The 288,358-nt window shown below is 37.2% G+C and overlaps 1 protein-coding gene across 1 annotated transcript; it reads right to left on the bottom strand.

Annotated features, from left to right (window-relative positions):
* Positions 1 to 10,472: 10,472 nt before the first annotated feature.
* LOC149231613 (putative L-type lectin-domain containing receptor kinase S.5) lies at positions 10,473 to 12,533 on the bottom strand. The gene is made up of 2 exons (XM_089381694.1): positions 12,266 to 12,533; positions 10,473 to 12,196 (listed from the first exon to the last, which is right to left on the bottom strand). Exons 1-2 carry the CDS (start codon positions 12,531 to 12,533, stop codon positions 10,473 to 10,475), a joined length of 1,992 nt encoding a protein of 663 aa, XP_089237820.1.
* Between the last annotated feature and the right edge of the window lie 275,825 nt (positions 12,534 to 288,358).

Genomic DNA, 288,358 nt, shown 5'->3' with positions numbered 1-288,358 from the left:
ATTTTTTCATATTTAGTTGTTCAATTACCCCTCTTATATGCACTAAATGGTGAGTACTGAAGGCAAGTTGACTATGAGCAAGTTCCATCTACATTTACTTAATTAAATTTGTCACTTGCCACTATTCCTACAAGAAAGGAAGAGTGCTTTATTGTACAGGCTCAAATCATTTTTCTTCTAATCTCTAGATTACGCAAGAACTTAATGTATGCCAAGGGAACAACCACCTACACATATATATGGGGATATTGGGTCTTGTGTGCTTAGAAAAAATTGGAAATCATAATATAATGATCAAATGCTAATAGGCAATGTTCACTAATGAAATCTATGTTTGAAGCATCCCAAATAGTGATTATATCACACAAATTTTCTCAAACTAAACTTCAACAATATTCAAAAAGTAACCTGTAAATCATTAGAGTAAAATCATCTAATTAAGTTAAATGGAACTTTTTAGTGGGTTATGAGAGAAAACATTTTGTTATCAATACTCAGAAAAATATTGAGAAAAGAATGCATCAAGTTAGACTTATTCAGATAATATTTTTCTACTAAATGAAGGACCAACACCACCATAGTTATGACAAAGTGTAGCATTCACATGCATACATGGAAGTGTTAATTTCAACCAACATTCATACATAAATGTGCACTTATGTCCCTGCAGAAGTATATTATTCAACAAATCTTCAAAATAAATGCGACATACAACTTTTTATGTATCAACGCAATCAAGAACATGTGTAAAATATGTGTAATGAGACATTGCCCATAATTTGTATATAGTCGCATAAAACAAGTGCCAAATAACTAAAAATCAATCAAGACAAACGTGTGCTCATGTTGACAATGTATTATACCATTCAAGTGTTTTAGAAAACTTCTGCAATAATTTAGTTCTAATACTTTTGAGACATAGTAAAATAAATGTGCTATTAGCACCTTAAGGATTTAGGACATCAATTATCGCATACATTGGTTAGTAGCCATAGTTATAGATCGTTAATGTAAATCATCGTATTATATTCTTATATACCAAAGCTAAACCATTCAAGTAAAGGCCTGTGGGAGCCTAGATGAGTGTCAAAGTGAGATATCAAAGTACGTTGCCTATTCAAGACAAATAAAGAGCTAAATCCAACTCTTAGGGGCCATCATATGAGAGTAGGCAAAAGAAAGTTTTCATGTCGAAAGAAGAAGAAGAAAAAAAACTCTGATATCGAAAAGGGAAATAAATAACCTCATTTTCGTAACTCCTCATCATAAATCTGGTTAGCAAAATAACCACCTCTAGTTATCGGTGAGGGTAAGGGGGTGTGTTACAGTAAACAAGATTATCCACAGTGACAACCTTACTTGAAGATAAAGGAAACATTATCGAGTATCACTTAGCTACTTTGATGAAAATCCTAATTCTTAACAGACTGTGTTTTTTAATCTAAGATAGGACTTGTTTTTAGTGGAGACTTCTTTATTGTACACGTATGTTTTCTATTATTATTTTTCTCCACTATCCAACCATCAAGAAATTTTTCTATGATATAATTTTCATGAGAATGTATTTCAATTTTTTTCTTTTGGAAATAAATATTATTTGTGTGACACTCTATCACTATTATGGTTTAGTCTTGGTGTTGCATTTGTGCAAGAAGTTCATGATATCTTATGTCAATGAGATTTTCACCCGTCTTTGTTCTTAATGTAACGTATGATATTTTATATGCAAATGGTAAGATGGGATGATATTCTGACACTCCTTGTGCAAGATCCATCCACTATAGAGTTCTCTTCATCCGACCTTACTTGGTTTAAGGTGGAGGGTTTGTCTCAAAATGTTGATCATGTTGCTCTAATTCCATTCTCTAGAGTTGAGGACATTGTGAAGGGAGAGTCTTCTAGTATTGAATATCCTATAAGGTTTCATGTTGAAGCAAGAGCGAAAAAGTCGAAGGTAGTTCATATAAGCCAAGAGTTGATGGTAGTCTTGAATTGGAAGTTTAGCTTTCGAATTTCTTTGCATCATTGTCAACATTTTTATGGTCATGATGAAAATGAATTTCATGCTCATGGTTTCGATCGACACATATATTTCTTTGTAAATTCATAGATATTGGTGCTATTATGGTCCTCGTGGCCACAGAAAGAGTGGAACCTCAAAAAGTGTATTAAATTGTCAAATAAAAAATTTGGTGGATGACCTAACACATTTCGTTAAAGGGTGCTACCTCAATAGAAGAGCACCTGCCGTGGATGGAGGATGTTGGTGGTTCGATTCCATATTGTCTTAACATGAATTAATCAGTAAAGGAACACAAATATTCACATTCTATATTCGTTTTAAAGAGATTTTATTTTTATTTTGTTTCTAGAGAGACAATAATTGAGATTGAAGATAGATTGTCTCTATAGAGACAATATGTTTTTAACCATAGCTATAGTCTCTCAAGAGACAAAAATGAATTGTCTCCTAAGAGACAATAATATTTGTATTCTATATTGTCTTTATAGAGATTATTTTTTGAGACAATAATTTGAAACGCTTGCTTAAAAACAATTTACAAGTTTTTTTTTGTCTCAAGTTGAGACAATTTAGTCAAAAAATTGTCTTAAATATTGTCTGAAAAATATCTTAAAAATTATCTAAAACCCCCTTTATGTAATAGTGAGAAAAACCTATAATAATTCTTTGAGGTTGTCCAAACTACTGAACAAATGCTAATACTAAAAGTAAGATAACCAAAGCACTCACCATAATAATTACACCAAATACTAATACACCCACATTAACAATTTGTTGATGTGCAAGCCATCAATGTGCCATAATACCTTTACTCAAACTCAAACATAGAACAATGGAATCTACTCTTTACTAAGTATAAAATCTATATCCTCTATGTTGAGGTAAAGAGTACCAAAAGGGCAGCGATAGCAGCACAAATCAGCCAGCTATTCTCCATTCCACCACTCTATTCGGTGGAAATGGTTGGTTTATTCAATAATTTATTGAGTAAAATTGAATCCTTTTGAGTCTAGCGTTAGGTTTTTTCCTTCCAAAGTCCTAACGTGGATATCACGTTTGGCACGACAATGGTGTAGGTTTTTTCTTTCCAAAGTTCTAACCTTGATGTCACGTTTGGTATGGTATACTCATTTTTTATCAACCTTTGAAAATAATATATATATATATATATTCCAAAGAAAAAAAATCGAACTTTTTATTAAAATAAAAAGTTACATAGCATATGCATTAAGCATTCAATTTGGTTGTGTGAAAGGAGATCATACAGCCTGCAATATACAACACTGCCTAAAAGTAGAAAAAGAAAGAGCTGCTCCAATTTTCCGGAGTGCAGCCAAAAAGGAAGCCCAGCTGGCCTAAGTCTTCTTGCCCTTCTTCTTCTCCACTTTTCGCCAACCATCCATGTTGGGAAGGGAGTCAATTACGGCTAGCTGGTTTTCCATCGTACTCATTGGTTGCTCCTTATCTGAATCCGATCCTTCAGGACTGTGACTTCGTTTGTTAACACTTATTTCCAGCTGGAGCTCTTGTTCCTTTTCCTCATTAATCTCCTTGTCCTTATTGTCCTGATTTTTATCCTTTGCTATATTTTGTTCTTCTTTCTTTTCTGTAGTTGCCTTCTTAAAGACGACGTCTATATTCTGCCATCCTTTCGGCTTCCTTTGTTGTTGCTTGCTCTTGTTGAGGCTTGGACATGCATTGTACAGATGACCTGTTTGTTGACATCCCCGACATCTAAAAGTTGTATTCTCATAGTCCAAAGGTTGTTTCCACTGTGCATTATTGAAATTCAGGATGATGCTCTCAGGTAGTCCTCGGCTGAGATCTACCTCGACACATATTCTGGCAAAAGTAAATATTCCTTTTATGTGTCTCTCTCCGTCTATCTTTAACATTCTCCCCGGGGTATTTCCAATTGCTATTAGAACCTTTGAATGCCAAAAATGTAAAGGAAGATTATGCAACCTAACCCATACTGGCATCCTTGATACCACCATGGTGTTAGCATCAAAATCAGGAAACCAAGGGGTAATGAAAAGTCCAGCACTGCCCCAGAACCATGGCCCTTGGTTGAGAATTGTTTCCTTTTATTCCTCTGTATCAAAACATACTATAAAAAACCCTTTAGGGTATAAGTAGATTTGGCACTTTTTTGTCCAAACCGAGTGGATCCATTGATACAATGCATCAGTTCTAGGCCAAAAGCCATTAAATCTACAAATAACTGCATTTTTTTGTAGATCTGAATATATATTTTTTACCTCTGGTATTTCGGTGGAGATAGATGGGCTCTCCGGCATTTGATCTACAATGTACTACCCTGGAGATTCAGTGACAGCTGTGGGGTTTTTTCCTTTGCCCTTCACTACTTCCTTAAAAGACCCTTTACTTTGCGAGCTAGTTCCAGCGTCTTCGGCTCCTCCTCGTAATCTCATATTGAGAATGATTGTGGAGCCTGGCTTGATGTTGTATTCTTGCATGGTTCTGCATTCCTGCAGTGATCTGCCCTCATTTAACAGGTGTTGTTCCTCTGCCGCGTAGCCAGTCTGATCAATGATATTATTCTTCAAATCTGAAACCTTGTCGCTGTCATAAGTCCAGATCACGATTGTGGTTCCTTTTGGCGTCTTAACAAAGATTTGAAAACCGGACCTGGCAATCTGGGTTGGCTCGTTTCTTGTCATAACTAAGCCATCAAACTTCGTATTCGAGAGAGGTTCCAGATCTCTTGGATTTTGGCGTTTTCTTCGATTGTTGTCCAAATCGGGTAGATCCAGGCCAGATCTGGGAGTCAATGATCCACCCGCTCTGTCATGGGCAATTGTATCCATTGGGGAGATCCAGGTTTCTGGGCTCATGGCCGCTATGGGTAGGGTCTCTATACCCAACTCCCATTCGATGGTGTAAACCCTCGCCTGTTCAGCAGGGTACTGGGGCGTCACAGTCTGCACAGACCATATACTCCTTCGTGCTGTCTAGATTGGCCTTCCCGCCTCGCTTTTGTCCTCTACTACTGGCTGATCTGACCCATTACCGACCTGCATGTTGCATTTGACGAGATCCAGAGGGGTTAGGCCAGTGTGGGTGAGACCGCAGCTAAGAATGCCTCCCATGGTGCAGGCCGCATAGAAGACTGGGGAATACATGGCAATTTTCCCCGGCTCGCTGGGCGCCGGCACGAAAAATGTCTTGGGAGCATTGGCGTTGTCACTTACATTTTCTGCAGAGCTCCTGGCGTTGTTGAGATTCGACAGAGGATTCCTGTTTCTGTTCATAAGAGTCTCTGATACAAACGAGCCTCCTCTGAGATGGCTCACAGAAGAAGAAGCAGGGGAGTAAAGAAAGCTTGGAATCAGAGATCGGGTGGCTTGCTCTGAGATCGCCATGGCCATGGATTCCGAGCTTTTATATATATATATATATATATATAAATTATATAAATTAAATTAACTATGATTTTAGGCCTCAAAATCGTTTGGCTCGATGGTTCAAACCATTAAAAAACGATCCCATGAAAAGGGTTTCTAATTGACTTTTTTTTAATTGAATTTTATTTATGTTTTTAATTGTATTTTTATTTATTCTTCTATATATTTAGTAAGAGTTTAAATTTATTAAAAAATAGTTTTTAAAATAATAAAATTAGATAATTTTAATTAGATTTGGAAACATTAAGCTTACCCAATCTATTTACAGGAAGAAATGTAATGAATAATATTAAATCTAATTTTGTATTAAAGATATCCTTCCAATTTTAAAAAATAATATCAATATAACAATAATATTTTTTAAAAATTTATTCGACATTAAGATTATTTTTAACATATAATTTCTTATTTCTTTTAATTGTGTAAGTGAATCATAATTAAATCAAGTCATTGTTATTGAGTCAGTCTATGGGTTGATTATAAATATTATAGTCAATTTATTTTTATTTTTAAAAGTTAAATATTTTCCATAAATTTTGATTATTTAACCTTGTTTTTTTCCTCATTTTTAACACAACACTTTTAATAAACTTAACAAGTAAAGACTATGTGTGGAACCAGAAACTTGATTATGAAAGTGTCCTCTTCATATGTCGATCCTGCTTTGAGACAGGGCATCTAGCCAAAAATTGCCCAAAAGCCTCTGAGAAAAATTTTGCTAGAAAAAACCACCACAGATCTACATGGTGGGAAGGAGCACAAAAAGAACACTACACTGTCATCAAAGAAGAATATTCTAGAGAAAACTCTGAGTCACAAGAAATCAGGGAAGAAAGAGACAGCTCTCAAGACAAGCAAGGAGAAAGCCCGCCCCAACAAACCAACAATTATGAGGATTCGAATACCGCACAAAATAAATCTTCATTTAACAGCAAAGCAGATCTCCTAGACCAAACTTCTTCTCTGACTATCTTCAAAAGAACGAACACAATAGATTGCGAAGCTAAGACACCAATGTCCCAAGAACCAGAAGAGATGAAGGAGATGCAAGATAAAGGAAGTTGGAAGACCGTAGAGAAAAAAAAGAAAGCTACAACACCAATCTCGCCAAGAAAGACGAGGAGCCAGATAAGTAAAAATTAAGAAAATTGTAGGTCCGATAGACCAATTTGATCTTAATAGACGTTAACCACCATCATCATCATCATCAATATCTAAAAAATAAATATATTTAATAAAGATTGATTATGCTTAGTCCATCACTAATTCTGACTTTTAAAATTTTAATATTTATAATAGATTTACCTATAATATCACCCGTTCTCCTTATTCGTCTAATTATTTAGACGGTTTAATTTGTTTCACACTGTACTTGAAAAATAAATTAGGTCCAAATTATTTTGCTTGCGTTAGTCAACCGTGTCAAGAAAAGAACTGTGCTTTGATTATTCTACCTTGTTATCTTTCCTCCGATTCTTGAGCATCGCGTTTCTAATTGATTGCATCTTTTATTCGTCTAATTTATTCGCGCGGTTTAACGTGTCTAATTATTTACACTCTTACGTGGCTTGTTTCTGTGACTGCATATTCTTTCGTTAGTCAACGCTGTAGAAAAATAAATGTATCGAATTATATATAGCTTCAAGGGTTGGTTCACTTGGTTGAGTTCTTGTTGCTAAGTACCTTGTCAATATTACACGTTTTAAAGAAAATATAAAGGGTTAACCGTACGAGATTTAATATTCATTTATTTAACTATACTTACATATATACGCAGTAATATCAATAAAAAATTTGCTACATTTTGTTAAGCATGTTGTATACGGATCTCAGAAAACGCACATGCAAACCAAGATAAGATGGAGGTTTGTGTTGATTATTAGTTTAGATATATTTAATTCTCAATCTATTGAGAAGATCTTGGTGTAAATTTTTTTTTGGAGTTTGGAATTTGAGAAAAATTTCATATCTCGAGATCTATTATAGTTATTATGTATATGTTTGAGATAAATTTTATATTTTGAAATCTACAATATGTTTTTTTTGTTTGACACGACTATGTCATTCTTTTTCTTCATTTTGTTTTTGTTGCTTGTCTTGAATGATTTGTATCTCTGCACTTGGATGTTTTGAGTAGTTTGTGTGTTTATGGGTTTGGATTTGGATGGTAATGTTTCTGAATGTTACATTTGTTGTGTTATATTTTTATATGTGTATGTAATTGTATGTTCGTAATTAGTTGGTGATGAAAAAGAGAGACAATATTGTCAATAGTTTGCAAAAGGATTGATATTGCACATATATTTCATTTAATTTTAGATATTACAACTTTTGAAAATTAATAATTCTTAATATATCTTGACGAGTAGTTTTAATAATTTGTTGCATCAAAATTACTCTTGAAATCATTTGTTTCATTGCTTATGTTTGAAATAATTTATTTCCTTCAAAATATTTTGATGATTTTTTTTTATAAATAGTTTGTTTTGCAAAAGTCAAGAAATAATGTAATTTTGATTTTCTTAAATGAGTGGTCATATTTACAAAATATTTACATTATTTGTTAGTTATTCCATATTTTCATATCGATTATATGAAAATGATTGTAAAACATTAAATTATTTAACTTCAACTATTGTAGTAAACAATATACCGTGTCTCTCTTGTTCTCCAATATTAATAGGTTGAATTACTATAACACAAAAACCAATGCAAATTGTCAGGCATTTTTTTGTGCTTACACTAAAATCATACCTCTTTAAGTTAATGTACCATCATACATTAAGTTACATCAAATAAGAAATCATCATCTACACTGAAAATAATGCATTTAATGCATGCAATTAAAAAAGATTAAGAAACATCTAGGCTGAAATAAATGAATCTAAGGCAAGCAATCAAATAATACTAGAAATCAACATCTACACTAAAATCAATGCATCTAGTGCAAGAAATCAAATAAGATTAGAAATCAACATCTACAATGAAATCAATGCATCTAGTGCAAACAATCAAACACTATTAGTAATCAACATCTACACTAAAATCAATGCATCTAATGCAAGCAATCAAATAGGATTAGAAATCACCACCTACATTGAAATCAATGCATTTAGTGCAAACAATTAAATAGGCTTAGAAATCACAATCTACACCGAAATCAATGCATCTAGTACAAGCAATCAAATAGAATTAGAAATCACCATCTACATTGAAATCAATGCATATAGTGCAATCAATCAAATAAAATTAGAAATTGACATCTACACTAAAATCAATGCTTCTAGTGCAAGCAATCAAATAAGGTTAGAAATCAACATCTACGTTGAAATCAATAAATCTAGTGCAAGCAATCAAATATTATTAGAAATCAACATCTACATTGGAATTAATGCATCTAGTGCAAGCAATTAAATAGGATTAGAAATCACAATCTACTATGAATTCAATATATTTAATCCAAGAAATATTCTTTCTTCTCTTCCCCCTCCATATATATATTTATATCTCCCTCCATCTCTCCTTCTTTGTCTCTCTATCTCACCCCCAAACATACACTCTCTCTCCATCTCTTCCTTTTCACTCCCCCCCTCTCTCTTGCTCCATTTTCTCTGTATTTCTTTTTTCTTATCTCCCTCCCCCTCTCTCTCAAGTCACCTCTCTCCCTCTCTGCCCCCTCCATCTTTATGTCTCCCTCTCTCCTTCTCTCCCCCCTACATCTTTGTGTCTCCCTCTCTCTCTCACCCTTCTCTCCCTCTCTTACTCATCTCCTTCACTCTCTCTTCATTCATTCTCTTCCATGTCCTTCAGTTTATCTCCTTTAATGTAAATAATCAAACAGGATTATAAATTACCATCTACAATGATATCAATGCATCTAGTGCAAGAATTCTTCTTCCCTCTTTCCCCCTGCATCTATATCTATATCTCCTGCCATCTCTCCTTCTTTGTCTCTCTATCTCAGCCCCCTCCCCAAACACACAAACACACATGCTTTCTCCTTCCATATCTATCTATCTCTTTCTTCTTCCCTCTCTTCACCTTCCATCTATATATCTATCTTTCTCTCTCTTCCCACTTTTCTCTCTACCTTTGTATTTGTCTCTCTCTCTATGCCCTCCAACTCTGTCACTATCTCTCCTTCTCTCCCCCTCTTCTCTCTATCTCTCATTCTTTATCTCTCTATCTCACCCCAAACATATACACTCTCTCTCCATCTCTCTCTTATCACTCCCTCTCTCTCTTCCCACTTTTCTCTCCCTATGTGATTCGTCTCCCCTCCCTCTCTTTCCTTCCAACCCCATTTCTCCATCCCTCTCTCCTTCTCTCTCTCAATCAATCTGAAATGGAACCTCGCAAACGTTGAAGGGTTTGAAGATATGTCATAAGGCTTAATCGACCTGGAAAGGAAGTTTTTACGCATAGGGCCCGGACGGCGTGAATTTAAATTGGGAGACCTTAGTGCAAATTACCATGTTAAAATATAATCTCAATATTTGTAGTATACACAATCAAACTATAGAAAATAGAAATTCCACGATGCAAAGGAATTAAATGTATAAATTTCTCAGGAGCTTAATGGATCTGAAATGAAGTTTATGCAAAGCCAAATTGAAGGTTCATTGAACTGGAAATAATATTTCTGTACACTCGAAGTGAGACGAAATAGCTTTGAGGTTTAATGGATCTGGAAATGAATCTTCCATTTTTATTGGCTTTTACACTGTATATAAATACATAAGAAAAAAATTATAACTTCGATTTTCTTTTGGAGCCAAATACTTTACTCTTTGTCGTTAAATTTATTGACCTGCTCACTGTATGCTACCTATTTAGAACCATGGATAGCGCTGCACCAAACCTAGCCCAGATTAGAGCGTTCGTGTTCTTCTTACAGAAAAGAGAGAAAATAGCATAAAGCATATCTCTTCCCTATATGATGCCATAGGATAGATGCTGTCTGTGAAACTCACGTCATTATCATACATTTATTATGGGTTTCATATATATTTTACCATATTTTAAGGCGGAGTCTGTACTGACGCGATTCCATTACTGCTCTCAGACTTGGCGTGGCCGACATCATTTGAACGGGATGTAGCAGACGGAGAATGGAAGGAGGCTATGGGTGGCAAAACAACATAAATAGCCAATGGCCTCGAAGAAGGAAGCATCATTAACTGTTCACTGGGATTTATGAGAACTTGCAACGCTTCTCTGATTGTAGGACGCAGCTGTGGATCCGGATGTGAGCAAGAAAGTCCCAAAATCAATGCTCGTTTCATCTGCTCTTCCTCAAAATCCCCACCCAATCTTGGATCCGCAGCCTCCATAACTCTTCCCTGCCCGTAAAGATCCCAGATCCAGTCCACCAAATTTCCCTCTGATAATGGTGGATTTCGCTCCACAACGGGCCTGCCGCTGGCCACCTCCAACACAACGACCCCGAAACTGTAAACATCGGATTCTGCAGTGGCCCTGCCTGTGTAACCACACTCGGGCGCCCAGTAGCCAGGCGTCCCTGCCATCTTGGTTGTGACAGCAGGAGATGTCTCGTCATGTTCAATGAGTCTCGCGAGTCCGAAGTCACCTAGACGGGCATTGAAGTCCCCATCCAGCATAACGTTGCTGGGTTTAACGTCCCGGTGAACGATCCTCTGCTCCCATTCTTCGTGAAGATACAACAAAGCTGAAGCCAGCCCACATAAGATTCGGTGCCTTCGAACCCATGTCAGGGGGGCCTGATTCGGATGTTTGTCCCCTGGCTGCGTGAAGAGGAGCTTATCGAGGCTACCGTTGGGCATATAGTCATAGACGAGCAACAGCTCGTCCCTGTCATGGCACCAGCCCTGGAGCTGCACCAGGTTCCTGTGGCGAAGTCGACCTATGGTACTGATCTCCGACATAAATTCCCTTTCTCCCTGTCTCGACACTGCGGAGATTCTCTTCACCGCGACAAGTGCCGCGGCTCCGTCTCGACCTTCAAGAGTTCCCTTGTAAACGCTCCCAAAGCCGCCGGTTCCGAGCAGTTCCGTCGCGCTAAAGTTCTTTGTCGCCCCACACAATCGTTCGTAGGAGAACCCATGAGGGCCATACGGTGAGCCTGCTGATTGACCCTCCATAATTGCCAGATTCCCGCTCAGCCCCTGGTGTGAGATCGGTCCGGTACCTCTTCTCCTATTCGTAGTTCTAGCAACGAACCATGCCGACAATCCTGCCAGCACAAGCCCGGCGGTAATAGAACCGACAAGGAGGCTGATCTGGAGTCCCCTACTTATCGAATTGTGCTTCGAAGTCTGTTCTGGGTGCATATGCAAAGACGACTCGGGCAGGCTAACGGAACTGAAATTCCAGTCCAAAATACGCTGAATCTCGAAAGAATTCCCCGTTGCAGCCGAGAATCCCAGGTACGCTGATCTCGGAACGGTTCTTGATAGCTCGATTGTGTGATTTAAGATGAACGAATAGGGAATTGGTCGATCTGCATAGGCGGCATATATTTGCAGGGTTTTGCTCCAGCCATCGTAATGGATTCGAAACCTTATCGGCCGCCCCGATTTGAGGTCGATGCCGTTTTGACCGAGATCGGCGGTGGCGTTGGATATTCTGCCGTTGGTGTCTATGCCGACATGGTTGTCGTTCGGATCTCGCTCGTTTTGGAAGGTGTCGAATTCGATGGCTAGCTGATTCCTTGTGTTTCCGTCGGTGGATGAATCGAACAAGCCCAGGTATCCTCCCCAACTGTCTGGGGGAAAGGGTCTGGTGTTGGGGACTATGCTGTCTGGGGGAAAGGGTCTGGTGTTGGGGACTATGCTGTCTGGGGGAAAGGGTCTGGTGTTGGGGACTATGATGAAGGCCAGACCGTCGCCATTGAAATTCTTCAGCCCATCAGGGAGGGTGATGGTTTTAACCAACAGGGTGAAGGTGGTAGTAAATGTGGCCGGCCAGAGCGTGATGGGTTCACGGTAAAGAACCCTTCCGATGCACTTATACATGTCAGAATACTCATGGGAAGCACCGGATGTAGTGTTCGGCGATGGAGTGAGATCGATGTAACCATGTGAAGAAGAAGCATTTCCCATGTATATCAACCGACTGCTGTTTTCGTTGCCGAATGATGGGAATGAGAAAACTGACATAGTATTTCCATGGTACTGTGCAAGGGACACCATAGCCAGGATTGGAAACAGAAGAGCCACAACACAGAGCTCCTCCTTTGCAACAACCATGATTACACCAAAGGATGAAACAAAAGTCGAGCAGAGCGACTAGTTATTTGTTACCAATGACTACGGATGTTCATTGTAGTCAATTAAAGCAAAGAAAATGAAAGTGCCACAAACTGACAAAGAAAATGAACGTGCTAGAAGTTATTTGTTACCCATAACTACGAATGTTCATTGTAGTCAATTAAAGCAAAGAAAATGAAAGTGCCCCAAATTCCATAACTACGAATGTTCATTGTAGTCAATTAAAGCAAAGAAAATGAAAGTGCCCCAAATTCCATAACTACGAATGTTCATTGTAGTCAATTAAAGCAAAGAAAATGAAAGTGCCACAAATTCAAACTGACAAAGTAACTACGAATGTTCATTGTAGTCAATTAAAGCAAAGAAAATGTCAATTAAAGCAAAGAAAATGAAAGTGCCACAAATTCCATAACTACGAATGTTCATTGTAGTCAATTAAAGCAAAGAAAATGAAAGTGCCACAAATTCAAACTGACAAAGTAAATGAAAGTGCTAGATTTATTTCTTTCATAGCGTGGGTACTGATATTAGCGAAAATATCTCCTATTAATTATTGAGTTAATTTATTTATTAGTTTCGCATTATTTTTAGAAAATTAAATTTAACAATGGCTAGTAAATTTGTTAAAAAAATCTAAACACAAAGTGAAACTGATATAAATTAGCAGCTCATAAGTGAGCAAGCTACACTTTGAGATTGCCCAAGCTACATTCAATTTAAGGAGATAAAAACCATCTCTTAGAAAATAGGAACTAATTCTAATATAGGACATATATAATTGTGAAACAAATTTTCTACATTTATTTTCAACTCTCACCCTTAATGGAGAAAGGATTCAATTGTGCACGTAACATCTCTCTAAACAATTCAAATTTAGTCTTCCCAAGAGGCTTGGTGAAGATATGAACTCCATTTTCACAAGTGTTACAATATTCAATAAAAAATTCCCCTTAATGGAGGAAGGATTCACTTGCACACCTAACATCTCCCTAAACAATTCAAATTTAGTCTTTCCAAGAGACTTGTGAAGATATGAGCTGCATTTTCACCGGTGTTAGAATATTCAATAAAAATCTCTTTAGCCTAAAATTTTTCTCTAACAAAGTAAAATTGAGTATCTATATGTTTTATGCTTTTATGAAAAACAAGATTATTTGCGAGCTTGATTGAACTTTGGTTGTCGCATTTGATCACCGTAGTATCCTTTTGTTCTTTTTCTGCACCATGAAGAAGTCTCCTCAACCAAATTGCTTCACAAGTGGCTACACATACAACTTGATACTCTGCTTCTGTTCATGATAGAGATATTTTATCGTTCAGATCTCCAACCCAATCTGAATCTAAATAGCTTGTCGGTTTAACATCAAAAGAATCAGTATATTTAATGCCAAAATTTATAGTTCCTTGAAGATACCTTAAGACTTTTTTTAATGATCGTTTTCACGGTGCAATGGTCACCTCCAATCTAGAGTGCATATTTGTGTTGCTCCACCGCCATGGTCCCAGGAGGGGGGCCTAAGGCTGATCCTCCTATTCCTCCCAACCTGACGATGTTTAGGAAGCCAGTAGCTACATGCAACAAACGAAAACCAATAGAAGTTTGTCAAAAGGTTGGAAACCATCCACACGTTTGCCTTGCCAACTGAAGAACCTTATAGATCGGCTCTTAATCTAGAAGAACAAGGGCTTATAGGGCAGTTCACCAGGCTTTGGCCCTTGCCCAACGCTGTTGATGTGTGGGTGCAAAGAAACTGGAGATCTCTGGTCAAAGAAGGAACCATAAGTCACTTAGTCAGTAAGGGCTTCGTCGTGTTCGTCTTTGATATGATAGAGGATATAAGTCTCATATTCAGAAATGGCCTGTATTTCAAGGGCCCTTAGGGTCAGCACTTGAATCAATGGACCCCGGATTTCGATCCGACTCAGGATGTTCCCTCGGTTGTCCCTGTTTGGGTACACCTGCCTCACTTACCTCTGCACTGCTGGAACCCCAAATCTCTAGAAACCATAGGCAATAAGCTTGGAAAATACATAGACCGTGCAGAAAGGAGGGACCAGTACTCCTGCGTGAGAATTTGTGTAGAAGTCGACCTAGAGGAAGGCCTCCCTGAAGCTATAAAGCTCACAATGGCTGATTGGTCTCACATTCAAGTGTTAGACTATGAGAAACTCCTGTTTAAATGCCAGCATTGTCATGGCTATGGGCACTTTGCCAGGCATTGTAAAAAGAAAACAGAGGAGGAGGTCGAGAACTCGAAGGGAGAACAATGGACTCAGGTTTAGAAATCAGCACCAACTAAATAGAATAGCAAAACCAAAGGGAAAGTAGTGCCCATGGGGAGTGGAGCACCTCCCATGGTACAAGGGGAGGGGAGCACAAGCCCTCCAAGAGCAGAGACATCCAACAATACCTTTGAAATACTCAGCACACCAGAAGAACCCCTAGCTCCAGCAGTCGAAGAGGCCGAACAATAGCCCATTACTATGGTAGAAGATAAAAGACCAAAGGAAATAGGCCCTATACAAGACAGACCTCCAAGAGGTACATTTAGCCCCCCATCCTATGTAGAGATGACAAGGAAGAAGTCTCTAGAGATCTCTAGATCCTCGAAATATGAGACAATCGAGAGGCCTTTGAAAAGAGTTGGGAGGAAATCTCACAGAGAGGCAAGGGAACAAGCGGTTGAGAGACAAGAAATGAAAGGCAGCCAACCCACAATTGAGATGTCCATAGGCAGAAATACTAGAACCAGCCCTCCCAAGGGAGGGTCTTCTCTCCCCTTTGCTAGTAAATAATGCGATTAGTCTCTTGTAATTGCAGAGGCTTAGGGAATCCCTTAAAAGCTGAAGTTGTGAAAAACATTTTGGAATCAGAATCCCCCGAGATCCTCATGCTCCAAGAGACTAAAATATAAGGGGATGCCCTTCTCGACCTCAACAAAGTAAAATGGAAAACAAAAGCCAGAAAAGTAGTAAGTGCCAGGTGTACATGTGGTGGGCTCACCACTCTTTGCGAGGAAGACAAATTTCGTCTTGAAAGCTCCTTCCAAATGCATCATTGGATCTATACCGAACTCTGGCACCTTGCAAGTAAGATCACCTTCGCCCTCTTTAATCTTTATGTCCTAGTCCTCTATACAGAAAAGAAAAACAACTAGAAAACATTGTCCGACTTTCTAGATTCTTACTCCCCCAAGAATATAATTCTAGCAGGAGACTACAATCTAATCTTTGAGCTAAAGGAAAAAAGAGGAGGAATCAATAGTAGGGGTCATTTCCTTCCCTTCGTGGAAGACATGATTCAACAATGGGACTTACTGGATTTTAATCCAAAAAAAGGTCTCTACACTTGGTCAAACAACAAAGATGGGGCAAAGCATATTTCAGCTCGTTTGGACAATTTTTTACTTCAGAGCACCTTCCTCTCCGAAAAGAAGATTATCTCCACTAAAATTCTGCCAAAGTTGACATTAGATCATAAACCCATTCTTCTATTGTTCGAAGAAGAGGAAAAATTGGGGCCCATCCCCTTCCGGTTCAGCCCCATATGGACAGACAGGGAAGGGTTTATGGACATAGTCTTGAAGGCTTGGTCCATCTCTGTTCTTGGATCACCCAACTATGTGTGGGAAAAAAAACGAATGGCCACCAAAACATACTTGAAAGAATGGATAGAAAATCCTTCAGACTCCCCCACTAGGCTTAGAAAGCAGACCACCAAGCATCTATTCAATCAACAACTGGACATGGAGTTGCAAGACATTACCTCTTCAGAAATTCAGAATGAGCAAGAAGCCCAACTCATCACTCTTTGATAATTCAGAGTGGAGGAAGAATCCTTGAGGCTCAAATCTCGTAATCTCTAGCTCGTGTCTGGAGACAAAAAAACTACCTTCTTCCATAAGCAAATTCAATCTTGTCTTTCTAGAAATCACATTGCTTAAATTACCTCCCTTGATTGGACTATCCTCAAAGGTAGAACTCCGTTAAAAGAGGCTACAACCTCTCATTTCCATCAGTAGTCCAAAGAGGAAGATTTGGACGATGAGGAGGAATCATCAGACTTCCTCACTCACGTTCAAAGAATGGTAAACGAGGAGGATAACTCAAGACTCTTGAAGCCCTTCCTTGAAGATGAAATCAACAATGTCATCTGAATGATGGAACCAGACAAAGCTCCAGGACCTGATGGGTTCTCCTTTCATTTCTATAGAATTTTTTGGGACATCATCAAAACTAATCTGTTACGAATAATCAAAGGCTTCCTCCAAAAAGCCAAAGTGGGAGGAAGCACAAACTCCACTTTCCTAGCGCTAATCCCAAAAGAAGTGAACCAGGTGACTTTTGACCGTTTTAGGCCAATTTCGCTTTGCAATGTCTCTTACAAAATTCTCTCCAAACTTCTTGCGAACAAAATTAAGCCTCTGCTTGAAAAACTCATCTCTCCCAACCAAGGTGTGTTTGTTAAAGGCATGCATATCCTCGATAATGTGATCCCAGTGTAGGAAACCATTCATTCTAGCCACCAACGCCAAAAGCAAGGGATGCTCATTAAACTAGACATGATGAATGCCTTTGATGGACTAAGGCACTCTTTGATCGACTAAGGCACTCTTTTCTCCTTCAAGTTATTTCCACTTTTAGCTTCAGCTCTGATTTCATAAAATTGATTAAAGCATGTATAGGAAAGTTGTGGATAGCCCCTTTAGTAAATGGCAGTCCGACCAACTATTTCAAAGCTTCGAGGGGCATAAGGAAATGATACCCACTGTCCCCCTTCATGTACATTTTGATGGAAGATTCTCTAAGTCGAAAGCTGACAACAGAGAAGTTAAATGGGGCACTTCCAGGCATCAAGGCGATGAGAAGAACAAACCAAATCAACCACGCCTTGTTCGCCAATGACTCTCTTCTCATGGCAGGTGCCTCCCTTAAAATTGCAAGGGATTTTAACGATGTTATTCAAAGCTCCTACAGAGTTTCCGGAGCTTTGGTCAATAGGAGGAAAAGTGCAGTGTATGGATGGGCGGTAGATCAACAAACCATTCTTCGGATTTTTCTATCCCTGGGCTTCGCCTCCTGGGATAAATTCAAGTACTTAGGCCTGCCTTTAACTTTGGGAACCAACAAGGCCCCTCATTGGCTGGAAATTATCAGCAAAATTAAGGCAAAAATGATTGCTTGGGGTGTTCAGTGGCTTACCATAGTAGGGAAGCTTATCCTTGTAAAATTTGTTCTCTCCTCCCTTCCAATCTATCAGGTTTCATTTCTTTTGGCTCCAAAAATGATCACTGAGCATCTTTCTAAGTTGATTCGAAATTTCCTGTGGAAAGGAGGAAAGGGGAATCAAAAAAAAATTCACCTGGTAAGTTGGGACATTGTGAAAAGGCCATTATCAGAAGGTGGTCTTCAGGTAAGAGACCTCGGGTTGGCCAATCTGGCTTTGGGAGGAAAGATTCTTTGGAAAATCTTCTCAAATCATCGACATCCTGTAAGCCAATTACTCATTAAAAAGTATTTGCGCGGGCTCTCAATAAACAATATGGATGAAGGAGCCTCATGTAAAGGAACCACTCTATGGAAGCTATGCAGTCGAGGCTGGGAGTTTTTTAAAGATCACCTGTACATAATCCCTAGAAACAGGAAAAGAATCGGGTTGTGGGAAGATAAGATCATGGGACTCTAACCGCTCAAATTCACCGATGAATTCGCAGATCTGCGTGACCGTCTCACTCAACATGACATCCACAAGCTGGTAGATATTTCATCATGGGACTCTAGTGGGAATTGGATCACCTGGCATTTCCACCACTTCCCAAAAAGGATGCATCCTCAACATCGCCTCTTCTTTGCTGTGATCTCGGGAATGGCTCATGTGCACCTCCGCTCAAGGGACAGTTGGAGCTGGGAGAAGACCGATGCTTATGAAGCATCGTAGGGCTTTGCATCTCTCCAAGAACAACACCTGCAAATCCACTCTCCTTCACTATGGTAGCATGTCTGAGACCCCTTTGGTCTCCCAAAGGTAAACTTCTTCTGCTGAGTTCTCATGCACAGAAGGGTCCTGACAAGAGACAACTTAGCAAAACGTGGAATTATCGGGCCCCATAGATGCCCTATTTGTTTCTCGGCTTAGGAAATGCTTGATCATCTATTTATTGACTGCCCTTTCACTCAAGAAGTATGGATGCAAGATATGTACAGGCTCAATGCTCAAACCCCAACATAACTCATAGTAGTTAATTTATTCGCCTCCTGGAAAGGGAAATCCCCTCATGTGTTGAAGAGAAAATCCATGTGGGCCAAAATCTGGTATGCAATACCAAAATTCATTAGCTGGGAAGTGTGGTTAGCAAGGAATGAAGCCACTTTCAAAAACAGTCTGTGCTCTCCCACTGTAGTGGCTATTGAAGCCAAAGCATTGTTGCAGGAAACTATCGAGAATCGGCCTCATAAGCCAGACAGTGTGCTCCTCCCAGAAGAGATTAACTGGCTTGGTGAGTCTCTGAGGTGTGCCAATAATAAAAATAACCTCTCTCGGCCTTGCTCCAACCCAGAGTGGTGGCTCTAAACCCCTGAACTGGATTGTCAAAAGTGTTGGAAGAAACAGGGCAAATTCACAATTTTCTTCGATGGAGCCTCCAAAGGAAACCCAGGGATATCAGGAGTAGGCGGTGTAATATGCTCCTCGGATGAGCACAACAAAGACAGTTTTAGTTGGGGCCTAGGACAGAGCACTAAAAACCAGGCAGAAATATTATGACTTCTCAAAGCTTGCCATCTTGCTCAAGGGAACGGAGGAAAAAACATTCAAGTCTTCAGGGATTCAGAAATCTTGATAAAAATCTTAAACACAGGTGACTATCTCAAAAATCCAGTGCTCAACAAGACCCTCCAAAGTCTCAGGAAAGTGTTGCAGAATTTCACCAATAGGTCCTTCTATCACATCCTCCAAAATCTAAATAAGGAAGTGAACATAAGGGAAAACATGGGCTGCCTCTTAGCCCAAGGAGAACTCTCAAATAATGATGAACCACCTATTTCGTACCCTATTCCATAAGAGAGAATTTTCCCATTTGTGCAAGAACAAGACAATGGCAGAAATGTTCTCCATGTTACGCCCTCCAACCGGCAAAGTATTTGTCTCCATGTTTTTTTCAAAGAAACTTCGCAGGTTACATACAAACAATCTCATAACTTCTGAACTCTGATGACTACTCGGTCTATGTCATGGCTCTATTACAACATTACAGATAGGACCTCATACCATACTCATCCCACTCAACTTAGCCATTACTCTTTCTCACTTAAGGCATTTTCTATGCATTCAACAAGCAAGAAATTTATAAAACAACGATTCAGTTAAATATATCCATGAAGGTAGATGAGAACAAAGCTGAATGTGTTGAAGGATTCGATTCTGGGCATCTTCAGGATTCAATTCTTCCTATCATTGAGAAATGGAAATGGATCATAACATTGTTCCTCTTTTTGATGCTCATGTGCTGCATCTCCAAGGTATCCTATGTAACTACAACAACAACTAATGCGGAAGATGGGTTCTCATCGCATGGCTAATGGATCATCTTCGGATTTTGACAGTGTTGTGTCGAATGAAATAAATCCATTGAAGAGTATGTAATAGGGGTGGATTAGGCTCTGGCCCAACCTTTTATCACAAAATAAAATTTAATCATTCCTGTTAAAAAAAGATATCTTAAGACACCTTTTGCTACCACCCAATGATTTTCAAGAGGTTTTGTCATGAAGTGACTCAACACACTGACTAAATATTCTAAGTTAGGTTTGGTTGTAGTCGAATAAATCAAACTTCCAACCAGTTGTCTGTACAATGTATGAAAATATATCAGAAACAAAGAAAATAAATTATTTTTTTGGGAAAAAAAGAAGAAGAGATAAGAATTTATTTATTTATTTATTTTTTATGAAAAGTTTATTTTTTATAATCATATTTGGAAGGTGATTTTTACATTATAATTAGATATTTATCCTTATTTTGTTCAGCTTCTTTCTTTTTTTCATAAAGATTATGAGTTTTGGATCATCAAAATGATAACCTTATTATGAAGGAACGAGTTATGGGATATTGTATTGCATGGGTTTAAAGAAGCCCCAAATCAAGTAGCCTATGAAGCCACCATGACACAAGATCAAAGGGATCATTTTATAGCTAACATCATCATCAAGTTGAGCCACATGTCATTGTAATTGTCACTAAAAGTCCATTGTAATCAAAGAAATTGAAGATTTTCATATGGTATGTTGGAAGTAATGCTTCCATGTGTTTTAGGTTGTTGTGAGTTGTCATTGTGAGTCCCTAGGTGTCAATCTAGAAGTAGTCATTTTCTTATGTGTGAGTTGTATTAGCTATCTAGATCCACTATTATAGGATATAAAAGAGTTATGTATTCCCATATATATATATATATATATATAACCATTGTGTTTAATAAGATATAATGTGTGATTTGGGTTGTGCAAAATCTTGCTCTTTATTCTTCTCTCAATTTCTATCATGGTATCAAAATCGATATGGGTTTGACTCCCTTCAAGAGGGACCAAAATATGGAAGAGATCTAAAGTTTTAATATAAATAGGATAGTGTGTGAGTGTTTATGTTAGTCATTTGTGACATTAGTTTGCACGAGGGGCAAAATGTATTCACTGGTTAGTGATATATCCAAAGAAATTTTGGATAAAATTGGAGGTAGCAATGGACGTTTTTTTGTTTTAGCAATATTTGAGAATACCAAATCTAATCTAGAGTGTTGAACTTAAAGATCTAACCTAAAAGTACGATTTAGACCTAAATCGGCATAATTTTCCAAATCTATAGAAGCAATTATTTGTAACGCAATTTTAGATCTGTATCATGGCTAGAATGGTAAAACTATTGAAGGTAGCAGCAAATCCACATTCATCTATGGTTGTGCTTCCCCAAGACCTTCTTTCTAGTCATAATATACAACTTTAGACATAAGGTCTACAACTTGAGTGAGATATGCAACCTTGTTTTGATCTCAAATTTTGGAAAACATTATGTCAAGCCATCTGTAAGAAGAAACCTATCAAGGAAGTTTACAATTGTGTTTATGGTTCAAATTGCAGATAATCAAATATTTATCAGTCATTTTGATGGAATTATTAGTCAATGTATGACACCTATTTGCAGATCTAGTATCAAATGAAAAACATTCTCTTTAGCCTAATACCATTGATGCCAAGATTAAAATGTCTCCAACTTTGTAGGAATCACTAGTCTTAGTAGTAGTATGATCTTCTGGATCAGATTGTAATATCCCTAACCCAGAATATTCCTCAAACCCCAGCAAAAACTCCAACCAAATATGTGCAAATGATATAATAACCCAGAAGTGATAAAATAACAATGGAACAACACATAATAATGTAAACCGGGAATATAAGCAGATATACAGGAAATGCAGCGAGAAATTCTAAGCCATTTTATTATACTGAGCAATAAATGAGTATAAGAGGTGATTAGATAGATGGCACCTTGACTTGCACAAGGCAAGTGAAGAAATACTCTCAGAATGACAAGAATGGCCTCTGTGCATGGATGTTGTTGTTGTGCTGCTGTTGTTGCTAGAAAACAAATGATGATTTGGGGCTACTCCCCTCCTCGGAAAAAGTTGAAACTCTGGATTTGGGCTCTACTCAAGAAGCCTAGTAAAACCCAGAAAGCTTTCCTGGAATGACCTCACACTAATCTGCGTCCCAGCTGCTGGAAATTGTCGTGCTACTACTGCTGCTGGAAATCGAATGAGGATTTGGGGCTGCACCCCTCCTCAGAAAAGGCTGAAACTATGGAATCAGACTCTACTCAAGAAACCCAGAAGAACCCAGAAAGATTTTCTGAAATGGCCAACCCCCGAAAATCACCCCCTTGAGGTTCTGCGCAGTTCCTCAAAGACGCTGATGAAACTGCTACTTAAATGTTGATGAAACTACTATTGGAATGACAATGGAAATACCTTGCCCGAGTAGGCACTCGAAGTCCCTCGGGGCTAAGGGTGAGATCTCCGAACGGAGACACTCAATGCACTAAACAGTGTTGTATACTAGTTAAACAGCCAACGTGCTCTAAGTCGAAATGACTATCACAAATGCTCATAACCAGAATGATCCAAAATGAGGGGGCTCCTCTCTATTTTATGGCCTCTGCCTCTCACAATCCCTAGGCTCACCTCCTCCTGCATGATTCCCCTCTTCCCATGTGTTCTTCCCTCCTGCGCAGTCCCTCCATGTGTCTGCGTGGGCCCCATTTCTGCGTCCCCCCTTGGCTCCTCCTTAAGTCACAACGTTGTGCTACTAGGAAGTGACTTTTTTTATTCTTAAAGTGAGTTATGTCCCCCGTCCTCACTTTTTTATTTATAAATAACTATAGAAGGCAAAAATTGGGCAAAATCGAATATTCCAATTAGCCATGGCTAATTAGGAATATTACAGTCTCCCCCAGCAAAATGTTGCTTGTCCTCAAGCAACTAAAGTGATGGATGTTGCAAGATCTTCTCACTCTCCCAAGTGGCATCCTCATCCGGCAAATTCTTCCACCTCACCAAGAATTCCCGGACTGTCCTGCTCCGTAACTGCCTCTCCCTGGTATCAATGATAGCCTCCGGCTGCAATACCAAATGCCCCTTGTCATCCATGGGTGGTAGCTCATCTGTCACTGTCACCTGCTGCCCCAATGCCTTTTTCAGGCATGATACATGGAAAACGTTATGAATCTTGCTACCTTGGGGCAACTCCAACTCATATGCAACCTGTCCAACCCTACGTATCACCCTGTACAGCCCATAAAAGCGGGGCTTAAGCTTCTTAGCCCCCTTCTGCTTTAGTGACGACTGTCAGTATGGCTGTAATCGTAGGTAGACCATGTCCCCTACCTCGAACTGTCTCTCCACCCGACCGCTGTCGGCGTACAACTTCTGCTGGTTCTGTGTTGTAGCCATGTTATCCTTGAGAGCTCAGAGAATATCCTGATTATCTTGGATCCATATCTTGGCTCTGGGAGCCTTGCTATCTCCAAACATCACGTCAGTAAAAGATAAAGGATGATACCCATATAAAGCATAGAATGGTGACATACCAATGGACATGTGATGTGAAGTATTGTAGCAGTACTCCCCTAGATGCAGCCACCTCAACCATGCTCGCTGCTGCCCACTGACATAGTTACGCAAGTAGCCCTCTAGCCACTTGTTAACTATCTATGTCTGCCCATCTGTCTGTGGGTGATAACTGGTACTCGGTGTCAACTCCGTCCCCACCAACCAGAAAAGCTCCTGCTAAAACCTACCCATGAAACGACTATCCCTATCACTGACGATGGTCTTAGGAAGACCATGTAGCCTGAAGATCTCTCTAAAGAACAACTCGGCCACCTGTGCTGCTGTATAGTGTGCGGATATGGCAAAAAATTGTGCGTACTTTGTCAGTCGGTCAACGACGACAAAGATGCAATCCTTACTCTGTACCATGGGCAACCCTGTGATGAAGTCCATCGAAATACTCTCCCATTTCCCCTATGGAATGGGAAGAGGCTGCAATAATCCCGCGGGATGGCTCATCTCTCCCTTGTTCCTCTGGCAAACATCGCACTCCCGGATGTGCTAGAGTATGTCCTCTTTGAGGCCCTTCCATGAGAACCTCTCCCTAATGGCCCTGCAGGTTTTGGTAAACCCCTGATGTCTTGCCAATGGTGAATCATGTGATGCCTGGAGTATCTTCTTCTTGAGCTGAGACCCCTAAGTCAAGAAGATCCGGTCCCTATAATAGATGATCTCATCGACCACTCTGTACCTGTCATCTACCACTTGCCCATCCAGAACCTCACATGCAAACCTGTCCTTGGAGTACTCTACTAAGAGTCGAGCCCTCCAGTCTGTATCCAAGCTCATAAGAGACAACGTGGCTGGTCTACGTGGAAGGGCATCTGCTACCACGTTGTTCTTACCCTTGACATACTCAGTGTCAAAGTCATATGCTTGGATCTTGCTGATCCACTTCTGCTGCCTCTCCTGTAGCTACTTCTGCTACTAAAAGAACTTGAGGCTGTTGTGATCAGTCCTCACCCTGAACCTGTTACCCACCAGATACTGCCGGTACTTAGCCAATGCATGCATGATGTCCAGCATCTCCTTGTCGTATATAGAATACAACCTCTCGTGCGGAAGGAGCTTTCGGCTCTCAAAGGCTATAGGGTGACCTCCCTGCATCAACACTGCGTCAATTCCCTCTCCCGACGCATCACACTCCAAAACAAAAGGCTGTGTAAAATCTGGCAACACAAGCACTGGGCAGCTGCTCATAACCTCCTTGAGCCTATCAAAGGCTCGCTGCGCTGTATCCGACCAACTGAAAGCCCCCTTCCTCGTCAAATCTGTCATGGGTGCAGCAAGCTGTTGGAAACCTTTGACGAACTTCCAGTAGTAAGTACAAATGCCAATGAATCCTCGAAGTTCCATCACGTTTCTTGGCTCTGGCCATTCTTTGATGGCCCTGATCTTCTCCTTGTGGACCCTCACTCCATCCACCCCTATGATGTGTCCCAGATACAACATCTCCGTCAACCAAAACTCACACTTGGAGAGTTTGGAATAGAACTGCTACTCCTGTAAGATACGCAATATTGTCTCAATGTGCTGGAGATGCTCCTCCCAATTCCTGCTGTAAATGAGAATATCATCGAAGAATACCAACACAAACTTCCTCAAGTGACTATGGAAGATGTGATTCATGCAGGACTGAAATGTAGTGGGGGCATTGGTTAGCCCAAAAGGCATCACCAAGAACTCAAAGTGCCCATAGTGACACCTGAAGGCGGTCTTGGGAATGTCCTGCTCCCTCACGCGAATCTGATGGTACCCAGATCTCAAATCAATCTTTGAGAAGTAACGTGACCCTCTCAACTCGTCCATCAACTCATCGATCGTGGGTATGGGGTACCTGTTCTTCAAGGTCTTCTTATTCAGGGCCCTGTAGTCAATGCACATCCTCAATGTACTGTCCTTCTTCTTCACTAACACCACAGAAGAAGCAAAAGGACTCATGCTCGTTCGGATATGCCCAAGAGCCAGCAACTCTTGGATAGCCCACTCAATCTCATCCCGATAGGCCTTGGGGTGCTTATAGGGGGTGGTAATCACAGCCTGTATGCCCTGCTCAAGCTTGATGGTGTGCTCAAATCCCCGATTCGGTGGCTGTCCTGGTGGAATCTCCCCAAACACTATGGCATACCTATCAAGGATAGACTGTATCTTTGGGTGTACCGTCTGCCCTATAGTCCCTGCCTCTGACGCACATAGCTCCACTGCCCACTCTATGTCTCCCTTTCGGAAGACTGCCTCCATCTGATGAGCCGAAACAGTCTGAGGCGGATATGTGTGTTGTCCCCATATCTTCTCATGCCTCCCTGTCTTCTCATCATCCCACTCCATCTCCAGGGTCTTCCAATCTGTCGTGACCTTCCCTAGAGTGATAAGCCACTGAACACATAGTATCATGTTGGTGTCCGGAATATTGACCACGAAAAAGTGGTCAGTCAATGTGTAGGTGCCCATCGTCACTGAAAGCTCTGGAACATAACGAGCACACGTCATGGTCTGATCTCTTGGGACCAAGACTGAAAACCCATCGAAGCTCTCTGTCTGTATACGTCTCCGCACAACCATTTGGGCATCGACGAAGTTGTGGGTCGCCCCACTGTCAACCAAAACTGATACTCTCTGGCCACATACTGTCCCTCGTACGCGTAGCGTCAGATACTTGGGAACTCCTCGCAATGCTGCAAGGGCCCCTCCGGTGGGTGCAAAAGATGCACCACCTACTGCTGGCGGTGGTGGTGGCAAAGGACCCTATACGGCATGGCTATCTCCTACCTCCACATCATCCTTGTCATCCTCCTCTCCACTGCTCTCGGAGAAGACCTCAATAAAATGTGCTTTACCAGCAACACATCTATGTCCTGGTGCCCATGGGTCCTGACAAGTGAAGCACAACTGCTTCTTCTTCAACTTCCTCCTGGCATCATTGTCAAGCTGTACTCATCCCGAATTCCCCTTTGGGGGTGGAATCCTCACATCCTTCCCCTTAGACTAGAAAGTATGTCTCTAGGGGTAAGGTGTCCGGGTCCTGGGTAAGACATCCTGTAATTCCGAGTCCTACTAATAGTGTCTTGGAGTGTGGCTGGTCTAGTGGATCAGACTAAACCCCGAAGTGGCTCTACTAACCCCTCAACATACATATAGACCCTCCAGGCCATGGATAGGTTTGGCACCATCATAGAGACCCTCAAGAAATCTGCAATGTAGGTCTCTGGGCTCCCTGTCTGTTTGAGCCTTGTCAGCTCAAAAAAATGCTGCTCTAGATCCCTCCAATCAAATCGCTCCATCAGTCTCCTGGTAAACTTGGCATATGTCGTCACTGTGGAGTGCCCTAGTGTAACCATCCCATGAAACCACCAATCCTGGGCCTCACCATCCAAATGTAATGTTGCCACCTTGATGGCCTCTATCTCTGACATTTGGTTAAGCTGGAAATAAATGTCTAGCTTCTCCACCCAAGACTTTGCTGAACTGTTTGATGAACCATCAAACGTAGGCAAGTGGAATCTACTCACTGCACGGTGGGTGTCACCATCATAGTAATGCTGGTACCCTCTGTGATGGTCGCGGGGTCTAATATCCTGCTGGAGCTAAACAAAATCTCTGAATGAGAGGGCTTCCCTGAACTCCTGCCCATAGGCTTGGTACTCTACAAAATAATCGCCCATATGTCCAGGCTCTGACTCCTGCGGGGCTACGGCCCCTGTGTCGGCTCCTAAGAAAGTGGGCATGGTAGAGCGTTTAGGGGCATGTGAGGCCACTTGTTGTGTAGTATCACACTGCTCTGGCAAATGGTGGCATGCGCCCGATCCCTCACCAAATTGAAAAACCCGTGGGCTCTCACACTATCTGGCCTCTACTGCCGTGAATCTCTGCCCCATCACCTCAATCTGCCTCGACAGATCCTACACAGATTTGAGGAGCATATTTGCAAATCTCTTCCCGTCATCATTTGCCATCGGATCCTCCTGCTCTGTGTCCACCACAAGCTCCTCCTGTTCTCTGTCCACCACCGGAACATATTCTCCCTCTCCGTAAGTGTTCTCCAACCTATGCCCAATGTCTCTGTATCTCTGACCTCTGTCACAGATATAGGGTTTTTCCCCCGGTGTCATAGATTTCTAGCTCCACAGGCTGAGCCAGATCTATGCTCTGATACCACTGTAATATCCCTGACCCAGAATATTCCTCAAACCCTAGCAAAAACTCCAACCAAATATGTGCAAATGATATAATAACCCAGAAGTGATAAAATAACAGTGGAACAACATATAATAATGTAAACTGGGAATATAAGCAGATACACAAGAAATGCAGCGAGAAATGCTAAGCCATTTTATTATACTGAGCAATAAATGAGTACAAGAGGTGATTAGAGAGATGGCACCTCGACTTGCACAAGGCAAGTGAAGAAATACTCTCAGAATGACAAGAATGGCCTCTGTGCGTGGATGTTGTTGTTGTGCTGTTGTTGCTGCTAGAAAACAAATGATGATTTCGGGCTGCTCCCCTCCTCGAAAAAAGTTGAAACTCTAGATTCGGGCTCTACTCAAGAAACCCAGAAAAACCTAGAAAGCTTTCCTAGAATGGCCTCACACTATTCTGCGTCCCAGCTGCTGGAAAACTGTTGTGCTATTATTGTTGCTGGAAATCGAATGAGGATTTGGGGCTACTTCCCTCCTCAGAAAAGGCTGAAACTTTGGAATTGGACTCTAATCAAGAAACCCAGAAAAACCCAGAAAGCTTTTATGAAATGGCCGACCCTCGAAAATCACCCCCTTAGGGTTCTGCGCAGTTCCTCAAAGACGCTGATGAAACTGCTGCTGAAATGTTGATGAAACTGCTACTGAAATGCTGATGAAACTACTACTGGAATGAAAATGGAAATACCTTGCCCGGGTAGGCACTCGAAGTCCCCCGGGGCTAAGGGTGAGATCTCCGAACGAAGACACTCAATGCACTAAACAGTGCAACAGACTAGCTAAACAGCCAGCATGCTCTAAGTCGAAATGACTATCACAAATGCTCATAACCAGAATGATCCAAAATGAGGGGGCTCCTTTCTATTTTATAGCCTCTGCGTCTCACAATCCCTAGGCTCACCTCCTCCTGCGTGATTCCCCTCCTGCCATGTGTTCTTCCCTCCAGTGTAGTCCCTCCATGTGTCTGCGTGGGCCCCATTTTTGCGTCCCCCTTTGGCTCCCTTGGCTCCTCCTTAAGTCACAACGTTGTGCTACTAGGAAGTGACTTTTTTTAATTCTTAAAGTGAGTTATGTCCCCCATCCTCACTTTTTTATTTATAAATAACTATAGAAGGCAAAAATTGGGCAAAATCGAATATTCCAATTAGCCATGGCTAATTAGGAATATTACACAGATAATGCAATTCTTAGTTTTGTAATATGTTGAAGGATGAAAATTACTAGTATGTGTTTATCAACCAAGTTAAAGAAAGACTAAATGGCTCCTACACCAACCAAGAAGATATGGCAGGAAAGGCAATAATGTTGTGTTTTCCACACAAACTACTGTGGCATGACCAAATTGACATTTGATGGAGTAATAGCCACATGAATTATATTCTCTAAGCAATTGTGGACTGCTAGAGCCTCTTACTCCTAAGTCTATTGAGTCAGAGTATGCACTACGAGCTACATCGAAGATGCATAAAGCAAAATGGATATGAAAAATTGTTGGTGCTACATATCTGCTAGAGACATTTCCTACTCTGATCCAAGATAAAATACTTAAGGAGATGTGGATCTTCCAGTCGCAGTTCAATGCCATGAATTGGAATCTAGTTAGGATGTTTTAATTTGTGATGTATGATGTTTTAATAGTGTAGTGGGTGCATTAGTGGGAACCTAGGCCCATTAGAGTCAAAAGACCTTGATATTGTTTGCTTTGTTTTACGCTTGGAGCTTAAAGTTTCTTAGTTTGTTTCTATGTTATATTGGTTTATATGAAAGACCAATTCATGAATAGAGGAATATAATTAAATTAATGGTTCTAAACGCTTTTTAGTGCCAAGAGAACATATCCCGAATTTGATTGTGTGAATTTGTTATATGTTGATAGATCTTGTTGTGTTTCAGGGTTCGAGAGCATCAAGTACAAGGTATTTTTGTGAGCATGTAAGTGTGTATGTAAAATAGGTTAGTTGTATGATGGTCTTGTAGTGGCTACAACCACCCTCCAAAATCTTGCCTTAGTTACATTTGGAACCTCCCTACCAACCTTTCACAGCAGCATGTCTTGCTTCGTCAAGTACACAAGCTTTAGTGTTTTTCTTACAAAATGACATCTTGTCCATCTGAGCTTTTTGCATTCCCCTCACAGGTTGTTCTTCTAGACTTGGTCGAGTTGCAGGCTCAGTAACTCCCTCAAGAAATTGAACAATTTTGGAGGGAAACTAGCCTTCCCTCCAGAAATTGCACAGTTTTGTCTGGCAGCCTGCCGGGCTCCAGAATTGTGCAAATCTTCCAGCCAAGATTCACCCAGAAAATTGCGCAATTCCTCCTAGCAGGGCTGCTCAGCCCAGAAACTGTGCAATTCTAGGCAGCAGTCAACTCCTCCCTCCCAAAAATGCACATTTTTCCTCCCAACTGAGCAGACTGTTGTATGTGTAGTTGAGTTCACCAGTTCCCTCCAGGATTGAGCAAAACTGATTTGCATGCATGGCCTACTCCTCCCAAGGCAGCATGCAAAGGCATCCCTTGTTTCACAGTTCTATTTTTAGCAGCTGTAGGTTACATGCAAATCTCATTTAAGAAACCTCCCGCCAAGTGTCACTTTCCCCAGATTTGTGGCATATGCATCGCAACCTCGATTTTATCAAAACTCATCAACCGGATGCTGTAGAGCTCATTCCTTATATCGATCTTGTAGCTCTGACATCCCACATTGCATCTAGGATTCGTCAACATATTCATCTCAGTTATTTTGGGGTAAGCCTGCTTTTCATGTTTCGTGCTGTGTTTCTAGAGCTTCTTGTGTTTCTCTTTGTATGAATGTTGTCTGCATGATTTCAGTGAGCACTTGTTATGGCTTTGATACATACTAGCTTGTACTAGCACCGTTGCAGTTTTCGTTAACATCTCACTATTGTCGCATGCATGAAACTGTTATTGCACGGATGGTCGTCATTGCGACGACTCGCTTCACACACATGCATGCCTTCCCATTTCCTGAATACTACACTTGTTGTTTCAATCAATTATCATTCACTCTTGTTTGCTCTCATCTCACCATGCATTCACACTTCTCATGTTTCTAGTCGCCCGTTGGCCGGACTAGGCTGCCATGGCCCAGACCGTGCCTTGCCCGATTAGCACTGCGCATTTTTGGGAGCGAAGGCTCTGCCTTACCTCTAGAAATTGCGCAAGTCTAGCCATGCACTGATGTATCAATGCCTATATTGCACCAGGTAGTGCCCTGTTGGCCTGAGAAACCGTGCAATGCAGTTTGTTGGTTGCATGTCACTGCTGACTCAAATTGCGCATTGTGCAGTTTCAGTGCTTAGTAGGCCAGGATGGACTGTGTATTGTGCAATTCCAGTAGTTAGTTAGCCTCCCAACATCCCAAATTGTGTGTTGTGAAGTTTTGGCAGTTAGTCTCCCAATCTCCAGGCGGAAATTGTGCAATCTTCATGATCAGTCACACAGGTATGTTGCAAGTCAGTTCTCAAGTTTGTTTCGATTTTCAACTCACAGATTGCTTGCCATGAGTGTTTCTATGTGTAAAGGCATTGCAAGTGTTCGTTTGTCTCTCAGTAACACAATTACAATGGCCTTTAGGAGAGCAAAGTCAAAGGACATCGTTGAGAGCACAACATGGGTTGTAGCTGAGAAAGTGTCAATGAGCTTTCCTACCTATGAAGACTTCAAGTTTTTCATGGACAAGGACATCAAGATAAGGTGGTATCAACATCACAACAGGCAACACCATTAGGAGCAACAGAAGGTAGCACACCTGCATGCAACAAACGCAAGAGGAAAGATGTTGACAACACAGAGGTAGAACAAAGTTGCAAGCTCGAGCAGTACCACTTGTGATGAAAGCAACTTTGGAGACATAGGCTATGAGGTGACGACGCGACATGAATACAAAGAATGAAACATAGGAGTTGCATGTGGTGAAGCAGCAACTCAAGGAAGAACAAGAGTTACATAGATGAGAGAATGAGTTGCACCAGGAACAGGTACAACAACGGGCGCAACATGCACTCACGGATGAAACTGCACCCATACAAGTTATAGATCCATCCCAACAACTAGCATGGAGTAGACATGGTGAGTAGTGTTGTTGATTTTATGCAATGGAATTAAGCAGCATGCATGTGATTGTGCGCACGCATGCGATCTAACCCATTTGGCACACTCACTAAGGCGAAGACAAGAAGAAAGTCCAACTAGAGTTGAGCATGTAGTTGAAATTTGATGTGCATGACCACCAACACACACTAGAAGATCAACACAGACATTATTCATCAGTGTGTTGTTGGTTCTTTCGCACCTAAGAAGACCATGCACATGCTAGCAGATGAGTTGGATGCACGAGCCATACCAATGCACCCAGATGCAACAGAGGCAAGAGTTTTCTTAAACAAGATGTCACCATTACCATCATGGATGACCAAACTTGGCATCAACTCACCACCTTCACCATCACAAGCATGTCAAAGAGTTGGTCTCACCACAACGGACTGAGTGTCAGTGATGTCTTGCATGACTTGCTCAAGCCATATTGTCTCACATGGGCACATGTGCATTTTAATGTAACGTCTTGTCAAGTGGAAGTTCAAGTGTCGATAGTTGGATGTAATACTCATAGAATAGATAAAGAGTCATGAGGGTAGACGAATTGTCACAAAGGGGAATGTCAAGGGTCACCCCACCCTTTTCTATAAATAGAACCTCATAACTCATTGTAAAGGCTTTTGGTCAACCAAGCTTCCGATAGGACTATCTTAGAGAGAGCTTGGACAATATTGTAACGAGCATTTTCTTCTCCACTGTGCAGAGCTAGTATATCTCTTTGGATGAGCAGGCAGTTGTGGTTCTAATGTTCTGCTGTCGGAACTAGTGGTTAGACATGGATGTAGTGTATGAATGGAACTTACACTTCTTAATATAACAGAGCCAACACGTTTCATACATATGTTGTATTGTATTTTATGCTATCTGGTTTACTCTAAATGATATATGTATTTGTTTTCTTACACATTCATGTATGGAATATTTTGTATAAGTATGTATGAACCTTTCTGAAACGTGATGTTGGTTTAACCATCACTTTCGATTTCTAGCTAACATAGTTAACTTGCCTTCCATGTTGTGATGCATCTTTGCTCATGTGTTCCCTTTTTAACTCCATGCTATCACACGTTTCCAAGGGGCACACTCATCTCAACCCCTGTGTGTTAGAACCTCTCATGCACCTTCCTTAGCTTGCTGCAGTTGTCACACCCTTGCTACCAATAGAGACATCTTACTTGCCTCTATGCGAAATCGCGATCGAGGCATTACCGTACGACCCACTGTTGGGACTCCTACACTAAATGGTCTGAGGTCTAATTGGGACTTCTTACTGGGGAGATCCCCTTACATGTTGGCGGGTCTAGCACCATCAACAGATTGACTGCTGGATAAGCTCAGTACATAGACAACTTTCATATATAACTAGAAGTATGTATTTTGGTGCATACTACTAGGATGGAAGCATGTCTATAGAGATATTCAGTATCTAGGCTATTCTTTGGGACCACAGTGAAGAAGCATCAATTGTACAAAGTTTATCAACAATGGTTAGAGACAGTTATGTTTTAAATGGAGGTCAAGTGATAGCTCGAAGATGTGGTGGTGAAGAAAGAGTGATGTTGGCGAGATTCCAAAGTGGATGTGAGTGTTGATGAAGACCAATCGACAATGATCATATTGTTGTTGTAATATGTTTTTTTCTATATTTTTTACATGTAAGCATTAAGGGAGGGTGTTGGAAGTAATGCTTCCATGTGTTTTAGGTTGTTGTGAGTTGTCATTGTGAGTCCCTATGTGTTAATCTAGGAGTAATTATTTTCCTATGTGTGAGTTGTATTAGCTATCTAGATCCACTATTCTAGGATCTAGAAGAGTTATGTATTCCTATATATATGTAACCATTGGGATCAATACGATATAATGTGTGGTTTTGGTTGTGCACAATCTTGCTCTTTGTTCTTCTCTCAATTTCTACCATGGTAGAAATAATTGGAGACCTTATGGATTTGCTTATTGAAGTAGAAGACTAAAAAAATAAATGGACAATAAAGTTGTCCTAATTAAATCTAATTGAAGTAATTGCAAAAGAAAATAGTGATTCTCTACAATGTGCAGTGCATGAACATGGTAAAAAAAAGTGAATTTGAGGGTATAGATACACATCTTGACGATAAAATTGAAACCAAGTTTAAATTAACAAGAAGAAGTGAGAATAACCTATTAGTGAATGTTGAGATTGATTATGAAGGGAAGTCAGTTTTTATTAAAAAGTTGATTGCAATGGCTAATTATAATGAAGTTGAAATTGATTATGGAAAAGCTACCATAACTACATTAGAATATGAAACATGAAATAAACTATTTCAATAGTGAAAGAGAAGGTGAAAGGAAACACAAATGATTTTTTTGATCTTATGGGAATTTATAGAAAAGTTCAATCAATAGCAGATGAGGTACAAGCAGATGCGCAACCAAAATTTGACAAAAAATTCAAGGACATATTTAAGGAGACTATCAAAACAACACTATATCTACAAAACAAGAAAAGATAGGTAGAGCATAGACCTTGGAGCACAAGGAAGAAAAAACAATCTCAAGTTTTGTAAACTTAGTTGAGACTTAGACCAACAAGCATTAGTGGTTGAGATTAAAGGGGAGTGTTAGAGAATAATCTCTCTTGTTAACTAAGTCATTTAGTTTAGTTATCTATTAGTTCAAGTTATTTTAGGAAGTTAAGTTTAGCAAGTTTCACTCAACTATGTGTGAGTTAGTATTAACACACTTATTCTTAGTGATTTTGAGTTTATAAACGTATAAGATTTAAGAAATTGAATGAAGAAATTTATAAGCGCAAACTCATATTTGAGTGTCTTAATTTGTATATAAATTGCGAGGTATGGAAGAAACTCCTTCGCGAGATATTATATTTGACATCTTTCTTAAGAGTCTCATAGTTTGATATATCAATAGTGTTTAAAGATTTTAATTTATGTATGTGGTGGAATGATAAGTGTCCTTTCAATTTGACAGGGAAGATAATTTTGGTTGGGTTTAATGGTTAAAAGTATATGTCCTTTTTAAAAGGTTATAAGTTTAAATATAACATAGTAAAAAGGTTAGATTCAAATCCACAAGTCAAATGTGATCTAACTCTCTTATCCCACGAAGCAAGAACAAAGTGTCAAATCAAATTAGTGTGAGACATATGTCTTTTCTAAGAGGTTACAAGTCTAAATATATCAAAATAAAGAGGTCAAATCAAATCCATACACGAGAAGTCAAATTTGATCTAACTCCCTTGTCCCGCACAAAGGAGGAACAAAGTGTCAAATCAAATTGCTATCAGATATAAATATCTTTTTTAAAAGGTTATTGCCAAAGACCCTCCGATCGGTGAAAGATCCCATTGACCCTAGAGACGTGAAGGGTGTCTACTTGATCCCTTGTTCTTGTGGGACCCCCTATATCAGGGAAACACGATGCTCCATCCATCAAAGGATCAACGAACATGCAGCCGACCTAAGACATGGGAGAACCAAGTCTTCAGCATTAGCAGAGCATGCAGAAAAGACCAAGCATCATGTTTACATAGAGGAGACCAAGGTTATTGCCAAGGTTGCGCAGTTCCATCACCGTAAATTCAGGGATGCTATTGATATTGAAAGAAGTCCTAACAATCTCAATAGAGATGACGACTGGACCATCAATAGCTGCTGGATCCCTACCCTTTCTTCTTAGTCTTGCCTTCCTTCGTCCCCCCCTCCCCCCTTCCCCTCCCTTTTTGACCATTTCTAGCTTTCGAGGTTTCCCCAGAATTTCCCGGGTCCTTCTCTTTTGAGCCATGTCTTTTCCATCCTCCTAGGGTTTAGTTGTTCTACTAATGGTCCTGTTCTTGACCTTCTTGTTTTTAAAATTTGTCGCTCATTCTATTTATTTTTTCCTGGCTTGTTCTATTAGATGGCTTTACTTGTATATTTGTTATTAAGCTTTTACCTTTACCAAAAAAAAAAAAAAAAAAAAATAAAAAAAAAATTTAACCAATATTCAATAATAATTTATTAATTCCATTAAATCAATATTATTAAAAAACCCCCTTTACTTATCCCTAGTGATTTAAATAATTAATTAAATAAGTTAATTTAATAACCAAAGAATAATATATAAATAAAATAAAATAGAATAACATTCTTGTCCCTAGTAATTTAAATGATTAAATAAATTAAAAAGGAATTAAATAAATTAATTTAATAACCAAAGAAAAATTTTCTAAACCCCCCTTTACTTATCCCTAGTGATTTAAATAAATAAATTAAAAAGGAATTAAATATATTAATAACCAAAGAATAATATATAAATAAAATAAAATGGAATTACATTCTAATATATAATATATTATAATATATAAAATTATTTATTAGGAAGAAAATTAGTTACTATAATTATAATATTATTTTTTATTACCTTTTGACTTTTTAACATTATAATATTATCTAGCCATTTTTTTATATAGCCATTGATGGTCAACCTAGTCAACCTAGCCATTGGGAAGATCTGCTCTCCCTATTTAATATGCAGCCATGATCTGACTCCTCAACTTGTCCTCACGATGAACCACACTAGTTGGTTCGAAACACGTCGACAAAGGTTTTTTACATATGATTTACGCCGAAACTCTTCTTATAAGTGTAAATCTATCAAAATAAAAAAGTGAGATTCAAATCCATACATAAGAAAATAAATTTAATCTAACTCCCTTGTCCCACAAAACAAAAACAAAATGTTAGATCAAATCACTGATTCTTAAAAAAAAAAAAAAAAATATGAACGAATTTAATATCTAAATTCTTCATAACCTTGACTTTACCTTACTACTATTTATTATTATTTTTATTTTTTTTTCCGAAGGTGGCAAAACCTATCAAACTCAGGTGTCAAACCAACAGTGAGGACAGCCATCTCTAGCTGCTATCCGCGAATGTCGGTTTGACTCATCACCGTTATCAAGGAAAACCACGCCACCTGTAATAACCCGTTGGTGGTCCGTAAGGGAGCAGGCTTTCACTCCTGCCAGATGCCTCTGGGTCTTGGGCTGTTAACCTGTTTCCTTACGTCCGAGGAAAACGAGCTCTTAGCCAAGCAGAAGCAGTTTTACGGCATACTCCAGACACTTTAATATTAAATTATTATTATTATTATTATTTATTAAACCAATTTACCATCCTAAACATTTAAATAAATAAATGATAATCTTATATACGCAATTCTACATCTTCATGACCGAACAATTCTTATATGTTAACCCTTAGCCCAATCACTTGCAGCCATCTGACATACGCAAACGATACAGATAAGAGTAAACTGTTATACTTATGCATTGATGAAGAAGAGCTGATTTTTTAATGGTCACCGCATAACGATGTCCACTTTTTAAAACTGTTAGCGTGCTCTCTGTTGTAACCGCTAAAAAGTGGAGAATAACCCAAAAAGGTTGGTTTAATAGATAATTGTCAATATTTTTGTAGGTAAATAAGTTATTGTCAAGGTCGTTGTGCGTTTGATTTAGATTTCGATAAAGTTATAAATTATGTTGTTATATTATTTATTTGTTTGTTTGTTTTTGTTTTTTTTTTTTTTTTCCCGAAGGTGGCAAAACCTATCAAACTCAGGTGTCAAACCAACAGAGAGGACAGCCATCTCTGGCTGCTATCCGCGAATGTCGGTTTGACTCATCACTGTTATCAAGGAAAACCACGCCACCTGTAATAACCCGCTGGTGGTCCGTAAGGGAGCAGGCTTTCACTCCTGCCAGATGCCTCTGGGTCTTGGGCCGTTAACCTGTTTCCTTACGTCCGAGGAAGACGAGCTCTTAGCCAAGCAGAAGCAGTTTTACGGCATACTCCAGGCCGTTTTATTTGTTTTATATTAATAAGAATATTTAAATTATTTTTAATAAAATATATTTATATTAATTAAAAACATTTGTTATTTTTAAAATCATAATTAAATTATAAATATTTAAAAAAAACAAATGGATACAATAGGGTTGGGTTGGATGGAGCAAAATTAAGATTCTAAATCATTATGCTAATTTTGTTGGGTTTTTGATTAAGGTTATATTTTGTTAGTTAAGTGTGTGAAACCAAGTTGTAGATGAAACGCAAGTCCTTGTATGGGATCAACTTGCATGGAAATAAGAAATAAACAAAATTACATTCTCCATCTCATTATCTTTATGTTTTTATAGATTGGTTTAGACTTAAAGTTCTAAGGTTTAATAGTAAATACTATTAGATTACTCACTTTTCAAAGTATGTTCCTTGAAGCTTCTTAATTTTGTATGGACCTTGGAAAGTAATGCAACAAAAGTAAAAAATGAGAGGAAAAGTTACTTAAAGTTACCTCTTTTTTAAAGTGGGTTCCTCGAAACTTCTTAATTTTTTATGGACCTTGGAAAGTAATGCAACAAAAGTAAAAATGAGAGGAAAAGTAAAGAATAAGATGGATTGATCAAGAATATTTTATGATTAAAATCTGGATTTTATGACTAATAATAATAATAGATAAATTTCTAACTTTATGTAAGCATATGAAAAAGGTAGAAAATATTATTACAAGATAAGATAACATAGTACAAAGTACCATCACAAATAATGGGAGATAGATGTTAGTTGAAAATGGTAGAAAATATTATTACACGATAAGATAACATAGTAAAAAGTACCATCACAAATAATAAAACATAAATTTTAGTTGTATGAGTAGTTATTAAGTTTTTTAAAAATACATTAATTTCTTAGTAGGGAAGGTGAATTTTAGGTAAAAAATTGAAAAGTAATTTGTAAAACATTTTATAAATATATCTTTTTTGAAATTTTAACACAAAGTATGGATATTAAGTTTTTCCAAGTGGAATTGACACCTAAATAATTACAAAAAAGATAGTAAAAAGTGGTTTGTAAATAATTGTATAAGAGGAATTAATGTGGAACACAACTAAAACATAAGCACATGCCACCATTCAATAGAAGGTGACCACAAAATCATAGAAGAAGTAGTGAAAGGTACCTTGAAATCATTATAAAAGAATATAATATACATAGGATACTCCATTTAGGGAATTCAAACAAAGTTCATGACCCCAATTGTGGAAATACATTCTTAGTTCTTGCTAGGGAAAGAAACAGCAAGATTTCCCTCAAATTAGTATAGTGATATGTTTGAATATGTTTGAAATTTCAAAATCAATACCACGCTTACTACTACATTTGTTGTTGGACATCACAACTATTGAATTCAAGAACATTATTTGTATAGACATCCAGTGGATTTCATGGTCATGTTGCTGATTAGTCAATGACATGATGTTAGATGAACATCACTTAAATTATAGGTACCCATTATTTATTGTAATGACCATTACACATCAATTAAGTAATGTTACAGTGACACATGGTTAACAAATTAATTGTTGATACAATGATGTTAGGCCATTTCCAAATTTCTACAAAGTGACACTGAAATGTTGAAGCATTAACAAAATAAGGTTCATTGAATGATAGTATGTGTTTCTTAGTCAACACCCTTAAGAGAAATCTACCTGCTACCACATGGTATGTGCCACATCAACATAAGTTGACATGACACATACCATGTGGTATATTACATTTCAACACAAACTGACATGATACATACCATGTGGCATATTACACATCAAAGCATTTGTTGATTTGCCACCTACCACATGACATGTATCATATTTCTCTTATGGTCTATGGTTAAGTGACACATTACCAATGTGTGGGTGGTACCTTTAAAGAGTAGGTGTAACTTCTGACATCGAAGAGATGTTACTATAGTGTACTTCACTGTCAAACAAGGACTGGAAAATAGTATCAACATTATGTTACCAAAACTAATGATGGTCATGTAGCATACCATTTATGAAGCATATAGATGTGTACATACTGTCATGAATGTTTGGTAAGGAAAGGTTGTTTGAGGTTGTATATTTTTGTTTCCTTTTACAAACTCAAACAAATCATTCCAATTCTCATTCATACATGGAGTAATGAAAACTAACATTTATATTGACAATGAATCTTGCTTAAAAATCATATGCTTCTTTTGAACAAATTAGGATAACACTTAGCCTAATCAAGTAGACCAAGCATATATGGATAATTTGATGATTGTCATGCTATTTTTATTATGTCATTATTGGTGATTTACTTAATTTATTTCTTATAACTAAATTCCATCCATGTTGCCCATATGAAGATACGGGAAAATGTAGTTTCATAAAATAAACAATATTTATTATAGCGAGATCATGTAAACGATAAACTTCTTATGAACAATAATAAATAAATATCCAAAGAAAATCAATTGAAAAAAATAAGTAATACCTATAAAATTAAAATGTAAGATGGGAAGTGATAATGGAGAACCACAATGGGTAAAAACTTTTATTATATTTGTAAATCACCTTTGGAAGTTAGTCTTCAAAGTTTATAGGTAAAAGTCTCAAGTGAGTCAAAGGAGTCATATATAATGCAAAAGGATATCTATGGTTGGTACAATATAGAACCTTTTCCTCATGTATCTTATACATATTTATATAACCATAGAGGGTGTTTTAGATCCCAACCCATTGTAATTTAAACCATAATTTAGTTACAATTATGAATGAAGAAGACCAATCAACTTCTTGCACATTGTTACATAGAAGAACATCTTTCTATATCAATTGTGTTTTCCTATATGTATATTTATTGTTCAAATGTCATCTAACATGCATGGTTAATCATTAAGGATAATTTAACATGTATGGTGAGTGATTCATGGAAAATATGTGTGGATTGATTTATTCAAGGACCAATTCAATTTCAATTAAGTAATCAACTAAGATATTACCAAGAAGTCATCTAAGAACCATAAATAACTCAATTTGATGGAAATCAAGTCTTGCGATGAATTAGAAATCCCTTGTTAAGATCAACATTTGTCCCTATAGGATTATGTAGATGAGGAAGCTTGCAGTCATATAGTGTTGTATGCCACTTACCTTGTCTTGGGATTTTTTTTTTGTGGCCCCCTAAAACAGTGGAATTATTTGTATCCTTAAGTGGCATACTTTTTCTACAATGTTGGTTTTTGACTATGTGTGTCTCTTCAACATTTGTATGTAAATTCATAGATGGCTTAGGTTGAAACTTACTATGCTCCAGTAGTGGTGGAAAATACTGTTCAATACTCATTGCATACATATGTATCGTACAATTCTAACCTTAAAAGTATCCTCCTTAGTTTTTATCAAGTATAATACAAGGAGCATATCTCAAAGGGTTTAGCTTCTTATATGATCTATTGCATATTTATTTCCATGGATTCAGAACTATTTTATCCCCAATTTTAAAAAAAAATGAGGAACATTGTGCTTAGTGTGCATTGGCTTTCCTCACTACCTCATTCAAACATCTATTATGCATGATTCTAGATATCATGAACCCATGTAATATGTAAAAATAAGAATTATATACCAAACATTTCACAAACATATATAATCATTGTAGAATGAGTTATAATACTATTCCATAATCTCTACTTGTTATTATCCATCAATATCTATTCACAATTATTTATGTGCAACTTTATTAAATCTACTTGTATTGTCAAGACCAAGTATCAACCTCATATGAAACCAAATTCTATTTCTGATCAACAACATACATAAAAGGTCATTGTGCTTTTAGATTGGCTCATTGTTTGGTTTACTTTCTATGGTTCTAAGACCTGTATACATCAACATATTCAATTGGATTGTGCTTTGAATTCAAAATTATGACAATAGATCAACCTTTTAGAGTCTCAATGGCAAATCCCAATATTATATCAATATGCATCCATTTCAAAATCTTACAATTTATGACTATTTTTCAAGCAAGGTTGTAAGTAATTAAAGTTATCTTTTCCAAGATTGACAAACATATGATTGGGTTCTTAATACTATATGTAAGATTTGTTCCTAAGTCAATTACATAACATACTCTATGCATTGTAATGTGTAATCGAAAGACTTGGTTTTGGTTCATCCATATGTTTACCAATCATATATGTCCAAATCATGATAGATCCAAGAAAGATTTGAATGAATGATATTCCAAATTCCAAATATATATGTATTTGTATATCTATATTCATATTTTATTCTTGAAATGAGTGTACACAACAAAAGTTTAGCATTCCCTCCCACCCCCTTAAATTAGTCCAGGTTGAATGGGAGGTATTAGTTTTAACTAACCCGACTTGCATGGTCTGATTATGGAAATGGGTTACAAAATTCCTTCCCACCCAAAGTATGCATAACTCACTTTGGATAACACCATAACATCTAGCTTGTAAATATCTTTCTGGAAATATAAATTTTATCTTAGTTTGACCTCTAGATTGAATATTGTGTCAATTTGAAATTTGGACCCTTAATATTTGCCACATCAATAAGTACTTCCATGTGGTACCTTGGTTTTCCACCTAATTCTACCACATCACTTGAGGTCCAATGTGGCTCTCCCACATCATCATACCAAACATTTATTTATGATCCATTCCAAACCTCTGTGGTGTAAACATTTACGTTAAGTTACTGGAGGAAGTCCCCATGTAATGCCTCCATTAGTCTGTGCCATTAACCTAGAAACACTACAAATTACCTGCCACCAAACAAAGGTGGGGAGAAAAACTTCTCCATTTATGTATGCTAATTTGTTGTCGAGCTTTTAGTTAATTGTGGCCATATGTGAAGAACACCCTAAAGGATCCTCCGATAGGTGTGGTTTTCTGATGACATGGCATATTTCATGATACCACCTGACACCCACATCATCTATCTCCTTATCACTCGTCTCCACTATTTCTTGTTGACATTATGCTGACATTAGGGTGATGTCACTCTACCATGTGGCATCACCTTGTGGTTTCATGTGTCACCTAAATTCATTCCCTTTGGAAATTTAAAGGTGTTATTCTACTTGCCACATGTCACACCATCAACATGCCACATCAGTAGCTTTTCCATTCTTATGTCCATGTCCTTCGAAAATCCCACGTAGCATATACATAGCTTTACCTGACCTACATGGCACCTGGAACCTCAACCTAAGTTAGGGGGTCCCATAGGGATACATTCCTTCATGCCGTTCAAAATTTATATGTTATAATTAGTTTTGGGTCCAAATGTGATTTCCCTATTATATAGAATTCTACATCTTTGTTTTCCAAGACACACATTTTTCCATCTCTAGGAACAAATATATCGCTCTTTCCAAGTGTCAATGTTTTCTTATCCCATGAAGAAATAACTTTGTCACCCATAATGTACATATATCCCTCTCCAAACATCAAGGTTTTCTCATCCCATGGAGACATATATCCATCACTCATAACGTACATATGTCCATCTCCAAATGTCAAGGTTTCCCCATCTGCGACCTCTGTTAATAGATCCAAGTCTCCATAGCGGCCAATGAAAATCACTTGGAGAGGATGGTGTGACACATATTAATTCTAATAATGACCATTAATTGTTAAATCCAATAGTTAATGGAAATTAATCCAGATTAAGGAGATTCTCTTATTTACACCAAATTTGTTGGGTTGTGTTATATTCTTTCCACGACTAGCCCACGTAGTTAACTAGGGGTTAGAGGGGGGGCAGAGCGCCCCCTTCGTTGTACCAATTGCATAGCGAGGGGAGTCACAGGGGGTTTAAGGGGTACAAGTAACCCCACTCTATGGGGTGCAGGGAAGCGCCCTAGAAAACTTTGGTTTTGGACCCTATGTTAGGTTTGGCGGACCTACCTATGGTTTTGTGCATGTTTTTCGCACATGGTTTTGGACACGATGGTTTTCGGTCCATGGTATTGTATGCTTCGGCATGTATAAATATGTATTGTAGCATTCAAAGGAACATAATGAAAAATTAGGCTGGTAGTCCTGGTTTTAGGATCCAAGGGAAAATCTTTGTGTATATGTGTTTTATGTGTTATGCTTTCGCATTGTTTATTTTTTGTGTTTTAGAATTTGTATGTAGGTAATTTCTGTATGGGGTTAAAACCTACATTGGTATAAAAGCTATTTTGGCTTCAAGGGGATGCCTTTGTTGCTGAGGGGTTTCGCTCAGGCCTGTGGTAGACCCTGTTTAGTGGGAGATCTGCGGGATCGATTCTGGTGGTGAAAGAAGATGGCAAGCAGTAGAAAGATAGAGATTGAGAAAGTTAATGGTCAGAGTTTTGAGTTGTGGAAACTCCAAATGGAGGATCTGTTAGTGGATAAATATTAGTGGATCACGGTATATCCAAGTACTAAAACAACGGGAATCTCCAATGAAGAATGGAAGAAGTTGGATCGGAAGGAAAAGAGCACAATACAATTGTGTATCTCAAATTCAGTATTGTTGAATGTATTAGGGGAAGCCTGAGGTAAGTCCTTTCTTTGATCCTCTCAGTCATAGCTGGGAACGCCTCCCTATCTAAGCTGGGTCACTTCAAGGCTTTGTGGGACAAGCTAGGGACTTTGTACCAATCTAAGTCTCTGGTGAATAAACTCTTCCTGTTGAAAAAGTTGTATAACTTGAGGATGAAAGATGGAGACTCGATGACAGAGCATCTGAAAGCATTTAATATTGTCGTAAGTTAGTTAGCATCTATCGATATTAAAATTTTAGATAAGTGAATCAGTTTGTTGTGTTCTCTACCAGATTCGTGGGATAGCCTAGTTATTGCAATAGGTAGCAATGCAACTTCCTTGCAGTTTGATGAAATAGTCTCATCCTTGCTGACGGAGGAGATGAGACGGAAAAATATGGAGATCCAGAATGGTGATGCCTTGTCTTTACGAGGATGGTCCTAGAACAAAAACAAAAATAAGTCATCGAGTGGGAGATCTAAATCAAGAGGGAGATCTAAATCTCCAGGAAAACCAGTAAAGGTGGTGTGCTGGAAATGCGGAAAGGAAGGGCACTACAAAAGGGATTGTAAATCTAAAGCTCCTGATAAAGAAAAGGGATCTAATGATGCTCCTTCTACAGAGGCGAAAACCACCTGAGATGAAGGTGGGGATGTGTACTTGGCTTCTTCAAGTACACATGTATATCATGAGGCATGGTTGATTGACTCAGGTGCATCCTTTCACTTCACTCCCCATAGAGAGTGGTTCTGTGAGTATTAGAAATATGACGGTGGTGATGTCTTCTTGGGGGATGACAAGAAGGCTAGAACCGTTGGTCGCAGAAAAGTAAAGTTGAAGTTGCAAGGTGGAACAGTTAGAACACTTCTGGGTGTTTTGCATATTCCTGAATTAGCCAAAAATCTGATTTCTATAAGCAAGTTGGATGATGCAGGTGTAAAAAATGTGTTCGAGAAGGATACCTACAAGATGGTTCGGGGGGCACTGGTATTGAGGCAAGGATTTTGAATTGGAACTCTGTACAAGTTGCAAGGTAGCACTGTTTTTTATGGGTGCAACAATTTCGTGGTTCCTGAAAGTGGAGCAGAAAATATAGTGGTCTCTAGAGGGAAGACCATGCTGTGGCATCAAAGGCTTGGACATATTAGAGAGAAGGGCCTTCAAATACTTCATGGTAAAGGTATGGTAGAAGGTATGAGTAATAGCTCTTTGGATTTTGATTTTTGTGAAAATTGTGTATATGGGAAGCATAATCGGGTGAGTTTCTGTTTTAGTGGTAAGAGGACGAAACCGATATTAGAGCTTGTGCACAGTGATGTGTTTGGACCTGTGAAGGTTCCATCACTAGGTAAGTATCTGTACTATGTATAATTTATAGATGACTTCTCAAGGAATACATGGATATATTTTCTTAAGAATAAATCTGAAGTCTTCGATAGGTTTAAAGAATTTAAGGCTCTGGTGGAAAACCAGACAGAGAAGAAGATAAAGGTGTTGAGGATAGGTAACAGTGGAGAGTTTTGCAGTAAGGAATTTGAAGAATTCTGTAAGAAGTGTGGTATAGCACGGCAGAAGACTACTCCATATACACCCCAGCAAAATGGATTTGCAGAAAGAATGAACAAGATGTTGATGGAAAGGGCAAGAAGCATGCTTAGTGGTGTCGGGTTAGGACAAGAATTTTGGGTATAGGCAGTGAAGACATCATGTTACCTGGTCAATAGATCACCTTCCTTGGTGTTGGAGGACAAGACTCCACAAGAGGTATGCACTGGTAAGAAACCCTCTCTTTCACATCTGAGGGTATTTGGATGTGATGCATATGTACATGTTCCAAAGGAGAAAAGAGCCAAGTTGGATAGTAAATATGAAAAGTGCATGATTCTTTATTGGGTATAAGGATGGTTTAAAGGGTTATAAGCTTTGGGACCCAATAACAAGGAAGGTTGTGTAGAGCTGAGATGTGGTGTTTAGAGAGGTGAAAAATGTTATTAAACGTGAAGTCCAAACCAAAGGAACCTAAGAAGATAGAGTTTGAGCTAAAGGAGGAGGAATTAGACTCTACAGCAGAGGAGGAATTAGAAGATGAAGAGTCACAAACTCCGGGTGTGGGAAGATCAGTTTGAGAAAGAAGGCAGCCAGAAAGGTATAGTCCATCTGCTTTCTATTCAAATTTTTCCTTATCTATTACTGATGATGATCCTATAACTTTGAAGGAAGCAATCGATTCAGAGGATGGAAAACTCTTGAAAGAGGCCATGGTTGATGAAATGGCATCTTTGCACAAAAATGAGGCTTGGGATCTGTTGGAGTTGCAGGCTGGAAGGAAACCCATTGGTAGAAAATGGGTGTTTAGGAAGAAGACAAAATCATAAGGAAAAGTGGAGAAATACAAAGCTCGGTTGGTAGCAAAACGTTATTCCTAAGTGTTGGGAATTGATTTTGGTGATATTTTTTCTCCTGTTGCCAAGGTAAATTCTATTAGATTACTTTTATTTGTTGCTGCTACTTTTCATTTTGAGCTAGAACAGATGGATGTGAAGACAACATTTCTTCATGAGGATCTGGAATAGGAGATCTACATGAAGCAACCTGAAGGCTTTGCGGTGAAGGGTAAGAAAGAACTCGTATGCAAGTTAAAGAAGTCTTTGTATGGGTTAAAACAGTCCCTAAGGACGTGGTATTAGAAATTTGATACATTTATACAAGGAATTCGCTTCACCCGAAGCAAAGCAGATCACTGTGCGTATTTCAAATTAATTGGTGACCGTGTTATTTATCTGGTCTTTTATGTGGATGATATGTTGCTGGTTGGAAATGACAAAGAAATTATCCAGGATTTGAAGACCCATTTTTCCTCCAAATTCAACATGAAAGATCTTGGTGCTGCAAACTATATTTTGGGCATGGAAATTAGAAGACATTGGACAAAGAGGAAGCTCTGTTTAAACTAGAGGAAGTATGTCAAGAAAATATTGCAGAGGTTTAATATGCAAGATAGTAAAACGGTGAAGGTTCCTATTCCTGTAGGTGTAAAGGTATCTGCTGAACAGTGTCCCAGGACACCAGAAGAGGAAGAGGACATGTCTCGTGTTCCATATGCAAGTGCAGTCGGTAGCCTGATGTATGTGATGGTATGTAATAGACCAGACATTGCACATGTAGTGGGAGTATTGAGCAGGTTTATGTCAAAACCAGGGAAGGAGCATTGGACAACAGTGAAGTGGCTTTTCAGGTATTTGCGTGGCACTAGTGATTATGGTTTGTGCTACAAAGGAAGACCAGGATTGGATAGAGTGTTGGATATTCATGGATTTGTTGATGCAGACTGGGCTGGAGATCTCGATAAGAGAAGATCTACAAGTGGGTATGTGTTTAACCTATTTGGAGGTGCAATTAGTTGGATGAGTAAGAAACAATCTGTAGTGGCACTATCAACTACAGAGGCAGAATACATGGTAACCACTCATGCAAGCAAGGAAGCAGTTTAGTTGCAGAGTTTTTGTTCAAGTATGGGGTTAGTACAAGGAGCTATAAGGATAAAATCTGACAGCCAAAGTGCAATCTTCTTGGCAAAGAACCCTACATATCATTCAAAGACAAAGCACATTGATGTTTTGTATTACTTTGTGAGGGATATGATAGAAGAGAAAAAGGTGTTGATAGTAAAGGTGGACACTTTGAAGAATACTGTAGATGCATTGACAAAATCCGTGAGCTCTGAGAAGTTCTCTTGGTGTAGAGAAACAATAGGCATTGCAAGGATGGATAAATGACTAAGCTCTCTTGTGGCCCCCTGTGGAAATAAAACAACAAGTGGGAGAATGTTGGGTTGTGTTATATTCTTTCCATGACTAGCCCACGTAGTTAACCGGGGGTTAGAGGGGGGGTAGAGCCCCCCCTTTGTTGTGACGATTGCGTAGCGAGGGGAGTCAGAGGGGGTTTGAGGGGTATAGGTAACCCCACTCTATGGGGTGCGGGGCAGTGCCCTTGAAAATTTTGGTTTTCGACCCTATGTTAGGTTGGGCAGACCTACCTATGGTTTTGTGCATGTTTTTCGCACATGGTTTTGGATGCGATGGTTTTTGGTCCATGGTATTGGATGCTTCGGCATGTATAAATATGTATTGTAACATTGAAAGGAACATAATGAGAAATCAAGCTGGTAGTCCCGGTTTTGGGATCTAAGGGAAAATATTTGTGTATATGTGTTTTATGTGTTATTCTCTCGCATTGTTTATTTTCTGTGTTTTACAATTCATATGCAAGTAATTTCTGTATGGGGTTAAAACCTATAAAATTTGAGTCCTTTTATAAATCTCACTAGGGTTGATGGAGCTTGGATACAAGTCCAAATATCTACGACCCTAAGACTCAAAGGTTCTAAGGATTTCTGATGAGTTTTCGATGCTTCCCTTGGAGTCATTTATTCTTGAGAACAATATCCATGACTATAATGAAACCCTCATTATGACACTAGTGCTCCATACATACATACATACATACATACATACATACATACATACATATCTATCTATCTATATATATCTATATATATCTATATATATATATATATATATATATATATATATATATATATATATATATATATATATATAGATATATATATATATCATGTTATGCACAACAACAACCATTTAATTTCAACAGACTTTAAGCAATAGGTAATTCCATGATATTCATAGCTTATCACACAATGGAAATCACCTAAAGTGACAATCTACTGAGCATTCTAAGAAATCATACGTAACTATGTGACTAAGTCTGCAGTTCATGCAATGTTAACAATTGCAGAAACTCCAAGCCCCTCTTAACCATGAAATCATACACATATGATACTTCATGAGATACAAACAAGAATATCACATTTATCCCTTGATGGTTTTGATACATTCATGACCATAACACAACATCATCATTCATTATTGATAAGGTAACAGATGTTCATGTAAATATACTTATTTTATTAACTTGATGAATAACAATTAAAGGAGGAAATTCAACTCCCCATCCAACCACATTGAAATATTTCTTACATTTTTCAACCCTCGAGCCAGATTAAGAGTCCGAGGAGTTAAGTGCTAAATGAAATTCACACCAATACATGTCAATTATATGACGCTAGAACCTAGATAACATAGTTCTTTCACCTGCAACTAGGAGTCTAGAGTGCATAGTGTCTCCACCAACCAAACAAAATAGGAATCTAGAGCCTAGAATGTCTCTGCTTATTTCACACTTCAATATTCTAGAACACGTACTGCATCCACTTTTTAACGTGCCGGAATCTAAAGCACACTATTTCCCCAGCTGATAGGCTTGTGTTGGGTGTGGAGCATGATTATCATCCTAATTTAGAGGTCTTTGATTCAACCGGATGTATACCCCAGGAATATTTGTACACCCCTCCATGCAGGGGGGATTTGTGCCCCTCATGGGCATTCCGGGGGGGGGGGGGGGGGGCATCCCCCCCAGCTGGGGGGTCCATGGCCTAGCAGTCCCTCGGTGGGGGTTTTGGGGGCAGCGCCCCCGAAGCTAAAAACAGATGTAAAATTTCTATGTAAAAGTATAGTAATTTCTAGTCAATCTCAGCCATTCATTAAGAGGATGATCTGACGGTAGAATTTATGTTTAGTTTAGGGTTTTTTGCCCTAGAAGGAAACCCCTCTTTTTGTATGAGGGTATTGTATTGAGGCTGTGGAATATATGTGTATTCTCAAAGCGAGAAACAAAGAGGTGAGACTGTGAGAGAAAACAAAGGATATTACAACGAATCTGCTGTAGGTTGTGTCTCTTCATTTTGCTGGATAATATAAAGGAAGGACTGGCTGGTTGAGGTGGACGTAGCCCAAACTAAGTGAGCCACATATATTTGTGTCTCTCTGGTTTTATGTGTTTGTGTTTTTTTTTATATACCTAGGGGGGATAATATGGGGTACAAAGGGAGGTACCCAAGGGAATAATGTAATAATGGGATGGGCCACAGTAATAAATAAGGTGGTTAACTCGAATCATGTAAGGGACCACAAGTAGTTAGTAATAATGTAATGGGCCCATGGTGTTAGATAGATGGTATTGAGGGAACCATGATAATGACCCATGGTATTGTATGTATGAGGCCTATGTAGAGGCTAGAGACTCCCTATTGAGAGAGGTCAAGGAATATTGTATGAACATGCACATGGCTTGTGCAGTGTTCTCCTTCCTATTGTGCTCTACAACAACCCCCCATTTCATATCATTTTTATTCACAAAATTATCATATGAAATGGGTCCCTTTTAGTTTTGATTGGTATCAACTTTGTATTATTCAAAAAGGTTCGAAAACAAAATGAAATCATTATAAAAGACCTTTTTGACAAACCAATTTTGGTCTTATAATATAAATAATCAATCTTTTATCATTGCGATAAAGCAATCGCAAGATCGCATATCGCAATGACAAAGGAGGCATAACTTAAAAACCATTGGTTTGCTCCGACGCGATAACATGCAATAGCTTATCGGATATCGGCAATCATAAGTTCCCATAATTAAAGTGCCTTTCAACCCAATGTGATGCAATATCACTATCGACGATCAGCGATACACTATGCATGCTTTTTAAAGTGTCTTTCGATCCGATGCGATGCGATATCGCATATCGGCGATCGACGATATACCACGCATGCTTTTTAAAGTGCCCATACTCCCAATGCGATGCGATGCGATATCACCATCGGCGATCGGGGAAGTCAAAAGGTGTCAATATGAAGATTTAAGTCTTCCCCGACACCCGATTGCGATAAAGCCAAAAGCACAAACTTCAAAAAGCCGTTAAGGCAGAGGGATATTACGATTAATTCATATTAAAAGCCTTATATTTCAAACAGTAATTTACCTACGCTCAACCGCCAAAACATTCAAGGCACGCTTAAACAAATCATTCGGCCGATTAATGATATGATGGGCATTTAAAGGATTGGCAGGTTTTAACGCCCATTTAATGAAATAGTAAGTCTTAAAATCTTCTCATAGATTGTATCCGCGGCCACTTTAAAGTTAATCCCTCATCACGCATTGATCAATATATCTCACTCATATTTGGTTTTCGCTACCAATTCTCTGTGTTACGCTTATTTCCACTTATGTGCAGAATTCTTCCGAAGTAATAGATTGAAGCAGAATGGGGAAGAAGTCTAAGAAAACCACAGTCGCTTCCACTGCACCAGCCACAGGACAAGTCATCGCTGATTCAACAAATAAAAAGAAAGGATTAATATCTGATACTACATGCTTAGGACTCGCCAAGACCACTTGGCAAAGTACCTATAATTTGATCGAAGCTGAAGAACCAAAGGTGACGGGAGTGCAAGCTACAGCGGGTTCCAGTAGAAAATCTGATGGTACTTTGAAAGACTTGGTCGACTCTTTCCTTCATCGGATAGTGGTTCGGGAGCAAATTCTCCCATATACAGATGTAGTAAAGTGGGCAATTGAGGAAATTCCAATTACAGACAGAACTTTCTGCACCAAAGATGGGAGAATATTTGGTTCATTCAAGGCTGATGATTTAAGGAAAATGTATCATTTGCCTGAGCCAGAGAAGAAATACAACAAGGCATTTCTGGAGAAATTTCGAAATGAGAACGAAACTGAATCCGAACCCATTCGGGAATGGAGGCAAAATTTGGCAAAACACAAGCATGAAACTTCCGGTAAGTACTCTGTGGATTCTCTATGCTCTCCGTATTGTTATGCTGGGATAATGATGTGTAGACTGTGGGGGTTGCACGATTCCGCTAATTTCACTATAGAAATGGTTCCCTTGATGGAAGCGGCATGTAATAGCGAGATAATGGATTGGGCAACCATACTATCAGATAAGCTAGCGAAAACAGTTCTTAGTTTTAGAACTAAAACTTCCGTCTCAGAAAGGATTATTCCCCCATTCTACTACAATGCTTATATTCTAGATACCCTGTGTTTTAATTCTGAGTTTCCTGTACTCGGCTGGAGGTGGACTCCACAAGACCCCACGCCTATTCACATATACCATCAGAAATTGTGGAAGACTTCCTACAAACACCATTTGTACCAAGTCTGTAACGGCTTCATGTTACCCATTCATTATTCTATTTTTAATAAACCTGCTCCCAAAATTTCTTACCAAGCAGGGATTGATTTAACATCAATAGGAAGATGGTTCGGAGAGGAGAAATTTACTTATGTAAGAATTTCCAGCAGCCAAGCCGAATCTCATGTCCTTCCTTTGTACGTACCTGAAAAACTGCTGGCAAGGGAGATAGCCTATCAGATCATTGCCGAGGGAGTTACATAGACTCTTTAGAAAAATAAGAAGCAGGTCTGGCCCTCCTTTCCTCTAAGATGTGGTGTCTACACTTTGCATGATTTCAAACATGCAGAAAAAGAAGCTGCAAAAATCAAATCATTAACTCTGGCAACTCTCCCAAGTAGGCGATTTGATCCCAAAAAAGTCGCCTATAATGCACTTGAACAGGCAAAATTAACAAAGTTTGATCATGTAGAAGATCCGTTTGAGGACCTGTTCTCTTCAGTTGAATCAATGTATCAGGTTAGATCGCTGGCCATAATGCAATACAAAGATGAAGGGTTAACTGAATTCAACAGACTTAGAGAACAGAGGTTGCAAACTCTGCCTCTAGATCTGTTAGCAACAACCCCAGCAACAAGACCAAGCGAGCTTGAAAAACAACATTCAAAGGAACCTCCGGTTACAACAAAAGAACAAGAGAAAGTGCAGGAAGAAACCCAGACTAAAGAGTAGGAGAAAGTGCGGGAGGAGACCCAGACTAAAGAGCAGAAACAGAGCAACATAGAAGTGAATGTGGATACTCATATTGATCCAAAATTTCTCCATGAATGGCAGCAATTTGATTCTATTATCAGTAGTCTGGAATGTTCAAAGGACACCAAAACTTCGAAAGCAACAGATACACAGGAAACCACTTCACAACAGGTTCCAAGTGGAACCAGCGGCCTACCTAGTTCAAAGGAAGTAGAAATAATACCAAAGGACCCCTTCGATCAAATCATTTTGCAGGTAGAAGAAATTCCTGCCTTGGATGTTTTCTATAGCCCAAGGCACAAAGCTATAGTAAAACGACAGAGGAAGAGAAGAAGGACTAATCAACCTTCCCTTTTCCCAGAACAGACGGTCACGGGCAATGTGGTTTGGAAGGAGGAATTTGACCCCTCTGATGACTTAACAAAACTATCACAATATGCTGGAGCCTATTCAGCAGCAACAATAGACAAAGCATCAGAGGTGAGTCTTTTATTAAAAACAAAAGACCAGGAAATCTTTTTATTGCAGGCACAACTAACAGAAGCACAGCAGAAGGCGGAGCAGGCAGAACAACAATTGTTAACACAACAGGAAATAAATAATCAATTAACTCAACAATTGCAAGCAGAGAAACAAAGGATTGATCACAGCGCAATCCAGAAGCAGAAAGAGTTGTCTGAAGCCTTGGCACAACTGAGGGCAGCAAATGAACAAATGTTGAAGACAAAAGATGAGCAGATTGCTCGACTATCAGCATAGCTCGAGAAGACAAAGGGCGTCCCACAAATAACCGAATTCAAATTAGAAGCATTACAGGTAAATAAGGCATTAATAGCCCAAATCAAGCTTCTATGTCAACAAATCGCCCAGGCGGAACCACTATGCGAATTGACGGCATCAATAAGTAAACAAACAGAAAAGGCTAGAACAGAATTAGATCAAGCTGAAGAAACGTTAACTGAATTTCTTGACTGGAAAGATACCGATCAGGGACAAGCGGCAAATTTACCAAGAATTTTAGAGTCGCATAAAGATATATTGTTTACAGAATGGTAGTCCCAGTTAATGAAAGCAGAGAGGGCAATTTCAAGGTGCAAATCAACCACAAGTAATTTGGTTGATTTGGTTAATAATACTCTCTACCTGTCAAACATGATTTCCCAATGCACTCCAGGTAAATTGACAGCGGTCAAAACATTGGAGCAGTCATGCTATCCAGATCTAGAGGAAAAGGGGAGATTAATTGCTGGAATTAATAGCTTAACATGGGATACCTATTGGTTCTTCTTGGTAAAACCACACAGTCAAAGAGCCGCCCTCAAATGCCTTACAGATGCAATCGGGTATATTATCCCCGATATTCAGGATGCCACCTATGCCGCCCAGCTTAACTCTCGCCTCAACAGACCGCCCGAAGTGGAGCCAATGCTTGCAATTAGTCAGCTCAAGTTTAAAGGCAAACGACCTACTTGATGATTCATGCCGCCAACTGCCAGGTTGCTAAGAAGGAGATACTCAAAATCATTTGATACCAATTAAGTAGGATTTCAGTTTCATAGATAGTTAGTTTAATTCAATATTTATAGACCCTTTCATGTTTTTAGAAAGGGTCGTAAAGTTTTGTACTTGACTTAAAACCTGAAGTTGCACTACTGTGCTTCAGGCATATTCTTTTATAAAACTGGACCAATCATTCTGATTTTGGCAAAGAAGCTTTTATGAAAATGTGCACTACTGTCTTTGTTTGAAAGTATTTCTGCGTTAGAGGAAGAATTTCAAATAGCGATTGATGTTGGAGAGTGACTCGCAGCTCATATGGTACTATTATCTATGTCTGAATCCATTCTTTTTATATGAATTGTTATTTGATCGCCTTTGCTATTATCGAATATATATATGTGTTTTAACAGCATTTCTTTATTCCCTTCACCATTGAATGTTTATGGTAATGCTTTTCTTTTGATCATATATGTATTGATGATATAAATGATGAGTGTAGTAATATTGCGTTAATCACTTTGTTTAACTATTTAAGAAAAGTAATCTTTGAATGAGTAAATGTCCATGTTTATTAGAAGGAGTCATCTACATGCCTGTTAATAAACATATATCATCAAGCGCTACACCTCAAAGTACAATAGTTCCCGGGATTAGTAGTAATTGTTTTTATTAAGTTATTCGCCTATCATTAGATTAGTTAATCAATCATTCATTCATTCCGTTTATTCATTGATGGGAAACTGGTCCCATTATCCCCAGTCGGAGCCACCATTCCAAACGGAAAAGGAGCTGTATTAAGGTCCGGACCGGGTGGTTATCCCCCAATGTTGATACAACGATTTTTGGGGCATCAACATTTTTGGCGCTAGAAGGAGGGCCTCAACTGTGAATGGCAAGCAAACCCAAATCTGCAGGCCATTCTAAGAGTAATTCTCCCTCCGCATCACCTCGTACTTCCCAATTGCATGCTAGTTCTCCAATATCCAAACAAGAAGAAGATGAATCAACTACCACTGCTCAAACCCATCATACTCCAGAACAACTAAGTCTTGAATGCCCTGAAGTCCAGTCTCTTATCCACAAACTTCAGAGCTTCTCGATTTCACCACAGAAATCTGAGGTATCTCAAAGCAGTGCGACTTCGCAGTTCAATTTACCTCACCCTCTCACCAGACTTTAGAGTGGAAAGCTTGGTATTGAACCCACTGAGTTCCCTTTACCCAAAAGGAAAAAGGTGAAGAAATATACTGAGGGATCTGACAGTGAAGAGCTTTCATCCACATCCTCCATCTCACCTTCCCCCGTGCGAAGTCAACCATCCACTCCCCCATTACATATTGTTGTTCATCAGGGATTAGGAACTTCAACATCCCAACCTGCTCACTCCACAACATCATTTCATTCCTAGACATTTGGAATTTCAACAGTAGTATCATCTACTACTGCTGTTATAATGGCAGATCCATGGACCAGGCCTGGTGCAGTCAACATACCTGGACCATTGCATGCATTACCTGATGCTCCTGAAAAATGGCTACCCAAGTTTAACCCAGATAATGGAATGCAAGCTGAGGAACATATTAATAACTTTATGTTGGCAGTTAACCTAAAGGGAGTAACAGAGCAAGATGTTTTTGTTAGGCTTTTCCCTTATACTTTGCAAGGATCAACACAATCCTAGTATTTTTCTTTACCTTCTGGTTCCATTACCAGTTGGACGACTTGCCAAGAACAATTTCTTACTAAGTATGGAGATGATAGGTCTTTGGCTACACTAATAAACGATCTCTCCAATCCTAGGATAGAGCATAGGGAACCAATTAAGGAATTTAACGCCCGATTCAATAAACTCTTGAATAAAATCCCAACGGCCTCCAAACCAAGTGAGCAAATCCGAAGCGAATGGTATATAACTGCCCTACCTGCCAATATAGCTATTTTTGTAGATAGGGCTGGAAAACCTACTTTAGCTGAAAACATGAAAGAAGCACTTGCTGTGGAGAAACGTATTAATGCTTTGGAAAAGAAAGCTGCTCTGGAAGACAGAAAAGCCAAAATTTTTCTTTTAAAGATGATTCAAAGAAGAAAACCCCTAAAGATCCATATGACATGGAAGGTCTTCAAAAGGTCCTCAAGACTATGTAAAATGAAATGGTTGAAATCAAAAAACAAGTAGCCGAAACCTCAACCAAAAGACCCTTTAGAAACTATAAGAAAGCTGAATCAAAACCACCAAATGTTATATCAAATGCAGATTCAGATCTTGAAGAGGGAGAAGAAGAAACAGATACACCAACTGATGAAGAAGAGGAAGTTGTTGAATGTCATGGAATGTGGGATTTTATATTACCTAACTCCGATACAGAAAATGAAGAAGAAGCATTTCCTGTCACTACCAGGAGTAGAGGTATCTCCGAACCCATTCAGACAACTTCAAAGAAAAGAAGTGCAGGTGCTGCTATAACAAAGGAAAAGGTACCCCCGAAGAAGCCACCTGTGACAATTCCACAAAACCAACCTTTAACCTCAACAATCCCATCAACATCTAAGACACTAGTAGTGTCTGATTCAATAGATTACAATATTGTTCATGACATGAAAAAGACCAAGGCAAACATTACCATGTTTGAACTTAGTAAATTGAAACATCAGCAAAAATTGCTTCTCAAAGAATTAAATGCTGTTCCTACTTCACCTCTTCCCAGTGCTAAAGCTACAAATGATAGAGGTCAACCACCTTCTGGTATAGTCGAAGCTACTGATGCAGTCCTAATAGGAGATAGATCAAACTCTCATACTCCACCTTTCCTTCTAACCTATGAGATCTACAATAGAAACTTGCACAACTGCTTGATTGACTCAGGGGCATCTTCTAACATAATGCCAGCTTCAGTTTGTTCCAAACTGAACATTGAACCCCAGAAGTCTGCTATTCATATTGTACAGTTGGACAGGACTAAAGTACAGGTTTTGGGAGAGATCAAATCCGTAACTATCAGGTTATCTTCTAATCCCAGAATAGTACAAAGGATTGATATCCTAATCGCCGATATACCTGAATTTTATGGTTTGATCTTGAGTAGGGATTGGTCTGAAAAACTACATGGGTATATTTCTACTGATTGGTCACATATGTGGCTTCCCTATAAGGGTAAGCCAAATCAAATAAGGATTGATCGGGAAAAGCATATGACCCATACAGTTACTGAATTTGAACAAGAAAACCAACCAATAGCATTTAATAACAACATTTTGGGGAATTATTCATCAGAGTCATTCTTTGGCAACTTCGCTGCCCAACCATCCCCTTTCTCAGTAAATCATTCTACATCCCAGATCGAAAATTATTCACAAACAGATAGGTCAAGATGTTTCAATGATACTGAGAAAATTGTAAATAAAATTGTTAATACTTCTTTATTTTGGTCGTTATATTTCGATGGGTCCAAATCTAGTGAGGGCTCAGGAGCAGGATGTATTTTGATTAGCCCGCAAGGGGAAAAAACAATTTTGTCCTATAGGTTGGAATTTGAATGCACAAATAACACAGAAGAGTTTGAAGCCTTAGTCCAAGGACTATATAAAGCTATTGGCCTCAAGGTCCAATATTTGAAAGTGTTTGGAGATTCTGAAATTATTATCAAACAGGTAAGGAATACAACTCATTGTCTTTCCACCCATCTCAAACATTATCAATCACTGGTATAGGAACTCACCTCCCAGTTTTTGGCATTCAATATTTCTTCTATTCCTAGGTCTCAAAATTCGGTAGCTGACCTGCTAGCCAATGTTGCCTCCAAGCTCCTACCTTCCGAAGACTATAGCCCGGATAGATTTTCAGTAGAATTGCTTTTTAGGCCATCAATTCCCGACAATGTAACTAATTGGAGAGTATTCAACCATGATGAAGACATTTTACAGTTCTTAACTTCCGAAAAGTCCTATGATGATCAAATCATCGAGGAAAACGAGCATGACCATCAAATGAGAGGTAAACCCGAGGAGAATTCAATCCCTAAACCTGTGGTGAAGCTTGAGGATCTTTATGATATTAAAGACAAGTTTAAATCTGTAACTAATGCAAAGCTCCAAAGTTCTACCCTAAGGTTTGAGTTGATAAACCTTGGCACTGAGCAAACTCCTCAAAACATTAATTTAGGATTAGGACTTTCCTTGGAAGAAAAGGAAGCATTCATTAGACTGTTAAGGAAAAATAAAAAGGTTTTTGCTTGGAACTATGATGATTTAAAGACATATGATACATCCATCATCCAGCATACCATTCCAATGCTTCCCGAACAGAAACCAATTCAGCAGAAATTGAGAAAAATACATCCGAACTTAGAGAGTCAAATAAAATCTGAACTTAATAAACTCCTGAAAGCTAAGATTATTTTTCCCGTTCGGCACTCAAACTGGGTCTCCAATATGGTGCCAGTCAGAAAGAAAAATGGTGACATTAGGATTTATATAGATTTCAGAAATTTGAACAAGGCGAGCTTAAAAGATAATTTCCCATTACCTACCATGGAGAAGATACTCCAATCAGTAGCAGGCTCTGAGTTAATGTCCTTTCTGGACGATTTCTCAAGATATAACCAAGTTTTGGTCCATCCTGATGACCAACTCAAAACCACATTCAGAACAAAATGGGGAACATATGCGTATCAGAAAATGCCCTTCGGACTTATTAATGCAGGAGCGACGTTCCAAAGAGCGATGGATATAGCTTTTAAATGGTTGATTAATAGAACAGTAGTCATCTACCTAGACGATATTACTGTATTTTCTAAAGAGAAGTCCAATCATTTGCATGATTTAAATCAAATCTTTCAACGCTACAAAAGATATGGTATTTCTCTTAACCCTAAAAAATCTTTCTTCGCTCTTGACCAAGGAAAGCTCTTAGGCTTTATTGTGTCTAAAGATGGCATTTATATTGATCTTGACAGGATCAAAGAAATCTCTAAAATCCCTTTCCCTCATAATAAAAAATCCATGCAGTCATTTTTAGGCCAAATCAATTTTGTCAAAAGATTTGTTCCAGACTTTTCTCAAATCATTTTGCCACTTCAAACTATGATTAAGAAAAATTCAGTCTTTAAGTGGGGATCAGCAGAAAAGGGAGCATTTGATTTAATCAAACAATCAATACTCAATGCCCCAGCCTTAAATACTCCTAATTTTTCTAATCATTTCACACTGTATACTATCGCATCCAACTTGTCTTATGCAGCAGTACTCACACAGCTTAATGATCACAATTTGGAAGCACCCATTTCATTCTATAGTTCAAATCTTCAGGGTGCTGAATTGAATTACCCTGAGGTAGAAAAACAAGCCTTTGTTGTATATAAAGCCGTCAAACATTACAGACCCTTCCTTTTAAAAGCCCACACAAAATTTATAGTTCCTTTCCCTGCAGTAAGGCAACTATTAATCCAAAGAGAACTAGGTGAAAAAAGGGCAAACTGGGTTACAACACTTCAAGAATATGATTTAGAAATTAAACCAGCAAAGATTGTTAGAGGCCAAGGTTTTTGCAGGTTATTGGCAGGAGCATCCGATATTCCAGAATCAGGTGATACAGATCAAGCCAAAGAAATCAACCAGATAAGTATTACTGATTCGAAATCACAATATACGGACTTGATCTTTTATTTGAAAAATGGGTATGCACCTCCTAACCTGTCTTACAAAAACAAAAGGGCCATTAGATTAAAAGCAAAAAATTTCACAATTATTGATGATGTGCTTTTTAGGAAAAATTATGATTCAATCTTATTAAGATGCCTAGAAAAACCTGAAGCACAAAAGGTTTTGCAGGAATTACATGATGGACCAGCAGGAGGACATTTTGGAGCTGACACAACAGCCCACAAAATCATTCATGCTAGATATTATTGGCCCACTCTGTTTAGAGATGCTTATGAATATGTAAGGAAATGCCGAAATTGTCAAACTTCTAGTGGAAGGCAAAGAAAACCAGCTTTCCCTTTGCAACCGGTCAACATTGAACAACCATTTGAGCAATGGGGATTGGATATCATTGGGGAAATTACTCCTCATTCTTCCAAACAGCATAAGTATATCCTTACTGCCACTGATTATTTTACTAAATGGGTTGAAGCAATTCCTTTGAAGACAACAAATTCTGACGCAATAATTGAATTTATAGATCAATTCATCATTACCAGGTTTGGTGTCCCAAATGCTCTTGTTTTTGATAATGCATCTTACTTTTCAGGTAATGCTATGTTTGATTTCACTATTAAAAGAGGATTTAAATTAAAATATTCTGCTAATTACTATCCCCAGGGTAATGGTTTAGCAGAGTCTACAAATAAAAATCTGATTAAAATTATTAAGCGAACTATCGAATAGAATCATAAAACATGGCACAAATCCTTAATATTCGCACTATGGGTTGATAGGATAACACAGAAGGCTTCCATAGGATCTTCTCCGTTTAACCTTGTATATGGAAAAGAAGCAGTACTACCCACAAATCTTGTTCTTCCTTCCCTAGCCCTAGTTCAGTTTATTGAGGAAAGCCCTTCTTCTTCTATTCAAGTTAGACATGACCAAATTCTAAAATTAGAAGAGGAAAGAGAAAAAGCCAAGGTTATTCATGCAAAACATCAACAAATCATCAAGTCATCCTTTGATTCAGTCTCATCCGGTTCAAAACAATTTCAAGTTGGTGATTTAGTTCTGAAATGGGACAAAGCCCATGAAGATAAGGGAAAGCACACCAAGTTCCAAAAGATGTGGCTTGGGCCATTTCAGATCTATGAGAAGATAGTCCATTCGACCTTCATATTACAAGATTTATCAGGTTTGAGAGATTCTCTCCCTGTTAATGGCCTTATCTTAAAGAAATTCTTCAATTGAGAAGGTAACCCCTTCTCCTTTTTAATAGAATTTTGTAGTTTGTAGGACCATTAGAAAATAAAGTTGTAAGGTATCTTCCATTGACCTTTGATGTACTTAAAAGTTGCTCAACAGAAGTAGTGATGATATTTACTTTTAAAATAATAGAAGTCTTAGATAAGAGGAACAATTTCTAGGAAACTAGGTATAATTGCATTCCGAAAACATACTTCAATTTTTGTAAAGTCTTCTCAAAGTTTAGAAGTATTGTAAATCATTTTCTGTTTTCAAATTGGTCACAAAAAGGTTATCAATATCAAAACAGAAACTAATCCAATTTCAGCATCTTCAACTCTTACCCTGTCATCCATTTACTCTTAAGGAGAAAATTGTCCATCCCATTCACCAAAGTTTATGGTTACTCAGAGTGTAATTCTAAAATATTTGATATAAAAGATAAGAGGTCTTATTACAAGCCTGCTTACCATGATCATCGGGAAATAGTTTAACCGACATTACCAATACTACATACCAAACAGGGTAATGGCTTAGAATTATAAGACAAGGGGTTTCATCACGAGCCAGCTTGTTCGAATAGATTACTACCAGTGAATGGCATTGTCAACAACTGGCCACCAAACCAAGACAATGGATTTTTATCTTAGCAATAACAGAAAAAAGGAAAGGAAATACAAAATATGAAAACATGTTTTGAATTCATTCTGTTAATCACACTCTTAAATGGATGGAATAATGGACAATAATATGGCTTAAAGGTATCCCTGTCGAAACTATGAACGTTTGCTGGCAGCAGAGGCTCTACCTATGACAGACGAGTTAACTATAAAAGCTGATTTGGAAAGGTTTTTTGTTTTATCATTATAAACCAATGGAGGCCTATTTTAAACTTAGAATGTATCTAATTTTAAATAAGAGAGGAGATTAGCAAAGATAGTTTCATTTTACTCGGAATGCATATATACCTAGTTATATTAGAATTTTCCCCTTTGATTAGAACTCTATTTTGAAAAATATTAAGTATTTCCATACTTTTCAGAGATAACTGTTTCTTCCAGCGAATCGCCAATTGTTGTGCTCTACAACAACCCCCCATTTCATACCATTTTTATTCACAAAATTATCATATGAAATGGGTCCCTTTTAGTTTTGATTGGTATCAACTTTGTATTATTCAAAAAGGTTCGAAAACAAAATGAAAACATTATAAAAGACCTTTTTGACAAACCAATTTTGGTCTTATAATATAAATAATCAATCTTTTATCATTGCGATAAAGCAATCGCAAGATCGCATATCGCAATGACAAAGGAGGCATAACTTAAAAACCATCGGTTTGCTCCGACGCGATAACATGCAATAGCTTATCGGATATCGGCAATCATAAGTTCCCATAATTAAAGTGCCTTTCAACCCAATGCGATGCGATATCGCTATCGGCGATCAACGATACACTATGCATGCTTTTTAAAGTGTCTTTCGATCCGATGCGATGCGATATCGCATATCGGCGATCGGCGATATACCACGCATGCTTTTTAAAGTGCCCATACTCCCAATGCGATGTGATGCGATATCGCCATCGGCGATCGGGGAATTCAAAAGGTGTCAATATGAAGATTTAAGTCTTCCCCGACACCCGATTGCGATAAAGCCAAAAGCACAAACTTCAAAAAGCCGTTAAGGGAGAGGGATATTACGATTAATTCGTATTAAAAGCCTTATCTTTCAAACAGTAATTTACCTACGCTCAACCACCAAAACATTCAAGTCATGCTTAAACGAATCATTCGGTCGATTAATGATATGATGGGCATTTAAAGGATTGGCAGGTTTTAACGCCCATTTAATTAAATAGTAAGTCTTAAAATCTTCTCATAGATTGTATCTGCGGCCACTTTAAAGTTAATCCCTCATCACGCATTGATTAATATATCTCACTCGTATTTGGTTTTCGCTACCAATTCTCTGTGTTACGCTTATTTCCACTTCTATGCAGAATTCTTCCGAAGTAATAGATTGAAGCAGAATGGGGAAGAAGTCTAAGAAAACCACAGTCGCTTCCACTGCACCAGCCACAGGACAAGTCGTCGCTGATCCAGCAAATAAAAAGAAAGGATTAATATCTGATACTACATGCTTAGGACTCGCCAAGACCACTTGGCAAAGTACCTATAATTTTATCGAAGCTGAAGAATCAAAGGTGACGGGAGTACAAGCTACAACGGGTTCCAGTAGAAAATCCGATGGTACTTTGAAAGACTTGGCCGACTCTTTCCTTCATCGGATAGTGGGTCAGGAGCAAATTCTCCCATATACAGATGTAGTAAAGTGGGCAATTGAGGAAATTCCAATTACAGACAGAACTTTCTGCACCAAAGATGGGAGAATCTTTGGTTCATTCAAGGCTGATGATTTAAGGCAAATGTATCATTTGCCTGAGCCAGAGAAGAAATACAACAAGGCATTTCTGGAGAAATTCCGAAATGAGAACGAAACTGAATCCGAACCCATTCGGGAATGGAGGCAAAATCTGGCGAAACACAAGCATGAAACTTCCGGTAAGTACTCTGTGGATTCTCTATGCTCTCCGTATTGTTATGCTGGGATAATGATGTGTAGACTGTGGGGGTTGCACGATTCCGCTAATTTCACTATAGAAATGCTTCCCTTGATGGAAGCGGCATGTAATAGCGAGATAATGGATTGGGCAACCATACTATCAGATAAGCTAGCGAAAACAATTCTTAGTTTTAGAACTAAAACTTCCGTCTCAGAAAGGATTATTCCCCCATTCTACTACACTGCTTATATTCTAGATACCCTGTGTTTTAATTCTGAGTTTCCTGTACTCGGCTGGAGGTGGACTCCACAAGACCCCATGCCTATTCACATATACCATCATAAATTGTGGAAGACTTCCTACAAACACCATTTGTACCAAGTCTGTAATGGCTTCATGTTACCCATTCATTATTCTATTTTTAATAAACCTGCTCCCAAAATTTCTTACCAAGTAGGGATTGATTTAACATCAATAGGAAGATGGTTCGGAGAGGAGAAATTTACTTATGTAAGAATTTTCGGCAGCCAAGCCGAACCTCATGTCCTTCCTTTGTACATACCTCACAAATTGCTGGGAAGGGAGATAGCCTATCAGATCATTGCCGAGGGAGTTACACAGACTCTCAAGAAAAATAAGAAGCAGGTCTGGCCCTCCTTTCCTCTAAGATGTGGTGTCTACACTTTGCATGATTTCAAACATGTAGAAAAAGAAGCTGCAAAAATCAAATCATTAACTCTGGCAACTCTCCCAAGTAGGCGATTTGATCCCAACAAAGTCGCCTATAATGCACTTGAACAGGCAAAATTAACAAAGTTTGATCATGTAGAAGATCAGTTTGACGACCTGTTCTCTTCAGCTGAATCAATGTATCAGGTTAGTTCGCTGGCCATAATGCAATACAAAGATGAAGGGTTAACTGAATTCAACAAACTTAGAGAACAAAGGTTGCAAACTCTGCCTCTAGATCTGTTAGCAACAACCCTAGCAACAAGACCAAGCGAGCCTGAACAACAACATTCAATGGAACATCCGGTTACAACAAAAGAACAAGAGAAAACGCAGGAGGAAACCCAGACTAAAGAGCAGGAGAAAGTGCGGGAGGAGACCCAGACTAAAGAGCAAAAACAGAGCAACATAGAAGTGAATGTGGATACTCATATTGATCCAAAATTTCTCTAGGAATGGCAGCAATTTGATTCTATTATCAGTAGTCTGGAATGTTCAAAGGACACCGAAACTTCGAAAGCAACAGATACACAGGAAACCACTTCACAACAGGTTCCAAGTGGAACCAGCGGCCTACCCAGTTCAAAGGAAGTAGAAATAATACCAAAGGACCCCTTGGATCAAATCATTTTGCAGGTAGAAGAAATTCCTCCCTTGGATGTCTTCTATAGCCCAAGGCAAAAAGCTATAGTAAAACGTCAGAGGAAGAGAAGAAGGACTGATCAACCTTCCCTTTTCCCAGAACAGACGGTCACGGGCAATGTGGTTTGGAAGGAGGAATTTGACCCCTCTGATGACCTAACAAAACTATCACAATATGCTGGAGCCTATTCAGCAACAACAATAGACAAAGCATCAGAGGTGAGTCTTTTATTAAAAACAAAAGACCAAGAAATCTTTTTATTGTAGGCAAAGCTAACAGAAGCACAACAGAAAGCGGAGAAGGCAGAACAACAATTGTTAACACAACAGCAAATAAATAATCAATTAACTCAACAATTGCAGGCAGAGAAACAAAGGATTGATCATAGCGCAATCCAGAAGCAGAAAGAGTTGTCTGAAGCCTTGGCACAACTGAGGGCAGCAAATGAACAAATGCTGAAGACAAAAGATGAGCAGATTGCTCGATTATCAGCACAGCTTGAGAAGACAAAGGGCGTCCCACAAATAACCGAATTCAAATTAGAAGCATTACAAGTAAATAAGGCATTAATAGCCCAAATCAAGCTTCTATGTCAACAAATCACCCAGGCGGAACCACTATGCGAATTGACGGCATCAATAAGTAAACAAACAAAAAAGGCTAGAACAGAATTAGATCAAGTTGAAGAAACATTAACTGAATTTCTTGACTGGCAAGATATCGATCAGGGACAAGTGGCAAATTTACCAAAAATTTTAGAGTCGCATAAAGATATATTGTTTACAGAATGGCAGTCCCAGTTAATGAAAGCAGAGAGGGCAATTTCAAGGTGCAAATCAACCACAAGTAATTTGGTTGATTTGGTTAATAATACTCTCTACTTGTCAAACATGATTTCCCAATGCACTGCAGGTAAATTGACAGCGGTCAAAACATTGGAGCAATCATGCTATCAAGATCTAGAGGAGAAGGGGAGATTAATTGCTGGAATTAATAGCTTAACATGGGATACCTATTGGTTCTTCTTGGTAAAACCACACAGTCAAAGAGCCGCCCTCAAATGCCTTACAGATGCAATCGGGTATATTATCCCCGATATTCAGGATGCCACCTATGCCGCCCAGCTTAACTCTCGCCTCAACAGACCGCCCGAAGTGGAGCCAATGCTTGAAATTAGTCAGCTTAAGTTTAAAGGCAAACGACCTACTTGATGATTCATGCCGCCGACTGCCAGGTTGCTAAGAAGGAGATACTCAAAATCATTTGATACCAATTAAGTAGGATTTCAGTTTCATAGATAGTTAGTTTAATTCAGTATTTATAGACCCTTTCATGTTTTTAGAAAGGGTCGTAAAGTTTTGTACTTGACTTAAAACCTGAAGTTGCACTACTGTACTTCAGGCATATTCTTTTATAAAACTGGACCAATCATTCTGATTTTGGCAAAGAAGCTTTTATGCAAATGTGCACTATTGTCTTTGTTTGAAAGTATTTCTGCGTTAGAGGAAGAATTTCAAATAGCGATTGATGTTGGAGAGTGACTCGCAGCTCATATGGTACTATTATCTATGTCTGAATCCATTCTTTTTATATGAATTGTTATTTGATCGCCTTTGCTATTATCAAATATATATATGTGTTTTAACAACATTTCTTTATTCCCTTCACCATTGAATGTTTATGGTAATGCTTTTCTTTTGATCATATATGTATTGATGATATAAATGATGAGTGTAGCAATATTGCGTTAATCACTTTGTTTAACTATTTAAGAAAAGTAATCTTTGAATGAGTAAATGTCCATGTTTATTAGATGGAGTCATCTACATGCCTGTTAATAAACATAGATCATCAAGCGCTACACCTCAAAGTACAATAGTTCCCGGGATTAGTAGTAATTCTTTTTATTAAGTTATTCGCCTATCATTAGATTAGTTAATCAATCATTCATTCATTCCGTTTATTCATTGCTAGGAAACTGGTCCCATTATCCCCAGTCGGAGCCACCATTCCAAATGGAAAAGGAGCTCTATTAAGGTCCGGACTGGGTGGTTATCCCCCAATGTTGATACAATGATTTTCGGGGTATCAACACTTCCTTAAGGAGTGAATGTATGGTGTTGCCCTACCTTAAGGGTTTTGATCAATAAAGAAGCATTTCTCTCTATTTATATCTTCTTTTTTCTGGGTATATTTGTATTTTATTATATTTTCAGGCCAAATCTATAACAAGTGGTATCATACATACATACAATACCATGGGTCATTAATATTTCTTGACACCTCTTAATGTGGAGTCTATAGCCTCTATATAGGCCTCATACATACAATACCATGGGTCATTACCATGGTTCCCTCAATACCATCTATCTAATACCATGGGCCCATTACATTATTACTAACTACTTGTGGTCCATTACATGATACGGGTTAACCACTTTATTTATTACTATTGCCCATCCCATTATTACATTATTCCCTTGGGTACCTCCCTTTGTACCCCATATTATCCCCCCTAGGTATATAACAGGGACACTGACATCTCAACAGGTTAAAAATGAATCCCTATCAAGGCTATGGATGCCTGTTGGTAGCAATGGCTATGCCTATGGTATAGAAGTTAATTCAATACTATGATGTACTTGGTTACCTTGTTTTCTCAAAATTAACTGCCAATAAAGTCCACGGTTGCATAAATAAGTTTTTCTAGAGCTATTGGTTCATGGGGTAATATTTAATCAGTTCTTACATGATGATGATTATGGTTTATATCTATTATTGAGTTACAAATATTTACTTTACATGTCTGGGATGGAGTTTTAGAATATTTGATATTTGAAATTTTGTGTCATCGAATCTATCATTCTTTTATTCTACAAGTATCATATCTTTAACCAAAGATAGTTTCTTTGCTCAATTAGTTACCATTTATTCATAACTTAACAACAATACTATTTTGTGGTAGAATATCGAGGTGTAATTCTGATTTTGAATCCCAGGTAATTGGTTAGACCTTGAGAAGCAAAGACTGAGATAATTAATTTTAGATAAATATCTTTTGGATTACTCATATCATTAGGATTTGGTCGACGTTTCGAACCAACTAATGTGGTTCATCCTCAGGACAAGGTGAAAAAATCATACAATCTTCATGAATAAATAGCAGGAATGCATCATTGCCCAAGGAGAGCCGTTGGAAAAAATTAGCTGTTGGAGATTAGTTAGACACGTAAATATAAATTCTAAAAAGTTAGAAAGGTATTATTTAATATTCTAAATCTAGTTACGAAATATTTAATATTCGAAAATTAGTTATAAAATATTTAATATTGTAAATTTAGTTATAAATTAGTTCTTAGGTGTACAAATAATAGTAATGTATAGTTAAGAAAATTAATAACGATAGAATAAGTTCTTTATAAATAGATGATAGGAAATTATATATAATACTAATAAAGTTTTAAGAGGTCATTATCAATCAAAATCGTTGTTATATAATTTTGATTAATAATCAGGTTATAAGGTTAAGAGAGGTTGAGAGGAGGTTTCAAAATATTCTAAAAGTGATAAGAATGATTTAATATTATAAATTTAGTTTTTGTTGATATTTGTATCTTATTCTTAACCCTCTAATTAATTTTTGAGTATTCTTAACAATATATTACTCGTACTCGTAGATGATAATTTTTAATATCCCTTTTAGAATACTTTGAAACATAGTCTCAACCTCTCTTAACCTTATAACTTGATTATTAATGAAAATTATATAACAACTATTTTTATTAATAGTAGCCTCTTAAAACTTTATTATTATTATATATAATTTCCTATCATCTATTTCATTAAGAACTTATTCTATCCTTATTAATTGTCTTAACAACATATTACTATTATTTGTACACCTAACAACTAATTTATAACTAAATTTAGAATATTGAATATTTTATAGCTAAATTTGGAATATTAAATAATTCGTAACTAGATTTAGAATATTAAATAATTCCTTTTTTAACTTTTTAGAATATCTATTGACATGTTTAACTAATCTCTAAAGACTATTTTTTTCCAACAACTAGTTTTCAGTGGCTGCCCTTGGGCAATGATGCATCCTTGCTATTTATTCATGAAGATTGTATGAATTTTTCAGTTTGTCCTGATGATGAATCGTATTAGTTGGTTCGAAACTTCGACCAAATCCTAATCATGTGACTAATATGAAAGATATTTATCTACAATATGGATCACAAAAGTCTCAGATATAACATAACTATTTTTCATAATCTTTGTGCTCAAACCAACCAAATCTTATGGGTATAGGGAATGCATCCTTTCCCTTCTTATCCATTATTATCCCATGCCATTCACAACATGATTATGTCACTTTTATATATAATGAGTTGATTGAGGTGATGAACTACTGATTGAGGATACTCATGAGATGTGTCACAAAAATATTGATGACAGGGAAACTAATTAGTTTGGGGAAGGAAATCTGCTACACTTTATAATTACTTTCTTTTAGCTTGGATGGCTTCCACCTTCCGCATCACTTTCAGCGTCAACTTAGCCTACATCAACTTCAAGAAATTTCAATCCATACATACCATTCCACATTTTTACAGAGGTCAAACTTGAGGTAAAATAGCATAAGTTTTTGATTTATTAAATGTTTAGGAGAATGTCATGAAAAAACACTGATAATTATTCACTCATATTTTTCAACCATTATCTCACCTTCTTTACCACTTTCCATTTTTCAAAAACAGAAAAGATTTTAGTTTAGGGGAGTGTCACTTTATTAATCTAATCATCATCACCATTCCATTAATATTATTTATCATCCGTCAATCTACTTATTCATTCTCAAAACCTCCCTTATTTCATGTTGTTATACACCAAGCAAAGATTTCAACAACGATTGTAGCAACCACCTCAATTTGTTTTCTAGTGTAGCATGAGGGCATGCTAATTCTCTAGTTTGGGGGAAGAGTTGCTATGCATGATGGATGTTTTCTCATTTCTTCCTCATTTAAGGTATACAATTTCATTCTTTTTATAGTGCATAAATTGATTTGTGTATATCTTTAAAACTATCAACTGGATTCTTGTGATTTTTGGACAACAAAGAGGTATCATTAACCCATAAATTTTTAAGCTAAACTAATTGGTAAATTCCAAAAATCATGCACTGTTACCTACAACCATTTTGTTGATATATTGAAATCCGTTCATTGGATTGCTTTGATTTTTGGTGTGGAGAAGTATTAAGGTAATAGGAACAAACCTGTGAAATTTTAAGCAAAATTGATTTACAAATTTTGAGAAATTAAACATCATTACCTACAACCATTTTGTTTATATCTTGAGATTTGTGCATCAGATAGATTTGATTTTTGGATTGGAGAAGCATTGATATAGTAGAAATTTTCTTGCAAAATTTCAACAAAATCTGGTTTGTAATTTTTTAGAAAATGGTTAATGAAGTTTGTTTTTACATGTATCATAATTTATTGCAACTTCATATGACTGAAAGTAAATACAAAAATTATTACAACTTCACCAACATTGCTAGAATTGAACAAATATTGTTTTAGAAAGGAATTTTGGAAAGAAGCCTTTTGTTCCTTCAATATCATGAACTGGGGTGAGCATTTGGATTATTATATTACAACTTGGTTAATACAAAGGCATTGGGTTGCATGAGTACATGCAACATGTTCAGTTTGGGGGAGATGTTGGGCTACTAATTTGTCATTATTATTATCACTTCTTAACATCCATTTCTACTTTTCTTTTATCACATTATTTATCATAATTTATTATATAGTTCCATTTAATACTTATTTATGCTCTTGTGGATAAGTAAGATTTGTTGTCATTTATTTTTAATAAATTGATGATTATTATGCATGATGTTTCCAATGATGGTTTATTTATGATTTTTTTATAACATCACCCACAATTTTGGCATCCAAGATCTCTTCCATATTTCAAATTTGATCTTCAACTCATAATCAAATATTCCAACCCAGAAATTCACTGAAATAAAAAGTGACATTTTTGCGTTGTACGTTTCGGGCAAATGAAGAAGAATATTGAAAATTCGAGGCATAGGTTTTGTGCAGTGTATAACGGACAAAATTAGTTTCCCATTGAGCAGCTTTCCACAATTCAGTCTCGACTCGGAGAAAAGAAAGGTTCTTCAAAGCAAATATTGGCATATTCTCTGTTGTGGCTATTTTGCAAATTGCCCAATTGCAATAACGAGATTCGACTTATTTTCAACTGAATCATGATGGAAAAATCTCTCAGATCTCATCTTGCTTATTGAGATTTTTTAATCCATCTAAATTGTATGGGAAATCATTTTGTTGTAAATTTCCCATTGTTGTTTGTATATTTAAAAGACACAAAATCATAGAGAGAAGGGAGAAAACATATATAGGGAGTAGATTAGATATTGAAGGTTTTCCTTTGAGAAGGTAACAACGTACTTCTGTATTTTCCTTTTTATTAATATAATATTGATATTCTAAGTATTATATAGTTTTCGATATTTTTTCCACAACATTTATTGGAGATTTGTGCCCAATCTCCTAATGAGGTGTTGTTGGATTAATGGTGTTTGTAGATTTATTTTTGTTATGATTATTTCTTTATCACTATAATAGTTCATTAAGTTTGTGTTGTTGTGAATTCTAATTTGTTGTTACTCTGAATTATGTTACTATTATTTCTTGTTGTTACACGTTGTTATATTGTTTATTGAATGCTCAATACTAGGTAGGGAAACTGTGGCCTGCATAGACTTTACACCATAGACTTGAAATAACAAGATGAGCCTTGGATTTTCAATTAATGTGGGGAAGGGTGAATTCTATAATTCGTATATGAACAGGAACAATGACCATCTAAAAAACATAAAAATAATGTAAAATACACATTTGATTTCAATAACATCATCTAATTATATACAACTCTAACACATGTAAAATTCATTAGCTAACACACAAATCTAATACTTTGATAGGGCATCGTCATCGTGATCACATCTAACTAAACAAAATCATTGTAATATAACATCATCACCACACTCATCCTCAAATATACATCTTATGTCACATAACAGTTATCACATACACATATATCTTCAAGCACATTAAATGAACATATGTAACATTACCTAACAATATACACATCAACACAAACATATAAATTAAGTATATCAACATGAACAAAAAAAATGCATTATATATATACAAGCAAGTCGAATAATGACATCAACGTAAATATATGGTACAACAGTAGTAGTGGCAACCTAGTCAACAGAAGAAGAGGATAGAACAATAGTAATGGCATTTTTGTCTATAGCAAAAGATGATGGATGGTCAACTGCCTCAACACTCGAACTATGAGGTGGAGGAGAAGGTAGTTGGTCTTCTTTTTGAGGATCAGAAACATGAGGCAGTGGGTGATCATGAGGTGACCGATGAGGAGGTGGAGTACTACCAGAAGGATCATCATCACACTCATCATGATCTGATGGTTTGTTACATCTAGTTGAAGACTGCATATATGAAGGATCACCAGTAGTATCATCACCAGGTTCACTAGAAGAATCATTACCCCGATCATCATGATTTGATGGTACAGTACTAGGCGAAGGCACATCTGTATCTGTTGCATTCCCATCCCTCCTCACTGCCAGTAGCTGAGTAGATCCAAATATATGACACATAATACTCATCATATTGTGCATACAGACCCTCAAGAGCTTTAGGAGCTTAGGATCTACCCCGATGTCTCGATATGTTGAATGGTGGACTCCCTCCTCAACCAAAAGTCTAAAGAGTCAGTCATAGTACTCCATCCTAAATCTGACGCCAACCCTATGCTCCCACATGACTCCACCCATCGACATTTGAGGATGTTTCTCACCACCCACCACCTCATCCATCTCTACATATCCCTCCAGTGGGTAATGAAGCATGTCCCCAACAAAAATGTCAATCTCTACAAAATATATAGTACACAACAATAAGTATAAATTTTCATTAAATAATTTAATAAAACAAGTTAAAGAATGTGCTATAATATATTTTATTCTAATTAATTAATAAAATAAATTAGGTTAATATATTAATTTAAAGAAAACATTAATATAATTACCTCTATCATCTGCAAGCTCATCTAGAGTAAAGATGATGTTGGGACACTATCGCCAATCCATACCCATGTAAGGACATGGCACCAAGAAAAACATGTGGTCATACTCACTAACTAGTAGATCAAACGCCTTGGCATAAATTCTAGCAGGATACTCCAGCAGAACCGTCTTGGGCATCATGTCGACCCACATGCACATCTGCACCAAAATCATCGACCTACGAGGGTGATGGTCAAAAGTAGGCCTCGTCTCCAGAAACGTCTTAAAAAATATTTGATGCAAAAGGGAATTTTTACCTCCCATGTATCATAGCACGACATATATCTAAAGCTATAAAAAATTGCCACAAAGAAATGGCATATCATCTGATACATCATGGCCTCTACACCAAAGAGTAGAAATAAAAAAAGAGGATAACTAATGTGTTTCCCATCACTAATATAGTGTGGAATGGTACTCACTAATAATGAGAGGAACCAAACCTCTTCTGCACCAAAATAAGTGATTTGTAGCTGTCCACTAGACACTTGAAAATATGTTTCACATTACATGATCCTAAACATTTCTATGAGAGTAGAAAAGTTGAATCTATACTGTAACACCATGGGGGACATTAGGGAACTAGGGAAAATCCTCCCCTCTTGTGGATAGGCTAATTATTAAAAATATGTCTTACTCAATGGGACCATACGACATGTTAGGACTAACACACAAAGCCTATTGGTGGGCATCGCACTGATGGATCAGTTGTGCTAACAGCCTAGAGTGCCCCTTCAGGGATGTACCCTCTGCATACTACTTAAGGACACCTACATTCCTTAAGAGGAATTGGGTCATTGCAGTAATAGTGTGAGGGTATAAATCTCTACTCCCATGGTCAGACCGCCTTGTATTGTTCAGCCATTTTCTCCTCCTGATGTTGCTCCTCCATTTGTTGTCATCTCTACCACATGATTGAAATATAAAATACATCAGCCTGATACATAAAACGTTTTTTTTATTAAATTATAAACGTGTTTATAAATATGGAAATATAACTTTTATTTTTGAAAAAAAAATCCTCGATGCGCCAAAAAAAGAGTAATGCACCAGACATGGTGTGCCACAGAAAGGGAAAGCATTGACAGCGGTGCATAAAACTACTTAACACATTGCTTAAACATTGGTTATTTTTATTTATCAAGAGAACATGTCAACATTACATTATGCATTGGTGTGTATGCATAACCTTTTCGCACCAAAATGGAATGTTTAGGTTAATGAAAGTACTTAGCTATACTTTTTAAATATCTATGCATGGAGTGCATTTGTTAAAAACAAACATACTAGGAAGGAATTTTCACCAGATGCACCATCACAAAAATGATAACTTTCCTGATGCATATCAATTTAAAAAACGTGCCACAAAATTGTAATAAATTAATGGAACACACTGATTTGTCGTGCACCCTAAAAATATACAATGTGCACCACCATCGGTTTGAGCCAACCAAGTTGAATGCACCATGTAGGAATTTAAAAAAAACAATGGCTATTTTACCTAATTTTTAATTCTACTCCTCTAAAATTTTAAGTTAGAGAGAAACATGGACATTACCTGGACAATTTCTTGTCGGGGAGGTATGGTTACCACGTAAATGAGAAAACAAATTTGAGCACCATTTAAGAAAATATGAAAGCAACACATTGAGCAACTGATGAAAGGATGGAAAATAAGGGAAGCATTGATGGAAGGGTGTGTGATAAAGGAAAGAGTATCACTGGTGCTTGAGAGCTCTACAACACTGCAAACTATAAAATGAATTTTACTTCTGGTAGGTTTTTTTCATTTAACCCTATTCCGGTGTGCTAGGGTAATCGAGCTGGTACGTGAACTTTCCTAAGTGTAGTTCTATTTTTTAAATTAAAATCCCTATCACAATGCACCTTGTTATTTACACACCAGTTCCTTTCAATACATGAATAACATCGGTGCATCATTTGAGTATGGCACTTAAATGGTGAAAATCAATTTTACGAACAATTTTTTTTTAAATTTAATCTTTGTATGTTGCTATTGAGTAGTATACACACTAGTGTGCCTTCTAAAGGTAGGAAAACATCATTTTTTATTTGTATAAAAAATAATACTACAACAATGCATCACTTTATATTAAGCGTCGGGTTGTTCATCTCAATTAATGGAACTAGTGCGTATAATGTAATAAGCGCACTGTTATTTTTAATTTAAAAACCCCACAACAATGTGCTATATTGGTTATGCACTGGGGTTTTCATGTACCTTTTTAGCGTGGGGCATAGTGAGAGTATAACATTGGACTGAGAAAAATGAATTTTATGACAGACATTTTTTTTTAAATTCAACCCTTTCCAGTGATAACGAGTACCATATACACCGATGCACATTATGTACTTAGCGCATTGTTACATTTTTATTTTTATAAAAAAAATAACTTTGTCATAGTGCACCATATTCTATTAAGAACTAGTGCATATAATTATATAACACATGGGTGAGTTTGGGTAGTATAGATTCACCATTAAAAAACATCCACTAAAACATTTTCCTACCTATTTTCCTACAAATGGATTTTTGGGCTATTTTTATAAGTGCTTCCTCAAAAACCTCAACTAGAGGGTCTTTTCCTTGTAGTGTCGACTAAAAGGATACAAATGTTTCCAAGGTACAACCTTTTCACTTAGAATATAGTGTAGTGAACATGATACTTTAAGAAATTGAAAGATCAAGCATCAAATATGAGTTTGTAGCATTGTCTTTGCTACCAATAAGCATCCATATCCTTGACATAGTCACCTTAAAATCATAAACATTATTTTTCTACAAGCAAGCATCCACAGACAAAAAAAAAGTTTCTTGAATGTCCCACATAGTCTGGAGACCATTCTCAAGCATTTACCTATTATGCATTAAGATGCCTTCATTTTTTATACTTTTATTTTTCGGGATCTATTAGCCACAATATGGATAAGTGGATCTAAATGGAAGCGATGATGATTCCTTATGAAACATTGAATACTTATTGTTCTAAGTATGTCTCCTTGACATCATTGTTATAGCTTGAGCTTATAGGTCGAAATTGGGCCTTATTTAATATTTCACAAGATTCGTAAGAATTCTCAACCATATTTCTGTTTGGATATAGTCTACTCAAAATTGTCATTGTGTATATGTGTTTCCCACTTGCATGATCATATTGTCTAAAGGTATAATTTAGGTAATGACAATAGTGAACGAATGTCGAGCATCACACATAAACTTGAGGTTTAACATGCACTATGCTTGAATAAAGTTTCTCGATCATGATATCATGTGTGAGGTCACTGCATGGAGCTCATGATTAGAACATAGTTTATTTATGTACAAAGGAAAATAAATAAGGTTGACAAGAAAGGAAACAAATCAAAGGAAGAAAAGAGAACTGAAAATGAAAGCAAGAGACCAAGTTTATTTATGTATAGGTAATAAATGCCATAGCCATCATTATAATAAATGTTTAGAAGATGATTGTCTACCAAAAGAAGTTTAGTGGCTATTAACTTCTCTCACTGGTCTAATCCTTTAACGAAACATGAGATCTTTGAGTTTGGAAAATAGATGTGCATCCATTAACTTTCTAAGATATTTTTAGAAAAGTAGGTCTAGTGTAATGTAGATGATACAATTTTCACATACTTTTTTGTAATCAAGAATTTCCTCTAGCTAGGGGTATTGGCTAGGATACAAGGTTTAAAAATTGATTTAATAAAAACATCATGGCCTAGGGGAGGGAAAGTAAAAACTATAGTCATGAGAATGTCATCAACATCATTCAAGAGATTAAGAATGGATATAACATTCAATGCTTTAAAAGGTAAGATGGGTATTTAGACTGCACATTGCAAATAATTTGATCATGGAGATAAAGCATGAACAATATTATACATCTAGCATATGGTACTCTCCAAATTATTAGTACATTAAAATTTTAATTGGTAAGACATTAGGGTTTTATTTTTAGGTTCATAAATTGGGGTACATCATACACTAGCTTCTCCCTGTGTTTCAGAATCATTAGAAAATAATGTGCAAATGTTAGTATCAAATTCTAACTCAGTAAAACTATAAGTATTTATATCTATGTTAGTATAATCATCACTATTTACAACTAAAATACAAGATTCATTATCATCAACCTTCAAAAGCAAAACGATGTCATGATGGGTTTCTTATTCGAAACATGTCGATTGGGTTGAAATATCACCAATGAAAGTTTCAAGAAAATAACTTCCTAGTGTATTTCTTGTTAAACCAAGTGCTTCACTGGGCCACCCTAGTTGAGTTAACAAGTGTTTCATTTGATTAGGCTCACTATTTACCCAAATTTTATTTCACTTTCCTTTATATGATAACTAGAGGTGACAATAATCGGTAACAAAGTACCCCTATAACTTTTGAAACCAGTCGTTGCTCAATATTACACCATATGCCTCAGCTATGTTCACAACTATAATATTGATCACTTATTGGACTAGTCCATCCGAGGAATATCATATTTGGTATAACCCTATTTTCCACTCCATTATAGTGAGAGAAACCTAAGATCAACTTACCTTAGTTGCTAGCTATAATGCATATCCTTTCACCTTTTCTTTTACTTATGTGAGATTTGTTCCATGTTAATAGGGTCAGATTACATAGTTGAGTTATTTTTGATATTTTTTTTGTCACAGTTTTATAATTATGAGATAATAATTATTTCATAATTTAGATAATTGAGGAAAAAATCATAATTGAGAAAAGGTTTCTAGATTTTATCATCCGAAGAAGATCAAATTGACCCACTTGTGTATGAGTGGGCTAGGGGTCCATTCTTGTGGAATTTTCCTAACTTATCAAGCCCCTAGGTGTCTAGATACATTCTCCTAGAGGATATAACAAACCTATATAATCTCACCAATAGAAAAGGGAGTGGGAGAGAGTGTCGATATAGCACGAGAGTTCTACTATAATGGGAGGAGGAGACCATTCTACAAGCTTGAGGAGAGGATCTCATTTGTTGAGAGGTATACATTTTATCTACTTTCATTTTGGATTAATAGACATGTTCTTTTTCTATATCCATGTTTTGAATATGTTTTATGCTTGAACATGTTGGTTTCAAGCTAAGATGCCCTTTGGAAAAAGGCCATTGTTTGCTTTCTTGGTTGTGTTGTGTGTAGGGTCTTGTTTTATTGTAGGTGGAACAATATCTTCAAGTGTAAATATGATTCATCTGCATCAGGCCCAAGAGGCTCCACCGATCTGTGAGGATACCAAGTTTTAGCTTCTGAGGTCCATCTTATCATGTTCAAGTGTTGAATGTATTTGCTACTATAGCAAAGGATTTAGTTTGACTCTTTGATCTTGTTCATGATCACAGTCTTGGCTTGTGTTATATTGCATAGTAGGGGGGTGACAGGGGGGCGACAACCCCCCTAGTCTAGGGGGTTTGAGGGGGGCAGGTAGCCCCCCTCATTAGGTGGGACGAAACTACCTATGGTTTTGTGCATGGCTTTAGCACATGGTTTTGTACGCGATGGTTTTTAGGTCCATGGTTTTGGGTGCGATGGTTTTCGGTCCATGGTGTTTGATGCTTCAAGTAACATTGAAAGGAAAATAATGAAAAATAAATCTGGTAGTCTCAGTTTTGGGATCGAGTGGAAAATCTCTGTGTATATGTGTTTTATGTGTTATGATGTTGCATTGTTTATTTTATATGTTTTAGAATTCGTATGCAGGTAATTTTTGTATGGGGTTAAAAACTTCATTTGGTATTAGAGCTGTTTTGGATTCAAGGGGATGCGTTTGTTGCTGAGGGGTTTCGCTTAGGCCTATGGTAGACCTTGTTCAGCGGGAGATTTGTGGGATTGATTCTGGTGCTGAAAGAATATGCTGAGCAGTGGAAAAATATTTTCAATTTCTTTCCTTTTTTATTAATTATAGGAACCTCTCTTCCGTCATGGAAAGGGAAGTTTCCACCTTGTTTCAGGTCCCGAGCCTAGATTTTATGGTTGGTTTGTTTCTCTATATTTTGTCTTCTTGATTTTAGGGGCCACTCTCTCATCATGGGAAGGGAATTTTTCACCCTATTCTAGGCCCTGAGCTTTAGATTCATTTGAATGAATCTCTTCTTTAGACTGTATGAATAGAAAAATAAAAAAAGTGGTAGAGGAAGACCCCCAAAACTCACGGTTCGAGGTCAAGGAAGAAAGAATCAACGCAATGTAGAACCTAGCTGAAGAACATCATGATATAACAACTATGGGAAATCAAGACTATATTAAAGACTGGTTTCACTCTATCATGTGCTTGCAACATCACTCCCTACTTCAACAATTATTGGCAACATCTTAGTGGGGAAGTTGGTCTCTCATATCTTAGTATTTATTGACATGCATTTATCAAATTCAGGTATATATACACTTCAGCCCTTATTTAAAAGATGGTTCAATTGGAGTTACTCTTATACATAAGTATATTTTATTTTTTAAGATAGAGTGGGTTAGTGTAGAAAATAAAATAAATAAGCACATAAATAAATAAATTTCTTTATATGTAAAAAGAGTTTTGTTTGCTACAATATGTTGAGTAAATCAATATTAGTGGTAGATATTTGAATTTATTTGTGTATGTAGACATATTATATTGAAATAATATTTCTACAAATGCTCATCATCATTCCAAAAATAAATAAATAAATAAATAAATTAATTAATAATAATAATAATAAATAAATAAATAAATGAATTTATTTGTGTATGTAGACATATTATATTGAAAATAATATTTCTACAAATGCTCATCATCATTTAAAAATAAAAATAAAAATCCTTGTTTATCATATCTAATGGCTTGTGGGCTTGATAAAATCACTAGAAACACAGTAGGGACAATCATGTTTTGAGGGACCTAATCGAAATATTTTCAAAACATGTTTCTTTCCTAAGTATCCCTTTATGTCTATTTTCTAATCCAATTTGAATCACTCAAATTGGATTTGAAATAACAAGTCATGACCAAAACATTCAGAGGATGTCTAGTAGGCAGCTCAAGAACATAGTTCGGAGAGTCATTTTTTGGAGGCATCAATGAATATATTTTGGAGCCTTGTTTCTGTGATATATTACCCTATTAATATATTTTACAGCACCATTTGAATCACTCTAGTTTGATATCATATGAGAAGAGTATGACCAAAATACTGGCTGTTTGTCGTAAATTAGCACCCTTAAAACTATGTTTCTCCGGGTGTACCTTAGCACATTTGATCCATCAATTACTGATGTCATCAAAACCTTTTTATATTGGATATATTTACATGAATATACATTAATCCCTAATTTTAATCCATTCAATACGACATCAAATGAAAACGTTATGCTTAAGATATCAATTGTTGGTCTAAGTTGGGAAATCGAAAATGACTTTGTTATACAAGTTGTTATAAGTAAATTTGACATATCATACCATGGAATTTATAAAAACTGTTTCTATTGGTGATATTTCTTTGAATTAGATTTCATTTAGATTTAGAATCATTCAAATTAGACGATAAAAAGGATATATGATTAAAACTCTATTGGTTAGTATGTCAACCACTACTCTCCCGCAAGTAACAAATTAATTTTTCTTTGTTCAAATTTCCTTGGATTTATTTTACCGAGTAGTTATTTGTTATTTTTTTTTCATACTTCATGGATTAAGGAGCCCCTACACCTCTCTTCTTCCATGATTTTATGTTGTTAATTTGTCGGTGTTGTTACTCTGTCAATCTTATTACTCCGCCAGTGTCGTTACTCCGTCGATGTTGTTACTCCATTGGTGTTGTTACTCTGCCGATGTTGTTACTCCACCGGTGTTGTTACTCCACAGGTGTTGTTACTCCACCAATGTTGTTACTTCGACGGTGTTGTTACTCCACTGATGTTGTTACTCTGTCGATGTTTTTACTCCACAGATGTTACTTCGCTGGTGCTGTTACTTCATCAATGTTGTTTCTATGTCAGTGTCGTTACTCCACCAATGTTGTCACTCCACCAATGTTGACACTCCACCTATGTAAGTCACCAGGTACGTCCCTGATTGACTCTGTGGATTTGATTGATATTTCACTTATGATATGACTACCATGAACGAGGATGGCCATACCTTAGTTGGGGGGAGGTATCATATTTAATAGAAAATGTATCTTATTTAATAGCAATGATGTCCTTTCATCATTGTTATTAAACCTCATGTCAACTTGTACATCTCAATATTATTACCACCATAATTCATAACAATATGTAACCCCCACCATACCTTGCAAACTTATCCACACACATTGAAACTTGAATCATGTACGACAACATTAACTTGGTGAATGGGAAATACTTTTAATGGTTTAGGTTCTCCTTGAAATAATGATTGGGTAGTCAATTTATATTTGTTTATCTATAAACATAATCTTATTTTTAAGGAATAATTATGCAAAGATGTTTTCACCGTGCCAACTTTCAACTTTCCTAATTGGTCAAGTCCCTGACCTTGTAAAATTTATGACGATGACCAAAAAATTGTATTTAAATATTTCTGTCACTATCTGATAAATTACTCCTCAACCTCAATCTTAGCAAAATATAATATATTTATCAACAGTCATTTGAAGATTATCAATTTTTGAGAAGAAAACTACCCAAGTTAAATATAGTTGCTACAAAACCTTTTACGCCATCCCTAGCTCTTAAGGAGTTGGCCTGCCACCCCGTCTATTAAGTAATATTTTGTTGATTAAAAATAACCACAGTTGAATTTTAAACATAAATAGTCAACTAGAGGATAGGAGGTCTCATCATGAGTTGACCTACCATGATCATAGGTCCTAATAGAGTGACGTTACCACCACTGGGCACCAAGCCAGGGTAATGGCCTTCTGTCATAAAACTGAAACAAAAGAGGTCTCATCACGAGCCGACTTGTTCACTTTTGTTAGCCCCCATGAATAATATTGTTATTAACTGGTTACCAAGCCAAAACAATCATCTTCAGTGGACATCTAAGTAAATTGAAATGCTTTTGTAACTATGTACATACTTCTAATATATGGGACACTGACATCTCAACGAGTTAAAAATGAATCCCTATTGAGGCTATGGAAGCTTGTTGGCAGCAGTGGCCATGCCTATGGTATAGAAGTTAATTCAATAATATGATCTACTTGGTTACCTTCTTTTCTCAGAATTAATCGCTGATAAAGCCCACCATTGCATAAATAAGTTTTTCTATAGCTAATGGTTCATGGGGTAATATTTAATCAGTTCTTATATGATGGTGGTTATGGTTTATACCTATTATTGAGTTATAAATATTTACTTTACGTGTTAGGGATGGAATTTTAGAATATTTGATATTTGACATTTTGTATCATCCAATCTATCATTCCTTATTCTAACAATATCATATCTTTAACAAAATATAGTTTCTTTGCTCAATCAGTTACCATTTATTCATCACTTAATAACGCTACTATTTTGTGGTAGAATATCGATGCCTAATTCTAATTTTGAATCCCAAGTAATTGGTCAGACCTTGAGAAGAAAAGACTGAGATAATTAATTTTAGGTAAATATCTTTTGGATTACTCACATCATTAGGATTTGGTCGACGTTTCGAACTAGGTAATGTGGTTCATCCTCAGGACAAGGTGAAAAAATCATATAATCTTCATGAATAAATAGCAGGGTTCCATCATTTCCCAAGGGTAGCCGTTGGAAAAAACTAACTGTTCGAGATTAGTTAAACAGGTAAATATAAATTCTAAAAAGTGAGAAAGGAATTATTTAATATTCTAAATCTAGTTACGAAATATTTAATATTCCAAATTTAGTTATAAAATATTTAATATTCTAAATTTAGTTATAAGTTAGTTCTTAGGCATACAAATAATAGTAATATATAGCTAAGAAAATTAATAAGGATAGAATAAGTTCTTTATAAAATAGATGATAGGAAATTATATATAATAATAATAAAGTTTCAAGAGGTCATTATTAATAAAAATAGTTGTTATATAACTTTGATTATTAATCAGGTTACAAGGTTAAGAGAGGTTGAGGGCAGGTTTCGAAATATTCTAAAAGTGATAAGAATGATTTAATATTATAAATTTAGTTTTTGTTGGTGTTTATATCTTATTCTTAACCCTCTGATTAATTTTGGAGTATTCTTAACAATATATTAATGTTATTTGTACACCTAACAACTAATCTATAACTAAATTTAGAATATTGAATATTTTATAACTAAATTTGGAATATTAAATGATTCGTAACTAGATTTACAATATTAAATAATTCCTTTTTCAGATTTTTAGGATTTCTATTGACTTGTTTAACTAATCTCTAAAGACTATTTTTTTCCAACGACTAGTTTTCAACAGTTGCCCTGGGGCAATGATGCATCCCTGCTATTTATTCATGAAGATTTTATGATTTTTTTCAGTTTGTCTTGATGATGAACCACATTCGTTGGTTCGAAATGTCAACCAAATCCTAATGATGTGATTAATATGAAAGATATTTATGTACAATATGGATCACAAAAGTCTTAGATCTAACATAACTAATTTTCATAATTTTTATGCTAATAACAACCAAATCTTATTGGTATAGGGAACACATCCTTTCCCTTCTTATCCATTATTACCCCATGCCATTCACAACATGATTATGTTACTTTTATATATAATGAGCTGATTGAGGTGATGAGATACTGATTGAGGATACTCATGAGATGTGTCACAGAAATATTGATGATAGGGAAACTAATCAGTTTGGGGAACGAAATCCTGCTACACTTTCTAATTACTTTCTTTCAGCTTGGATGGCTTCCACCTTCTGCGTCACTTTCAGCATCAACTTAGCCTACATGAACTTCAAAAAATTTCAATCCATACATACCATTCCACTTTTTACAAAGGTCAAACCTGAGGTAAAATAGCATAAGTTTTTGATTTATTAAAAGTTTAGGACAATGTCATGAAAAACCACTGAGCATTATTCACTCATATTTTTCAACCATTATTTCGCTTTATTTACCACTTTGGATTTTTCAAAAACAAAAAAGATTTTAGTTTAGGGGAGTGTCACTTTCATTAATTTATTCATCATGACCATGCCATTGATATTCTTTATCATCCATCAATCTCCTTATTCATTCTCAAAACCTCCCTTATTTCATGTTGTTATACACCAAGCAAAGATTTCAACAACGATTGTAGCAACCACCTCAATTTGTTTTCTAGTGTAGCATGAGGGCATGCTAATTCTCTAGTTTGGGGGAAGATTGGCATTAATGATATATGTTTTCTCATTTTTTCCTCATTTAAGGTATACATTTTTTTTTTTTTATAGTGCATAAATTGATTTGTATATATCTTTAAAACTATCAACTAGATTCTTGTGATTTTTGGACAACAAAGAGGTATCATTAACCCATAAATTTTTAAGCTAAACTAATTGGTAAATTCAAAAAATCATGCACTGTTACCTACAACCATTTTGTTGATATATTGAAATCCGTTCATTCATTGCTTTGATGTTTGGTGTGGATCAGAAGTATTAAGGTAATAGGAACAAACCTGTGAAATTTCAAACAAAATTGATTTACAATTTTTGAGAAATTAAATATCATTGCCTACAACCAATTTGTTTATATCCTGAGATCTGTGCATCAGATAGATTTGATTTTTGGTTTGGAGATGCATATATATAGTAGAATTTTTCTTGTAAAATTTCAACAAAATTTGGTTTTTAATTTTTTAGAAAATGGTTAATGAAGTTTGTTTTTACTTGTATCATACTTTATTGCAACTTCATATGATTGAAAGTAAATACAAAAATTATTACAACTTCACCAACATTGCTAGAATTGAACAAATATTGTTTTAAAAAGGAATTTTGGAAAGAAGCCTTTTGTTCCATCAATATCATGAACTCGGGTGAGCATTTGGATTATTATATTGCAACTTGGTTAATACAAAGGCATTGGGTTGCATGAGGATGTGCAACATGTTTAGTTTGGGGGAGATGTTGGGCTACTAATTTGTCATTATTATTATCACTTGTTAACATCCATTTCTACTATTCTTTTATCACATTATTTATCATAATTTATTATACAGTTCCATTTAATAATTATCTATGCTCTTGTGGATACATAAGATTTGTTGTCATTTATTTTTAATAAATTGATGATTATTATGCATGATGTTGCTAATGGTGGTTTATTGATGATTTTTTTATAACATCACCCACAATTTTAGCATCCAAGATCTCTTCCATATTGCAAATTTTATCTTCAACTCATAATCAAATGTTCCAACTCAGGAATTCGTTGGAATAAAAAGTGACATTTTTGCATTGTACGTTTCAGGAAAACGAAGAAGAATGTTTAAAATCCAAGGCACAGGTTTTGTGTAGTGAAGAACAGACCAAATTAGTTTCCCATTGAGCATCTTTCCACAATTCGGTCTCGACTGGGAGAAAATAAAGTTTCTTCAAAGGAAATATTCAGATATTTTCTGTTGTGGCCGTTTTGCAAATTGCCCAATTGTAATAACCAGATTCGATTTGTTCCAACTGAATCATGATGGAAACATCTCTCAGATCTCATCTTGCTTATTGAGATTTTTTAATCAACATAAATTGTATGGGAAATCAATTTTTTGTAAATTTCCCTTTGTTGTTTGTATATTTAGAAGACATAAATCATAGAGAAAAGGGAGATAACGTATACTGGGAGTAGATCAGATATTGAAGGTTTTTCTTTGAGAAGGTAACAACGTACTTCTGTGTTTTCCTTTTTATTAATTCAATATTGATATTATAAGTATTATATAGCTTTTGATATTTTTTCCACAACATTGATTGGAGATTTGTGCCCAATCTCCTAATGAGGTGTCGTTGGATTAATGGTGTGTGTAGATTTATTTTTTTTATGATTATTACTTTATCACTGTAATAGTTCATTAAGTTTGTGTTGTTGTCAATCCTAATTTCTTGTTACTCTGAATTATGTTACTTTTATTGCTTGGTTTTACACATTGTTATATTGTTTATTGAATGTTCAATAATAGGTAGTGAAACTGTGGCCTGCATAGACTTTGCACGATAGCCTTGAAATAACAAGACGAGCCTTGGATTTTCAATTAATTTGGGGAACGGTGAATTCTATAACTCGTATCTGAACACGAACAATAACCATCTAAAAAACATAAAAATCATGTAAAATACACATTTGAGTTCAATAACATCATCTAATTATATACAACTCTAACACATATAAAAGTCATTAGCTAACACACAAATCTAATAATCTAACTGGGCATCATCATCGTGATCACATCTAAGAAAAAAAAGCATTGTAATATAACATCATCACCACACACATCCTCAAACATACATCGTATGCCAAATAATTGTTATCACATACAAATATATCTTCAAGCACATTAAATGAACATACCTAACATGACCTAACAATATACACATCAACACAAACATATAAATTAAGTACATCAACATGAACAAAAAAAATCCATTATATATATACAAACAAGTCGAATAACTACATCAACTTGAATATATGGTACAACAGTAGTAGTGGCAACCTAGTCAACAGAAGAAGAGGATAGAACAATAATAGTGGCATTTTTGTCTATAGCAAAAGATGATGGATGGTCAACTACCTCAACACTCGAACCATGAGGTGCAGGAGAAGGTAGTTGGTCTGCTCTTTGAGGATTAGAAACATGAGCCAAAGGGTGATCATGAGGTGACCAATGAGGAGGTGGAGTACTACCAGAAGGATCACCAGCACCCTCATCATGATCTGATGGGTATTACATCTAGTTGAAGACTATGTATATGAGGGATCACCAGTAGGATCACCACCCTGATCACTAGAAGAATCATCATCCTGATCATCATGATTTGATGGTATAGTACTGGGCGAAGACACATGTCTATCTATTGTATTCCCATCCATCCTCACTACCAGTAGTTGAGTAGATCCAAATATATGACACATAAGACTCATCATATTGTGCATATAGGCCCTCAAGAGCTCGAGGAGCTTAGGATCTACCCTAATGTCTCGATCAGTTGAAAGTTGGACTCCCTCCTCAACCAAAAGTCTAAAGAGTCAGTCAGAGTACTCCATCCTGAATCTGACATCAACCCTATTCTCCCACATGACTCCACCCATCTACATCTAAGGATGTTCTCACTACCCACCACCTCAACCATCTCTACATCTCCCTCTAGTGGGGAATGAGGCATGTCCCCAACAAAAATGTCAATGTCTACAAAATATATAGTACATGACAATAATTAGAAAATTTCATTAAATAATTTAATAAAACAAGTTAAAGAATGTGCTATAATATACTCTATTCTAATTAATTGATAAAATAAAATAAGTTAATAGATTAATTTAAGGAAAATGTTAATATTACCTCTATCATCTGCAAACTCATCTAGAGTAAAGACGATGTTGGGACGCTGTCACCAATCCATCCCCATGTAAGGACATGGCACCAAGAAAAACATGCGGTCAAGCTGACTACCTAGTAGATCAAATTATTTGGCATAAATACTAGCTGGATACTCCAACAAAACCCTCTTGGGCATCATCTCAACCATCGTGCACATCTGCACTCATTGACCTAGGAGGGTGATGGTCAAAAGTAGGCCTCGTCTCCAGAAACGTCTTAAAAAATATTTGATGCAAAAGGGAATTTTTCCCTCCCATGTATCATAGCACAACATATATCTAAAGCCATAAAACATTGCCACAAAGAAATGACATATCATCTGATACATCGTGCCCTCTACACCAAAGAATCGGAAAAAGAAAAGAAAAAGAGGGAAACTAATGCGTTTCCCGTCACTAATATAGTGTGCAATGGTACTCACTTATAGTGAGAGGAACCAAACCTCTTCTGCACCAAAATAAACGATTTGTAGTTGTCCACTAGACACATAAAAACATGTTTCACACACTACATGATCCTGAACATTTCTATGAGAGTAGAAAAGTTGAATAAATACTGTAACACCATAGGGGACATTAAGGAACTAGGGAAAATCCTCCCCTCTCGTGGATAGGCCAATGATAAAATATATTTCCTCCTCAATGGGACAATATGACATGTTAGGAATAACTCATAAAGCCTATTGTTGGGCATCCCATTGATGGATCAATTGTGCTAATAGCCTAGAGTTCCCCTTCAGGGATGTACCCTCCTCATAGTACTTAAGGAAGCCTACATTCCTTAACAGGACTTGGGTAATTGTGGTAATAGGGTGAGGGTATAAATCTCTCTCCCTCTCGTGTGCCTCCCACAGTCAGACCGCACTGTATTGTTCAACCATTTTCTCCTCCTGATGTTGCTCCTCCCTTTGTTGTCATCTTTGCTGCATGATTAACATATAAAATACATTAGCCTATTACATAAAACATTTTTGTTATTAAATGAAAAAAGTATTTATAAATATGGAAATATAACTTTTATTTTTTAAAATAAAATCCTCGGTGTGCCAAAAAAAGAGTAATGCATCGGACATGGTGTGCCACAAAAAAGGAAAACACTGACAACGGTGAGTAAAACTACTTGACGCATTGATTAAACATTGGTTATTTTTATTTATCAACACAACGCGTCAACATTACATTATGCATTGGTGCGTATGCATAACCTTTTCGCACCAAAATGGAATGTTCCAGTTAATGAAAGTACTTAGTTATATTTTATTAATATTTATGCATGTAATGCATTTGTTAAAAACAAACAAACTAGGAAGTAATTTTCACCAGATGCACCACAGTAAAAATTATAACTTTCCTGATGCATATCAATTTACAAAATGTGCCACAAAATTGTAGTACATTAATGGTACACACCGATTTGTGGTGCACCCTAAAAATATACAATGTGCACCACCATTGGTTTGAGCCAACCAAGTCAAATGCACCGCGTAGGAATTTAAAAAAAAGTGGATATTTTACCTAATTTTCAATTCTACTCTAAAATTTTAAATTAGAGAGAAAAATGGACATTACTTGGACATTTTCTTGTCGGGGAGATATGGTTACCACGTAAATGAGAAAACAAATTTGAGCACCATTTGAGAAAATATGAAAGCAACACAATGCAACTGATGGAAGGATGGAAAGTAAGGGAAACATTGATGGAAGGGTGCCTAACAAAGGAAAGAGTATCACTGGTGATTGAGAGCTCTACAACACTATTCCTAATAAAGGAAAGAATATCATGGTGCTGGTAGGTTTTTTTCATTTAACCCTATTCTGGTGTGCTAGGGTAATCGAGCTAGTATGTGAACTTTCCTAAGCATACATCTATTTTTTAAATTAAAATCCATATCACAATGCACCTTGTTATTTACACACTGGTTCCTTTCAATACATGAATAACATTGGTGCATTGTTTGGGTATAGCACCGAAATGGTGAAAATCAATTTTACGAACAATTTTTTTTAAATTTAATCTTTGTATGTTGCTATTGAGTAGTATACACACTAGTGTGCCTTCTATAGGTAGGAAAACATTACTTTTTATTTGTATAAAAAATAAGACTACAACGATGCACCACTTTCTATTAAGCGTCTGGTTGTTCATCTCAATTAACGGAACTAGTGCGTATAATATAATAAGTGTGCCGTTATTTTTAATTTAAAAACCCCACAACAATGTGATATATTGGTTATGCACTGGGGTTTTCAAGTAGCTTTTTAGCATAGGATGTAGTGAGAGTATAAAATTAGACTGAGAAAAATGAATTTTCCAGCTGACATGTTTTTTAAACTCGGCCCTTTCTAGGGCTATCGAGTACTATATACACCAATGCACATTAGGTACTTAGCGCATTGTTACGTTTTTATTTTTATAAAAAAAATAACTACATCACAATGCACCATATTCTATTAAGAACTGGTGCACATAACTATATAACGCATGGGTGAGTTTGGGTAGTATAGATCCACCATTAAAAAACATGCACTAAAACATTTTCTTGCCCATCTCCACTAGTGACATCCACTACAAATGGATTTTTGGGCTATTGTTATGAGTGCTTCCTCAAAAACCTCAACTAGAGGGTCTTGTCCTTGTAGTGTCGACTAAAAGGATATAAATGTTTCCAAGGTACAACCTTTTCACTTAGAATATAGTGTAGTGAACATGATAATTTAGGAAATTGAAATATCAAGCATCAAATATGAGTTTGTAGCATTGTCTTTTCTACCAATAAACATCCATATCCTTAACATAGTCACCTTAAAATCATAAACATTATTTTTTTACAAGCAAGCATCCATAGAAAAAAAAAGGTTTCTTGAATGTCCCACATAGTCTGGAGACTATTCTCAAGAATTTACCTATTATGTATTAACATGCCTTCGTTTTTATACTTTTGTTTTTTGGGATCTATTAGCCACAAGATGGATAAGTGGATCTAAATGGAAGCTACAATTATTCCTTATGAAACATTAAATACTTATTTTTCTAAGTATGTCTCCTTGACACCATTGTTATAGCTTGAGCTTGTAGGTTGAAATTGGGCCTTATTTAATTTCTCAAGATTCATAAGAATTCTCAAGCATATTTTTGTTTGGATCTATGTCTACTCAAAATTCTCATTGTGTATATGTGTTTCCCACTTGGCAGTGATCATATTATCTAAACGTAGAAAATAGGTAATGACAATAGTGAAGGAACGTCGAGAATCACACATAGACTTGAGGTTTAATGTGCACTATGCTTGAATAAAGTTTCTTAGTCATGATATCATGTGTGAGGTCACTGCATGGAGTTCATGATTAGAACATAGTTTATTTATGTACAAAGGCAAATAAATAAGGTTGATTAGAAAGGAAAAAATCTCAAAGGAAGAAAAGAGAACTGAAAATGAAAGAAAGAGACCAAGTTTATTTATGTATAGGTAATAAATGCCATATCCATCATTATAATAAATGTTTAGAAGATGTTTGTTTGCCAAAAGAAGTTTAGTGGCTATTAACTTTTCTCTCACTGGTCTAATCCTTAAATGAAAAATGAGATCTTTGAGTTTGGAAAATATATGTGTATCCATTAACTTTCTAAGTTATTTTTAGAAAAGTAGGTCTAGTGTAAGATGAACTTTTCATAATTCCTACCAAAAAACTCAAAACCTCTCTTAATTGGAATGATGATGTAGATGATACAATTTTCACATAATTTTTGGTAATCAAGAATTTCCTCTAGCTAGGGGTATTGGCTAGGATACAATGTTTAAAAATTGATTTAATAAAAACATCATGGCCTAGGGGAGGGAAAGTAAAAACTATAGTCATGAGAATGTCATCAACATCATTCAAGAGATTAAGAATGGATATAACATTCAATGCTTTAAAAGGTAAGATGGGTATTTAGACTGCACATTGCAAATCATTTGATCATGGAGATAAAGCATGAATAATATTATACATATAGCATATGGTACTATCCAAACTATTAGTAAATTAAAATTCTAATTGGTAAGACATTAGGGTTTTATTTTTAGGTTCATAAATTGGGGTACATCATACACTAGCTTCTCCCTGTGTTTCAGAATCATTAGAAAATAATGTGCAAATGTTAGTATCAAATTCTAACTCAGTAAAAATATAAGTATTTATATCTATGTTAGTATAGTCATCACTATTTACAACTAAAATACAAGATTCATTATCATCAACCTTCAAAAACCAAACGATGTCATGATGGGTTTCTTATTCGAAACATGTCGATTGGGTTGAAATATCACCAATGAAAGTTTCAAGAAAATAGCTTCCTAGTGTATTTCTTGTTAAACCAAGTGCTTCACTAGGCCACTCTAGTTGAGTTAACATGTGTTTCATTTGATTAGGCTCACTGTTTACCCAAATTTTATTTCACTTTCCTTTATAAGATAACTAGAGGTGACAAAAATTGGTAATGAAGTACCCCTATAACTTTTGAAACCATTCATTGCTAAGTATTACACCATATGCCTCAACTATGTTCACAACTATGATATTGATCACTTGATGGACTAGTCCATCTGAGGAAAATCATATTTGGTATAACCCTATTTTCCACTCCATTATAGTGAGAGAAACCTAAGATCAACTTACCTTAGTTGCTAGCTAGAATGCATCCCCTTTCACCTTTTCTTTTACTTATGTGAGATTTGTTCCATGTTAAAAGGGTCAGATTACCTAGCTGAGTTATTTCTCATAATGTTTTTGTCTCAATTTTATAATTATGAGATAATAATTATTTCATAATTTAGATAATTGAGGAAAAACTCATAATTGAGAAAATGTTTCTAGACTTTATCATCCCAAGGAGATCAAATTGACCCACTTGTGTATTAGTGGGCTAGGGGTCCATTCTTGTGGAATTTTCCTAACTTATCAAGAACCTAGGTGTCTAGATACATTCTCCTAGAGGATATAATAAACCTATATAATCTCACCAATAGAAAAGGGAGTGGGAGAGAGTATCAATATAGCATGAGAGCTCTACTATAATGGGAGGAGGAGACAATGCTACAAGCTTGAGGAGATGATCTCATTTGTTGAGAGGTATACATTTTATGTACTTTCATTTTGGATTAATAGACATGTTCTTTTTCTATATCCATGTTTTGAATATGTTTAATGCTTGCATATGTTGGTTTCAAGCTGAGATGCCCTTTGGAAAAAGGCCATTGTTTGCTTTTTTTGTTGTGTTGTGTGTAGGGTCTTGTTTTATTGTAGGTGAAACAATATCTTCAAGTGTAAATATGATTTGTCTACATCAGGCCCAGGAGGCTCCACCAATCTGTGAGGATACCAAGTTTTAGCTTCTGAGGTCCATCTTATCATGTTCAAGTGTTGAATGTATTTCTTACTATAGCAAATGATTTAGTTTGACTCTTTGATCTTGTTCATGATCACACTACTGGGTTGTGTTATATTGCGCAACAGGTGGGTCAAAAGGGGGTGGTAGCCCCCCTTGTCTAGGGGGTTCGAGGGGGGAAGGTAGCCCCCTCATTAGGTGGGATGAACCAACCTATGGTTTTGTGCATGGTTTTAGCACATGGTTTTGGACGCGATGGTTTTTAGGTCCATGGTTTTGGGTGCGATAGAAAATCTTTGTGTATATGTGTTTTATATGTTATGTTGTTCCATTGTTTATTTTCTATGTTTTAGAATTCATATGGAGGTAATTTATGTACGGGGTTAAAACCTTCATTTGGTATTAGAGCTATTTTGGATTCAAGGGGATGCCTTTGTTGTTGAGGGTTTTCGCTTGGGCTTGTGGTAGACCTTGTTCAGTGGGAGATTTGTGGGATCAATTTTGGTGGTGAAAGAATATCATGAGCATTGGAGCGATATTTTTAAATTGTTGCCTTTTTTATTGATTATAGGAACCGCTCTCCCATCCTGGAAAGGGAAGTTTCCACCCTTTTTTAGGTCCCGAGCTTAGATTTATGGTTGGTTTGTTTCTATTTCTTTTGTCTTCTTTATTTTAGGGGCCACCCACTCATCATGGGAAGGGATTTTTTCACCCTATTCTAGGTCCTGAGCTTTAGATTCATTTGAATGACTATCTTCTTTAGATTGTATGCATAGAAAAATAAAAAAATAGGGGCAGAGGAAGACCCCCAAAACTCACGGGTTGCGGTCACAGAAGAAAGAATCAACACAATCTAGAACCTAGTTGGAGAACCTCACGATATGACAACTATGGGAAATCAATACTATATTAAAGACTGGTTTCACTCTATCATCTGCTTGTGACATCACTCCCTACTTCAACAATTCTTGGAACCATCTTAACAGGGAAGTTGGTCTCTCATACCTTAGTATTTATTGATATGCATTTATCAAATTTAGGTATATACAAACTTGAGGCATTATTTAAAAAATGATTCAATTGGGGTTACTCTCATACGTAAGTATATTTTATTTTTCAAGGTAGAGTAGGTTAGTGTAGAAAATAAAATAAATAAGCACATAAATAAATAAATTTATGTTAAACACACATGGGCAGCAACATAATGTTAAGGATAAAACATGAGAATCTATTTTTATTATCAAGAGATATAAATTTATAGTGCATAGTTTGACCGTTGGGTTCTACATCCCAAGGTCTCTTGGACTTCTTTTTGTCTATTCAGCTTCCACACTAACGCATTGAGGATTAGGTGTCCAACATTCCCCCCCTTAATCCAAAGGGTTATGTATGAGTCCAAGAAGAGAGCTGTAATACAAAATATGCAAAAAATGCATGGTAGCACTAGGCTGAATGTGCTCTTTGAAATGTTGGTATAAAGGGCGATGGTTTAAGGATGATCACTAACACTGGAACGCACAGTGCAGTTCCTGGAACTCTTCCAAAACTGGCAAGAGGCTGAATTCTTCTGCTAGAGGATGTGCTCCTATTGTTTTGAAGAGGGAATCCTTCAACCAATAAAGGGAGGTCTCACCCCGCATAAAAGGGAGAAATTCAACTTGAAAATGGAAGTCTCAACCTGTGATGGTTTAAGGATGACCAAGAACTCTGGAATGCTTAATGCAATTCCTGAAACTCTTCCAAAACTGGCAAGAAGATGAAGTCTTCTACTAGAGGAAGTGTTCTCAATTTTGTTCCTGGAATTCTTCCGAAGCTGGCAAGAAGATGAAGTCTTCTGCTAGAGGAAGTGTCCGAGATTACCAACTGAAGGCATGTTCAGGGGCATCTTTGTTTCTGGATACAACTTTGAATCTGGTGTGATAGGTTGTGGCTCAGGCTCCCTTGATGTGGCTCTGAAGCTTGTAGATGACCATCATTTCCCCCCTGTCAGATACAAGGTGAGATGGTGGGAAAACTCAACTGCAAGACTGTTCAATACTCTGGAACAAGTTCTGACATGTGATTGGAATATCTTCTTGGTTATTGATGCCCATTGCCAAGAAGCGATCCATCCAAGATGTATCTTTGTTCTTGTAGGACGTTTTGTTTCTAAAGCATCTGTTTGAAGAATGACTGGTTTTATGATAGTGCTTACATGGATGAAGATCAAAACAGTGATCTTTCAGATGGCCAACTCGATCACAGTGTTGGCATTTCATGATCTGTTTTTTTTGTTGTCGCTATGGAAGAGGAGCAGAAACTAGAACAACTGGATGTGAACTGTCATGAATGAATCCAACACTATGGAACTGAATGGGCTTTGAGTAGTCTGGAATATGAAAGGAGTAGTCCTTTTCATATCCAAGACCAGTTCTATGCTTGTTGTGGACAAGCTGTTCCCAAGGTCTGATGATGGGCTTGGGAAGTGCAAACTGAGTTTCTACATTTGCATGGAAAATTGTGGCTTTATTGCGTACTAAATCTGAACCAACTGTAGCATTATTGACTTGCTTCTGATGGGTTGTAGTCTTAATGTTTTGAACAGAAACATGTTCAGAATGACTCATTTGTTTTACTTCTTCTTCCTGTAGCTAAGATTCAAGCTACAAAAAATCAATTTTCTCTTGTGCATTTTGTAGATAGACCTACATGTCTGTGAGAGAAACTTTGTTGACTTTTAATGTATCATGATTAGTAGACAATATGATAGTTTTGAGGAAGTCTAATACTTCACTCATTTTGGCCATTTTTTCTTCAATGTCAGATTTACACCTTAAAAACTGATCACAACTACTACTCAATGCAGAAAAGTAATACCCACTCACAGTACACAGCAATATCCTTTATAGATGTGCAATAAATGAATCAAGGAATCAATGCATATATATGTAAATAGAAACTATAATGAGTTTTAAATACAATGCCACAATTGGGTAGCAGCAACTGCAAACTTGCTTGGATCCTTTAAATACTCCACTTTCAAAGCAGCAATGATGGATATCAAAACTTCAACAACTATAGCACCATGCCATGGACATGACTTCAATGCTCATATATAAATGATTTGACTAGGGTATGAACAAATATTCTCTAATCTTGCCTCTTTCTTGAAAGAAAACAATTTTCCCTTATATATCACACAGAATTTATGGACAGCTAATAGAGCATATGCCAGAATGAAATATATATAAAGATTTTTTTTAATAAGTACATAAACAAAATCTAATATATATATATATATATATATATATATATATATATATATATATATACCAGATTTGAGTAAGTTACTGACGGATTTTTGGCTACCTCTTCAACATATATCTGCACCTCAATACCACCACAATTTGAGTGGCTCGCACACCGTTTGGAAGGCACCAAGGAAGCTTGTATATGACCGTGCATGACATTCAACTCAGTATCTACATTAGAAGTAGAAGTAGACTATTGACTAATTAGTGCCTCCTGTAAGTCGAACAATCGCTACAAGTTAAACAATACGAAGGTATATGCCTGGCTGGTTATCCATGAATTATTTCAGCCGCCTGAAAATTCGAGAGTTGATAGGTAAGATACCAAATAGTAATTGGGATTACCATTTACGACCCTTCAACTATCCCGCGCACGGGGATCCTGTAAGCGCATTGGTCATAGCACATGACATAATATTTGTTGTTTTTGTTGAAGGCAACGAATCGTATATTATTCCATTCGGCCTACATGCAAAAATCTCACCTCTCAGGGGTAACGATGGGACATCCATAAGATTGAGTTATCTAATGGACGTTGAATACATATGTTTTAACAGCAATAATAATTCTTTGATAATAGTTCTTGGAGATGAAGATGAAAATCCATACCGAAAGTTTCAAAGCATAGTTTACGGTCTTCAAAACACATTCAACACAAAGAATTCATGCAGCATGGAACTTGTCGCAGAGGATCAACACACATGTTTTCACTGCACCATAAGTTATCAAATTCAACACACTACAGGATTCAAATTCAACACATTCAACTCGCACTCATCGAAGCAACGTTCTTCATTCCAGCGTGGAGGCAATTGATGCATACCATAAAAACCATCCATACTCAACATTCAATTTACCAATATTACATCGCCCAGTCAATGCATATACACTTGCAGGCCAATGTACATTCAATGTAGTTCACGACTTGTAGAAAACATACCAATTTGAATGAATCTGTAGAAGTCACGCATCATCAGTCACAATTTGCAAAGTTTCCATTCAATGGTGGGCCATAGCCAGTGCACAGACTACGACATTCAACACAGGGCGTTCCCTTTTTGCTCCCTGTGGACTACTAAAAGCCTCGACTGTCACTGTAAAAGTAACGAGTCACTTTAAAAGTCCAGAGACTTGATCAAATCTGTAATGAAATGTCCTTGACGGTTAATTAGGCTTGGATTCATCCGCTCGATGGATTCAAATGCATGGAGATTTGAGATTCAAGAAGACTCTCAATTTTAAATTGCCATTCTCTCATTTGCGCAGAATGCAACAAAATGGATAGAACCTTTGACGAGGTCTGAAAACATTGTAATCGTAATGCTACCATGTAGATTAGTTTCAATGCGGCAGGGAAGACTACTGGTAAGAAAGGCACTGATATGTTTAATGTTCAATACCACAGAACCATATGATAAGAATAATTGGACCAGGCGTTACATGCATTACTTGGACAAGAAACAAGTAGACAGATAGGTAAAGATGGAATCCAAGGCAACAATTTTGTGAGGAGTATCGTGTGATGATTTTCTGTTGATGCGAAAGGCGCAGACAATTCGAACTTCACATCCAGGCTATGCGAGTATGGTCAGACCTGAATGGAAAGGTCGTTGGTGAGGAGTAGGCGCAAAGACGTTACACCAAGTATTGTCAGGCACCCCTTGAGAAAGCCAAAGCACAGGAAGCTCAGACCAATGCTATTTAAGAAGTAGTTCAACTTAAACTAGGGATTTGCAAACGTGACGCTTTGATTTATGCAGGTGATTATGAGTAGAAACAGTCAACAAAGAGTAGAGGAGCAACGCTCTGATTTATGCGAGTGATTATGAATAAGGGAATCTCTGGTTCATATTTGGCAGGTCCGAATATATGGAATATGGTAGACAAGCATTATGAAGAGAGCCTAGAGAGTGCAGAAAGGAAAATTATGCACGGTCCAAGGAGAGCAGAGGGCGCAGAGAGAAAATATGGTAGAAAGACTGATACAAGGAGTTACAAAGGCAGGAATACTATAAATAGGACCCGCTCATAAATACCATAAAACAAATGGCTCAACGAAATTATGCAGGGTAGGAATACGCTTGCTCTGGTACCATGTTAAACACAAATGGGCAGCAACATAATTTGAAGGATAAAACATGAGAATCTGTTTTTATTAACAAGAGATATACATTTATAGTACATAGTTTGACCATTGGGTTCCACATTGCAAGGACTCTTGGACTTCTTTTTGTCTATTCGGCTTCCACACTAACCAATTGAGGATTAGGTGTCCAACAATTTCTTTATATGTAAAAAGATTTGGGTTTTCTACAATATGTTGAATAAATCAATATCAATGGTAGATATTTGAATTTATTTGTGTACGTAGACATTTTAAATTGAAAATAATATTTCTACAAAAGCTCATCAACATTTCAGAACAAAAAAAATAAAATAAAATAAAATAAAATAAATAAAAATAAAAATAAAAATAAAAATAAAAATAAAAATAAAAATAAAAATAAAAATAAAATAAAATTGCTTGTTTATCATATCTAATGGCTTGTGGGCTTGATAAAATCACTAGAAACATAGTAGGGACAGTCATGTTTTGGGGGACCAAATGGGAATATTTTCAAAACCTATTTCTATCCTAAGTATCCCTTTAGTTATAATTTCTAATACAATTTGAATCACTCAAATTGGATTTGAAATGAAAAAGTTATTACCAAAACATTGACAGGATGTCTAGTAGGTAGCTCAGGAACATAGTTGGGACAGTCAGTTTTTGGAGGCCTAAATGACTAGATTTTGGAAACTTGTTTCTATGGTATATTACCCTATTAATATAGTTTACAACACAATTTTAATCACTCTATTTTGATATCATATGAGAAAGTTATGACCAAAATACTCACTGTTTGTTGTAAATCAGCACCCTTAAAACTATGTTTTGCTGGGCATACCTTAGCACATTTGATCCATCAATTACTCATGTCATAAAAACCTGTTTGTATTGGATATATTTACATGAATATACTTTAATCCCCAATTTTAATCCATTCAATACAACATCAAATGAAAACATTATGCATAAGATATCAATTGTTGGTCTAAGTTGGGAAATCGAAAATGACTCTATTATACAAGTTGTTCTAAGTAAAATTTGACATATCATACCATAGAATTTATAAAAACTGTTTCAATTGGTGATATTTCTTTGAATTAGATTTCATTTGGCCTTAGAATCATTCAAATTAGACAATAAACAAAAGATCTATGATTAAAACACTATTGGTTAGTATGTCAACCACTGCTCTCCTGCAAGTAACAAATAAATTTTGCTTTGTTCATATTTCCTTGGATTTATTTTACCAAGTAATTATTTGTTTTTTTTTTTCATACTTCATGGATTAAGAGAGCCTGCACACCTCTCTTCTTCCATGATTTTATGTTTTATTACAGGTAGATGCTAGGATTTATTTATTTATTTTATTTTATTTCATTTATTTATTTATTTATTTTTCAGGTCCAAGGAGAATAAAGGAGATCCATTTATGGAAAAATGATTTTTGAAGGCAATGTTAATGAAATAAGGGTGTCTCATCCAAGAATCTATTAAGAAATTTGATATGATATGATTTTGACTATTTTTAGATACCATGGTCTAAAAAATTATATCGTAAGAGGTTGTTGCAAAATTGTTCCCGCTATTGCTCACCCACACAGAAAAAAAAACATGAAGGCTTTTCATCACCTAACAAATTTATAGTTAGAGAAATGGGGAATTGATTTCCATTTGATGATCCAAGTTGTTTCCACTAGATTGTTTGTTTTTCCAAAAGATCATTTTTCATTCACCATTGAAACAGATTCATGATTCCCTTAGGAAAAATAAACATTGTTGCAACCAAAATCACAACCGTTGTAACTTAAGTTATTTATTTATTTATTGTTTTTCAATAAAGTGTTGTTTCTTTTCTGATTTCTCTTATGTTTTTATGTTTCAAGTATTGTTTACTTCAAAGTCACATTTTTTGTTCTCAAAATAAAAGAAGGAAGCTCTTAAGTTTCATGATGTTGCTCCACATCTATCCATTTGTTCCCCAGTCCTATCAATATATGGTCCCTTAAGATATTATATCAAAAACTATTATGGTGTCCTTACTTCATTGGTGTTGATAATTCATATATGTTGATACTTCACTAGTGTTGTTACTTCACTAGTGTTGTTACTTCACCGATGTTGTAACTGCACTGGTGTTGTTAATCTGTCAGTGTTGTTACTCTACTAGTGTTGTTACTCTATCAGTGTTGTTACTTCATCGATGTTGTTAATCTGTTGATGTTTTTACTCCGTCAATCTTGTTACTCCACCAATGTTGTTACTCCGTCGATGTTGTTACTCCATTGGTGTTGTTACTCTGTCGATGTTGTTACTCTACCCGTGTTTTTACTCCACCAATGTTGTTACTTTGACAGTGTTGCTACTCTACCGGTGTTGTTACTCCACCGATGTTGTTACTCCATTGATGTTTTTACTCCACAGATGTTACTTTGCCGGTGCTATTACTCTGCCAATGTTGTTTCTATGTCAGTGTTGTTACTCCACCCATGTTGATACTCTACCTAGGTAAGTTACTAGGTACATCCCTGATTGACTCTGTGGATTTGATTGATATTTCACTTATGATATGACCTACCATGAACAAGGATGGGCATACCTTAGTTGGGGGGAGGTATCATATTTAATGGAAAATGTATCTTATTTAATAGCAATGATGTCCTTTCATCATTGTTATTAAACCTCATGTCAACTCGTACATCTCAAGATTATTACCACCATAATTTGCAACAATCTGTAACCCCCACCATACCTTGCAAACTTATCCACACACATTGGAACTTGAATCATGTACAACAACATTAACTTGGTGAATGGGAAATACTTTTAATGGTTTAGGTCGTCTTTGAAATAATGATTGGGTAGTCAACTTATCTATGTTTATCTATAAACATAATATTATTTTTAATGGATAATTATGCAAAGATGTTTTCACCATGCCAACTTTCAACTTTCCTAATTGGTCAATTCCATGACCTTGTAAAATTTATGATGATGGCCACAAAAGTATATTTAAATCTTTTTGTCACTATCTGATGAATTTTTCCTCAAACTCAATCTTATCAAAATATAACATATTTATCAACAAGCATTTGAAGATTATCAATTTTTGAGAAGAAAAACTACCCAAGTTAAAAATAGTTGATACAAAACCTTTTACGCCATCCCTGGCTCTTAAGGATTTGGGCTGCCACCCCATTTATTAATGTTATAGACATATTTGGGAACTTCAACCCCAATCACATATGTCAATAAACCAAGGGCTCTTTAACCCCTAAAAGTGTTGTTCCATATCCTAAAGGATCATGGTCAACTGATTACATCATTTCCTAGAAGTTCCACTTGAAAAACCACTCAGAACTAGCCAAAACTGGACCATATTAACTACTCCATGGTCAAGGTGCAATGCATACAGGCTGCTACACTAGCTAGGTGTGATGCATACTAAAAGAGCCTTCTATGGGATGTGATGAGCAAGAATAGACAAATGGCAAAGACAAGTTGCTAAGTGGATGCCCAGGGAATCTTCTAGAAACTTCTCATATGACACTTGCCTCTCTGAATTCACCCAGGGATGAGTAAGAGATCAAAGAAATCTCCAAGTGGAACCAAGAACTATCAGTGGAATGACACTAATCAGAAACCCAGAGCTCACTCACACCCTTGCAAGACATCTATATAAGGATCCCTCATTTGAGAGATCTAGAGGCTGGAATTTTGTATTTTGTAAGGAAGTGCTGTTGGTTTATCTTTCAGAAGAGACATTGTATTGTTGGGTGATCTTACTTTTCATGAGGTGAAGAGGGCTCTGATGCTAGGGGGATGATGCTAGATCAAAAAACTGGGTTGTAATCCTCTCTTCTACTATTAATAAAGTTATTTGAGTTTTCCTCCATATAATCGTGTATTTGTGAATCTTGTTATTTGTGAATGCAATTGTATGGTCAATGTATTTCTGATTCTGGATTGTTTATGGTATTATAGATCGAGATGCTTTGATGGTGTTTTGTTGCTTTGTCTCTACAGGTATTATCTAAAGTGGGACAAGTAGGAGAGGAGTGGCAAGTTCTATCAAGGGAGAGAGGAAACAAGCAAGGAGTCAAGCGGAAGATCTAGGTTGGTCCCCTTTGCTTCTCTCTTATCTATCATACGTAAAGGAAATAAAAATTTGCTTTGATTGTTTGTTTCTAAGATAGCTACCCATCTTAGTGGGACTAGCAAATTGAAAAGACACTAGTTTTCCCAGAAAAAAATGGTGACTCCACAGGGGAATGATTAGTTTGTTTTTTTGTTATTGTCTTTTTCTTTATAAACTATAGACAAAGCTTGAACTTAGCCAGCTAGCCTTCAAACTGCTCTTGCTATGCAATTGCAAAGTAGATGAATGTTGATTCAGTCAATCTTCGGGTTGGTTTATGAACTGAACATCTGACTTACAAGAATTCTAAATGCCCTTGTGGTAGCTCAATAACCTCCTAAGATCATACCCCTGTACTTTGTTTTTACTGTCCATTATAGCTCAGCCGAATTAACTGAACTTAGTTGCAAATTTTGAGCAAAAACCAAACTCAATTTCACTCTTTGGCCTATCACATTGTTTGTAACTGGAAGCCTAAATGCATCGTACCTCTTGTGCGTTGCAGGTGAGATGCATCCCTATTTCCCTGAAGGATAGGTGCGATGACTGACTGATATTGTTTCGCTCTTTGGAAGTTGGTTTTTTCCTCCTTGGTTTCAGCTCTATTCAGTATTTTTGCTGCTTATGATCAGTATCTCATTGTTGAAGCCTTCTTCCTTTGCATTATTAAGCCTCTATTGATTAGGATATGTAAATGTTTTTAAGGATTTTTCATCATTTACAGTCCTTCTTTGATAAAGTAGCTTTAATCGAACTGTCGTTTTTTATGCAAAAGTGTCATAATTGTGATTTTGATTCAAAAAGAAGAGTGTCGTAAAGTCTTCCTCCTCCTTTTGTCATTATATTTGATCTGAATTGTCAATACTTGAAGTGTCGAAAGTAGTTTTCCATTCGAAATCAAAAGTGTCGTTTAGTCTTCCTTTCATTTTGAAAAGAAATTGTTGAAATGTCACTTTGAAGAAAATAGTTCAGATCTGTACTTAGTTTTCCTTTTTGGCATTCTCACATTAAGGAAACGAAAAAACAAATACATGCATTTGCATTTGCATTTAGACTATGTGCAAAAGATGATTTAGGAAAAGTGCATTTAGTGTGCTCTTTTCTCTCTGTTGAAAGAATCGTACTCTTCTTTCCTTAGTAGCTAGGATTTTCATTGCTAAAAGAAAACAAATGATTACTTATACTTTTAGATTGCATATTTAGGAATTTTACATCTACATCACGCGGTGAACCTTGAAAGACAAAGTTCTAAAAAAGATCAACTCTAAAATAAATCTCAATGAACATAAAAATGCTTTGGATCCTAACACAACACATTTAGAAGTCTAGGCTAGAGACATGTTCCAGCATCGTAAAACCTGGTAACTATCATTTTCATTGAAGGTTGGGCGATTCCTCCTCTTTGATAAGACAAGTGCTAGTACGGACTTGTGCTCCCCATACCGTCGAGTATATATTGGGAGACCACAATAGGTTGTTATCCTTTATCCTTAGGAAGCCGTGTCTGTCACCCTATCGATCACAATGCACTGAACACAACATTCGGGAAGATTGACTGCCATAGGTAAAGTCCTTGGTAATTTCTCTTTAATTTACCACCAAGATGTATATTGTAGTTTTGCGATTGGTTTGGTAACCCCTCTATCTAGATTTCCAGAGTAGTCACTTTCATTCCTTTTCGACTCCTTAAAAGAAAAGGTCCATATGAGCACTTGTCACTTCAGTCTCATTAAAAATCGAAGGTGACTAGAGTCATCTTTAGCTTTTTCTCGACTCTTAAACATTGAAAAAGAAAAGTTGTGTCAAAGCGTCATAAAATTTGTTTAATTCAGAATAACATCCCTATTCCTTCGTTGATCTTAGGTTGAGATAATGGAGTCCACCAATCAAGGGATCTATCTTGGAGGGAATCCTAGTCCTTTCTCTTCTTGGGGAGATATTGGTGCTCCATATATGGCTACATTGTCCCTTCTGGAAATCACAATTGGCGTGCTAGTATGGCTATTCTCAACGTCTGTCGTTCAAAACACAATAATTCCTCAACAATCAAATAAGCAACCAATTGATACCAAAAGTGACCCTTCACCTTCTACTTCGTTTGTTTCTCCCTCCCCTTCTTCCTCTTCGCTTGGTGAAAATAGTGATACTAGTAACCCAGTGGCTGAGAAGAAGAAGAAAGGGAAGGAGAAGAAGAAGAAGAATTCAGTTAAGCAAGGGGGTAACAATGAATCACCTGGTGAAAATCCACACATTAAATCTCCTAAATATCCTTGTCTAATTTTCAAAGGAAACCATTTTCATCGAGAATTCCCTTGCATTCTGTAGATCTTGTGAGAATGGTCTCCCTGTTCGCACCGTCCGGTGTCATCAACCTCTGTTGATCATGTTAACAACACATCGTCAACTAGTGAAAATTAAAGTCTTGGACAGGAAAGAAAGGTCAGAACTCCATGACTATTATGTGAAGGAGGCCATCACCTTCCCTGTTTTCCTTTTCTAGATGAGGCTAAGACAATCTTGCAAAATCGTCTTGCCTCACTGCAGCAACTTCTGCCTAGATACAAGAAACTGTTACCAAGTCCATCGCTAGTTGAAAATCCGACTGACATAACTCAATCTTCGGTCAAAACACCTATCATAGAAAGTAAACCTTCTGAGTCCATACTGGACCAAATTCAACAGGTCGAGATGGTAGTCGACCCAGTCTTGCCTTCAGAAGGTCCACCTTGAGATGATACAATTTCCAAAGAGAATGAGAACGACACCATTTAAATTCTTTTTGTTAATACTAAGTCTGATAAACTTGGGGCCAATCCACCCATTCCTTTACAACAGGAGGAAAATTCCCTAGTTCAAGAGGTTCATCCAGTCACTTATCCAGTATCTCCTCTGAGTAGTCTAATCGTTTCCTTTGATTGGAATCAACTAACAAGACCTTGCCTTCTATCTAATGTAGCATTTCGAATCATAGTACAAGTGTACAAAATGATCATGTTTGGAACTATCATAGACGAAGGGGCTTCAGTGAGTATCCTTTCCTCAACTGCTTGGAAGGCGCTTGGTTCACCATCGCTTTTTCCTGAGACACAAGATTGGTTAGGATTTAACAAAGGAACTAGTCAACCGTTAGGGATCCTTTCGAATTTGCTGATAACTTTGAAAAGGAAAACTATTCACTTGAACGTGATGGTAGTCCAAGGGCCACTAGATTACAATCTACTTCTTGGATGTGACTACATATATAGCATGGAAGCTATTGTTTCCACAATCTTTCGAGTGATGTGTTTCCCGCATGAAGGAAAAATTGTATAGCTTATCGACCAACTTTCATTTCCAAGTTCAAACATAGCTACAAGTCAAACATCATCTCTAAATGGCCTCTTTGCATCAAGAATGTCTCTTCAACCTTCATTCCATCCACTTGATTTTGGTGAGTAGTCCATTCAATGTAACAAAGATTAGGGGGCATGCACCCTGGTCTCTTCAACCTTCACTCCATCCACTTGATTTTGGTGAGTAGTCCATTGAATGTAATGAAGATTAGGGGGCATGCAACCTGGTCTGCTTCAGCAGACGAACCTAGCGGAAAAGATGGATTTCCTTGTAGATTATATGATTGGTTTGAAACACCATTTCCTTGAAGGTTATGGCATCGATATGAAATAGTTATTTCCTCATAGGTTATGTGATTGGAAGCTCACACCATTCACCTTTGTCTATTTCAATGGACAGAGCTAAGGAAGTGTTTTTGTCTAACCGCTAACATAAACAATCCTGCCTAACCGCTAGGACTTCCATATGGTAAACTGGAAAATCTCCTTTTCTCCATGCCTGGGGGTATGCAAACCATTTTTATGCAAGCAAAAGATTACAAATTTCATTTTTTAGATTTTTAGCGTTTTTTTATTTTTAGCTTTTTAGTGTCTTCTTTTTAGGTTAAGAAGTTGGTCCAGAAATGTTTGCACACCAAATGGACCAAAGGAAGGGTTTTGCCTCAACAGAGGACAAAACCATCCTAGCTAACCTCAGTAGTTCCTTAGCTTTTAGTGTAGTTATCTTTGTAGTTTGGTTGTTTCTAGCCTACATGAAAAGGAAATGAGAAAAAGTTTCTTATGGTGCAAGCTCGCTAAAAAATGAACCTAGTAATAAGAGACATCTTTAAACGACTGGCACAAGCAATGTTTCCGCAAGGTTCAAGCTCATTAAAAAATAAGCCTGCCACCGAGCATAGTTTATCCCTATTTAAGCTCATTAAGAAATGAATCCACCTTCAGTAAACGACTTTTGTGATTGCCATGCTATCAGCCTTTTGAATCTTGGTTGTGTTCTTCCATCACCTCCATTCTTCTAGTTGATCATATGCTTCCACTTGATTGTTTACCCTTTTGAGGAACAACTGCGATGAGTGGTTTTGTTAGCCACCCTCTTCACACTGCCATGTTTTGAGAAGTTCCAAACTTACCTGGAACCAGTTGCTACCCGAAAACACCACTCGTTCCTAAAAAACGAGTCTCTTTTAAGCTCTTTTTAGACTCGTTAAATATGAAAAGATTGCCGAGCTATTGGCCTTCCCAGCTCGTTAAAGTAAAGGGAAGTGCCATCCCTCCTGTACATTTTAATCTTTTGGAACCTGAGGGATTATCAAACAAAAGATTGAGAGATTTTCTTTTTCAGCTCACTAAAGCAATCAAATAGTCATCCCTTTCGTATTATTTTATACTTTTTCAGACTTAAGGGATTATACTATGAAAAAGGACCACTGGAGTTTCCTTTTCATCCCTTTTCAAACTCTCTAAACATGAAAAGGACCGAGTTATCCTTGTCGTTAAAATCGTTAAAAAAATAGCGACAAACTTATCCACCAAGACAAGAATGAGTTTCACTGTCGCTAGGCTTGCTAAAACATAGTGACAGGTTTGCCCGAAGGGAAAATTATAGAACAAGCATATGTTATCCTCCTCAATCTTGACAAAAATAAAGAGGTATCGGTCAGCAAATACTGGGGGAAAAGGGAAGAAAACTTGAAGAACTTCATTGGTAGCCAGTCGCTCTTGAACATGACACTTTCACTCCATCACCATGATTGAGTCAGGTTGGGTTATTTCATTCACCAGTCATATCACCATTGGTCCTCCGTACCATCCATTTTTGGGTTTAATGCTACCAATCCATGTCAGTGTCGCTGATATGTTCAAGATACGTCATTCAGAGAATCCACCACCTAGCTGACACCTCATCCACTGCAATACCGTCACCCTCCATTTTTCATGACCGCCATTCCTGAACCATGTATCATCAGATCATTTTCACCTCCAGAAAATAATTTGCTTTGGGTCGTGTTGTAGATGTGGGATACATCAAGGCCCTCCTACGATGAGTCATTTCTTGTTGACATCAGCTCATTATCCAAGAAGTTGACTTAGAAACAACCCTTTCAGTAATTTGAAGCTTGCATGCCTCAATGGCAAGTTTTTCACTTCCGGCGATAGGTTTACATCAATGGCCTTTGACCAAAAGATTTTGTGTGGTGTTCGACATCGAATCATATATTCACACCACGTGAATTGTATAATAGTACCTTGAGGGTCATTATCATTATCGGTGATTCCTCTCGCGCATGTTAACAACTTACATCATTGGCTAGTAATCAGGTGATGTCTTTCCATGTTCGATTCTAGAACATCTTTTCACATGGATCGACTTGTACATCGGGTGAAGATTGAACGAGTTTGAAGACCCAGGATCTAGTTTCATCCCTCCAAGCTATGATATATTCAGGAAAATAAAGACATCAAATGTACACAGAAGCTGCACAGATGATCATCCAAGCTAAGGGATGATGACTCTACATATAAAGAATCACCAGTCTCTAACCGCAGACGGTTATCTATTCCATATACATGAAAATGAATTTATAAATCTGAGCATGGGAATGCCCGCCTCAGCTATATCATGAAAATAATATGATGATGATGTATTGTATTGTATCTTATACAAGTCACCTTCCAGTTCAAATACCTCGGATCCTCATGATAAAGCATTTCACTCGACATCAAAAGATTTACGACCTCATGCTTTAGGGGGCAACGGTTATAGACATATTTGGGCACTTCAACCCCAATCACATATGTCAATAAACCAAGGGCTCTTTAACCCCTAAAAGTGTTGTTCCATACCCTAAAGGATCATGGTCAACTGATTATGTCATTTCCCAGAAGTTTCACCTGAAAAACCACTCAAAACTAGCCCAAATTGGACCATACTGACTGCTCCATGGTCAAGGTGCGATGCATACTGGCTACTACACTAGCCAGGTGTGATGCATACTTAAAGAGCCTTTTGTGGGTTGCGATGAGTGAGAATAGACAAATGGCAGAGACAATTTGCTAAGTGGATGCCCAGGGAATCTTCTAGAAACTTCTCATATGACACTTGCCTATCTGAATTCATCGAGGGATGAGTAAGAGATCAAAGAAATCTCCAAGTGGAAACAAGAACTATCAGTGGAATGACATTAATCAGAAACCAAGAGCTGATTCACACCCTTGCAGGACATCTATATAAGGATCCCTCATCTGAGAGATCTAGAGGTTGGAATTTTGTATTTTGTAAGGAAGTGTTGTTGGTTTATCATTGAGAAGAGACATTGTATTGTTGGGTGATGTTGCTTTTCATGAGGTGAAGAGGGTTTTGACGTTGGGAGGATGATGCTGGATCAAACAGCTGGGTTGTAATCCTCTCTTCTACTATTAATAAATTTATTTGAGTTTTCCTCCATATAATTGTGTGTTTGTGGATCTTGTTATTTGTGAATGCAATTGTATGGTCAATGTATTTCTGATTCTAGATTGTTTATGGTATTATAGATCAAGATGATTTTATGGTGTTTTGTTGCTTTGTCTCTACAGGTATTCTCTAAAGTGGGACAAGTAGTAGAGGAGTGGAAAGTTCTATCAAGGGAGAGAGGAAACAAGCAAGGAGCCAAGTGGAAGATACAGGTTGGTCCCCTTTGCTTCTCTCTTATCTATCATACATAAATGAAATCACAATTTGCTTTGATTGTTTGTTTCAAAGATAGATACCCGTCTTAGTGGGACTAGCAGATTGAAAAGACACTAGTTTTGCTGGAAACAATTAAGTAATATTTTGTTGATTAAAAATAACCATAGTTGAATTTTAAACATAAATAGTCAACTAGAGAATAGGAGGTCTCATCATGAGTTGAACTACCATGATCATAGGTTCTAATAGAGTGACATTACCACTACTGGTCACCAAGCGAGGGTAATGGTCTTCAGTCCTAAAACTGAAACACAAGAGGTCTCATCACGAGCCGACTTGTTCACTTTTATTAGCTCCCATGAATAGTATTATTATTAACTAGTTACCGAGCCAGAACAATGATCTTCAGTGGACATCTAAGTAAATTGAAATGCTTTTGTAACTATGTACATATTTCTAATATATGGGACACTAACATCTCAACGGGTTAAAAAGGCATCCCTATCAAGGCTATGGACGCCTGCTGGCAGCAGTGGCCATGCCTATGGTATAAAAGTTATTTCAATACTATGATCTACTTGGTTACCTTGTTTTCTCAAAATTAAATGTCGATAAATCCCACTGTTACATAAATAAGTTTTTCTAGAGCTAATGGTTCATGGGGTAATATTTAATCAGTTCTTATATGATGGTGGTTATGGTTTATATCTATTATTGAGTTATAAATATTTACTTTAAGTGTCAGGAATGGAGTTTTAGAATATTTGATATTTGACATTTTGTATCATCTAATCTATCATTCCTTTATTCTACAAGTATCATGTCTTTAACCAAAGATAGTTTCTTTGCTCAATCAGTTACCATTTATTCATAACTTAACAACACTACTCTTTTGTGGTAGAATATCGATGCCTAATTCTGATTTTGAATCCCAAGTAATTGGTGATACCTTGATAAGCAAAGACTGAGATAATTAATTTTAGATAAATATCTGTATAAAGTTCTTGTCCTCCCATGTGGAATCTTCAGCAGGTAAGTTCTTCCACTTGATGAGATACTCTGAAATTGATCAATTTCGTTGCTGTCGAGTTCTTGTTTCTATGACTGCTCCAGGTTCCAATATGATTTTTCCTTCCTCTTCAATTTATGCCAATATTCTTTGAATTAGGATCTTTTGCAACTTTTGAATAAGTGGCCATACTTCTTTGCCCTTCTTCCATTCATCCCTTGCTTTGTTTATCCATTATGGTTGGATAATAGAAATAGCACAAAACAATGCTTCCACATCCTCATCCTTTCTTGAGAGTGCATCTGCAACAAAATTTTGCTTCCATTTTCTATAGATGTCAAAATCATAACCCAACATATTTGTGACACATTTTTTCTGTTCTTCTAAAGATAATAGTTGTTCTAAAAAGTATTTAGGACTATCATGATCCATTTTTACCTTGAAGTGTCTTCCCATTCGGTAAGGTCACCATTTTTTAAGTGCATGTAGTATTGCCAACATTTCCTTCTCGTAAATAGCTTGCTTGAGATGTAGCAGTAAAAATACCCAATCACCTACATCAAATTTTTTTTCACTACGATGTTGATCTACCTGTTGTTTCATTCGATTTTGCACCAAAGTGGCATTATCCTTTAAAAGTTGGAGAACTTGTTGTTGATGCTCGATGTGATCTTTCACTGCTTGAAACTTTTTCTTCTTGATATGTCCTTCTATCTTTGGAGTTTGAGGAGTGGTAATTTCTTCCAATCATTTACAAGATATGGTTGGATTCACTTCTTGATGCTCGATGTGATCTTTCACTTCTTGAACATTTTTCTTCTTGATATGTCCTTCTATCTTCATAGTTTGAGGAGTGGTAATTTCGACCAATGAATTACAAGATATGGTTGGATTTATTTCTTCTTTCTCGATGTGATCTTTCACTTCTTGCACCTTTTTCTTCTTGATACGTCCTTCTATCTTGAAAGTTTGAGGAGTGGTAATTCTTGCCAATGCTTTACAAGATATGGTCTGATTCATTTCTTCTTTCTCTAGGGTTGGGTCCTGGCGTATATCCTCTTCTTTTGATGTTTCTTGATCCTTTTCTTCCTCCTCTTCATACTTATGTAAAATAATTTCTTCTCAGCACACTTATGACCTTTAGTTCATTTGCAATCACAATTGTAACAAAGCCCTTTTTCTCTTTTTTCTTCCAATTGTTGTGGTGTAACTCTTGTGGGTTGTGGAAGGCTAGGAGAAACAACACTTACATATTTATACTTGTGAGGGGTAGACTTCCTTGTTGCCATAATTTTACTTTCCACTGTGTCACAAAGCCCTTTTACTCTTTCCAATTGTTGTGGTGTTTCTCTAAAGAAGGTGTTGCTCTTTGTATCCTCATAATGTGCTACCATTTCCTCCGTGAGAATTGACCATGTAAGAAGCTGTTTATGAGAACAAAACCCTTTATACCATAAAAATTGATCCAGTTCTAAATATGAAGATTCAATACATACCTTTTGTAACAGTGGTACACCATGTAGATCAAAATATTGCTCCATATGAAGTATCCAATTTACCGGATCCTTGCCATCAAACTTCCTCATATCGCCTTTTCTTGATTTTAGGAGCTTGATATTGAAATGACTATAACTCTGTAATTTCGGTTCTTCTAGTTCTGAAATTGTGACCTGCAGTAGCCCTCTGCGTCCTCTTTCCAATGCCACTAGTATGATCGAATTTAGATTCTCCAAGAAAGAGTTATGCCAAATCTCCCATAGTGACCTGATTATAGACTAGTTCAGTAGTGCGAACTTGTACGACATGCCACGAGTCACTATTTCAACCTTTTTCTGTGAAAAATATTTACAAGAAACTACAGTCCGTCCTCTTTCTGTAAATTCTTATGAAAATTTAATCCGATGCTCAGAGAGGAAGTTATGACGATTTTCCCCAGGTTGCCTGTTTGGAATGTAATTCAGGGGTCTGCAAAAATACCAACTTCCTTAGATCATATCTCCTCAAATATAGTGCAAAAAGCTTTGAAATTTGGATCCGAGGTTCAGTGCAATCTCTTCTCAAATGGGTTTTTTTCTTAGCTTCTGAAAGATCACAAAAATTTTTTTATAGTGAAAATACCACGATCACCTATTTGGAGCAGCGAAACCCTAGAATCCAAAGCTCTGATACCAAATGTTAAGGAACCAGCTCACAAAAAGATAGAAAAGATAGATTAGCGCCTTAGAATTTGGCCTCTTCGAGGGGAAAACCTCCTTTACATTACAAAAATGAACAATTCTTAGATGATTCGAATGACAAAACCTCCTTTCTATATATAGGAGTCTAAGGAGTCACAATATAACCCAGCCAACATAACAATAATAATGTAAGGGCACAATAATAACAATAGTGGGCTTCTATGGGGCACAATAGTAACAATATGGGCACTACATGGGTATATCAATATAATAAGGGGGTTGTACTAATAACAATAAGCGGTTACACTAGTAGTATAGGGGTCTAACAACATCTTTCAGATTATTCACATCATTAGGATTTGGTCGACGTTTCGAACCAACTAATGTGGTTCATCCTCAGGACAAGGTGAAAAATCATACAATCTTCATGAATAAATAGCAGGCATGCATCATTGCCCAAGGGCAGCCACTGGAAAAAACTAGCTGTTGGAGATTAGTTAAACAGGTTAATATAAATTCTAAAAAGTTATAAAGGAATTACTTAATATTCTAAATCTAGTTACGAAATATTTAATATTCCAAATTTACTTATAAAATATTTAATATTCTAAATTTATTTATAGATTAGTTCTTAGGCGTACAAATAATAGTAATATATAGTTAAGAAAATTAATAAGGATAGAATAAGTTCTTTATAAAATAGATGATAGGAAATTATATATGATACTAATAAAGTTTTAAGAGGTCATTATTAATAAAAATAGTTGTTATATAATTTTGATTAATAATCAGGTTATAAGGTTAAGAGAGGTTGAGAGCAGGTTTCAAAATATTCTAAAAGTGATAAGAATGATTTAATATTATAAATTTAGTTTTTGTTGATATTCATATCTTATTCTTCACCCTCTGATTAATTTTTGGAGTATTCTTAATAATATATTACTATTATTTGTACACCTAAGAACTAATTTATAACTAAATTTAGAAGATTGAATATTTTATAACTAAATTTGGAATATGAACTAATTCGTAACCAGATTTAGAATATTAAATAATTACTTTTTTAACTTTTTAGAATTTCTATTGACCTGTTTAACTAATCTCCAAAGAATATGTTTTTCCAACGACTAGTTTTCAACAACTACCCTTGGGCAATGATGCATCCTTGCTATTTATTCATGAAGATTGTATGGTTTTTTCAGTTTGTCCTGATGATTGACCACATTAGTTGGTTCGAAACATCGACCAAATCCTAATGATGTGATTAATCTAAAAGATGTTTATCTACAATATGGATCACAAAAGTATGAGATCTAACATAATTAGTTTTCATAATTTTTGTGCTCATAAAAACCAAATCTTATGGGTATAGGGAATGCATCATTTCCGTTCTTATCCATTATTATCCCATTCCATTCACAACATGATTATGTCAATTTTATATATAATGAGTTGATTGAGGTGATGAACTACTGATTGAGGATACTTATGAGATGTGTCACAGAAATATTGATGACAGGGAAACTAATCATTTTGGGGAAGGAAATCCTACTACAATTTCTAATTACTTTCTTTTAGCTTGGATGGCTTCCACCTTCCACATGACTTTCAGCATCAACTTAGCCTACATCAACTTTAAGAAATGTCAATCCATACAACCATTCCACATTTTTATGGAGGTCAAACTTGAGGTAAAATAGCATAATTTTTTGATTTATTAAAAGTTTAGGAGAATGTCATGAAAAACCACTGAGCATTATTCACTCATACTTTTCAACCATTATTTCCCCTTCTTTACCACTTCCCATTTTTCAGAAATAGAAAAGATTTCAGTTTAGGGGAGTGTCACTTTCATTAATTTATTCTTCATCACCATTCCATTAGTATTCTTTATCATCCATCAATATCCTTATTCATTCTCAAAACCTCCCTTATTTCATGTTGTTATACACCAAGCAAAGATTTCAACAACGATTGTAGCAACCACCTCAATTTGTTTTCTAGTGTAGCATGAGGGCATGCTAATTCTCTAGTTTGGCAGAATATTGCCTATGCATGATAGATGTTTTCTCATTTCTTCCTCATTTAAGGTATACAATTTCAATTTTTTTTATAGTGCATAAATTGATTTGTATATATCTTTAAAACTATCAACTAGATTCTTGTGATTTTTGGACAACAAAGAGGTATCATTAACCCATAAATCTTTAAGCTAAACTAATTGGTAAATTCCAAAATAGTGCACTGTTACGTACAACCATTTTATTGATATATTGAAATCCTTTCATTGATTGCTTTGATTTTTGGTGTGGAGAAGTATTAAGGTAATAGGAACAAACCTGTGAAATTTCAAGCAAAACTGATTTACAATTTTTGAGAAATTAAACATCATTACCTACAACCATTTTGTTTATATCTCGAGATTTGTGCATCAGATAGATTTGATTTTCGGATTGGAGAAGCATTGATATAGTAGAAATTTTCTTGCAAAATTTCAACAAAATTTGGTTTGTAATTTTTTAGAAAATGGTTAATGAAGTTTTTTTTTACTTGTATCATACTTTGTTGCAACTTCATATGATTGAAAGTAAATACAAAAGTTATTACAACTTCACCAACATTAGTAGGATTGAACAAATATTGTTTTAAAAAGGAATTTTGGAAAGAAGCCTTTTGTTCCATCAATTTCATGAACTAGGGTGAGCATTTGGATTATTATATTACAACTTGGTTAATACAAAGGCATTGGGTTGCATGAGGACATGCAACATGTTTAGTTTGGGGGAGATGTTGGGCTACTAATTTGTCATTATTATTATCACTTCTTAACATCCATTTCTACTGTTATTTTATCACATTATTTATCATAATTTATTATATAGTTCCATTTAATAATTATTTATGCTCTTGTGGATAAGTAACATTTATTGTCATTTATTTTTAATAAATTGATGATTATTATGCATGATGTTGCCAATGATGGTTTATTGATGATTTTTTTATAACATCACCCACAATTTTAGCATCCAAGATATCTTCCATATTGCAAATTTGATCTTCAACTCATAATCAAATATTCAAACTCAAAATTTCACTGGAATAAAAAGTGACATTTTTGTGTTGTATGTTTCTGGCAAACGAAGAGGAATATTGAAAATCCAAGGCGCATGTTTTGTGCAATGCAAAATGGATCAAATTGGTTTCCCATTGAGCATCTTTCCACAATTCGGTCTCAACTGGTAGAAAAGAAATGTTCTTCAAAGGAAATATTGGCATATTTTTTGTTGTGGCCATTTTGCAAATTGCCCAATTACAATAACTAGATTCGACTTGTTCCAACTGAATCATGATGGAAACATCTCTCTCATCTCATCTTGCTTATCGAGATTATTTAATCAATCTAAATTGTATGGGAATCACTTTGTTGTAAATTTCCCTTTGTTGTTTGTATATTTAAAAGACAGAGATCATAGAGAGAAGGGAGATAATGTATATAGGGAGCAGATCAGATATTGAAGGTTTTCCTTTGAGAAGGTAACAACCTACTTCTGTATTTTCCTTTTTATTAATTCAATATTGATATTCTAAGTATTATATAGCTTTCGATCTTTTTTCCACAAAACTGATTGGATATTTGTGCCCAATCTCCTGATGAGGTTTCGTTGGATTAATGGTGTGTGTAGATTTATTTTTGTTATGATTATTTATTTATCACTGTAATAGTTCATTAAGTTAGAGTTGTTGTGAATCCTAATTTGTTGTTACTCTGAATTATGTTACTATTATTGCTTGTTGTTACACATTGTTATATCGTTTATTGAATGCTCAATACTAGGTATGGAAACTGTGGCCTGCATAGACTTTGCACGATAGCCTTGAAATAAGAAGACGAGCCTTGGATTTTCAATTAATGTGGGGAAGGGTGAATTTTATAAATCATATCTAAACATGAACAATAACCATCTAAAGAACATAAAATCATGTAAAATACACATTTGAGTTCAATAACATCATCTAATTATATACTACTCTGACACATATAAAAGTCATTACCTAACGCACAAATCTAATAATCTAACAGGGCATCATCATCGTGATCACATCTAACGAAACAAAAGCATTGTAATATAACATCATCACCACACACATCCTCAAATATACATCTTATGTCAAATAACTGTTATCACATACACATATATCTTCATGCACATTAAATGAACATATCTAACATGACCTAACAATATACACATCAACACAAACATATAAATTAAGTACATCAACATGAACAAAAAATGCATTATATATATACAAAGAAGTCGAATAACTATATCAACTTAAATATATGGTACAATAGTAGTAGTGGCAACCTAGTCAACAGAAGATGAGGATAGAATAGTAGTAGTGGCATTTTTGTCTATAGCAAAAGACGATGGATGGTCAACTGCCTCAACACTCAAACTATGAGGTGGAGGAGAAGGTAGTTGGTCTGCTCTTTGAGGATCAGAAACATGAGGCAGTGAGTGATCATGAGGTGACTAATGAGGAGGTGGAGTACTACCAGAAGGATCACCAACACCCTCATCATGATCTGATGGGGTATTACATCTAGTTGAAGACTGTGCATATGAAGGATCACCACCATAATCATCATGATTTGATGGTATAGTACTAGTCGAGGACATGTGTATCTGTTGATTCCCATCTGTCCTCACTGCCAATAGTTGAGTCGATCCAAATATATGAACATAATACTCATTATATTGCATATACTTACCCTCAATAGCTCAAGGAGCTTAGGATCTACCCCAATGTCTCAATTTGTGGAAAGTTGGACTCCCTCCTCAACCAAAAGTATAAAGAGTTGGTCATAGTACTCCATCCTGAATCTGACACCAACCCTATTCTCCCACATGACTCCACCCATCTACATCTGAGGATGTTTCTCACCACCCACTACCTCAGCCATCTTTACATCTCCCTCTGGTAGGGAATGAGGCATGTCTTTAAAAAAATGTCAATGTCTACGAAATATATCGTACACAACAATAATTATAAAATTTCATTAAATAATTTAATAAAACAAGTTAAAGAATGTGCTATAATATATTTTATTCTAATTAATTAAAAAAAATAAAATAATTTAATAGATTAATTTAAAGAAAACATTAATATTACCTCTATCATCTGTAGGCTCATCTAGAGTAAAGACAATGTTGGGACACTGTCGCCAATCCATCCCCATGTAAGGACATGGCACCAAGAAAAACATGCGGTCATGCTCACTACCTAGTAGATCAATTGCCTTGGCATAAATCCTAGCCAAATACTATAGCAAAACCCTCTTGGGCATCATCTCGACCCACATGCACATCTGCACCAAAATCATCGACCTAGGAGGGTGATGGTCAAAAGTAGGCCTCATTTCTAGAAACATCTTAAAAAATATTTGATGCAAAATGGAATTTTTCCCTCCCATGTATCATAGCATGACATATATCTAAAGCCATAAGAAATTGCCACAAATAAATGGCATATCATTTGATACATCGTGGCCTCTACACCAAAGAATCAAAATAAAAAATGAGGGCAACTAATGTGTTTCCCATCACTAATATAGTGTGAAATGGTACTCACTAATAGTGAGAGGAACCAAACCTCTTCTGCACCAAAATAAGTGATTTGTAGTTGTCCAATAGACACCTGAAAATATGTTTCACACACTACATGATCCTGAACATTTCTATAAGAGTAGAAAAGTTGAATCTATACTGTAACACCATGGGGGACATTAGGGAACTAGGGAAAATCCTCTCCCCTTGTCGATAAGCCAATGATAAAATATATGTCCTCCTCAATGGGACCATACGACATGTTAGGACTAACACACAAAGCCTATTGGTGGGCATCCCACTGATGGATCAGTTGTGATAACAACCAAGAGTTCCCCTTCAGGGATGTATCCTCCTCATAGTACTTAAGGAGAGCTACATTCCTTAAAAGGACTTGGGTGATTGCGGTAATAGGGTGAGGGTATAAATCTCTCTCCCTCTCTCGTGCCTCCCATGGTCAGAACACATTGTATTGTTCAACCATTTTCTCCTCCTGATGTTGTTCCTTTCTTTGTTGTGATCTCTACTGCATGATTGACATATAAAATACATCAGCCTAATACATAAAACATTTTTTTTTATTAAATTAAAAATGTGTTTATAAATATGGAAATATAACTTTTATTTAAAAATAAAAATCCTCGATGAGCCAGAAAAAAAGTAATGCATTGGAAATGGTGTGCCACGAAAAAGGAAAGCACTGACAACGGTGTGTAAAACTACTTTACGCATTGCTTAAACATTGGTTATTTTTATTTATCGACAAAGAACGTCAACATTACATTATCCATTGGTGCGTATGCATAACCTTTTCACACCAAAATGGAATGTTTAGGTTAATGAAAGTACATAGCTATATTTTTTTAATATTTATGCATGTAGTGCATTTATTAAAAATAAACACACTAGGAAGGAATTTTCACCAGATGCACCACTGTAAAAATTATAACTTTCCTGATGCATATCAATTTACAAAATGTGCCACAAAATTGTATTACATTAATGGAACACACTAATTTGTGGTGCACCCTAAAAATATGCAATGTGCACCACCATCGGTTTGAGCCAAGCAAGTCAAATGCACCGCGTAGGAATTGAAAAAAAACAATGGATATTTTACCTAATTTACAATTCTACTCTAAAATTTTAAATTAGAGAAAAACATGGACATTAAATGCAAATTTTCTTGTCGGGGAGGTATGGTTACCACGTAAATGAGAAAACAAATTTGAGCACCATTTGAGAAAATATGACAGCAACACACTAAGCCATTGATGGAAGGATGGAAAGTAAGGGAAGCATCGATGGAAGGGTGTTTGACAAAGGAAAGAGTATCACTGGTGCTTGAGAGCTCCACAACACTGCAAATTATAAAATGAATTTTACTTCTAGTAGGTTTTTTCATTTAACCCTATTCCGGTGTGCTAGGGTAATCGAGTTGGTACATGAAATTTCCTAAGTGTACATCTATTTTTTAAATTAAAATCCCTATCACATTGCACCTTATTATTTACACACAGGCTCCTTTCAATACATGAATAACATTGGTGCATCGTTTGAGTATAGCACTGAAATGGTGAAAATCAATTTTACAAACAATTCTTTTTAAATTTAATCTTTGTTTGTTGCTGTCGAGTAGTATACACACCTGTGTGCCTTCTATAGGTAGGAAAACATTAATTGTTTTTTTGTATAAAAAGTAAGACTACAATGATGCACCACTTTCTATTAAGCGTCGGGTTGTTCATCTCAATTAACGGAACTAGTGCATATAATATAATAAGCACATTATTATTTTTAATTTAAAAACCCCACAACAACGTGCTATATTGGTTACGCACTGGGGTTTTCATGTACCTTTTTAGCATAGGGCATAGTGAGCGTATAACATCGGACTGAGAAAAATGAATTTTATGACTGACATTTTTTTAAATTCAACCCTTTCCAATGCTATCGAGTACTATATACACCGATGCGCATTATGTACTTAGCACATTGTAACTTTTTTATTTTTATAAAAAAAAAAACTTTGTCACAATGCACCATGTTCTATTAAGAACTGGTGCATATAATTATATAACGCATGGGTGAGTTTGGGTATTATATATGCATCACTAAAAAACATCCATTAAAACATTTTCCTACCCATCTCCACTAGTGACGTCTACAACAAATGGATTTTTGGGCTATTGTTATAAGTGCTTCCTTAAAAACCTCAACTAGAGGGTCTTTTCCTTGTAGTGTCGACTAAAAGGATATAAATGTTTCCGAGGTACAACCTTTTCACTTACAATATAGTGTAGTGAACATGATACTTTAGGAAATTGAAAGATCAAGCATCAAATATGAGTTTGTAGCATTGACTTTGCTACCAATAAGCATCCATGTCCTTGACATAGTCACCTTAAAATCATAAACATTAGTTTTCTACAAGCAAGCATCCATAGACAAAAAAAAGTTTCTTTAGTATCCCACATAGTCTGGAGACCATTCTCAAGCATTTACCTATTATGCATTAACATGTCTTCATTTTTTATACTTTTCCTTTTCGGGGATCTATTAGCCACAAGATGGATAAGTGGATCTAAATTGAAGCTACAATGATTCCTTATGAAAGATTGAATACTTATTGTTCTATGTATGTCTCCTTGACGTCATTGTTATGGCTTGAGCTTATAGGTTGAAATTGGGCCTTATTTAATATTTCACAAGATTCATAAGAATTCTTAACCATACTTTTGTTTGTATCTATGTCTACTCAAAATTCTCATTGTGTATATGTGTTTCCCACTTGGCAGTGATCATATTGTCTAAAGGTAGAATTTAGGTAATGAAAATAGTGGACGAATGTCGAGCATCACACATAGAATTGAGGTTTAACATGCACTATGCTTGAATAAAGTTTCTCAGTCATGATATCATGTGTGAGGTCACTGCATGGAGTTCATGATTAGAACATAGTTTATTTATGTACAAAGGAAAATAAATAAGATTGACTAGAAAGGAAAAAAATCAAAGGAAGAAAAGTGAACTGAAAATGAAAGAAAGCGTTATAGCTACAAACCTCACCATTGATATTTGTGATACTGCATTTATGGCCTAGGCCAACCCCTCCTTCTAGACTTGGTCCAAATACTTAAAAACCAGTGTTTTACTCCCTTTACACGACATTGCCCTAAGCTAAACGCATGTGTACACGGGTCTGTGTATACCCAACCCACGTATACGTCTTAAAACACTTAAAAAAATTAAATCTCCTTAACTTCGGGCAGAGATCACGGGTTTTACCTATTGATTACCTATTAGTGTCCATGGCCCAACTGTTCCCAATGAATTCCCAACTAAAAAACTACTTTGGGAGAAGTATAAAAAGGCTTCAATGGGAAGGCCTTAGGGAGGAGAGAAGAGAGAGAATTACTCTATCGAGATTATCCCTGATCAGGTCTGAAGATATTTGTGCTTCCAGCACTTCCCCCACTACAGGAAACCCTTGCTTCCTTGAGTTATGATTTCATTTCACTAGTTGAGATATCCTTGTGTGAGTCATGGAAGGAGCCTTTCGAAGACTTGGGATTGGATGGACCTGGAGGACGGTTCCGCTTGGAACTAGCAAGAGGAAGATTCAGGTGATATCATTCGTTTCTTTGTTCTAGTTATCTGCAATAAGGAAACATTTGTCTTCTTTCCGAAATCAATCTTCTTTATGCTTATGATGTTATTGTTATGGTTTACATATGAATAATTGTTTCAATGTATAATTAACCATTTTTCAATAACTTATGAAAATTATTTTTGTATGATACTTTGTCCATATATTATTATGCTTCTTTAAATTGGATGTTTTGCAGGTTCAAGGATCGAGATGAACTCCAAGAGGGTTTGGACCCTGGCTAGATCTACCCGAACGAAGAACCCCCAGGTGCACCTCTCTTCGCGTAGTTTTCTTATTTAAGTATCATTCCTATGTGGAATGCTTGCTTTTTACTGTAGATAACCCCTGCTCTGCTAGGGTGTTGACCCAAAACCCTAGGGGATTTAATCCCTCAACAGAATTGGCAACTCCACTGGGGACAACAATATTGTTGTTCCTAGTTTGGGTTAATTTAAGCTAATCAGGGCTTAGCCATTGATTTTCTTGCTGTAACTGAGTTGTTTGTTCCTGTAGGAACTCAGGCTTTAAGTCTGAGCAGTTTCTTTAGACCCTTTTTTTCTTTTTCTTGTGAACTATTACATACACAATTTTGTCAAGTTTCAGTAGCGTATGTATGCAAGTTTCCCCATATGAACCCGTGTATACACAAGTTTAGGTTGAATCACGTATACACGCATCTGTCTATTGGCACAGTCATGTATACCCTAATTTTCCAATATTTTGTAAAGTCTTTATGTTTCAGAAGATTTGTTTGCTGGTCTGAGTGTTTCCTAAGCAGTCACATTTGGTTGTCAGTCTTTGGTTTTGCAACAAGTTTCCGGTTTCGAATTCTCTCTTGTTGTGGAAAGTTTTGGTCTTGTTTTGTTTTGTTGCAAGTGTCATCATTTGTGTTTGAGCACATGAGATTTCTTTATGAGAATCTTTGCTATTCTGGTCTTCCAAAGAAGAAAGGTTGGTTTCAATCTTTGTGACAAACTTTATCTTTGTGATCTTCTTGCTTTGTGTCAAAACTACATCTTGTGGCCATTTGCATTTCTTTCGTTTTGAAAGTTGTTGACTAACGATTTTCAAAGTTGTCTTTCTTGGTCTTTTGATCATTGTCACCAAGCTCCTTTTGTTGCTTTTTGGTCGTTCAGGGCATCTTGAAACACCTATTTTGTTGAGTTTTCACCCATTTTGAGTTGATAACTTGCAAAGTGTTTTTGTTGCCGCTTTTTCGGTCTCAAAGTTTTCAATAGTATTTGGAGCACTTTTGAAAAGTTGTTCTTTCCTTTTTTGAAAAAGAAAACTCTTTAAAAACTTGGTTTTTTCTTTCTTTTGCCTTGTTTTGGTTTGGTTTCTTTTTGCGAGTGAAAGTGCATTTTGTTTGTCTTGAGATTTGCTTTTAGTATTTGGACTAAAATGAGCATTAGAAACTTATATTCTATCTAAACATCAAAGTGGCTAATTAGAAGTGATAAACAATTTGCTTTCATTTCTTTGCTTTAGAGTAATCTTAAGTTTTTGCATGAGCATATACTCATTGCATTAGGGTAGTTTATGTATCTTTTAGGGCATCCACTAGTTTTGTTAGTTTTTGTGAATGTGAAGCTTGTTGAAAGAAAAGAAAAGAAAAACTTATTGTTTTATTAGAAGTTCCTTAGAACCTGGTAGAAATTTCTTTCATCGAAGAACGAAACAAGTGCATTTGCATATAGTTTTGTTTTTATTAATTTCTTTTGCATTGAAAAACACCACAAGTTTCATTTCTATTGATCCCTTGACTTAAGAACAACCCATTTAAAAACAAGCGCTAATTAAAATATGCTAGAAATTTTTTATATTGTCAATTTAGATACACTAACAAGTTTTAGGATATTTAGGGCCTTGGATTAGGTGTGTGGAGAGAAAAATCTCCAAGGCCACTTTAAACTGTCAAACATAGAAGTCTAAATAACGAGTGCAAATCCAATAGTGTTAGGGAGACTAGGAAAGTTCTGGATCTGGGAGTTAAGCACGAGGGTTTTTGAAGATAAGGAAGAGAGATACCGTCTCTCCTACTTGTTGAATCTTACATCAAAATTGTTTTGCATGGCTTCTAACATGAGTTGGTAACCTTAGTTGCTTATCCTAGAGATCTACATAGGTGGCTATGGAGGGGAACCCCGTGGCACCTGAGGTCAACATTGTATCACTCTCAGCAGTACTTCTGGAGGGCACCCTTGTGAAGCTCGGGGGCTTGCATTGGCACAGGCTATTGTTCGGAGGTTAGTGTAACTTCCTCTAATACCTTTTCCGGTAGGCCTGGACCGTCATTATCCTAGACTATCTTCGAAAGGCCCCTACTTCACTTTCTTGTATTTTGGTGTTCGGTCTTCATCACCAGGAGTGGAAATACTTGAAAGTTGTTTGAGTGGATGATATATCTTAGGGACATTTTAGTTTGTGCTCTATGCTCTTAGTTGGCCTAACTTTCATTTTTCTTGAGTCTTTAACTAGATCTTAATAAAAATTCAAAGTGGATGACCGATCGCTTAGATGGTCTCGAAGACTTCGTGGTCTTTCACCACCAAGTTTAGAGACTTATGCTAGAAGGCGTAGAGGTAATACTACGAGTGGGTTTCATCCCGTGTTAGTCGATGCATCGGGGATCGATCCTCTGCCCGGGGGCATTAGTGTTCAGGATAGGCATGGTACTTCCGTAGAACTAGAGAGGAACACCCTAGTTATTTCTTGAGTTCTCTTTCAATCAGAAGATAACATTGAGGTAGAAGAACTCCTAGAGTCGTTAGCAGAACTGAATTCTCCTCTACCTTCTGATCATCCAAACATATTAAAATACGTTGGGACTCCGACACATAGACTATCAAGTCTAGGTTATTTCAGGCACTTACCTTCAATGACCACCACTGGAAGCATGGCTTCTACCACAAGTACTACAACCATGCAGAATCCAACATCATTACAAGGGGGAGGAACTATTTCCGTCCCCTATGCATCCTTATTTTGGTCTTTGCTAGCACATCCTTAGTTGGGTCTACCTCCATTCCGCCCACGAGTGGAAATTCCAAAGCCAATGCATCTAGTTCTGGATTTTTCCCATTTGGCACCCATTCACAGGGTATTCCATCAGTTCCATTTAGTGCCTCCACATCCATGATGGGTGGATCAGCTTCATTTAGAGTTTTCCTTTTGGAAGTGGTCATATACCACATTCCAACCCGATGATAGGATCTATGCCTTTTTCTTCTATAGGTCAAGGCAGTAATCCCTTTCAAGGTCAGACGAACCCTGCGATTAGTGGCATAGGAACTTGGAATCCGTTTTCTGGCCAACAAGGGAATACGCCGTACTCCACATTTAGTTCATTTTGAAGTATTCCTCTCTTAGATACCGCTTGGAATCCTTATTAAGGGTTATCGACTCCCTATAATGGTTCAGGAGGGAACGTTTTTGGTTATGGAGGTTTTTCCACTGGAGTTGGTCAAACTCCGAGTTTTGCTGGACCACAAGGGTGACATTTTGGTTCAGCGATTTTGCTAGTTACTTCGAGCAGCCTGGTGCCTTTCAAAATCCAAGCCAATCTTTTCAAAACTTTGGGAACTCCACCGAATCTGGGTGGAATCCCTAAGGTCCTCCTAGGCTTCCTCTTCTGGCAACGTTGAATTTTCCAGATCTCACGAAACTGACAAATTATCTAATCAGATACAATCCAGCTTGGCCTCCGGTCACAACCAAACTCCCTCAGACATTCCAAAGTTCGAGGGAAGGGCGATGAAGACCCAGGTGACCATGTAACCACATTCCATTTGTGGTTCTCATCAAGCTCCCTCATTGATGACTCGATTAGGTTGAGACCTTTTCAATGCACCTTAACTGGAAATGCAGCCAAGTGGTATATAGAGTTGCCACGGGGTAGCTTTACATCTTTCACCGATTTTGCTAACATTTTCCTAAATCATTTCCAGTTTCTTATCCGTTATGATGCCAGAACTAAACTTCTGGCCAATTTTCATCAGGATACGACAACTCACATTTCTGATCATATTCAGGAATGGAGATGAAGAAAGAGGCTCATTAAAGCCAAAATTCCTCTTGAAGACCATATCGAATGGTTTTTGAAATCCTTACAACCTGAGATCTCTAAGGATGTCTCTTTATTTGGAGTCTATTCTGAAGAGCAAGCTATTTTTCAGGCCCAGAAGTTAGAATTGATTTACTCTCAGTTTGGGATTCTTCAAAAAATCTTGCTTGATGCTCCTAGGACTAAGGTCAATATGGCTAAATCGAAGCCAGGTCCCCATGCAGATGGTATTTTTGGATCTATAGACACCAATGCGGTGAACCTGTTGAGCCAATTACAGCAATTTCCTTTACAATCTGCTCTTACCAATTAGGTCACATCATCTAGCCCTTCGTCTTCCCAACCCTCTTCCATTAATGCCATCCAATCTTCTATCCCCAAAGAAAATCAAAATTCTAATGGGAAGAAGAAAGGACGAGATAAGAAAAAGAGTCAAGATGGGAACGCTGACACAAACAAATCTAGCAATAATGCTGGTGTGGGTGAAAAGTAGTCCAAAAAGAAAGTTAAGTTTCCATGCAATTTATGCAATGGAGACCATTTGACTCATCTATGCCCAAAAATTCAAGATGCTCAACGCTTGTTAGTGCAGCAAGGGTCTTCTAGCTCTGAAGTTGTGTTAAACAACCATTTTCCCCAAGGGCAACAGTTGCTTGTTGGCGCAAATTCAAATCTTGGTACCTCTGCAGGGGGAAACCAGGAAGGGGATAAATCATCAAATGTTTTCATGATGGGTTCTAACGTTAATGTGGCCACTCAGTCACGTGATTATGGTGAAATCAAAACATCCAAGGAAAAATATACTCCTAGAACTACCAACTCGCTTCATATTGAGCGACCTTTTGTCGAGACTATACCTCGGATACTGAAAGGTTCTGCTAAAGGCACAACTATCAAACCTAATGCTAGGGCTGCCTAGAATTACTCCATTGTTGAGGATCTGGCTCAGATTCCATGCACTATGTCCGCTTTAGAGGTCCTCCAGTTGTGTCCAAGTCAACGAATTGCTTTGCTTTCGGCGATAGGGGCAGTTGATCCAAATAATTCCTTAGTGCTCACTTTTGACATGCTTAATGTCAAAAAGCGACTTCCTTATCATATGGATTTTCAAATAAATTCTACTTATTGAAAGATTAATATTTTTCGAACCGTTATTGATGAGGGGGCTTCCATGTGCATTATTTCGATGTCATGTTGGAAGGCCATTGGATTGCCTTCGGCTATTCGTTCACCTACCCTCTTGACAACATTTGATGGGCATTCCCATAGGCCACATGGGATTATCTTGGCCTTTCCTAAATGCGTTGGGGGAATGGTTGTTAATATCGAAGTAGAAGTCATTGATGCTAACCTAGATTACAATCTCCTCTTAGGAAGGAACTGGATCTACGAAATGGATGTCGTTGATTCGACTCTATTTCGTGTCATTTGCTTTCCTCATGAGGGGAAATTGTTAAGTTTGATCAATTGGATTATTCTCGAGTTGATCCTCCAACAATTTCAAACTCTATTTTTCCCTTAGTGGATAACCCCCATCCACCTATTGAGAATTTGGGAGTTGGAATGTATTCTTCATTGATGGGTACTTTTGATTTTCCCTCTTGTATTGCTAGAATCAATGTCATTTCATCATCCAAGGAGTCTTCACAGGAAGAGTTCTTCCGAACTCGTTATTTTTCAGAACCTTTGACCTTGCCTTTGTCTACGACCACATTAGATGAAGGACAAGTCAGTGGAACAACATTTCCTATGTCTGCAATAGAGCTTAGATATCAGTTTATCGTCAACTCTGCAGACAACCATTCTACTCCTTTCTCTGAAGAGGAGTTAGATGGTGATGTGGCCCCATCTTGGACCCTTGATTCTACCTCTGCTATGGACTTCTTAGATATGGTTTTACCGTCTGAGGAAGCAATCTTAGAAGTAATGATGGGTGTAGATCGACCTTGGGAAGACTTACACCATCGTTCATATTTTCTTCCTCTGTTATAGGAAGTCGAATCTAGGTTATTCGAGTTGTTTACTAGTGATGTTTGTATGGTATCAAATCCTTTGGCTCTAGCACACATTCGTAACGAAGGTAATATGTTGGTGATTTTAAAAATGATACCTATAAACATCTCTAGGAACCCTAATATGATCGAGAATCTCTTCATCGAAGCCGAATGTTCCCTTGAAGAAATTCAAATTTACATCGACCTTTTTAAAGAGTTTCAAGATATATTCACTTAGTCCTATGAAGAAATGCGTGGTATTGATCCATCCATAGTTCAACATGAGTTCAAGATGTATGAAAGTGCTATGCCAATTCATTAGAAGCTTCGGCCGGTCAATCCTAGGAAAGAAACAACTATTAAAGCTGAAGTAGAGAAGCTGCTCAAGGCAGGTTGTATATACCCTGTTCCTCTTACGGATTGAGTTTCTAATCTAGTCCCTGTTGATAAAAAGCAAGACCTAAACAAAGCTTGTCCCAAAGATAATTACTTCGTGCCATTTATTGATCAGATTATTGATGAATGTGCAGGTAATGAGATTTTCTCCTTCATGGATGGATTTTTCGGTTATAATCAGATCTCTATCCTTCCTGAAGATCAACGTAAGATAACTTTTATATGTCCCTGGGGTACCTTTGCATACAAAAATATGCCTTTTGGTCTTAAAAATGCTGGAGCTACTTTCCAGCGGGCCATGTCATACGCTTTCCACGACATCAAGCATATCATCGAAGAATACTTGGACGATTTTGCTGCTCTTCTCAAAAGAGAATCGATCATCTTGGTAAACTTCAATTGGTTTCTGAACGATGTCTATTTTACAAGATCTGGTTGAATCCCAATGAGTGCGTTTTCGCACTTATTGAGGCAATGATTCAGTTGCCTCCCCCGTCCTCTATTCGACAACTTCAAAGTCTTCACGGGAAGGATAATTTCTTAAGAAGGTTTATAGTGAATTATGCCGAGATCACTAAAGGGTTTATGTGTTTGTTGTGGAAAGCAGTTCCATTTGTATGGGATAAATTTGCGCAACGGTCGTTTGATGCTTTGAAAAAGGCATTAGTCTCTGCCCTGCTTTTGAGTCCACTGGATTATGGTAGGGGTTTCCTTTTATATCTCGCCGCTGCAGAATCAACCATTGGTATGGTTCTCATTTATGAAGATGATGCTCTCATGGATCATGTTATTTATTACTTGAGTGAGGCTTGGTAGCTCCTGAACTTCACTATTCTCCTATTAAGAAGTTGGCATTGGCAGATGTCCATGCTGTCCAGCAGCTCTGCCATTATATCTTGCTACGCAAAACTTTTGTCTTAGCAAAAGTCAATCCATTCCAATTTATCCTTAGTAGGTGAGTGATTGGGGGAAAATAAAATCGATGGATCGTCATCTTACAAAAATTCGATCTCGAGTTCTTGTCTGCCAAGTCTAAGAAATCTTTGGTTTTCAGAGTTAATTTTCGAGCTACCTTGTGGAGCGGATACTGTTTATGAGGAGAGTTTTCCTAACGAACATCTATTCCTCATCTCTTCACAAGACCCCTGGTATGGAGCTATCATTGTCTATCTCCAGACTTTGAAGTTTCCCTCTAATTTCTCTAAGGATGAACGTCGAAAATTATGTCGCCTAGCTAAGAACTATGTCATCATTGGTGATACGATATATCAATGAGGGGTTGATTCAATCCTTAGGCGCTGCTTAACCTTAGAGGAAGCAGAGTCTGTGCTTAATTATTTCCACAGTGGAGCTTGTGGTGGTCATCTTTCAGGGCTTGCTATAGCCCAGCATATCTTGTGTGTCAGCTACTTCTAGCCTTCACTCTTCAAATATTGTGTTGAAGCGTTCAAATGTTGCCACCATTGTCAATTCTATACTCACAAGATGCGCGCGCATCCAGCTCCTCTTTTCTCTATTGTCACTGTTGTCCTTTTACTAAGTGGGGTATTGATTTTACTACTTGTAATTCGCCTTTAGTAGCAATTTGCAAGTACATTATAGTGGCCATAGACTACTTCACGAAGTGGGCCAAGGCCATGCCCACTTATAAAAATGATAGTGAAACAACAACATTGTTCCTTTTCAATCAGATTATCTCAGGGTTCGATATCTCGAGAGAGATTTTCACTGACCATGGCAATCATTTCCAGAATCAACTAATGTCTGAATTGGCTCTTAAACTGGGTTTCTAGCAGGATCATTTGTCTCCATATTATCCTCAGTCCAATGGACAAGTCAAGGTTGTAAACAAAACCCTTAAGACGATCCTGCAAAGGAAAATCGACAAAAACCGGTCCAATTGGCATCTTATGTTGTATCCGGCTCTTTGGGCATATCAAACCTCGGTAAAGACTGCCACAAGTTTCACACCCTTTCAGTTAGTTTATGGATTGGAATCTATATTTCCCATTGAATACGAAATTCCATCCCTTAAACTAGTTGTTGAGCTCCTTCCTGAGACTTCAAGTCTCGAAGAGTGCCTCCTTCATTTGGAACATATCGATGAGCAGCGTCGAGATGCAACCATAATTAATGAGGCTCATAAGAAAAGGGGTAAAACTCAGTATGATAAAGTTGTCCATCCTCAAGTCTTTTCTGAAGGTGACCTTGTCTTGGTCTATGACCAAGATAAAGATGCCTTGGGGATAGGAATGTTCAAGCCTATGTGGTACGGTCCCTTTATAATTAAACAAGTTTTAAAAAAAGGGGCGTATGAGTTAATCTATTTCGAAGGGAACAAGTTCGCAGAGCCCTAAAATGGGCTCTTCCTTAAGAATTACTTTTCTTAGGTAGCAGCTAGGCAATGGCTTCTTTGTATATTTTGTATTTTTGTACATATCTCATCGGGAGTTTTTCATATCAACAATTTTTGATCTGCTGTGGCAGGTCTTGATGGATGACTTGGTGTATTTTGGATTCGTTGATGGTGCTAATCGACACACTCAGAAGCTCGCTTACGCAACTTGGGTGATCTACTATCCAACTGGTCAGTTGATGGTGTCAAGGGGCATATGCATTGGTCCTGCATTAAATAGTATGGCTAGGTATAATGTCATTATTAATCTACTATCTGAAGCTATTTCTTATGGAATTGATTCGTTAGTAGTATATCTTGATTCACAACTGATAGTGTCTCAATTAAATAACAATTATCGGGTTAGGGATCCATGTTTATATCACCAGTATTTAAGAGTGAGGTTGTTGCAAAGATCATTTACTTATATTACTTATTTGCATGTTCTAAGATCTCATAATTGGTTAGCAGATTCTATTGCTAATCATGGTTTAAATTGGCATATCATTCATTCATCAACATAAAAAAATCAAGCATCAAAAATTTGAAACTGCATATATATATATATATATATATATATATATATATATATATATATATATATATATATATATATCTATATATATATATCTATATATATATATATATATATATATATGTATATATATATATATATATATATATATATATATGTATATATATATATATATATATATATATACATATATATATATATATATATATATATATATATATATATATATATACATATATATATATATATATATATATATATATATATCCCTTGTGTACTTGAGTGTGTCCAAAATAATATACAAAAATTGGGACTCAAATGCCCATAATCATGTCCAATACATTCAATGACCCGGCTCAGGACGAGCGGCTAAGTAGGTGACCACTGCTTTGGCCACACGCCTAAGAGTCTAAACCCAGTCCCGTGGCATTCCAACCACGTAATGCTTCATGTCTATAGGGAGATCCTCTACAGCCTCCATCGATACTCGGTGAGTTAATCTCACAAATTTCTGCTGAAATGTGTATAGGAGTCGCTCTGTATCGATAGCCTCCTCTTCGGCACCTCGACCGCGACATCCATGCCATGGGAATCCATCTGGTCATACTAGCCCACTATATAGAATATGATTATTACATTAGTCATTTGAATCCCATCAAAAATATTTTTAAGTTCATTTTAATATTGGAAAAATCAGAAAAATCATAAAATCAAAAAATATTTGTTACCTATATCTCCCCTTGCCATGCCTTGTGGCAATGCTAGATCAAGATCTCCCCAGAAGTCCAAGCCGGAATAGGGGTAATCATCCACTGTGATGATTTGCTGCTCCCACCAGGAGAAGAAATCATCGTCAAAATCTATTCGTTGTACGTCCCCACCTCCTAGTCATTTCATTAGATCGGCCCACCTGCCCATCCGTGGATCTCGCAGGCTACTGATCAGAACTGGTACTGTAGGGCATAGTGCCGAGACCTTCTCAAGAAAGAAGAAGCACATACTTGTCCCATACCCAAATTTTTTTGGTCTGGCCCTTTTTGATAGATGATAGCTGGCTCTTCAAGTTGGTGAGAAGAAGAGTACACCAATCAAATACTATGGTTAGATAGTCTACAACCAAGCTCATGGCAAGTTGTGAAGCCCAGTGTAAGGAGGCTGATCCATTCACTCTAGATATAGTGAATAGGATGATCCTCAATGACAAACTCTCTACGTGTTTTATTGGAATTTGGCTTCCAATCTTTTTTGGATGGCCCAGGCAGTATATGTGCACATAGTCCTCGATAGAGAGGCTACCATGTGATTGGCCCATAGAATGTACTACCTTTCCCCTCCTGGAAAGGCCTGTGATAAAATATATAGTATCAATCTTTATCCTTAGTGGCATTTGATCAATCATGAATGAGTCATCTTCGACACTCTAGTAGTGAATGAGCATTTCGAGCAAGTGAGTATTTGCCTTCATATTTGGTATTTTGAAGAATTTTAGCAAACTGCATCCTCTTAAGGCATCCAAGGCCTGTTGATCATTCATAACCTCATCATCAACAGTGGCATGCTCCCTTTCCCTCCAGGTGATTGGCATCCTGAGAAAAAATTAGTTTGGATCAATATTTTTTTGTTTTGAAATCTAAACGGCATATAAGCAGGTCTATTTTATACACAGTCATGTCTAGCACCTGCATATATGCATGTTCCATATATCCAACCCACGTATACGCTGCGAAATTTTTTTTGACATAAATTCAACGGTGAAATCTTAATTAAATTTCTTAAAAATAATCACAAATTGATGCAAGACAAGTTTGGGGGTTACCTGGTGATTTTGGGAAGATTTGAACGGTCGAATTCGAAAAAAGGCAAGCTTGCTTACTTTTCACTACTCGTTGTGTTCTCAACTCAAACGGTAACAATGGTGAGTCAAAAAACTATTTTATAAGCTTTGAAAATGTCAAATTTTTTCAAAACTTGATTTTGTTTTGTCTCATGTATCTTTTAACTTGGGAGCTTGGAATGTCGAGAATGGTTATTTTTCAGGACATTTTGGACGCTTTTTCAACAGTTTCAAGTCGGTTCCATGACTGTTGACCCGTCATGGCAGGTATCGTTTTCTCACTGGCATATAGGTTAGGGAAGCCATTCTTTCTTCGCATTTTGTATAACTAGCTTCCATCTACTAATATACTTGCCATAAGGTCGATCCCATCATGTCATCGTTAGCAAACCAACTTCACTCGCCGATTTTTAAACTTTGACATGATGGTAGATCCATCCTTTTCATGGGCGTCGTAGTTAGCACCTCACTGACAATTGTTGCCCATGTTGCTTCATTTGAGTAGGTTCGGGAGTCCTCTTTAGTCCCGCCATGACTTATGCGCTGAAGACTCATTACTCTTTACTTCTTCTCTTCATTCTGGCCTTATACCCTAGAGGCTCCTTTGTGTTGATTTCTACTATTGCATTGCATATTGACTATTTTCACCTTTTGGCCTTTAGCCAGCTTCACTTGGACTTGTGTTTGAGCAAACTTTTGACCATGACGTCTGTAAAATCAAACTTGCATCCCCCTGACTTCTACAACTTGACACACCTTCACTCGTGGAAGGAACACACCTTTGAGTGTCTTTGACCAGTTTTCGCCTAACTGCATTGAGCATAGGATTGTTCCAATCCCAAGAACTAGATCATCTACTTCGCCGACACTCATTCTTTCCATTGTATTATAGCATTCTTTTATTCTTTTTTCTAGCTTAAAGAAAAAGACAAAAAAATTATATATTCCAAAAAAAGAGCAGGAACAGGACAAAATTTCCATTTATTGTTGGCAGCTAGAGTCAGCCATGTCACCCTTGAACAAAGCACTCAAACAAAGTCTCCTCCATTTGGGTGGGATCTAGTTTGGCTTAGGTATGCCTTAACCTTATTATTGAGTCAGTCCTCCTTCAATTGGTTATCTCTTCCAATCATATGGAGAGTTCGTTCATGCATCCTACGTGACGAGCTTATACAAAGTTATCATATGCTGCCACAAAGTCATCATTTGAGTCATGCTTTTGTTCAAGGGAAGTAATCCTAAGTCAGCCTCTCTGCAGTGTCTCTTGACTCATTTTTTCAGTTGGACATCCCTATTTGTGAGTGTCTTGTCTATCATCACATCAGTTATATTGGTCCTTTACTCATGCCAATTTGAGAAGGTCTCCATTGACTTCTTGCTGGTGGGCCTTGTCCTTATCAACGACGACATCTTTCTCTTAGGACAGGCCTAGAGCTGCACCCTGGCCCTATTTTCATTATTGATAGGTCACCTTGTGCTTAGCATCGATCAGTATTATGTGTCTTTGGCTGAGTGGCTTCCCTTGTGTTCGATGTCAGCTTACATTATCACACATTGGGATTCATGCAATACCTTGGTTTCCATTTGACCCTATTGGTGGATACCTCGCCTCTATGTCAGATTTCATTATTGGTTGGTTTAGAGGGCTTCTGTCGTGCGCTAGCTACATCTTGTGTACACTAGAAACATGATTCGGTTGGGTTACTATATCTTTTTCATCCAATTCCTTCCACATTATTGCCCTACGGGTTACATTGGCGCTAGACCGATGAAGGATGCCTTAATGCCTTCCTTCTAGTGGATATTTCCCCATCGACTACGAATCATTGCTTTGGGGCAAAGGTCTAAAGTCCATTTGGTAGTACCTTGGGGTTTGCAGTCATTAGTGGCAGATCCCTCGCTATCGACAGTGGGAAACCATCATTGTCTCCTACTCGATAGATTCTTCCAGGTGTTCAACTTTAGATCATTTATTCACACTTGTTAGATTGTACTGGGTTACCTTGACTCTCATTATCATTATTGGTGAGTAGTCTCGCATTTGTTAATGATATACATCAATGACCAGTAATCAAACAATTTCTCACATGGTCGACTTTAGCTCATTCATTCCCATTGTGTAGAAATGTACCACAGCGGTCGGTGAAGACCTCGGGTTTCATTAGAATTCATTAGTTCACTTGACAGTTGCTCCTATTGCTGCTAGTTGATACCATCCCACCTTATATGTTGCAGTCATTCATGGCGACATTTTATATGTTGGTGCCCAAGTTTCTAGTGTAGTATCATCTTATTCCATCATGTTCATTTCGTACTATTGGGATCAGTCTTTGATATCAGTGATCAGCTTCATCCTTTAGCATCATTAACATTCTTATATGTGATATTCATACATGTACTTATTCGATCATGATCAGATGATCCATTATGTATTTCCAGTCTTCTATACTTGTATACTTAGTGGATCCACTTGTACTTGATATGTGGACATGCTTTACCTTCTCTGAGCATGGGTATGCCTGCCTCAGATAATGTTTCTATCTGATCTCCTTTTGTGGCTTGGCAGGCTGAAATCTGGTGAAGTCCTTCTCAGTTTTTGACAGGTTTCCTTTCTATGTACTTAATACATTTCGACCATCATGTACCCCTTCTGACCTCATATATTAGGGGGCATCTGTTATATCTCCAAATCTCACCCTTGATATTTGTGATGTTGCATTTATGGCCTAGTGCAACCCCTCCTTCCAAACTTGGTCCAAATACTTAAAAAACAATGTTTTACTCCTTGTATGCGACATTTCCCTGAGCTAAACGCATGTGTATGCAGGTTTGTGTATACCCAACCTGCGTATATGTCTTAAAACACTTAAAAAATTAAATATCCTTAACTTCAGGCAGATATCACGGGTTTTACCTATTGATTACCTATTAGTGCCCATGGCTCAACTATTCCCAATGAATTCCCAACTAAAAAAATACTTTGGGAGAAGTATAAAAAGGCTTCAATGGGAAGGCCTTAAGGAGGAGGAAGAGAGAGAATTATTTTGCTGAGATTATCCCTGATCAGGTCTGAAGATCCCCGTGCTTCCAGCACTTCCCCCACTACAGGAAACCCTTGTTTCCTTGAGTTATGATGTCATTTCACTAGTTAAGATATCCTTGTGTGAGTCATGGAATGAGACTTTTGAAGACTTAGGATTGGAAGGACCTGGAGGATGGTTCCTCTTGGAGCTAGCAAGAGGAAGATTTAGGTGATATTATTCCTTGCTTTTTTTTAGATATCTACAATAAAGAAACATTTGTCTTGTTCCCAAAATCAATCTTCTTTATTCTTATGATGTTATTGTTATGGTTTACATATGAATAATTATTTCAATGTATAATTAACCATATTTCAATAAGTTATGAAGATGATTTTTATATGATACTTTGTTGATATATTGCTATGCTTCTTTGAATTGGTTGTTTTGTAGGTTCAAGGATCGAGAGGAACTCCAAGAGGGTTTGGACCTTGGCTGGATCTACTCGAATGAAGGACCCCCAGGTGCACCTCACTTCACGTAGTTTGCTTATTTAAGTATCATGGTTGTGTGGAATGCTTGTTTTTTACTATAGATAACCCTTGCTCTGCTAAGGTGTTGACCCAAAACCCTAGGGGATTTAATCCCTCAACAACAAGAGACCAAGTTTGTTTATGCATAGGTAATAAAAGCCATAGCCATCATTATAATAAATGTTTAGAGGATGATTGTCTGCCAAAAGAAGTTTAGTGGCTATTAACTTTTCTCTCACTGGTCTAATCTTTAAACGAAACATGAGATCTTTGAGTTTGGAAAATATATGTGCATCCATTAACTTTCTAAGTTATTCTTAGAAAAGTAAGTCTAGTGTAAGATGACTTTTCATAATTCCTACAAAAAAATCTCAAAACCTATCTTAATTAAAATGATGATGTACATGACACAATTTTCACTTATTTTTTGGTAATCATGAATTTCCTCTAGCTACGGGTATTGGCTAGGATACAAGGTTTAAAAATTGATTTAATAAAAACATCATGGCCTAGGGGAGGGAAAGTAAAAACTATAGTCATGAGAATGTCATCAACATCATTCAAGAGATTAAGAATGGATATAACATTCAATGCTTTAAAAGGTAATATGGGTATTTAGACTGCACATTGCAAATCATTTGATCATGGAGATAAAGAATGAATAATATTATGCATCTAGCATATGGTACTCTCCAAATTATTAGTACATTAAAATTTTAATTGGTAAGAAATTAGGGTTTTATTTTTAGGTTCATAAATTGGGGTACATCATACACTAACTTCTCCCTGTGCTTTAGAATCATTAGAAAATAATGTGCAAATGTTAGTATCAAATTATAACTCCAGTAAAAATATAAGTATTTATATCTATGTTAGTATAGTCATCACTATTTACAACTAAAATACAAGGTTCATTATCACCAACCTTCAAAAACCAAACGATATCATGATGGGTTTCTTATGTGAAATGAGTTGATTGGGTTGAAATATCACCAATGAAATTTTCAAGAAAATAGCTTCCTAGTGTATTTCTTGTTAAACCAAGGGCTTCACTAAGCCACTCTAGTTGAGTTAACATGTGTTTCATTTGATTAGGCTCATTGTTTACCCAAATATTATTTCACTTTCCTTTATAAGATAACTAGAGGTGACACCAATCGGTAACGAAGTACCCTTATAAGTTTTGAAACTAGTCATTGCTCAGTATTACACCATATACCTCAAATATATTCACAAATATGATATTGATCACTTGATGGACTAGTCCATTCGAGGAAAATCATATTTGGTATAACCCTATTTTCCACTCCATTATAGTGAGAGAAACCTAAGGTCAACTTACCTTAGTTTCTAGCTAGAATGCATCCCCTTTCACCTTTTCTTTTACTTATGTGAGATTTGTTCCATGTTAAAAGGGTCAGATTACATAGTTGAGTTATTTCTCATAATATTTTTGTCACAATTTTATAATTATGAGATAATAATTATTTCATAATTTAGATAATTGAGGAAAAACTCATAATTGAGAAAAGGTTTCTAGATTTTATCATCCCAAGGAGATCAAATTGACCCACTTGTGTATGAGTGGGTTAGGGGTCCATTCTTGTGGAATTTTCCTAACTTATCAAGCCCCTAGTTGTCTAATACATTCTCCTAGAGGATATAATAATCCTATATAATCTCAACAATAGAAAAGGGAGTGGGAGAGAGTATCGATATAGCACGAGAGCTCTACTGTAATGGGAGGAGGAGACCATGCTACAAGCTTGAGGAGAGGATCTTATTTTTTGAGTGGTATACATTTTATGTACTTTCATTTTGGATTAATAGACATGTTATTTTTCTATATCCATTTTTTGAATATGTTTTACGCATGCATATGTTGGTTTCAAGCTGAGATGACCTTTGGAAAAAGGCCATTATTTGCTTTTTTGGTTGTGTTGTGTGTAGGGTATTGTTTCATTGTAGGTGGAACAGTATCTTCAAGTGTGAATATGATTCATCTCCATCAGGCCCAAGAGTTTCCACTGATCTGTGAGGATACCAAGTTTTAGCTTTTGAGGTCCATCTTATCATGTTCAAGTGTTAAATGTATTTGTTACTATAGCAAAGATTTAGTTTGACTCTTTGATCTTGTTCATGATCACACTGTTGGGTTGTGTTATATTGCACAGTAGCGGGTGATAGGGGGCGGCATCCCCCCCTATCTAGGGGGTTTGAGGGGGCCAGGTAGCCCCCGTCATTAGGTGGGACCAACCTACCTATGGTTTTGTGCATGGTTTTATCACATGGTTTTGGAAGCATTGGTTTTTAGGTCCATAGTTTTTGCTGTGATGGTTTTCAGTCCATGGTATTGGATGCTTCGACATGTACAAATATGTTGTAACATTGAAAGGAACATAATGAAAAATCAATCTGGTAGTCTCGGTTTTGGGATCCAGGGGAAAATCTCTATGTATATGTGTTTTATGTGTTATGTTGTTGCGTTGTTTATTTTCTATGTTTTAGAATTCATATGCAGGTAATTTCTGTATGGGGTTAAAACCTTCATTTGGTATTAGAGCCATTTTGGTTTCAAGGGGATGCCCTTTTTGCTGAGGGGTTTCGCTCGGGCCTGTGGTAGACCTTGTTCAGTGGGAGATTTGTGGAATCGATTCTAGTGGTGAAAGAATATGATGAGTAGTGGAAAGATATTTTCAATTTCTTGCCTTTTTTTATTGATTAGAGGAACCGCTCTCCCATCCTGGAAAGGGAAGTTTCCACCCTGTTTCAGGTCCCAAGCTTAGATTTTATGGTTGGTTTGTTTCTCTTTCTTTTGTCTTGTTCATTTTAGGGGCCACTCTCTCATCATGGGAAGGGACGTTTTCACCCTATTCTATGTCCTAAGCTTTAGATTCATTTGAATGACTCTCTTCTTTAGATTGAATGAACAGAAAAATAAAAAAAAAAGGGGCAGAGGAAGACCCCAAAAACTCACGGGTCAAGGTCAAGGAAGAAATAATCAACACAATCTAGAACCTAGTTGAAGAACCTAATGATATAACAACTATGGGAAATCAAGACTATATTAAAAACTGGTTTCACTCTATCATGTGCTTGCAACATCACTCCCTACCTCAACAATTATTGGCACCATCTTAATGGGGAAGTTGGTCTCTCATACCTTAGTATTTATTAACATGCATTATCAAATTCGGGTATATACACGCTTGAGGCCTTATTTAAAAAAGAGTTGTGTTTGCTACAATATGTTGAGTAAATCAATATCAGTGAGAGATATTTGAACTTATTTGTATATGTAGACATATTATATTGAAAATAATATTTCTACAAATGCTCATCATCATTTCAGGGAAAAAAAAAAATTGCTTGTTTATCAGATCTAATGGCTTGTGGGCTTGATAAAATCACTAGAAACACAGTAGGGACAGTCATGTTTTGAGGGAATAAATGGGAAAATTTTCGAAAACTATTTCTTTGCTAAGTATCCCTTTATTTCTAATTTCTAATCCAATTTGAATCACTCAAATTGGATTTGAAATGAAAAAGTTATGACCAAAACATTCAAAGGATTTCTAGTAGGCAACTCAGGAACATAGTTCGGAGAGTCAGTTTTTGGAGGCATAAATGACTATATTTTGGGACCTTGTTTATATGATATATTACAATATTAATATAGTTTACAACACCATTTGAATCATTCTATTTTGATATCATATGAGAAAGTTATGACCAAAATACCGACTGTTTGTCATAAATCAGCACCCTTAAAACTATGTTTTTCCAGGCGTACCTTAGCACATTTTATCCATCAATTACTCATGTCATCAAAACCTGTTTATATTGGATATATTTACATGAATATTTTTTAATCCCCAATTTGAATCCGTTCAATACGAAATCAAATGAAAATGTTATGCTTAAGATATCAATTGTTGGTCTAAGTTGGGAAATCGAAAATGACACTGTTATACACGTTGTTCTAAGCAAATTTGACATATCATACCATGGAATTTATAAAAACTATTTCAATTGGTGATATTTATTTGAATTAGATTTCATTTGGCTTTATAATCATTCAAATCAGATGATAAACAAAATATCTATGATTAAAACACTATTGGTTAGTATGTCAACCACTGCTCTCCCACAAGTAACAAATAAATTTTGCTTTGTTCAAATTCCCTTGGATTTATTTTACTGAGTAATTATTTGTTATTTTTTTCATACTTCATGTATTAAGATAGCCTGCACACCTCTCTTCTTCCATGATTTTATGTTTTGTTACAGGTAGATGCTCATTTTTTTTTTGTTAGGTCCAAGGAGAATAAAGGAGATCCATTTATGAAAAAATGATTCTTGAAGACAATGTTAACGAAATAAGGGAATCTCATACAAGAATCTATTAATAAATTTGATATGATATGATTTTTACTATTTCTAGGTACCATGATCTAAAAGATTAGACCGTAAAAGCTTGCTTTAAAATTGTTCCCACTATTGCTCACCAACACAGAAAAAACAACATGAAGGCTTTTCATCACTTAAAAAATTTATAGTAGGAGAAATGGGAAATTGATTTCCATTTGATGATACAAGTCATTTCCTCCAGATTGTTTTTTTTCTTTTTTCCAAAAGATCATTTTTCATTCACCATTGAAACAAATTCATGATTCCCTTAGGAAAAAAACCATTTTTGCAACCAAAATCACAAGTATTGTAACTTAAGTCATTTTTTTTTTTTTTTTTTTTCAATAAAGTGTTGTTTCTTTTCTGATTTCACTTATGTTTTTATGTTTCAGCTATCATTTACTTCAAAGTCACATTTTTTGTTTTCAAAATAAAATAAGGAAGTTCTTAAGTTTCATGATGTTTCTCCACATCTATCCATTTGTTCCCTAGTCCTATCAGTATATGGTTTGTTCAGATATAATATCAAAACCTATTATGGTGTTGTTACTTCATTGGTGTTCATACTTCATCGATGTTGATACTTCACTAGTGTTGTTACTTCACCGATGTTGTTACTTCACTGGTGTTGTTAATCTGTCAGTGTTGTTACTCCGTCAATGTTGTTACTCCATTGGTGTTGTTACTCCATCGATGTTGTTACTCCACCAATTTTGTTACTTCGACGGTGTTGTTACTCTACCGGTGTTGTTACTCCACCGATGTTGTTACTCCTTCGATGTTTTTACTCCATAGATGTTATTTCACTGGTACTGTTACTCCAATGATGTTGTTTCCATGTCGGTGTTGTTACTCCACCAATGTTGTTACTCCACCCATGCTGATACTCCGCCTAGGTAAGTCACCAGGTACGTCACCAACTAACTCTGTGGATTTGATTGATATTTCACTTATGATATGACCTACCATGAATGAGGACAGCCATACCTTAGTTGGGGGGAGGTATCATATTTAATAGAAAATGTATCTTATTTAATAGCAATGATGTTCTTTCATCATTGTTATTAAACCTCATTTCAACTCATACATCTCAAGATTATTACCACCATAATTTGTAACAATATGTAACCCCCACCATATGTTGCAAACTTAATCACACACATTGGAACTTCAATCATGTATGACGACATTAACTTGGTGAATGGGAAATACTTTTAATGGTTTAGGTCCTCTTTCAAATAATGATTGGGTAGTCAATTTATATCTCTTTATATATAAACATAATCTTCTTTTTAAGGAATAATAATGCAAAGATGTTTTCATCATGCCAACTTTCAACTTTCCTAATTGGTCAAGTCCTTGACCTTGTATGATTTATGATGATGACCACAAAATTGTATTTAAATCTTTCTATCACTATCTGATGAATTGTTCCTCAACCTCAATATTAGCAAAATATAATATATTTATCAACAGTCATTTGAAGATTATCAGTTTTTGAGAAGAAAAACTACCAAATTTAAAAATAGTTGCTACAAAACCTTTTTCGCCATCCCTAGCTCTTAAGGAGTTGGCCTTCCACCCCATCTATTAAGTAATATTTTGTTGATTAAAAATAACCATTTTTGAATTTTAAACATAAATAGTCAACTAGACGATAGGAGGTCTCATCATGAGCTCACCTACCATGATCATAGGTCCTAATAGAGTGACATTACCACTACTGGTCGCCAAGCCAGGGTAATGGCCTTCAGTCATAAAACTGAAACACAAGAGGTCTCATCACAAGGCGACTTGTTCACTTTTGTTAGCTCCCATGAATAGTATTATTATTAACTGGTTACCAAGCCAGAACAATGATCTTCAGTAGACATCTAAGTAAATTGAAATGCTTTTGTAGCTATGTATATATTTCTAATATATGGGTCACAGACATCTCAACGGGTTAAGAAGGCATCCCTATCGAGGCTATGGATGCTTGCTGGCGGTAGTGGCCATGCCTATGGTATAGAAGTTAATTCAATACCATGATATATTTGGTTACCTTGTTTTCTCAAAATTAATTGATGATAAAGCCCAGTATTGCATAAATATGTTTTTCTAGAGCTAATGGTTCATGGGGTAATATTCAATCAGTTCTTATGATGGTGGTTATGGTTTATATCTATTATTGAGTTATAAATATTTACTTTACGTGTCAGGAATGGAGTTTTAGAATATTTGATATTTGACATTTTGTATTCTCCAATCTATCATTCCTTTATTCTACAAGTACCATATGTTTAACCAAAGATAGTTTCTTTGCTCGATCAGTTACCATTTATTCATAACTTAACAACACTACTATTTTGTGGTAGAATATCGAGGCCTAATTCTGATTTTGAATCCTAGGTAATTGGTCAGACCCTGAGAATCAATGACTGAGATAATTAATTTTAGATATATATCTTTTGGATTACTCACATCATTAGGATTTGGTCGAAGTTTCGAACCAACTAATGTGGTTCATCCTTAGGACAAGGTGAAAAAATCATACAATCTTCATGAATAAATAGCAGGGATGCATCATTGCCCAAGGGCAACCGTTGGAAAAAACTAGCCGTTGGAGATTAGTTAAACAGGTAAATATAAATTATAAAAAGTGAGAAAGGAATTATTTAATATTATAAATCTAGTTACAAAATATTCAATATTCCAAATTTAGTTATAAAATATTTAATATTCTAAATTTAGTTATAAATTAGTTCGTAGGCATACAGATAATAGTAATATATAGTTAAGAAAACTAATAAGGATAGAATAAGTTCTTTATAAAATATATGATAGGAAATTAGATATAATAATAATAAAGTTTTAAGAGGACATTATTAATAAAAATAGTTGTTATATAATTTTGATTAATAATCAGGATATAAGGTTAAGAGAAGTTGAGAGTAGGTTTCAAAATATTCTAAAAGTGATAAGAATGATTTAATATTATAAATTTAGTTGTTGGTATTTATATCTTATTCCTAACCCTATAATTAATTTTGGAGTATTCTTATAAATATGTTACTCGTACTCATAGATTCTAATTTATAATATCCATTTTAGAATATTTTGAAACCTAGTCTGTTATGAAACCAGCTCAAGAAAAGATAGAAAAGATAGATCAATGCCTTAGAATTCAGCCTCTTCGAGGGGGCAACCTCATTTACATTACATAAATGAACAATTCTTGGATGATACAAATGAAAAGACCTCCTTTCTATATATAGGAGTCTAAGGGGTCATAACATAATCAGAGCCGACATAACAATGATAATGTAAGGGCACAATAATAACAATAGTGGGCTTCTATGGGGCACAATAGTAACAATATGGGCACTACATGGGTACATCAATATAATAAGGGGGTTGTACTAATAACAATAATGGGTTACACTAGTAGTATAGGGGCCTAACATGCCCCTCTCCTTCAAAAAGCGTTGTCCTCAACGCTTGAGTAGTTCTTGATGCTTCTGTATAAAATTCTTGTCCTCCCATGTGGAATCTTCAGTAGGTAAGTTCTTCCACTTGATGAGATACTCTGAAATTGATCGATTTCATAGTTTTCGGGTTCTTGTTTCTGTGACTACTCCAGGTTCCAATATGATTTTTCCTTCCTCTTCAATTTCTGGCAATATTGTTTGAATTAGGATCTTTTGCAACTTTTGAATAAGTGGCCATACTTCTTTGTCCTTCTTCCATTCATCCCTTGCTTTGTTTATCCAATCTGGTTGGACAATAGAAATAGCACAAAACAATGCTTCCACATCCTCATCCTTGAAGAGTCTTCCCAGTCGGTAAGGTCGCCATTTTTTAAGTCCATGTGGTATTGCCAACATTTCCTTCTCATAAATAACTTGCTTTAGATGTAGTAGTATAAATACCCAATCACCTACATCCAAACATTTTTCACTATGATGTTGATCTATCTGTTGTTTCATTGGATTTTGCACCAAAGTGGCGTTATCCTTTAAGAGTTGGAGAACTTGTTGTTGATGCTCAATGTGATCTTTCACTGCTTGAACCTTTTTCTTCTTGATATTTCCTTCTATCTTTAGATTTTGAGGAGTGGTAATTTCTTCCAATCCTTTACAAGATATGGTCAGATTCATTTCTTGACGCTCGATGTGATCTTTCACTTCTTGAACATTTTTCTTCTTGATATGTCCTTCTATCTTGATAGTTTGAGGAGTGGTAATTCTGACCAATGAATTACAAGATATGGTTGGATTCATTACTTCTTTCTTGATGTCATCTTTCACTTCTTGAACCTTTTTCTTCTTGATATGTCCTTCTATCTTGAGAGTTTGAGGAGTGGTAATTCTTGCCAATGCTTTACAAGATATGGTCTGATTCATTTCTTCTTTCTCTGGGGTGGGGTCCTGGCGTATATCTTCTTCTTTTGATGTTTCTTGATCCTTTTCTTCCTCTTCTTCACATTCTATGTAAAATAATTTCTTATCAGCACACTTATGACCTTTAGTGCATTTGCTATCACAATTGTAACAAAGCCCTTTCTCTCTTTTTTCTTCCAATTGTTGTGGTGTAACCCTTGTAGGTTGTGGAAGGCTAGGAGAAACAACACTTCCATCTTTATAGTTGTGAGGGGTACGCTTCCTGGTTTCCATAATTTTTCTTTCCACTATGTCACAAAGCCCTTTTACTCTTTCCAATTGTTGTGGTGTTGCTCTAAATAAGGTGTTGCTCTTTGTATCCTCATAATGTGCTATCATTTCCTCCATGAAAATTGACCACGTAACAAGTTGTTTACAAGAACAAAGCCCTTCGTACCATAAAAATTGATCTGGTTCTAAACATGAAGATGCAATACATACCTTTTGTAATAGTTGTACACCATGTAGATCAAAATATTGCTCCATCTGAAGTATTCAATTTACTGGATCCTTGCCATCGAACTTCCTCATCTTGCTTTTTCTTGATTTTAGGAGCTCGACCTTGAAACGACTATAACTCTGTACTTTCGGATCTTTAAGTTCTAAAATTGTGAGCTATAGTAGCCCTCTGTGTCCTCTTTCCAATGCCACTAGTCTGATCCAAATTGGATTCTCCAAGGAAGAGTTATACAAAATCTCCCATATTGACCTGCTTATAGACTAGTTCAGTAGATCCAACTTCTACGATGTGCCACGAATCACTGTTTCAACCTTTGGCTCTGAAACAATATATGCAAGAAACTATGGTCTGTCCTCTTTCTGTACCTTCTTACGAAATTTCAATCCGATCCCCAAAGAGAAAGTTATGATGCTTTTCCCCAGGTCACTTGTTTGGAAGGTAATTCAAGAGTCTGCAAGAGACCAACTTCCTCAGATCATATCTCCGTAAATATAGCATGAACAGCTCTGAAATTTGGACGCGAGGTTCAGAGCTATTTCTTCTCAAATGGGTTTTTTTTGCAACTTTTGAAACGTCGCAGAAAAAGAGTTATGGCAAAAATTCCACGATGACCTGTTTGGAGCAGCGAAACCCTAGAATAATTAATCGATCTTATTTAGTTGATCGAACTCCCTATTTGGTTGTTGATTGAATGTTTCGTCGGATCGATTTTTATGATCTCTTCTCCCTTCCCTGGACAGGTATGATTCCATCTATAATAAGGATCCTTAGATGAGCAAGAAGTATATAAAAAATCTCTATATCCACCGACGAGCTTTTCCCCAAGGACCAATACACTAGGTAAAAACGTAAAAGAGATTATTTTTTTTCCATCACTTGAGTATGCGCCAAAAAAATATTGAGAGACTTCGATCCTCAGTGAGAAAATTTCTCCTTGGGTTACGTTTTTATTTGATAAAAAATAAACCTCAGTTCGGAGAAATTATACGAAAGCTCTGATACCAAATGTTATGGAACCAGCTCAAGAAAAGATAGAAAAGATAGATCAACGCCTTAGAATTCAGCCTCTTCGAGGGGGAAACCTCCTTTACATTACATAAATGAACAATTCTTGGATGATACAAATGAAAAGACCTCCTTTCTATATATAGGAGTCTAAGGGGTCATAACATAATCAAAGCCGACATAACAATAATAATGTAAGGGCACAATAATAACAATAGTGGGCTTCAATGGGGCACAATAGTAACAATATGGGCACTACATGGGTACATCAATATAATAAGGGGGTTGTACTAATAACAATAAGGGGTTACACTAGTAGTATAGGGGCCTAACATAGTCTCAACCTAACTTAACCTTATAACTTGATTATTAATCAAAATTATATAACAACTATTTTTATTAATAATAACCTCTTAAAACTTTATTAGTATTATATATAATTTCCTATCATCTATTTTATTAAGAACTTATTCTATCCTTATTAATTTTCTTAACAATATATTACTATTATTTGTACACTTAACAACTAATTTATAACTAAATTTAGAATATTGAATATTTTATAACTAAATTTGGAATATTAAATAATTCGTAACTAGATTTAGAATATTAAATAATTCTTTTTTTAACTTTTTAGAATTTCTATTGACCTATTTAACTAATCTCCAAAGAGTATTTTTTTCCAATGACTAGTTTTCAATGGCTGCCCTTGGGTAATGATGCATCCTTGCTATTTATTCATGAAGATTGTATGATTTTTTCAGTTTATCTTGATGACGAACCACATTAGTTGGTTTGAAATGTCGACCAAATCCTAATGATGTGATTAATCTGAAAGATATTTATCTACAATATGGATCACAAAAGTCTCAAATCTAACATAACTAATTTTCATAATTTTTGTTCTCATAACAACCAAATCTTATGGGTATAGGGAATTCATCCTTTCCCTTCTTATCCATTATTATTCCATGCCATTCACAACATGATTATGTCACTTTTATATATAACGAGTTGATTGAGGTGATGAACTACTGATTGAGGATACTCATGAGATGTGTTGCAGAAATATTGATGATAGGGAAACTAATCAGTTTGGGAAAGGAAATCCTGTTACACTTTCTAATTACTTTCTTTCAGCTTGGATGGCTTCGAACTTCCACATCACTTTGAGCATCTTCCACAATTAGGTCTTGATTGGGAGAAAAGAAAGGTTCTTCAAAGGAAATATTGGCATATTTTCTGTTGTGGCCATTTTGCAAATTGCCCAATTGCAATAACTAGATTCAACTTGTTCCAACTGAATCATGATGGAAACATCTCTCAGATCTCATCTTGCTTATTGAGATTTTTTTAATCAATCTAAATTGTATGGAAAATCATTATGTTGTAAATTTCCCTTTGTTGTTTGTATATTTAAAAGACACAAATCATAGACAGAAAGGAGATAACGTATATAGGGAGCAGATCAGATATTGAAGGTTTTCCTTTGAGAAGGTAACAATGTACTTCTGTATTTTCGTTTTTATTAATTCAATATTGATATTCTAAGTATTATATAGCTTTCGATCTTTTTTCCACAACACTGATTCGAAATTTTTGCCCAATCTACTGATGAGGTGTCATTGGATTAATGGTGTGTGTAGATTTATTTTTGTTATGATTATTTCTTTATCACTGTAATAGTTCATTATGTTTGTGTTGTTGTGAATCCTAATTTGCTGCTACTCTGAAGTATGTTACTATTATTGCTTGTTGTTACACATTGTTATATTGTTTATTGAATGCTCAATACTAGGTAGGGAAACTGTGGCCTGCGTAGACTTTGCACAATAGCCTTGAAATAACAAGATGAGCCTTGGATTTTCAATTAATGTGGGGAAGGGTGAATTCTATAACTTCTTTCTCAACATGAACAATAACCATATAAAAAACATAAAAATCATGTAAAATACACATTTGAGTTCAAAAACATCATCTAATTATATACAACTCTAACACATATGAAAGTCATTAGCTAACACACAAATCTAATAATCTAACAGGGCATCATCATCGTGATCACATCTAAAAAACCAAAAGCATTGTAATATAACATCATCACCACACACATTCTCAAATATACATCTTATTTCAAATAACTGTTATCACATAATATATATCTTCAAGCACATTAAATGAACATATCTAACATGACCTAATAATATACACATCAACAGAAACACATAAATTAAGTACGTCAACATGGACAAAAAAATGCATTATATATATACAAACAAGTTAAATGACTACATCAACTTAAATATATGGTACAACAAGTAGTGGCAACCTGGTCAACAGAAGAAGAGGATAGAACAACAGTAGTGGCATTTTTGTCTGTAGCAAAAGATGATGGATGGTCAACTGCCTCAACATTCAAACTATGAGGTGGAGGAGAAGGTAACCGGTATGCTCTTTGATGATCAGAAACATGAGGCAATGGGTGATCATGAGGTGACTGATGAGGAGGTGGAGTACTACTGGAAGGATCACCAGGACCCTCATCATGATCTGATGGCATATTACATAGAGTTGAAGACTGCGTATATGAAGGATCACCAGTAGGATCACCACTCTGATCACTATAAGAATCATCACCCTGATCATCATGATTTGATGGTACAGTACTAGGCGAAGACACATGTGTATCTGTTGCATTCCAATCCCTCCTCACTGCTAGCAGCTGAGTAGATCCAAATATATGAAACATAATACTCATAATATTGTGCATACATACCCTCAAGGGCTCAAGGAGCTTAGGATCTACCCCGATGTCTTTATCTGTTGAAAGGTGGACTCCCACCTCAACCAAAAGTCTAAAGAGTCAGTCATAGTACTCCATCCTGAATCTGACAGTAGCCCTATGCTCCCAGATGACTCCACCCATCTACATCTGAGGATGTTTCTCACCACCCACCACCTCAGCCATCTTTACATCTCCCTTCGGTGGGGAATGAGACATGTCCCCAACAAAAATGTCAATGTCTACAAAATATATAGTACACAACGATAATTAGAAAATTTCGTTAAATAATTTAATAAAACAAGTTAAAGAATGTGCTATAATATATTTTATTCTAATTAATTAATAAAATAAAATAATTTAATCGATTAATATAAAGAAAATATTAATATTACCTCTATCATCTGCAGGCTCATCTAGAGTAAAGACGATGTTGGGACACTGTTTCCAATCCATCCCCATGTAAGGACATGGCACCAAGAAAAACATGTGTTCATGCTCACTACCTAGTAGATCAAATGCCTTGGCATAAATCCTAGCCGAATACTCCAGGAGAACCCTATTGGGCATCATCTCGACCCACATGCACATCTGCACCAAAATCATCGACCTAGGAGGGTGATGGTCAAAAGTAGGCCTCGTCTCTAGAAATGTCTTAAAAAATATTTGATGCAAAAGGGAATTTTTCCCTCCCATGTATCATAGCATGACATATATCTAAAGCCACAAAGAAATGGCATATCATCTGATACATCATGGCCTCTACACCAAAGAATCGAAATAAAAAGAAAGAGGGAAACTAATGCGTTTCCCATCACTAATATAATGTGAAATGGTACTCACTAATAGTGAGAGGAACCAAACCTCTTCTGATCCAAAATAAGTGATTTGCAGTTGTCCAATAGACATCTGAAATATGTTTCACACACTACATGATCCTGAACATTTCTATGGGAGTAGAAAAGTTGAATCTATAATGTAACACCATGGGGGACATTAGGAACTAGGGAAAGTCCTCCCCTCTTGTGTATAGGCCAATGATAAAATATATGTCCTCCTCAGTGGGACCATATGACATGTTAGGACTAACACACAAAGCCTATTGGTGGGAATCCCACTGATGGATCAGTTGTGCTAACAACCCAGAGTGCTCCTTCATGGATGTACCCTCCTCATAGTACTTAAAAAGGCATACATTCCTTAAGAGGACTTGGGTCATTGCAGTAATACGGCGAGGGTATAAACATCTCTCCCTCTCGTGTGCATCCCACTGTCAGACCGCATTGTATTGTTCAACCATTTTCTCCTCCTGATGTTGCTCCTCCCTTTGTTGTCATCTCTACTACATGATTGACAAATAAAATACACCAACCTAATACATAAAACATTTTCTTTTTATTAAATTAAAAATGTGTTTATAAATATGGAAATATAACATTTATTTAAAAAAAAAAAAGAAGTCCTCGGTGTGCCAAAAAAAGAGTAAGGCATCGGACATGGTGTGCCACAAAAAGGAAATCATTGACAACAGTGTGTAAAACTACTTGACGCATTGCTTAAACATTGGTTATTTTTATTTATTGACACAGCGTGTCAACATTACATTATGCATCGGTGCGTATGCATAACCTTTTTGCACCAAAATGGAATGTTCAGGTTAATGAAATCACTTAGCTATATTTTTTTAATATTTATGCATGCAGTGCATTTGTTAAAAACAAACACACTAGGAAGTAATTTTCACCAGATGCACCACAGTAAAAATTATATCTTTCCCGATGCATATTAATTTACAAAATGTGCCACAAAATTGTCGTACATTAATGCAACACACCGATTTGTGGTGCACCCTAAAAATATACAATGTGCACCACCATCGGTTTGAGCCAACTAGGTCGAATGCACTATGTAGGAATTTAAAAGAAAATAATGGATATTTTACTTAATTTTCAATTCTAGTCCTCTAAAATTTTAAATTAGAGAGAAACATGGACATTACTTGGACATTTTCTTGTCAGGGAGGTATGGTTACCACATAAATGAGAAAACAAATTTGAGCACCATTTGATAAAATATGAAAGAAACACACTAAGCAACTAATGGAAGGATGGAAAGTAAGGGAAGCATCGATGGAAGGGTGCCTAACAAAGGAAAGAGTATCACTGGTGCTTGAGAGCTCTAAAACACTACAAATTATAAAATTCATTTACTTCTGGTAGCTTTTTTTTGTTTAACCCTATTCCGGTGTGCTAGGGTAATCGAGCTGGTACGTGAACTTTCGTAAGCATACATCTATTTTGTAAATTAAAATCCCTATCAGAGTGCACCTTGTTATTTACACACTGGTTCCTTTCAATACATGAATAACATCGGTGCATCGTTTGATTATAGCATTGAAATGGTGAAAATCAATTTTACGAACAATTTTTTTTAAATTTAATCATTGTATGTTGCTATCGAGTAGTATACACACAAGTGTGCCTTCTATAGGTAGGAAAACATTATTTTTTATTTGTATAAAAAATAAGGCTACAATGATGCACCACTTTCTATTAAGTGTCAGGTTGTTCATCTCAATTAACGAAACTAGTGCATATAATATAATAAGCGTGCTTTTATTTTTAATTTAAAAACCCTAGAACAATGTGTTATATTGGCTACACACTGCGGTTTTCATGTACCTTTTTAGCATAGGGCATAGTGAGAGTATAATATCGAACTCAGAAAAATGAATTTTACGACCGACATTTTTTTTTAAATTCAACCCTTTCCAGTCCTATCGAGTACTATATGCACTGATGCGCATTATGTACTTAGCGCATTGTTATGTTTTTATTTTTATAAAAAAAAAATAACTTTGTCAGAATGCACAATATTCTATTAAGAACTAGTGCATATAATTATTTAACGCATGGGTGATTTTGGGTAGTATAGATGCACCGTTAAAAAACATCCACTAAAACATTTTCCTGCCCATCTCCACTAGTGATGTCCACTACATACGGATTTTTTGGCTATTGTTATAAGTGCTTCCTCGAAAACCTCAACTAGAGGGTCTTTTCCTTGTAGTATCGACTAAAAGGATATAAATGTTTCCAAGGTACAGCCTTTTCACTTAGACTCTAGTGTAGTGAACATGATACTTTAGGAAATTGAAAGATCAAGCATCAAATATGAGTTTGTAGCATTGTCTTTGCTACCAATAAGCATCCATATCCTTGACGTAGTCACCTTAAAATCATGAACATTATTTTTCTACAAGCAAGCATCCATAGACAAAAAAGGTTTTCTTGAATGTCCCACATAGTCTGGAGACCATTCTCAAGCATTTACCTATTATGCATTAACATGCCTTCATTTTTTATACTTTTCTTTTTCAGGATCTATTACCCACAAGATGGATAATTGGATCTAAATGGAAGCTACGATGATTCCTTATGAAACATTGAATACTTATTGTTCTAACTATGTCTCCTTGACATCATTGTTATAGCTTGAGCTTATAGGTCTAAATTGGGTCTTATTTAATATTTCACAAGATTCATAAGAATTCTCAACCATATTTTTGTTTGGATCTATGTCTACTCAAAATTCTCATTGTGTATACGTGTTTCCCAGTTGGCAGTGATCATATTGTCTAAAGGTAGAATTTAGGTAATGACACTAGTGAATGAACATCAAGCATCACACATAGACTTGAGGTTTAACATGCACTATGCTTGAATAAAGTTTCTCAGTCATGATATCATGTGTGAGGTCACTGCATGGAGTTCATGATTAGAACATAGTTTATTTATGTTCAAAGGAAAATAAATAAGGTTGACTAGAAAGGAAAAAAAAATCAAAGGAAGAAAAGAGATCTGAAAATGAAAGCAAGAGACCATGTTTATTTATGTATAGGTAATAAAGGCCATAGCCATCATTATAATAAATGTTTAGAAGATGATTGTTTGCCAAAAGAAGTTTAGTGGCTATTAACTTTTCTCTCACTGGTCTAATCCTTAAATGAAACATGAGATCTTTGAGTTTGGAAAATATATGTGCATCCATTAGCTTTCTAAGTTATTTTTAGAAAAGTAGGTCTAGTGTAAGATGAAGTTTTCATAATTCCTACAAAAAAATCTCAAAACCTCTCTTAATTGGAATGATGATGTAGATGACACAATCTTCACATATTTTTTGGTAATCAAGAATTTCCTCTAGCTAAGGGTATTGGCTAGGATACAAGGTTTAAAAATTGATTTAATAAAAACATCATGGCCTAGGGGAGGGAAAGTAAAAACTATAGTCATGAGAATGTCATCAACATCATTCAAGAGACTAAGAATGGATATAACATTCAATGTTTTAAAATGTAAGATGATATTTAGACCATACATTGCAAATCATTTGATCATGGAGATAAAGCATGAATAATATTATACATCTAGCATATGGTACTCTCCAAATTATTAGTACATTAAGTTTTTAATTGGTAAGCCATTAGGGTTTTATTTTTAGGTTCATAAATTGGGGTACATCATACACTAGCTTCTCCCTCTGTTTCAAAATCATTAGAAAATAATGTGCAAATGTTAGTATCAAATTCTAACTAAGTAAAAATATAAGTATTTATATCTATGTTAGTATAGTCATCACTTTTTACAACTAAAATAAAAAGTTCATTATCACCAACCTTCAAAAACCAAACGATATCATGATGGGTTTCTTATGTGAAACGGGTTGATTGGGTTGAAATATCTGTTGTGGGGAAAAATGCCTATGCAGGACGATCCTATCCACCTAAGGTGTGACAGAGCCTTAGCAACAAACAGATACAACTATTCGAGTTTCTTCCTTTATGAAATATGAAAGAGGGGAGATTGATAGACTTATCGTTGTCTTCCGTTTGTCCCTCGATCTAGATCCTCTTCCCTTTGGGTGTTCGCAGCTACTTGCCTCCTCGCTTGCTCAAGAGAACAGCTACTTGATTCCCACGAGATCACAAGAGAACAACTACCTGTCACAAGAGAACAGCTACTTGCGACAAGAGAAGAACACAACACAAAGGCAAATATTCATATTCATAAATGATTCAGGATTAGAAGTAAATCGAATACACTAATGCAATCATACAAATACACCAGTATATAGGAGAAAACCAAGATAGCTTTATTGATTGATAACAAGGTTCAGGAAGAGATACAACCCAGAGGGCTCCAATCCAGCATCTCCTTCCCAGCAGAATGGAATTCCTTCTTCAGCTCCCTTCAAAGCATTAAGCACCCAATGTTTCCAGTCTCAAACCAACAGCAATTCTTTGCAATAACAAAATTCCAGCCTTTAGATCTCATGGAGGAGAGATCTATATATAGTTATTTTGGAGAGAGGATGAGTCAGCTTGAGATCTGACTAGTGTCCTCTCCCTCTCTCAGTTCTTGAGTCCACTTGGAGGTTCTTGCTTCCACTTGGAGATTTGGAGCCTCTTACTCATCACCAGTCGAATTCCCTGAGGCAAGTGTCATTTTGGAAGCTTCCTGAGCATTGACACCTTGAGGAATGAGCTTGCCACTTGTCCAAACTCGCTCAGCGCAGGTAGCCTTTGTTGGAGTTGACATTCAACGCAGGTAGACAGTGGAGCAGTTGACATTCAGTGCAGATGCTCAGTGGAGCAGTTGACATGATCCTGAATTGACTTGTTTTTGAGCGGTTTCAGGTGGAGAATTTCTGTGAATTGCTGTGGTTAGTTAGCCTTGTTCCTCTAGGGGTAGGAAAAACATGTTTAGGGACTTTGGATCCCTTAGATTATGGACATTTCATGCTCAATGCTGTAAGGCACAAAAATGTCTATAACAGTTTCCCCCTAAAGTATGAGGCCGTTTATCGGGTGAAATGCTTTATCCAGGAGGGTCCGAAGTTCATCCATTTGCTGGGAGGAGACCTGTAATAAGATACAATACAATACATTATGATTCATAATGCTTTCATGATCTAGCTGAGGCGGGCATTCCCATGCTCAACTTTATAAATTCATTTTTGTACATAGAACAGACAATCGTCTGATGGTAGACTGATAATTTTGGCAAAATTATCATCCTTTGAGTAGGATGATCATCTGCTGCAATGATGTACATGTCAAATGTCTTTATTTTTCCTGAATATATATCGCAGCCCGAATGGATGAAACTAGATCCGGGGTCTTCAAACTCATTCGATTTCACTCTAAGTACAAGTCGATCCATGTGAGAATTGCGCTGAAGTCGAACATGGAAAGACATCGCTTGATTACCGGTCAATGATGTAAACCATTAACAAGCGCGAGAGGAATCACCGATAATGATAGTGACCCTCAAGGTACTGCAGTACAATTCACGTGGTGTGAATAAAGGACTTGGCGTCGAACACCACACAAAATCTTCTGGTCGAAGGTCATTGATGTATACCTGTCGCCGAAAGTGAGAAACTTGCCATTGAGGCATGCAAGCTTCAAAGTACTGAAGGGGTTGTTCCTAGATCAACTTCTTGGATAATGAGCTGATGTCGACAAGAAGCGATCCGTCAAAGGAGGGCCTTGATGAATCCCACATCAGTGACACGGAACGGAGCTAATGATTTTAATGGAGGTGAAAACGATCTGTGACATATGATTTAGGGTGGCGGTCATGAATGGATGAAGGATAATGTATGGCAGTGGATGGGACCCGGTTGACTCTTTCGGAACGACTTCTCTTGAACATATGGCGACACTGATGCGATGGATCGGTAGCATTACCCCAAATATGGATGGTATGGCGAGACCATGGTGATGTGACCGGTGAATGAAACAACCCAACCCGAATGTGGTACGGAGGAAAAGTGTCATGTTCAAGAGCGACCTGCTACCATCAAAGTTTTCTTTAGTTTCTCCCAATTTTTCCCCAGTCATTGCTGACCAGTACCTCTTTATTTTTGTCAAGCTTGAGGAGGATAACATATGCTTGTTCTATAACCTGCCCCTCGGGCAAGCCCATCGCTATGTTTTAACGAGCCTAGCGATAGTGAAACTCGTTCTCGTCTAAAGACAAGTTTGTCGCTATTTAGTGATTTTAATGAATCTAACAACAAGGATAACTCGGTCCTTTTCATTTTTAGAGAGTCTAAAAAGGTACATAAAGTCAACTCCAAAATTCCTTTTTCGTCATCTAATCCCTTAAGTCCGAAAAAGTATAAAACAATACAGAAGGGATGAGTTTTCGATAATTTTAACGAGCCGAACAAAACAAGCGCTCGATCTTTTTGTGTAATAATCCCTCAGGTCCAAAAAGATTAAAATCTAGAGGAGGGATAGCTCTTCCTATCCTTTAACGAGCTAGGAGGCCAAAACTCGGCAATCTTTTCATATTTTACGAGTCAATTGAAAAGAGCTTAAAGAAGACTCGTCTTTTGAGGAACGAGTGATAAACAGGGTTAGCAGCAGATTCCAGGTACAGGTTGGAATTTTCCAATCACGGCAGTGTCACAAGGATGGCTAGGTGAAATCACTCTTCGCAGTTGTTCCTCAAAATGGGTAAATAATCATATGGAGGTGAACGATCGGCCAAATGAAAAGTGGAGGTGGCAGTTGCAAACATGACCAAGGCTTTTATGGCTGATAAATTTACGATCACAGTGGTTATTTACCGGTTCATTTTTTTTGGATGAGCTTGAACTCTAGGGGAAAGCTTGCTCACAATTGCTTTTCTATTTTTTAATCAGCATAAATTCCCCGTTAAAACTGCTCGATTTTGCGTTTATTTTTTAACAAGCATGAACTTTATGCTAAAACTGCTCGATTACCCAGTCATAAGATAAGAGTGTCTCATCAAGATTCTATTTTTTATGGAGCTTCATCTCACTAAGCTTTGCTCCTTATCCTTTCTTTATGCAAGTTAGGAAACGGCTAACCCAAAAAACAGATAAATAACCACTCTTTGCTTGCACTCCAAAAGGTTTGCATGCCCCCAGGTATAAAGTACGATTTCAAGGTTACCTCTACTTCTTTTCCTTCAAAACAATTGTTTTAAAGAGAGAGGTTTACCTCTTTCAGGTTACCCAAAGATTGTCTCGTTAATCTTTCAAACAAAACACTTCCTCGGCAGTGTCTACCGAAATAGACAAAGGTGAGTGACGATTTTTGTCAACTTACATAACTTTGACAAAAGAATCCTATTCTAGAATAACCCCTCTTCCTCTATGGACGGGGTACAGACTAGTCATATTCTCCCGCGGAAACCTACTCTATACCCAAAGTTTCCCTACCGAAGTAGGCCAGGACGCATGCCCCCTGGGTTCCCGTCATATCTTCCCAGATTACTCGCGCTCATCAGGAGCACGGACTGTGGGTTGAGACACTTCTTGCATGAATAGACCATTTAGGGATGGTACATGACTATTTGCGATGCGTGATCCGGGAAACGAAAGTTGGTCTACGAGCTTGACCATTCTTCCTTCATGCAGAAAACACATTACTCTAAAGAGTGAGGAGACTATAGCTCCCATGCAATATATATAGTCTCGTCCAAGGAGTAGGTTATAAACCAAGGGTCCTTGAATGACCATCACATTCATTTGAACGGTCTTCCCTTTCAATGTTATAGGCACATTGGGGAGGATCCCTAAAGGTCGACTGGTTCCTTTATCAAAACCTGATAGATTTCTCATCTCAGGTAAAAGCACTGGCGAACCAAGCGCTTTCCAAGCAATAGAGGAAAGGATACTCACAGATGCCCCCTCATCAATGATAGTGCCAGCCATACCATTATGTATATTTGAACAATAATTTTGAATGGTATACTTGCTGGCAACCGGGGTCTGCCTAGTTGGTTCCAGTCGAAGGACACAACCAGGTTGCTTGGTGGTGGGATCGAGTATACGGCCGGATAGCGCTCTGATGAACTTCCTTCCTGCGATAAAGGAATGGTGACATTGCCCCCTTGATCATCAGAGTCAGTGTTGATGAAGAGAATCTGGACGGTGTCATCTTTATTCTCCTCTGTGATGGTGTCATTCGAAGATAGATCCTCTGAAGGCAAAACCGGGTCAACTGCCGTTTCAACCTTTAGACTTTCGTCAGGTAAGGATTCAGACGGTTCATCTTCAATGACAGGTGCTTCGGCTGACCACCTGGGCGGGTCAGCCGGGTTCTCAACTAGTGAGGGACTTGGCAGGAGTCTTTGATATCCAGGAGGGAGATGCGCTCGTAAAATCGGGCGATCTTCGAGAACTCTTTTTGCCTCGTCTAAGAAGGGACAACGGTGGATGGTGTGATCGCCTTCACATAGTCTGCAGGGAAATTTAACTTTCCCGCTCCGTCCTGGGGCTTCACTCCCACTAGTTGATGGTGAGTAGTCAACATGGCTATCAGAGGTCGATGCTACCGAATTGTGCAAACGGGGGGACCAGTCCCTTAGTATCCGGGGATACAGGGACAAACTCTATGGAAGTGGTCTCCCTTGCATATGATGCATGGCGATTTAGGCCTTGCGAGTGCTGTGTGTGGATTTTTGACAGATGACACTTGTTTGCCCCCAGTCGCCTTAGGCTCCTTCTTCTTCTTTTCTTTCTTCTTCTTCTCCTTCTTCTCCTTAGGAACCCAGTTTTTTGTTCGACCAGTTCCGTCAAGCGAAGAGGAAGGAGGGGAGGAAGATGAAGTGGAAGGCTGGGAGGCAACTCTTGTCTGATCTGACTGTTGACTCGACTGTTCAGGAATGGTGGTATTCTGAATGACATTGGTTGAAAAGAGCCAAACCGGCAAGCTAATTGTCAGTCCTGGAAGCGACAATGTGGCCATGTGGGGCGCACCAACATCTCCCCAAGAGGAGAAGGGACTAGGATTCCCACCAAGGGGAATTCCTTGGTTGGTGTGCTCCATCTTTCAACCTAAAGATCAACGCAGGAATTAAAGGGTGATTGTTCCGTTTAAAATAAATTTTAACGACGCTTTAGACACAACTTGCTTTTTCAGTTTTAAAGAGTCGAGAAAAAGCTAAAGATGACTCTAGTCTCCTTCGATGTTTTAACGAGCCCGAAGTGACAAATGCTCGGATGGACTTTTTCTGTTATAGAGTCTGGAAAAGGCCAAAATGAACTGCTTTGGAGATCTAAGCAGAGAGTGTGCCAAACTTTTCGCAAAACCGCAGAATACTTTTTAGGGTACGGGCGGTCGATCTTCGTGAATGCTGTGTTCACTGCATTGCGATCAGTAGGGTGACCGACATGGCTTCCTAAAGATAAAGGAAATATGCCTATAGGGGTCTCCCAATATATACGCGACGGTACGTGGGAGCACAATCCGTACTAGCGCTATCATCCCTCAGGAGGAATCACCCACCTTCCACGAGATCGACAGTCACTAGGCTTAACGACGCCGGAACACGTCTCTAGCCTAGACCTCTATGTTGTGCGTTATCTTACAAAGCGTTGTTAGGTTCATTCAGTTTATTTTAGGTTGATCTTTTTACAGTTTGCCTTTCAAGGTTCACCATGAGATGTATGATACAAAATCCTAAATGCAGTCTAAAGATGATAAGCAAGCTTTATAATCTTTTCAACTTTGAAAATCCTAGCTACTAAGGGAAAAGAAAGACACTATCTTTTCTCAAAGAGCAATCAGCACACTCTAATGCACTCTTTCCTAAGTCAATCATGCAAACTTATCAAAATGCAAATGCACAATGCAGGTGTTTGTTTTCCACTTTCTTAGTATAGATGCCTACAAAGAAAGCTTTTTGTACAACTTTGAATTTGCTTTTAAATGACAGATACAAACAAGTTCACTTTTTCGAAAACAACAAGGGTAGAAGAGATTACAATCACTTTGCGACTTTCGAAATGAATACTTGTTTCGACACTTAAAAGAGACAAATTTCAAACCAATAAGCAAAAGCAAATGATAATCAACTGTAAACAGCCAATGAACTCTCTCCTAAGATCACAGTCAATCAGATCTGAATCAAAGGCTACAGGATGACTACTTTACTCATGCAAAGGAAAACTGTAAATGATGCCACAAACACATAGAAACATTCACAGTATTTTTGTACAAAAGGAGGTGGAATCTAAGCAAAGAAAAGGAGTTATCAGACTGGTACCTATGCTGGTTAAAGGCTGCAAAAAACAGAGATCAAAACAGGGCAACAGACAGCAGAGAACCCCAGCTGCACAAGGCCAAACTGGTTCAGCGCAACCTCAACACTGAGGATTTGACATTCAATGCAGGTAGCCTTCACGGGACCTGCGTTGAAATGCAGACTACCTTCACAGCAGTTGCGCTGAAGGAGAAACTCTCGTTTCTCCTGGGTTCTTGGTCACAAAATGCTCAAAAATCAACTGTTTCAGGCCAAATCAGAAACACAAGCAAGGTATAATCAAAGGGATGCTTTGAGAGGGTACTAAAGACTATCACAAAGGATCATCAAGTCATTTGTGAGTCCATTGTTCAGATCATAGACAAAATCCAGTGAAGGATCAAGGCAGCAACAACCTACTTTGCCGAAGCAGTTCGATTGTTGCTGTTGAGTCTATGAAGCAAAAAATGATGTAAACGCAAATAAAATGACTAAAGCAATCTCCCCAGCGGAGTCGCCAATTTGTTGTGGGGAAAAATGCCTGTGCAGGACGATCCTATCCACCTAAGGTGTGACAGAGCCTTAGCAACAAACAGATACAACTATTCTGGTTTCTTCCTTTATGAAATATGAAAGAGGGGAGATTGATAGACTTACTGTTGCCTTCCGTTTGTCCCTCGATCTAGATCCTCTTCCCTTTGGGTGTTCGCAGCTACTTGCCTCCTCGCTTGCTCAAGAGAACAGCTACTTGATTCCCAAGAGATCACAAGAGAATAGCTACCCGTGACAAGAGAACAGCTACTTGCGACAAGAGAAGAACACAACACAAAGGCAAATATTCATATTCATAAATGATTCAGGATTAGAAGTAAATCAAATACACTAATGCAATCATACAAATACACCAGTATATAGGAGAAAACCAAGATAGCTTTATTGATTGATAACAAGGTTCAGGAAGAGATACAACCCAGAGGGCTCCAATCCAGCATCTCCTTCCCAGCAGAATGGAATTCCTTCTTCAGCTCCCTTCAAAGCATTAAGCACCCAATGTTTCCAGTCTCAAACCAACAGCAATTCTTTGCAATAACAAAATTCCAGCCTTTAGATCTCATGGAGGAGAGATCTATATATAGTTATTTTGGAGAGAGGATGAGTCAGCTTGAGATCTGACTAGTGTCCTCTCCCTCTCTCAGTTCTTGAGTCCACTTGGAGGTTCTTGCTTCCACTTGGAGATTTGGAGCCTCTTACTCATCACCAGTCGAATTCCCTGAGGCAAGTGTCATTTTGGAAGCTTCCTGAGCATTGACACCTTGAGGAATGAGCCTGCCACTTGTCGAAACTCGCTCAGCGCAGGTAGCCTTTGTTGGAGTTGACATTCAACACAGGTAGACAGTGGAGCAGTTGACATTCAGCGCAGATGCTCAGTGGAGCAGTTGACATGATCCTGAATTGACTTGTTTTTGAGCGGTTTCAGGTGGAGAACTTCTGTGAATTGCTGTGGTTAGTTAGCCTTGTTCCTCTAGGGGTAGGAACAACATGTTTAGGGACTTTGGATCCCTTAGATTATGGACATTTCATGCTCAATGCTGTAAGGCACAAAAATGTCTATAACAATATCACCAATGAAAGTTTCAAGAAAATAGCTTCCTAGTGTATTTCTTGTTAAACCAAGTGCTTCACTGGGCCACTCTAGTTGAGCTAACATGTGTTTCATTTGATTAGGCTCACTGTTTACCCAAATTTTATTTCACTTTCCTTTATAAGATAACTAGAGGTGGCAATAATCGGTAACGAAGTACCCTTATAAGTTTTGAAACTAGTCATTGCTCAGTATTACACCATATGCCTCAGCTATGTTCACAACTATGATATTGATCACTTGATGGGCTAGTCCATCTGAGGAAAATCATATTTGGTATAATGCTATTTTCCACTCCATTATAGTGAGAGAAACCTAAGATCAACTTACCTTAGTTGCTAGCTAGAATGCATCCCCTTTCACCTTTTCTTTTACTCGTGTGAGATTTGTTCCATGTTAAAAGTGTCGGATGACATAGTTGAGTTATTTCACATAATGTTTTTGTCACAATTTTATATTTATGAGATAATAATTATTTCATAATTTAGGTAATTGAGGAAAAACTCATAATTGAGAAAAGGTTTCTAGATTTTATCATCCCAAGGAGATCAAATCATCACACTTGTGTATGAGTGGGTTAGGGGTCCATTCTTGTGGATTTTTCCTAACTTATCAAGCCCCTAGGTGTCTAGATACATTCTCCTAGAGGACATAATAAACCTATATAATCTCACCAATGGAAAAGGGAGTGGGAGAGAGTATCGATATAGCACAATAGCTCTACTGTAATGGGAGGAGGAGACCATCCTACAAGCTTTAGGAGAGGATCTCATTTGTTGAGAGGTATACATTTTATGTGCTTTCATTTTGGATTAATAGACATGTTATTTTTCTATATCCATGCTTTGAATATGTTTTATGCTTGCATATGTTTGTTTCAAGCTGAGATTCCTTTTAGAAAAAGGCCATTGTTTGCTTTTTTTGGTTGTGTTGTGTGTAGGGTCTTGTTTTATTGTAGGTGGAACAATATCTTCAAGTGTAGATAAGATTCATCTGCAGCAGGCCCAATAGGCTCCATCGATCTGTGAGGATACCAAATTTTAGCTTCTGAGGTCCATCTTATCATGTTCAAGTGTTGAATGTATTTGTTACTATAGCAAAGGATTCAGTTTGACTCTTTGATGTTCTTCATGATCACACTATTGGGTTGTGTTATATTGCGCAGCAGGGGGGTCACAGGGTGGGTGGCAACCCCCCCTGACTAGGGGGTTTGAGGGGGATGGGTAGGCCCCACCATTAGGTGGGACGAACCTACCTATGGTTTTGTGCATGGTTTTGGCACATGGTTTTGGACGTGATGGTTTCTAGGTCCATGGTTTTGGGCGTGATGGATTTTGGTCCATGGTATTGGATGCTTCGGCATGTATATATATATATTGTAACATTGAAAGGAACATAATGAAAAATCATTCTGGTAGACCCAGTTTTGGGATCCAGGGGAAAATCTCTGTATATATATGTTTTATGTGTTATGCTATTGCATTGTTTATTTTATATGTTTTAGAATTAGTATGTAGGTAATTTATGTACGGGTTAAAACCTTCATTTGGTATTAGAGCTGTTTTGGATTCAAGGGGATGCCTTTGTTGTTGAGTGGTTTCACTTGGGCGTGTGATAGACCTTGTTCAATGGGTGATTTGTGGGATCGATTTTGGTGGTGAAGGAATATGATGAGCAGTGGAAATATAGAGATCAAGAAATTTAATGGTTAGATTTTTGTGTTGTGGAAACTCAAGATAGAGGATCTGTTGGTGGAAAATATTAGTGGATCGCAGTAGATCTGGGAACTAAATCAATGGGAGTGTTTGATGAAGAAGAGAAGAAGTTGGATCAGAAGGCAAAGAGCACAATACGATTGTGTGTCTTAGATTCAGTATTGTTGAATGTATCAGGGGAAGCTACGGCTAAGGCCTTATGGGACAAGTTAGGGACTTTTTACCAATCTAAGTCTGTGGTGTATAAATTATTCCTACAGAAAAAGTTGTATAACCCAGGGATGAAAGATGGAGACTCGGTGACAAAGCATCTGAACACATTTAATACTGTGGGAAGTCAATTATTATCTGTTGATATTAAAATTTCATATGAATATAAGTGCATCAGTTTGTTGTGTTTTCTACCAGATTCGTGGGATAGTCTGGTTATTGCAATAGGTAGCAATGCAGCTGCCTTGTAGTTTGATGAAATAGTCTCATCCTTGCTGACAGAGGAGATGAGACGGAAAAGTATGGAGAGCCAGAATGGTGATGCCTTGTTTGTATGAGGATGGTCCCAGAACAGAAACAAAAATAAGTCAATGAGTGGGAGGCATAAATCTAGAGGGACATCTAAATCTCCAAGAAAACCTATAAAGGTGGTTTTCTGGAAATGCGGAAAGGAAGGGCACTACAAAAGGGAATATCAATCTAAAGCTCCTGACAGAGAAAAAGGATCTGATGACGCTCCTTCTGCAGAGGTGAAAACCACCTCAAATGAAGGTGAGGATGTGTACTTGGCTTATTCAAGTACACATGTAGATCACTAGGAACAGTTGATTGAATCAGGTGCATCGTTTCACTTCACTCCCCATAGAGAGTGGTTCTGCGAGTATGAGAAATACGATGGTCGTGATGTCTTCTTAGGGGATGATAGGAAGGCTAGAATCATTAGTCATAGAAAATTAAAGTTGAATTTGCAAGGTGGAAGGGTTAGAACACTTTCGGGTGTTCTTCATATTCCTGCATTGGCCAAAAATATATTTAATGTGAGCAAGCTGGGTGATGTAAGTGTAAAAACATTATTTGAGAAGGATACCTACAAGATGGTTTGGGGAGCATTGGTATTGATGCGGGGAGTTCAGATTGGAACTCTGTACAATCTGCAAGTTAGCACTTTTTTTGATTGGTGCAATAGTTTTGTGATTCCTGAAAGTGGAGCAGAAAATCTAGTAGTCTTTGGAGAGAAGACCATGTTTGGACAGCTTGGAGGGAAGGGCCTTCGAATACTTTATGGTAAAGGTATGGTAGAAGGTATGAGTAATAGATGCCTGGATTTTGATTTATGTGAAAATAATGTATATGGGAAGCAAAATCGGGTGAGTTTCCCCTCTGGTGGTAAGAGGGCGAAACAAATATTAGAGCTTGTGCACAATGATATGTTTGAACCTATGAAGGTTCCATCACTGGGTAAGTCTTTGTACTATGTATCATTTTTAGATGAATTCTAAAGGAATACATGGATATATTGCCTTAAGAAGAAATGTGAAGTCTTTGACAGGTTTAAATAATTTAAGGCTTTGGTGGAAATCCAAACAGAGAAGAAGATAAAGGTGTTGACGTTAGATAATGGTGGAGACTTTTGCAGCAAGGGATTTGAAGAATACTATAAGAAGTGTGGTATAGCACATAAGAAAAGTACTCCATACACACTTGAGAAAAATGGAGTTGTAGAAAGAATGAACAAGATGTTGATGGATAGGGCAAGAAGCATGCTCAGTGGTGTCGGGTTAGGACACGAATTTTGGGTAGAGGCAGTGGAGACAACATGTTACCTAGTCAACATATCACGTTCATCAACATTGGAGGATAAGACTTCACAAGAGGTATGGATTGGTAAGAAACCCTCTCTTTCACATCTGAGGGTATTTGGATGTGAAGCAAATGTACATGTTCCAAAGGAGAAAAGAACTAAGTTGGATAGTAAATCTAAAAAGGGCATCTTTATTGGGTATATGGATGGTTTAAAGGATTATAATCTTTGGAACCCAATAACAAGGAAGGTTGTGTACAACCGAGATATGGTGTTTAGAGAGGTGAAATATGTTATTAAACATGAAATCCAACCAAATGAACCTGAGAAGATATGGTTTGAGCTTAAGGAGGAAGAATCAAACTCTACAATAGAGGAGGAATTAGAAGATCAAGAGTTGCAAACTCCGGGTGTGAGAAGATCAGTTTGAGAAAGAAGTCGGCCAGAAAGGTATAGTCCATCAACTTTATATTCAAATTTTTCTTTATCTATTACTGATGATGATCCAAGAATTGTGAAGGAAGTAGTAGAATAAGAGGATGGAAAACTATGGAAAGAGGCCATGGTTGATTAAATGACATATTTGCACAAAAATGAGGCATGAGATCTCGTGGAGTTTTCAGATGGAAGGAAACCCATTGGAAAAAAATGGGCGTTCAAGAAGAAGACAGATGCAGAAGGAAACGTGGAGAAATATAAATCTTGCTTGGTAGCAAACGTTTATTCCTAGGTGCTAGGAGCTAATTTTGGTGATATTTTTTCTCCTGTTACCAAGGTAGATTCTATTAGATTAATTTTATCTGTTGTTGCTGCTTTTGATTTTGAGGTAGAATAGAAGGATGTGAAGACAACATTTCTTCACATGGATCTAGAAGAGGAGATCTACGTTATCACTTAGAATTCTTCCCTAGAAGTTATCAAAAAAAGGAATAATCTGAGGTAACCACAAACCTAATCTTTTAGACTTGGATTCTAGCTAACCCAAGCCTAGAGAGGGCTCTCTCTTTATAATTTAACTTTGTTTTGGGTGGGACTTTAGGCTAGTTCTTAGTGTTCATAGGATTTTGAATTTGGTTGGGTGGTGGAATTCTAGGAACAAATTGATGGAACAAGTCCTTCAAGCCATTGGGTTATGGAGTCAATCAAAGGATGGCTTAACTGGACCAGATCAGTAAAGGGAGTGTTCACAGGGCACACTAGCAAAGAAAAAGGAAAATCTTCAGGTTCAACGGATGAGATAGTCCTAAACAAGGTGAAAGGGAAATGAAGAATCCTTAGACCGGGATGAAGATGAAGAGCAGGAGGTGATCATGAGAAAAGGGCAACTAAGAATCCTTTACTATATACCAAGGGGGAAACTACGAAAGTAAGGGAGCATTTAATAATTCCCTAACTAAGATAGTTTAGCAGAAAACATTAAGAAGGTAAACGGTCAAGACAGTATGCATTAAAGCAAGTTTTGAAATATCATTCCTAGTTTACCATTCAAATTTTATAGAAAGACATATAATTATTAATAAACATAAGGGAAAACAATAATACACATGAAAGAATACTTATCTGATTTTTTCTTTACACAAGAATCCTGTAAAATGTCTGAACTTTATTCCATGATCCAGCAAGCCAATCTAGTCTTGATACAATAGCACTTTAACTTGATAAGAAAATGTCCATAGAAATGTCTTTGAATCCACCCTAAATACTTTGAAATGTGAAGTATTTATAAAAAAAAAATATTACAAAATATCTCATAATAGTTTGAGAATTAATCTAGGAAATCAAAATATCTTCAAGCATGAAGATAGAGACAGATGGAAAACTGCATCATGTTGTCCCTTTTATTGTGGTAGTGCTAGTTGTTGTTGTTGAACTTGAGCCCTTTTAGGCTGGCTGATATGTGTACGTTGGAATCATATTTTTCTTTAGTTTTTAATTGATATTCTTTAACCTGTTACTCTTTGACCTGTTTACCTATTTCATATGGCTGCCATTTAGATTTACTGTGGTAATTTATAGTAAATCTGTCATTTTTTTCCCACCATTCATCTTCAGGTAACTTTACCTTGAGCATTCTTTTAGATATCTCATCTACCTTAGTGTACTTGGCAAATTTTGGTTTGGTGACAAATATATGTTTCACCTCATTCTCTAGGCATAATAGGTTTTCTAAAGTATCATATAATACTTTCCCTTTTGGCAATGCTTTGACTCCTAAAGTGCTTGCCTATTCCTTAGATAATTTCTTTAATCTGTCAACATAGTCCAATTGGGTCATAAGTTTTTCATGGATGACCATGGGACTTGGAAGGCCTTTCCTCCTAAAAATTTGAAATTTTGTCATGAATATGTCAATGCCAACCTGCATGTCATGGAATTTTTCCTCCACATTCAGCATAAGGTTTCTTTTAAAAAGAAACTTTTTGATCTTAATGATGGCTTCAGTTTTGTCCTCCACACCAAGATCATTTAGTTCATGCTTGTTCTTGCTGTTCAAGAATTTGATGAGTCGATTAGCATCTCTAAGCTGGTCTCCTATGTCTTCCTTTACCTTTTGTATTGCTTCGATGGCCACTTTCACCAATTTTGTTTGCTCAAATATTACTTGAATTGATGGCCAAATATCATTCATAGAGTCAATGATATTGGCCTAGAGCATCTCCTTAGTCTGTCCTAGTGGCTTTTGCAAAGTTAAAATTTTTTCAAGGACCTTTATCTTCTCACCCATCCTTAGCGCTTTCTGTGCTTCCTTTTTCTGTTTAATTTGGGCAGGCTTGCAGTCAGTTTCTAGGCTTGCCACTTTCTCCTTAAGTCTCTTAAGCTCTATTGCCTGGATGGTCATTTCCTCCATGGCTTTCACTAACTCAGCTGTCTTTTCTGTTGAGGTACCTACTATTGTAGACTCAATTGTGATTGGCAGTTCTATGCCAGGTGGAGTTATTGGTGTTAAAGAGGTTTCCACTATTGAAGGAACTGAAGTTGTTACTGTCGGAATGGCAACTATGGAAGTAGTGGCCATTTCACTCTGTTTGAACTAAATCAATGTGTCCAATTCTTTCTCTGTTTCTTTCAATTGGCCATTTAGCTTTAGGACCAAGTCCATAAGCTCTTCTTGTCCTTTTTATGTTTCCAGGACTTCTACTATTTGTGGATGATGCAATGGCGGAATCTTGAGTTGCTTCTTCAAAGCAGCTATGTCATCATTCTTCTTCCTGATTAGTCTTTTAGTGGCCTTCACATCTTCGAGATCATGTCCCAATTCAATGATTAAGTCTTCTAAGGACTTGATTCTAGTGTCTCTTGTCTATGAAGAGGCCTTCTCCAATTGGAACTGAGCTAATATATTATTCAGGGAGTTTTTCAATTGGTGGGCTGAGATGCCTTTCCCTGTCAAGGTGGAGTAAATCATCTACCCTGTCTATTTGTGCAACTCAAATTGGTCAATAGGATATATGTCCTTTGCCAGTACTTCAAATTCTATCTTCTGGAGGTCAGTTGCTAAGCTTGGTTGTTGTGTGCTAGGTTTCATGAATGTCCATCGCATTTTGCCTTCTTTCTCATCATAGGTTGATGTCAGCCTTGTCTGGTTGGTAGGTGCCATATTGAGGTACTGTGCATAAGTTTGGGCCTTTAGCCTCTCATTCCTAGCTTTGATGTCCTTGTACCTTTCTCTGATATCCTGATCTTTGTCTGTTGGCATCCTAAATGAGGACACTTCCACACTTTTTTGTATTTCCAACATCTGAGTATGTGATGTGGAAGGTTCTTTTGTGACTCCAGAGGGAGTAGCATGCCTGCTCCCTTCTCTTTCTATGCTTGTGGGTCTGAAATTTTCTTCTGTGCATTCCTATTCTGACATAGGATTTAATATCTGCCTTTTGACTGGGCTAGTTTCTGCATATGTTTGTATAGTTGCTCTGCCTGATGTAGTGGCCTCCTCCTTATTCCTTTTGAGGCTTTTTTCCTCATTTAGAGGTATTTTCAAGTTAGGGGGAGTACTCATACTAGGTTGTTGAATACCTGTTTGACCTAATTCCTCTGATAGGTCTGGTTTCTCTGATTCTTCTTGCACCTGGGATTCCTCTTCTGTATGTTGTTCATTGTTTACTTGTGATTCTGTTTGGACTTGAGATTCTCCTGGTACCTGCAGGAAATAACCTTCATCAAGCCTTTTGTCTAGATCAATTAGTGCATTTTCAACAGCAACTTCAGTCCTATCTCTGTCCACTAGAGTATTCTCCATCCATTCCAATTGATTTGTATATTTCTCTATTTCAGGGATTCAGTGGTGAATGTAGGGAGCCATCTTGTTTTTTCTGTCTTCTATTGCAGATGAAGTCACAGGGGTCATATATCCACATGAAGCTTTGTTTTAGTTTGAATCTCTGAAGGATTTCTTCTGCTTCTCTCCCAACTTCTCTGCTATTACATACAAAGGGGCCTAGTTGATATTTGATTATGAGCTGGGCCTTCTTTTTGGCTTTAATAAAATGTACCTCATCTAAATTGATCATCTTCCTATAGTACTCCAGAGCTAATAGCCTCATTGGGAGGTATTTGGGCAGTTTATATGGGGCCAAATCATAGCCATAGATCCTAGTTTCTATGTGATTTTGGTATAAGTACCAATCTCCCACTTTGTGTTGTTTTGACAGCTACAGGATCCTCCTGATATCTGCACTGATTCTTGGAGTAGGACTTCCTAGCAACATGGCCAGTACTGGATGTACAAAAGGATCAATGAAATCTGTGTATGGATATGGGGAATCATTCTTATGTATGAAATGAGTCTAAAAAATTACTAACCTAGGATGACATTTAGTGTCAAGATTTTGGAGAGTGAAAGGGAACTTGTCAGCTTGATAGTATAAGAAAAGGTGGTACAAAACTGAAGAATAATTAAACATTATTTCATTACTCATTCTAAAAAAGTGTTCATGCATCCTATCAGCTATGTACTTGGCATAATCATACATGATAGCAGAGGGTTATCCTGGAGTAAAAATGGACATGAAGGCTAAAATGATTTCATCTTTGTACTCACCGGTGGTATAGCCTAAATCACAATAGATCGTTGCTACTATATCCTGACAAAATGGGACAAATATGGTAGCCACATATGGAGGAGGTTCTGTTGGGACATGCTTTCCCTCCCTCATGAAGGTCTGAAGCATTTCAGTAATCTTGGCAGTGGTAAGCTTGGGAAATTTGTCTAGTAGGTCTCCAATTGAAATAGGGGTTAAGTTATTCCCTTGTGGTAATTGCAGAATTTCATTAATTAAATCCGCAGTGATGGTGAAAAGTATGGTGCACGGTCAGGAAACATCACAACCCATTAACTGGGAATGTAGTTTGCATGGCAATAGTGGACAATCTCAGGAAAGATGTGCACATCAGGGAACTGATACTTGGCCAAATTAGATTCCCACAGAACTATTTTATTAGCGTGATTGAGGAATTGGTCTCTGTATCGACGGTATAATTTGAGTGGGGATTCATGGACAGAGATGTCCTTGATTTGGAAGTCTTTATCAGCAAGGGGAAGGTGATCCAAGTCCAGTTGAGGAGTGGAAATTGGCCTAACATCCATAGCAATTGGGGTGGCCATTCTCAGTTCTTGTGGATTTGAGAATTGGGAAAAAGGGTTTCTCAGTCAATTAGGGCAATTGGGTTCCAATACAGAGTAGTCTTGGGTCGTTGTGCAGTTCTTTCACTTAATTTCTTATTAATTCCAAGAAATGAAAGTAACGGGTTTACAAATGAGACAAGGTTTCTAGTGAATTTGGATTAAATACTTGGAATTTGGTAATATTGACTCTGAACAGGTTGACGGGCGACTATGCACAGTTGCAAAAAATCTGTGTGGACTGGAGGGTGGACTGTGAGTTTAATGGCTTCTTCAGGTTGGCAACTGGATGTAGGCTGGTAGTTGGATGTCATGCAGTTGTGTGCATAAACGTCTGGAGCTTTAGTTTTATGATAAAATAAAGATTATGAGGTTTTTGGCTTTATTAACAAAGTCAACATTTGGCAAGTGTTTGGAGAATAGTGGTACTTTTGGTAGTTAGTGGGGTGATGTGATAGTTTGGTGTTTAGCAGGCAGTGGTAAGCGGGTTTTTTCACACTGCTCATGAGTGCTAGGTGGCTTTTGGGGAGGCTACTCCATTCCACTCATTGAGTGCCATGTCGCATCGGGGGTCAAAGGGAAAAAGGCCCATTTCAAGCAGGTAATGTTCGGGTTTAGGGCCCATGTGAAATCAACGTGGATCATTGGATTTGAAGGGGGAAGATTGAGTGGCGATCGGTCGATGAAAAGGCATGGATTGTAGTGGGGGGGGCCAATGGGAAATTAACTCAATTGTTTTGGATTTAATATGGGATTAGGGTGAGATTAATGCATCAGGCGTGATTTTATTGGCAGAGGATTTGACTTTTAATTAATCATTGATCGATTAATTAATTCATTTGTCGGGTTCGGGTATTTATAAAGTTTATATTTCAAACTTCGGGGACAGGGTATTGATACTAAAGGGATATATTTAAATATGTAGGGGAAAAGGGTTATTTTTCGGGAATTAATATATAAATAAAATTAAAAGTTAATATGAACATTGCGAAAAATGGATTTAGCGCTAGGTATAATGTATATTTATAATTCATTTTCTTTTCATAAACACATTATAACTTAGGCTAAGTGTTATTTTTGTGGGTCTTTCGGAAAAAGGGTTTACTTGGGGGTAATGGCTTCTCCTTAGGAAAAAATATGTTTTATCTTAGGAAAATGGATTTGTTTGGAAAACTGAGGGAGAGTGAAGGGGGGTAATGTTTGTGGGGGGACGTTTAGTACCTAGGACCTATAAGTCATCGGGCCAAGGGTCTGATCTCTCCAGAAGTCAGACAAATGCTATGAGCCCATTTGACTTAAGATTTTGGGTACTTGAGACTTTTCATTGGAGATTAGTTAATTGAAAGGTGTAATGAGTGAGGGAAATTAATCAATTGAATTTGTCGACATGATGCTGCTCATTAATACTTGGAATTTTCATGATGAGAGTGATAAATATGCTTTTGTCTAACAATCATCATAATTCTGCAACCTTTCTACTACTTACCCATCTACTCATCCTACCATTTTTACTTCTCTTTATTAGGGTGAATTTAAGCTAGCAAACCCTTATCAAACATTTTTCTTTCTTTTACAATGGTAATCTAACTAAAGCTAACCTTACTACATCCAAGGTCTTAGATTAAATAGTTGAGCTCCTTTATTGACTCCACATATCTACTTATCTACCAAGATTACACTGTTTGGTCAGATTTTATTCTCTATCTATAAGCATGAAATTGAAAGCATGAAATAGCCAAGTTTAAACATTTTGACTATCATGTATTGTGGCATAGGTTACAAACTGCACACAATCATTTATTTGGTACAAAAAGTAAATAGTAGTGGCATTTTGACTAACACACCTTCATGGTATTCTTTTTCTTGGGGTTCATATTTTCATCTTTTTTGACCTTTTATATTCTTTTTCTCCTTTGATTATTCTTTTAGGACATAACCTCTTTAAATTTTTTAATTTTTTGGAATATGGAAAACATTTGTAGAAAGCAAAGGTATGTACATATTACAAGTTTAATCTAAGGCATTCAAAAATTATGACTCCTATTGGTATAGGAACCTAACAGTGGCTCCACCTGGGGATGGCATTTCCTTGTGAAATGTCAAGAACTTGTAGATCAATGCTCTTCTGAATTGCTATGATGTTCTTCTGAAACTTTTTCCCTTTCACTTTTCTGCCTCATTTCTATTTATGACAGTAAAACTTTTGAAGCTTAGGGCCTTCTCTCTGGTCTTCAACTCCAAAAATTCACTATCCAATCAACTCTAGACTTTGTAAAACAGAATATGTACAAATAATTATTGGAATCAGTAAATAGGTTCAATGTAGTGTTTAAGCATTCAACCATTAACTAGTCCTCCTTCTGCTTCTGTGCCATCCATTTCTCTAAGGAAGAAAGCATTATTACCTCTAAATGCATAGATGATATATGGGCCTTTCCATAGGAAATCAAACTTCCCATGTTTACCTTTATCCTCTCTTCTTGAATCCCATTTCAAAACTTTGTCTCCTAGGTAGAAATCTTCTGCTTTGGTCCTTTTATCAAAATCTTTCTTGATCCTTTCTTGCACAACTTGGGATCTGATGTACACTTCTTCCCTGGTCTGTTGTAAGTGAATTGTCTGGTTGATTCTCCTTTGAATATCATTTGGCTCAACCTGCACCTCTTGGAGTAATTTCATCACTGGTGTTCCCAAGGAAGATGGGAAAACAACCTCCATTCCATAAACTAATTGATAAGGACTGGTACCAATGGATTTCTTTGTGGTTAGCCTATCTACCCACAAGGCATTTACTAGCTTCTTGTTCCATGTTTTCTTATTATCCTCCAACAATTTTTTGATGATATTCACTAAACTCTTGTTGGAGGACTCTGCTAGTCCATTCCCTTGATGGTAATAAGTTGTAGAGTGACCTAGGGTTATATGATACTTATTATAGAAATCAATCATTCTCTTAGATTTGAAGGCTGCTACATTAGCAGTGATGATCTCGGTTGGGCACCCAAATCTAGATAGGATGTTGGATTCAAGGAAGGTTATTATAACAATATTAGTGGCTTGCCTTGATGGTAATGTAATCTACAGTAGTGAGAATCCATTTGTGTTGGGCAGAGGAAGGTGGGGGATTTCACCAATGAAGTCAATACCCCACTGTTGAAATGATGCTTCAATAGATATTGGTTTCAAAGGTAAGGGTAAAGGTTTTTTCTTTCCTTCAAAAATCTGACATTTATGACATGAGGTTACAAATTTCTTCACATCAAAAAATAGAGTGGGCCAATAAAAATCGGCTCTAAGAATCTTGTCAGCAATATTTTTCCAGTAAAGATGTTCCCCAAAGTCACTTGCATGAAACTCTTACAACACCTTGTCAGATTCTTCTTTTAATAAACAGTTAAGAAGGATACCTTCATGGTTCTTCCAAAAGAGAGCATTGTTTATTATGCAAAACTTTAAAGATTTCATTTTTAAAAACCTGCTTTTAGTCCTGGATAATTCAGGAAGATTTTGTATATTTTGTAAAACATATATGATATCAGCATACCATGGCGATTCAATAAAGGCCTGGCTAATTGGTGGAGTTGCCATTTCCTCTGCACTATCCATTTCTGCAATAAAATTTATGTCTAAGGCCTGATAGTTTGATTTAGCCATGAGCTTGGCTAAACCTTGGCCTTTGATTAACTTTGTAGGTTTAATTTCTAGGTCATATTCTAATATAGTAGCTATCCACATCCTTCTCCTTCCATCTGGATCATCCTAAGTTAGAATGTGTTTGACCATAGCATTGGGAACATAGGCTATTACATGAGAATAAAGAATGTAAACTCTAAAATCTTTGATAGCTTTGACTAAAGCAAAAGCTTGCTTTTCCATTATACTATATTTTAAAGGGGCATCCCTCAAGGCTTTTCTAAAGAAGGCAATAGGTTGTTCAAAACCCTGATCATTCTTCTGTAGTAGGACTGCAACAATTGTGTGTTCTGAGGCAAAAGAAAATATAATGAAATCCCTATCAAACTTTGGACTGATCAAAACTGGTGTTTGTGTTAAGGCTAGCTTAATATCTTCAAAAGACCTTTTAGCCTCAATTGTCCACTTAATAGTCGAATATTTTTTCAACATGTTATTTAATAATCTAATTAGTTCTGCTAAGTTAGAAATAAATCTTCTAAGAAAGTTTATTTTACCTAAAAAGGCTTGTAGTTCTCTGATGCTCCTAGGATGTTGTATCTATAAGATGGCTTCAATTCTTGTAGGATCTATTTAGATACCATCTTTAGAGATTATGTGGCCTAACAGTTTTCCCTCTTCTGACCCAAATAAATATTTTTTAGGATTCAAAGAAATTCCATACTTTCTACATTTGATGACCTGCCTTAGATGATCTAGGTGTTGTTTATCATATTTTGAGAATACAGTGATATCATCTAAGTATATTACTATGAAGTCATGTATTTCCTTAGAAAAATCTATATCTATAGCCCTTTGAAAAGTGGCCCCTGCATTCGTTAATCCAAAAGGCATTTTCACATACATGAAAGTGCCCCAAGGAGTAGTGAATGCCGTTTTAGCCTGGTCATCTGGGTGAACTAAAATCTGATTGTAACCAAAAAACCCATCCAATAATGAGATTCTGGTTGAACCTACTACCCTTTGTAATATGTGATCCATTTTGGGGAGAGGGTAGTTGTCCTTGAGTGAAACTTTATTGAGATTCCTAAGGTCAACACACAGTCTAATCTCACCAGTCTTTTTCCTTGTGGGCACCAAATTTGAAACCCAATCAAAGAATCTAATTGGTGCTATTATCTTGGCTTCGTACATTCTTTTAATTTCCTTTTCAATAGAAGGCAATAGAATGGGATTAATCCTTCTAAGCTTTTGTCTAAAATGTTTATGGTTTTCTTTTATGGGGATAGTGTGTTGTATTATGCTAGTGTCATAGGACTTGAGGTCCTCATAACTCCAAGCAAAGACATCTTGGAATTCCTTCAGCAGTTCTATGTATTCACTTTTTCAGTAGGAGGTAAGGATTTTGAAAGTTTTATCAATTTAAGATCTTCCTCAGAGCCTATGTCACACTCCTCTATATCAGATTTTAAGGGTTCCATTTTTGGTTTTCTAGGGACATCATTCGAACCAAACAAGTCTTCTAAAGGAGTTAATCCTTTGGGCAAAAAGTTGTCTTTGAGATTAATGATTTTAGAATGTTCATTAATTATCTCTTCAATTTCAACTTGCTTTAGGTTTTGAATATCTAATTTAGTAAACTTTGAGGGATGGAATCTATCTATCTCTTTATCTTGTAATTTTTTAATTTCTATTTTATTTGTAAAATCAAGATCTAATGTTATTTCAGTATCTATGTTGCTATTTACAAATTCTTCCTCTAAAGTTAGAAAATTGTTTATTTGTTGGTCGTTAGTGAATACTTGCCAGTTTTTCAATTTGTCTAGGATAACAGGTTTGTGCCTAACCTCAACAGTGTACTGATGGTTAGGTTGAAATGGTAACTTACAAGTGTTGGAAGACATTGCTAAACTATGAGCTTGCATGTTATGTTTCCTTGGAATGACTGCAACCTTAGTTTCTAGAAAAGTATTCAATATTTCTACATCTGTTCATCTATAAAAACCTAACCTAATATCTCTAGTCATATATACAACGTTAATTTGTTTAATAACCAACTCAGAATCTCCCATAATAGCAACTCTTATAGCTTCTAACATTTTAACCAATTTGAGACCTAAAAGAAGGGCTTCATACTCAACCATGTTGTTGGTGCATTTGAAATTTAGTCTATAGGCATGGCCCTCTGAGTAATCATTCTCTAAATTGTAAATCCACAATCCTACTCCTGCTCCTAATTTGTTCACTAATCCATCAAATTCAAGATGCCATAGTATTTCATGTTCATAATTCTACTCTCTGGGGAACAAAATCTTCTTTGATTAAGGTACCTTGATCATCTTTTTTATTCGAAAGCTCTTGAATTTGGACAATTTGATTTTCTACTGCAACTATAATTTATTTTGGTTCTGAAGTAATGTTGTTTGAAGTATTTTATTGGTTTGGTTTAGCATTATACAGAATGAAAGAATCGATGTCAAAATGCATGGAATATATAGGAAAGTTTTGAGGCCTCTCCTTGCTACTCACTACATACTTCATCAGGGTCTCTCTATACAGTTTTTAGGATGACCAAAGACTGAAATTGTGGCATATGACATGTCAAGTTGTAAAGATCCTTGGCGTTTAGCCCCCCATGATCTAGACAATAGCATGCCATATCTAGGTCGTATATCAGCAACAACTATGTCCATAAGAATAATCTTAGTAGGGTATTGTACTAGGGAAACACACAGGTCTTTGATCAGCCCTAGGCACTTTACTTGACTTGAATCAAATGAAAACAGTTCCTTGTACGGCCTAGTGATATCTAAGTTCAATTTCTCCATAACATATTTAGGCATTAGATTGTGTGAAGCCCTAGAATATAGCATAGCATTGTGTATGACTTTATCATGAATGTTAAGGCTAATGTAAAAGGTTGGTACCACTCCTTCCACTGGTTTTCCATTAACATCAGGACTGAAAATAAGCTCAGGCTAATCATCAAATAAGTTAACGAGTCTTCATTCTCAACGAAGTTTAAAGATTTTCTTATTTGAGATTTGTAAGTTTCATGTTTAATCAGCTTTGTTAAAGGAATCAAGATTTTCAATTTGGCCACCTCTTCCCCCAAATTGAAAGGGAAAGGGGATTTCTCTATTTGAGTGTTGGGAATTTTAACAGTATGGTTTGGAGCAGATTGCTCTTCTTTTTTTGTACTTGAAGTCTTTTTAGTGGATTTTCTAATATAATGTTTGGAGTTTCTTCCACTATCTCCTTTGAGGGGATTAAGGTGGATGTTTGATTATTAGGGGGTTGGTCATTGGTTATATCTACAATGGTGGGACCAAAAGGATTTTGATTTGGCTTAGAGAGGATTTGGAGAGTTTTTGTAACTGGAACTTCTTTAATTTTATTAGGTGGATTTGGTACTACTTTCTTGTTTTGGTTAGTAGTATCATTGTTCTTTTTACTCCTCAAATTGTACTGTTTGTGCACTTCGAAGATAGAATAATCATACCCTTGCTTCTAATCAAATGATTCTCCTGATTGTGTCTACAACTGCTGAAGCATGTGTAATTCCTGATAATCTTGAGTCAAAAAGATAGTTTCCTCATCTAATCCCATTAAGTTAATTTGTGTGTCTTGTTCAGGGTCTTCTGAATGGGAAGTTTCAACATGTTGAGTGTGGAGCATGATTGTCTAGAGGTCTTTGTTTCAGTCGGATGTATACCGCAGGAAGTTTATACACCCCTCCACGCGGGGGGGGGGGTGGTGTGGGGGGGACTTGTCCTCCCCGCAGGGGTCCGGGGGCCAGCGGTTCCCCGGTGGGGGTTCGAGGGCAGCGCCCCCGAAGCTAAAAATAGATGTAAAATTTCCTTGTCAAAGTATAGTAATTTCTAGTCAATCTGGGTCGTTCATTAGCCAGATGATCTGATGGTAGAACTTATGTTTAGTTTAGGGTTTTTTTTCCCTAGAAGGCAACCTCTCTCTTTGTATGGGGGAATTTTATTGAGTCTGTGTAATATATGTGTATTCTCCGAGTGAGAAGTAGAGAGGTGAGACTGTGAGAGAAAATAGAGGATATTACAACAGATCTGCTGTAGGTTGTGTCTCTTCATTTTTTTTGGATAATAGAAAGGAAGGACTGGCTGTTTGGGGTGGACGTAGCCCAAACTAGGTGAACCACGTAGATCTGTGTCTCTCTTGTTTTATGCATTTTCTGTGTTTATATTTTTGCAATATTTTATGTGTTCCATTGCTTCATAATATTTAATTTTCTAACACAACATAGTTTTCTTGAAAAGGTGGCCTAATATTTTGATCACGTTCATTTTTTCCAGTGTTTTGATTTTGATTCTTTCTAAAGTTTGGATTTCTCACTAGAGGTGCTTGTTGATTATCTCGGTGAGGCTTCCTTTCAATGTTCTCCATCCTATCCATTAGTTTTTCCATTCCTTTCACTAAGGCATCCATTTTAAGGTCAAATGGTGTGGCTTCATCTTTCAAGAGTGCTCTCCTTTCGTTCCTAACACTAGCTCATTTTGCTAGCAAATTAGCTTCTAGACTAACTGCTACACACTTCATATCTTCTAGAGTTGGAGGGTTTCTCTCTCTAAGTTGAAATTCCATATCAGTGTCGAACCCGTTAGGAAACTTTATCAGATCTAAGCAAGGTGGGGGTCTAAGGTCGACTGGTATTGCATTGTATATATTGTTAAATCTAGTATAGTAGTCCTCGACTGTTTCATTTGGTCCTCTCTTGATGTTTTCATATTCTAAAAGAATCTAGAGAGGGTTCTTTTTCTTTTCCCATCTATTTATAAATTGCTGATAAAATACTTCTAAAGTGTCTATGCTATTAGCAGGTAAAGATCTAAACCATGTTCTTACATCACTAGCTAGAGTCTAAGAAAACAATCTCATTTGAACATCTCTAATATCAGCTTCATGTAATTCAAAAATGTCTGTCATCTTTCTTGTATGTTGTTGTGCTATATAGGGTCCTATGCCATCAAATTTGACAATTTTATTCTAGTAATATTGTGGCATGGCACCTTGTGGAGCAGGCAACACAAGAGGAGCATATCTATTTGCCATGGCTCTAAGTTGGGCATGAATAAGAAGTGGAGTTCGGGTATGAGAAGGTGATACAGTGGGTAATGGAGAACTGGGAGTGATAGGTGTTTGATGGGTAATGATAGGCTGGTGGGGAAGTGAAGGTATAAATGTAGGTGAGGAATGAACTTTAGAGATGGAAGGGAATAATGGTGAACCAAAGGAAGTTGAAACTGATTTAGAAAGCTCAGGGATATTAATAGTAGTAAGGGATGAGTGAGGGGAATTTAGAATGTATTAATCAATTGACAAGTTTTCCCTTTGGACTTCAAGCTTTGTTGTAAATTCTGGATCTAGAACTATGTCATCAAGTGCACTCTCAGACCTGGTTCTAAATAGGGAAAGGTCAAAAGACTTGTCAAAGGGGAGGTCTTCTAAAAAAAACCACTCATCTGGGCAGGAATCTTCTTTATTTGAAAGCGTAGGACTAACTGAACTTTCTTTGTCGTCTAGATATTTTTGAAATTAGATTAAGATTGCCAAATACTCGGGGAGGGTTTGGATCAGGATAGGCCATAGAATAGTGAGTTCTCCTTGAAGCCAAATTTCAAGCTTTTCTAATTATTTCTTTTTTTTGTAAAACTTTATAAATAACTTCTAATAAACCCTTCAAGAGGCTTGAAATAAAAATTTGAAATTCTCAAAAGTTTATTAAGACTGAGGTCTGGAGTTCCCTAGTATGGTTGCCAATATGTTATGACTTAGAAGTCTTCCCTAGAAGTTATCAAAAGAAGGAATAATCCAAGGTAACTGCAAACCCAATCTTTTAGACTCAGGTTATAGCCAACCTAAGTCCAAAGAGGGCTCTCTCTTTATAATATAACTTTGTTTTGGGTGGGATTTTAGGCTAGTTCTTAGTGTTCACAGGGTTTTGAATTTGGTTGGGTGGTGGAATTCTAGGAACAAATGGATGGAACAAGGCTTTCAAGCCATTGGGCTATGGAGTCAATCAAAGGATTTCTTAACTGGACCAGATCACTAAAGGGAGTGTTCATAGGTCACACTAGCAAAGCAAAAAGAAAATCTTCAGGTTCAATGGATGAGATAGTCCTAACCAAAGTGAAAGGGAAATGAAGAATCCTTAGACTAGGATTAAGATGAAGAGAATGAGGTGATCATGAGCAAAGGGAAACTAAGAATCCTTTACTATAGACCAAGGGGGAAACTACGGAAGTAAGGGAGCATTTAAGAATTCCCTAACTAAGATAGTTTAGCAGAAAACATTAAGAAGGTAAACAATCAAGACATTGTGCATTAAAGCAAGTTTTGAAATATCATTCCTAGTTTACCACTCATATTTTATAGAAACACACATGATTATTAATAAACATAAGGAAAAAAATAATACACATGAAAGAATACTTATCTGATTTTTGCTTTACACAAGAATCTTGTAAAATGTATGAACTTTATTCTATAATCCGGCAAGCCAATCCAGTCTTGATACAATAACACTTTACTTGATAGGAAAATGTCCATAGAAATGTCTTTGAATCCAACCTAAATACTTCAAAATGTGAAGTATTTATAAAAAAAAATATTACAAAATATCTCATAGCGGTTTGAGAATTAATCTAGGAAATCAAAATATCTTCAAGCATGAAGATAGAGACAGATGTAAAACTGCATCATGTTGTTCCTTTTATTGTGATAGTGCTGGCTATTGCTGTTGAACTTGAGCCGTTTTAGGTTGGTTGATATGTGTACGCTAGAATCAACAATGTCTTTGGTTTTTAACTAATACTCTTTAACCTATTACTCTTTGACCCTGTTTACCTATTTCATTTGGTTGCCATTCAGATTTACTGTGGTATTTTATAGTAAATATGTCATTTTTTCCCACCATTCATCTTCAGGTAACTTTACCTTGAGCATCCTTCTATATATCTCATATGCCTCAGTGTATTTGGAAAATTTTGGTTTGGTGACAAATAGATGTTTCACCTCATGCTCTAGTAAAAATAGATTTTCTAAAGTATCATATAATACTTTCCCCGTTGGCAATGCTTTGACTCTTGAAGTGCTTTCCTATTCCTTAGATAATTTGTTTAATCTATCCACATAGTACAAATAGGTCATAATTTTTCATGGATGACCATGGGACTTGGAAGGCCTTTCTCCCTCAAAATTTGAAATTTTTTCATGAATCTGTCAATGGCAACTTGCATGTCACGACACTTTTCCTTCAGGTTAAGCATAAGGTTTCTTTTAGAAAGAACCCTTTTGATCTTAATGATGGCTTCAGTTTTGTCCTCCATACCAAGCTCATTTAGTTCATGCCTATTCTTACTGTTCAAGAATTTGATGAGTCGATTAGCATCTTTAGGCTGGTCTCCTAGGTCTTCCTTTACCTTTTGTATTGCTTTGGTGGCCACTTTCACCAATTCTGTTTACTCGAATATTACTTGAATTGATGGCCAAATATCATTGACAGAGTCAATGATATTGGCCTAGAGCATCTCCTTAGTCTTTCCTAGTCGCTTTTGCAAAGTTAAATCTTTTTCAAGGACCTTTATCTTCTCACCCATCCATAGGGCTTCCTATTCTTCTTCTTTCTGTTGAATTTGGGCAAGCTTGCAGTTAGTTTCTAGGCTTGCCACTTTCTCCTTAAGTCTCTTAAGCTCTGTTTCCTGGATGGACATTTCCCCCATGGATTTCACTAACTCGGCTATCTTTATTGTTGAGGTACCTACAGTTGTAGACTCAGTTGTGACTGGCAGTGTTGTGACAGGTGGAGCTATTGGTGTTAAAGAGGCTTCCACTATTAAAGTGACTGCAGTTGTTACTGTGGGAATGGTAGCTGTGAAAGTAGTGGCCATTTCACTCTGTTTAGACTGAATTAATGTGTCCAATTCTTTCTCTGTTTCTTTCAATTGGTCATTTAGCTTTAGGACCAAGTCCATAAGCTCTTCTTATCCTTTTTGTGTTTCTAGGACTTCTACTCTTTTTGGATGATGCAATGGTGGAATCTTGAGTTGCTTCTTCAAAGCAGCTATGTCATCATTCTTCTTCTTGACCAGTTTTTCAGTGGCCTTCACATCTTTGGGATCGTGTCCCAAATCAATGATTAAGTCCTCTAAGGACTTGATTCTGGTGTCTTCTTCCTATGAAGAGGCCTTCTCCAATTGGAACTGAGCTGACATATTATTCAAGGAGTTCTGCAATTGGTGGGCTGAGATGGATTTCCCTGTCAATGTGGATTAAATCATCTCCCCTATCTATTTGTGCAACTCAATCTAGTCAATAGGATATGTCCTTTGTCAGTACTTCAAAATCTATCTTCTGGAAGTCAGTTGTTGATCTTGGTTGTTGTGTGGTAGGTTTCATGAATGTCATTTCCATTTTGCCTTCTTTCTCATCATAGGTTGACATCAGCCTTGTCTGGTTGGTAGGTTCCATCTTGAGGTACTGTGCATAAGTCTAGGCCTTTAGCCTCTCATTCCTGGCTTTGATGTCCTTGTATCTTTCTTTGATATCATGATCTTTGTCTGTTGGCATCCTAAATGAGGACACTTCCACACTTTGTTGTCTTTCCAACATCTAGGTATGTGATGTGGAAGCTTCTTGTGTGCCTCTAGAAGGGGTAGGATGCCTGCTCCCTTCTCTTTTTGTGCTTGTGGGTCCAATAATTTCTTCTGTGAATTCCTTTTCTGATACAGGATTTAATCTCTGCCTTTTGACTGGGCTGGTTTTTGCATATGTTTGTATAGTTTCTCTGCTTGATGAAGTTGCCTCCTCCCTATTCCTTTTGAGGATCTCTTCCTTATTTAGAGGTGTTTTCAAGTTAGGGGGAGTACTCATAGTCGGATGTTGTATACCTGTTTGACCTAATTCCTCTGATAGGTTTGGTTGCTCTGATTCTTCTTGCACCTGGGATTCCTCTTTTGTATGTTGTTCACCATGTACTTGTCATTCTGTTTGGACTTGAGATTCTCCTGTTACCTGTAGGAAATAACCTTCATCAAGCCTTTTTTCTAGATCAATTAGTGCATTTTCAACAGAAACCTCAATGCTATCTCTATCCACTAGAGTATTCTCTATCCATTCCAACTGATTTGCATATTTCTCTATTTCAGGGATTTGGTGGTGAATGTAGGGAGACATCTTGTTTTCTCTATCTTCTATTGCAAATGAATTCATAGTGGTCATATATCCACATGAAGCTTTGTTCTAGTTTGAGTCTCTGAAGTAGCTCTTCTACTTCTCTCCCAGCTTCTTTGCTATTACATACAAAGCGGCCTAGTTGATATTTGATTCTAAGATGGGCCTTCTTTTTGGCTTTAATAAAATGTACCTCATCTAAATTGATCATCTACTTGTAGTACTGCAAAGCAAATAACCTCATTGGGAGCTATCTGGTAGTTTATATGGGGCCAACTCACAGCCATAGATCCTGGTTTCTGTGTGATTTTGGTACAAGCACCAATCTCCCACTTTGTGTTGTTTTGACAGTTGTAGGATCCTCCTCATATTTGAACTAGTTCTTGGAGGAGGACTTCCTAGCACCATGGTCACTACTAGATGTACAAAAAAAATAAATCAAATTTGTGTATGGATATGGGGAATCATGCTTATGTATCGAAGGAGTCTAAAAAATTATTGACCTAGGATGACCTTTAGTGTCAAGCTTTTGGAGAGTGAAAGGGAACTTGTCAGCTTGATAGTATAAGGAAAGGTGGTACAAAACTAAAGAATACTTAAACACTCTTTCATTACTCATTCTAAAAAATTGTTCATGTATCCTATCAGCTATGTACTTAGCATAATCATACATGACAGCAGGGGGTTGTCCTGGAGTAAAAATGGACATGAAGGCTAAAATTATTTCATCTATGTACTCACTGGTGGTATAACCTAAAACACAATAGATCATTGCTACTATATCCTGAAAAAATGGGGAAAATATGGTAGCCACATATGGAGGAGGTTCTGTTGGGACATGCTTTCCCTCCCTGATGAAGGTGTAAAGCATATTAGTAATCTTGGTAGTGGTAAGCTTGGGAAATTTGTCTAGTAGGTCTCCAATTGAAATAGGGGTTAAGTTATGCTCTGGTGGTAGTTGCAGCATTTCATTGATTGACTCGGTAGTGATGGTGAAAAGTATGGTGTGGTCAGGATACATCACTGCCCATTGACTGGGAATGTAGTTTGCATGGCAATAGTGGACAATCTCAGGAAAGATGTGCACCTCAGGCAACTGATACTTGGGAAAATTAGATTCACATAGACCTATTTTATCAATGTGATTGAGGTATTGGTCTTTGTATCAACAGTATAATTTGAGTGGGGATTCATGGACAGGGGTGTCTTTGATTTGGAAGTCTTTATCAGCAAGGGGAAGGTGATCCAATTCCAGGTGAGGAGTGGAAATTGGCCTAACATCCATAGCAATTGGGGTGGCCATTCTCAGTTCTTGTGGATTTGAGAATGGGGAAAAATGGGTTTTCAGTCAATTAGGGCAGCTGGGTTCCAATACGGAGTAGTCTTGGGTTGCTATGCGGTTCTTTCACTTAATTTCTTATTAATTCCAAGCAATGGAAGTAACTGGTTCAGAAATTAGACAAGTTTTCTAGTGAATTTGGATTAAATACCTCGAATTTTGGGAATATTGACTCTGAACAGGTCGACGGGCGATTGTGCATGGGTACAGAAAATCTGTGTGGACTGGACGGTGGACTGTGAGTTCAATGGCTTGTTCAGGTTGGCAACTGGATGTAGGCTAGTGGTTGGACATCGTGCAATTGCGTGCATGAAGGTCTGCAACTTTAGTTTTACGATAAAACAAATATTATGAGGTTTTTTGCATTATGAACAAAGTCAAAATTTGGTGGGTGTTTGGGGAATATTAGTACTTTTGGCTATTAGCAGGGTGATGTGATGGTTTGGCATTTATCGGGCAACAGTAAGTAGGATTTTTTGCACCACTTATGAACATTAGGTGGTTTTGGGGGGAGGCTTCCCGATTCCACTCATCGGGCGCCATGTCACATCGGGGTTCAAGGGAAAACAACCCATTTCAAGCGGGTAAAGTTCAGGTTTCAGGCATGTGTGAAATCAACGTGGATCATTGGATTTGAAGGGGGAATATCAGGTGGCCATCGGTTGATGAAAATGCACGGATGGTAGTGGGGGGGCCCGACGGGCAATTAACTCAATGGTTTTGGATTTAATATGGGATTAGGGTGAGATTAGTGCATCAGGCATGATTTTTTTGGTGGAGGATTTGAATTTTAATTAATCGCTGATCAATTAATTAGATCATTTGTTGGGTTCGGGTATTATAAAGTTTATATTTCAAACATCAAGGCATGGTATTAATATTAAGGGGATTTATTTAAATACATAGGGGAAAAGGGTTATATTTCAAGAATTAATATATAATTAAAATTAAAAGTTAAGATGAACATCCCAAAAAATGGATTTAGCCCTAAGTATAATGTATATTTATAATTCATTTGCTTTTCACAAACACATTATAACTTAGGCTAAGCGTTATTTTTGTGGGTTTTTCAGAAAAGGGGTTCACTTGGGGGTAATGGTTTTTCCTTAGGAAAAATGGTGTTTTATCCGAGGAAAAGGGATTTTTTTGGAAAAATGATAGAGAGTGAAGGGGGGTAATGTTTGTGGGGGGAATATTAGTACATAGGACCTATAAGTCATCATGCCGAGGGTCTGGTCCCTCCAGAAGTCAGAGAATGCTCAATCCCCTTTGACTTAAGATTTTAGGTACTTGAGACTTTTCATTGGAAATTAGTTAAGTGAAAGGTGTAATGAGTGAGGGAAATTAATCAATTGACTTTGTGGACTTGATGCATGTCCAATTGCTCATTAATACTTGGAATTTTCATGATGAGAGTGATAAATATGCTTTTGTCTAACAATCATCACAATTCTACAACCTTTCTATTACTTACCCATCTACTCATCTTACCATTTTTACTTCTCTTTATTAGGGTGCATTTAAGCTAGCAAACCCTTTTCAAACATTTGTCTTTCTTTTACAATGGTAATATAACTAAATCTAACCGTATTACATCCAAGGGCTCAGATTAAATAGTTGAGCTCCTTTATTGACTCTACCTATCTATTTATCTGCTAAGATTACACTATTTGGTCAGATTTTATTCTCTATCTATAAGCATGAAATAGCCAAGTTCAAACATTTTGACTATCATGGATTGTGGCATAGGTTACAAACTGCACGCAATCATTTTTTTTGTACAAAAAGTAAATAGTAGTGGCATTTTGACTAGCACACCTTCATGGTCTTCTTTTTCTTTGGGTTCATATTTTCATATTTTTTGACCTTTTATATTCTTTTTGTCCTTTGATTATTATTTTAGGACATACCCTCTTTACATTTTTTAATTTTTTGGAATATGGAAAACATTTGCAGAAAGCAAAGGTATGTACATATTACAGGTTTAATCTTAGCCATTCAAAAATTATGACTCCTATTGGTATAGGAACCTAACAATCTACATGAAGCAACATGAAGGCTTTGCGGTGAAGGGTAAGAAAGAACTGGTATGCAAGTAAAATAAGTATTTGTATGGGTTAAAACAGTAACGAAGGATGTGGTATCAGAAATTTGATACATGTATACAGGGACTTGGCTTCACCAGAAGCAAAGAAGACCACTATGTGTATTTTAAATTAATTTGCAACCATGTTATTTATCTGGTCTTGCATGTGGATAATGTGTTGGAGGTTGGAAATGACAAAGAAATTATCCAGGATTTGTAGACACGATTTCCCTCCAAATTCGACATGAAAGATCTTGGTGCTGCAAAATATATTTTGGGCATGGAAATTAAAAAATATTGGACAAAGAGGAAGCTCTGGTTAAACCATAGGAAGTATGTGGAGACAATATTGCAGAGGTTTAATATGCAGGACAATAAACCGGTGAAGTTTCCTATTCCCGTAGGTGTAAATTTATCTGCTGAACAGTGTCCCAAGATATAAGAAGAGGAAGAGGACATGTCCCATGTTCCATATGCAAGCGCAGTTGGTAGCCTGATGTATGTGATGGTCTATACTGGACCAGACATTGCACATGTAGTGGGAGTATTGAGCATGTTTATGTAAAAACCAGGGAAGGAGCACTGGACAATAGTGAAGCAGGTTTTCAAATATTTGTGTGGCACTATTGATAATGGATTGTGCTACCAAGGAAGACCAGGATTGGACAGAGTGTTGGATATTCATGGCTTTGTTGATGCAGACTGGGCTGGAAATCTGGATCAGAGAAGATCTACAAGTGGGTATATGTTTAACCTATTTGGAGGTGCAGTCAGTTGGATGAATAAGAAACTATCTATAGTGGCACTATCAACTACAGAGGCAGAATACATGGCAGCCCCTCATGCAAGCAAGGAAGCAATTTGGTTGCAGAGATTGTGTTCAAGTATGGAGTTAGTATCGGGAGCTATAAGGATATATTGTGACAGCCAAAGTGAAATTTTCTTGGAAAAGAACCCTACTTATCATTCAAAGACAAAACACATTGATGTCCAGTATCACTTTGTGAGGGATATGATAGAAGACAAAAAGGTGTTGCTAGTAAGGGTGGACACTTTGAAGAATACTACAGATGCACTGACAAAATCTGCGAGCTCTGAGAAGTTCTCATGGTGTAGAGAAACAATGGGCATTGCCGGGATAGATAAATGACTATGCTCTCATGTGGCCCCTTGTGGAAAGAAAACAACAAGTGGGAGAATGTTGGGTTGTGTTATATTCTTTCCACGACTAGTCAATGTAGTTAACTGGGGCGTTACAGGGAGGGTAGAGCCCCACTTTTGTTGTGCCGATTTCACAGCGAGGGGGCAGCAACACCCCTGTTTAGGGGGCTTGAGGGGGGTGGGTAGCCCCACTCTATGGGGTCTAGGGTAGCACCCCGGGGAATTTTTTTTGTGACCCTATATTAGGTGGGGTGAACCTACCTATGGTTTTGTGCATGGTTTTTGCACATGGTTTTGGACGCGATGGTTTTTCGGTCGATGGTTTTGGGTGCGATGGTTTTCGGTCCATGGTATTGTATGCTTCAGCATGTATTTATATGTATTATAACATTGAAAGGGACGTAATGAAAATTCAATCTCATCGTCCCAGTTTTGGGATCCAGGGGAATATATTTGTGTATATGTGTTTTATGTGTTATGCTCTTGCATTGTTTATTTTCTGTGTTTTAGAATTCGTATGGAGGTAATTTTTGTATGGGGTTAAAACCTACAGACACACAAATTTGGGCATATCATTCATTCATCTACTAGGTTAAAAGTAGCTTGCTTGCTTATGCCAAATTTTCTCGTAATAGAATTGGTACCTTGAATGAGAGTTTTCCCTAGTTGTCTTTAGAAGTGCTCTTCTTCTTTTCATTTTTGGTTTTCTCTTTCCTTGGTTGAATTCTCTGTGGTTGTTTCGATCCATTTGATCTCCACTGGTTATAATTGCTTAAGATATGAGTTGATCTTAGATATGGAGTTTTTTTTGTTTTATATATGAAAGAATAACAAATTACGTTTAAAATCAAATTATGTATCTTTTTATGTATAATTTGATTGAATTAACCACATATATGAATTCCTCTTGGAATTTCATCCCAAAAAAGAAACAGTGAAAATAGACTCTGTATGAGGATTTTATGGTCGATTGAAGTTATCCAATTGGATTTCCTTAATTTGTTGCAGTCACTAAACGTAATGCAGTGTGCTTGGAGCTTTACAGTTGTTAGATCTACCTCTTCTCCTTGCAGCTATATATGCTCTAAAATACCACTTATTTGTGTAACTAGGTCTGTAAGTCCATAAACCAAAAGAGATCCTATATGAATTTTTCTTTCTGATATGATAATTTTCTTATCATTTATTTGGAGTCAAAATATGTTACAAATTCGGTCCCTTCTTGTCTTTTAGATTGGATTTGTGTATTTTTATTTTGAAAAGGGTTTCTTGTTTCATCAATTGGATTTCAATTATTCCTCTCCTCTCTGGTTTAATTTTGGTTTCATGGATCTTCTATTACTGGTATTATCAGCTGGTAAATATTTTTTATCTGAGCCCACTTTGCTTGGTTTCTATTGGATCCTTACTTTGCTTACCTCTCTAGGGTTTTCCATGGAGACTTGGTGTGCCTTGGTTGGGACTATTTTCCTCATCTTTAGATCTCATTTTTCAAATCTGTTTAGTTGATTAGGTAATGACTTATATATGCTTTTGATTTTAGTTTTACAACCATATTTCGCTTTTTTTAGCCTTTTTCACTTTTGATTGAGGGATTTCATTATTGTTTTCTTGCTTTAATTGCAAGTGGTAGTGTTTTGTTTTTCTTTTCCAAGTTGTCACCTAAAAAGTTTACCTGGGTGTGTTTGATATGTATGTTATTTCATATGCTTGGTATCACTCCCACTTAATATTGTCTAGGCCTTCCTGTCTCCAGTGTTTGGTTTTGACCATTGTATAACATTAGCTCTTGTTGAGACATTGTGCTACACCCCTATATTGTTGGCATTTCATTCATATTTTTCACTTTTGACTTGTCTATTATTTGCTTGAAAGTGTCTATTTGGCTTTGGATTCCTAGCTTTTACATTTTTCTAGTGCTTTGCATTCTAGCGTAGGGAACATTTTGGCCTCTTTTATGTTTTCTATTTTTGGGTTTATTTTGTGGGTGTAAGTTCTTCTAAATTTGGTGATTTCATTTACTTATTAGTGAGAGGTGCATTTGGTTGGCATTTGTGTGTTGGTAAAAAGTGAAAATATTCTCACCCTCTTGTAGTTAGAGTTCATTGAATTGAAAGAAAATTTTTCATATAGTTTCATTAGAGTGTTACTAACAAAGTGTTTAACACACCATCTGAGTTTTACACCTCTACCCAACTGAGTAAATAACAACTAATAAAATAAATGCGTTAATAAAATTAACTAGACATGTCTTATATTTTTACGGGTAGTGCACCAACATTAGCTTAGGCTATGATTTTGGAGATAGGTGTGTGAGTAAACTACTCCACAACTATAGAAAAAAGCTTAGCAGCCAGAGCTAGGGAGTGAAAACTCATTGATCATCCCACGAAAAATACAGACCGCATTAGAGACTCGTATAAGTGGGGTTTAGGCTTAGGTCACAATGTTATTGGTTATCCTTGACACTACCCAACTCGTGGTAGGGAATCTCATGTCATTGACTGACTACCCAGAGGCCCAAGATTCATGTGCCTTTGTGGGATGTAGGTACCTTAGTCGCCTTTCCTAGGAAAACTACCTTGTAGATGGTGGTTCTGGTCATCAACCATCCCTTTACCTTACTGTCCCCTAGATATATCTACTTGTGGATTTGAGATCCCACTAGTAAGAAGTATTTTGGAAGGCCATTTAAAACATAGTACTAGGATTGGTTTGTGTTTGGCTTCCTTATAGAACTTTTCTAGTGTGTGTCGTTTAGTTTAAGTCTATTTTTTGGACTTAGGGTTGTTTGTACCAAAATAAGTTGGCTAATATACATTTATTCACCCTGGATGAACATATTCATCATTAGTCATGTAGAATTCATGGTTTACCTCTTGAATGAGGTGAAATTTTGACTCTTGCTCATAGAGTGTCTGTTAGTGCTCAAGACCCAAACCAACCTCAAGTAGTGGAATATATTCCCGGTCCTTCTGGTAGTGACTTGATATACATAGAGACAATTGATACAATTCAACCTCTAATACTAATCCACCTATGGTAGATCCATTATGTCCATAGTTACTGCAGTTTAACCCTAATGTTTCTACACTTACCTATGCATATGTTCCTATTTTACTAATGAAGGAGGTTAGCTCCTCTTTACCATTTTCATTTGTAGTCTTTTTTGCTATGTCATAATTTCCACCACTAAACGTGGTGGGACCTACACCGACTTCTACACCTCTCACGTCCTCTTGGGGCATTCCACATGTCTTTTCCATGAATCATGCAAATTTCCCTTTTGTCTATATGCCCATTCCTTCATCTATGTCGGCCATGGGTATATGCCCTAGTCTGCCTATAAGATAAGGAATATTTACTCCTAAATTTTGCTCAACCTATTGTTCCTATTCCTCATATGGGTATGGTGACCTCGGGAGATATGTGGGGAGGATTTTCTATTGACCATAGCCAAACTAGGGGAAACCTTTCTTCTAGTATTTCTCAGCCTAGTATAGTTCATTGTTTGGAGGGACGTCATCTTCTAGTACTTTTCCTAGAGGGGCTAGTTTATCTAGGGGCAACCCTGTTTTTAGTGCCACAACACCTGTGATTTATCCTCCTTATGTTGGTTTTGTTGTATAAGGTGTCCCATATTTTCATATCAGGTACAACCCCATTAGAAGTAGTGTTCTTGGGGGTCCTTTTCTCTTTGGGGATATTTACCCTAGGGGGTTGACTCCTTACACCAATAAAATTGGCCCACATTTCTTATATGTCAGGACAAATTATCACCATGGTCAAAATCCTATTCCTCAAAATCAAGTTATGGAGGGACCTCATGGTTGATTATGGGGCTCTTCTTCCTATGACCCATTCAGTCACCTTCACAAATATTTCTTACCCTCTCTTAATATTTCAAATTTGGCTAAGATGATGAATGTACCCATCCATCATGATCCTTTGTGGCCATCCATGCTTGCCAAGTTACCATTCAATATCCTGATGTGTGAAGTGAATCCTAGAGAAAATCCGTCAACACATATCACCACCTACCATCTATGTTGTTCATCAAATTCTTTGGTGGATGATTCCATTAAATTGCACCTATTCCAACATACCCTAACTAGAGATGCCACTAAATGGTATATCAAACTTGATACATAATATTATAGTATTTTTAATCTTTGGCCCAAACCTTTTTGACTCATTTTCAGTTACGAACAACGTATGAAATCAGCTTCGATCTTTTATCTAACTTCATGCAATACAACACCATGTTGATTTATGATCATATTCATGAATGTTATGTCATAAGAGGTTAGTATGAACCAAATGGCTTGATGAAATTCTTTGGAAATGGTTCATTCAGTCATTTATACCTCCCATTTTGAAGGATGTCTCCATGTTCAGGGTTGTTACCAAGGAAAAATCTATCTTTGTTGTGCAACAATTGGATTTGATTTATTCTCAATCAGGCATGCTTTATGACGTAATTCTAAATGCTCCTCGCCCTTTGATAGACCCACCTAAACTTACCCCAAGACCACACACTGATGGTTTTATTAGTTATGTCTTCAATTCTATGGACCAACTTGATACCCAGCTTGGCCAATTGTTCATGACATCACAAGCCCCAACATGTGTGTTTGGCTCTCAAAAAGCACCCTCTTCTTAGCAAACCATAGATTTTCTTATGGTGAAGTCCACAACACCTAAGAACACCTATAAATTTGGTGGGAATAATAATAAGAAGAACAAACAAAAGAATCAACCTGCTCAAGAAATTCAAGCAAACCCATCTCATTAGGAAGGGGTCACATCTAGACGATATCGTAAGATCGAGTTCCCTTGTAAGATTTGTCATGGAGATAATTTGACTCATGAGTGGCCTCAGATTGATGAAGTTCATAGGCTTCTTACACCACCATATACTACTCAAAAACCTACTATTTTGACTCATCCATTGCCTACACAACCATAACAAAAAATGGTTTCCCGGACTCCTCCACCTCCACAAGGGGAAACGAGGGACCTTATTTCCATCCTCCTATTAATGTGACCATCCTTATGTGACAAGAGAGTTAATGTGACAAAAAAATCCAAATAATATGATATTCCTAAGTAGAGTTCATCTTTTATGGACTCAACCACATTGGTTGCTTCCATTGGACATCTCACGCTAGATTATCATATGGAGCTAGTTTATCACCCACATAAGGGTGTCATTCACAAGACTACACACAACCCATGTATGTGATATTCCTAACACTACATTATTGTTTAGGACTTACCACAAGTTCATTGCACCATGTATGCTTTGGAGGTTTTTCAGAGCTTCCCCAACAACACAAAGTCTTGTGGTCTACGATCGGAGAGGTGGATTCCTCTGACTCAAATATCATGACTTTCAATGCTGACAAGGCCCATGTCCAACTTTACCACCAAATCGCATTTCATATTAATGTGCACATATTTCATAGGGATATTCTTCACACCTTAGTGGATGAAGTCTCTTCTACTTGTGTCATTTTAGTATAATGCTGGAAATCTCTCAGTTCTTTGACATTTGCCAAGTCCTCTACTACTTTAGAGGCATTTGGTGGGCACCATTTTTTAACTCACGAGGTTCTTCCCAAGTTCTCCATCGATCTAGGGGGAAAGACTGCCTACGTTGATGTTGAATTCATCTCTCTTCCTTGGACTATAATCTACTCCTTGGTCATAACTAGTTTTATGCCATGATTGTTGTCATGTCTTCAATACTTTTCATTATTTTCTTTTCCCATGAAGGCAAAATCGTCACAATTAATCAATTCAAGTTTTCTATCTTGTTGGCCTAGCTGGCCACTATGGGGACTTCAGACCCACTTGTTGGAGATAACCTTGGGAATTATGGAATTATTAGTGTGGGCTTATTCAAAATCTCATCCCTTATGGGTTTCTTTCCTCAGTTACCCCCACTTGAAATTCCTCCTTCTACCATTTATCCTATGCACATGGTCTCTTCTATCACCTATGGATAGGTATGTTGACCCTTGTGAGGTTTCTTCTTCTGTAGATGTAGATCCACATTGTTAGCATATGTTGCATTTATAGGAATAGATTGCTCCCTTCGAAATCCCATCATTATATCCCTACACTATTTAGACACTTCATTCCATTATAGTATTTGATTAGATTCATTTTTCCACATAGTCCATACCTCCTTCTATTCCACATGACTCCCTTAATGAAATACCCCATCAGTCAGTTGAATTGGATGTCATGCATCTACCCACTGATAATCTTATGGAGATTTGTTCCTCTAGACTCCTTGACTTGGAGCAAGTAGCTCTTAGAAACATAAATCATGGAATGATTCACGCGGCACCTCCTTGTCCCTCCTTGGAAGTGCCACCCTTAGAGCAAGTCAAGTCTTGGGTTCTTATGTTCAACATTCCAATGAATTGTCCAACTCATCTCCAATTGTTGACAAGTTTCTTGTACCTCCTCTACATCTTGATAGTCCTTGTCAAGGAGTGCCACCAGCTCACAAGACTACTCATATTGTATGTCCTCAGGTCATTCCTCATAATTCTATAGTTATAGGTTTTCCAGGGTATCATCAACATTTAGGAATTAGGAAGTTCAAATTTATATGGCATCACTCCATCATGTTGTTCCATGTGGTACCTCCACTCCTCTATGAGTTCATGTATGTAAATCATTGGCATGTGCTTGGTAGTGGGCACACTTTGACGTGGTCTATTAGACTAAATTGCACTTGTACATATTATACATAGGAGTGTGATGATTTATCTATTTTTTTGGTTTGGTGTGTGATGTGAGTATTTGTCATGCCTTATTTATGCCAAAAAATCGGAAAAAAAATATAAAATCCAAAAATCTAAAAATATATGGTTTTTTTTTACCTCAACCATGTTAATTTCTTTCATTATGTGATTTAACCATGGGTCTAGTCTTTTTGGATGATTTTTGTAGGATGGGGTGGATTTTTTAATTGTGACATTTGTTGGTCCTTAGGTGTGTTTCTCTTGAACTAACATATAGGGGTAGGTCACATATTTACATCATTGTTGCATTTTTTATCGTTAGTGTCATCATTGTGCCTTAGGTCTGGCCCCTTCAAGTTGTGACATTAGCCACTCTTCTTTATCCATGTTGTATCTTTGTGGTAGAGACTACATAATCATGGATTCCCCAGATTAGAACCTTTGTTCCATATTAGTTTCCATGCAATTATTTTCATTCTCTTTCAGAATCCCTACTTGTAACCTGCCATGACCTAGAACCTCAGATTCATGTCCTCTTCTTTGTCATATTTCTTGCCATACCTGAGGAGGATTGCACCACTTTATCCCTAGTTCTTTTTTCATTTTCTCAGCCTATTTCAACACAAGCCTTTTTATCCTCATTCCATATTCGTGATTTTCTTGGCCTACTATCCACTTTCACTTGGTGTTTTACCCTTTCTTGGAGGAACTAGTGTGATGAGTGGTCTCATTACCCAACCTCTTGAACTTTGCATGTTTTGACAAATTCCACCATGACTAGAACCAGTTGCTACCCTTTATACCACTCGTTTCTCTAGGAGGAGTTTCCTCTAAGATCTTTTTAGACTCCATAAGTTAGAAAAACTTGTCGAGTGAGCTTCTCTCCTTCACGCTCGTTAAAGTACTTGAAGTGATGTCTATTTAATATTAGTTTATCCCTTTTCCAAACTAAGTATACTAGTTACGAAAAATAAATACTCTAGTCCTTTATGGATAGAAGGTTCTCCCTTGTATTTTCTTATCTCCTTTCTAGGCTTGTGGGGCTAAATTTATGAAAATGAAACCTACTGAGCATACTTGTATTCTCTTTCGTGCTCATTAAACCATGAAAGAAACTAAAAGAGAAAAGGGAAGGGGAAATTTATTTCTATTAGTCATCAAATGTGACAACCCCACCCATGGTCCTCTCATAAAAATATATTGTAATTATTTTACTAAAATGTGAAATCCAAACGACGCTGAGTCAAAGGGACACAAATTCCAAATCTAGGGAGAAGGATTGCTTGCATTTGATGTTTTGGTTTCTTGTACACAAAAAGAAACTTGTATTGCTAAAAAACATTAAAAAATTATTTTTTCATGGATTAAATGAACTGGTTCTTGAAATTAAATTTGTTGCAAGAGAAATAACGCATTCCCATGTCACTTGAGAAAAAACAAAAAGAAATTAGGATAAGCGGCCCAACAAAAGGACTATGAGATGTAGGTCAACAAGGAATCAACATTCCATGTAAAACAAAAGAAAATTGAGACAGTAGTAGGAAATCATTCAAGGGGAAGGTGAGAAGAATTCAGAGGCATGCAAGAGGCATATGAAGAAGGAAAGGAACCATAGCATCTAGTGAGAGCATAGGATTAGGTAGCTCTGAAATAAGAGAAGGTAATAGAAGGGGATTGGTTCTCTAGTTCCATGGAGGCTATGGGTTGAGTTGTTAGTCTCTGAATCCCTATAACAACTTGTGGTTCCTGGAGGCTATGGGATAAGATAGGATCCATGGAGCACTATAACAACTTGGGTCCCTGGAGGTTGTGGGTTGAGATAAATGTCTCAGGAGCCTTGCATTAGCTTGGGTCGTTGGAGGCGATGGGTTGGGATGGAATCTTTGGAGCCATGTAATAGCCTGGGTTTTGTGCAGGTTATGGATTGAGATAGAAAAATCTGGAGCCCTATAAAATCTTGGGAAGATACCATCCTCAAGAAGCATCAAAGGAAGACTTGATTTAAGACTTGTGTTACTGCATTACAATTACAGTGGATTTTGGGTTCCCTAGAATGGGATGAATCACTGTGTGTGCACTTGCGGGTGAGGTAGGTACCTCTGGACTCCTTCTGTTGAAAAAAAAAGTGGCAGTCAACCGGTGGGATTGAGGTCCCTATTTAAGTTCATAGTGGGTGTTTTAGTCCCTTAAGCAAGCATCCCCCTCATACTTTGGAATTTGGCTTGGGGATGACATCTTCAAGTAATTGTGGCTGCAAATATCTATGGTTGGGTAGAGATTCATTGTCCCGGACTCAGTTTCCCTACATACTCAAAGATAAGTATCTGCTTATACTTGTTTATTTATTGATAAATGATGATTTCCTTCTCTTTAGAATAGCTTTTGGGATTTTCAGAACTATAACTGTGTTGTTGTATATAATAACCATTTGTTACTTCTCTATGTGGAGATGGATTTTAAGGTTATGATAATATGCATGAATGTATGTATGTGTTTCATTTTGAGCTATTGTTGTTATTATATGAATTGCTCAAACATGGTCCTCTAGATTGAAAGAGGTGTTGTGTGAAGCATTTGTTAATATTGTTATAACCTGCAAGATTCAACAAAATGTAAATGAAACAACATGATAATAGATATTGTGCCATGTCTCTCATTTGAGATCTTGTACTGCATAACCCATATGATAATAAGGACTATGTTATATTTCTAAGTTGAACCTTATTTTAAATGAAATTATTAACTATATTGAAAGCAACACATAAGTAAACAATAGAGGAACATAAGGCCATGTTGCAGGCCACAAAAAAAATCCATAAGAGCTTTAATTCAAACTTAAAATAGTGGGCTCAAAGACCCTTTTAATTATATATAATGGTTACATTCAAGACGGTTTTCTCAGTTGGGTCTCCATTCGCTTATATCCATTTATTTTCTTGTGCTACATGTTTTTTTACTACGTGGAAGGCATTGCATTAACTTTGAGGGTTGTTTCCCCATGGGCCAAATGATCCCATCAAATTTATCTAAATGGCCTTCATACTTGCATTCTCAACATGCTAGATATCTTTCACTAACCTCCTAGTTTTACCGGTGAGGCACCAAAAGGTTTTGCATACTGCCATGGAGCTGCTTACAGGCTTGATCTAGATTCTGGTACTCGGGACGTGTGGTAGGAAATGTGGAGACCTATTAGGAGCTCATACCAAGCCTGTGGTAGGTAACGTCCATGGGAGTGCCCATGTCGGCATGCGTTGGATTCCCTATCCATGAACGGGAAATGCAGGAGGACCAACAACTCCTTGGAGTTGGACTCATCCAAGCTTAGGAGGGGTAGCACCATGGAACACCTTAACAAACCACTTGCATTTATATGAATCCTTGACACTTATACAGAGGTATTTTGGGAATCTAAAGCAAAGCCATAGTAGAGAAGACTAGATTGATTAAGTTTGTGCAGTAGCAGAGCTTATTTTTTTGGTGATCACGAAGATCCCCATATGAAATGTCGCATGAGGTAGGGCCGAAGTCCCTTAGTCAAGCCATGGAAGAGAATGAGCAGGAAAATTTTTTTGCGATGTATAGGGTCAAGCCTTGTACTTATAATAAATATTAGGAAACCTTATATTTTTGCAGATAAAGCCCTAGCTGTGAAGACCTTCCAATGGCAAGGCCAATTTTCCCTTTACATGATTAGTCACAAGGGTGTTGACCTGGCTTGGAAGGAATACCTTGGAAGAATGGTTATAGGGAAAAAATAGAGTAATCAAGATCACAATAGTCGTGACACACTGGAAACCACTCAGCCCTGGCCATTATACTATTGGTTGAGGATGGACCCACCTAATAGGTCATTCCATTAGGTTCACCCTAGAGAGGTCACATGAGGTGTAGGTAGAAGGGAGCATGGTGATTGATGTGGGATGAAGTGGGAGTGTTTGCGATGGAAATATGAAGTTGGTTGTGGAATACCAATGGTGAAGAGGCCATACGACCCCACCATCAACATAAAACCAATAAGTGAAACCTAGCAGCAAGTAAAGGGGGGTTTCGGTAGTATTCTAGAAGGGAACAAATAGGATGACGTTAGCCAAATCCATGGTCGTACATGCAAGACCGACAAAGCTCTCGTTGGTGGTGGGAGTACCCACATTCAGATTAGCTCAACGTTGTCTTCCTAGAAGAAAAAAGAGTCATTGCAAGAGCCGATGTGTTGAGATAATGTGAACCTATAATGACATTAATTGGCGAATAGTCTTGGGCCTTTGAGCAAGAGATAAGAGGGGCTTGTTGTCCATGTAAGCCTAGTGCGGAGAATTTAACGGGTAACTAAACACGTAGTGGAAACCATCAAGAGAGAATGTGCAGGGTGATGTGTCTAGTGGGACCCACCCGAAAGGCACTTTCTAATACGAAGAGTGGAGGACCTTTGGTTTTTGGTGGTAATATCAATCATCTATATATATATATATATATATATATATATATATATATATATATAATAAGTGTATATGTTTTTGTTTGTGTTTATACATGTATGGAACTATTAATGCAGAATTGAAAAAAAATAAAATAATGATAATTACCACATTTCTTTGAGGGTAAATGAGGGGTTAGGTGACATTACAGAGAGGTATCAGAGCAGCTAGGTTCAACTCTTAGACTGGATGGCCTTCTTCATGGGTAGGTGATGATTTTTAAATTTGACTAATTAACTCTTTAGGTGTTAAAAGTCGGTCTGAATTATTGATTGCTACTTTGTTGGTAAAATTGTGCTAGTGTGAACTGTTTGGTTGACAAAAACTCAGTGAGAGTTGGACCATCGCAATAAAGATGTTGTCACTGCTAATTATCATTATAAAATTGCAGGATTGAATGATTGATTCATATTATTTGTAAATGTGTTTGCATGCTAACATGGTTGTTTTATCATAGAAAAGACCCCATGGGAGAACCGTGAACGCAATCTCCCTATCGTGATTATGTGTTTATTTATTATTTTGAAATGTCCAACATTGTGTGTGGTTGAGAGCGCATTACAAGAATTGTAAACTAGAGAGGTTACAACAATAAGGACTGGAATGGTTGGTTGTAGTTCCTATTAATAAAAAAATGGAAGTCATGGGGTTAGAGCTAATGAAAAAGAGAGATCGGTTGGCTAAGGTGGATGGAATCTCTCCCCATGCTAGATGGGCACCTTGAGAATCCTGAGGGATGAGGTTACACTATTTAAGACTGACAATGAGAGGCTAGTAAGAGCCCATGAAAGGTAAGCATAGCTCAATGTAGTCCTCATGCATAGTCTCTCGGATTGGAAGAGACAAAGGCAATTTAAAATGAGGTTCACCTTTTGGGGATTGCTACTTCCCAAAAGATCCTCCATGTTGGTTATTTTTGGCCAACTGTCTTCCACGACTACATCATAGTGGTCAAACAATGTGAACACTAGTAGCAATATGCCCACAAAGCTAGAGAACCTGCAACTCCATTACACCATGTCATCATTACAGGTCCGTACTTCAAGTGGGCCATTGACTTCATAACTTGCAATCCACCATCCTGGAATAGCCATAAGTACATAGTATTTTTAGTCAACTACTTTACCAAGTGGGATGAAGCTATGTGCATATTTAATAACACTACCAATACTGCCGCTCGATTTTCCCTCAACCATGTCATTGCGGTGTTTGACATTCCCAAGGAACTTGTATCAAACCACAGAAACTTGTATCAAACCATGCAAACCATTTCAAGAATGAGATATTCCAACAATTATCTAAACTCCTTGAATTCTCCCATGATTTTTCTTCCCCATACTACCCCCAATCCAATGGACAGGTAGAATCTATAAACAAGGTCCTCAAGTCAATTTTATAGCTCATGGTGAATAAACACAAAATAAATTGGCATCAAATGCTTTTATCAACCTTGTGGGCATACCACACCTCAGTGAAAGAATCCATTGGCTTTATTGCTTTTCACCTACTTTACGACATTGAATCTATACTCCCTTTCGAGTGTGAGATCCCCACCATACGCATGTCCACTGAACTTCTCCTAGACACTTCACCATTAGAGAAAAGGCTTGTCCAGTTGGAACAATGATGAAAGTTGAAGGGAATCCATTTAGCACAACAAATCCCATAAAAATCAAACCAAAACCTCCTTTGATTGCCATGTCACCCCTCGCTCATTTAATAAGGGGGATCTAGTACTCTCGTCTGATGTTGCCAAGGAAGCATTAGGACCTAGAAAGTTTGAAAGCCTATGGAAAGGAACCTTTATTGTTAAGCATTTCCTTTTGAAAGGCACTTATATGTTAGTAGATCCCGATGGGACTTGTCTCAAAGTCCCCATCAATAGGCTCTATCTCTAAAAAATCCATTCATAACCATACATTTGGTCTTATGATGTACCTATGTACCATGATTTATCTTTGTGATCACCTCATCATTGATGTACTCTAAAATATACTATTATGATGTGTAGAAAATGGATCATCTGATAGCTTACCACCATGGGTTCATTAACGGTGCTTCTTGATGGTCACAAAATACTTCCCTGGCAAACTGGGCTATATATTTTCCTAATCAGATGATTCTCCATTAGAATGGAATCTATATTGGGTTAGCTACAAACAATAAATATGAATACAATGTTTTCATAGGCATTTTAATTAATGCTTTTTGGTTAGGTATTAGTTACCTACATGTGTTTCTTGATTCCTAGCTTTCCGTATCGCAGTTGAACAAAGCCTTCAATGTTCACGACTCTTGTATTTTTTGGAAATACTTGCATGTACAAAAATTAGCACATGGTTTTGTTCTTATCACATTTTCGCATATACCAAGATGTGAAAATCATGTTGTTGATCACATCGCTAATCATATCGTAGATTGGAAAGCGTTACATACAAGTCATCATCGTGACATATAAAGCACATAGAAATGAAACATCACGTCAATAAGGGAACATCATAAGAGCTGCAAAAAATGGTATATCGCATATATATCATAAAAAAAATATATTTTTTATGTACATTAGTTTGCCATTGCCAAAAAAATGAAGCATCCACCAAAAATAAGGAGAGCATCCTCATAATAGGTTGTATCCTTGGTACATGGAATTAAAATCGAAGGTTGGAGCTCATCACCGCCTGCAACACCTAATGGATCCCCTTTTGCCTCCCCCTACCCTGACCCCAAAATGAGTCACATTGTGGCTTATGTAACTACCACCCATGGGAGAACTAGGAAACACTGCCTCTCGAGTGTCATCATCCTCTTGATGACATCCTATCCTAACATATCCCATCCTTCCTTGACAACCCAAGAAAAAGGTCCAAAATATGGTGACACATGTCCAACTTCCTCTACTTGATAGCCGAGACATGGGGCCATAGTCTCTGGATCTCTACTTAGAGGCATGCCACCTCTCCTTTATCTTGAGAAGTGTCTATCTCCAACCATGCTTGCTATGCCACATGCTCCTCCATGACCCTCTCCCAAGCTCGCTGCTACCCAGATACAACACCCTCCTCTCAAGGTAGTCTCTGATCACCATTGCACTCACCAATGAGGACCCATATCTATAATATAGGCATATGTAATGTTAGTACCAAGTACATCATCAAAAGTAGATATATGAAATAATGCAAATGAATATGAATAAAACAAATGTACTCATGTACCTAAAGGTCCCGATGTGTTTCTTAGGGAAACCCCATGTCAGGGCGGCCCTTGAATTCCATTCTCATATACAAAAACTTGATAATGAGATAAGGTTTGGACATAAACCAACCCTTGGTGCTGTCTATTCAATATTGATAACCTCTCCTCCACCATTGTGGGGAATCAAGGGAACCCACTTCCTAATCTGTGGATCCCTCAGCAAAGTAGGATCCACACTTAAGATAGGACGTAGCATCACCACCCACTCATATAGGATTCTATAGAGAATGCTCCCATAATAGAAGCCACAAATCTTGCATCCCACCATCTGCTAAAACTACATCATCATCTTACGATGCATCAAGAAATGCAATCGAAGAACGTTCCTACTCATACTCGCTCCAACACCGCTAACTGTATGCCCATGACCTAGCATGGGGCTGTAGTACTGCAAATGTAGATAATCATTATCACCATTGCTTGTGTTTCCAAGTCCAAAATGGACTCTATTTTAATTCCACCTCCGTTAAAGGTATCGACTCCACAAAACTATGTAACCAATCCAAGACTATGGGCCCTCTACTCAGTACCTTTGTAGGAAGTACCTCCCCTCGAGGTAGTAGTCTAGTAATGAAGTATAATTCCACCTATGTAGTGAATGGAAGATGAATCCTTGAAATGTCAAACATTTGCCTCGGTGGCTACCACCTACCAATAAAAAAACATAGGAAGTCCTCTTGTGACCTCAAAAGGAGGTTTTGAAGGAGTTTCAATAACCCCTAGAAAATGAGTGTGGCCCTTGCCTATGCATCAACAATAATCATATCATAGATATCTTGCCCATATCTCTCTCACCATAGCACCATCTCGTAGGTGAGGCCCCAATGAGGTTGATAAGAGAAGAAAAACTAAAAAAATAGAGCCAAAAGATCAAATTTTAAATTTGAAACAGTCGTGCAAGCCTCACATCGATTCCATCAAGATGGCCCTTGCCTGCACATCATAACAACTGACTCACAGATATCTTTCCCATCTCTCTCTCACCATAACACCATCTTGTATGTGAGGCCCCAATGAGTTCGATAAGTGAAGAAAAAATCAAAAAATAATGCCAAAAGATCAAATTTTAAATTTGAAACATTTGTGCAAGCCTCACATTGTTTCCATCAATAGACACAAGGGAGGTCACACCTGTGTCTCATATAGTCATGACCTTTTCGTAACTATTAGCCCCTATCTCATTAGGCCCCCTCATTAGGGGTCAAACAACTTTATCCTTCACAGTTGCACCATGGTTGCGATTGTTTCTTCTCAACCACAATCTAATCGCAGTTGTAATTCCCTCACTTGCATGGCCTCACGTTATTTTCAATCAGTCACTGATGAGGGTTTGGGATTTTGTTCCTAAACTATTGCATACAAGCTACCTTGTATAACATAGTTACCATAGAACTATTGAATTAATAGAGGTTATTTTACGATGGCTAACTTGGCTATGATAGCTCAAAGAAAGGGTACTCTAGTTGACCGCAATAAAAGAAATGAATGTTAGGCTCCACACCAAGCTCCACATCTTCAAGAACAAATGAGGTGACAATTTGGGCCCCACAAACCTTATGTTCGCCATTGTTTCCATTCTTGCAGAGACCCATATGGGAGCTCACAAGCACCTTTCACGGAACTATCATTTGTGCTGCATTCAAGTAATATTCATCTACACTATGGTACACTCATTTCAATTCATAAAAAAATTTCATTTCTGGGCCCATTTCACATTCAAAGTACTCATAAGGTGCGCCTTTACATGTTTTTGGATACATCTTATTTAGTATTTCCAATATACATGTTTTAATATGAAGATTTTTTCACTTGGGGTATTGGCTTCAGAGTTGCAGGTTATTGGCAGCTTCCATAGTGAACTCACTCCCCTAGCACCAGTCGACACTTAAGGTATCATTCTTCACTCATCATGATAGGATTCCTCAGAAACTATGGATATCATAACATCATTTCTTTGAAATTAACCATAAGGTCCACCATCTTGGCCATGTTTTCTGTCACCCTCTATATACACACGGTAAACATTTACGTTGGTTAATAGAGGCTCACCCACATGGATACCCAATTTTTAGTCACTTGACACTCTTGGTGTCCATTATCACTTTCTTAGTCCTTGAAGCTAATCCATTTGCATGCCTTGAATATCAACCTAATCTCTCTCTTTTTCTATATATACCTTAGCTCTCTTTTCCTATATCCCTCCTATACTATCAACTCTCATTATAATGCCTTTGACCCATCATGTTACAACATCTTTCTCAACTCCATATGGATTTTCTAGAATCATTGCTTAGGTAGTTGGCACTTCTTTTCCATCAACATTGACACCCATCTTCTAGAATTGAAGCAGTACCTTGATTTCTCCCCACCATTTTCGGTCAGTCTCGAGTGACATAGCGGGAACCATTATTTTCCACTAATTTAATTAGTCTCTGTTAACACCCAAGAAATGATCACCTAGCCATTTCTTACTCGATTGATCAAAATACACCATGTAGGATAGGTTTTACCATGGTAAACCCACTTTCACCATAGGAAATAATTTGATAAACCTTTTTTCCTAAATTATTTCTCATTAAAATCAAAGAACCACATGAGAATAATTAAATAAACCATTATTTATTTAATATTATCTAGAAATAATTATTTCTCATCACTTTTGACTCAATCACCTTGGAATATTTAAATAAATCATTATTTATTTATTATTCCTATTTGTTCCATATTTTCCTTTTTGAGATGATTTTTAAGTCATTATTTAATAATTATTTCAAATTCATGTTATCCTTAATTCTCATATTGATTAATAAATCATTTTTATTTGTTAATTACTTCAACCACTTTCTAGATAAAGATATTTGACCATTTTGAATATCTTTTCCCTCTCAAAAACTATGGTAAAGTATTCAAAATAGCTAGATTTTGATTTAGTCAATAATATTATATTATTCTCTAATTATTAATTTGGCTCAATACTTTGTTACAAATAGAGGGTTTTCCATTCATTCTTCACAGTGACTATTTTCATCGTCAACATTATCATCTCATAGAATTTGAGTTCCCACTTGAGTTCAAACCCCCTTTTTGTTTACTGCACATTACAAATTGAGAGAGTGAAGCACATTGTTGAACCACAAGGACAAGAAAAGGACCCATCCCACAGAGGGGAAAATATAAACCCATTTTGTAAATTATCTTTACCATGTGTATTCATTAATAAAATTATTATTTATTCAAGCCCTCCATTGGCTTATTACACTTTAACTTTCTCTTATTATATGTTTCTATTTGCATGATCTTTTTTGTTGCATGGTTTTCTCTCATGTTCTATTTTAGATCTGAAGCATAGAAGCAACCATGTTTTGTTGTTAGGGTTATAAGTCACCTATAACTTAAGGTATTTTTGCTCACTTGTAGAAAAAAATTCACCAACAGTCTCCCCGACGTTCGACATTAGCATACGTTTTCATGTCAGGGGTGTATTGTACTTTTTGATCATTGCAACTCTCTCATTTAGTTAAAGACACATGTACATAATTGCACCTTTTTTAGTATTTATTTGTATCTGATGCATAAGGGCAACTAATTCATCATATTTGTAATATATGCCTCTGAGGGTGAAAGCATTTATCTTCCACAACCAACAACACATCAACCACTTCAATTCTAACTTCACATGATCTTTTTTTTATTGAATTGAGGCTTCTGTGATCCATAATAGTTGTAAGAATAACTTCGGCGTAAATCACATGAAGAAAGACTTTTGTTGACGCGTTTTCGAACCAACTAGTTTGGTTGATCTTTCTTGTATGCTCATAATATTTTGGTCGCAGTAATCATAATGAGCATGGGATATGTTGGCCTCATATAGACACTTTTTCATCATTATTTCTTCAAAGCATGGTTTTCCTTTTGTTCTTAGTCAAGGTTTTTCCTTAATCATCTCCACAACATGTTATTCTCTCTCAAGAAGTAAGACTCGTCGTCAGAATAATAAAATGTGATGTATTTCGACTATACACTTGCTCATAACCAAATACATCACAGGGGAATTGTTATTGTGATAAAATGGCACACTCATTTGTACACAACAAAAGATACTCAAAGTTAATGAGCAGTATGTACTAGGAAAACATTTTTAGCTGGAAACATTATGGAAGGAAAAAATCAAAATACTTTCCTAAGGTTGACTTTAAAAATCAACCCGCATAGGTGATCCATAAATAGAAATTTTCTACATCATGACTTTTCCTTCGATAGATACGAGGGTCTCTAGAAGCACCATGAGCATCTTAGGATTTGAACTTTCTTGAAAAACACTCAATCCGTTGACATGTTGGGCTCACAATTTGAGCCTTGAGTCCTGAAAATCATTAATGAAAAGAGGATGGTAGCTGTCATCTCATTTATGAGGAAAACAACCTCATTGATGAGCCAAAAAATGAAAGGAGTGTTAAAAATTTATATAAATGCAAGATAACAAAGAGCAAAAAAGGAAGAAGTGCATTTTTATACTACCAAGATTGATCCAAAGAAATATAGCATACCATTGTGAGGATAATTCCCCCATTGTAGATATTTTTCTTTGCTTCTTCGTGAGAGCAAGAGAGTGCACAAGAGATTAACAAGGGGAAATTATTATTGAGATCTATTGAGCACCATTTCTCAATCAACTCTCTTCAAGTGCCTTTGATATTCATTTGTAACTCTTCCACTATTGGCAGTCAATAAAGAGGGTCCTTTTCCTACTCTGTTGATTTGTTTTCCTTCATTGGATTTTTTTTAGTTTTTTAGTTTAGTTTGTTTTAATTTTTGTTTATGCATTGTTTCCATTCAATTCAATGCTCATTGTTTGTATATTTATTGTAGGAATAAATCAACTGCAAGGAAGGTGGATTTCAGACTCTTATACAACCAAATACACCATAAAATGATGTTACTAAAGAGGTAAATCTATGTTACATAGAAATGGAATTATCTTGTCAGACCAGGCAGTAACTCCTCAACCAAAATTGATTCATATATCTCATTCCTTCAGGTAGGTCTTCATTATATACATGAGGGAGAGACTGTTCACTTCATCTCCGGATGACTATTCACATTACTTATTTATTTATTTACATTATATTCACCCAATCCTGATGATTAGGTGTCAACATTCCCCCCCTTAATTTGAAGGGATGTTGGTGAGTCCAAGCATCATTCTGAATCGTTCAAGTTTTTCTCTTCCAAGCGCTTTGGTGAAGATGTCTGCAATTTTCTCATTAGTGGAAAAATGACGGAGATGGATTGTTTTGGCCTCAACATGATGTTGAATCAGATGATATTTAGTATTAATGTGCTTTGTTTGATCATGGAACTTTGGGTTCTCGGCCAAATTTAAGGCATATGTATTGTTAATCATGAGTGGACTTGATTGTACTTGTTTTACCTGTAAATCTTCAAGAATTTTCCTGAGCCACACAATTTCTTTTGTTGCTTCAGCTGTTGCCACGTATTTTTCTTTTGTTGTGGAATCTGCTGGAACTGATTATTTGCGTGATCTCCACGAGACAGATCCTGATCCAAGGCTCATAACATATCCTGAAGTAGATACCCCAATTTCTTTGTCTCCATCGAAGTCTAAATCAGAGTATCCAATCACGTTGAAGTCGTCTACCTGTGTATACTTGATTCCAAAGTCTTGAGTTCCCTTCAAGTACCTTAGAACTCTTTTTGCAGCAAACCAATGTCCCTCACAAGGCTTTTGCGTAAACCTCGAGACGATTCCAACAACAAACGAAATGTCTGGTTTGGTAGTAGTTAGGTAGTTGAGACTTCCTACAAGCTGTCTATACTTTGTTGCATCCTCAAATTCTTTTCCTTCAATAGATGTGAGCTTTAAATTTTGTTCCATTGGAGTAGTAAGAGGATTGCATTCTGTCATGCCAAATCTGTTCAATAGATCTCTAATGTATTTTTTTTGAGAAAGAAATATGGACTTTGGATGTTGGGTTACTTCAATACCAAGATAGTAGTGAACATAGCCAAAATCAGTCATTTCAAAACTTTTCCCCAATTCCTTCTTTATGGATGTAATGTAGCTTTCATTGTTCCCTATCATCAAAAGATCATTTACATATACCACAAGATATACAACTCTTTTGACAACTTTCTTGACAAATAAAGTTGCATCATCAAGATCATAGTCTTTGAAATTGAGTTTCAGAAGATGCTCAGTTAGTTTTTCATACCAGGCTCACGATGCTTGTTTGAGGCCATACAAGGACTTCACAAGTTTGAATACTTTATGTTCATGTCATTTCACAGCAAATCCCTCAGGCTGGGACATAAAAGCATTCTCTTTTAGATCTCCATTCAAGAAGGCAGTTTTTACATCCATTTGATGTACTTTCCAACCGTTCTGAGTTGCTAGGGCAAAGAATGTCTGGATGGTAGCCCATTTTGCTGTGGGGGCAAAAGTCTCCTCATAATCGACCCCTTCCTTCTATGCAAAACCTTTTGCCACAAGCCTAGCTTTATGCTCGTCAAGTGAGCCATTAGCTTTATACTTGCTCTTGTAGACCCACTTGCAACCAATTGGTTGTGTTCCTAATGGAGGATCAACCAGCTTCCAAGTGCCATCCTTTATGAGGGCATCATACTTCTTTTGCATCATTTCTTTCCATTCATCATGAGAAGCAGCTTCTTTGAAGGAAGTTGGTTCAAAATCTATAGACAAGTTCAATTCACAATCATAAGAAACATCCATATCAACAAGTGAATTCGAGTCATCTACATCACCTCCATTTTGCCGGTTTGAATTTCTAGTTCTTGTCTTTCCAACCTCATCAGGATGAACACTTTCAAGTGTCTTTGTTAGCCACTTTGGGGTCCTTTCTCAGACGGTCTAGGCTGCTCCGTTGATTGAGTTGGGACTGAATCAAGATTGAGTCTCCCAATTCTATCAATCACATCACTTAAAGCATCATCCGTTATTGGAATTTCATGCGGGGGAGAGCATTCTTCAGAAGAAGATTCCACATGTTGATCTAGTATAGGAATCCCCCCCTTCAAGATGTGGAATCTGATTATCAAATTCTTGAAATGATTTTGCTTTTGCGAATTTATCCAAGCGATCAAGTTTTCGCTCAACAACATTGTCAGTTTTGGATGATTCAAGAAAAATTACATCTCTAGATGCAACAAACTTTTTATTTACTTCATCATAGAGACAATATGCTTTGGAGGTGTTTGAATACCCTAGGAAGATACACTTATGACTTCTTGCACCAAGTTTGTTTCTATGTACCTTTGGTATAAAGGCATAACAGCTGGAACCAAAGACCCTGAGGTTCTTTACCGAAGGAACATGTCCATACCAAATTTCATATGGAGTCTTGTTTCTAATAGCATTAGATGGACATCTATTCTTTATATATGCAGCACATAGAATATCATTAGCCCAAAACATTATCTTTACATTTTTGAAGAAGAGCATGGATCGTACCATATTTAATATTCTCCTATTCATTATTTCAGCTACACCATTCTGTTGGGGATTATAAGGCACAATTGTTTGATGTTTGATCCCATGTTGGTGAAGATAGTTTTCAAATTCATTTGATGTGTACTCTTTTCCATTATTAGTGCAAATAGACCCAATATGAGATTGTGCATCATTTTCAATCCATTTATGAAAGTTCTTGAATGTTTGAAAAGCATCAGATTTTTTCTTAAATAAATAAACCCAACACATTCTGGTGTAGTCATCAATAAATGTCATCATATATTTATTTCCATTTGTAGAAGGAACAGGCATTGGAACACATAAATCTAAATGAATGAGTTCAATTTTTCTATGTGCTCTTGAATGTGAACCATGAAAAGACGGTTTGCTATGCTTTCCTAGAATGCAAGCATCACATTGCTTAAGTTTCCTAGGAATTGTAGGCAAACCAGCAACACCATTTTCTTCAACAAGCAGAGGTTGTCATAGTTCAAATGTCCACATCTAGCATGCCATAATAAACTTGATGGAAAACTACCTTCTTCATGATGAGAATTGTATGAGAAATGTTGTGCACGAGCAGAGGTTCCTTGCAGCTTGAGAAGCCTTTCTTCTTCTATTCCCCTCATGGCAAGTGAGTGGTCAGATGCTTTTCTCACCTCAAGCTTTCCATCAAACATATGAATGGAGTGACCTTGCTAGCAGATGTGAACCAAGGACATCAAGTTTCTCTTTAGTTGTGGAAGATATAGAACATGGTGTAGAGGAAAGTCTAGAAGACCAGGCAATTTAAGCCTGATTGTGCCAAGCCCTGATGGCTTGATTTTTGATTGGTCTGCAAAGTATACTACTCCATCAACATTATCAGTAAATTCTTCAAAAAATTCTTTTCTATGAGTCATGTGGCAAGTTTCTCTTGAGTCAAGCAACCAATCATTTTTCCAAGAAGCAAGTGAAGCATTAAATAAATCTTCATTTACTCCAATATTACATTGTGCCACAACATAGTGATCGGTTTCAAGTGCTTTACCTTTTTCTGTATCATTAGTTTTACCTTTATGTTGGTTTCTTTGCTAAATTTTTTCCCATGGTAACTTGCACGTAGAGGCTTCATGTGATCCATTTCTTTTGCAGCACATGCAGTGCAAATCTTCCTTTTCTCCTTGAGAGTCTCTGCCCCCCCTGCCTCTAAAATATCTTCCTCTTCCTCTTTGACCACCTCTTCCTTTGGAAGAATATTTAGCAGGATTATTTTCTTTATGAGAAAGGCACACAACCTCTTCAGAAGATTCAGGGGCTGTCTTCTTTCCAAAAGCTTTCTCTCTTTCAGGAAACTTTTCCACAAGAGAGTCAAAGGTGATATCTTTGAGATTACCATTTGCTTGCAATGACTCAAGATAATTAAAGTAGGATAAAGTTCCTTGAGAAAAGTGATAAGAGGAATATCCAATTCAACTTTAGTGGATTTAATATCATGCATTATAGAATTTACTTCAGATGCAATAGCAAGAGGATCATTATTTTGTATTTCAAGAGTGAAGATTTTAATCATGAGTTGAACAACTTCAAGTGCAGAATGTGAGTCATAGAGTTCTTTCAGCTTTTGTAAGGCTTCAAAAGAAGTTGAAAATCGTGAAATATGGTGACTCACCTCTTCATTTACAAATGTTGCAATTAATGTATAAGCCTTGCTGTTGTTGTTTTCCCAAATGACGAGCTGTTTGTCTGATGTAGGCTATTCTGGCTCTGTGTCTCCGTCTCCAACATGCACTCCTTTCCACAACTCATTGAAAATGCGCTTGTGTTTTATCATCTAGGACCACTAAGGATAGTTCTCATTGCCAGTGAAAACTATTCCCACAATAGGTATGATTGAATGCATACTATAAAAAATACTTCTGTTGGTAGAAAAATACTTCTAGTTGTAATTTTAAAAAATTACAATTCAAAGGGGTTCTCTCCATATAGGGATTTGTACTCTCTTTGTCTTTAATGAAAATATAAAACATTTTCCAAAGAAATATTCAGATCAGCTATGCACTCTCAAAAAAATTTCAAATCTCTTCCTCATCATTGTTTTTGCAAGTTATAACAAATAGTAATCAGCGCCAAAGTATGGAAAAAATTGCTTCATAATATGCCAATTCTCTCTATCTGATACTAGAGTAGCATTCTTCAAAATAGTTCAATGCAGTCAACATACCAAAAATGGCTCAATACAATGTCATGAACATTGTACAAAAATGGTTGAATATAATGTCATGAATAGTGTACAAAAATGGCTCAATATAATGCCAAAAACTTCAATCGTATACCACGCAGCATGAATGTCAATGTACCAAAAACAGTTCAATGCATGCCATGTATATTCAACGCATGGCTCAACTCACATGCGCATCAACTCACATAGGCATTTAACATATTAACATGCCATGAACAACGTTCAACGTTACCAACGTTATATGCCAAGAACAACCTTAATACAACTGCGTTAATACAATATTAAAACAGCATTAATACAATGGTAAAATAGCGTTCAATGTATGGCATTAACTTCAACGTTTGCCCTTCATAAACCAGTGAACACCACGCTTGTATACTAGCGTATGGCCAAAAAACTTCAACGCATAGCCAAAAACTTCAACAGATTGCCAAAGAAACTTCAACGCATAGCCATACCAGCGTAAATACCATGATTGCAAGTCGTCGAGCTGATCTCTAAATCTTCAGAAATTTTTTCGGGATACCTCGTGCAGATAGAGGCTTTGATTCACGCACCATTCATGCAGTGAACATGGTCATGGAGTCGATTCATGCACCAACAACATTTCATTGCTCCTCCGCATAGCTACTCGGACCATTCAATGTAGCAGCACGGCCTCAAGGGCATTCAACTCGGCAATTTAGAGGATTTTCAGGTCTGAGGCTATCAAGTCAGAGAATTCAGAGTTAATTATGGCAGACAGAGCACACAGGGGCAGTGGACAGAGAGTAGTAGGCAGAAGGGAGTTACACCTATTTTGGGAGCTGGCTTTGATACCATGTTAGACCAGGCAGTAACTCCTCAACAAAAATTGATTCGTATATCTCATTCCTTCAAGTAGGTCATCATTATATACATGTGGGAGAGACTGTTCACTTCATCTCCCAATGACTGTTCATATTACTTATTTATTTATTTACATTATATTCACCCAATCCTGATGACTAGGTGTCAACATATCTCCCCAAGAAGATATAGTAAAAACAAAGAAAATGTGTAGAGGAGGGAAGCAGAAGATACCTATAATATTCATGGCAAACCACAAGAAAGAAATAACTATGTCCATTTTCCTCACCATAACTTGATTAAAAGGATAATAAGAGTGATAATGTGATCGATAATCCTATAAAGAGAAGGGTGAAGTGAAAACCATTTAAACTTTAAGGTTTGGGAATTAAAGGATAATGTACAATGGAAAATACCTGAGTGGCAGAATCCTATGTAAAATCATTGGACTCCAACAAATATTAGAAGAAATAACTCAAAAAAATGAATAGAAACCTTGGAAAGGGATCCCACTAGTGGATGAGATGTTAAGCTTGAACAACCTGCAAAGGAAAAACATCAGAAAATATTATAATGCCACAATGGTGGTCAATAAAGAAGTGAATTATACCGTATCTAAATTAAAAATGAGTGACAATATGTTAACTTTGAATCTCATTGCAAGAATCCATGTGGATGAGTAATTGTCGGAACATAAAAATAAAAAGAGGTCACACATTTCTAAGAGCCAAAAGGAACACATGTACAAGAGCTAAAACCTCCTCCAGCCCTTTAGAGAGAAAAAACCTAACAATGTTAGAAATATCAACAAATGAAGATGAATAGAGGAAATTAGGAAAAGCAACCCTAGTCCTATGATCATCGATTAACCATGACCATTGTATTGCCTCAAGACATCATCACTGCAAAACATGAATGACATGTGAACGAGGTGAGTTGGCCCATGCTTAATTTTCCAAGTTCTAGAACTTGCATGGTTTTTGAGACCCAAATATAGTCTCCCTGTGAGCATACATAGGTGTATAATGTTAAAAGAAATATGTAACTTATTTCTCAGTATTTACTTCCACCATATATCAAAATGGGTCCACATGGATATCAATCCCTTTTCTATAATAAAACAACGGGTGAAATTACCTTGGTTAGAATAAAGGGGCGGGTGGCCGGGGTGGGGGGTACATGTAATAATCCTTACAGTAGGATTAAAGGGGGAGGAACCCCATGGTAAATCATGTATATAAGATACAATACATATAAAATAAATCCTAGTTCAAAATGTTGAGGACATAATGAAATGTATGGCAAACCTTATCATAAGCCAACATGTAGAGTTAGGAATTTTGGTGAGCCAAAGGTCCCCATAGTAGACTAAGGGGCATTTCGTGTTAACATGTCTCAAAATCAACTCATAGATATGGAATAAATTTGAATAAGATAAAAAGGGTGGGACTCTAAGTGCTTGTAAGAGACTCAGACTTAATTGCAAAGAGGTTAAGTGTAACCATTTCATTCATGAATTCAAAGGATAAATTTGGTTAGTGTTAAAATTATATCCCAAAGATATGACTCATGATGATGGCGAATTACATTGGAACTGTAATTATGCCAACATAAAAAAAAATAGTGTATGTTTGAGGTACATTACAATACCCTTGCCAAGATAAGAGGTTTAAGGTGAAATTCCATTTCTATGGAGACTATATTTCCTTAGGGTTTCCTAAGTGGCCATTTTTTCCCCAAAAAATACTTACCTATTGTTTATGTTTCCATGTATAGAACCCAATCCTAAAGGAACATAGTAGACCCTCCATTGGTCTCTTCTTCAACTTGGGTAGGATGCTCTTTTGCTTCTTAGGTTGAGCCATCAGATAAGGATTTTTGTTCCACAAGTTGATTAATAACTAGTGTCATTAGGTTGACCTATTATGAATATATTTTCTCTAATTGATTAGCCTAATGGTATGAACAAAAATTGTCCATACTGAAGTCATGAAAGTTCATATCTATATTCGAGCTATCAATATGATTGGATTGATTATTATTCTTTTTTGGAATGGGAAGAAAGGAGTATACCCACATGAGATTTATATTGATTTTTTTTATCTTTTTTAATTAATATTGGAGCTTCTTGACAAGTTTAAGCACACTCTCTAGATTGGTGGATTATTTTTCAACTAGCTTATTCAGGATGAGAGGTTTTTTCCTGGTTGGCCTTAGATTTTTCTTTAAGAATATTTCTAGTGAGAGAAAACACATCATTTTAAACTTTAATACCCTTATCATATTTTAGGGATTTGTCACTCTTGTTTGTCATTTTGATGAACACTACTATGGAGCGATGTAAGGTTGAGGTGTAATATACAATAGCCTAAGGATAGATAGGGTGATAGTTAGTAGGGATATTATTTAACAATGTTTTGAATCCCTAATTGAAGTCTATGAAATTATCTTTATTGTACATTTTAATGAAAATCACCTCTTATAAAAGAGAAATGATTGATTTTTCTTTACCAAATTTGTTGAGGAAAATCCTTTCAAAGGCATCCTAGTCAATTATGGTATTAGTAGGAAAATTATAGTACCATTCCAATGTTATATTCTCAAAGGTGTATGGGAAGAGTTAATAAACCACATACTCATGTTGTACATTCATCATCCATGAAGCAAAATAAATGTTTTTGTTGTTATCTTTTCATGAGACAAACTTTTCAGGATCAAATTTTAAAATTAATGCTTATGACTACCTAGGAAGATCATGCATGATACATATAGGGTTTAAGGATGCCTGCAACATACTTCGTTCTTGAGGTTGTATTGACATTATAATTGGTATTCCTTCCTAATGGATATCTTTAAATTTTGAGGAGTTGGGATGTTGAATGTGACTAACTTGACTATTTGTATTGAATGGTGCATGAGGGGATGAGGAGAGCTAAATACGTTTCGACTGATCTGACTAAAAGTAATAGGTATTCAACGGAATGTTAAATTAAATCCTCAATTGAATCAAGAAGGATACGTTGTTTGGTTATTAATCTTCTCATTTCCTCCTTTTTTGGGAGATGACGAGTATAGGGATCCTATCAATTTTTTTAGCATAATCTGAGTCAATATATGTCGAAGGCTTTTATTTTCTTCTTAAACACAATATATATCCACTTAACATAATTTATCAACTAGGGTAAGTCATTTATTTCAAGATTATTTCACATAGTATTTGCAGGTAGAAATCATTTACTGACATTAATTACTTACTAACATTTATCTCCTATTACACCTTCCATAGCAAGAACATAAACCTCAATTAAATCCCAACTATTCCTATAAATTGTTTCACAGTAGTAGGAATTAGAAACATACTTCATTCAATATGGAATTGAAAGATTGTTGTTGGAAGCTTCACTTCCATTAAAAGGGAAAACACTCTGCACTTAGTTGAGGGAATGTAAATCACTCTTTACAGGAAAGAAACAATATTCCCTCACTCTTTTGTAGAAATCAAATAAGTCACATAAAAAACCAAATTCTCACTTGGTTAAATAAAGTATTTCAACACCTCAGTTAATCAAAAATCATTTGCAAAATTTAGGTAACATAACCAAGAGAGGAAAGAAATATGTTACTATTTTAACTACATCAATAATATCAGGCTATAAATAATACATGATATCGTAACTAAAATGTATTAACTACCTATAACATCACTACTTAGCATAAAAATGTAATGGTAATCAGTAAAAAGATTTGGGTAAAAATAATCATTAATTTGTAGCAACAACTAAGTAAGCTCTCTATATTAATAGCTTAAGTAAACACTTCCAAAAAAAATCATCAAATATTTAGTAGTAAGAGTGAGATAGCATAACAAAATCTCGATATGTTGGAGAAAAACCAAATAGGAATCTTGGAGTAATAAAATCATGAAAACTTGGAGTAATAACATTCTAAATATGGCAGAGTAATAAGAACCTGTTAGCCATGAGTAACAACATCCTAGAGATGATGGAGTAATAACATCCTAGGCTTTCTAGAGAATATTGTAAACATTTCCTCAATATATTATCAATAATAACACGTAAAAACATATTCTCCTTCCAAATGTAGGCAAAAATTAGTGGGTGGAGTGACATAAATATTTGGCATACCTAAATCAAAATATGGGATATTAGATATAAAATATATGGCTATTAAGGATGAAAAAGGGGAAAATATGAGGAAAAAATGTGATAAACATAAGCTAATTTTGGAACCTAACATTTCTCCCTAGTTGAAGTAATTGGATGCCCCCATGTAGACCACCAATCAATTCGACTCTTCCTTGGAGTGGGAATTTTGTAGATGAAGTTCACTTAGATCATAGGAAATGATAGTATCAACCATAATAACTATTAATAATAGAAAAAATTATCTCCAACCACCAAAGTTTTGTATGTCTTTGGTTGATCTTATAATAATACTGATATTTTTCCACATGGAGCCATATGAAAGGAAACCGTAGTTTGATTCCAAGCCAATTAGGTCCACATCTCTTGATAAAATTAATATACATTGGCACTCTTGAGAGAGTTTCAATAAAATCAGGATAAAAATATGGATCTCTCTTATTTAGCCCCTCATCAGAGCTCTCCCATATGAGTCTACTTCCCTCCAAATAATCATGTTTTTGTAGATCAATATCTCAAGAGAAGATATCTAGGACTTTGTACCAAACAATCTCTACAATAGTAGCTCACTCTATAGATCTAAGAAAATCTTCATAAGTCTTAGCTACCACAAAAATAGGGGTTTCTTCTCCTCTCTTCCACAACCTCTTCTAGTCTTGATTTGATGTTATAATGCCATGGTCCAATTTTCATTTTACCTAGTCATTGAAAAATGAGGTAAAAAATTGTAGTTAAATGTGTCCAACATATGGTGATAGGTTAAAATTCCTCTCTTTGAACTAGGCAAACCCGTGTATACATAATTCACATAGTAAAAGATGTTCCAGAATATTAATCTGAGAAAATCTGTCTGAAAGGATCATAATGGTAGTTAGCTCGTAAGGTCTATTCTCTTTTATTATTGTCAGCTGAAAAATAACATACTGCTCAAGAAGAAATAGGTGGTCAGATAGAGAAGGCCCTCTGTAGCTCAACAACGCATGTGAAAGGTCATAGAATTGGACCTTTTCCTACTACAACACCTAGATTTCATCCTTAAGCTCCTTAAATTGTTGTTTTTCCTTCTCTCTTCTTTGAGCTCTTCCCAAATTAGCCTTCAGATTGTAACTTCTTCATCCCAAGTCTACCTGAGATAATAAATAATTATTTTATGCTCATTCATGGGAATTATGTAAAATTGCAATGATAGGGTCATCTACTTCTATTCTTGTTTCTTCGTGACCAAAGAATCAATTTCAGAGGTGCCTATCTATGTTGTTGTTAGTTGATTAGAAGAGACATCATCATCATATTTTTGTAAATATACAAATATCTCTTCCTCCACTACAGGGTGAACCACCTCAACTATTAGTTATTGTGTGTTAGGTGTGTTTCGTATCCTCTTCTACAAAAAAAAATTCTTCTATTATTGGTTATTGTGTATCAATTGCATCATCAACATGTTCTTGCATGTCAACCACAATTTGTCCTTACTTAGGTTTAACTACTTTAGCTGCTATTTATTTTGTGTTAGCAACATCATTAGTAGGTTCCACCATGATCTAATATTATGCATGGCATGCCACCTTTGATCCTATTAATCTGCATCTCAGTTTCAACAAATCCACTTGCAATTTTATTCTCTTCCTGAGTTCCATTGGTTTTTTTGTGTTAATGGCATCCCATTCATATGTGTGTACTCCAACGAAGACAAGTTATGATTTTATTGTCTCCTCTTACACATATCCTGCCTCACCAAGAAGCATTCCACAATATGCACATTACTTATTTCTAGACTACTTCATTTTCTACTTCTCGATTTTATGAGAGGAGGATGGTGTATCTGGCATTTGTGCCACCTCAATGAGGGCTCCTAATTGTGAGGGTCTCTCAACTTAGTATTTCTTCTTCAAGTTTGCAAGTTTCTTCTTAAGTCTATAAATTTATTCTTTTAAATGTTTATCTTTAGATGGAGGGCCGCTTTTCGATTTACCATATGGAGAGTTATCAACATTTTTCTTTTTATGCTTCTTCTTCTCAGTAGTAGCGCATTCCACCAGATCCTTGGAAATAGATATGGGTTCATATGGTTTAGGATCTATCACTATTATATAATATATGGTCAGTCTTCTAAAACAATAACTAGCTATAAGCTCTTTTAATTATCACTTTTTTCTCTTCCTCTGTTATGGTGGCTTTACCTCGTAAATCGAGTAAGTATCAACTTCCAATATCTTTGATTTTTCACTGGTTACCTCTACTAATCCATAAGCATCTAGGAATTCAACAAGTGAGTTGGAATGAATATCCTTTGTCTCTGTATCATCTCTTCCACTCACTCTAGTCATCTCTAGTCCAATTTATTCTATCACTTTTTCTCCATAACCCTTTGAATCATCCATAACACTTTCCTATGCGAAACATGTCATATTAGTCACAAATTTTGACCAAATTTTCCCTTATTGTTCTAGTGCAACAACAACCAATATCTTTATCAACATGTGGTTTTTCACACAACACTGAGGATGATTCACTTTTTGAACTACACTAGTCATATATCTTAGGGACTCTGGTAGGAAATGTGGAAGGTTTACTAATTTCCCATCGTAGAGTTGAGCTGGAAACATAAAATGATAATTAAAAAGTACTCAAAACCTACCTTTGTAGGTAATATATTTCTATACAAAATAAAAAAAATATCACCAAGGGGCTAGTAAGGAAGACCTTTCTACCCTTCTTCCCTTACTCCTTACATATTCATCCCCTTCTAAGAAATTAGCTTTCACTATAAGGATTGATGCTTTCTGATTTAACCATTTCATCCTTGTTTGTGGTAGACTAGTTTTAATACAACAAAATGACCTCCTCATCAACTCAAAGGGGAAAGATAGGATGACTGAAGAAAAGACCACAATTACAAGCCTTGATTCCACACTAACACTAGTTGCACACTGAAAACCTGCTTTATAAAGCTTGTTACCAAGCCTAAGAGTGTGTTAGTGACCCTACTAACTTAAGTTGTTAGGCAGGGGACAATGTTAGTGAAACTAGATGCAATTCCAAGGGTCAAAGAAACAAACTGACTCACAAATATCTAGATATTTGTTCCTAAAAACACCCAAGAAAAGTAAGAAAATATCTAAAATCAACCTATTTTTAGAAATTCTAATCTGAACAAAGGAGGCAAATGGGAAAGAGCTGAAAAGGAGGGCAAGTTCATTGCTTTTTCCCTAATGAACTCTATGAAGAACTTGGCAACCCTAACTCGATTACTACATAAGTAGAGTGAGGGTCATTGTGAAAGGGGTCAGAGCTTTTGAAAGGATAGCCTACTTAACTATTTAGAATTGTCTCATATCTAAAGAAGTTGGCAAGAAGGGAGAGAGAGAGAAGTGGAAGGGGCGAAGGAAGACTGATACAAGAGATGGTTGTAATCACTCTTCCGTTATTAATACAAAACTTCAGTTGCGTTCCCTACTTTATGGTGTCGATACTATCGTTCATTAAATTGTTTATTCGATTCTTGTAAGAATGAGTAGCTTAGTTGTATACAATTATATGTTCTTTATATATTCATATATTAGTTTTCAAGGTTGTATATTGTGATTCCGCTTGTCTTTCCTTTGTGCAAGAATTGATTTAGAGCCGACTTTGAGGGAGTTACACTTGGCTACATTGTGATCTCCAAACAAATCTAGAAGGAGACTTGAGGTAATCCTCTTTCCATACATTGTTAATTGGTATTTGTCCATGAACATGTATATAACTTGGTAAAATCTGCAGATAATCTTACAGTCTGTCGAAGGTCCCGGGAAGGCCTTTGAGGGTACTTTCATTCACCATACATTGTGCATTTTACCCCATAGCAAAATTTGTGACTCCGCTGGGGACTATACATCTAGTTCCTGGTTTACAAAGACTCTTCTCGGTTCTCTCCTCCTTCTAAGAGCTCCCTATACTTCTGTAATTGCTTTTTGACCCACCACATATCTTGTGGCATCTTGCTTACATACATTCATCTCAGAATCTAATCTTGAAAGCCCTCTTTTTGATTGATTTCCCACACTAACGTAGGTGAGCAGGCTACACAGAGCTTTATAAAGCACTGTGCCTATTCATAGGGAGCATTACTGGGCCTACTAACTCTCTGTAGCCATTATTACAGAGCATTAGTCTCCCAATACCTTGATTTTCAGCTGTGTCTGTGAGCCAAAAGGGATAGGAAATCTTCTCATGGGTTGAAATAAGATCCTTAATTGTATTTTGTCAGCAAAATAGGTGTCCTAGAAATTTGTTTTTAGGAAAATAGTTTATTTTTTCTCCCTTAAAAATATTTTTTCTAAAAGAAAGATTCACAATTTTTATTCATCCTTCTATTTAACTGGTTATAAGTTGCTTCATTTTGGTTTCAAGTAGTTGTTAGGAAACATTGGAAAAGAATCTTTTAGTTATGAATGTCTTGAATGACTAAAGTGTTGGAAATAATACTGAGAGGGGGGGTGAATCAGTATTATCAAGTTCTTTTAACAAATCTTCCTTATTTATACTTTGAATTATTTTTGCATATCAGTACCATAAAATAATGAGCATGAACAAGAAAAACAAATAGTCACACCAAAGAACACCAGATATAAGGTCGAAACCCAATGTGGGTGAAAACCGCCTGCTGCAATATGTCTCTATCTTCTTTCAAATTAGAAACTCCTTTTACAATGATTTTGTACTGGTGCAGTCCTTTACAGTACACAGGCTGCAACCTGCAGAGAGCTACAACTCTCTCTCGTTTTCCAGTCTCTCCTAAAAGGGAGCTACAACCCCCTACTTCTTTTCTTACAAGGACCACTTTTCATAAATTTTCAAACTGGATCCATAAGCATCAAATGATCATCAAGTACATGTAAATTACACAGTCAACTGCAGTAACCGGAACAACAATAACAGAACTAACCTAGAACACCTTATCAACAGAAAAATTCAGTCAACAGAATATTTTAAGACAGATACGCAATTTTTCTTTCTCTGGTTTGCGTTGCTACGCACTTCACCTTCTGCTTCCCTGCGTATACACACAGAGAGCCTTCTGCTGCACAACATACCCACGCACTGCTTCTTCAATCGCGTTGCGTACTGTTACTGTAGGTACGCACCCAGAGACACTATCACTCCGCGTAATGTTACTAAAGCCACGCACTCAAAGATACTATCGCGCCGCGTACTTTTACTGTGTGTACGCACCTGAACCTTTGTCGCACTGCGTACCCACGCAATTCTCCTTCTTCTGCTCTGCGTACCCACGCAGTACCCCTTCTTCTGCTCTGCATACCCACGCAGCTCTCCTGTTTCTGCTCTGCGTACCCACGCACCTGTACCGTTAATCACCTGCGTACTTCTGATTAGGGCCGAATTGGCAGTCCACCAGTGTGCCACAGTTAGTCAGATGCCCAGATCTGATCATGCGCTCGAGAGATCACCCTTCACAGATTCGCTTTCAACTTTATTTTCATATAGATCAAGCTTTTAAAACAATAACCCAATATTTCAGATCTCAAGATATTCAATTTTGCAAAAGATACTTAGCCAAGTGATCTCCTTTGCTTTATATAGGCAAGCTCCTCCTAAAATCATGGATCAATACCATAGATAACCAATACAAGGGGCCCAAAAACATGGGGCTCAATAATAATAATAATATAAAACAATACCACGGGCCAAAACCATAGAATCAAGAGCGGAGGGCTAAATACCACGGGCCAAACATAGGAAACCCCATGTGAACGCGCTTCTCTGCCTTGAAGTAAGTGAAACTGGGGGTACGCACCTCTTGAACGGGTGTCCTGCGTGTCTGGTCGCGGTCCCTTCACGGTGTACCTGCGTGTATGCATCTTCTGAACTGTTCTCCTGCGTACTTCTTAATTTTCAACATTTTGAGAGCCTGATCAGAGCATTGCCACGGGTGTTGCCATCAAGTACAACATCTGTAACATAGAGCCATACCAGAATCATAATGCCAACAATCTCCCCCTTTGGACTTGATGGCAACCTCAAAATCTTCAGCTTCATTCTCCCCCTTTGACATCAAGGGCAAAGGGTTATGCTCCCCCTAAGAACATGAACCATGAAAGAGATAGAGACATATTGCAGCTATATTTAGACCAGCATCCATGATCTCCTCCTGTACATCCTCCATAATGCCAACAATGCATTATATGCTCCCCCTGAACCTGTGCCATTTTATCTTCAATCAAACCGCAACCCAGCACATGTACGCATATACCCCAGATGAACCTTTCGTACAACCATCAATCAAAAGAGTTTCAGTAAGATGATGCATCAACAACCCCCAGCTTTTGCCTGAGGTATTCAAAAGTCTCCCTGGGCAATGGTTTGGTGAGTATATCAGCAACTTGTTCCTTAGAAGGAACATACTCCAACTTGACCTTCTGTTCAAGAACTTGTTCTCAGAGAAAATGATACTTGATTGGTATGTGCTTGGTTTTTGAATGGATGACTGGGTTCTTTGAGATGCTGATTGCATTTGTGTTATCACATAAGATGGAGATAGGTGGTGTACAAGTGATTTGAAAATCCTGCAAGGTCTGCATCATCCAAAGGAGTTGAGTGCAGCAAGATGCAGCAGCAACATATTCCGCTTCAGCTGTAGACAAGGCAATCGAACTATGTTTCTTGCTGAACCAAGATACTAATCTGGAACCCATAAAGAACGCACCACCACTTGTGCTCTTCCTGTCATCCACGCTTCCGGCCCAATCTGCATCTGTATAAGCATGAAGTGTGAGATCTGTATCTATAGGATACCATAAGCCATAATTTTGTGTCCCTTGAAGATATTTGAAAATTCTCTTCACTGCCTGAAGATGAGTCTCCTTTGGATTTGCCTGAAATCTTCCAACTATTCCTACTGCATGCATGATGTCCGATCGGGTACCTGTCAAATAAAGTAGACTTCCAATCATAGATTTGTAGGTTGGTTGATGTACTGTTGCAGATTCATCATTTGCACTGAGGCTACATCCTGTGACCATGGGTGTACATACTGGTTTTGCATCTTCCATGCCATATTTCTTCAAAATCTGTTTGAGATACTTGGTTTGAGACAAAAAGATTCCTCCTTCTTTTTGTTGGATTTGCAAACCAAGGAAATATGTCAGTTCTCCCAGAAAGGACATTTCAAATTCTTTCTGCATGACCAAGGCAAAGCTTTGACTCATAGTATCTTCATTGCTGCCAAAGATAATGTCATCTACATACAAAACAAGTATTAGCAATTTGTCATTTTCAACTTTTATATAAAGATTGCTATCCACTGATCCTTTTGAAAAACCTTGTTGATGAAGATATTTGTCCAAACGATAGTACCAAGCCCTTGGAGCTTGTTTGAGACCATAGAGAGCCTTTTTCAATATGCATACACGATTTGGATCATTTGCAAGAATAAACCCATCTGGCTGCTCAATGTATACTTCTTCTTCCAAGTCTCCATTCAGAAAGGCTGATTTCACGTCCATTTGAAATACTTTGAAGTTTTGAAAGCTTGAGAGAGCAAGGAACATTTGGATGGCCTCAAGTCTTGCAATAGGAGAAAAGGTTTCTTCAAAGTCTATTCCTTCTTGCTGCGCATACCCTTTACAAACAAGTCTGGCCTTGTTTCTAATTACTTCTCCATTTTCATTCAATTTATTTTTGAAGACCCATTTTGTTCCGATAACATTCTTATCCTTTGGTCTAGGGACCAGCTCCCAAGTGTTGTTCTTTTCGGTCTGCTCAAGTTCTTCATCCATTGCTTTCACCCAACATTCATCTTTGCATGCCTCTTTCACATTTTGTGGTTCAGTGGAGGAGAGTAATGCCAAATAGCTTGAAGCTTCTGCAACTGTTCTTCTTGTTTGTACACCTGCTTCTTTCTGCCCCACAATATGAGATTCTGGATGATTCTTTTGAACATATCTGGATGGGGTCTTCTCTTCTATTCTTGTCTGCTCCTCTGGTTCTTCTTGAGGTTCTTCTTCTTCATCACTCTGTCTTTGAGGGTAGCCTTCATCTTCTTCGATGTCTTCATGATGTACTTGCTTAGGAATGTATCCCTTCTCATAAAACACTACATCAATGCTGTCAACAATTCTGCCAAGTCTTTTATTGTAGCACTTGTATGCTTTGCTATGAGGAGAATGACCAAGAAGAATGCCTTCATCTGCTCTAGGTTCAAGTTTTCCAAGTTGCTCATCAATATTCTTAATATAACATTTGCTCCCAAAGATTTTGAAGTGCTTTACCGAAGGAGTCTCACCACACCAGAGCTCATGAGGGGTTTGAGTGCTGTTCACCCGGACATTTGTTTTGTTGAGAATAACAACCGCAGCATGTGCAGCTTCTCCCCAGAAAGTTGCAGGAGTTCCCGACTCATCAAGCATAGCACGAGCCATTTGTTGGACTGTTCTATTCATTCTTTCCACAACTCCATTTTGCTGAGGAGTTCTAGCTGTAGAGAATTCTCTTCTTATCCCATGTTCTTCACAGAAATCGAAAAATTAATTTGAGGTAAACTCCCCACCTCTGTCGGATCTGAGGCACTTAATTTTGTGTCCTGATTCATTTTCAACCAAAGCTTTGAAGGATTTGAATTTTTCGAATGCTTCATCTTTGTGCTTCATAAGTCCTAACCAAACAAACCTGGAGAAGTCGTCAATGAATAATATCAAGTATTCTTCTCCTCGAGGTGTCCTTTTCCTGAATGGACCACATTTATCTGTATGTACTAGCTCAAGAGGCATGCTAGCTAATCCTTCCTTCTCTAGAAAGTTAGTTCTGGTTTGCTTTCCAAACTGACATGATTTGCATATGGTGTTGTCTGGAATTTTGATATCTGGAAGATCGCGAACTGCCTGATATTTGCATGCTTTCCTTATTTGTGAAAAGCTTAGATGCCCCAACCTCTGATGCCACAACCAGTGTTCTTCATCCTTGCTCAGATAGCATTGTTGTTGTCCTTCTTCAAATATGTATAGATTATTTGGAGTTCTTTTACCTTTGATAACTGTTTTACCTGTATCAAGATCACGAACAAGACATCCATTTGATCTGAATATCACCTCGGTTCTTTGATCACACATCTGGCTGACACTTAGAAGATTATGTTTCAATCCATCAACATACAAAACATTTCCATCTTTGACCTTTTCGTTTAACTGAGCAGTGCCTTTTCCTTTTATAGTTGCAGGAGTATCATTTCCAAAAGAAACTTTCTTTCCTTTTTCTAGAGCAGAATATGATTCAAGTTTTTCTTTATCACCTGTCTTATGCTTCGAACATCCACTATCAATGTACCATAGATTTTCCTGTCCTTCTACATAAAAAGCTATCCCACATCTTTCTGTTTGTGGTTCCTTTATTCTCCATGTTTTGGTGCTTGAGGCTTGTTCCTTTGTCTGCTGAAACCTGCTCCTGCATTCAGAATCTTCATGACCAAAGTTATTGCAAATAGAACATTCAACTTCATTTTCAAGAAGCGAAAAGTTGTTATAGGTCCTTTTTGTAATCCCGGTCATACTTCTTTGTTTTTGAGCTTCTCTAGTCATGATCGTTTTATATGCAACACATTGAGCTGCTTTGTGACCAAAGTTATGGCAAGAAAAGCATTGTCCATTGAAGAAACTTCTGCGGTTATCAAATCTACTAGCCAAACGATTGTAATTTCTATTGTCATCCATTCTTGAACCAAATTGAGGAGATTTTACCTGTGGCTGGTTGTAGCTTTTGTTCACCCTTAAGACGGATTTCCCCTGATAGTCTCTGTTTGCAATTCGTCCTTGCTTTACCTGATGGTCTCCATTGTGCTTTTGCTCATTCCTTCTTGCTGCATCAAGATAACTTTTTGAGGTGGATGCTTGAGAAGTTTCTCCATTATAGCCCAGACTTGTCTTGTTTAGTGGAGAACGTTGTACATTGATAATCTCATCCAAAGTTTCAGATCTTTGACAAACTTAAGATTAATAGCTTTTGTTTTCTCAATCTCTTTTCTAAGACCAACAATTTCAACTTCTAATTTTTCAAGATGTTTTTCCTTTTCATCAATTTGAAATTGTAGAGTATCAATGATCATATTCTTTTCTTCTATACATCTCTTGAGTCTAGTAATTTCTTCATAAAGGCTATCCACATCTATAGCATCCATATAATCATCATCTTCAAATGCCATTAACAGTTTATAGTCATTACCTCGCTCATCTTCATCACTATTTGATAGACCATCACTATCTTCATGAGTGTAGTAGCTTTTCTTATTTGCACTCTGTTTCTTGTTCCATCTAGCAGGTTCCTTTCCTTTATCCTTATAAGGACATTTTGCAGCATAATGACATACTCTTCCACAAGCAAAGCATTTAAAAGGTAACTTACCTTTGAACCTTCCAGAACCCCTTTGAAGATTTCTGACAAAATTTGATTCTTCTTCTTCTTCTTCTGGCACATGACTTGCTTCATAATAATCTCCTTTGCCTGAAACCTTGAAAGCAGCTTCTCTTCTGTCTGATGGACCTCCCTTTCTCATTTCATAAGCAGTTAGAATTCCGTGTAGCTGAGACATAGTAAGAATTCGTAGATTTTCCTTTTCTTCTATTGCAGACACTTTAGATTCAAACTTGGGGGACAATGATCTTAGAACTTTTTCAACCACAATAGCCTCTTTTATTTCTTCACCCAAGTTTTTCATGCAATTAACAATCTCATCTACCCGAAGAAAATAGTTAGCCACACTTTCATAATTATACATCCCGAGATTCTCATACTGAATCCTGAGGGTTTGAAGTTTAGCACGCTTTACCTGTTCATCTCCTTCGTAGCTCAAGACAATCTTGTCCCATATTTCTTTTGCAGATTTATATTGCATAACCTTTACAAATTCTGTTTGAGATAAGCATCCCAGCAAAGTATTGACTGCTTTAGCATTTGTTTCATATTTCTTCTTTTCGGCCGTATCTGTAGGAGTAGCTGAAGGAAAAGTGTAGCCTGTATCTATGATATCCCAAACTTCTGTACCAAGAGATTGAAGATAGGCAGTAACTCTTACCTTCCAATAATTGAATTTGTCCCATCAAAAATTGGTGGCCTGATTGATGCTTCCCTCTCGTAGTTGCTCATGATGAATGATCTTCCTTCAAGTGATCAAGCTTCTCGGAAGGACCTGCTCTGATACCAATTGTTGGAAATAATACTGAGAGGGGGGGTGAATCAGTATTATCAAGTTCTTTTAACAAATCTTCCTTATTTATACTTTGAATTATTTTTGCATATCAGTACCATAAAATAATGAGCATGAACAAGAAAAACAGATAGTCACACCAAAGAACACCAGATATAAGGTGGAAACCCAATGTGGGTGAAAACCACCTGCTGCAATATGTCTCTATCTTCTTTCAAATTAGAAACTCCTTTTACAATGATTTTGTACTGGTGCAGTCCTTTACCAGTACACAAGCTGCAACCTGCAGAGAGCTACAACTCTCTCTCGTTTTCCAGTCTTTCCTGGAAGGGAGCTACAACCCCCTACTTCTTTTCTGACAAGGACCACCTTTCATAAATTTTCAAACTGGTTCCATAAGCATCAAATGATCATCAAGTACATGTAAATTACACAGTTAACTACAGTAACCAGAACAACAATAACAGAACTAACCCATAACACCTTATCAACTGAAAAATTCAGTCAACAGAAGATTTTAAGACAGATACGCAGTTTTTCTTTCTGTGGCCTGCGTCGCTACGCACTTCACCTTCTGCTTCCCTACGTATACCCACAGAGAGCCTTCTGCTACACCGCGTACCCACGCACTGCTTCTTCAATCGTGCTGCGTACTGTTACTGTAGGTACGCACCCAGAGACACTATCGCGCCACGTACTGTTACTGAAGCCACGCACTCAAAGATACTATCGCGCCACGTACTTTTACTGTGCGTACGCACCTGAACCTTTTTCATGCTGCGTACCCACACTGTTCTCCTTCTTCTGCTCTGCGTACCCACGCAGTACCCCTTCTTCTGCTCTACGTACCCACGCAGCTCTCCTGTTTCTGCTCTGCGTACCCACGCACCTGTACCGTTAATCACCTGTGTACTTCTGATTAGGGCCGAATTGGCAGTCCACCAGTGTGCCACAGTTAGTCATATGCCCAGATCTGATCATGCGCTCGAGAGATCACCCTTCACAGATTCGCTTTCAACTTTACTTTCATATAGATCAAGCTTTTAAAACAATAACCCAATATTTCAAATCTCAAGATATTCAATTTTGCAAAAGATACTCAGCCAAGTGATCTCCTTTGCTTTATATAGGCAAGCTCCTCCTAAAATCATGGATCAATACCATAGATAACCAATACAAGGCACCCAAAAACATGGGACTCAATAATAATAATAATATAAAACAATACCACGGGCCAAAACCATAGAATCAAGAGCGGCGGGCTAAATACCACGGGCCAAACATAGGAAACCCCACGTGAATGCGCTTCTCTGCCTTGAAGTAAGTGAAACTAGGGGTACGCACCTCCTGAACGGGTGTCCTGCGTGTCTGGCCGCGGTCCCTTCACGGTGTACCTGCGTGTACGCATCTTCTGAACTGTTCTCCTGCGTACTTCTTAATTTTCAACATTTTGAGAGCCTGATCAGAGCATTGCCACGGGTGTTGCCATCAAGTACAACATCTGTAACATAGAGCCATACCAGAATCATAATGCCCACATAAAGATGCATGGAAGAAATTATGAATATGTGAAAAATATGAATATGAAGAATACAACTTATTTGCATCACATTGATTTTTTTTTTTCAAAGCATTGTTTTTGCATGATTTATTGAGTCAAGAGTCTCATCACATTTAATACGTCAACTCCTCTATCGAAGAAAATAATGAAGTACACATAAAATCTACCTAAAATCAATTAGTAACTCTTTATTTGAGCAAACAAACATTAATTAGACTAGGATCTTGGGATAAGCATGTAGTGAACTCCCCAAGGTCGAAAAACAAACTAGTGTCATTAAAAGAGAGAAAAATTCCTTCTGCACTCATACTACTAAGACCACTCTAGTAAGAGTGGAGCGAAATACGAGATAACATCAGACTATAAGTGAAGGTAGCTCACCTTCTCTTACAACTCCTTTAGGTATTCTGTGTATTGGGGATCCCTTCGGGGATTTCAGAACTGAGTTGGGGACTCAAGTATCCTACCAACGCAGCGTGCTATCTATGACTATGTCCCCCATGGTGGTGTCTATGATCTGAGGTATCTTTAGTGGGAAAACTTATATGGACTTACACAAGGTGACTGGGACGGGCTATCCTGGTACCTAACACGGATGGATCTTCTCTGTCTTTAGTTTTTGGGAGGGTGCTTGTCTTCACGAGATTACTTGGCCCCTCAATCAGAGGTTCAGGCGAAGCTCTAGAGTAATCGTAACTGTACATCTCGCCATCCTTCTCTGTTATTCATTGAGATACTGGGTTTCATCTCCAGTGGTCAGTGCTTATCAGACAAGGCAATTTCCCTTTATTTGTTGATTAATCCATTTAGTGTATTTTTTATATTTTTTAGGTACCTGAGTACTATCATTTGAGACTTTAACGAATATAACGATAAAATTTATTGATAAAAATTAACAGTCACCGTGGCTACATGTAGCCCTTGTCATCACACGGGATCTGTTTGGACAACTGACGATTCAAGTTTGCCAGAGGATTTCTTTACCAAAGGATTTCTTCCTCCCTTTAATCCTCCACTAACGAATCCATTGGAACCTATCTTGGCTCCCATGGTACCTGTACTTCCTACTTCAGTAGTTGGAACATTTCCATTTATCCCGTTGAAGACTAACAGGTTGTGGAACTTTAGGGACACTTTTGCTCCTCCACCACTTCCCCAGTCGATAGTCACCACAACACCGGTAATGGCGAATCCCGCTATCCAATTTGTCCTAGGTACAACCACTCACATGACACCCTCTATGAGTAGAACTCAGTTGATGCTGGGTTCCACCTCTATGATTTCAAACTGCATACCTTCAACAAGTGCCACATGTAGTGCTCCCTATAACACTCAATGCAGCACTATGGGCACGGTTCCCATTTACCAAAAATATGGCCGGCCACCAATGTATAGCTCAAACCCCCAACTTCATATACCTAGGGCAGTTCACAATATGCACATGCCGGTAGGGAACGTAACAGTTCCCCCTCAATTCTCAGGCATGCACGGTTAGTCGCTAATTGACATGAGAATTCCCTCTTTCCGTCAAGGACAAATGGTTAGTTCTGTGTCGGGCAGGAATCCTCAAGGGGTTCCCAACCAATCCATTGGGGCACCCTACTCACATATTCAAATGAGTCAAGGGGGCACCACTTATCCTAGGGGAAATTCTATACCCCAGTATCAAAATCCTCATGGAAATCCACTCTACAACACCATACCTCAAAGAAACTGCTACACCATGCAACCCATGTATAATATTGGGAATCAAATGATGGGAGGAGCGCAAAGCTCCTCAAGTCATCAATCATCACCATGGTCCGAGTCGGGGGCACCTAACTTTCTACCTTTCTTAGAAATGTTGGATATACCCGACTTATACAAACTAGCGAATGACCCCATCTATCACAACTTACAATGGTCGCTGATCCCACATAAGATACCAATGGACATCCCAAAGTTTGATGGAAAACAAGGGGAGGATCCAAGCACCCATATCAACACCTACCATCTCTAGTGTGTTTCAAACTCTATGGTGGATGATAGTGTCTGGTTATGTCTTTATCCCAGCACCCTCAGTGGAAATGCAATGAAATGGTATATTGAGTTACCATGCATGTCAGTAAACACCTTTGACACTTTAGCAATGGAATTCCCAAAGCACTTCCAGCTACCCATCCAGTATGAGACTGGGACAGAGCTCCTCACTTCATTTTGTTAGGATACCACCACCCACATCTACAATCATATACATGAATGGAGAGGTAGGTAGAGGTTAGTCAAATCTCCCCTCCCAGACTTTCTATTAATGGACTCGTTCTGTAAGTCCTTACTCCCACAAATCGCTAGAGATGTCGCTATAGGTGGTGCGGTCACAGAAGATGAATCCATACGTCATGCCCAACACTTAGATCTAATATATTCACAGTCTGGCACTCTTTACGACATGATCCCTAATGCCCCTGGTAACCCCAATGCTTCCGTTACTCAGCACCCCAGAGCGCACGCCAACGGGATTGTCGGTGCAACCTCTAGAGCTGCTGTAAAACAACTCAGTGGTCACATTGCCACGATGACAGTGGACCCCTCTACCAAATCAACTGCTCTTCCTGCCAATGCAATAAAATTTGTGCAGTCTATGCAAAAATTCAATGGCAAGAACAAGAAGGAAAAGAAAAATGCCACTCCTTATGAAGAGCAGTCAACAAAGCAGCCAAACCTAAAATAGAAGGCCGTTGCACCTACTGACGAGGAAATGAATAAGCCTACCAGATTTCCTTGCAAACTCTGTGCTGAAGACAACATGACCTAGCATTGTCCATGTCTTCAGGATTGCACAAAATACCTTGCCAAAAGGGATACTGGTAAGACCCCCACTATCCTTAGGAATCCTTTTCCCACTCACTAGTAGAAAAATATTATTGCAAACCAACCACAACCCCCACAAGGGGGCAATGATGGTTCACAAAATCCTTCATCTGGTGAAGGATATTCTACCATTTACACATTTGAAATGGTAAAACTCGCCACAAGAGCCAAATCTTATGGAGCTCCTGTCAATCCTGCAGCAAAACCTTCCTCAGGTCAACACCCACCGCCGCCCAATGATTTGCATATCGAAAGGCCGATTGAGGACCTTGTAATTCAACCCCCAAAAGGGGAACTTTGATGCACAATGCACAATACATCTACACGTGCTGCCCAAAACTACAACATTGTAAAAGATTTGGCGCAAGCACCATCGACTATGTCGATGCTCGAAGTATTACAAACATGCCCAACACAACAGAATGCTTTGCTTTTGGCTATTGTTAGTATTGACCCAAAGGATCCATGCTTGGTATTTTTAGCATGGACAAGTGTAAACCTCCCCTTTCTCACCAGCTTGCATTCCAGGTGCATATAACTTTGAAAGTTAAAGGTATACACAAAACTGTCATCGATGAAGGTGCTTCTACCTATGTCATGTCAGCTTCATGTTGGCTTGCCCTGGGTTCTCCAACCCTATCCCCACCGCCGAACTCCCTTAAAGCTTTTGACGGCCACACCTTTATACCAAAAGGATACTTAGCTAGTTTCCCCATCACTTTGTAAGGGAAAACCATAACAGTGGACGTAGAAGTCGTAGACAAAAAACTCGAATATAATCTCTTGTTGGGTCCCACTTGGACATATGCCATTACGGCCCTCATATCTACTATCTTTCACATCATCCTATTTCCATTGGATGGAAAAGTTGTTATAGTAGATCAGTTGTCTTTCTACACCCCTGATTATTCACCATTACCAAGTGGCTTTGTACCCCTAGTAGGGGGTGGAACTGACTGATATGTCAGTTTAGGTACCTATCTACTGAAGGATTCTTCCATCATGGGTTGTTTTCCTCTTCAGCCACCCAAGGTTTCACAGACAATCAACATGCTTTCATCTATTCTTCATGAACTGACCGATCCATGGATCCTATTGGCTCCTTCATACCTTGACACATTCAGAGAACAGATGCCACTGTCACCAGCTAAATTGGGCTACCAAGCCATTCAATCCACATCCGCATCTCTGATCATGTTGGTCACTGCCGACGGTACCACCGCCCTTCCCATAACTGCTCCTCCTTTAGATCCACTCAACCAACTCCTACCTACGGATGAAGATGTTCGAGAAATCGTGAGTTTTGGAGAGTGATATTGGGAGGATTGCACCATCATGTTCCGATATCTGATTCGGACATGATGCCTCTTCAAATCCTATCCACTGAATTACCAAAAATCGTTTCCTCACCCTATACGACCATCCAAACTTTGGATGCGGAAGGAGACATGGATGACACTTCCAAATCATTGCCCATTGATATTTCTGTCAAGACAGGCATCGTGGAAAACAACTAGATGAGAGTGGATTACAATCCTAAGGAAATTGCGAGCTCCACCTGCCTATTTAAGGAATCCCACGATTTATTCAATGGGTCTCACAAGGAAATGCCCAGCATTAATCTGTGTATTATCGCACATGAGATCCTACTTTACGATGATGAAAAACCCATTGAGTGTTAGATCCCTTAACTAGAAATAGTCGTTGAACCCCTGGCCAACACTACTGTCGAAGAACACTTACTATACCTTCAACAGCTGGATAAAACCTGTCTAAATTCCAACTTAGCACTCGAGGCTCACAAGCATCGGGTACAATCCTAATTTGCGAAAGAGGTTAAGCTTTGTTCTTACCAAGAGGGCGACCTTGTGTTGCTCTATCATCCAAAAGATTACCTCTTGGAGGCATGCATGCTTCAACCCATCTAGCTAAGGCCCTATGTCGTAAAGAAAGTCCTCCCCACGGCGGCATATGAATTGCAAGACTGGGAAGGAATCCCACTCAAGGAGCCTAGATATGGGCTCTATTTGAAAAAGTATCATGCCTAGTATTGCACTGGGCATGTGCTTTGTAATTTTATGTATTCATAAGTTTTTCTTCCCTTTTTGGTGTGATTGGATTGTTTTGTTATTTAGTGGAGTACTTGTCTCATGCATTCTTCTCACAATGCAGATGTCGTCGTTACCTTTAGCATACATAGGATACGCGGATGGTCCCAGTTGTCACACACGACACATTGCATCAGCTGCTTGGGTCATCTACACACCCTATACAAAACTATTTTTCTCCGGGGGGGGTCTTTCTTGGTACTGCCACCAACAATATTGCCGAGTACATGTCTGTCGTTTCACTTCTCACAACAGCGTCATCAAGGGACATCTCTAATTTGGTGGTGAGGTTAGACTACTAGCTAGTCGTTATGAAATTGACAAACCGTTATCATGTTCATAATCCAACCTTGTTACATCATTATCTAAGGGTACGACTCTTGGAACATCGATTTGAAATAATCACATATGAACATGTTCCTCGAGAATTAAATATAGTTGCTCATTCATTAGCTAAATATGCATTAGATTGGCATTTCTCTCATTCTTTATAGAAGCATGCATGAAAAGTAAAACATTTACTGAGTTGAAATTTTTTACAAAAACATTTCAAAACACATTTACACCATCAAAATATCAAAAATGTCTATATATATATATATAGATCAAAATCCAGTCTTTTACAACAAAATATTCCAAAACTTGGATGTTTTAAGTATAAAATGGCTACTAAGCCTAGCTACAAACACCCATATGGATACGCCAAAACACTTGCTAAAAAGAGCCTATTGCTCCTGAAATGCTAAAACTGCTCTAGCTACCCTTCGAAGAGGAACAAGAAAACGTTCAAGTACACCAACTGTGTGCCACTACATATGAGCGGGAATCTCCCTCATAGTGGGGGGGACACCCATGGTTAAACCCTCCAGGTTCCTCAGAACCTCATGGAGGTTGTCGGCATTGCCCCCTCCAGTAGGTAGTTGGCCTCCTCATCGCATATGGCAAGATTTGCCCGCAGGTCGTAATGGCGCCAAATCTATGTAAGTATAAAGCTTCATGTCAGTACTTATTTCAGCTATAAAAACATTACATAAACATTCAAAAGCTAAAAAATACTTAAAGTACTGTAAAAAATTATTCTCACCTTGAGGACCCCAGTTGGTCTCGAGAGGTAGCTTGAAGTGCGAGTTGTCGATAAAGTCCATGCCCTCATAAGCATAGTCATCAATAATCACAATTTGGCCATGAAGCCATTGGAAGAAATCTTCATTGAAAAAATGCTGGATCGGTCCTCCTCCTGTGCAAGGATCGAGTAGTGACCAGCAACCCTGCCTTGGCTCCCTCGAATCAAGGGGACCTAAGCTCATCCTAGGGCGCATAATAGGTACCCTCTCAAGGAAGAATGAGACTATGATAGTACTGTACCCAAGATAGTGTTGGGTATAAGTCTTGCATGTTGTTAATGTTGCCTTCAACTGGCAAAGCAATGCTTCACACCAATTGAACATATGTGGCTAGACACAGTCAACTACAGGCAACAATTGGGCCTTTGTCACAACGTGGGAACTCTTTGACCCCACCAACCACACAATCAACCATAAAACTACCCTCATAGACTTGGACCTTATCCTCTCTATGGGGACTTTGTTGCTGACTAGTCCACTCTCAGGGATGCAGTAGGATTGCACCAGCTCTGAGGTAGATCATGGATCTGGCCTACCACCGGTGAGGTTTTCCTGTGCCCCATGGCACAAAAAACCAGTCAAGAAATATATGTCATCATGGTCAATAGCCAGCTCCTAATCTCCAATCCTTAACACTTATTCGTGTTTATCCCAGCGCTGGATAATCGATCTCAATAAACCCTCCTGTCCTTTCATCAACTCCATCTTTCCATACTTCAGTAAACTGTAGTGGCACAATGCAAGTATGCATGGTGGATCGTTTCACATCAACAATTACTGGCTATCATAGGTCTGTTCTCTACATAGATAAGCCATTTTGGCCTGAAACCTACACAAAATAACCCTAAAAACAATCAAAATAAGGAAAAAACATTTCAGGAATCCATGCATGAGGATTTTAACTACACCCTTCAGCTCTAATGCTACCCCCAGTACTACATAAGGAGGATTAACGCCCTCCAGTGGCTCATACAGAGCATTTAACGCTCCCTACAGGCCATCTAGAGGGCGTTAGTGCGCAAATAAGGCTTTACGGCACCTAAGATCTGCAAATTTCCACCCATAAAACTGTCAAGAAAGGTTAAGAAATGCATAGAGCAAGTTTTTATCCTTCACCTAAGTTGACGGCACGTCGAATGGTCTGCTAGATCTCCTGCAATGGTCCGCGGAAAATCTGCTCCTCTTTAGCTCCAAAATTCTCTCACAAATCTCAAAATAGTGAAAATGATGCATGTGAAAGCTCAAAACATTTCCTTATATTTATTTTCGACACATGATTTTCTGAAATCATTAAGGAGGAATTAGTCCATTCTCCATGATTTTTTATCATGCACGAACCCATATGATAGGAGTTGCTGCCTTTTTATACTTTTTTACCGCTTTTGATGAAAGTACCTTCAGGAATGAAAAGCAGTAACAACTTTATGCAATTCTCAATAGAGCACTTTTTGAGATATTTTATTGCTCTTTAAAAAATAGAAACATCTCCGAGTTCTTCATTGTTTCACTCGTTAAATCTATACGACAATGGTCTAAGCGACTCTTTTTCGATTTTTTTCTAGCTCATTAAACTAAAAAAGACTAATGGAGCATTCTTTTTCGGTGATTTTTTCTCACTCTTTAAATTGAAAAAAACCTGAGTTTTGCCTCTAGACTCATTAAAGCTCATGAGGATAACCCGAGCATTCTTTTAGGTACCTTTTTTGCTCGTTAAACTGAAAAACCTTGAGTTTTTGTCACTGGGCTCATTAAAAATATACGGCAGCAGCAAGAGCACTTTCTTTTTTGGGACCATTTCTCGCTCTTAAATCGAAAAATCCCTGAGTTTTTCCCCTCCTTAGAGCTTGTTAAATCTATGAAGAAGGAATGAGCAGTTCTTTTACCTATTTTTCTCGCTCACTAAACTAAAAAAGGTACCTTGAGTTTTCTTCATTTGACTCATTAAAAAATTTGATGAAGGTATTGAGTTTGTTGTCGTGGGACTCATTAAAAATTCATGATGGAAAACGAATTTAGTTTGTTTCCTCGTACTCATAACAAAATGAGGTTGACATCTATTGAAAATAGGTTTCTCTTTATCTAGATTCAATAGATTAACTAACAGAAAAGTAACTAATCCAGGTATAATATTAACCTTTTTTCGCTCCCGGTTAACAACTATGACAAAAGGACCACCATGGAGTTGATATTTATGATCTTTTCAGACTCTATACATATGAAAGTACCACTGAGTTGTCTAGTCTAGACTCTTTAAATTACACAGACAAGATATAGAGTCACACTTTTTAAAATACTTTTCAGACTCTTAAAACATGAAAAAATCGACGAGTTTTCCTGTCTGGACTCACTAAACTAAACAGATAGGGCAGAGATTCATTCCTTTTGTTGCCCTTTTCAGACTCTTTAAAAGTGAAAAGATAGATGAGTTTACCCATCTGACTCATTAAATTAATCAAACGAGGAAAGTGGACAATACAGCTGTAATATGTATATGAAAGCGTGGTTTGGCAGCAGTAGTTGTTCCCTTGAACATGGCACTCCCTCAGATGAACCTTCCTTTTGACGGCCTCTCAATATGAACCATACCATCCTATTAGTTTAGACTATATACCCTGATGATTGCATCTCCATATCCTAACACTCTTTGGTGTTCACGAGTCTAGTGTTGTCAGGTAAAAACTGTTGTCATGCCTTCTATTATTCAAGGGTTAACCATTTGTTTCCTCCATCAACCCATCAAACATATCCTTTCATCATGCCCTCCATTGTTTAGACCCAAATTATCAAAAGATTCATAAAAAAAAATCATTCTTGTCCTGTTTTGTGTCGACTGATGTAGGACACATTATTGCCTACCTTTCGACAGGTTTCTTCCTATCGGCTTCAATACTCTATCTACGAAGATAACCCAGAAACACACTCAGTGACTTGGTACTTGCAGACATTAGTAGTATGTTTCCTTGTGCGTGGTCAGGGGTTCTCGTTATTGGCTCCTGGTTAAGCAATTCTATGGTTGTTCAACGACAAAGACATCTTTCACACTCGCTATATTGTACTGTGCATCTTGGAGACCATCACCATTATCGGTGACCTTCCTCGCATCTGTTAACGGTCTCCATTATTTACTGGTAATCAGATGATTTCATACATGTTCAATGTCAACGCATATATTCACATGTATCGATCTATGCGGTTTGGTGAAGCGGAAATCAAGACCTTAGGTAGAGGCTTGCATCATTTAGCCTTGTTTCCTCTCCCAAGCTGCGGAGGTTGTTTTTTGGAGACAACTGTTTTAGGATGATTTTATTATGACACCGGATCCATATTGTGCTTTTCTACAGGTAGTATCATCATATCTCTTTGGAGAAAATCACTCTGACATAGCTACTGAGCATGGGAATTCCCGACTAGGGACATGGTTTCAGCAGTTATATATATATATGTGTGTGTGTGTGTGTGTGTGTGTGTGTGTGTTGTATCAGGATTCCATTGTCGCCCAAAGCTTTGATCCTTTCTCTCTTTTTGAAAGGAAAAATTACAGTTTAGGTAAAGTATTTCAGCCATCTTCGCAGCCTCTGATCTCATACTTTAGGGGGCATCTGTTATACAAAAAAATGACCTCCTCATCAACTCAGAGGGGAAAGAAAGGATGATTGAAGCAAATACCACAATTACAAGCCTTGATTCCACACTAACATTGGTTGCACACTGAAAACCTGCTTTATAAAGCTTGTTACCAAGCCTAAGAGTGTGTTAGTGACCCTACTAACTCAAGTTGTTAGGAAGGGGACAACGTTAGTGAAACTAGATGCAGTTCAGAGGGTCAAAAGAATGAATTGACTCACAAATATCTAGATATTTGTTCCTAAAAACACTCAAGAAAAGCAATAAAATATCTAAAACTGACCTATTTTGAGAAATTATAATATGAACAATGGAGGGAAATGGGAAATAGCTGAAAATTAGGGCAAGTTCATTTCTTTTGCCCTAGTGAACTCTATGAGGAAATTGGCAACCCTAACTCGATTGCTACATAGGCAGAGTGAGGGTCATTGTGAAAGGGGTCAGAGCATTTGAAAGGATAGCCTACTTAGATATTGAGAACTCTCTCATATCTGAAGAATTTGGCAAGAAGGGAGAGAGAGAGATAAGTGGAAGGGGAAAAGGAAGACTGATACAATAGATTGTTGTAATCACTCTTCCGTTATTAATATAGAACTGCAGTTGTGTTCCCTACTATATGGTGTCGATACTATTGCTCATTAAATTGTTTATTCGATACTTGTGCGAATGAGTAGCTTAGTTGTATACAAATATATGTTGTTTATATATTCATGTATTAGTTTTCAAGGTTGTATACTATGATTCCACTTGTCTTTCCTTTGTGCAGGAATTGATTTGTAGCTGGCTTTGATGGAGTTTTGCTTGGCTGCATTCCGATCTCCAAAAAAATCTAGAAGGAGATTTGAGGTAATCCTCTTTCCATAATTTGTTAATTGATTTTTTTCTATGAACATGTGTATAACTTGTTAACATCTGCAAATAATCTTATAGTCTGTCCAAGGTCCCAGGAAGGCCTTTGAGGGTAGTTTCATTCTCCGTACACTGTGCATTTTACCCCATAGCACTAGTCACCTTGGAAACCACCACCTTTGTAACAACAATTGTCATCAACTTGACTATTGATCTCTATTTATTCAAATTCCAAGAAAGTTCAAGGGTAAAAATATCATCAAAACCTTGTAGTCTCTCAAAGTATACAAGCCAACTTGCATCCTAGAAAATATGGTAAAGTTCTTGATGACTACAGAATAACTTAAGTGAGTCTAGTTTATGTCTAACAATAGTTCCCCCTATGGATGAATGTTCAAGCTAAAATACATTAGTAGCAAGAATAACATGTAGTTGAGTGGTGAATACTGTTGAATTCAAAGGAATTTGGAAATTTGGTGATTTTAGACATATGCCATAAATGAAAATAATAGCGAGTGGATGGAACATTGATGGTAGATTTGTGCTAGGAGTAGAGTGGTGTCACATGTTAGTGAAATGGGGAAAGGAAGTAAACAATGAAATTACATGAAAAACAAAACCATAAAGTGTCCATCTATAGAGGCTTGCCAAGTTGTAATAGTGATGTGGCACATAAGTAATTATGTCGTGATGTAACCCCTAGCTGAAGTGGAATTTTTCCTTGATCGTCATGGTAAAGGGGTAAAATTGACTTATGTATGTCACTCAAACCATAGTTATGCGAGAAATAAAAAACAAGCATACTTTGGAGACTTTATTGTGTGATGTGACCATAGGATAAGTATGAAGCCCTAGATGTGACCTTCACAATGTTGACATGACATGAAAAATGTACGGTTGGTAATGTACATGACATCAATAGGTTCCTTTGGTGTGAAATGATAGGATTAAATGTGAAATTACAGTAGTAATAGTAACAACAATGGTCGTAATCATAGCAATACTAGATTGGAGTAACTTCATTTTGAGTAAGAGGAGTCTAGTGTAGCAAAAACACATGTAACAAAAACTGTAGTAATAAAAATCAAGTGTAACTCCAACTTGTGTAAGAAGAACTATAGTAAAAATGATGTGTAATTACAATCATAATAATAGTAATCGAGTGTAGTTTCAACTAGTGTAATGATGATTGCAACCACAAAAATAACAATAGGTGTAACTACAATTACAATAACAACAATAGTTTTATCCACAACCATAGTAATTATAGAAAATGTAAAATCAACTACAAAATATTTGAAGGTTGTTACTATTAAAGATTCATTGAAAATATTATGAAAAGGGTGTAAAAAGAAAAGGTTATCAACTACCAACAAGCTAGTTTTCAGTTGACACTTTATCAAATAGCACCCCAAAGGGGTTTTCACCATTTTTTTTTCATATCACTTATTTATAAAATCAGAAATAAATCATGCAGTTGGTGATGTAGGAAGATGCTCCTACTCCCTAAATATCTTGAAATTTGAACTTGAGACAATGTGAGAAAATGAATTCTTAGAGAATGGTTTTTGACATAACTTGGTTTATGACATAACCCAGTTTATGACATAACCTGGTTTATGAGATAGCCTAGTTTATGATATAATCAAAGGCAATTTTAATTGGAAAACAAAGAATTTTATGAATTTTCTATGGTTATGAGCTCTATAGATATTATCGAAAATTGTTTCCACCTCGTAAGGACTTAACTATCTAGTGTGAAGCTTCCCTTTGAAATCCTTGAATCTAGAGTTGCAAATTAGTTCGCAATACCCTTTTTGAAACACATTCCTTTTGGTAAATATATCATGCCACTTCGCATGTTATTATTAAATAATGATATTGTTTTCAACAACAACCAAGTGCATCTCATTCAACTCATTAAGTTAGTCTAGATGGTGTTTATGTGCCATAGTTAATTCCAAATTCACTTTCAGAGTAGTCTTGAGTGTGTTGACTATGAATTCAACATGAAAAATAAGATTCTTACCATACACAAGCCAATATGGAGAAAACCTCATGGTGTTCTACCATTTATTTCTATAATCCCAAAGTGCCTCGGGATGTTGCTCAACCCAATATTGATGATGACTAGCCATTATCTTAGTAAGGATAGCTTCAATGAGTTTGTTGGTGTTGTCCACTTGCACATTGGCTTGTGCTTAATTTCGTACATTTTATTGAGTATTTCAATTAGCTGGGAAGTGAATTGTGGCCCTCCATATGAAACTATCTCTCTTGGAACCCCATAACGAACAACAATGTCTTGAAACAAAAAATATGAAACAACTTGGTAGCTTTGGTGAGTGCTTTGGCATCAACCCACTTGGTGACATAATATGTACAAACCAAAATGTAGGACATCTAACAAGATCAAGAATTAATAGGCCCCACAAATTCAAGAGATCACTTCTCAAATGCTTTGATCACCAACTAAGTTTTCAATGGAATTTTTTATGATTAGATGAGTTGGCCCATCTGTTGGAAACTGTCACACATTCATACATACTACTTTGCATCCTGGAACAATGTAAGAAACAAATAACTCATGTGAAGCACTTTATATGCTTTTCTTTTATCAACAAAGTTTCCATTGGAAGGCTCATCATGAAAAGCCTTTAGGATGCCATATAATTCATATTCCCTTACTCAACATCAGATCACATGGTCTAGCCTAGTGAAAAAGAGATGACTTTCTACCTAAGAGTATCAGGCACTCTTCTGAATAATATTTTTCTTTTCGCTAGGAGAGATGTGGCGTGGAAGCCTTCTTGAAACAAGGTAATTAGTAATATCTTCATACCATGGAAAGTGGGTCCATACTGCAAAATATTCTCATTTGACAAGGAATCCTCAACACATGAATTCTCACTACTATTAGTGAGTATAGAAAGAAATTCTTCGATGATGTTATCCTTCCTTAGCTTATCTATAATAGCGATATCAAATTCTTGCAAAAAAATAACAACCTAGTAACTCTTCCATTAGTAAGAGATTTATTCATAAGGAATTTAATGGCAGAGCATTCTCTATGTACAAAAACTTGATATCCCATAATATAGTGCTGAAATTTATTGATAACATTTACAATAACAAGAAACTTTTTCAGTTACCATATGTTTATCCCTTATGCGGTAAAATTCTTTATAATGTAAGAGATGACATATGGTTTCCATTCCTCTTCACATCCCAATACAACCCCAATACTAGTGTCAGAGGAATATCTAGAAATATGGAATGGTAAGGTTCAATCAAGTCTCCACGATATAGGAGCTTCAAAACACACTTTTTTAGACTTGTAAAGGAATTTTGGCACTTATCAAACCATATAAACTCCTTATCTTTTTAAAGAAGTAAAAACAAAAGAGATGAGAGTTTAGAATAGATTTCGATAAGATGCCAGTAAAAACCTACATTCCCTAGGAAGTTGTTTACCTTTATATGGTTTTAGTGGAGGTATTTTTAATATTACCTCAAATTTTGTGAGGTTAACTTGTATTCCAGTAGATGAAAGTTAATGGTCAAGTGCAACTCCTGTCATCATCATATGACATTTTTTATGCTTAAGGGTAAATGAGCTTGTATATAATATTCCAACACTTTCTTAATATTACCTAAATATTTATAAAATATATCACCATATGGCATAAGATCATCCATATAAAAATTAACATAGTCATTAAGAAAATCTAAGAATATTCCTAATAAAACTTGCTAGAAAGTGGCAGGTGCATTACAACATCCAAAAGGAAGTACTTGGTATGAAAATGTACCCAAGGGGTAAGTAAAAGTGGTTTTTCTCATCATCAAAAGAAATTTGAATTTGATTATTGTTGGGTGATAAAAGGTGCATTTTAAAACTCCTAATTATCCTCACATTAATTATCAATCTGGGCACGTCCTCTTATTTCAAGAGCATACACAGGATATGGCTACTATTTAATTCAGAGTAATGTTTCCTAGATTGAAGTATAGATCTTTAAATACAAGAGTAAATGGATGCATCTAGTAAATTCCAATTGCAATTACAGAACTCAATCTCCTAATAAACTCAAATATTACATTCATTTAAAGTAACAACAACATCAGTTGAAAGTACAATAGTGATAACTCATCTTTCTTTAACTGATTTAATCTAACTCAAACCCAGTCTTCAATAACTAATCTAAACAACAATGATATCAATCTGAGAGTTTCAACAACGATAGTTAATACTCTTTACAGTTGATTAAATCCAGTGGAATACTTATCGAAATAACTCAATCTAAAATGAAAGCGAATCGAATCAATGACAATACTGTAAATGATATAAAGCAAAGATACTCTGTCAATATTGGAAAACAATAAACAACGAAAGCGATAAAATCACAGAAAGCAAGAATACTATCAAACCATCACACTTGCGAGAATTAGAAATGTATGACACAAGAAAATTAGTTGAATCCACCAGAGGTCAGGCCCTTAGCCGCTAGCAAACACTGCTAAGTTACTTCAGATAACATGAGGGAATAACAACATCACTTATATATTAATCATCAAATTGAATGAGCATTACAATATATTCATGTTCTTCTCGATAGCAAGATTCTATAATTAAAATTACAATTCAATAATAACATAGATTCTTCTCCCTTTCCTTCTTACAAACACCTCCTTTTATAATAGGAAAGGGTAAAAAGATAAATGATAAATGCGATCCCTCAATTTCTCTCGATCCTGAGGGATTCGCAACAGATTTCCAGCTTCACACATCCTTTCCTTTCTCATGCTGGTTCTTCTGATTTGTTTTGGCCTTATCTGCAACCACCGCATTCCCTCCTTAGCTTGCCGATTTTTGTTGTTCCTTCATAGAGAACAACATTTGCTTCTTTTGTTGTTTTCCTCCATAAAGAAGGGTAATAATTAGCTAAGTCATAACTGCAGATAATTCCTTCATTTCTTACCATAATTCTTTAATAAATTAACACATTAGGATATAGAAAAGATAAGAATAAAGGAGAAGGAAGATGAAATTAATAGTAAACACATACCTTTTCCATGACTCAACATACTCCCCTGCTTACCCTGTTTCATGGCCTCATGAAAAGCAAGTAGTTCATATGCAGAGCAGTTAAAGAATAAGTTGGAGAAGGAATGTCATAGAGCGGTCTAAAACCATGGTTCTTGGCCAGGAGCTCAAGGATGGGCCCTATCTATGCTTCAGGAAATTCATATATAGCTCGACAACCTTTAGCAGGATACCAAACGATAGGTCTATGGAACCAACATCCTAACCAATACGGACCTTCTCTTAAAATGAGACTGCTATAAGTGAGAAAATTTTCTGCAACTAGCTTAAAATTTTTATAATTAAAAGGCTCTCTATTCTGTACATTACTAGTGGAGACTGTCCATCTGAGCTTGCCTGGAGCCAAGGAGATTTCCTATATGGAGAGGAAGTATTCTACTCCCTTTTGTACAATCTCTTTTTGAATAAGCCCCAAAATTTTGATTACTCCTTCCCTTATCATCAGACTCTTGTGGTTGGCCAACATTTTCAAAGGGTGTTTGAGTTCACCTTGGACCCAAAGGTCCAGTCCATGCTCTTTCCTTTGGAACGCGTTATGAGCCTTGAACCATTTGAGTTGATTGACAGCAAATGAGATACAATCTTGGAATTGCACATCCCCCAAAAAAGAGTTGGGGTTCTTTTCCAATTCTTCCTCTAATACAAAATTAAGTAGGTAAGATTCACAAAGTAATCTTTGAACTTTTATCCCATGTTATTTGCAACAGTTTATGAAATCCTCAATTGCTTTCAATTATATCCGTTTTCTAGCCCTGACGGCTTTGATTTTCAACTGCAAGTATCTTTCTAGAAAAAATAAGGCATAATTGTTGGCTGGAGATCTGCATGCCAAGACATCAGTATACAATGAGCAGATAGTTTCCGTTTGACTCATGACCTTCTCTAATCTAAGCTTCATTTTCTGAATTCTGTCTTCTACCTTTCGGTATTTATCGAAGGTCTCGCTTTCTGATATATTCATGTCTCAAAGGTGCCTCTATAATTATTGGTATTTTTGCTAGGAGACAGTTTCAAGCTCAAGCCGTTCTATGGTAAGTCGAGCCTATGCTAAATATTCTTGAAGATTCAATATACTGGGGTCGTTGCTTGTCATGATATCTTTGGCTTGAGTGGTTGTCTACATGCTCCTGCTATGAGAATCATTGCCTATTGTCTGTGTTATTTGTTATGGGAGGTCCAGGCCTCCGTCTGGATAGCCACGCTGTAGGAGGGTACCACCTCCATCTGAATAGCTAAGTCATAGGAGGGTATAGCCTCTGTCTGGGTAGTTATTTCTGCAAAAATTGCATGTTGTTCCGTAACAGGTTGAATGAGTATGGGCTCAGTTTGAGTCCCTGTAGCTTTTATTTCACATACTTCAGTTTGGGTTGCTGCGCTTATCGTCTCCGGGGTTTTGTCTAGAGTCTTCCCCACTGATAATTCTCTTATTTTTCATCTGAGCCTTTTCACCATTTTCCGCGGCCTCTATTGTTCCTCAGTAAGCTTTTTAATTTTGTCCCTCTGCTTTTTAGGAGGAGCCACTATTCTGTTAATCATCTCTGCTTCTAATGAGCCCAGTTGCTTGGCTTTGTTCTAAAATAATTGTGTCCCCAGATTGGTAGTCCTCTTCCTGGTTTATTTCTATTTCTTCTGTTTGGCCTATATTCTTTGTATTTAGGCCTACTTGGATGGGTTGTCCTGAAGGTATATTAGCACGTTGGTTCACCTCTTCTTGAGTGGCCTCTACCCTTGTGTCTACTTCACATCTTACATTTTCTTATGAAATTCTATCGTGGCTAGAGTTCTTTGTGGATTGGGTTGCTCCATTGTTAAAATTGAGCTGGTTTTTGGGTTGTATGAAATCATCCATATTGGCCAAGATCTAGGCCAATTCGATATCATGTAATAAATCTTCTAGGGGACTTGTATTTGATTTTGAGGGGAGTTCTGATTCATCTCTTTCTTCTTCTCCAGAATGCCTTGATTCTTCCTCATGGTATGATTCGAGGTTCTCCTGGCCTTCTATCTATAAGTGTTGTTCACTTCGTGGGCTAGACAATTCTATGGGTTGGCTGATACTGTCCTAGGGGTTATCGGCTGCTTTTAAGCTTGTTCTAAGCCTGGCCGAATTTCTGCACTTTTGGGGAATGTTGGTTGTAAGGATAGTCCTTTTCCTTTTTGGAACAGGGTGAGGCGCAGGTAGAGCTAAACCCCCTTCAATGGCAAATATTAATTCCTCCCAACTTGATTGCTGCTAGGTGAGGTTGTAACTAACTATCAGCCTAATCAAATAGTGGTGCTTACAATGGTTTTTGTGTGTTGGGACATTTTTATCCTTACAACATTATCATGCAGTAGAAAATTCAAATATGTAGGTAAATTCACAACACACTTTTGTTTTAGGACTACTAAGAGTTTAAGTTGACGCGACCTTACCACGTCTTTTCACCTGTCACATGTAATGTAATTCTAGACGACTCTAGCTAGTTCTCCCCATAGTTCTCCAAGGGATGATGGTCGAATTCCTTTGCCTTTGATGATCAACTCCTATCCTTCATCCTTAAAGACTGCAATAGCATCCTGCAACTTCAATCTTTTGTTAGTCCATACTGGTCCTTTAGCTGGCAACCCGGATACTTCTACAATTATGGCGTCTGTCACTGTAATTTGTCTGCCCCTTACCATGGATTGTCTGTTCTGTAAATTTTGTAGGAATTCAATGGCAATTGCTTCATTTGGTGACTGAAATCGCTTGAAGTATGCTATCCACCCAGCTCTGGCTAGAATTTCTGTGGATGCATAAAAAACAACCAGTATTAGTGACTCACTGTGCACTGTTCTTCCTCCCATACTACCTGAATTCTACAAACAGTTAGTGTAGCAGTGATATCCCAGCAATAGATAGAGTCGAGTGATGGAACAATGAGTTGTTATAATGGTTATATCAGATGATATTTTATAGGAATAAATATTGTTATCGAAGACTTGCTATTGTACCATATACTCTGTAATCATGGAATGTCATATTTTCCTGCAAGATCAAATAGAGAGCTGACACGCATGCATAGTACACTGGAGGTTGCTCCTCGCCCCCACTTGAAATAATAGGTTTCCTTTGACCAAATGAGTGAAGGAATAACGTGCTGGCAATGAAGTAAAGGGGTGATGATAGTGGCAAGGTACATATATTTAATGAAAGGATCGCAAAAGATATCAGAGTGCTGAAATCAATGCATATAACAAAAATTATAAATAAGTGTGGAGATGTCGTGAGGTGATTGGAAAAAGAAAAAGGACAACTGACTCAGGGAACATACTTTACCATCATCATTCCACTTAAAGCTATTATGATTCATTTTTTAAAAGATATCACATGCATAAAGGTTCAAAATACATTAGGGACATAGTCTCTCTGTAGTAAATATACATAATAAGAAAACGGGGTTATAATGACTATTGATGTTAAAAATACAACTTCAAAACCATTAGCAAAGCTTCTACTTCCTGCAGGCATCTATAGCCTTGATAGTGTTGCTTTTCACCCTTTGGAACCATGATCTTCTATGTATAATTTGGAGAGTGCATTATGATATTAGAGTAGAGACCAATGTGCTGGCAAGGTAACCAAATGAACACATTCCCATTCACTAGGAAGGAGCAAAAAATGGACAAGTCATCTCGTGATGAGACCTCCTATTCCAATGACTTTATTTCCTGATGCATCCATTGGATCATATCCCTGGTGTGGTGGCCATAGTGGGAATGCCACTTCGTTGCTTCCTTATGATCATGGTAGGCCGACTCATGATGAGACCCCCTATCCTCCATCTGAAAAATCATAGAATTGTTAGTGTGTGTGTGTGTATATATATATATATATATATATATATATATATATATATATATATATATATATATATATATATATATTTGGAACAACACTTCCTATTTATATATAGAGGATGGCTCAACACTCCTTAAGAGTAGGGATGGTGGAAGAAGTCTGAACATGTCAATAGAAAAAAATAAAAATAAAAGAAAATATACCCTTAGCCTTATTTGATGATAATAAATAGAGAGAATTATAGGGGTTAGGGAAGAACCAACATGGTAGAAATAATCAATCAATTCGATTTATAATGGAAATGAGGACAGTGAAGTGATATAAATGGTTGTGTCCTTTCTTCTTCGATTACTACAAAGCAATCTTGTTAAAGATGATAATATTCAATATATTTGCTTGTTCCAATGAACTTCAAATTTGTATCCTTACCTATATATTCATACACTTGTACCCTATAGAGGATCAAAGGAAAGAAATGATGTTCTCAAACAAATGTTGAAAAAGTGCTTTTTCCTAAAGGAAACAACAAAAGAAAAGCTCACAAAAAAATGTTGTTCCTTGGCAAGGAAAGACACACAAAAAGGTGTTATTCATTAGAGGGAACAACAGTTGTTCCCTGTAAGGAACAACAAATGGAAAATGCATGCAAATAGTGTTGTTCCCTATAGGGAACAACAAAACGAAAAACTACACAATGAAATTGCTATTCCTTAGATGGGACAATAGATGTTCCTTAAGGGAATATCAACTGTTCCTTGTAGGGAATAGCAAAAATAGAAAAAAAGCATGCCAAAAGTTATGTTCCTTAAATGGAATAGTGGTTGTGCCTCAGAGGGAACAACAAGAAAAAAAATGCATGCTAAAATTGTTGTTCCTTAGAGGGAACATCGACTGTTCCCTGTAGGGAGCATCAAGAAAAATACACGCCAAAAAAAATCGTTGTTTCTTGGAGTGATAGCGGTTGTTCCTTAGAGGGAACGTCAAGAAGGAAAAGAAAATTGGATGAAAAATTGTTGTTCCCTAGAAGGAATAGTAGTTGTTCCTTACAGGGAATAATAGTTATTTCTTAGACGGAACAACAGTTGTTCCTTAAAGGGAACAATTGTTGTTCCCTAAAGGGAACAACAAAAAAACAAATACACACGAAGTTGTTGTTCCTTAAAGGGAAAAACTGTTGTTCCTTAGAGGGAACAACGGTTGTTCCTTAAAGGGAACAAGAACAAGAAAATTAATTGCATGCGAAATTGTTGTTCCTTAGAGGGAACAGTAGTTGTTCCTTAGAGGGAACAACAGATGTTCCGTAAATGGAACAATAAAAAGGAAAAATTGCACACAAAATTGTTGTTCCTTAGAGGGAACAATGAGTATTCCTTAGAGGGAACAACAGCTATTCCTTAAAGGGAAAAGCAAGAAAAAAATAGTGCACTCGAATTTGTTGTTCCTTAGAGGGAACAACAGGAAAATTTACACAAAAAATTCTTGTTCCTTAGAGGGAAGAATGGTTGTTCCTTAGAGGGAACAATGGTTGTTCCTTGAAAGGGAATAACACGAAAAAGAAATCCACACGAAAATTGATGTTCTTTAGAGGGGGACAGCAGTTGTTCCTTAGAGGGAACTATTGTTCCTTTAAGGGAACAACAAAGGAAAAATAGAAAAAAACAAATTATATACAATTTATGCAAGCGAATTCAATCAAATAGAAAGGAAAATTTATGTACAAATTTCAAAAAAAAATAAATTCTCTACTAGACTGATGTTGTAGATGGGTTGCCCTCCTCAGCAATAATTTGCATGGTGGAATCTTCCCGTAATTGTTGGCAAAAGGATTCCTTGGTAAGCGGTTTGTGATAGAGTCGTACTCGAAGTCCATTCGCTTTAAAAGAGTAGTAAGACTCATTAATGGTGGCTAATGTGAGGGTGCCATTATCATGCAACTATTGTATCTCACAAGGACCTAACCATCTGGTTTGGAGCTTTCCTAGGAAATCCTGGAACCTAGAATCATACAGGAGTGCCCAATCTCCTTTGTGGAAGATCTTGTTCTTGATAAGGGCATCATGCCATTTTTCTCTTTGTTTTTGGATCAATGCAGTGCGTTGAAGAGCTGATAGCCAAATTTCACCCAGTTCATTGATTTGATGTAGCCTATTAATTTATGCTTCATTTAAGTCCAAGCCTACCTCCTGAGCTATCCTCAATGTCTGAATTTCAAATTTGATTGGGAAGATAGATTCTTTGCCAAACACTAGCTGATATGGGGAATATCCCGTGGTGTTGTTCCATGTCGTGCAGTATGCCCACAACGCTTCTGGAAATCGGGTAGCCCAGTCATGTCTATGTGATGCAACTGTCTTTGTGAGTATTGCCTCGATTACTTTATTGGTACTTTTTACGTGGCCATTTGCCTGCAGGTGGTATGGAGTTGTGATTCTGTGGAAGATATGATGATTTCTTAATGTCGTAGCAATCTTATGGCCTATAAATTCTAGCCCTCCGTCCGTGATTATTTCTCTAGGCAAGCCATATCACACGAATAGTTGGAAAAGAAAGTGGATTACTGAGTCCTTCGTTGCCCTTGGTAATGCTTTTGCCTCCACCCATTTAGTCACATATTCTATTGCGACTAGTATGTATGTATTTTGATTGGATGATGGGTTTATTGGACCAATAAAATCTAATTCCCATCGCTCAAAAGGTTCAATAACTAACTATGGATGCAGGGGCATCTCATCAAATTGCCCAGCGCATCCCATTCTTTGGCACCTATCACATGCCTGGACAAACTTATTGGTGTCTTTAAAAATGGTGGCCAATAATAGCCTATCTGTAGGACTTTGTGACTAGTATTGCAGTCTGCAAAATGTCCATTGCAAGGCTCATCATGGAAATTTTTCAGGATGTCAAGGAATTCGTCTTCCATGACACATCTTTGAATGTGCATATCAGCCCCTGTATGAAAAAAATATCCTCTGATCTAGGAGAACTGAGTGGTACGCTATACTATTTGCTTTCTTTCTTAGGCGTCAGGTGTTTGGGTAATTTTCCCACTGCTAGGTAGTTTGTGACATACGTGTACCATGGTGTTTTCATAGTGATAGCGAATAATTGTTCATCAGGGAACTGGTCTTCTACTGTTGCCGAGTCGTCTGTCTTTGGCATTCGTGAAAGGAAGTCTGCTACTAGATTTTCTTTTGCTGGTCAATCTTTGATTTTTATGTCGAATTCGTGCAAAAGGATCAACCATCTTGTCACTCTTCGATTTTTAACAGGTTTATTAGCTAGATATTTAATAGCAGAGTGATCGATATACAAAACCACAGGGTATCTTGTTATATAATGTCTAAATTTATCAATAGCATAAATTACAGCCAAAAATTCCTTTTCAGTCACAGTGTAATTTAACTCAGTCGGAGATAGATTCTTGCTAATGTAATATATCACATAAGGTTTGTTATCTTCCTCCTGGCAAAGAACTGCTCCAATGGTCGAATCTGAAGTGTCAGATGAAATCTGGAATGGCAAATCCCAATTTGGGCCCTATAACACTAGGGTTGTTGATACAAGCCATTTTAAATCTTCAAAAGCAATGTCACATTTGTCAATCCACATGAAATTGACATTTCCTATTAATGCATATAATGGTGCAGCAATTTGAAAAAATTCTTTATAAATATTCTATAATATCTAGAAAATCCCAAGAAACTGCGTACCTCAGTTTGTGTGGAACGGGTAGGTATTAAAAGAATTATCTGAATTTTTGCTGGATCTACCTAAATTCCAGCTACTGAGATGTAGTGATCCAAGATGAGGCCTTCGATCATCATCATGTGGAATTTTTCATGGCTTAAACAAAGCCTGGTAGCAATAAATCTTTGCAGAACTTTTGCTAATGTTTGTAATGCCGGCTCAAAGTCATCTCCGTAAGGTTTAAAGTCATCCATGTACACCTAGAGCCCTTCATTTATCAGATCTGAAAAGATGCCAAGTATAGCCCTCTGGAATGTGGTAGGTAAATTGCACAGCCCAAAAGGTAAGACCTTGTAAGGAAATGTCCCCCAAGGGCAGGTAAAGTTATTATTATCCTAGTCTTTAGGGGAAATTTGAATTTGATTGTAGCCGCTGAAGCAGTCTAGGAAAGAAAAGAATTTTTTTCTTGCAAATGTGTCCAAGACCTAGTCAATGAATGGAAGGGGGAAATGGTCTTTTTGGGTTTCTTTACTAAGCTCTATATAGTCAACACATATACGCCACTTTCAATTCTTTTTAGGCACCACTACTAATGGAGAGACCCATTTTCTATCTGACATAGGATAGATGAAATTAACATCTAACAGTTTTTGTAGTTGATCTTTAACAATATCTTTAAGGTGAGGGTTTAACCTCCGTTGAGATTGTCGAATGGGCCTGGCATATTTCTCTGTATAGATGTGGTGCATGCATAATTGGGGATAAATCCCTTTCATGCATGGGTAATCCCATGCGAAAGCCTCTTTATATTTTCTCAAAAGTTGAACAAGCTTCTGCTCCTGGTTAGCAGTCAGGTTTTTGTTGATACTTAAGGTTTTCCCTGGCTCTATTTCTATGGTTTCACTATTATAAACATAAGTTGTTGGTATCGACTGGTCGTTAATATCTTTTAAGGGATCTTCCTCAATTTTGTTTTCCAAATATGCTTCGATCATGTGACATTTTGGATGGGATACGACATCTAGTTGGTTAATGTAAGTGTTAATGATGTCATCTTCTGTTTGATCCTTGAATTCAAGAGCATCTTCTATAGTTAGTGGTGATTTAATGTTTTCAATTAGATATGATACAAGTTGTTTTCTAGTTTTTATTATTGTTAGACTTGGTTGAGCTGAAGGATATAAGGCTAAATTTTTCACATTACTTCCTCTTGTTATAGTCATGCTACCTGTTCGACAGCTTATGTAAGCATCTACAGTTGCTATCCAAGGTCTTCCTAGAATTAGGGGATGTCCATCTAGCAAATTTCTAGAATTGATGATCAGAAAATCTGCTGGGTATTCCCAAGAATCTACAGACACCATTACATCCTGTAATGTGCCTTCTAGTTTGACTACCAATCGGTCAGCCAATTCTAGTAAGGTTGTGGTTGGATCCAAGGATGTAATGCCAAGCTTTTGACAGGTTGTTGTTGTGATAATATTGATTGCTACTCCTAGGCCAACTAATGCATTGGGGAAGGAGCATCCATTTATTTGCACGGTGCCTATAGGGTTTCTTGGGTCCTCATATTTTACGGGTATTTTTCTGCCTGATAATAAATTAGACAAAGTACTGACTATATGGACAATTGGGGTTGTTTTTATTTTCCTCTTCGGCCTTTTCATACACAATTCCTTAATCGTTTTTTCATAAATTGGAATGTCCTGAATAGCCTGGAGGAGAGGTATTTTTACACAGAAATTTTTCAATTCTCCTAGAAGATCAAATTCGGGATATTCGATTGAGCAGGGTATAATTAATCTCTCTGGGAATGGTGGAGAAGAGGTAATAGTTTGGTCATGAGTTTTTTGTTTAACCGGATTCTCCACTTGTGGTACTTGTTCTACAAGTAACAGATCTTCAATTTGTATATTTTTATCCCCCTCTGATTCTACTATCCTTCCAGACCTTAATTTAAGCTCATTACACTCCCTCAACTCGGTTTTCAGCTCTGGTCCTTCAATGATTTGCACAGATTAAATCAATCTATTGTTGGGGTTCATGTTGAGATGGGCTCGGAGATGTGGTCGTAAGTTGGTCTGATGGTTTTGTTGCAATGTGTAGGGTGCTGGTAGTGTATGTTGAGGTAGGGGGATTGTTCCTGCTGGTTGGTTTGTAGGTCTTTGCCAGCTTGACTGCCAACTCTGATTTTGTGAAGTAGAGGGTGGGCATTGAGATTGATATGCATTATTCTACCAAAATGGTGGGAAGTAAGAAGAATTTGGCCAATTGCTATTTTGATTTGATTGGTTGGGCCAAGGTGGCATAGAGAATAGTTGTTGCGACCAATTGGAAAAAGGTGGCTGGTTCTGCCACATAGCTCCTGGGTATTGTTGTGCATTATATTGTGAGGGCTAAAAGAAAGAAGATAGATCAGTAGGCATACGTGTTTGTCGTGGTTGTCATTGGTGACGCTGATTTAGTAGGTAGATTGGTCATGTTTCTTCTTCTGCCTCCTTATAGATGGATTTTAACGCTGGGAGTGATGGGCAGCTTTCTGTGGCATGATCTTTGGTACATATGGCACAGGTTTGCACCATATGCAGCGGGCACTCTTTGTGACTATGCTTCTTCCTGCATCTAGGACAAAATATTGCCAAGTTTTGTTCTGCTTTAGCCTACTTTTGCTTGGCTTGCATAATGTCTAATTTCGTCATCAAAGTTCCCAAAATATCTGTTCTGAAATCCTCTGGAAGGTTTCCAATTTTTGCACGAGTTATACCTCTGCCAGAGATTTTTCTATACCTGGTGGTCATGTCGCATTCTACTGGTTTCAATCTCATACTGCCTCTTGAGCACATGACACACAATTTAATAATGTTAGCATACTCTTCTTGATATATATCACCTTTACCCATAATATTTAATGTCTCTATCCATTGTTCTTTCATTCTTTTAATCAGTGTAGTTTTTAGCACATTATCATGCAAAAGCAAAGTTGCATAGGGAGACCATTGGATGTTATATTGAAAACATTCTACATATTCTTGCAACGTTTCACTAGGTCTTGCTACCATTTGGAATATTTCATCTTTCAATTCCCTAGATCTGTGATAGTCCTGATATTTATAAGGAAAGCATTATTAATTTGATCCCAATCATTTACGGTCCCCCCACCTAGCCCCATAAACCAATGCAAGGCTGCTCTTTTTAACGTGGAGGGAAACAAATTTAGCTTTTGGGGGTCGGTGGTGTAGTCATAATAGCAACATAATACATCAAATTCAAAGAGAGATGAATATGGATCCTCTAATGTGAGTCCATGAAAGGTGGGGATATTTTGGAGAGGGATGGCTTTCATGGGTGCATTGAAAGCTGTGTCAATGAAGGGATACCGCAATGTAGAGGTTTGGGGTACTTGTGGGTTGTTGTCCATCTAGTCAAATATATGCCAGTACCCTTCTAGGATCACTAGAGAGTTATTCCTAGGGTGATTAGAAGGGGTGGGAGTGTTCTTAACAACACTCCCTCGGTCTAGGATACTGGGTGTTCCTTGTTGAATTACTACCTGAGGGGATCCTGACTCCTCTGTTTCCCCTATTTCTCCTCCTCCTTCATGAATATTACAAGAATTCCCTTCTTGTGAGGAGATTAGACAAGAAATTTCAATTTATTGAAAATTCTGCTCAATTCCTACTGTTTTGTTGTGGACCTCAGTGTAGGCTACATATGGTGAGCCTGTGGCCCAAAGGGCAGGGAAAATTTTAAGAACCCCCCTAAATTTATAAATATAATAAATGGGCGAATCTCCATGGTATATAGGAAAAATGGAAGGCGATTTTATCAATAATATAATATGTATATATAATTTTTTGGCGAATCTCTCACCAGGCATGGCGAATATTTTACTCAATTATAAGATCTTGTAAGATCTTGGCGAGTCTTTCACTAAATAATAAAACTTTGTAAAGTCCTAGTGAATCTTAGCATAGGCTACATGCTGGTTTAATTCCCCCATTTAAATAGGCTACATTTCAGGTGAATACCATGGGTCAATACCATGTGCCATTTTGGTGAATACCATGGGTCAATACCATGTGCCATTTTTATTTTTATTAATTCTAATATTAGGGTTAATAATGGTTTTTTGCATGGTATTAATAACAATCTAGTCCATGGTATTTGTCCCATAGTATTTTGGCCATAGGTTTCACCTAAATATAACCCATTTTTTGAGTGTTCGTAAATATAAGGTGACTTATGGAGTAAATATAAAAAAATGTTTTATTTGTTTACCATACCTCTCGTTTATTTATATTTTTATTAATTTACCATACCTCTTTTACAAATATGGTATTTGGCCCATAGGATTCACTTAAATAAAACCTCTTTCTTGAGCCTTCATAAATAGAACGAGGGTTATGGACTAAATATAAAAAGAGGCTTTATTTAAGATACATCTAGTTTATTTATATTTTTATTTATTTACCATACCTTTTGAGTAAGTATAAAAGACGTTTTATTTATTTACCATACCTCCACTTTACTTATATTTTTATTTGTTTACACCCTTACATGTATATAAGGTGACTTGTGGAGTAAATATAAAAAATGTTTTATTTATTTACCATACCTCTCATTTATTTATATTTTTATTAATTTACCATACCTCTTTTATAAATATGGTATTTGGCCCATAGGATTCACTTAAATAAAACCTATTCTTGAAAATGGGCGAATGGATTCACTTAAATAAAACCTATTGTTGAAAATGGGCGAATGGAAGGTTGTAAGTCCTAATTTCAAGGGCTAAATTTACCTTTTTTACCCTCTCCCTTAAAATAAGGTGGGCTATTTGAGGTGATTTGTAAAAATGTACTATGATACAAAATATTCGCCTACTAAAAATTTAAAACCCCTTAATTTCGCCAAAGGGCGAACATTCGCCCCTAAAATTATCCTTGCCAAAGGGAGATAGTAGGATGTCTGGAAGTAACGTATCGAGGACCTACTGATGGCTGAGATTCAACTTTCTTTAAGATATCGTCCATGAAAGTTGATCATCCAAGGGTCACCGGTCCCTTAGATCTGTCGGGTTTGGGTAGTGGGATTGTATTGTTTTCGGGTTTTTTTCTTAGTCATTCATGCAAACAATTCAAATGTTTATCTCTACCCTAAGTTCCTATTAATTTTACTAGAAAGTGGCCAGGGGAGCAGACATTTTGTGTGCTCCGTACGCAGGTTCTTACCTTTCGTTTTTAATACCTAGTTCTCTCTCAATAGACAGACATCAAATACCTACTTTAGTCTTCTGTAATTGTGCTAAAAAGTGGGTGGAGGAGTAAGCACTTTACTTTCTCGTCACGTAGGTTCTTACCTTCCATTTTCAATGCCTAATTCTTCTTCAACAACAATTATCAGATGTACATCACTCTTTAGAAATGGCTACACTCTCCCCGGCAACGTCGCCAATATGTTGGGTGATAAAAGGTGTCGTTTAAAAATCCTAATTATCCTCACATTAATTATCAATCCAAGCACGTCCTCTTATTTCAAGAGTGTACATAGTATGTGGCTGCTATTTAATTCAGAGTAATGTTTCCTAGATTTTAGTGTAGATCTTTTAAATGCAAGAGTAAACGGATGCATCTAGTAAATTCCAATTGCAATTACAGAAATCAATCTCCTAACAAACCCAAATCTTACATTCATTTAAAGTAATAGTAGCATCAGTTGAAAGTATAGTAGTGATAACTCATCTTTCTTTAACTGATTTAATCTAACTCAAACCTAGTCTTCAATAACTAATATAAACAGCAATGATATTAATCTGAGAGTTTCAATAGTGATTGTTAATACTCTTTACAGTTGATTAAATCCAGTGGAATGCTTATCGAAATAACTCAATCTGAAATTAAAGTGAATCGAATCAATGACAATATTGTGAATGATATAATGGAAAGATACTCTATCAATACTGGAAAACAATAAACAGCGAAAGTGATAAAATCACATAAAACAAGAATACTATCAAACCATCACACTTGCAAGAATGAAAAATGTATGACACAAGGAAAGCAGTTGAATCCACCAGAGGCCAGGCCCTTAGCCGCCAGCAAAAATTGCTAAGTTACTTCAGATAACGTGAGGTAACAACAACATCACTTATATATTAATCATCAAATTGAATGAGAATGACAATATATTCATGTTCTTCTCGACAGTGGGAGTCCATAATTAAAACTACAGTTCCATAGTAACATAGATTCTTCTCCATTTCCTTCTTATGAACATCTCCTTTTATAATAGGAAAGGGTAAAAAGATAAATGATAAACACGATCCCTCAGGATCTCTTGATCCTAAGGGATTCACAACAGATTTCCAATTTTAGACATCCTTTCCTTTCTCGCGTTGATTCTTCTGATTTGTTTTGGCCTTATCTTCAATGGCCGCGTTCCTTCCTTAACTTGCCGATTTTTGTTGTTCCTTCATAGGGAACAACATTTGTTCCTTTTATTGTTTTCCTGCATAAAGAAGGGTAATAAATAGCAAAGTCGTAACTGCAGATAATTCCTTCATTTATTACAATAATTCTTTAAGAAATTAACACATTAGGATATAGAAAAGATAAGAATAAAGGATAAGGAAGATGAAATTAATAGTAAACACATACCTTTTCCATGACTCAACAATTATATCCACTAAATCCATCAAGGAATGAGAAAAAAATATTTCATGATAGATTATTAAGGACAAGATCGAGAAAAGGTAATGGAAAGTGGTCCTTTTGGATGGATCTATTTAGTTCTTTGTAGTTGATGCACACTCTCCATTTGTCATTGCTTTTAGGAATAGTACTACTGGGGAGGCCCATGGATTGTTAGAGATGGGATGGATGAAATTAAAAATTAATAGTTTTCGGAGTTCTTCTTTAGCAACATATTTCAAGGTCAAATTCATTCAACATTGCAGTTGGAAAATAGGGAAAAAATCATATTTTATTTATATATGGCGAGTACAGATATTATGGTGAGTACCCTTCATATCTATAGTGTTATGCACAACCTTCTTTTTGTTCTTACAACAACTAAATTAATCATCCTTTCACTGAGGGGGATAAATTTTCATTGATATCTAATTTTTTCATGGCCCAATTTCAATTGGGATGCTCTTGTGGTTTTGGATGATGGATACCAATTCATCAATAGGATTATTCTAACAAGATTCATTCATTATAGAGGTTAGGAGCTGAAATTTCGGGGCTTCCATAGTTGAGAGATCATTGATGATGATACTAATAGTATCATTCTCTATTTGATTCTTAAAGAATGTATAATTCCCAAGGGTGAGGAGTGGATGATAATTATCCTCTTTTAGTTTTAATTTATCCCATTAATGACAGTACTATCAATCCGTCAACCAAGGGGGTCTCCCTAATGTGAAGTCCCAGATACACCTCACACTATTTGGAGTAGGAGCCCCATCTAGAGTATCAGTCTGACCACCATAACTCTTATATTTTCCTTGGCTACAATAAGTCACATAAGAGAGTATGCACATAACCTTTATGTAGGTTTTAACCCTGTATAGAAATTAGCTACAAATAAATTCTTACAAAAACATAAAATATACAATGACGATAATATAAAATAAATACATAGATAGTTTCCCTTGGATCCAAAAACTGGAACTACCATATTGATTTTTAATTATATTCCTTTCAATGTTACAATATATATATATATATATATATATATATATATATATATATATATATATATATATATATATATATATATATATATCGAAGAATTCATAAACCCCAACTCATTAACCCCATATTATAACATAACCATAGTTCCCTTAACAAGATCTACAAAATACCATGGGCAGAAAACCATCATGCCCAAAACCATGTGCAAAATCCATGCACAAAACCATAGGTAGATCCTCCCCCCTCTAACCCCCCGCTTTGTGCATGGGTCTAGTCATAGAAAGAATATAACACACACCCAACACTTTGAAATCAAAAAGTAAGTTTACACTATGAAACACCAATTGCAATGTGTAAAATGAGAACTTCATGAGAGGGAAGTAAGAGTGAGTCCCTAGAAGGAAAGTGATATTACTATACTAAGAGAGGCACATGAGAACAAGGAAAGACTTGTTAGTTATCTATGAAATAGTTCACATAGATACAATGATCATTAAAGAAAATACAACACATATTAAACAAGATAAGTACCTGTTACACTAAAAAATGTCACCATGACTATTTACAGTTAGTATGGCTCAATCAACAGTCATGCTACCCTCTTAGGCAAGTCTTATGCCTCTGCTCTCCATGTCAAACTCCAAAAAGAGAGAAAGTCTTGTATAAATGTATTTATCTCTGGGGATGCAGGTTCTCTCAAACTTACCTGCGGAGACGCTCCCAATGTTCACAAAAGCTGCGTCCAAAGATGCTCTGTATGTAAAGGGACAGGTGCGTCCCCCTGTAAAAGTTAGAATGCGCAAGTTTCATCTTTAAAAAGTTACTTGTGGTCATTTCTAGAGCATTCTAGAAGGTTGTTCGACGTGTATTGGGCGCCTCCAGATGGTTCATGCACTCCTATCAAAGAGGAACTTATCCCATCAATAAGGGAGTGATCCCATCCAAAGAGGGGACTATCCCATTGATGGTGGACCTGATTAACCTCCTCTTGAGTACTATAAATACAGGCATTGAGCCAGAAGGAGGAGAGGTTGAAGCTATACATTTTCTAAGGGTAAATGCTGCAGGAATTAGGACTCCCATTTAGAAGCTTGTGAGGAGAGATTGCCATCTTTGCTTGTTCTATTTGGAAGTGGGTGAGCTTTGTCAAAGTAGAGGAAGACTCTTGTGGACCCTGGAAGGAGCTTGCACAACACCAAGGCTCAGGTTGTAATGGTTCCTTTTGATTACCTTTAATGCAAATTGGTCCAATCTTCTCAATAACTTGTTGTTAATGGGTTATTTCATGTACTCCTTGGTCTATATGTTGAATATGCTTTGTTTTATGTTATAATCAGGTGCTATTTAATTGTTTGACTGTTGGTGATTGCAGGTTTTGAAGAAAAGGAGGAGCTCATCCAGATCAACAAAGCTTGGACTTCTACAACAGCGTTTGGACAAAGGTAAGAACGAAACACTTGATTTCTCATATTATAATGCATGTTTAGAGAAGGATAGCTCCAGTTTGTTTTGTTTGTCATTAGAATGTCTTAGACTTCTAGGAAGGTCGGTTGTGTCCGCACTTTTGACTGATTCCGTGTGACAAATTGGCGACTCCGCTGGGGAAACCATTGATGAGAAGAGTCTTTTCTTTTGTATGAACTTTGCTTTGAGAAAATTGGTTTATTTTTCTGGTTTTGGCTCTGTGATTCTGTCTCTGGGTGGGTTAGCTTAGGATTAGTTTTATTTTGCATTTTCTTGAGTTTTTCAGTAGGACGCACCCTCTGAGTGTTGCACAGTGCGTCCCTGGACGCACTTTTGCTGTGTGCACAGAGCGGGCCCGCACCTGTGTTAACGGGTTGCCTGCGTCCCCCTGCTAAAATTTGAGAAAACTCCATTTTTTTGCTTTTTGACTCTTAGATTTTGTTGTTTCTTAGTTTTTTTTGCCCAGATTCATTAGTCCCTTGCCAAGAATCTTCACCTGAACTTGTTTTCATAGCATTAAGTGTTTTAGTGGATTTCATTGAAATTTAAGCCTAGGGTTTGATTTTTTGAGTAGATCCTGTAGTGACTTTAATGGTGGAAGTTGTCAAGCCTTAGATCTCTCTGGTGTGGTCAACCTTCTTAAGAGTCGGATCTGTCGTAAGTCTACCCGTGTGAGCAACCAACCTGTTGAGTTGTCTCTTTGGTCAAATTTCAAAGTGCTTGTTGATTAAGTCTTGAATTCCATTTTACAAAAAGAACAAAAAGATTTGAGTTTTGTTTTGATCAGCTCTTGATTCTGCAATAGTTGGTCCTTGATTTGATTTTGGTCAAGTAAAACAACTTAGAAACATCCTTGTAGGTTTTGGCCTCGTTACGTTTGCTTAGAGTAAATTTACCTTTTAGTTTGCTTGTGAGTGAATTTTCGTAGATTTTAGTAGTTGTTGAGATCGATTTTTGTTAAATTAGATTTATTTGCTTTATTAAAAGAAAAATACAAAAACATCTTCTTTAAAAGTCTTGTTTCAAGTAGCTTTGAAAGTTTTGAAAGAAAAAGAGTTTTTCGTGCAAGTAAAGAGTGGTCATGTTTGTGTGCTTGAAAAGAAAAAGAGAATTGTTTCTTTGATTGTCTTTTCTAAGGAAGTTGTTTTCTCTAAAATTTGCATTCTCTCAACTCTCTTAGTTAAGAATTTCATTGAAAAAGGAAAGTAGCGTAAATCATCTTAGGTGCATCTTTGTAGTGGTTGGAGTCGAGTCTACACACCATTGGTTTCACTTCCACTACCTTGTGACTTTAAAGAACAACCATAAAAGTAACGCTTAAAGTAAAATTGACATAGTAACTTTTATTTACTAGGGCTCTGAAGCACCAATTTAGATCAGGCTAGTGTCTTGGAGTAGGTGAGTAATTAACTCTCCAAGACAACAAAACCAAACAAGTAGTTTATCTTGTGATAGAATAAATCCAATTGTCTCACTTGTACTCTGGGAAAGCTCCTCTTAAAGGAGAAGCACGAGCTTGTGTCCGAACCAGTGAGGGGATCATTCCCCCCTCATTGGGAACGACGCCAGACAGTACGTATTACAAACGGTAAACCTCGGATTAACCATTGTCGAGGAGCCAGGGGTCACTTGTCGGTAAACCTTGGATTATTGTCAAGGAGCCAGTAAGGGGATTGAGCTTGCTACTCTGCCCTTGCGTGCTGTCGGAGTTTAGACTGTTCCCCCAGGTGCATTTGTTGCGGTTGGTAACCTTAGTGGCCATTATCTTTAGGATTCTACCGAGGTGACGGTGGAGGGAAGGTCCCACTGTACCTGGAGCAGACGTCGGTTATACTCACTTGGATTTTCTGGGGGGTTCACTTCACTCGAGACGGTTAAAGTGGAGGAACTTGGTCCAGTCTATTCATTAAGCAGGTTGCCAGGGTAACTGTTCCACCCGCCATTTATGTACTGAATCCAGTGAGGTTGGGCTTCATCACCAACTAGCGCTTTTGGTCCAGAAGACTACTGTTTGTGTTTGGTTTGACGCCCTAGATTCTTTAGGCGTGTGATTCAAATTTGTTTGGTTCTTTAGAGACTTTAGGTGGTTTGATTTGAAATTTTATTTTGTTTTCGTGTGTAGTAGTTAAAAGTTTTTAGCTGTGGCGGAATTACCGAGACAGTCCCGTAGATTGCGGGGCCAGTCTCCTGAAGTTGTTTCTGTGGCCGAATTGTTGAGAAGATCCCGTAGACTTAGGGGTGAACCTCCTCAAGACGAGTCCAGTCATTTAGAAGGTTCAAAGGTCCTTGTAACTCCTCCTAGTGGCAGTAGAGTAGGTTCACCAGAAGAAGGAGAATCTTCCTTGGTGGTCCATCCGGATTACCAAAGTTTAGAGACAGGTTATAATCCCGAAGCTGTTACAGTTTCTGAGCTTGTTGGTAGTTTTTCATCTGCTAGTGATACAGGCGAAGAACCAGAAATATCCGAACCTGTTACTCCGACTCCTAGTGTTCCTGATTCACCGAGAATAGAAAGAATTATCACCGAAAATCTTCCTGTTGGTTTGATTGCTATTGAAGAACTTGTTCCAGAGGAAGAAATAGGCGTCTCTGATCCTGAAGATCAAATTACCCTTGATCTAAGGGAGCGTGAATCTATCTTTTACAGTCCTCCTAGAAGTACTACTTGGTACCTTTCGTTAACAAATTATCTAGACAACTTTGGGCTAGGTTTTTCTACACCTCGTACTCCTTTTCCACCTGGAGGTATTCATACTCCTGTAAATATGTCTGGTCAATCGTCCGTGTTTACACAAAGTCCTGAATCTTTTTTACATGGCGGTCCTTCTGTTCCTACTGGGTATCAATCTCTTTCTGGTACCTTTGCGGGAGCATCTCCTCAACCCGTAGATCATGGGTTATTAGTTGGAAACAGTGGTAATGTACCATTGGGTGTAGGAGACATTTACATGATGTCAGGTTCAGTTCCCGTTTCCCAACCTCAAGGTGGCCAATTACCGCCTAGGGGGCAGCCTTCGTTAATGCCTGGGGGGCAACCTCAAGGTACGTCATTCGTGTCTGGGGGGCAACCTCAAGGTCAGTACCCGTACCCGTATTTACCTCAAGGTTATCAACCTCAAGGTCAAGGTCAACCCCAGTACCCGTATTTACCTCAAGGTTATCAACCTCAAGGTCAATACTCAGGTCAAGGTTATCAACCACCTCAAGGTCAATCATATGGTCAAGGTATGTGAACTACACCTTACAATTATCAATCCTATCCTCAATCCGGCTATGGATCTCAGTATCCTCAACCTGTTATGGGTCAATACCCTGGAATGTTAGTGTGGGATCCTTCACAGGGTCAACAGATGTTGCAGCCAAGTATGCAGTCGGTACCTCAAGCTAGACAACCTGTAGTTTCTGGTCCACCCCAGCAACCGCAACCTGTCCAGCCAAGTGTTCAAACCTCTGTAACTTCGGTAGTTACTCAGCCGCCAATTGCACCTAGTACTCCATCTCAAACGGCTGCTGCAACTACCGCCACATCTACCATACTTACTTCTGGAGTATCGACGGCTCCGGTTTCTACTGTCTCTGTAACCACTCCTCAGACATCTGTACCGTTGTCTGGATCTACGATTCAAACCACGGTCCAGATGCCTGTAGGCCAGCCTGGTATAAGTACGGTTGTCACTACTCAACCTCAATTTGTTCAACCTCCGTACCAGGGACAGTATCAACCTGGGCAAGCTGTCCAACAACCGGTTTACCAGTATCAACCGTATCCTGGGTACACTTATCAACAACCTCAGCAACCCCAGTACGGTCCGGTTAATCCTGGTTTTCCAGGAGGATATAATATCCCAAATGCGACTCCTGTTCCTAGTTATCCTGGATATCCTCCTCCTGGGGCTGGTATTGTGACCCAGAGTTTTAGAGATCCTAACCGGCAGTTACCGTTTATCGCAACTTTGGATTTACCAGACTTGACGCGCCTAACGAACGATCCAATTCAATATCTTCCGTTCTGGCCGCCAATGCCAAATAAGTTGCCCAGCGATATACCCAAGTTCGAAGGTAAGTCTGGAGAGGATCCGTCCAATCACGTGATGACTTACCACCTCTGGTGTGCTTCAAATTCTATCTCGGATGATTCGATCCGCCTACGTCTTTTCCAGCGTACACTCATTGGTCTCGCGGCCAAGTGGTACATTGAGTTACCACGGGCCTCTTTTTACAACTTTAGCCAGTTAGCTACCTCGTTCTTAACTCACTTTCAGTTACCGGTCAGATACGATAACGGTACGGAGTTATTAACTTCACTAAAACAATCAACCTCCACGTATATTTCTGATCACATTCATGAGTGGAGACGTCGAAGAAGGCTAGTGAAAGTTTTTATCCCGGACCAAATCTTAGCTGAATGGTTTGTTAAATCATTATTACCAAGGATTACTGAAGATGTAGCTAAGGCCGGAGTAGTTACTGAGGAGCAAGTCATTGCTCAGGCACAATACCTTGACTTAGTTTACACTCAGTCGGGTACATTACACGAGAAGATTCCGGATCTTCCAAAGTCGAATCAAATCGCTGCTGCTCCTTCGGGATCTCATGCCGCTGATGGTATGATTGGTATCGTGAATACAAAGAGCAAGAAGAAGTCTTCCAAGGCTTCAACTACTCCAATTATCACTTTGCCTGATTCTCCGACAGGAGAGTCTTCTCCTGAACTTACCGCCGATATTCACGCTGTAGAGTCATCTACGGCCAAATCAAAAAACGGTGGGAAGAAGAAAGGAAAGAAGAAGGCTAAAGCAGACAAGGCTCCGAAGGAGAAAACAGAAAAGTCGGAAACCAATGACGAAAAGCGCAAACCTCGATATCCTTGTCTTATTTGTGAAGAGGATCATTTTACGAGAGATTGCCCTCATCGGGCCGAGGTAGTGAAAATAGTCAAAGGTTCTCCCACTCCTGCTGTGTTAAAAAATCCATTTCCGGAGCAGGAGAATAAGATGATAGGTTCTTCCTCGAATGCCAGTGAAGAACCCATTTTGATGATGTCTCATGTGAGGATTGCGACTCGATCGCAAGATTATGGTAGTAAGAATCCTGTTGATGGTAAGGAAGCAGAATCTTCTCACTCTAACCCATCAACCTCAGCTCCTGGTTCCGATCCACTACAGATCGAGAAACCTAACCCAGACTTAGTAATTAAACCGCCCGCCAAGGGTGTACTTCGAAGGTCTGCTTTCAATCCACATGCGAGAGCGGCCCAGAATTACAACATTGTTGAGGACTTAGCTGTTTCACCCTCAGCAATGTCGGCGTTAGAAGTGCTGCAATCATGTCCAGCACAACGAAAATTGCTTTTGTCGGCTATAGGAGCTGTTGATGTTCAGGATCCGAATCTAATGATCTTCGATCTAGAAAATAGTACACCGCGTCTCCCCCATCAAATGGCTTTCCAAATTCCAGTGATAGTAAAAAACAGGCCTATTCATAGGACTGTGATTGATGAGGGAGCTTCTACGTGTATTATGTCGATTCAATGTTGGAGATCCCTTGGTTCTCCTTCGTTGAACCAATCCCCCACCATCCTTAAGGCCTTTGATGGCCGTGGGTTCCGTCCGTTTGGTATTCTACAGGAATTGCCTATAGGGGTAGAAGGTAAAACCGTTAGTCTGGATGTGGAAGTGGTTGATGCCCCTCTAGACTACAACCTTCTTTTGGGTCGAAGTTGGTCATATGCTATGACAGCGGTCGTTTCATCGGTCTTCAGAGTAATTAAGTTTCCACATAACGGTAAGATCGTGACTATTGATCAGCTGACATACTTTTCATCCGACCCAGCCTCTTCAGAGAGTATCCAGCATGTCGGTAAGACGACAATCCCTTATAGGGACGTTGGTGTAGGTTTAGTTAAGGATTCCGGTTTACTGGGAACTTTTCCTCTCCCTCCACTCAGCGCAGATCCTTCATTTGCAACAATTCATATGATTACATCAGAAAACATTATTTATGATGATCCTTGGTTCGTCCCATCTGACTCTGAGATAGACTCACTCGGTAATGCTATGCCCTTGAGTCCATATGAAATTGCTTATGAAGCTCTCATGTCTTTTACCGACTTTCATTCAACCGAAGTCGACCAAATGAATGTGGTCAGTGAAGAGTCACTTTTCACCTCACCCTTAGAACGGATAGCGTTTCCCGAAGTCGTGTCATCTGACGAACAACTTCGCGAAATCCTAAGTGTAGACGATCTACCATGGGAAGATCTCCATCACAGATCTTCGTTTTTACCTAAGGATGATGCATTTGAAAATGATTTTTCATCTATCTTTACCGCTGAATATGTCAAAGACGCTCAGGATCCAACGAAACATTCTGATTCAGAGTTGAATTTAGGGAATATTTCTCGTACTATTCCCATTGATATTTCAGTGAAGCCCGGAATTGAGGAGAACATTCATATAGGTGCCGCATGTACAGAAGAAGAAATCCAAACTTACAAGGCCCTATTCCAAGAATTCCGCGATGTGTTTGCCTGGTCTTACGAGGAAATGCCGGGAATCGATCCTGCCATTGTTGTTCATGAAATAAAGACCTACCCGGATGCTAAACCCGTCCGGCAACGGTTGCGTCAGATTCACCCTCGAAAAGCGGCTGCGATTAAAGCAGAAGTCGAAAAGCTGTTGAAAGCAGGTTTCATTTATCCGATCCCGTTAACGGATTGGGTATCGAATATTGTTCCGGTCAATAAGAAACAAGGAACAATAAGAATCTGTATCGACTATAGGGATATCAATCGAGCTTGTCCAAAAGACAACTATCCTACGCCTTATATCGATCAAATTATTGATGATTGTGCCGGAAGTGAAATGTTTTCCTTCATGGATGGTTTTTCGGGCTATAATCAAATCAATATTCTACCTGCCGACCAACCAAAAACGGCATTCATTTGTCCATGGGGGACATTTGCTTATTGCAAATTACCTTTTGGGCTTAAGAATGCCGGGGCCACTTTTCAACGGGCGATGTCTTATGCATTTCATGACATCAAGCACATTGTGCAACCGTATCTCGATGATTTGCCTGCTCATTCTTTACATCGAGCTGATCACCTTGTCCACCTACGAGCAATCTTTATGAGGTGTAGGCATTATCGAATTCGGTTGAATCCCCACAAGTGTGTTTTCTGTATAGAAACAGGTCGATTGCTGGGATTTGTTGTTTCAAAAGCCGGCATTCGCGTCGATCCCTCGAAAGTCGAGGCTATCATCAAATTGCCTCCTCCTTCGAGTTTGCGCCAACTCCAAAGTTTGCAAGGGAAAGCGAACTTTTTACGCCGATTCATCCCAAACTACGCCGAGGTCACTAAAGGTTTTACACGGTTGTTGAAACAGAACGTTCAATTCTTTTGGGACGAGATTGCCCAACAATCTTTTGATGCACTTAAACACGCGTTGACCCATGCACCGTTGTTGCATCCTCCCAACTACAACCAGGACTACTTCTTATACCTCGCAGCTTCGCATTCCACCATTGGAATGGTGTTAGTTCAAGAAGATGAATTCGGAGCGGAACATGTGATATATTATCTCAGTAGGACCTTAAATCCCACTGAGTTAAAATATTCGCATGTGGAGAAATTGGCCCTGGCAGCCGTTCAAGCTGTCCAGCGTTTTCGTCACTACATTCTTCTCCGTAAAACTACAGTTATTTCGGATTGCAACCCTATGATTTACATTTTGACAAAACAATTGCTAGGGGGCAAGTACTCTAAATGGATCGTTATCCTGCAAGAGTTCGACTTGGAGTTCGAGAAGTCCAAGTCTAAGAAATCCTTAGTTTTTGCGGAATTGATGTGTGATTTCCCGAGTGCTGACACAGAGACTGTGGCAGAAGAGTCCATTGCGGACGAATCTTTGTTTCTTATCAGTACTTTAGATCCGTGGTACGGGGATATAATCATCTATCTCCAAACCCAAACCTTTCGGCCTGAAGCTTCCAAAGCGGAACGTCGAAAAATTCGGTTTCAATCCCAGCAATACAAAATTATTGGAGATACACTTTATCGCCGGGGGGCAGACTTAGTTTTTCGACGTTGTTTAACTCACGAAGAGGCTGAGAGAGTTTTGAATGATTGTCACTCTGGAGCATGTGGCGGTCATATGTCTGGGTATGCCACAGCTCAGAAGGTGTTGCGCGCTGGTTACTTCTGGCCATCTATGTTTAAAGATTGTATCATTGCAGTCCAAAAGTGCCACAACTGCCAAGTGTTTGATCGAAAGATGCGCGCACCACCTGCTCCTCTCCACCCTATAATTGCCGTTGGTCCATTCGCCAAATGGGGTATCGACTTTATTACTTGTAACCCTCACTCGGCCGGGGGGCATGCGTATATCATCCTCGCGGTTGATTATTTCACTAAATGGGCCGAGGCGATGCCTACATTCGACGCAAGCGGCAAAACAGCTGCAGTTTTCATATTCAATCATATAATAACTAGGTTTGGTGTCCCACAAGCAATCATTACTGACCATGGGAGCCATTTTCGAAACACCATGATGACTGAACTTACAAGCCAGCTTGGTTTGCGCCACGATAGCTCTACTCCTTATTATCCGCAAGCCAACGGTTTGGTTGAGTCTATCAACAAAGTTCTAGTTATCATGATCCGACGAACCATTGGTATTCATCGGTCGAATTGGCACAACATGTTATTTTCGGCGCTATGGGCATACCGAACCTCAGTGAAAACCTCAACAGGGTTCACTCCTTTCCAGCTAGTTTATGGCTTGGAAGCAGTGTTACCCATTGAATGTGAAATCCCATCACTTCAAATGGCTGTCGAATTACTTCCAGCTACTTCCGAAGAGGAGAAACGTTTATTGTACTTAGCTAAATTAGATGAGACTCGACGTGACGCTGCATTGGCAATCGAGACTCACGCGAAGCGAATGAAAGCTCAGTATGATAGAAATGTGACCCCTCGAAGTTTTTCGGAGGGAGACCTAGTGCTTTTATATGATCAAGCTAACGATAAGCTAGGTGCTGGAAAATTCGTTCCTATGTGGCATGGACCCTATATTGTAAAGCGAAAGCTAGCAAAAGGGGCTTATGAGCTGGTAGATTTTGATGGGGACTCTTTGGGTAAACCCAGAAATGGACTTTACCTAAAGAGGTATTATGCTTAAATGGTGGGTATGGAGAATTTTTAGTTAGGTTAGGTTTTCTTTCTAGCTAGTATGATTGTTAGTTAGTCAGTGTGCTTAGCTTAGTGAGTGTGTTTTTCGTCGTTATTCTGGCTTATCTTGGTTTTACTCTTGATATTGCAGATGTCGACGCCTCTCCAAACATACATTGGATTTGCTGATGGTGCTTGTCGTAGTACACGGAATATCTCTTCCGCAGCTTGGGTTATCTATTCGCCCTCTGACGAGTTAGTTTCTATGCATGGGGTAAGCCTCGGTCAAACAACGAACAACATTGCAGAATACAGTGCAGTGGTTGAATTATTATCCGAATCTATTTCATTTGGAATTCGACGTTTGATAGTGAGGTTAGATTCTGAACTTGTTGTATTACAGCTTAATAGAGTTTATGCCATTAGAAATCCTGTGTTATTAAGGTTGTTTTTGAGAGTGCGTCTCTTGGAACGTGAATTTGATTACATTGAATATCAGCATATTCCAAGGTCTTTAAATACATTAGCAGATGCAATTGCTTCTCGAATGTTGGACAGACATTTACGATAATCATGCAAGTAAATTTAAAAACATTTCATCATACATGTTAAACAAGATAAGCCGGTAATAGTGATATATATATAGATAGGAGTGTGTCAAAAAATATACATCGTCTTCGATCATAGGTTGAAAAACACCTTATGATCGGCAAAAATGATAGAGTACAAAAAGTCAAAAATGTCACATGTGTCTACAAAGTGACTAGCCAATCACTGGTGGTGCTCCCTGTACGACACCACTGCACGGGCTACCTTACGCAAAAATCTCCTAAACGGTCCAGGGACTGCGACTACGAAGCGCTGAAGCCTGATAGGAATGTCATCCATAGTAGTCTCAGGCATATCTGCCGTCAGACGCTCTAGATCATGCTCCAACTCAGCTAGTACTTCTGCAGCCGCGTCCTGTGGGGCCGGTACCGGTGCAGCTGGATGTCTCCTCTCAAAAGGCCGGAGGTTGGCTGGACGCTGTGGACCAACATCTGCATTTTGAAACTTTTACTGTCAGTTTTGAGACGATATATATAAAAACAAAAAAAAAAATACATAATTTGAAAACTTGTGAAAAATAAAGTACCTCTGTCATCCCATTGTTCTCCCTGTGGAAGAACCATGTCCGGATCATGTCGAAAATCTACTCCGGCGTACGGAAAGTCCTGGATCGAGAAAACCTGGTCCTCCAACCAGTGAAAGTAACTATCAGAAAATCGAACAACTGTCGCGCCCTCGTCAGGATGCCGGGCCATCACCGCAACCCATCGTACCAGCTTTGGCTCCCGAGGACCCAAGATATCAACAGTGAGTTGCTGAGGGATCAGCATCGGAACTCTCTCTAAGGCAAAGCTCACGACTAAAGGCCCATATCCAAAAGTTTTCAGTCGTCCGTTCTTTGCCTTAGTCAGTTGGCTCTTCATATTAGCCGACACAGCATCACACCAGTTGAAAATGGTGCCTTGGTAACAGTCAATTGCCATCCGCATTTGGGAGCCAGAAGCAATGTGCAAAGCGGCCACGCCGCAAATTCTGGTAACCGTGAAAGCAATAACTTTGAGTTCACGCAGAGAGATGTGTTTGATCTCCACGCCTTTCGAATGGTGTGCCCCAGGTGTGCACCACTCTTCCCGGAGACTAACAAGGGATTGGCCACCCGGCCTAGTCCCGGCTAGATTGAGTTGCTCGCCTCTGTTTGGCAAGCCAGTGAGAAAGTATACATCCGAGGGCTCTATCTCGAGCTGGTGCCCTCCTATGTAAAAGAATTGCTCTTGAACGTTCCATCTCTCAACCAGCCATTCTAAGAATCTTACCTGAGCCCTCATGCCCGGTATGGCCCAGTATTTGTATAACCCGCATGCTTTTAGGGCATCCAGGGAAGGTTGGTGTTCTATTGCAGCTTCATCAACCTCTTCGTGCTCTCTTTCTCTCCAATCCAACATGGTGAGTGCCCTACACACCAAGAAATGATGATTAAAATTAATTTGGGAAATTTTGAATGGTTATTTGTGAGGATTGGGGTTTCAATTTCCGCGTTCCACGGAGGACGCACCCCGCGTTTGTAACACAGGGCGTCGGGACGCAGTTGGCCTGAAGGTGGGCTGCGTCCCCCGACCATTTTCCTGTATAGGAAAAAGTCGGGGGACGCAGGTCACCCGAAGGGCACCTGCGTCCACCGAGGAGCGCATTTTGAAACCTAAACCCTCCCAAAAAACAAAACTAAAACCTAAAAAACAATTTTAATCGGATAGAAATGAAGAGTAGGATGTTGTAAAATACCTGGAAGAGACGGCGTTCGATTCTGACGGTCGGATTTTCCGCAGCGACCACGGGAAGTTTCTTGTCAAAAGCTCCTTTTTCAACCTCAACAGTCAAACGGTAAAAATGACATGGTAAAAAGTCTTTTTATAGGTTTTTTGGATGAATTTGTTCATTTTTCACCATGGAAAGATGTTTTTCGATGTATTTTTGCCTATCTTAAACAGGTATGAGTAATGTGTCGCTTTTGTGCAGGACAAAGGGACTTAGAGGGAAAATTGTCATTTTTTCACAAACAAAATATCAGAGTCATCTTTTAAGCCCTTTTCTGACTCCTAAAATATGAAAAGATTGCCGAGCGTTTCTTTTACACTCGTTAAAACGGAATTAAAAGACGGTCCCCTTATAGCTCTTTTCTGACCGTAAAATCAGGAAAAGATTGCCAGGTTTTTGTCATTTCAAACTCGATATGGAAATAAAACGACGTGTCCTTGATCGCTTTTTACTTTTCAGGTCAGTGGCACTAATTATGAAAGTACTCCTTGGTCGCAAGATCAAGCGGTTCCCCCAGGTATTATTTTATACTTTTTCGGGCTTGAGGGACACAAATCTACGAAAAAGTTCAACTTGGAGTCTTCTTAAGTTTTTCAGACTCTCTAAAATTGAAAAACACCGAGTTTCTCCTATACTGGGCTCGTTAAACATTTCACAGTAAAGGACCTGTTCAATTACAAACAGGAACGAACCACTCCTTCCTAGGGTTCGAATCAAAACTAGGTTGGACCCATCCGAAGGATGAGCTTATAATCAAGCACATGTTATCCTCCTCAAGCTTGTTAAAAATAAAGAGGTACTTGCCAGAAATGGTGGGGGAAAAGAGAGAAGAATGAATCTGTTTGTTACCTTTTGTCTCAGAAGAAACTTTATTACCACTCTTGAACACGACACTTTTCATTCACCTGGGTTGGGAAATCTTTTACCTCACAGTTGATCAAACCACTTTGAAAGTCTTTAACCGGGTTCCAGGGATTAACTTTGATTTATTCGCCACCAAGCCATCTGTCGTGTCGTTATGTGTTCAAGAGGTCTGCAAGCAAAACTTTCATCTGCAAAATACTTGTCATCCATTTGACCATCCCTGAGTCAGTCCTTACAGCAACATTTCTTCAACTTGAACAATGATTTCGTGTTGCAGGCTTGCCTGCAACGGGTCGCTTTCTATCGACATCAGCACATTATCTAGAGAGATGACTTAGAAATCGTCAGTACCTTGAAGTCTGCATGCATCAATGGCAGGTTTCTCGCCTTTGACGTCAGTTTACATCATTGACTTTCGATCGAAGGATTCCGTGAAATGTTCGACATCAACTCATTCATTCACATCTCATGGATTGTACTGGGTACTTTGAGAACCATTGACATTACTGGTGGTCTCTCTCACGCTTGTTAACAGTTTACATCATTGACTGGTAATCAAGTGGTTTCTACCATGTTCGACATCAATTCATTTATTCGCATGGCTAGAATCGTACCAATTCGGGAAGTAGTGATGAAGACCCTGGATCTAGTTTCCACCATCCAGGCTGCGAGGAGTTTTGTATTCATTATCTAAGTAGACTAATCATAAACAGATGGCTGCATCCATACTGTGTCTACAAAAGTCTATGATTGTGATGTACTGCAAGATCATTCCTGTATCAGAGTAGTTAGTCTGTTAGTTAAAGTTTGATCTGAGTATGGGAATGCCTACCTCAGTGATGATATAATCTTATACATGTATTTTGTGTTGGAAATTGCAGGTTCCGACCAGGCTCTCCACGGGATAATCCTTGAAATGATAAAGCGCTTCACCCTTCCTAGATATTACAAACCCTAATCTATTCCAGGCTTCGCACTTTAGGGGGCAATCTGTTACACTAAAAAATGTCACCATGACTATTTACAGTTAGTATGGCTCAATCAACAGTCATGCTACCCTCTTAGGCAAGTCTTATGCCTCTGCTCTCCATGTCAAACTCCAAAAAGAGAGAAAGTCTTGTATAAATGTATTTATCTCTGGGGACGCAGGTTCTCTCAAACTTACCTGCGGGGACGCTCCCAATGTTCACAAAAGTTGCGTCCAAAGACGCTCTGTATGTAAAGGGACAGGTGCGTCCCCCTGTAAAAGTTAGAATGCGCAAGTTTCATCTTTAAAAAGTTACTTGTGGTCATTTCTAGAGCATTCTAGAAGGTTGTTCGACGTGTATTGGGCGCCTCCAGATGGTTCATGCACTCCTATCAAAGAGGAACTTATCCCATCAATAAGGGAGTGATCCCATCCAAAGAGGGGACTATCCCATTGATGGTGGACCTGATTAACCTCCTCTTGAGTACTATAAATACAGGCATTGGGCCAGAAGGAGGAGAGGTTGAAGCTATACATTTTCTAAGGGTAAATGCTGCAGGAATTAGGACTCCCATTTAGAAGCTTGTGAGGAGAGATTGCCATCTTTGCTTGTTCTATTTGGAAGTGGGTGAACTTTGTCAAAGTAGAGGAAGACTCTTGTGGACCCTGGAAGGAGCTTGCACAACACCAAGGCTCAGGTTGTAATGGTTCCTTTTGATTACCTTTAATGCAAATTGGTCCATTCTTCTCAATAACTTGTTGTTAATGGGTTATTTCATGTACTCCTTGGTCTATATGTTGAATATGCTATGTTTTATGTTATAATCAGGTGCTATTTAATTGTTTGACTGTTGGTGATTGCAGGTTTTGAAGAAAAGGAGGAGCTCATCCAGATCAACAAAGCTTGGACTTCTACAACAGCGTTTGGACAAAGGTAAGAACGAAACACTTGATTTCTCATATTATAATGCATGTTTAGAGAAGGATAGCTCCAGTTTGTTTTGTTTGTAATTAGAATGTCTTAGACTTCTAGGAAGGTCGGTTGTGTCCGCACTTTTGACTGATTCCGTGTGACAGTACCAAAGCCAATGTAGCAGTTCAATTTATTTAGTACATATGAACATAACACATACTATAAACATCCAAAGAATAGTCTTACACTATTCATGATACATGCATGAAAATGTGTTGGCTCAACAAGTTTCTTATTATTAGGTGAAATATCCAAGTGAATGAGCTTCTCTCCTATGCCAAGCTAGAGAAGTCAAGGCTAGATCTCAAAGTATTAAGCCTCCAAAATCCATTTTCGTTAGTTATGAGGGTGTATTCATAACAATATGAATGACCTTTCATATACTTATGACTCTTGAGATTCCCTCATGACTATTTGACTTCCAAGTGACTTTTGAACTTCTACAAGACTCTTTCGTCTACATGTGATTTTCATATTCCACGTGTCACTCTTGGACTTCCACACATTTAGATTTTGACATCTTCTTGAAAGTACATAATTACATCCACAAATGATGTGGCAAGACACATTGACGCATATGACATTGTGATGAAAATTAGACAAGCCATGACATACCATTGATGACATGGAACTTCTTAGTGATGTGTCAATGTCAATATTCTCTTCTTTCCCCTTCCTTCACGCCTTTATGGAAGGTATTACATGTTATTCATCTCTATCCTTCAAGGGGATTATTGATATTGAGGCTTCATGCGATTCTAATATTTGATCTTCAGCCATAAGCTAGTGTCCCTTCATCTTTCTTATTAATGACTTCTTCATGGTTTTCGGTTCACAAGTGTATTCTAATATTATATCCTAAGAATCATCCTATCATGTCAATATATGGTACCTGCAAATAAAATTCACTCATGAAAAGATGACATCATTCTAGAAATATCCTAGTCTAACTTTCTTCATGAAAATCATTAATTGACCTAGAACTGAGTATTGGACTGAGAGAAAGGCTTGGGGATTGTGTAGTGCATAGTTCCAAAGGATATGAGTGAGGGATTGAGGCTTGAAACTATGAAATACGCAACAACTAAATTCCTGAGAAGCAATATTGTGCAGTTGGAGGTTACAGTGAGGCAGGATTGTCCACTATAACTGCACAATGTGTAGTTTTGTTTGGAGACTAGGAAACTGGATTACGTAGTTGCATAGTTTAGGGAGGTAGAGGGATAGATTTATGACTACAATTGCATAATGTACTGAAAGAGGCTGACTAAGGAGACATATTACATATTTTATAAGGGCAATATGTGGTTCTTAAGCATTGTGATTGTGCAATGTTTGTTCCATGGAGGTATATAATGCACAATACATAGTTCTTGAGAGTAAGATAGGCTTTTTGTGGCTTGAGATTGCCTAATTGATAGTTCAGGGAGGTCGTTTGGGAGGAGTTTGATTGGAGAATGATCAATTTCAAAAAATGACTAAGTCTAGGATCTAAGAGGTGAGAGATGGAACCAAAACATGACTTGAAAGTGATCACACACTTATAGATGGTCATCCACTCAACAAGGAAGAGTTTATGACCCATAATCAGTATGTTCCTGCTGAAATGAAAGTAGTACAATACTCACCTTCAAGTGAGACACTTAAGACACACTTTGTGACACAAGTGATGACACTAGTGAAATAGTGCTAAATACTTGGTTTGATGCATGTCTCTATGACATATGGAACACATTGGTATAAGAGGATGAATCAAATCTTCCCTTCAAGAATGTACAAATAACTCCCTTTTACAAGTTGTGAAACTTCCCTTACCAAAAGATGACACTTGCGATAGTAAGAAAAAGAGAAAATGAAACTTGAAAAGGCTAAAGAGAATGGAAGTGACACAAGATATTTTAAAGAGAACAAAAAATCTCCACTAGAAGAAGTGAAAGAAAGAAAAAAATATAGTTGTAAAAGTGAAAGCGACACTAATTAAAACCAAAGTGCACAAAAGGGAAAATTGAGAAAACTCACTGAAATAGAAGTACAAATGCACCCAAAGTGAGAGGGAGACTATTAATGGAGAGTGTTCACTGACTATTGACATGGGTTGTGAAATTAATGTTCTTATGGACTGCATAGTCACTATTAATAGTGGGTGTGCAAGCCTTACTTGCAGGAGTAGTGGAATGTCTATGTAAGATTGCATCAAAAGGAATTCACTTTTGAATTATTTAAGGAATGAACATGTATAAGAAAGTATCTTTAACACTTAGACTATGGGGAAACATCAACGAGATGTACAAAAACTATGAACAATCAAGGAACGACAGGTACTAGGATCACAAGTAGGCTCCAAAATTTAAGTGTAGGGAAAATTTTGGAGGTGTTTGTCACAGTCATAACACTTGGAGACACGCTAGTAGAACTCCATGTTCTTTGTTTAGGTATAAATTTGAGAAAAAAGTGTTAGTCCTTCAACAACTATTGATTCATTGCATGGATTAACTTGGCTTCCATATTTTATCTAGTTATGGATATAGTCTCTTATATTCCTTTTCTCAGCTAAACACATTTACAAAGGTTATTAAATCATAATTGTTTCAATCCAGGAGAGGGTAATATAGTAATTCAAGTTAAATATAATCAAAGTATAAGTTTTCCTCTCTATTGTTTCTCCATGGTGGAGTCAGTACATGAACACAAGCGTTGATTTGTTTTTAGTGAGCCTGAACACTACCCCAACGAGGTTACTTGCTTTACCTCTTTGCACATGAAGCCTTTCTATTCTTTCACCATTTTTTTTATTTATAGAATTGTGCTTAGGAACTTATTATTTCACTAGGGTGGGAGAGAGATCCCGACTTATTGAGAGTAGGATAGCTTGTTCCTTTAGAGATAGGTATATATACCTATAATATTAGTTTGTCTAATATTGGTTTTCCCCTTTCCCCTCTCCACTCAATTATATTTTCAAGAAAAATACCACTCGATTACAATACCATGTCAAGGGATGAGGATGCTAAAAGATATGAGGGAATGATGGTTCAACTTACGACTTTCCATGCGGGAATGATGGTTCAACTTACAACTTTCCATTCAAATATTTTCCATTCAGACATCATTGACTTTAAAGATATGTAAACTTAGATAGAGAAAAGGGTAACAAATTAGCCAAGAGTTGCTCATCATCATAATTTCCCTTTTCAATATTTTCCACTTTGTTTTTTGAGCCAAACAAGATTATATTTCATGCAAAGTATAATTAAGAAAAAATTGAAACAAAGGCATAAAAAAAAATGGAAACGAAATGTAAAGAACAAATAAAATGCAGGCTAAACTTAAAAGAAATATGTGAGACAAAAGTAAGAAAACAATGGAAATAGTAATATAGAACAAGTGCAGGATGAATGTAAAAGGGAAATAGGATGCAGCTAGGCCTACTCCCAGCCTAACTAGCTAGAAGGTCAAGGTTAAGTGTAATGAGATTTCCAGTGTAACCACTATAACTACTCATAACCTACAAACACAAATATACCAACAAATTAAACCAATATAAAATAATGTGTAGAAGAAAAGATAAGAGCTTGAATAACTCACACAAAATATTGAAGGCCTTTCCTACATGAAGAAAGATGTGTCATGACAATTGGCTTTACCTAGCCTGCAACCTTACCTTTTCGATAAGATTAATAATGAAACAAACCTGGAAGGTTTATTTTGAATGCATATTCATCTATGTTTCATGCTTAGCAAACATCAAGAAATATCAAAACTTTCTTTTAACAAAAGGGCTTGCTAACTAGGATGTTTCTAGCCAAGCATAGATTCAGTCATGAAATTGAAGAAAATCCATTTGAGGACCTTGAAACTCTAGGAAATATGAAATTTTATTCAATGTAATTGAATTATAAGGATAATTGACAAGATCAACTGATGTAGGACAACTATCATTAGATGTATTAATTGCAAAATGATTCGCTAAATGATAGTTTTTAGGACCAATGTTAAGGCCCGGTTGATGAATTAGCATATGATATCCTTGATTCTCCATTGGTTCTATTTGTATCTGATTATAAACCATACCAATAATATGAAATCTTGGGAAATTAGAAGCAATTGTTAGCCTTGAAAATATGGGAAACCGATTAAAACAAGATACTAACAAAAGGTTAGAAAATTATATGAAATCAAATCTTGAATCCATATCAGCATGGGGGTTTTGATCCACTGAATAATTTATGAATTGAATGTTGGTAAAAAGGATTTATTGGTCCAGAACAAAAGTTATTAGTTTAATAACATTCACAATTAAGATGAGGAATTGATTGTTTACAAAAGCACTTAACATATATGAATCTCTTAGCCAATGATGATATTTATATGATAATCAAAATGATATGATTCATATATTTATGCATCCATGTAACATATACATTCCAAATGTGAATTTGTTACAATGGATTTGCATTGGGATGAATCAACTAAAGCATAATGATCAATCTAATCAAAAACAAATCTTGAAAGTTAGAAAAGTTGTATATGAAATACCTAACATTTTATCAAGAAAGAGCTTGCATCTAGTGAAATAACACAAAGGAAATAATTCTATGAGCAAATCCATATTTGAAATGGTTTGTGGATGTCATTAGGATTGTGAGAACCTAACATAACCATCAATGAAAGTCGAATTTCATTCACTTCTTGACAAGAATCAGATAGATAACAATATTTTGAGAACTAAGTTAGTTCGCAAATTTCTTATGGACAACCACTATCAGTTAAATCAACAAGATATTTATTATTTGTATGGAAGCCATCTACATCATTGTTTGATTAGATTTTTCAACTTCAAAAAATAGATTACTCATGAGTAATCAAATTGAATCAATCTCAGGAGCAACCCGAACATAGGGGTTTGCCTAATGAAAAACTGGAAATAATAAGTTATGTGTCAAGCCAAGAGTAACTCCACGAATTTAATTGATAACATTAAGATCAAACATGGATATATACATGGAGAGGGAGACTATTGGGTTTCATCTACTAATGTCTCTTCATCTTCCAATTCCATTTATTTTATATTTACATGGATTTACCTAATCCCAAAGATTAGGTGTGGACATTCCCCCGTTAATCTGAAGGGATATTGCTGAGTCCAAGCATCATTTTGAATATTTCAAACTTTTCCATTTTTAATGCTTTGGTAAAGATAATTGTAATCTACTCATTTGTGGAACAATGTCGTATGTGGATTGTTTTGGCCTCAAAATGATGTAGAATCAATTGGTATTTTGTATTGATGTCCTTTGTTCGATCATGGAACTTTGGGTTCTTGTCAAGATTTTTTGTAGAAGTGTTATAAATCAAAAGAGGTGTTTATTGCACTTATTTCTTTTGCAAGCTTTCCATAATTTTCTTAAGCCACACAATTTTATTTGTGGCTTTAGTTGTTGCCACATATGTTGCTTCAGTTGTGGAATCTATTGGAACTAATTATTTGCGTGACCTCCATGAGACAAATCTTGATCCAAGACTCATAACATAACCTAAAGTAGATACCCTAGTTTCTTTATCTTCATTGAAATCTGAATCAGAGTATCCAATCAAGCTGATGTCACGCCCCTATGTACTTGAGTCCAAAGTCTTGAGTTCCCTTCAAGTACTTCATAACTCTTTTTGTAGCAAACAAATTACCCTCACAAGGATTTTTCATGAACATGGAGAGGATTCCAATAATAAATGAAATTTCTGGTCTAGTAGTGGTTTGGTAGTTGAGACTTCCAACGAGTTGTCTATAATTAGTTGCATCCTCAAATTCTTTTCCTTCAGTGGATGTGAGCTTTAAGTTCTGTTCCATTAGAGTAATCAAAGGATTGCACTCAACCATGCCAAACTTTTTCAACATATCTCCAATGTACTTCTTCTAAGAGAGGAATATAAACTTCATATATTGCATCACCTTAATACCAAGATAATAATAAACATAGCCCAAATCTATCATCTCAAAACCTTCCCTCGGTTCCTTCTTTATGGATGAAATGTAGCTCTCATTGTTCCATGTCATTAGAATATCATCTATATACACAATAAGATATAAAACTATTTTTCAACCTTTCTTTAGAAACAAAGTTGCATCATCAAGATCATAATGTTTGAATTTTAGTTTCAGAAGATTCTTAGTTAACTTCTCATACTAGGTGTGCGGTTCTTGCTTCAGGCCATACAAGGATATTAAAAGCTTACATACTTTATGCTCATGACCTTCACAACAAATCCTTCTCGTTGGGACATAAAAAAAATTATCTTTCATATCTCCATTCAAGAAAAGAGTTTTACATCCATTTGATTGACTTTCCAACTGTTCTCAGCTACCAAGGAAAAAAAGTTTGGATGGTAGCCCATTTTTCTATGGGGGGAAGTCTGCTTGTAGTCGACCCCTTCCTTTTATGAAAACTTTTTTGCCACAAGCTTGACTTTATGCTTGTCAGGTGAGCCATTTGTGTTATACTTGCTTTTGAAGACCCACTTGCAGCGAACTGGTTTGGTTCTCAATGGAGGATCAACCACTTTCTAGGCGCGATACTTTATCAAGATATCATATTATTTATTCATCACTTCTCTCCATTCATCATGGGAACTAGCTTATTTGAAAGAAGTTGGTTTGAAATCTGTATAAAAATTTAGTTCACAATCACAAGAAACATCCATATCAACAGGTGAATCATAATCTCCTACACCACCTCCATTCTTTCTGGTTGAGCTTCTTGTTCCTGTCTTTCCAACCTCAATAGGACATACACTTTCCAATGTCTTTGTCAACCATTTTGGAGGACCTTTCTGAGATGGCCTTGACTACTCATTTGACTGAGTTGGGGTTGAATCAATATTTAGTCTCCCAATTTTGTCAATCACATCACTCATAGTGTCATCAGTGGGTGGAGCTTCATGCAGGGGAGAGAGTGATTCAAAAGAAGATTCCAGAGATTGATCGAATATAGGAATATCCCCTTCAAGATAGGGAATCTCAGTATCAAATTATTTAAAATACTTTTCATGTTTGAATCTATCCAAGCGATCAAGTTGTTTCTCAACAACATTGTCAGTCTTGGAAGATTTAAGAGAGATCACATCTTGATATATTATAAACTTCTTGTTCACTTCCTCATAGAGATGATATGATTTGGAGGTATTTTAATTACCCCAAGAAGATACATTTGTGACTCCTTTCACCAAATTACTTTCTTTGTTCCTTAGGTATCAAGGCATAGCAGGTGGAACCAAAAACCTTAAGTTGCCTCATCAAGGGAATCTAGCCATACCAAATTTCATAAGGATTCTTGTTTTTTATAGCGTTAGATGGTCACCTTTTCTTGGTATACATAACACATAGAACTGCATCAACCCAAAACATTAGTTTAACATTTTTTAAAAACATCATGGAACGTACCATATTTATTGTTTTCATGTTCATTCTTTCAGCTACTACGTTTTGTTGGGGATTATAAGGCACAATTGTTTGATGTTTGATCTCATGTTGGTGAAGATAGTTGTAAAATTCGTTTGATGTATACTATTTTCCATTATCATTACGAATAGATCCAATATGAGATTGTGCATCATTTTCAATGCATGCATGAAAGTTATTAAACGTTTCAAAAGATTCAGATTTGTTCTTCAATAAATAAACCCAACACATTTTGGTGTAGTCATAAATAAATGTCATCATATATTTATTTCCATTTGTAGAAGGAACATGCATTGGGACACACAAATCAGAATGAATGAGTTCAATTTTTCTATGTTCTCTAGAATGAGAATCATGAAAATATTGTTCATTGTGCTTTCCTAGAACACAAGCATGACATTGCTTAAGTATCCTAGGAATTGTAGGCGAACCAATAACACAATTTTTCTTCAACAAATGAAGGTTGTCATAATTCAAGTGTCCAAATACAGTAGACCATAAAATATTTGATGGAAATGTATCTTCATCATAGTGAGAATTGTATGAGAAGTTATGTGCATGAGAAAAGGTTCCTTGTAGCTTCACAAGTCTTTCTTCTTCTATCCTTGTCATGACAAGTGAGTGATGTGATGCTTTTCTGACCTCAACCTTGCCATCAAATATGTGAATGGAGTACATTTTTGGTGGATGTGGACCAAGGAAAAATGGTTTCTCCTTAGCTCCGGGAGGTATAAAACATAATGTAGAAGAAAGTTTGGAAGTCCAGGCAGTTTGAGCTTGGTGGTGTAAAGCCTTGATGGCTAATGTTTTGACTTGTCTACAAAGTCTATTGCTCCATCAATATTGTCAGTGAATTACTCAAATAAATATCTTCTAAAATTCATGTGGCTAGTTGCTCCTGAATCAGGCAACCAATCATATTTCCATGAATAAAATGAATCATTGAATATGTCTTCAATTACTCCATTGTTGCGATATGCCACAACATAATGAGTGGATTCAGGTGCTTTTCCTTTTCCTTTGTCAGGTCTTTTACCTTTTTCTTCATTTCTTTCTTGCATGATTGTTTCCCAAGGTAGATTACATGTGGAAGCATCATGTCTATCTCTATTGCATCATATGAAATGAAGATCAGACCTTTCTCTTTGGACATGTCTGCCCCCTTTTCCTCTAAATTTTTCCTTCCTTTTTCTCTTTTGCCACCTCTTCCTCTAGAAGAATATTATGCATGATTCTTCTCTTTTCTTTCAAGGCACACAACTTCTTCAGTAAAATTAGGAGTTATCTTCTTCCCAAAATTCTTCTCTCCTTTAGGAGTTATCTTCTTTCAAGGCACACAACTTCTTCAGTAAAATTAGGAGTTATCTTCTTCCCAAAATTCTTCTCTCCTTTAGAAAACTTCTTCTCAAGGGAGCCAAAGGTAGTCTCATTAAGGTTTCCACTTGCTTGCAATGATGCAAGATAATGTGAATAGGTGGGATATAGTGCCTTGACATACTATATGATAAGAATATCTATTTCAACATCAATTATTTTTATGTCATGCATGATGGATCTTAATTTTGATTCCATGGATAGAGGGTCACCATTTCTCAACTCAAGACAAAACAACTTAATCATCAATTGAACAAATTCAAGTTTAGAGTGTGAGTCATATAATTCCTTCAACTTCTTTAAGGCTTCAGAGGAATTTGAAAATGGAAAAATATGTCAACTCACCTCTTTATTTACTAACTCTGAAATCAAGGCATATTCCCTTCTTTTCTTATTTTCCCAAATGGAAAGATCCTTATTTGAAGTGGGTATTTTAGGTGCATTGTGTCCTTCTCCTTCACAAACTCCTTTCCACAACTCATTGAAAATGAGGGTGTGTTTTGTCTTCTAGTACCACTCATGATATTTCTCTTTTCTAGAGAGAACTACTTCCACAATGGAGATCAGTGAATGCATTATCCAAAGGGACTTTAGTCTTTTTATTTCCAAAATAATTGCAACCTTACTATTTTTTTTTGTTCTTAATTAGGTAAAAAAAACTTGTTAAATATATAAATGGAAAAACTTGGCTTTACACTATGTAAAACTTTTAATATATATAACACCACTTATATATGAGATATAATATATATCATATATCGTATCCACAACTTATACCATAAGAATTCCTCCCATTCTCATTTTATATACCATGACTTCAACATATAAAAGGATTTTGAACCAACACATATAATTTAAATGGGCTCTTCCCACTTATTCAATGCCAATGCAAATATTTCATATATATGGAGAGCATCATTTATGGTGTTTTAAAATAGGTTTCCAACACATAATATAAAGCACCTCACCTTATATATATATATATCTATATAT

The sequence above is a fragment of the Pinus tabuliformis genome, chromosome J (assembly GCF_031772625.1).
Source record: "Pinus tabuliformis cultivar Carrire ecotype Pingquan chromosome J, CPIR1, whole genome shotgun sequence".
NCBI classification, from domain to species: domain Eukaryota; kingdom Viridiplantae; phylum Streptophyta; class Pinopsida; order Pinales; family Pinaceae; genus Pinus; species Pinus tabuliformis.
The sequence above is the reverse complement of the archived record's forward strand: the minus strand, read 5'-3'. Positions and strand labels throughout refer to the sequence as shown.

What these genes read in the sequence shown, in the direction of transcription:
- LOC149231613 (XM_089381694.1), bottom strand. Translation starts at nt 12,533, where the DNA reads ATGGGAAATGCTTCTTCTTCACATGGTTACATCGATCTCACTCCATCG. An exon ending in CAGACCCTTTCCCCCAGACA is followed by an intron (nt 12,197 to 12,265) that starts GCATAGTCCCCA and finishes CCTTTCCCCCAG; the next exon opens with ACAGTTGGGGAGGATACCTG.